This window comes from Trematomus bernacchii, unplaced genomic scaffold (assembly GCF_902827165.1).
Source record: "Trematomus bernacchii unplaced genomic scaffold, fTreBer1.1, whole genome shotgun sequence".
In the NCBI taxonomy this organism is placed as follows: Eukaryota; Metazoa; Chordata; class Actinopteri; order Perciformes; family Nototheniidae; genus Trematomus; species Trematomus bernacchii.
Window position 1 is genome coordinate 44505 of NW_022987599.1, and position 288358 is coordinate 332862.

Consider the following 288358-nt stretch of genomic DNA (forward strand, 5'->3'; position numbering starts at 1 on the left):
TGACCAATCTTTACTGAAGTATTGTTATGGAGAAAGGCTGCCTTGTTATTGCATTCATTTCAGCAAGGAGAAGTGTATATTTTTGTTTATCCGGACAGGGTTTGTAATATTATAGTTAATAACTTCAGCCAAAAAAATTATCTTTTTCCAGAGAAGGCTGAGATAAACTAATGAGAGATGAGAGTGAGGAAGTAGGGAGCCAGAGCCTAATGGAAATCACCCCCAGACTCAGTAACCAGTATCCTGAATACATAAGATATAATATATGTCTCAAGGTTACCAGGTGAAGAAAGTCTGAAAGGTCACAGAAGATTATCGTCCCAGGACAGCTCCACAGTTAGCACTCTGGAAAGCAATTGTGATATATTTCAGATGTATTATACATTTGAGTTCCCTGAGGTAAGATTAGCTAGCAGTATGATGGTTGTACTTGAGTGTTGCACTAATCAATACTAATATATGAAGGATATAAAATGACCAATGTAATGTTAAAGGTGTCATTTGAACGACACTCGACTTTTAAGCTCTACAAAGCATCTTAGCATCTTTCAGCTCCATGTTTTTACCTCAGTAGTTGACCAAAACAGAGCTAAAATTAGAGTGAATGATGGATTTATGTTTGTCTGGTGGAAAGAAACACAACTCTTAATGAATGCTAATGATGTTTGAGGTCTAATTTGTAAATACTATATTTTATGGACATAAATATCAGCATGTTGATGATTTCTGACGCAGAGACTAATCAGTACAGCTTTGAAGGCTCAGTGACATATCATGGTTGTTTCTGCTAGCAAATACATATGTTAAACATTCCTGTTTCAGACACTACCAACCCTCCAACAAAACGCACACAAAATACTCAATTAACGGAATAAACAAGGGACAGACTAAATTAGTGTGTAATCTTTCACTTTAAATTCCTTCTAAATGTGTTAATTAATTCAAAAAGACATCAATTACCTTTTTTCTAAATGACTGGTAATCTGATTACAGTTTTAGTCGGTATCTAACACAATGTCCACTGAGACGGGCTGTCAGCTGGAAGCTACACATCCTGTTCATTTAGACGCACAGCTGTTCAGCCGCCCATCTGTTTGGTCTGCCTCTGTGACTCTGCTGAATTGTGCAGTTTCATTGTTCTCCCTTTGAATCCTGGGACTCGCCATTAGTTCTCGTCAGTCGAGTCGTGATTGCCTCGATGAATACAGCGCAAGCAAGTAAACTTCTGGGATGTTCATGTGTCCTTTTCAAAGTTGACTCTACCAATCAGGTTTCACATCTAACGGGTCATTGAAGATGAACATGATAGAGACAAGTTACTACTTTCATGATGTGGTGCATATGGCTGTGTGGCAGCAGCAGTGTGTTCTTTGTTCTCTATTTTGCAGAGTCACCGTGAACATGAGGTGTGCTGAAGTGGGAAGGAGGCACAATAGGGGGCGTGTCAGTAGTGATTAAGATGACACGGTGCAATTTTAGTGTCGAGGGACGCTGGGAATTGAACTCAGGTGGGGTCAACCGATTCATGTTTGATTACTTTATCACGTGTTTTTCATGACATTAACCCCTCCCTACATCCAGCCATGCATTTTATATGCCACTTACGTCACTTGGCTCTCTCGTTTTTGTATATTTCCCTCCTGTTCTGGGGCCTCATTTATAAAGGGATATACGCTCAAAAAAATGGCGTACGCCAGTTTCTACGCAATGTTTGCGATTTATAAAATACTAACTTGACGGGAAAATGTGCTGTCCTCCACGCAAACTCTAACCCATGCGTACGCACTAAGCACACAAACGGGAGAGACGAGAAACTGTGACACCGTTGGCAGAAGGAAGAATGGAGAGAAATATGTGGAAATAATACCATAAATAAAATGTTACCTCTCATTGATCAAATATGAAGAATTCATTTTCAAACAATGATTAAAGCCAATCTTAAAATGATTAAACAAACGCCTGTTTGAGACTCCTCAGTGCACACAAAAACATAACTTGGAGAAATAAATAAATACGGATATGTTATTTAAAACCACCTCGAATATGTTGTGTTAATGTTATGAAATGTTTTCTCATAAATGATGCGGTAAGCAGGAGGACAGAATTACGTCTAAATTGACGCCGTTTTGCATTTATATAGGTTGTAGATACGAGCATGGTTTTATATACTATCATGTTTAATCGTGTTTTATGCCGTTTGCCAAGACTTGATAAGTCGCTCGTAAAACACAGGAGGTATGGAAACTAAGAACACCATATGTGGTAAATTGTACAGCTAATATAACACAACACATTAGTTGTATTTCCTTTAACTGGTGGATTATGGATATATAGTTGCTGATCGACAGCTGGAACACAAACCACCAAATACAACAAGATAATTCAGATCCAGTCGTCATGACTACACTCCGGAGGGATTCCCCGATCATTTCTTACAGTTTCTCATCAAGGGGGTGTCTCCTGTCCCCGGGACAAACACACTGCCTGAGGAAGGTTATGTGTATTTTTTTTGTCATTAACTTTTTTCGGACCACTTATTTATTTATTTTGGTGACGATCCGACCTCCATGCTGCTACTCTGGTTCAAACTGCATCCACCAAACAATATGATTTATCTCAACCTCCCCAAAATAACCTAAATCTGACACGGTGTGTGAGATGTCTTTTTTAGCTGTTCTATCGTCATTTCCTGCGATCTTCTTCATGCAGTCAGTCAAAATGAATGGGCGTTTCTTTGACTATGTATAGGCAAATTTGGGCGTTACGAGTCGATTGTGATTTATAAAGGGAAACAGGCGTAGGAAGTGCCGTACGCACTTCCCTCGCCGGTACGCAATGTTTTGTGAATCGGAAAATGTATGTACCTATTTTTGTGCTTTGTACTACGTAAGCAACCTTCCTACGTCAATCCTACGCAAGGCGTTATAAATGAGGCCCCTGGTCTTAATTAGATCTTTTTTTTTTAAGGTCCATTACAATATAGATATTTTGTTTTGAGAAGTGATAAACTTCTCGTAAAAAAAAAAAAGCATTTGCTCTTTGGTCATGTAAACTGCATAAAGCATATTTTCGTAACTAAAGGGGACCTATTATCCTAATGTTCAGGTTTGTTTTTTGTGCTTCTAATTTGAGATTTTTGCATGCTTTAATGTTCAAAAAGGTCTATATTTTTCTCATACTCACCCCTTTTCACCCTCTGCTCTGATTGGTTAGCTGACCGGCTCTGTTGTAATTGGCCAATCGCTTAGCTATGTCCTGCCCCTTAGTCTAAAACATACAATGTGTTGGAAACTCCCTCTGGAGAGAACTTTGGGATTTTAGCCTTTGCAGACCATTTACATGTAAAAAAAAACCTATAACAGTACTTGAAAAGGACATGCCTAATAAGACCTCTTTAACTCAAGCAATGGCATTCTGCAGGATCTTGTGTTTATCATCAGACAAGACACACACTGATATATCTGCCACAAAAAAGAAATATTTGCTGATATCAGCTGGGCTCCAACCTTAGTAGCTAAGTTCAGACATTTTCTAAAATTAACTTTACCAATTCATATTCAGTAGACTAGGGATGTACTAAACAACCTACTCTAGTCTGTAATTCATTTTTATTCTGAATAAAAGCTGAATAAAAGTCTGACAACCTGCCAATGGTTATGAATCAACGTATCATTGTATGGTGCCAGCGGGTGTCCAAATAACAACAGATGGAAGACATGCATACCTCCTGAAAGCCGGGTGACCACTGGGAACAGCATGAGGCTGACTGGCTTCTGCACAACACTGATTCACTATCACATTAGTCATTTCAGTTGACTGCAGGAATAGCAAGAAGGCTGGAAATATTGTTGAGATAAATAAATATCCGGAGCAATTTACAGCATTTCGAGTCCTGTTTCGAGACACAGTTTGAATTCCAAGAAAAGACAAAGAAATGTATGAAAAATAGAATCTGTGTGTTTGTTTCCAGTCAAGCTTATACTAGGGTTGAAGTAAGAAATAACTTTTTCAGTGGAGAATATATGTTTTGCCAGAAACTCCCGCAGAGCTGCATTGTTTTCAGTATAAAGAAAGTGAGTGGACATGCTAACAAGGTCTGCACTACTAAGTCATTATAAGCAGAAACATTTAGATTGTGCCAATTATCATGTTTTTTCCTCACATGCAGAAAAACACAGATTTATGGTATTATTAAGTTCACATCTCTTTTCAGATCGTGTGCAAATATGTAAAGCCTTTCTCTGGCATCTTGGTGTGTGCTTTTCATCTATGCATTTTCGTTTTGCATTGTCCACATGTGGAGGCGTGATAAGTCCCTGTATATTATTAACAGGAATCCGAGGGAGCAGGTCGATAAAGCACCTGCCCACCAGTGTCCCCCTGAAGTCCTACACACCATCTCCCAGCGCTGCCCTCCTATAGTCATCCATGGTAATCACCGGGATCACATCACAGCACATCCTTAATCATACTGGAGGCGGTTCTAGGAAGCGGAGTACGCAGCCAGTGAACTACTGACCTCTGTGTCTACCAACTTCTTTCATCTCGGAGCAACAGTATGAACGTCCTCTCCCCCAAAAGTCTAATTTAGATCGTTCACGTCACACGATTTCAAAGAACTGTAAAGCAAACATACATCCTGTTCTCTTTATGCCTTTTTATGGTAGTACAGAAAGTACATGTTTTTGATCTACTACTGTATGTGCCTGTTAGCAGTGGAAACACAAGATAATCATTTATCAGCCCCACAGCGGGGGAATCTGCAGTGTTACAGTAGCACAGGGGATAGTGCAATAACAAGAAGCATCAGTAAAAAACGAATAAAAAACATATATATAATAAATAAGTAAACTTTTAAAACTAAATATAAAAAGAAGACATAGTAAATAGTTTAATTCACATTAATAAATAATAGGAAATAATGAGGAAATAACACATTAGTATGGAATACAGTACAGTCTTAAGGTACTTGTTCCATTTTTTTTTTGTATTTCCATTTCACAAAAAAAAATGGACAGCTACTGTAGGGTGACTATTACGAATAAGATTTTATATATATATTTAAAAAATCCAATTACCTTATGAATTGCAATGCATTAAAGATTGTGCCAATCTTTTTGGCTTGGGACAAAAATCCATACTCAATTGATCAGATTGTTAATAACTGTCAGAGATTATCCAGATTATTTACAAAAGAAGGCTTAAATTATAATAGAGAATATTCAACAATCTTGTGGAGGAAATCTGACCCTCAAGTTTGAAAAAAGACCATATATTTATATAAGAAAAGTTCAAATAAGCTACACCTCAACCAGGACAATTTTTAAATGCTTCTCAGACATCAATGCATCGGAATAAACCAAATATTGTGTTGGTTTTTTAAAAATAAATTAGATCCCCATCCCTTTTTTCTGTACTTTTATCAGACAATACTAAGATTTGTTGGAGTTTCTGAGTCCCTCTTCCACAACTGCCTTTTTTCTTCATGTGTGTTGGTGCATCCATATTGACTTATGTAAAGTTCGAAGCACCAACGTGTGTGTTGATGCAGCTCGGTGCTGTTGAGCGTCAGCAGTGTGTGGTCATCCACTGAAGCCCTTGAGCTAGAATCCAGAAATCTACCCGTCTCACCCTCTCATCACAAACACTTGCATTACAGACGACAACATAAGAAACCTCGAACAAAGACATGACTCATTATCTGAAGCACAAAACAATCAGCGAGCATTTGCGAACATCCCCGCGCCGGAAAATGTGAAATGAAGGTGATTGTAACGAGTAACATCTCCAAGCTTCTGATGTATGCAAAATAGAGAGATAGAAGATAATGAAAGATTAATGAGTAAATCTCTGCCCATGAATATTTAACGAGGGGAAGTCTGTTTAATACATGATCACCCTGTGGAAGGCTTCCTGTACATGCCACCGACTCTTTCCTCGATTCAGAGAGGATGCTTATTAGATTTTCAGGCGGATGGCATTTTCATTGCCCTACTCTCCAATGAGCCTTTTTCATAAATCATTCTACATCACTTTATATTTGGGTTTTATTCCTAGACGCGATACAAACAGAGGGGGGAAAAGTGTCCTCAGACTTTAGAAAAAACAGGATGATAAATTAAGCTTCCTGGTGGCGTTATTGCTCAGACCTTCGACACAGACACACATATCTTTAATTAAAACGTGCCTGGATCATACATGTTATTCATGATGAAAAGGCTTCAATCTTAATTACAGAAGCATCTCTCCCAACCACACATCCTCTCGCTGTGCCAGCCGCACACACCGAGCCATCATTTGACCATTTGCATCCTAAATTACTTGCACACTATCGATTCCTGAGCTTTAAGGGCCACACTTGACATAGCATAGCTCTGTAGCTCATAGCTCTAACTGCTTTTGTGACTGACACACGGAGAGGGATCAATGGATTAGTTTCCACGAGATGGGTGTTCTTGGGGGCCGTAGACGTGCCTGCACATGCTAAGAATGGGATTACAGAGAGGCAGACAGGAGCTCTCGGGTCCGACGGGCGCCTGCCGTCCCATCTCACGGCTCAAGATGGTGACAAATGGAGAACGCTGCCAGCAGAGTGCACTTCCATCTCCAACTCAATCAGCCTGAGTCAACACAGGAAGTCGTACTGTCAATCAGGATCGCACATTTATGCAAACACCCGAATATTGACAGATATCGTCATAACCAGTCACACTGCATACTTTCACATCAGGTTTGATATACACATGCCTTCATTCTTGGAGTGCTACCTTTGTGTGAGTGTAATACTTTGATTCCATTAATCTTTCCCGTATTTCTGTTATGACGTTAGGCTGAGAAAAAATAATGTATGATGGAGGATCAGCCATATTCCTTACAGCAACAATCTCGATCAAACCTAAGCGGCTCACAGACTTGAGAAATATGATATATGAGGGACACATGGTTTCCATTTCTCAAACACATCCGTTGCCTGTCAGAATGTTGAGATTATGTAATTACCCAATCATGTACGTAGACATATTTTATCCAAGCTGGTGGTTAGATTTGTCTCTGACAAAGCCTTGGGAGGGTGTTCCTCCATGAAAGATATTTATAGTTCAGAAGAGAGCTGTGTTGCCTGTACAAGGGGAAACCCACAGCTATGAAGATGATGGATGGCTTTAATGAGCGCATTGCATAAATGCAATACCGGCGGGAAAAGTGGGTGAAAATAACATTAAGCTAAATTTGATCTTCTTTTGCATACGAGAACAGAAGATTTAGCACACACATGAATGCATCATTTTATGCACAGAAAATACCCGTGCACACATTTATCCACAAAAGTCCCTCCCCCCCTCTCCTCAATGTAACGGCCCCAGCCACACACTTGAACAGTCTCATTTATGATTCCTGTGTTCAACTTGAAGATCACAGCATCTGCGAATGCACAGGTGACAGCAGATGTAAGCGGCGCAGAGTCTTTCCCCCTTCTTGCAAGTCATCAAAGTGGTGGTCGGGACTTCCGATTCCCCTGTCTCAATAGCAGGGGATGAATAATGCAGCAGCGCGGGGTTTCCTGCCTGACAGAGTGACTTGATAAAAACAGCTGGGGGAGACCGTGGGAGACGTCACTCCACAGAAAAGGACTGCAGCAGCTAAAAATAAGCACGCCAAAGTCCCAGTAGCTTCTTCCATTCAGAGACAAGCACAGAAAGGGACATGGAGAGAATGCGTTTGAGTTTGGGTCCTTGCAGTTTGTTGTGTGTTTGTGTGTTGGCAGAGTGTACTCCACCTCTGTGCCAACACACACCCGGAGTGATCTGCAGGATGTGTAGCAGCGCCGGAGGCAGCACAGTGCACGGCTGGCTCCCAATACAGGAACAAAGGTTTTAGTAAGGCTCTCATCATTATAGGGACAAATAGGTTGTTATACCAACCAAAAGTGTGAAGAGAAAGCAAAGCAAAGCAATACTAAACATGAGTTATTAAATAAATGTGTGTATAACCTAGAGGGGTGTGGACTAGTGTTACATCTAGGGTTGGGTATGAAAGGGGCAATATTATGCTCATTACAGGTTCTTATTTGTATGTTGTACCTCTCCTGTAACAGGTTTATGCTTTAATGTTCGAAAAGTGATTTATTTGTCTCATACTGCTCTGTTATGATTGCTGAACCGCTTAGAGATGTCCCGCCCATTAGCCTAGCATGTACGCAGTGATGTCACTATGTCGCTGAAGTAAACAAAGGACTATAATTGAGGTGTGTGGGAGAGAAACTCCCTCATGCAGGAACTTTGGGACTTTAGCCCTTGCAGACCATTAAGTTCCAAATTACATTTCCGAAGGAAGTGTTAAGAAAAGCACTTCTGCTGCTGCCTGTTTTATATAAATCAGTTAATTCACTATTGATGCATCCAGTATTTCTTCCCAGACAAAGCACAACTTAAATTGGCGTTGAAATCGCCAGAGGAGATATAATGAATGTAAACTGTCCTCTAAGGATGCATTGAACTACATTAAGACCATCTCTCTCTATTCAGTAAAAGCGAGTTAGGGGAAAAGTACTGTTTAAGTATTGATGCTTGTCACGTCCAATGTTGTATTTTGTACCAAATTGAACAATAATGTGGGTTGGGGTACATCAATATTGCTTTTGGAAACCATTCTTCTGAGAAATTAATTTAATTTACAGAAACTCAACAATTTAAACAGGAGAGTATCAACTTTTAACAAATTGTCCATCCCTCCATATCTCTCTCTACATTTAAATTACTTTTATGCAGCAGCAAACCTTGTAACCAAGGCTTCTCGTTGATCCGCTGTGGGTGAGATTGTACGTCATTGGTACATCGCTTTGCACATGAGCGTCTGACAAATAAATAAATGGAGATGAAAGTCACTCTCAGCTCTTCTGCTTCACAGTTGACATGCATCATGTCCCGTGACTGCATTCAAGTTGCACATTTTAATGAATGGCAGACCACAAAGTAATAACACTTCGACAAGTTAAATTCATGTTAGAATAATTTAAATTAAATATTTTCATAATCAAACACATTTTTCAGGATGCCGGGTTCTTTAATATTCGGTATTGAATTTCAGCGTTTTTAATTATTCATATGACATCAAAACATGTTTTTCTTCAATTGCACCCTTCACAACTAATGTTTATCACAACCAACGTCCATCACAAGTACTCAACTACAGAAAAAGCTGCGTTTATAAAGATTTAAATAGAAAATAAACGATCCAAGCTCTTAATTAGAGGGTTTTATCCTTCCTCAGGTATAATGACGTTACTCTTGCCAAACAGCAGGGACATTTCCCCTGACAGACGCCCTTGTCAGGCTCAGTGCTTCAGGATGTGAAGGCACAACTAGCTGCTAATAAAACTTTCTCAGAGGCAAGCTGAGATAGGTAGGAGATACTCTTTGAACACCAGGAGCAAATTGTACTCACTTAAGCGTGATGTATTTGCAATGGCATCATTGAAACAGTCTATTAGTCACCCGGTATCAGCCAAAGAGACTGCGAGGAGCTACTTTAGACACTGATAACACATGACCTGCAGCTCTGTCAGAACTGAGTAAAGAACAGGCCTTCAGCTTTTGGTTTTTCATTATATATATTCTCTCAGAGGCATCAGTGTGTTGGGTGTTAAGCTAATTGCCACTTGTTGAAAGTCCACAGTGCAGTTTAGTGTAACCAAACCATCTGTAATGAATAAAACTATCTATTCATGCTGCATGTAATTGTCAATTTTAATTAGGCAGCTTTATAATCATATCATCCCGACACATTGTTTTAGATTATTACTTCCAATTTGGAAAGCTTTCATTAAACTGATGACATTAAAGTCACATTTAGCTATATATATTTGCATTTAAATTGATGCATCTGTGTGCCACTTTTAGCCCAATGCGGTGATTAGACAGCCCACAAAACTGTCATTGCTTTTAGACAAAGAGGCATTCACAAGCTCAGAGAAGTGCCTTTACATTCCCTGCCCATAACAACGGAGAAACAAGGTAAAACGGTGCCTAGTGAAAGAGTTCAAATTAGTTCAGAAAGTATGTAACCTTATTGAGCAAATGTTTTTCTCAGGGTTTCGCAGACCACACCAAACCCAACAATCTAGCTTCTATTGGATTTAGGCAGCTCAGGACCTTAGCCAAAATGTGATAGACCTATACAAATATTTTACCATAGCATCTGTACCTCAGTGTTTTTTCTCAAGGCTGTCTCTCATTTGTCTGTCTGAAAAGGTAATCGTTCATTCAATGGTAAAACTCTCATTATGTTGACATCACAAAGAGAAATAACTTCTTCTGTGTTTGTTTGTGCCAATAATGAACTACATTTTACTCTGTTTTTCTTAAAAGCAACCACCTCTCACCTTTGCCTCTCTCCAACATTCCCGCAGAGTGTTTGATGGCATGCTAACGATCAGAAAGACGGGAGAGCACATGAAAAACCACCTTGGATAACACAAGAGATCTGTAATGCATGAGACGAGCGCGAGAGGCATTAACTCAAAGGTCAGCCCAAGTGTCACAAATCCACATTTCACTGAGCAACCTTGACTGAAACATCTTCAGCAGACTTTAATTGGAATCTTGAAGAACTTGACGAACGGGTCTGCCAAACGTATCATTATTATATCTGCGAGATCAGCTGGTTTCTGGTAGTTAAATGGGTTTAAGGGGTCATTGCAAACGTCTGTCTAAATTAGGCTGGGTCACACTAAGGCGACCTTTACTGCAGTCTTATTCTAGCCCTTTTACTTATTCAGAGATATAGAAATAGCAGCACATCTCAACCTGGCAGAGGGGTTAGGGTTAGTCAAAGAGACAGTAAAGTTCGGATGTGAATCATCTTACACTGTTACTGTATAATGATAACCTGACAGACAGGAGTTATTTCTGTTAGATAGGGGTAAGAAAAGTCACAATAAAGCTTTCAAAAGAAGTTCCATAGTTACCACGTTTTTATATCTGTTAATCTGTTAGGGCTCTTCTTTGCTTCCCTTTTAAAAGATGGGTTGTTTATGTATTTGCATAAACAAGATGAGGGCGGTATGTCTTGTCTTGTAGCGTTCGCTTTGCATTTCCCTCTCAGCTCAAACTCCTCAATGGGGAAATAAGTCGAGTAAAACTCAACCTCAAGATTACTTTGGGGCCCTTTTGGTCTCACACCACTCTGAGGTAGATTCCAATACATGCAGGTTATATTCATTCATCTCTTTGTATACAGTCCTGGTTATGAAGCAGATTACTCCAGTGCGCCAGAGGGATAATAACCAACAGTTATGACGTACGATTTAATGTGAAACTGAGTATCACTCTGAGGCTGAGAGAAAATAACATTGGCAAATAAACTGCTTCACACGGGCTACGAGTAGTCCCTGACCAACAACAGCATGTTAATATTTAGGTCATGTTCAAACAGAAAACAACACTGCTGTAAAAAGAAAGGGAAAATTGGTTTGGAGAGGTTGCCATATAGGTACCAGCTAGAAGAGGTAATACAATCCAAGGATCCCAATTTTAGTGATAGATTCAGATATAAAACATCTATTTCCCATCTATTCATGTTACAAGCTGCTGAACCAGAAGTGTTCTCCCTACCGGCTAATGCAGTGTTGCTGTATGATGTTACATTAAGGGATACATTGATCAGTGTTTTCTTTTTCGATACTGATGTAGCAAAAGCTTTGTTATTCCTACAGCTCTCATCTAAACACTTCACCTATGCACCACTTCATCTTTTTCTTCTGTTTTCCTCACAGACCCAAACCAACCTACAGCTCCTCAACCTTTCATTAGTTAGATGTACAGTTGGTCCTCCATCTTTGAGCGTTTAGCAAGCTTTGATAAAAACATCTTCTATCCACCAGCCTCTGCCGACAGTCTCCAGTTAAGAGAGTAAGGGATAATGAACATCTTGATATGCACATCTGATTCACTTTCAATTATTACTGTGTGCTCATAGCTACATTTTTAACAAGTAGCAAAGAGTTCTGACTTCTAACATTTGAATAAATCCATTTCATTTTTTAGTAACTCAAATAGCTTTGTCATCAATTACAGGTTTACACGAGTAAGTGTCATGAATGTTGGCAGGAGCTCGACGGCACCTCAACACACTGTATTGTTGCATCACAAGTCTCATTGTCTTATCAAATGTTAGTCTTTTGCCAGCTTTGCCAATTCAAATTGCCAAGAGGTCTCATTGAATTGATGAGGAGGATTTGCTTAACCCTCCCTAGTGACAATACAATGGAAAAAAAGACTAAGAAAAAATACAAAACATGGCCTGCCCTGTAACATGGTATGCATTGAGTCATTTGTTCTTTAGGGATACAAATTCTGTTGACCTATAGTGTGCTGAAAAAACTGGAGGTGTACATTTTGTATCTTGTCGCTATGTCTTATGTTGGTGTGATACAATGCAATGACAAATACCCACCCACAGCTTGTCGTGAGTTATTGCTTAAGTATATACTGTGAGTCAAGCCAACAACTGGTGCTTAATGCAGTGTGATTAAATAGACAAGCAGCATATATTGACCTGTTTCCTGTGTGTTTTTACACAGGGCTCGGGACCTGCTTCGAGGTAAACATAGTTTGGTCCCATTTTCTCGGTTGCATAATCCTTTCTACTTCCCGCCGCGACATATTCTACAAATCAGCAAAAAATGCAATTCCCTGAGTCATTTTTTAGTTACCTATTAATGCAATATCTGTTTATTCATATTTTATAACCTCGTAAGCTCGGATTCAGTGGAAAAGGCCCTCAAGTTAAATTTGTTCCAGTTCATTTGACTTGTTTGCTGTGCTCTGAACTATGCTGAGTGCGTGTGGGACAGGAAAGAGAGGCAAATATAGACAATAATGAATCCAGCTGTCACATGAGAACAATTGTGTGTGGTGTTCTCCTCCTCACATCCATACATGATGATTCACATGTTAACTCTCACCTGCAGGCAATCCCTGAGCCTTCTCTCCATTTCTACAACCATCTTTCATTCTAATGTGCGCCATTCGTTTTATGGCAGCCTCTCAATTATTCAGTACCGTCAGCTCAATCCATATGTGCATGTACGTGTGCATCTATGCTCGCATGTGGGCTTTTTGTGTATTTGTATGAGCATACACTATAGGCACGTGTGCATCTGCGTATGGTAGACTAGGGAGAAAAGAGAAAGCGAGAAATTGAAAGGTGAAGGTGCATTGAGGCTAGATTTCTACTCTTGTCTGTGCAGTAAAAAATTCATTCCACCGTTGGATTTATTCTTCCCGTGTATTAGAAACAGACTTGGACTTCATCTGACCCCTGTGCGCTGAACCACAGCGCAAGTAAAATCATGTCTTCTATTACTGCAATCACCTTTTCACCGTGAACATGTATCTTCCGCAGGATTTCAAACAACCAACAGAGAGGTGGGAATGTAATATGACACTGAGTTGGCAGCAGCTGAGAGGTTACAGAAGAGAACATCTGAACAAAAAGTTGCCAGTTTAAATTCCTGTACTGGTGAGGAATTTCTCTGCAGGAAACGTCGAATGCTTATTTGACTTCTGAGCTCTGGCGTGCCTTTAAAAAAGTAGTTTGAGTGCTTAGAGTAGCAAAATGCTGCCAGGTGGTCAGTAGCAGCAGAGGCATAAGCAGAATACTATCTAATATAAAAGCAGGCAGCAAAACCACATGTAAAAGTGTTCAATAACATAAAACATCTCTAAGCGGTTGACCAATCATAATGCGGTCCGATAGCTAACCAATCAGAGCAGACTGGGCCCTGGTTTCAGACAGAGGGTGAAAAGAGGTGCTCTTATGGAAATTGTGCAATTAGCAGATAAGCAGCAATGAAACTTGAGAATAGCAAATCATTTATCAAGTTCCTTCAAAACATTACTATGAGTTTCACAGCCTCAGTCATAAGGCCAGAATCTATTGGTATACAAATGGGGAAATATATATTTTTTAAAGGGGCAGTATTAGGGATGTCCCGATCACCTTTTTTTGCTCCCGATCCGATTCCGATCATTTGATTTTGACAATCTGCCGATACCGATTTTTCCCGATCCGATCTTTATGCAATGCATTAAGAGAAAAAAAAGGTAACAGATAACGGCTGGTCATCCAACGCGATGAATTCAGCTATCTTGGCTGTTCTGGGGTAGTTTCTCTTTCCTTTTAAAAGTCTCTGAAAGTGTCGGTTGTTTCAGTGCCGTTACCCGAGTGGCCGCTGTGTACTCGTCGTGTTGTTGTTGGTGGTGTTTGTATTAGATTGGTCATGTTGAACGTAGCTCTGTTCTTTCCACCACACGGAACCTCCGCCTTGCAAACATTGCATCTGGCTGTTACACTGCCTTCGCTTTCAATTTTATAATACTTCCAAACTCCTGACATTTTCTCTGTCCCGACTCCCGAGTCACCAGCTGAACGTAGCCTCTTGTTAGCTTACTGCTACTATTAGACACTGCGCCCTGCCCACTCTGTTGCCAGATTTGAGAGAAATAAGCAACCAGGTCTATGAAAACAAGCCTAAAAGAAGCAACACATACATGATGTTGTGTAATTTTAACCCAAAACTAAGGCCTCAGGATGACTTTAAGACGTGAACATGGTCATTTTTGTTTTGTAACATTAAATAAAATGTATAAAAATATTTTATAAAAAAAAAAAAAAAAAAAAAAAAAATTCCGATCCCCGATTTTTTTCTCCCGATCCCCGATCACGTGAAAATCACGTGATCGGCTCCGATCCCCGATCACGTGATCGGATCGGGACATCCCTAGGCAGTATGAGAAGAATAAAGACCTTTTTGAACATTAAAGCATTGAAACAACTCACAGTAGAGGCTCAAAATACAAATATTAACCTGAAAATGAGCATAATGTGGCCCCTTCAACTGCATGATGATAATGTGTTGGATCACATACCACTGGTACTGATGTGTCTGCACTTCATTTCCAAATACTCTGGCGTACTTATAGCGCTTTAAAAAGACTGGTTCATTCATATGTCTGCAGCCTATCCCCCATGAAGCCTTCACTTGTACCCTTTGCGTTGCCTGAAGGCCGGTTACTTTACTCTGGAATAAACTCCCACTGCACATTTTGGAAACAATCTATGTTGACACTTTGAAATCCAGCCAGGTTGAAAACACATATTTTTTTCTGCTGTTGTTTTACTTAAGTGTAGAGAATCTCTCTGGGTTGCAAGAAACTGAAATGTAAGTTAAATATAGCCATTACTTTATCTCTGGTTTCATTTATAAAATGCAGGCAATATTGCAAATCAATGAGTAGAGCTATGTCATTCTTAGCAGTACATGAGCAGCTACAGACATTCATTCATGCTTTATGAAAAACACCAAAAACATGTAACTACATATATCCTGATAGAATATTTGAACTATATGTCCTGCCTCGAAATGCATCAAATCCTTGCAAAATGATTCAAAATGTGTGAGCCAATGTTTGCCTTTATTTCTCCTCAGACCTGCTGTGTTTATGAAACATATACACGATCAATTTAGACACAAACATGTGCATACATGCTTGTATTTCACCTTCGAATATTGCTCATACAGTTGATCCCACACAGGAGACATCTGGCCACTATGCTGAATGCACAGCCTTATTCATATATGTTCAGCAAACGCTTCAATTATTTAACCGTAGTGCTATTTATGGGACGAATGCCTTCTTCAAATATGCATGATGTGTCTATAAAGGATTTGATGTCTCCTTTGCTTCTGCTTGAGTGGAAGAATCCTGTGACAGCAGATCGCGTTGAGCAAGAAAACACAAATAGTACAAGACAAGAGTGAGGTCTGTGTGTCAGGGTCTTGGTTTATTTCTGGAGGAAGAGTCTTGGCTTGCGTGACCCGCTCGGAGCACAGTGTGCTGACGGAGCTGACGCTGCAGACGGGTCCGTAATGTTCGGGAAAAACTCAACAGCTAGAGTGCAGGAACCTGAACTGAACCAGCTGGGTGTCACAGATACGTTACATCAGGAAACAAGGGTGTGAAGATTAGCAGTATATTAAGAAAAAGGGGGTACTTTAATGCAGTGGTAAACAAAAGGATATCAAGGGCTTGTTAAAAACTCAATTTTTTTATTTGAAGTATGATAATTATGAGATAATTAATTCCTTGTTACTGCACCTATAACACCTTTATTAAAAATAAACAATGTGTGATGTTTTGTTTCCTCTAACTGTAGTCTTGTCAACAATCCATGATGCCCTTACTTAATTTTATAAACATATTTTGATTTTGTTACTCTCTAAAACACACAATTGATTCATCCCATACCTAGTTTATGAAAGCTTTCGGCAGCCGCTTGTCCCTGGTGGGGTGATAAAATATATTTCCCTAAAAAGAAATTGCTTAGAAAACAACAATATTTCAGCTGTTCTGAATTACTTTCCTATAGTGGCCTCTTTAAAGTTTCATATCACATCATCATCATGTTGTAAAGAACGACATAAAAGCAGCCTATGAAGTCATATTTCATGTGAAGAACAGCGTGTCTCTATGATCTTATTTTCTTAAACCGTACAAGAGAGAAGTTGTCAGGCCATTTTTGACTTCCTGCCTTTTATGGAGAACATTTCCTCAGTGAGTTTTTTTTAACAAGTTAATACCGTTATACAACATGGAGCTATATCTGCTTTAAAGGAGATTGCAGATTCAACTTAGAGCAGAAAATGGTTGCAATGAGAATGAGAACAGGCAAGTTAGTATGCAAGGCAATAATACAAATGGCTAAACAGACAAAGAAAAGGGGAAAACACCTACATTTATCAGTAGAAAATCTCTCCAAAACTTTAAACTGTATGTATCCTCATTTGACCACAACAAGTGTTCACACTACAGGTCACAATGATATGGTAAGTGATATATTGCGAGTGTGTTGCAGAAAAACACCAGAGCAATGACCACTTAATACCACTTGTGATGTTAAAATCAATTTAACATCTCCACTTCACTGTAAAGCTTTTCTCACTTCCTCAGCAATAATAACTCCTTGCTGTGTGCAGTTAACTCTCACCCTCCTACAGTGTGTATTAATATTCAAAGTGATTTTGTCACACATGGGGCCCTCGCTCCATGGAGGAAGATTGTTAGTTACTGAACCTGTTTTTCGCACATCTGAGTCTTTTCTTCTAATTTGCAACGAACGTTAAGAATGTAATCAAAAGATTTCTTGAAAAAATATATATTTTTGATATAAAAATAAATTCCTCATTCAAGTTTTATAATAAAATCATCATGTCATGTTAACAATGAGGCTTATTGATCACAGTAACACACTATATATGCTATACCAGCGCTGCGGATACAGATACCTCCCAGTGGTGCAGCCTTGTTAAACAGGATATAGTCCGATGCGGTAGAATCCGATCCACACTATGTGAAATCAAACTATCAACTTCCCAAACAAATGCCAATATTTCAGGTGGAAAATTGGTTTGACAACGTCTACAAATGGATAGTTAACACTCGGTTAACCTTAAATCATCATCAGACAAAAGTCGTTGGGTTTCAGATGGCGATTTGGAAAACCTGTATTGAACCAAAGCCCGCCAAAAAGTGGTTAGACAACACCGACTACAAACGCTTCCGAAACCAAAACTTGCCTCGATCCTAACACTTTTAACCTGGATAAAAGGCCAGTCATATGTCAGTGTGATCATGTGAAAATGTTTCTTGGAGAAAGTCAGAGGAACTGTCAACTTCCATTTCCTATGTTCCTGCACCAGTAAACAAGTGCATTAGCGGCGTGCTTCAGGACTCTGAGTAGGTGTAAGAGGTGCTGAGGGCTTGTGAGTCATCCACTAGTCCATCTGAAATGCCTGACCAAGCTCCTCCACTCCCCATCCAGAGGCTCCATCTGTGGGTCCCGTGGGCCAGCTGCTGGCCTCTCTCACGCTCCTTCAGCCCAAGCTGCTCAGGCTCGGTGCTCCAGTCGTAATCCTTCCCCTGCCGGCTCATCTCTGCATGCCTGGATCGCGAGCCTGGAAACTCGACAGACTTCAGTTAACTCCATAGCAAGCCCACGCGAACCGAGCCCCTGCAGCGCAAACATTTGGAGGAAAACACGCACCTGTCTAACTCTGTGCACCTCAGAGCATGTGAATGACAGTGTGATATAGGAAATAAAGGAGAAAGCACAGTGTGAGCTGAAAATATGGGCTTCTGCTACAAGCTGGTAAAGGGGAAAGGGGGGAAGATTATTTGAGCTGTGCAGCTATCACGCTACAATGTGAACATGCTGTGGCATTGCATAAGGCTGTGTGCTCATTAGGGATTCAATATATTCTTGAAGCAGCCACTTTTAAAAGTATGCTGCATTTGTATTCGACCATTTGTTAATGAAAAATAAATACATAAAAACACTTTCTGCTTACACTTTCCCTAAAACGTTATTTTCAAATGTTGCTTCAAATAAATGAAACGGAGGTAATATATTGCTGATTAAGTTTGAAAAATTCAGTAAGCTTGCTTGAGAGTCAGATATATCAGATGACAGAGCATCCGCAAATCTTCAGACCCGACCAAATTAAATTGCATTTCATCTGCATAATGTTACCTCCTTTGCATAGGACCTCCTGCCTGTCGACTGTCACGACTCATCCCTCATCCCATTTTACATCACTTTGTAATTCAGCCTCAAGGAGCAATCCTCAAAATAGTTTTCAAAGAGCTGGTTGCTTGCATTTTCTGAATCAAGCTGTGACTTTTGATGCCTTTCTAAACCAAAGAATGTATGCAGTTGCACAATTAAAGGTTGTGCTTTACCCCTGTGTGTTTACTAGGCCCATTGATTTAAAATGCATACTGATCAGCGAGAGCAGGGGTTCACTGTAGCAAAGTCAGCAGGGCCAGACTCTAAATCAATATATAAATTATATCAGAGACGTTGCTTAGTGATTTGTTGGCTGGTTCCTGGAACTGTTCATATCCTACAGGTGGAATTACAATTTAATTTCACAAGCCTATATCATTTAAGGGGTTAACTACTCATGAATGCTGATCTTTTTTGGTGTTAGAAGAAGAGGAATGGTTTTCCCAGTTTTAGATGTTTTAATAATTCATCGGTGACATGTCCGAAGGAAATGAGTCTTTTTTTTAATATATCCCTAATGGCCCACTTAAAGGTTATGTCTATCAGATGGCTCTAACTGGAGACAGTCTGGCATTTTAATCAGCAGAAGAGATGGTAGACTATGTTGGGTTTTTTTCAACTAATTCCTGTTTCATTGATTACTTGTAAAAATTGCTTCTGTCTTGAGTGTGACTATGCAGAGCTGTTATAAGTGATGATGAATCACACGGACAATCAGTTTTACCTGAGTCTTAGTGAGGAATGTTGATCAGGGAAGCTTAAGCGCATACTTGTACACACCCCATTCTACGTATCTCAATAGAGGAAGGAAACATTTTTATTTTTTTTACTTTCACAGCAGTTGATTAAGGTCAGAGAAAGATTGTCAACAAATTCAAAACCCTAACCCTAACCCTCCAAAGCATTTGATAGGACCTGCTTATTATATGTTTCAATCCCATACCTAACCATCCACGTGACCCATGTGACCCCCCACGCGTTTAAAGTTTAACCAACAACTCTGTTTGCTTCACTTTGACTTTCATAACATACAAGAATGTATCTGACATAAAAATGCTGCCAGTGAATGAGCCCCATCTGAAACCTCAGTACTCCGGCCATCATCCTGTGATACAGCGTTCTCTATGTAAACATCACGTTGTGTTTTCAAGACCATATTTCGTATCCCACGGATGAACTTCCTTTTCTAGAGAGATACCATTTTAGTGAATTAAAAGCAAAATGTAACTGGCAAAACAAATGAGTAGTCCTTAAATGTATTTTCTAAGCTCATACACATACTTGTACAAAAACCCATCAATTCCCAAGGACATTTTCCACAGCCGCTCGTAATTATTTAAAAAACTCACCCATATGCATCTCTTAACATTTGTATGTGTTCGCCATTAATCGTCAAGAGAAAGTCCCCATATTTTTTGCGGGTAATGAAGGTGCTTATTATTTCCCATGACTTCCGACACCACAACCATTATCGTTATTGTCTTCCACGTCGTGTCGACTAAAGTTCCAGAAATTCTAAACTTCTCTTCGTCTCATTAAAATGTAGTTAGTTTTGAAAACTTGTTTGTGAACTGCTCTGTGTCTGCAGGTGGCCAGAGTCAATAGGCCACATAAATGTGTAATATCCCCGTCACCCTCGGGAGAGTGATAATGTCAATCATTTGATGCCGGGGATATAGCAAGATAAATCAAGGAATGGGGGTGGTAATGAAAAAAACATAAGAGACTTGTAACAGATGACCTCTCAGAGAAAGGGCATAAGAAAGCCCCCGTTTTGAACATTTCATCCTCTCTGGGAAACAATGTGTGACAGCTTGGAGACGCCGGGTCTTGACAGCAAACTGTCATAAGGATAGCACAGGTGTGAATTTTGCTGAAGTGTCTCATAATCTGATTATTCAGGGGTTACTCGCATACATGTTGTAAGAAGAGAGAATCATATAAGGAGAGAATCCTTTAGTAGGGTTCAGTACAAAGAGGAGAGGAAGCCCAGCTACAAAGCACTGAGTGAGACCGAGGGACAGATGAGGAATCAAGTGTTATTCAGCTCCATTCACCATCTGGTTCTTCCAGACGGGTTAAGGCAGAGGCATATGGAGCAGGATGTGAGGATGACGCCGTATTTGAATTGATAATGCTCGCACGCTCTGCCAACTTGTGTGTTCATGACACCACTTCGATGTTTGAGTGCACTCTTTAACGACATATTGACAAAGTAACCCATGGAGCTTTAAGTTTATTGGATGCCAGGATTGTGACGCATGAGCAGAGGATCCACACATGTACTGTAAGAAAAAAAGCTGAGGTGAGATCTAATCTAAAAGGAGTAACAGCAATGGCATGTTGAAAGGTCATGTGGGTCACTACTTCTTTCCCATGAGCCACACTGACATGGATAAAGCACCTCATCTGGACAGCCAATCCTTTCACACGCTGACTAATCAATGGATGTCAGGTCTTTTCCACCAGTGAGATATTTCCGTCACTCTGCCCGTCACGTATTCAAATATTTATGCACACATCCACTCTCCAACCTGTGCAACTGAGCTGACATAATGGACTGTATAGTGGGAAAACATAGGAATCTGCATCAGCGTGTGAGGAAATGTTCTATTTCTCTCCCAGGTATTCCTGGCATGATGGCAGTTTTTTCAGTCTAGAATTATTAGCTGCATTGTTAAATGTGTGCAGGCATCACTGAAAAGTTGTTCTGGAGATTTTCTGTTGTAATTTATCTGGTTTTAACCTGTGAGGTTTGCTGTTGATCTCAATTACTACTGCTGGAAAAGAAATCCAGGCTTCGTATGAATCAAGAGTGGGGAGATCATCTTACTGTACAAAAGAATAGATAGTGAAAATGGCCCAATAAATGGCAACAACCACGGTTAAGATGAGACCGTTATGGGTTGTTGTTAGATGAATGATGACAAGTCGTACATTTGCATATTTCCAAGATCATTAAAGCTGATTTTACACAAAGTCCATTTACACAACAGTGCTACTGCATATAAAAAAATAAGTTGTTGAAAGCGTTCTGTGACTACTGCCTGAAATTGGATGAATTATCTCAGTGGTCCAACAACCAGTGACACACCTCCAGCACAATGTGAATCACAAAAACAAGATGGAAATGTAGTCTGATAAGGTCCTAATGGTTTAGCTAATAGACATACATTCTGGAAAACAACAGTGAAATATACTGAACAAAGGGTAAAATACTCATGAAACACTTGTTGAGGCTTGACATTGATCACGACCCTGTGAAACCCTTTGCAGCCATTTTGTTTAACAGAGCTGTTAAACACCTATAAAAAGGGGAATGATTTGATGTCCTCATGCCTGTAAACTGACTTCCTGTCATTATTTTACCACCCTGGCTCATGAAATGGAAATACAATGTGGAACTATTGATGCTGCAATCAGATACTATGTTACAACATGCAACACTTTTAAATTCTTGGAAATGATGGATGCAAAGCTGCTCATTAAGTACAGATTAACCAGGCTGACATCAGCATATGATACAGCTTTGGTTATTCAGATGTGAACAGGGGGTCAAATCGAGGGGAGTCATCCACCTGCTTTGCAAAATTGATGAAGGGCACCCTCAGAGGAGAAAAAACACATAACACTCTCGCGCCGATATATATATATATATATATATCCTGGTAAGTTTCAACAAATTGCCCGCAGGCAAACCAAGCGTATACTCTTTGACACCGAGCTAACCTATTTTGAGAGGATGGCAATATTGAAACATAGGGGAAAGGAGAGGGTAGACCAATAGGCAAACACAATATTGTGAGTGCACAGTGAGGCAGAGAGGCAGATCTGTCTTCATTTTAAAGTTGTCTCATGCTGTGATTGTGTCTGCGAGGGCAGACCAGGACTAAAGGTTATGGTGGCTGCTTCCCTCATGGGAGGAGCTGATGAAAGGGAAGTCTTGTTGGAGGTCTCGGGGCAGCAGATTTGTGACTGCGGGTTCCCTCTAAGTGCGCTGCGACATGATGGAGGGCTTTTCCCATTTCCCATCAGCCAACAGCATGTTTTTATTGCCACAGAGTGCCAAGTCTGAACGGCACTGAAACAAACAAGTTTATACACAAAAATCAGGAACTTGTTTTGTTTGTATATTAAAAATGCTGATAATTCTTATCAAATAATCACAAAGAAATACAATGTTGTATTGTATATAGGTTTTTCAATGTAATTTCCTTTATTTCATATTTTGTTCTAATGATTTGTTCTCGGTTTGTTTTCTTGGGCTTCTGTAACATTTGAAGATTGAGAGTTTTATAAGAAACTATTTTTTTTCATCTTTATGTCCATTAATGTTCTCTGATTCAAGGTTCTCAAAATACAAAGATGTGAAGCTTTTCTCTTTCTTATGCTTCATAATAAAATAAAGTATTGGGTGGATAAAGCATATTTTGAAGGTAAAATGTTCATTTTCAAAATGAGGGGAATTCATCAGCGAAAACAAAAATCATTAGTTACAGTCCTTGTGTTATAAGTTGCACAAAATAAATGTATATGGATTTCATTGTAGTCCAGCTTCTGCTTTATATTATTACTCATCTCTCTTTTGTGAAGTTACTGAGATAAGTAGTTAAATAAAACCTGTTGAGGTCGGCAGCTCATTCTGTCCTTGGGGAGTTCGTCTGTTTTGTGAGAGCTGTAGTGAATTATCTGCGTGTCAGTTTCGAGCTGTATGTGGAAGTTATTATACCGACTTCATCATTTTCTGAGTAGGCAATTATCAAGGGAGGGTGTGTTATATGTGCTTATTCTTTACCCAGTGCCTCAGGGTGTGTGTGTCAGCGCAACCCTCCAGAGTAAAAAAGAAAATGATGAAAGTCCTGATTTTAATGTCAAAACTTTAACAAAATATGTGCTTAGATCATTCTGACACTTCCAGGACATTTCCAACCAAAAATACAAATCATACATATTCCATTGTGAGAAAATGAAATATTTTCAAGACCCTCATCATCACCTCCTTCTTGTTGCTCCACCGGCTGATGACAGTGGTCTGCTGTAGCTGAAGTGAGTCCTGCTGCCTGCTGCAAAGGTGTGTGATTGTGCACTGCAGCAGTGGGAGAGTGACTCATAGCTGTACCCGCAGACTGTCGGCCATGATGGCACACGGGTCGGGACAAATCCCCGAGACAGAAGGGGCTGTGCATCTGTCCTTCTTGGAAACTGTTCTTCAATTTGAGATTCAACACGAGCAGGATGCCATCTCCATTCTAATCAACCGAGCACAGCAGCTACACTAATCAAATGATAATTCAGCACTAATGCCAGGGTAAACACGACAAAGGGCATGTTTCCATTAGCTAAATTAATGGGCTTCTTTATTACATTTGCTAAACGAGAAAAAGAGGAGGAAATACATGTTTGGTTTCATTTCGACACCAAGCTGGAATTTCAATTGCAACGTGTGGCTACTCCAAAGATATTAATAGTGTATTTATGCAACATTTTAAAGCAATAACAGATGTTATTTATGATTGCATGACACCGTGTTTAGTATTCATGTTTAGCAGTTCACAAGCTTTGTTTGTGCATCAACATTTATTAATATATCATCTGGTAAGACACTCAAACCACCACTTCTATTCTCTATCAACTGTTTGTCAGCTTTGTAAAAAAAGCTTTGTGAACATCCCCCCCCCGAGTGTGGGGTCAAACCTGTGGACATTTTCTGTAACTTTACGAAACTGTCAATCCAACTGTCACACCCACTTCACACATTCGTTGGTCATGAACTTTTCTCACAGGCTCTCTTTTTCCCTTTCTTTACACGACTAACAACACTTTGAATGCCTTTGAGAAAAGACTGCCAGAAAAATTGTTCTTTTAGCCCTGTATTTAAACAGTTATGTTGTGGCCTCTCTCAACGACTGTGTGTGTGACAAACTTTAAATTCAAGATTCAGACAGTTATGCTCGTTGAGTGTATAGCAACACTTGTTTATCTGCAATAAGGCAATCATTTATTTGGGAAACACCAATGACCAAAAACTTGTCTTAACCCTAATTCAACAAAATTAAGCCACAATATAATGGCGGCGCCTGGGCAGCAATTGATGCTAAAATGTAAGAATCCCAAAAACTTCAAGTCCAGAGAATGGAGGGTTTCTTGAGACTGTTCCAATTCAATTGCTTTTTGAAAAGTGAAGCCAATCTTTGCCCCAAGTGATTGTTACAAAAGGCATATTTTTGACTGAAAATACTCTTTAAAGAGGCCCTATTGTGCTTTTTGGAGTTGTCCCTTTCCTGTAGTGTGTTATACAGGGATGTATAATTGTCGGCAAAGCCTAAAATCTGAAGGTTCCGTCTAGAGGGAGTTTTAATCCCACCATTTATGTGAAAAATAAAGCACTTTTTGAACATTAAAGCATGTAAACATGTCACAGTAGAGGCACAAAATAAAAATATGAACCTGAACATGGATGTATGGCAAACATGTAACAAGAAGGAATATTGTAAAATTGGTGGTCAGAGGCGCCAATATAAAGCATCTTTTTTTATTTGCAGAAGGTACAGAGTAGTGGATGCTACCTTCACTGAACCACGCTGAAGGTCATTCGCTCACGGCTCAGCATATTTGCTGGAAACCTAAACATCAAACAGGTCGCTGAGCTGTGGCTAACAAGAATCACTGAGATGAAAACTTCATAGCAGAAATCTCTGGCAGAGAAAGGGATAGCCACCAACACGGCTATTCCATGGTGTGTGTGTGTGTGTGTGTGTGTGTGTGTGTGTGTGTGTGTGTGTGTGTACACTTCATGCTGAACCGCAAACAGGTTTGTTTTTTAAGATCAGTCGCAGTGTGTGTCACAAAAGACAACCTAATGCGCCGTGGAGACCGCAGTTAGGCGATATCGATACGTATCTGGACTGTTGCTGGGATAAAACATGAAAAGGTCATAGTAGTGTGCTCCATACTGATTTAGTCAGTGATGGATCGAAGAAGCTGCACATAACAATGCTTTTTTTATATATATCCTGGGGCACATTCATCACTCTCAATGAGAACGGCAGAAGTTACGGAAAAGAGTCGAAAGCAATAACCAACAAAACAAAAATTAAAACTACAAAATGATCAAATATCATATCCTGTATATTGTTAGTATACTTTGTAAACAGATCAGCCCTTAGGAGTTTGTACACAACATGTTAATACTAGCCACAAAGACAGCGTACATGAGAGAAACAGTACAGGGAGTCCTTCATCTGTATGCTAAATACAACATAAGGGATGTTTTACACAGTTATAAAATCTCTTTTTCATCCCCGACACAGCTGTGGAATTGTTTACACTCTCATATCTGTGGGTTTTCCAACAATCCTACGTCCAATTTCAGCTAACCTTGCTCACAATTGAGTTTGGGCCTGAGGGACTCCACTAAAGCCAAGGTGTACCTCTTTTTTTTAATAATTATTTTTCTTTTGTATTTCTCTGTATTTCACAGTGGATCCAGCAGCTGAATAGGCTGGCCCTTTGTGTCCTCTAGACTCACTTGTTGTTTAAGCTCTATTCAATAATTTCTGAAAATGTTTTTTTTCAAATTCAGAGCCGAAAGAAACGTATTGATGTTGGCCTCACTAATATATATGTATGCCTGTGTCCGGATAAGTCTGACGGTTTGAAAACTGAAATGTTGGTGGTCCAGGAGAGAGAGCACCAATGCCATATGTGTTATTATGCTTCGATGGTATCTGTTTTCTAACCGTCTGCCTGTCTGAGATCTCCAAAGAGCGACACCATCACTTGGTTGCTGATGCATTCATCTAAATCAGATATTCTTATTAGCCAAGCATTTGTCAATTTCAAATTCTTATTAGACGTGTACTGGAGAGTATTCTGTTCAAGGGTCCAAAACTAATTATGATTTTCCATTAATCACAAGAAAAAACATTAGACTCAGGGCTTTTGATTACTTTTACACCCAATAACCCCAAGCTCATATGATTGCAGCAAAAATAATCTTTTAATCATTCTTTATTAAGCTTGTGGATTGTGTTTCGGCTTGCATTTGGCAATGGTTACGTAGTGTTCTGGCTGACCTTGTCTCTATCACTGCCTCCAAGCCAGGCTCATCTGGCAGTGGATGAACAACTGGGGTGTCCAGAAAGCATCGGCTGCATACCACTGCAGGAGCCGAAAGGAGTGAGGCACGACTTCACCAATTAGGAAACAAGGCAACGGAGTGTAGCAGACACACAATAAGAGTACAGCGACTCTATTACACCTTTTATCACAAAATCTGTCCAACAATCAATCAATCAATCAATCAATTAAAAACAATCAGCAGATTAGTTTAAGACCCATTTTTAACCAAGCACATTGATCGTTCTTCCACATTCATTCATGAAGAAAAATTATCGGAATAGTAGAATAAAAGTCAAAGGCGCCTTTCTTCTTCATGATCACTTCTATATTTAATAATAAGGCAACTGGAATTCATTAAAGACTTGGAGTGATGGAAGTAGACTATTAATAGAACTTTTTCACAGCAGTTAAGGCAAGGTGTAAATAACATGAATAATTAAGGCTGCAATGAACAGAGGTGTGCAGAGCTCTGGCATGTCTTCCTGTCTCTCATTCTCTGAGGCGCCGTTTACACGAGGAGAAAACTGCTTGTATCTGCATAGTTTCGCGTGCGTATAGCCCTATTATTTACACGAGGCCGATAGAAACTGACCCCACAAACAATAACGGGTCCCAAGGTGGATAGATTTGCAAACGAAACGCTCTGGGGGGTCAACCGAGTCCGTGTAATCACCTCGATACGAATATTTCCTGAAAAAATAACGATAGCCCCGCCTCTCCACACCTCTCCTGCTCACTGCTGAAGCAACTATCAAAAATAGCTGTGTTAATTAAACGCACAAGGGGTTCTTGAATGAAATAATATTATAAAAGGCAAACCAGAATTGTTAACGCCCAATATACTCCTTAAACAAAATAAACAGAGTCAGATTTCATGCATTGATCCATTATATTGACAAAGGAGGATCTCACCCGGTGTTTGTAGAGAATATCTCTCTCTTTCTGAGCCGTCCTCTCCACGGAGACGTGCTTCAGTTTCTTTCAGTTTCAGTTTCAGTTTCGGGGCTTAAATAGAAGGGTAGCCATGGCAACATTGCAGCGGGGCTGCTTGGGTTGCTCTTCTTCGCGGCTTTTGGTGTATTTTGGCGGAAGTTACAGCGCCACTTACAGTCCCAGCATATGTACTACAGCGTTTCCAGCGGCCTCGTTTGAACAGACACGTTAAATGAAACAAATGCATGTGAACGGAAGACTTTTTTGAATACGCATACTGTGCATAAACGCAAACGGTCCCGTGTGAGCGGGGCCTGAGAACAGCTGAAGCTGAATAGATTCATTAGTTTTAGAGCTATCCTGACTGGAAACAGGCGGACATCTTGACCTGATGGTGGTGCAACGTGAACAGTTGGGATCACCAACTCATTCTTTCACTCTCCAACGATCCAAAATACACACTAATTAATACAGTTTTCCTCTGACTACACTAACATTACTAATTCTAGAAAAAAAAGAAAGGTTGCACCCATCACAAGGTAAATTCTTAGCTATAATTGGACTCAACATTTAGAAGCAGAGCTAGCAATGTTGTAGCAGTTCATCGCAATATATCCAGATCTTTCTTCACATGTCAAGTGAGAAATGAACTAAAATATTCATTAGAGCAGCCAGACTGTCAGAATAAATGAAGAGGTTGAGATCACAGGGGTCTCTTTGATGACAATCTGAAACTATTAAGGCACCTGTGTCTTCACTATCAGAGACTTCAAGGGAAACTAAGAGACGTGGGAGTGACTGCAGCCGTGTACTACTCTACTTGATCTCCAGCCTTATTGAAGTTTAAAGTTAAGTTGATCAAAGACCATGCAGCCTGTGGGTGAATAGAATACATACCTCTGCTAGAGGGTGTAATGGCAAGAATCTGGCGATGCAAAACATATCACATTACAGGGTTTATAGTTCAATGTATGGCATTTTAGTAGATACTGTAAGCAAGGTGATCTAGTGGGAGTACTAAATGTCATTTTAGAGAAAACTGTCAGAGAATAAAGAAAACACTGTACATCCAAGTTAAAAAATAACACTTTTCTTATTTAATCAGTCAAATGTAATCTGAATTGCTATTTATTAAAGTCCCTGTGACAGACTTTGTAATTGCACTACTTTGAAATGGCACATTAACTGAGAGGGAACACAACTTTGCTAATAAAATGAAGTATTGCATGTCAACTATTATATTAAAATCCACACAGCTTATTTTAAGAATCAAATCAGTATCACAACAGGTACATGTGACTCACACTCTATGTACCTTCTTTAGCCTTGCACTTGCACAAGGACATATTTAATATATTAATCATTATTCATATCTGTATATTTAAATAGTTTCACCAAGTGCTAAGGTTTTGAATGTTTACTAATGCTTTCATTCTTTATTGTGTTTATCGTCTTTTTGTTATCCTTGTGTGAACTCTTACCGGTCCTATCCTGGGTTTCATTCTTATTCTGACGCTGCTTTAACACCTGAATTCACCTACAGGGATCAATACATGTTTATTATCCTATATTAAATTATATTTTATAGTGTTACGATACTGTATCAATATTTTATTACAACTATAACCTCAACTCAACCAAGTATTTAAAATGTTGCTTTAGTTTGAGCATGTTATGTGCTCCATAGCTTCTCTTGATAACTGGACTTGAACTCCCATTGTACATTTTACATTTATATTCAATTTATATATATTTAAAGGGGAGCTATCATGCAAAATGCACTTTTGTACGTCTTTTATACATGAATATGTGTTCCCGGTGTGTCAGGGAACTCACCAAGTGTCAGAAAACACAACCCTCTCTTTTCCTCCATACCCAAATCTCTAAAAACAGGGCTGCAACGGAGCTGATACAGACTGATACAGAGATTTGAAATTGTTCTGACGTCAGAAACAGGGAGCTCCGCCTATATGGGCAACTCTCCACCTATCAGGGGAATGAGAGGTTGCCGTGGCAAGGTAACAGCATGGTAACAGCATGGTAACAGCATGGCAACATGACGCTCTTGCCTCACCCCCCTCCTTTGCAGGGGGGCGTGGTCAGCTGCAGCTCATTTGCCACAGGATCAGCCCATGCAAAAACAGGGCTGGAAAAGAGCAAATAGAGCGAAATGAGGCATGGCTAAAATGCATGATCTGTTTGGTATTTTGAAAAAAAAAACGTCACAGACATGTTTTATATAGGTATGGCCCTACAATATATTATTCAAATATAGCATGATAGGTCCACTTTAATAATCGATTCCTTGCACAATTAATGTATATATAATATCCTGCTGTATATTTTGTTACTGTTCATTTGTATCTCCACATGTATATTTTCCACATGTATATTTTTTTACTTTTTAATGCTATTTTATTTCTATTTCACAAATATTTTGGATTGTTTATTTCTAGTGTTTTAAGATAAGATAAGATAGTACTTTATTGATCCCAATTAAGGAAATGTTTGCGTTGCAGCAGCATAAAAAGACATGGCATTGTACAATAAAAATTCAAGACAAGAAATAAACAAGAAAGTAGAAAATATACATGTTGAATTTAACAAGCTATTATGTAAACATACATAAATATATGACAGATTTCTCTTATGTACATTGCCTTGTCTTTTTATGCTGCTGCAACACAAACATTTCCCAATTTGGGATCAATAAAGTACTAATCTTTCTATCTATCTATCTATCTATCTTACCAGGAGCTGACAGGTGCTGCTTTTGTAAACTCCTCACAAACTTGAGGACAGAGCGAAAGTAGAGCAGGAATCAGAGGGGGTTCACAGAGACATACGATGCCCGCTGAGCGGATCCAGAACCTCACTGACAGCCTTCAGCTTCCTGCTGGTCGCTGTGTGTTGTGAGGATGTCAAAGAGCAGCTCTGCTCCCTTTCATATGTTGTGTAATTAGCCATCAGTGGGCATGCATGGCTGGAGCTGATGCATCTGAATAAAAGATCTGTTGGGCTTTGAAATTCAGACAGTGTTAGTAAACATCTGAGCAAATTAGCAGGATGTTGAATCTGTAATGTTTCCGCTGTTATTTGTATATCTGCTTGTGGAAATGCCTATTTATGCAAACATCCACATTCTTCTTAAACTGTGTCTGTTTCCAAATAGGTTTGTTTATCGAATGATTATAAAAAACAAGAGAAAGTTTTAAAGAAATAACCCACCTCTCTTCTAGTATCTTTATCAAGTCTTTTGGCTGCAGGCAGACATTTATTTTCTCGATGCAGCTTCATAACCTGGGTCCTTCATTTTAAAACACCTAATGAGGCACAGAGTTATTTCAGTGGACGCTGCAGCAATGACACATTGGCAAAGACAGCAAGCATATTTCAATCCAATCTCCATCACACACACACACACACACACACACACACACACACACACACACACACACACACACACACACACACACACACACACACACACACACACACACACACACACACACACACACACACACACACACACACACACACACACACACACACACACACACACACACACACACACACACACACACACACACACACACACACACACACACACACACACACACACACACACCACACACACACACACACACACACACACACACACACACACACACACACACACACACACACACACACACACACACACACACACACACACACACACACACACACACACACACACACACACACACACACACACACACACACGAATACCCACATACCTCACAGCCCAGCGTGGGCCTATAAATCATGGTCTCTGCTAACATCTGGTCTTGAGGATGAGCAGAACAAGCCTACTGGGCAATTGGTGATGGGGGAGGGGGGGAGAGGAAGATGGAGAGATGGAGGCAGGACGTTTAGCCGAGCTGCGGTCACACGTGCTTTCTTGCTAACAGACATTTTTCTCAATCTGGCCTGTCACACGCAGGAATGGTATAAGTAAGATTAATCTCTGGTGAGGGGTGCAGTTGACGTACGTGGTATTTTTGTTCATGTAATAGAAGCTGAAGAAGCTGTAATAAACAAACACACAAATGGCACATACTCTATCTAGAGTGGCTGAATGCAGAGATTGAAAAAAATATTTTCTTCTGCTTGATGATCAACAGGTAGGGTTAAGTTTTCTCTATAGAACCGCCAAGCTCTGCTGATCCACGATCAATTGACCTTTGCTGACAAAACATCCTGTATTTGACACAGAAATCTCCTTTCACATAAAAAAAACGTCAATAACGCATTCAATGTACCGTAGCTTGGATACAAGTGCAGTTATTGAAGGTTTGTATTTCCCTAATAAGAGTGTTTTGTGTGTAATATTATGGAAAGGCCTGACAGGCAAACACAGCTTGAAAGGATATGTTAACCTGAGTTTGCATGGTGGGCAAGTCCCCCGATAGCTGCTAATAATTAGGCGCATCTCAACATGAGACAAGTTAACGCCAAAGAATAATGAGCGGGTCAGCTAACAAGTAGCCAGCAGCCCACATCCTGATTAGAAGAGGAGCCTGTGAAAGGAGCACTCACACACTAAGTGAGACATTTAGCATAATTAGATGTCCAGGGGAGAAAAGTGCTCGGACGAAGGGCTCATCGTTTTAGATCGCATCATCTTGCAATGTGTCATCGTATTGTGGAGGGAGGGAATAAGGCCTGTGAGCATTAGCAAACGCTTCTTTATTAAACATTTTAATGTAATAACCGGCTGCTATTGTAGAGTGTAATGTGTCAAACCCGCCTTTATGTGTTTGGTTCCCTACAGTCCTGGATCTATAGTTTTCTTTGATAATCAAACCACTTCCTCGTAGGCACTACTGTCATCAAGTTTCTGCATAAAAAGACTGCAATTAGTTATTATTTCAGTGTTAATTATTCTGTCATTTATTTTTCATCAATTGATTTAAGTTTTCCTAGAAATGTATCACAAAATGATAGAAATCTGTGGGCAAATACATGAGCCCTAATCTGCAAATGTTATGTGATGTATGCCTGCAATAAAAGGCTGTTTTCATTATTATTTATTGATCCAGTAGTTTGCTGTAATTTTATACAGTTGTGTTTTTCTCCATCTCATAGTGACATTTCAATACTAATCGGATTGAGTCTTGAATTAAGCCTAGTTTTCTGCCTCTTCCTGCACTGTATATCATTGATCAATCTATTTTTTTTTAGCTCTGATGTTTATCACCCCAAAAAGAATAACTTAACACCAGGCTAAAAGCACTCTGCTCATTGGTTGAAACCACACCTAACAGTGATGTCACAGTGTACTGACACACCCTTGAGTACACGTCTACATCACTGCAGAAAGGTGAGAGCGCGCTCAAGGTGAAAACAGCTGGTGTTTGGAAACCAGTTGGAAAATGCATATCTCCCATCTACAAATAGTGGTTTTACAAACACAGCTGATAGGATATTAGCATCTCTCAAAATGACATTCTTTTCCCAGCTACAGTAGATTTAGAAGTGGATGTGATCCAAAGGTTCGGACATTCATGAGTAGGATCATTACTGACGTATTTTATGTAGTGCAACAAAATGTGAAAATCACGTTAGTAAGCTTAGACCTTAATTGAGGCTTCTAACCGCAAACACGTTCAAAAAACCATTGACTTTGAGACTGGAAGTGGTAAAATATGACTTACTGCATCACTCTATAACCCCATGTGCCAAAAGAAACAGCAACGTTGCTAACAATTGACTTAATGACACTACTGTAGTCCGTTTAATACAAAATGTTTTTACTTCTGGCAATTGCATTTATGGTGTTAATATATGGAGATTATCCACCATACCAAAGGTGTAGGTATCATAAACCTGTGATGCCACAGACCTTATACATCACTACATCACTGCAGAAAGGTGAGAGCGCGCTCAAGGTGAAAACAGCTGGTGTTTGGAAACCAGTTGGAAAATGCATATCTCCCATCTACAAATAGTGGTTTTACAAACACAGCTAATAGGATATTGGCATCTCTCAAAATGACTTTCTTTGCCCAGCTACAGTAGATTTCGAAGTGGATGTGATCCAAAGGTGAAGGAAAAGTTTTCAACCAACAGAAAATAGACTTATTCTCACTTCTTGTTGTGATGCGTTATTCTCTCTGGGCATTTCTTTTTCATTTTCCAATTAGCAAATGGATTGCATTGGATTCAAAATACCAAAAAAGATGGAATCACATGTGTGTACCGAAATGTTAACTGTTTTTATATAAGACATCTGAGGGAATGATCAGCTTTGTACCCGTTAAAGCCAATTTAGGCAATGTGATGACTTTGCTTTAAATGAGAGCAGTTTCTGGATATGGCCAGGCCTAATGCTGTTATGTTGCAACAGGAAAGATAAGTTATTCTCAATTGAGTTAAGACCCATTAAATGCCTTACAAAACCAATATCACTTCTGTGTGGTTTTGTGGAAATAAATGGACTATAATTTCTTCTGAGCATTTCTTCCAGTGGTAGTTATAAGAGCTGCGCTGAATGTTTAAGATTTCATGAAGATGTCGAACTTACTTTGATTTGATGGACTATAATAGTGAGGTTTTTCTTACTCTAAGAAATGTTTTCTACATGTAAGCTACAATCAGCTGAGAATAGAATAAATTCATGAAATCTAAAGGAATTACCCTAATATAAAAAAGTAATATGTACTGAGGAGAAGAGGAAAATTCAAGGGATTCACTATTAGTTTGAAGAGACAGCTATGTACGAGGGGGGTTGTAATTTGCCTTGAGTTTGTTGCTTGTTATTTTTGCACTCATTACATTTTTGGTGACATCTGCACTTTTTACCCCCCCTTCCTCGAGTTATGAGTCATCCCGAGCAAGATCCCTGCATTACAAAACAATTAGATCAGAAGCCTCCGGTAATGCAGCAGGGATCCACAGCTCCCTACCTACTGCCGCGGTGAGGAGGGGGTAGGGGTGTGAGGAGGGGAGGGGCGACGGATCTGAGAGGAGGGAGGACTGCAAGAGCAGGACTATGACTCACAGACCAACACTGCCACTTAAAATACAAAAAGTTATCTTTCATGCTTAAGAAATTAGCATTCCACCTTGTGTCTCTTTATGTTGATCGGATTAGCTTTGACGTAAATGTTTGCGTTATGAAAGGTTTATGATAATCAGTCCATTAAGGGATATAACCACATTTTCACTTAGTGTTGTATGCTGGTTCATCGTACTCTCTCTCTCTCTCTCTGCCTGTTTTTGTGCATCTTCTGATACTCAATAATTTGATGCATCAAAGGGTATCTGATATGAATCACCGGTGTGTTCTAATCGAAAATGTTGCTAATACATTTCCCTGGTGGATCTCTTCAGAAAGCCTCTTAAAATCATTGACAGATAATGAAGCTCATTAGTGCGGCTTGGTATTCTCTCCATTTCCCCCTCTGCAGCTTACTTAGTCTTAAAAAGCAACACTAACAAGCAGCTGCAGGTCTCATGGACGACTTGTTTTTTCTTTGTGTAGAAAACATCAAACTGGAGCTTAGCCGCTGAACAGAAAGATTACAAGAACTGGTTGTTGATCATCCAATGGAGTTTATTAGTCTTATCACTATTTAGATTAATGTGTTTTTCAAACTGATGCCCTGGATTAAACATTGCAGAAATGCAAGAAAGTTATTCTATTAGGCTATTTTGTAGATAAACTTTATCTAGACAACATGTGATAAGAGTTTAATCTGTAATAGAGTGGTGCAGGAATAAGTCTTAAAACCCGGATATGAGTTTTACCACTTACTGGTACATACAATACATCAGTAATAGAGTGGTGCAGTAATAACGTATTTTTGTAGGCGAACCCAGAATTAACAAGACAACCAACAGAGGTTTATGATTCTTAACATTCTTTTGTTCGTCAGGATAATCTCTTCGTATTAACCAAACAGTGTTTGGTTAACAATCTCCTGGCTATGCGTCACCACTGCTAAGCTTAGACTTCGGCATGATGACGTTGAGTAGTTTATTTAGTCACTTGTGAGAAACTGCCATTTTTATAATACATTAAAGCTTCGGACATTCATGAGTAGGATCATTACTGACGTATTTTATGTAGTGCAACAAAATGTGAAAATCACATTAGTAAGCTTAGACCTTAATTGAGGCTTCTAACCGCAAACACGTTCAAAAAACCATTGACTTTGAGACTAGAAGTGGTAAAATATGACTTACTGCATCACTCTATAACCCCATGTGCCAAAAGAGACAGCAACGTTGCTAACAATTGACTTAATGACACTACTGTAGTCCGTTTAATACAAAATGTTTTTACTTCTGACAATTGCATTTATGGTGTTAATATATGGAGATTATCCACCATACCAAAGGTGTACTGTAGGTATCATAAACCTGTGATGCCACAGACCTTATTTTCTGCAACAATCTAACTTCGAAGTCAGCCTTCAAAAACACGTCATCACCGCACCATTCTATAGCACACAATACAATAACAGTTCTCAACTACACACACCGACACATTGATGAGTCTGATCTATTTACATTTGTCACACGGGGGGGGAAATATAAATTATCTGACTCACCGTGCATAAATGAATTGAGGAAGTCACGATGGCTGATTCTACCCTCAAATGACTACTACCGATCTGTCTGATGATCATAAAGGACCAGAACAGATTGAAAACATCTAAAGGTAGAAATGGTAAGAATTAAGAGGTGTATCATATGTGAAAGACATTTTGATTCAATCGAACATGTATGCCACAAGTGCAGTTTATGTCTTGTCAGCTGGCAGCTAATGACTTCCTGCAGCGTTGTGTGCTGATGAAGGTCAGTGTGTATGGAGTTCCAGTGGTGAGCAGGTGTGAAAGCTAATGAAATCTCAAAAGACACCCTGACTAAATGTTATATTGTAAAAAAAAAAATTGTATCTGGCCTGTGCTATGTCCTTGTTCCTTTAACTCAGTTTCCTGTGATTTTGTTAAACAGAACCGCCAATATCATATGTTTTATGCCTCTAATATCACATTTTCATTACGCAGATGTAATATGGATCTCCTGTCATATCGGTGCATTAGGCCATCCAAATTTGCCATACCTAGAGAAGCATTATTTTGAATGGTCAATCACTCCACCATAATTACATTTTGGCCAATATTCTCCCCCAGCTTGAAACTGGGCATTTGTCTGTGGTAATATTATAAAAACAATCCTATGGCAGCTGAAATTGAGTTTATGCCTATGTCATTTTTTGTGAAAGAGAAAGGCGGTAACAGAATCTATCCCATCATTTAATTCAGTTTTCTTCTCGTAGTTGAGATAATGTTATATCATATAATAGTTAACCAATATCTACAGTATAGACACTGAGAAGCTCACAAGCTAATATCTGCTCATTACTCTGGTTTTGTGTCTGCCATGTTTTCCCGTCTTGTATGAAACTTGCTTTCTTAAATGTTGTCTTTAAGTTAACTCTCCACACACACCAACTCACAAAAGTGTACCGAAACTGTCATTTAATTGCCTTTTATATTTTAGAACTATTACCGAGGTGTTAAAGGTATATAGGAGGAAGAACACATGAAGTACTGAACCTATTTATAGCGTTTCTGCAGATGTGGGTGTAGAGCGACTGGCATGCACAGTGCAGCTTCCTTTAATGGTATATGAGCCATGTAAGAGTGGGAGTGAGTTATTAATATCAGGGTTCGGTACATTTGATTGAGGAAACATGCTCATAACTTGCCTCGATACCATGGTCAGGGTCAAGCAATGGGCGGCGTGTTTATATAGTTAAAAGGTCAAGTTCTCCCAGCTTTAAATGATTGTGTGAAATAACACCAGATAAATGGTGGTGTAAAGTTTGAGTCAAACTTCAAGAAAGCATGAGAATTTGTATTATGAGTCACAGTGGTTCCTATTGCCAGGCATAAGACGAGTTGTTAATCAAATCTGTTGCCTGAGGTGACTGGTTCATGTTTTTTTAATTAGAACCAAAGTTAGTTTTTCTCTGCAACGGTTAGTCACTGGTTTATGTGATTTGGTACAAAAACAAGCTTCAGTTTAAATCTCACTGACAGATATTTGTATGTGTTGCGTGGAGTGTTTTTAGGGTTTCCTATATATACCTTCCTCCACTAAACTTGTGTATAGGAATACCATTTGAATGTCATCCACAACGTCAAACAGGAGAGCTTATACGACATCATTATGACAGCTGGTTGGGTGAATATATTTATGAGTCATTTAAAAGAAATGCAAGTGTTTATGGAAGAAGAGATGAAACACCAGTCAAACAAAAAAGGATGACAGAAATAGACCAATTTCTTGAAACACAGATATGTATGCAAATCCATACAGCTCAAGCGAGGCTGTGCAATTTTCTCCCATGTTGAGGGAAAAGAGGATGGAGGACATTGCAAAATGCAAAAGCTGTCCTCAAAAGATTTGCCAGAATCCCCATCTTTATCTGCAAGTCATCTCCCGCGGAAATCAAAGAATCTCACTTGGATTTGTCTCAAGCGATGCAAGCGTCTTCTTGTGAAATGCATTTTTACTTTTTGTACACTGGAGCTTTGCCAACTACAAACGGCTTCTGGGGTAACCATGAAAGTCTGGCTCCCCTGAGCTACAGATGTGTATGTATTGGATAATGAGGATTCAGGGGAGTGGAGGAGAGCCTCAGTGCTTGTAGATCTATTTATAGCTCCAATAAATCCTGTTTTTAGATGGCAATTATTGAGCATCTTTGATAAAAGCATCCTGCATTCCTGCTTCTATTCTATTCATAAATCTCAAAAAGACACAAGGAGGCTTCCTCTCCGGGAGATGTAAAGCTCTATCTAGGTAGTCTTGATGCAAATGGGAGCCGGATGGAGAATGAATCAATTATTTTATGAATTACTGCCTTTAATTTATTCTGCATAAAAACACATGATTATCATCTTGAGCAAAAGATACAGGGTGTTTCTCAATGTCAAGGAAGGATCCTTCAGAGCCACTATTTCAAGGATGCTACGTCATCGAATCCCGCCGAAGGACTGTGCCAATGTCCAGGATCCTTGGAATTCTAGGAGTCCTTCGTTGCGGGACATTTCGAGGATGCACATGCGTATCCTCGGCGGTCTTAAAAACCCCACAATGCTTTGCGCACGGACCAATTTCCAAAATCTTTGGTGGAAAATGGCTGAATCCAGACATTTAAATGTAAGTATGTTCAGTGGCGTAGTAAATGTGCACATGACTTGTGTTTAAAGTTTATAGTCCGTTTGAGTTTTGCCCGTGTGAACGCAAACCGAACCTTCTGAAAAATGAAACAATGTAACAAACTGTCGTCTGGTGCGCACCAGAGAAGCGGACTATTCGGTTTGAATGAGAAGCGTTTTGCACCTAAATAAATAATTTAAATTAACCTTGTTTTGACTTTGCCTCTTTTGTTGATATTTGTGGTTTATGCTACAATGTGCACCAATATGTGTAAGAAAGGTTTGCAGACATCAAGTATGATATATGAATGCACATTTTATTATTGATTGGTGATGGTGATTTTATGATTTTCTTATGGCTGCTTATCCTCCAGGACTTTTTCAAGGCTGCAAACAGAACGAGAACGTTTTATGTTAGTTTAGTGGTTCTGTCCTGGAGAGATGATCATTTTACAAAATACAGTTACTCAAGTAGGTAGACCTACCCTACATCTTCGATCTTCTCAAATCAGTTATGAGTCTTCAAACCTATCGCGCTCAATTTAAGGCGGGGCCTCTCATATGACGCACACCTGCACACTTGCTAGCCTGTTCCATTCTTTGTTCTCAAAATGCCAGGAAGGATTCTTGCCTAGCCTCTGAAGGGCCGGACATGAAGACATGTCCTACCAAGGAAGCGTCCTCGACATTGAGAAACACCCACAGTCCGTCGAGATGTTACTCTACTTCCTGTCTGCTTTGATTAAAATCAATATATTTTTTATGTAGTAGATTGGTCATTTCTAAATTATTCTGTTTATTTTATATTGTGCATTTTTTAGGATATCTTTGTAGTGTTCTTAATGTCTTTCATTTTTGTAAAGCACTGTGAATTGCCTTGTGTTGAAAGGTGCTATATAAATAAACTTGCCTTGCCTTACCTTGCCTTGCCTTGCCTTGTGTTGATATGTATATATGAACTTTTTATGCATATATTTTGGTTTTTATTATATTTTATTCTACATTGAACTCATGTGCAATACCTTATTGGCAGAGTATGTCTAATCTACTCTAATTTAATATAGAAGACAGTTTCATTTCTCACACAGGTCAAGGCCCTGGCCTCTGCAGGACATGCTCTCTGCCGGCGACCCGCTGTGAGGACAGCTTCATTTGCTGCAGCTCATTTACTATTCCGCATCAAAGAGAAAACACCACGACCGCTGCAGGTCCATCCACCGAGAACACCCACACACGTGTCTATTAAACTAATGTTTGAGCCGAGAACGGGACTCATTAGTGGGACCAATAGTGTGCTCCTCACTAATGCTGATTTTCACATCTCTCTCTCTTTGATTCATCTGCGCTGTTATTCTTCCTGACACTTCAATCCCGTAATTGTGATGCCTGAAGGTAACGAGAATGATATTAGCGTGACAAACATGATATTTCCCTCTGTCTATCAGCCAGGTGAGATAATGGAGAGTAATGGGCAACTACCTGTGTAACTTATTGACTTTTGAATTAACGCTAATAAATCTGATTAAAAGTTAAAGTGAGCTGCATATGAACTCCGAGGAAAAGCGGCGTTCATCCTTTGAGGCGCCACACACGAGAGCGCTTTAATCACTAACAGCACGCTCAATGGAGAACAATTTAGAGATGCCTATAGAAGTTATGTGTACAAGGCTGCAGTCACAGGAGGATCGATAGCAATTAGAGGCTCTGTCAGCTCCCTCGCCTGGTCAGTATTGACGGAAATATTAGAGAACCTAAAGGGATATCAGTATACTTTGCACTTACAAAGCACTTGTTGCATCCTTTAAGAAAATCTAAAGATGTTTGTTTAATAAGTCACTCGAACAACAGGTCAGGCAGGGGGGAGAAGAAACTGAAATAGTTTGCAAAGGTTTTCTAAGTGATCCAACAGGACATCAGGTACTCGCTCAGGCACTTATGCTAAGCTACTAGAGATACTATCCATGCTGGGTTTCCCTGACAGAGAGCTGAAGAATCTTTTCTATACCTTCCCTGAAGCAAAACTAGAAGGTCAACAGGAGCAAGGTGACTGTCATGATTTCCCAAAAATGTCCTGCCTTGGGAACCACCATCAGAGTTACCGTTTTGCTCTCAACAAGGTCAAAATAAATATAAAACAATCCACAGGGTTTCCACAGCGGTCGGTTGACTGCTGTAAAGATTTTCCTTAGGCTCGTTGATTGAAAGTATACTTTTTTTTACTGTATAATGGACCTTAAGATGATTCCTAAAGCTTAGCCACACTTAAAGGTGGGGTAGGTAAGTTTGAGAAACCGGCTCGAGATACACTTTTTGTTATATTCCATGGAATGCTCTTAATATCCCGATAGCAATGAATATCTTAAGTGCTTTGACAAAAAATCCATAAAAAAATGTCATCTGTGGAAGCCGTGGCGCTGTAAAAAGCACGACCAATCATTTTAGCCGGCCCGGCTAAAATAACTGGATGGCCTACCTGCCTGTCAGCCTTCCATCTGTGCACAAACTTATCTCGTGCCCTCATTGGTCATGTGCGCGTTTGTGTGTGTTGGAGGAGGGGCTCTGTAAGGAAGGTTGTGTATTTTCAAATTCTAGCGCACTCGAGCTGGTTTCTCCAAAATTACCTACCCCACCTTTAAGTCCTTAAGACCTAACAAGATCCGTACTGCCAAATATGAGACCCGAACCGAGATCAGACTTTATATTTTTGATATTTTTCATCCATCACTTGCTATTATGATGGCAGGCTACATCAAACGTTGTCTTTAATCAGAATAAAATAAGATCCAATCCAAAATGTTAATCCCAAACAACAGCCTGTTAACTCTGGGGGTAATAGTGTGACAGGAACCATAATAATATGCCAGTAGAATACACACCTCAGGCATGACTTTGAAAAGGCTGGTTATTGCATTCAAAAGCCTGAAAACTAAACATTAAGGGAATTTAGCCAAAGTGTCGGTCATAAATAATTACATTAGCACAAAGCTAGCGCACAACATTCCTGTGGAACAAATGCTTTACAAGTTTCTTATTCTGCTTATTTACAGGTTTTGCAGTTTTCCTGGATCGGTGAGACAACACGTACTCAATGTTTCAATGTTCATCTACCTCTGCATTATGTACTATTTATTTCTAGGATAATATAAAGCATTGTTAATATACATGTTTAAATATGTATTATTGGGTTGTTTAGTCCTGCAAGCAACTAGTCCATGATCATTTTGTGACACCCAATCTTCCCCTTTCTTAAATTCAACAAGTTAGTTATTTGTTGATCGCAATCAACTCACAACGATAAGAATAATACATCAAAAAGTGTCACTGACGTCTGTTTTTCATTTCCTAATTTGATTGAAACTATTTGTCACGCGATGCTCCGAATCATGGCCGGCTAGAGTAAATAAACTAAAACTGGTCTTCTGAGCATCTTCCTCCCTCTCAGCATGGGCAGCTCCTTTTGAAAAGCATGTCTTGTGAGAAACATGTTTTTCTATTAATATTCAGTGGATGCCAGTACCAGAGTGACTAGCTGACACTTTGAGAATATCATATGTTGGTGTGTGAATATTTTGTATTTATAGATGAATATACAGTACCATGTGAGGTGTGGCTCCCAAAGAGAAGTGTTAATGAACGTCAGGTTTCCATATTTTCACAAGGCTTGAATCTAGTTAATAAAAAAAACATATATACCTTGTTTTATATATTGTAGGAAAAATAAATCAAGTGTTGTTAATGTTGTGTTAATTTCATGCGCATTTTCATGACTGCCTCCGGTAAAATAACTGCCTTTCTTTTTGTTTGTAACCTTGCATCATATAAAAGCAATAGCTGGGAGAGACTTGCCAACTGTTTTACCACTTGTTGTTCTACTCGGCTTCATACGTTTTTCAAAAGGTTCAGCAGGTCAGCATTATCTGTACTGTAGCTTTAATATATGTTTACTTGAAGGTTAACATACTAGCAATGAAGAAAAAGATCAAAACCAAGCTGAGAACAAAGGTTTCAAAATGTGTTAACATTTTAGATTTTTCTTCAAAAAGAATAGTCATGCCTTTAGCAAGTGCTGACATCTTTGAGCAAGTTTTGTTTAAATACTAAACCTCCTGAAAGCCTCCTGTGCACTTCCTCCAGTCGGACTAATTAAACACCTAGAGATTAATGGGTCCGATGGGATTGAAAACTGTAACACTGGTAATATTTCATCAAAGCATCAACAAATGTGCCCACACAGAAACATAAATAGCCTCCATGAGCATCATGGGCGAATGTGGGAAAATCCTTTCCTGCTCTCCCTCAGGTTTTACATTGGCGGAAAGACAATACAGAGAAAAAAAAACGCTATTTCATGGCACTTTGAATGAGGGTTTTGTTTACATTTCACCGTGTCAACAAGTGGGCTCCACTGCAGGTTTTTCAGGAACAGAATGTTCTTTATGAATCATATTTTTGGCAAACTTCATTTTCTGAATCACATTTTCTTTTAAAGTTGTTACACTGTTGTAACCACATTGCATTCTGAATGTTGTCTGTATATTTTTTTTAATTTAACCAGATAAAAAAGCATTGAGATAAAATCTCATTTACAATGCTGACCTGGCCAGGAAGGCAGCAACGTTACACATAACACAAACATATAAAATACAGAGAACATAACTAAGAAAACAAAGACGAAAAAGCAGTCACTACATTGTGCACATTAGGACAGTAAGAAAGGTGCAGTACTTATTCATGCAAGAGCAGCTGGTGGTAAGGACTTCAGACAACTTCAATTTAAAACATGCTATTGAGACAAGTGCCGTCAGTTTGAGGCTTGATTGAAGGTCATTCCAAGACCAAGGACCATAATAAAAAAAATATATATGTGTGTGTTTTAAAAACTTCATCAGTTTGCAGTGTATACTTTATGCACGTTTTACATACCGTTTGTCTGCCCTAAATGCAAGACATTTTCCTGAGGACCTTATGGGTTCTAATGTAAAAGAAAAAGTGCTTCAGACACTTTAGAAAGAAGTTCTGTAGCTAAAACATTTACATAAAACTGTAAAGAAAGGCAGAATTCATTTTCATGCCTCTGGGCTATACAGCATTTAAGATAGTCTTCTTTTCTGGGCCAAGTAGAGGGAGTGCAGCTATTAGAAACCAGAGTTCAGATGGACTCGGATGGTTATTAATGGAAGAACCAGGAAGAGCTCAGCCTCGGAGGATGAGTCACACAGGGCCCTTCCCCAGGGGCCATCGCCGGGCAGGGCTTTATTACCAAGCCTTCCAGTGGTTGGGTGGGATCTAAAGAGCTGCCACAAGCTGTGCATTTTAAGGATTTGCTGTGTCTGATGCTCCTGCTTCTCAACTACTCATGTTCAACCCGCCAATAGCTTGTTTGCACAAGAGGCGTTGTTATAAATAAACATGTCTGGTGGAGGAGGCTAGAACCGAAGATAAAGAGGATACAGTGGGAAAAAGAACACGGAAGAAATTGAAGGTCGGCTATTTCAGTGGTTTGTCCAAGAAAATGTAAATTAGGAGGAAGTAAAATGCTGAAAAAAATATGTCTTGTCTTTTTATGGGAACATTGATTCAAGATTTGCATTTTATTCTCAGTTCCTGTAAAGTTATTAATATGTATTGTTTTCTAAATGAAGACATTAATTCAGATGAGTCTTTCATTGAGGGGAAAACAGAGCCGGCTTCAAGGACAAAAACATCACTTAGATTCAGCCTCCTGAGAAAATACAACAAAGATTATATTATATTATATTATAAAAGATATTGTTACCAAAGAAATGCAAGTCAATCTGGGACATGTCAGAATACAAAAACTAAAAATGTTTTAAGTCAAGATCAATCACACGTCTATAAATAGTTATCATTTGTGTCTGAATTGACCCAGAAGATCAGATATGCTACTATGAACTGGTTTCTAAAGGAGATATTTGATGCTAACATTGAGAAATACAAACTTAGCAGGACGTTTAAAGTTCTTTCTACAGTGTGATTAATACTTTCAGAGTTTCAGGGTCCACGGTTAGAAGTGATGGTTGGAGGAGGAAGCCTGTAAAGCTGTGTTTTTCTTTTGAAATCTTTTGACTGGCTGGAAAAGTCAGAGCTGTCCTTGAGCGAGGCTTTATTTCCAGCTGCCACTCAGAGGCAGCAGCAGACGCAGGCATGTCAGAATACAAACCTCTCAAGGACTCATGTGTTTGTACCCGCAACACGGCAGCATACAAATGATCATAATCTTCTTTTACTTATTAGCAGATAGATATATAAGAGCTATCCCGATAAAGGCCATTTCATATCTTGATAACAATATATATTCACATCTATATCAGACTATATTTAATCAGATTAAGACAAAATGTGACTGTTTCATTATTGATGATTATTGCCCTAATGTGTTAAACAAATGTTTGCACTTGGCAACTTTTTTAAATCAACGAAAACCCTTTCTGTACTCCGTGTACTGAAATCATCCCATAAATTGTGATGATGACTTTGCAAGAATGAATCTCTATATGAAAATGTAACATTTTTAAGTAATAAATAGATCTTCTGTATTGGAAAAATACTGCTTCGTCCTTGTGTAGTCTAGCTTTGTATATCAGTGGTAAATGTACTTAAAAGAAACCCCATATGGTAATGTGTTACAATGGAAAAGGATGGCCTTAAAGATAGGAATGCTGTGTCAGTCTTATGTCTGCCTACACGTTGTTAAAGTGTAAAAAAAGAGGACTGCATCCAGCACAAGGTAATACAGACATCTTTGCTGCACGCTTTGATCCTCCGGTAGAGGCTTTTCTTTTGTTAAATAAAACTCTTAATGACACATTTGATATCTTTTGATCATCTTATTGTTTTCCACCAAACTTTCTAATTTAATTGTGTACTTTATTGGTGCAATTTTCAATAATGAAATGATCAAAACTGACTTATAGAGATCTAGGTATTTTGGGGCTGTTTGGGGTCTGCGTCCCTAGGACAGTTGCCCACTCTTTCTGGTTGGTTACCCGCCTTGTAAATAACTCAACCAACCTTGGCTTTGTTTGCACTGTTAAGGAATGTCAATGTATACTGAAATGTCCCTATTTTATACTGTGGATATGTTTATGTGTTTGTTACCTGGGTAAGAATATATATTGTGTCTCTCTCTCAGCGACAGTGGGCAGACACAGATGCATCAAGAATGTGAAGCTGTGTTTTATGAAGAAAGCTAACTTTTTCCAAACAGAAAAGTTGTGAACTCCAGACGCCTGAGGTGCCTTTTACTCCTCTGTTTGCCATCACACGCTGAACACGTAATCTCCTCACCTTAGACCTTCCTGCTATCTGGCCTTGTGTGTCCTTCTGGAGCTCATGAGGTGATCTCCAACCGCTCTGCAGATTTATTTCGCCTCACTGAACTGCATTTGACTTGTGCTATGGCGCTTCCCATTACCGGTCCAGCAGGTGGAGGAGAGTGGCAGGAGATGGTACCTGTAGCTCTTCTCCGCTGAGCGTAGCGCTGCTCCGACAGGTCACTTGGACCAATTAGTAATTTCTGTCACTCTGCTGTCACTGCCTGGCTTAACGCACTGTAACACAGAGGCTGGATATTAGAGCCAGACCCCAAAATAGAGCCTGTGGGAGGATGACTGTCTCTTCTACAATTACTAACTACCACAATTATTTTAATAAGAATGTATCATCCAAGCCTTGTGTATTTTTAAGTGTATGTATATATGTTTGTGCATACAGATACTATTTTCAGTTGTTGTGGTGTTTCTCTATCTTTTTTTAAATGAAACTTTTTTTCAGGTTAACATTATTTCTAAATATATTGTCATATAGTTAAAAGCAGCAAATTATTTAATGAACATCTAAACATTTAAGCAGCTAAAACAACTTCATATTTGCATTTTTGCTCATGATAAATTCATCTATTATCAAAAATGGTCAACCTGTCAAATGAGTTATTGAATCACATGCACTTTTTTGCATTTATATATTGATAATAAATATCTAAGATCAACATCTCAAACTAATGGTGCTACATGTAAATAGCGGCTTGTTGATGATCACTTCCAGTTTAATGGAATTCTCTCTGCTTACAGTTCCATCCACATTTTGAAACAGTTTCGATTCAGTGTTACATTTCCTTTGGTATACTGTATGTGATAGATCATGTTTTTTAAGGACATGCAACAACACTGTGCACTTGAGAAAAATACTTGTGAATGTTTTATACGGTCTATTTCTATATCATTTGGTACAGGAACATTTCAAAAGGTCAAAACTGAAATCGGTAAGTCAACACTGTCACCTTTTCCAGCAGTGAGAATTACCTTATATACAACTACAACATTGACAAAGGTGACAGAGTTGTGAAGAAGACAGCGGGGAAGCCTGCAGGTTCCCTGAATAAACCCCAGGAAAACCTTTTGAAAGGAATCTTGTGTGTTGCTAATGAAGCTCAGTGTGGAGGATCCACTCTTTCACATTTCCTCTTCAGTCTCTCTGCAGGTGAATTCCTGCTATCTGTCTCTCACTACCTTTATTACATTTCCGTAGCATTTTCAACTAAATTCAATTTCGGGGCATTTCCCGTTTTCACACACTCTAAAAGCTTCTCTCATTCACAAAAAAAAGTGTTACTGGACGCTGATCTTTAAATACCACATGTTGTCTTTCAGTCTACCTTTCAGACTGAGTATTGTGCAACCCCCCCACCTCCCCTATCTCAACCATCATCTTCAGATTGTCTCTGCAGGTCTCCTTTATTTATAGATCTGCATTTTATTAAAATGCCATGCTGAAACTTCCTGAAACACCTTCTATTAGCGTTAAATTAAGATGATTTATACAGTAATCTCTACTTTATCCACACATGTCACATAGTGATACATGTTGTGAACATTTAAAAAAAAAAATGTCATCACTTCTAACTCAACCAGGACGGGTGCAACTTAAGAAGCTGCACACCTAAACAAATCCTCAACTGTGCAATGTATGTAACTAACAACATGAATATTAGCAGCTACATTAAAACAATGTGCCCTCATCTGTCCTCCTCTACTGTATGTACGCGAGCTAGGGCTGTGCAATTAATCGTATTTTAATCGCAATTACGATTTTGGCCTGCTACAATTACGAAAACAACATAATCGAAAAAAACAATTATTTTGCTTTGCTTGGTTGTGACAGTGCACTGCAACATATTTGATCTAATTAATTTTGGTCTCATTTATTTGTATTTATCATATTTATATATGTTTAGTAGCTTGTGGAAGTGCGCTCCAAAATATTTGTTGATCTTGTTTATTGGTATTTATTATTTTGATATTATTTATTTCAATGTATAATTTATTTAATTTATTTTTGTATTGGTTTTTCAGTTGAATTATACGTTCAGGGTAATCAACAGTTAAAAAGATACTGTTCAAATTATTATTTGTATTTGTTTTAAAGTTCAATAAATGGATGTTTTCAAAGTCAATGAATAATCATATTTAATAATCGTGATATCAATTATTGACCCAAATAATCGTGATTATGATTTATGCCATAATCGCACAGCCCTAACGCGAGCAGTTGTCTTCCATGAGGTTTGTTGCATAGGGAGTGTGTCGTGTTTGCCACAGACGCAGGGGGAACCAGCAAGGAAAAAACAAATAACAACAAGGCATTAATAAAACATGAGTGAACTAACCTGGGACAGAAGGCGGGCGTTCGCAGCATATTCAGCGGCAACAAGAGCTTCAGAGTAATTGGGTTGGGCTGAGGTTACTTTCAGGGTTGTGTAATGTAAGGAGAGCAAAAACACAACCAGACCACAAAGATGCCTAAAAAGATACATCCGTCACTACTTGTTGAGTTATAAAAATACTAAATCTGGAGTTGTTTGCCTTACAGCCTCACCAAAGGACACAGGGGATAAAATACATACTGATTGTCCAATTTGAATTACAAATCTGCCTGGAAGCCCTTTTGTGTTTTCTTTAAATATTTTACATCAAAGGATGCTTCTTTACTGTCGTGACATTTAGATGTTTTGGAATAGAAATGTTGCTATTGTTCAGAGTACACATAATAATCTAGATGCACAAATGCAAGTCCAGGACAAGATTTACATTCACAAAAACATTTATATGTAAATTCCTATACGGAAACTGGTATATAACATAATTGATTGGAAAACCTCTTTCCAATAGATCAACTTCAGCCGATTGTTACAGCACTAGTTATATGATGAAATAACAGGACAAATAAGGTGGGTAAAATCTAATATGCAACATTATTCACTTTATTTTAGTTCGAACCTGAATTAACTGATTTTGAGGGATTTCTGAGGCAGTGGAAACAAAATACTATTACCATATTATCCCCTTTTGGGTTGATACGGCCAACTTGTTAAACAGTTGCTTATTTACACCTGACAATAAATGCAGCATTCCCCAATTGACTCTTAAAAAATTCAAACAGCTGTCTGCTGCATCCTCTGGAGGCAATGAGGCTGTGAGGGGTGAATGAACCGAAACAGATAAATAGCGTCCTGTTAAACAAGAATTGGGATGTGTATTTTTAAATCTTGTCTACCTTCACACAACACATTTTTGTTTGATCTAATGTTATCATATACAAACAATGATGATAGCTTCTTGTGCACTTGTCATTTTATTTAGCTATTATGGTATTGTCTCATTTAATGTCTTTTTGAAACAACATTTCTGTGATAAACCTATAGATCCAATGTTATTTTAGCCCACCTTCTAAATCCCTGTAACGTATCCTCCTCTATTGCAGCCACTATTCATGCCCGAGTTGTTAGGAATCCATGTGATACTACAAAACACAGTGGAGACAAGTTAAAGTACAGTAGTGGAGATCAATGGCGGAAGACTCTCGCTGGGAAATCAAAAACCATGGAAACAAATTCACATGGGGCAATCGAACGCCATGGAAACAAAATCCATGCGACACCGCCGATGCCAGCCGGGTTTAGAAGTTTGTGATAGGCAAGGTGAGATTCCTCAGGGGGGCCGCTTGCTGAGTGGCAAGATGGAGAGGAATACAATAAGTCTTATCATCACTAACTACACACCATCTATCGTTCCTTCAAAACATACACAGAATAAACTGACACTAAGCAACGCTGCTATGGACAATCTTGTACTAATGTACATTCCCAAAGATATTGAAGTGACTGTTATTTTATATTGATTGTTGTGCTTTTATCTTAATGTGTGCATATGTATAAATGCGTCTGTTGATTGTGTATATATAGGATTCACATATTTGATATATATTTGTATTTTTGTATTCGGGATTGTGGGAAATGCTATTTCGATCTCTCTGTCTGTACAGACAAATTGAAAGATTGACAATAAAGTTGATTTTGACTAATTTCAGTTTCAACTATTTCGATATTAATGCCAGGATAAAGTATGATATTCACAGATATTTACAAGTCTTTTCAAATCCTCACCACTGCTCATTGTTGTGTCTTTGCCACATTTCTGACATCTCTGCAGAGAGAAAAGGTCAGAGGGACAGAAAACCAAGAGGAAGCCACAAACAGCTGCTGTAAGGTATGAACTTACGAACTCTTGTATGTATGAATCTTTTAGATGCTACCTGTGTACAACATGAAATAATAACACAATACTGCAATGTTGCACAACATAAAGACATATGGGGCGGCTGTAGTATAGGGGGTAAATGGGCATCTACCAATCAGAGGGTCAGCGGTTTGATCTCTAGACCCTGCAGTCAACATGTTGTCGTGTCCTTATGCAACAATTGCTACGGCATGCTCTGATATGTCCGCAATATTGATGTGTGTATAAGACTCTTTGGATAAAGCTAAATAAGATGCAATATAATGAAACATAAGTGAGAGAATAATAACTATAGGTTGTAACGATCAATTATTCCTAATTGCTGTATTGATTCAATGATCACAAATCAATGATGGAAAGTAAAAAACGTAGCAGATCAGTGTGTGTGTTGTTCTGTTTTGTGAACACCTCCACAAGACCAAAGCTACGTTCCCCCGTCTGGGTTGCCTCCTCAGCCAGAACTTCAGATACGGCTCAATTAAAGTGGGCTGACCTTTAAAGTGGACCTGCTGATCTAATTTGAGTGAAAAGCTGCTCTCCCGCTCTTACCATACCTCCAACAACAGGAGCTCTATTTTATGCTTTTTAATAAGAAGAATGGATTGTCTTTCATTGAAATGTCTGAAGAGCCAATCAAATTGACAAATCATATTCGAGTTGCTTTCTGTGATTTGATATAATTGTAACTGATAAGTGTTATATGGGGACATTATATTGTCTCGCAGGTTGAAATTGAAAATATTAAAACTTGTATTAAAGTGTCCAAATAAATAATGTTGTATCTTTATGAAACTGCCTTTACACCCCTATGTATTTGTGTTAGGAAAAACAAACATTTTAAAATGTGTGTTTGAGGTTTTTGGGCTTTTTTGTATTTATGGGTATAATTTGAGAGGAAATCTACATTTTAAACAACTCAAGGTCAGAACAACTCTGAGAAGTATGAGTATAACAATCTGTGGGGTGATTTTATGGAATGGTTTGGAGCAGGAGTTAAAACAAAGCACAAGCATAATTCAGTTTAAAAGGATGTACAGAAACACTTTTTGGGAAAACTATGAGAATGAAGAGAGGTGACTGAAGATGAGAAATTATTGTATGTGTAAATGTAAGTAGCAATAACTTGCATAATGATTTAAAGGACAATCATTGATCAAGTAAGGGGTGGGAATTAATAAGCATTTGCTTCCTCCTACTCCCTTTCGGACACAGGATTTATTATTATTATTAATATGAAGACGTTTTTTTTGTTGAATATATAAATATTATCATGAATGTGGATAAATACTGTATTTTAACAATACGGTATTCTGTTTTTCACATTTTTTATTTGTTATTTTTTTAATCTGTTCGAAATAAAGATTGAAATGAAATGAGATAGTTCAGGTAAGACAGACAGAAGGGGGGATTCTTCTGATTACTTTGATGCTGTGAGGACTCCCACTCCCACTCTGAGAATATTCTGGGCCGTCCGGCTCGTGAGCCTCTCTGGATGATGCAGCAGTGTGTCGGTGTCACAGCAGACTGGAGCGATGTGATATGTGATATATCAGAGACTCTGTTTCTGTGTGTTGCCAAGAATGTGAGTGGGCTAAAGCTGAAAATAGAAAGGAGTTTATATAGAGGTTAAATTGCTGATAATGGCAGCACTCAACAGTATATAAAGCCTTTCGTCACTACTCAAGTGTTTCTCAACAACATTAGATTGTATTGGGAGTTCTTTAAGGTTGTTAAATAACATATTGAGTTTGTAAAAAGTTGACTTGGATATGTGAAGCAGTTCAATGTGAATAAAAACATTTGAAAAACAATTATTCTTAATGTATCACTGATGTTATGGAGGTGTGTGGCGCAGTGGCCTAGTGTGTTGGTGTTCGGATCAGGGGAGCACAGGTTCAAACCCCACTGCAGTCAGCATGTCGTTGTGTCCCTGAGACACTTCACCCCAAATTGCTCCTGTGGGGATTGCCCACAGTATTGAGTATGTAAGTTGCTTTGGATAAAAGCGTCTAACAAGTGACATGTAATGTAATGTAATGTTAGATTTGCATATTAATAAATGATTATAAATGTAGGGGTTACCTTGGTTGCTGATTGGCTAATGGTTACACAAGCCAAAAAATCTTTATCAGGTTTTTATATAAATGGATCAGTATAAAAAGTGAGAGAATCTTTTTTCCTGAAACAGAATCTCTTTACACAGAGGGGACACATGTTTATGTATAAAATTCATGAAAAAGTGGATTTTGCATAATATGTGACCTTTAAATACTGAGCCTACTTTCCCAATAACGACTCAGTAAAAGTTAAGTCCTTTGAGACATTTAGCAAGATTTATTCCATATGTTGGAAAACATGACATATATAGCCTTTAATATACTTTTAAATAAAAATAGTATATTCACCTATCCATGTCCATACTGTATGTGGCCATACATTTTATGAATAATAAAGCAGGGCATACAAGAATGTATGGTGTGAGACTTGTGTATTCACAGTCACACCTGCATGCCTAGAGGCCTTGGCTGAGTGAGATATAAAAGCTGTGAGCGTCATCGCTGAGAAGAACTAAAATTCAATTAGTACAAAACAGCTCTGGTTGTCAGGCAACACCAAGGACATGCCATTCTTCTGCACCGTGGCATTCAACTCTTTCAGTATTAGTAATGACATTAAAGCGAAAATCACAGCCAAGGATCATTACGAACCTTTTCAAAAGCTGAATTGCGATCCTCACCCACGTAATCTTTTGTCTCATTCAGGCAGTTGATGCGGTAAACTGTGACTTTTGCTAGCATCAACTTGATGACAATGAAAACTAAGAACTAAATAGTGAGGTGTACAAGCTGTGAAGATAAAGAATATTGTATATTCACATACATAAAAAGTTATAGTTCACAAACACTCCTCCATTTCACTGAGCAGAAAATAGAAAATATGTTGTTACAGTAAAGGAGAACTGGTTCTTGGCAAGGTCAAAACACAAGCCTTTAAACTAAAGTTAAAATTGAAAAGTACAGGTGACATTTTGCAGAATGTTCCGGCAAGCTCCAATTTCCAACGTTGATCTTTTATATCCAACCCAGAACGGAAACTAATTTTGTTAGTCTATGTGTGACACAAGGTCTTGTGTGCCGTCACAAAGAAAGTCTGACCTATTCAGCATTCACATGAAATATGCACCTTCTTTCTGCAACGCACGATTGCCAACTAATAGCATTTTAAAGGGCATATGGTTCAATGCGTCTCATTTATTCTCTGTGCCCACTTATCCAGGGTCGCAGTGGGTTTGAGCCAGTCCCAGCATGCATTGGGTGAGAGGAAGGGCTCACCCTGGGCAGGTTGCCAGTCCATCAGACTATCTCGTTTCAGGGCGTCCTTCTAGTAAAAAATAATCTCCCTTTTTGGTATAAATCTCAAATGAGTTTTGTCCAATCCTATATGGCACGTATCACATTAAAAATATACATATACAATCTAAACTGTTTTTGCACTAGTAGTTATTTGTTTTTCTCCTGCTCCTTCAACAAAACACACACTGATGCCAAGAGGGGAGTAGACTTTGGCCACAAAATGTTAACCATAAGCAGCTTGCTTTATTTGTGAGCTCAGAAAGAAGCTCAGCAATGATCCAAAACCCAATAAAAACTTCTGTTGGCTTTTTGTCCAGGGAACCAGTGTGATGCTATCTTCTGGGAACATACGTCATCCCTGTATCCCTCTATATTAATGTTAAGAACAGTGTATGTGTTATCAGACCATTCTCCACATATTCTATACATTTAACAATACTTTTAACTATTCTTCAAAGCAAACTGTCCATATTTAGATTAAAGTTAGTGTTGTTCTGAGTTGAATTTCGATAGGATGGCCTTAAGGGAGTTTTTTGGGTTGTATCCATCGAATGCCTGAATGAGTTACTGTTAATGGGGTCAGTGCCAGAATCATTGGCAGGATGCAGGGGTGCCAACGTAACGTGAAGAAACGAGATCATAAAGAGTAATTACAAATAAATACATTGGCACATGGTGCCCCATAGTTCCAATGAGCGTGTTACTGGCACCATATTGCAGTCATTCTGTGTCTGAATGCAATTAACAAAAAGCTCTGCGCCAACATTTTGTCAACACATTGACAAACCACTTGAGTTTCTTGGGTTGCTTAAACCTTAATGGATTGGGCCTCTCGGGGAAGTAGGAGATTTGAAAAATTAGAATGAATACTTAGCATATCCATCCAATAATACTCAATGAATCATGGTGCAGAAGGAAATCAATGGCATGCCAAAAAATCTAAGCACTACATATGATTGCATTACATTCAGGGTATCAGCCATTTTTTTAAGTACAAATGTAATGACTTTTAAGACCTTTTTAAGACCTCTAAAAGGAAAAAATAATACCAATATGAAAAAATCGATGAACTAGAAAACAGTATAAACCGTTACTGAGTTGTATTGCATTTGAATAACGGGAAATATTCAGTGCACATTACCCAACATGACTGCCTTCGCATTAACAAAAAATAAAATGGTATGGCAGTAGACCAATGTAAACCAATGTCCACCCTGCACACTCATTCATTCTGCCACATATACAATGCCGGGTTTCCCACACATAGACTTTACTTGGGCGGGCCACCCAGGTATATTAACGGCAGCCCAAGTATATTTCGCGACCCATTTATTTTTATTTTTTTATGTATTGTGAACGCAACGCTGCGCAAATGTGGGTCTGCCTCACACAGGGTGACTGGCTGTCTACATGATGTGGCCTGCCGACATGGCCACTGTCATACAGATCATAAATCAAAGCCCTTGATTGGTCTCTGTGTGTCATTCAGCTCAGGTGAGGTTAAGGACTCTCTAGAGTTAACTTAGTCTAAGTTCTCAGTGGGTCTCAAACAGTTTGGTTACCATTTATTTCCATTTGAGGGGGTAGTGATTAGTCAAATATGCATGAATAAAAAAAAATATGTTAACTAGGTGAAAAAAGGTAAGATACACTTTTAAAACTTGTTGAGAGCTAAAAACGAGTCTTTGCTGCTGCCTCAAAGAGGAGCAGAGGGAGAGGAGGGAGACAGGTGAGGCTGATTCAGGAGCCCAGACACACTCACAACTATAAAATAACCAAAAACAAATAAATAAACAAGTTTCAGTGTTTTTTCATATTGGATATGGTATGTTGTTGGTTATGGCCATGATTTTATGATTATTTAAATGTATACAGTTCTGTTTCATATACGTGTTCCCATTGATCTAGTCTTTTTATTTTCCCCTCAAAGTGCACCAGATTGATGCATTTAACTCCAACATAAAAAAAAAAATCTTACCGGGGGAGCATGCCCCCGGACCCCCCTAGAGGATTTGAGGTCCACCCCCACTGAAAATCACATGGACAGGTTCCTAAATACATTTACAATTTTATTTAAATAGTAACCCATGTCCATATATTTATTTGTGGGTAGTAGATTTAAACTATAGGGCTATCACTATGGGCAGCAACGCTGTAAATATTGACAAATAAATCCAGCAAAATGGCACAAAAACAAACTGGTAGTTGCCTGACTGGGTGTATAATTTCCAGCCTGACTTATTGTCTCGGTCCGGCCCTGGCTATACAGTACCTGTTCGCTCTGCCATCGCATGAAGGGTCTGCTAACAAGCGACTAACAGAAAGGTTAATGTTAATGTTGTTATTGCACGTCACCTCACCTCCCCCCCCCCAAGTATATTTCAGATCTGTGGGAAACACTGTAATGTAATACCTCCCATCCTAAGATTCCAGACCTTTTTAGACCTTGAATATCAAAAAATAAATGTAAGACTTAAGACTTTTTAAGGATCCGCGGGGACCCTGGTTACATGAAAATGAAAATGAAAAAAAAACGCATGTTTTGTTCAAGCTTGCTTTTGATAAGTATGTGGAGCAGGACCAGTGAACCTGGTAAAGTGGCCGCACAGACAGAGGCATCACCCCACCTCTGGCAAAACAACCTGCTCACAGTCAGAATCCCTCCATAGGGCAGAATAACCCTCTGCCTCTGGCTAAATGACCCTGCAGGGTTATTCTGCACATCTGTCAGCAGTAGATACAGTATTTTGCAGCAGCTACAACATACACAGAAGCTTAGGGAGAGAACACACAATATTGTCATGAGACTCAAGTCACAATATGATATTATTGCATATCGCAATGTCACAATTAATTACCTTTTTCATCTGAAAATGATGCAGTTTGTGAAAGTTTTTAGCGCATTTCAAAGAATGTCTCTCCATCTTTGTTCTGACAAACTTCCTACTAAACCTCCTGATCTAGTCAGATAAAAACTCAAACTGCACAATGTAGGGGACTGAAAATAAAACTGTTATCAAAACATTGTATTTGCAATATTTATCACTCCTATAATAACATTTCAAGACTTGTGGTCTGGGTATAAAAGCAATATTGCCACAGAATTTATATATTTATATTTTTGATATTATGCCGTCTCATTAATTTCCACTATCCAAATTGCAACTAATGTACTAAATGGCTAGAACAGTTTTGTGAATATATTTAATTTCTTAAATTAAGAACAAAGCAAAAATAAAAGCCATTTCTCTCAGTAAAATTAGAAAATGTAAAAAAGAAACTGATCATCTTAATTGACATCACCAGGTTACAAAACAGTCAATTTCATCCCAAATACTATAAACTGTATTATGTATTAACAAAGGGAAAACAACCAAACAACAAAATGTGGTTTAGCTTGTCCAGTCAGTCGACTGTTTCAATAAATCAGCAGGGTTTCCACACTGCTTTGATCAGCCGTGCCTTCCTTTGCTTCAGTGGATTCGCCAGTTCTCTTTTATTAGCTCAGCCACTCATGGACAAACACGGAGCAATAAACAAAAGGTGGTTGTGCTATCACAAAGACAAATAACACAACAATGAGTAAATGTTGCCTTTACAACTTTTCACTCCATTTTTCTCTTGACAACATTCGAGTCAATACGACAGAACACCACAAACGTCATCCGATTTGTTGACACATATTTTCTTAACATTTACAAAAACATCAACAGAAAGGAAAAAAGTCTAATTTCATTCACTTTAACAATGGACTATACACACAGACTCTGCATTTGCTTCACGGTGAGCTCTTCCCTCCCTCCTTCTTTACAGTTGAACAAAGAGGGCCTGATGTGCCTTAAAACTGAGATGAACTTTAAATTAATCACAAAAAAGATCTGGCTCCTGAATATGACTTGTGGAGAAACTATCCTTTCCGGGAGAAAGTTTTCAAGTTACATATACTGTATGTATGTGGAATAAAACAAAACCAACATAATAATGGCATCAAAAATTAAAATAAAAAGATCCTTATTAAAGCTGTTTGCCATTTCCATTATTTTCCTGCAGTGGCTTTTAAAGATGGTTGGTGTAGCAGTGAGTCCAGCTAATGAGGACGGCTCATGTTTACTGATTTCACAACACACTCACGCATCTCTAGCTCTGCTGAAAGCTCTATATTCAGCTTTAGTATCACCTTTTCACCCATATGGAGCCAATCATTAATGCTGAATTAATTGAATACACATAAACTGCATTCAATGTTATAATTAGTGTTGTTAAATGAAGGCGAGTTCAAAACTATGTGATGGTGTGGTTAACAAGAGACAATCACAATGAGAATGATAGAGGCAGAGGAGTGTGTGCGTATTGTTGGATGTGTTGCTCTAATTAACACCATGCTTTAGTCAAAGCCTGATGTGCGACCTAAGCTTTAAGCACATTTGACAGAAATCCAGTAAGATCACAGCGACATTACATTATGTAAAGTTAAACCTTGCAACAAAAACACTATAATTTTGTTTTATTGGAAAATGGAGGCTTAGATGACCTCTTCGATCGTGGTGGCTTTCATAAAAAATAAGAAGCCTAGAAAACAAAGGTTGAGATGCCTTTTATATCCCTACCAGCTGAGAAATTAACATGCCCGCAGCTCAGTAAATGACAGTGTGTTTCCATAGCGACATTTCTAGCACCTTGAGACATTTCTACCGCTACCTATTATCTTTAAGATGTGGAAACCATTAAAAAAAAAGGTACTTTTCCGGCAAGTTCCATCAACATAAAAAGCTAAGACATGTTGTAATATTTGATTTTCCGTCCACACTGCCAACTACATTTGAATGATATGCTGCTATATGGGCTGCGTCGTGCGTTGTGAGAATGCCATTTATGTTAATTGAAACACATACACAGTATTACTCAGAAGGATGACTGTGACAGCACAACTGTGGCCCATTTAGGCACGCTTTACCTTTGTTTCCCAGAAATAATATGTGTGATTTCACAACTACAGTATGTCTCTGAGAAACAAATCTGAAACCACATTTCTAAAGATGGGGACTGATACTGCCAGCAGGGCTCATCACGATCTGGCCCACTGAACAGATTTCAAGGTGATACTGAGAGCTGGCAGGAGTGAAGCAAAGGCCTTTCATCTGTAATTAAAAGGTAGGTTGATTAAATAGTCAAAACGTGGGAGTAGGGGGAGGTTAGTTCCTGTGACGCGTCTCTCCCTGCGTGTTTGAACATGACACCGAACCCCAGGGGGACTCGATTCCTCCTGGCTTCCCAAGTTATAAGACCAAAACAGCAAGGGAGCTTGTGAAGGCTGCTATTTAAACACTGGCCTCATCTCTAGGTACAGGTGTCATTTCCCCAAAGGAAACCGAGCAGTTTGTCAACAAGAGCAACAGGCACACATTCCTGTATTTGCTGCTAGTACTGTTTGTCTTTCGGTCTTTGCTTTTAAAAATAGAACCTGGATGAACACACTGATCCCCGGAAGATATGTTTTCTTCTTGTGATTGACAGCTTTTAAGTCCTTAGTGCTTTGTGGTTACTATGATATGTCACCATTTACGCAAGCATCTCATAGTGGGAAAAAAAAGCGTACTGTATGCCGTAAAGCCTACGTCCAACAGAGCTTAACTCACTCGGGAGCAATAGAGGATTGTGACGGCCGTGGTAGTCAACGTGAACGAAGAGATGAAAAACACTCTGGTGTAGTGATGGAAAGGTTGAAGGGGGGGAATAATCCATGCACAGCCTCATGTCCCTGTGTTTTGTAAGTGCAGTGGGATTCATTAACCAGGTCTGATAAGAACCAATAAAGTTGCTCCGCCATTGTTTGCTATTGATTTCTCAGTTTTTTATGCCTCTCTAGGTGACTGTACAGTCAGCTCTGAGGGAGGTGAGTGGATCCATATGGGTGTTCATATGTCTGTCACAGCCTTAGCGGCTTTCATTGGTTTTTTCATAGTGAGTTATTGAAGGCGATGTGCTAGGCTTTTATTAAGGCACCTGTGTGTTTGGGGAGATCTCGTCTCAATTGACCTGTGGTAAGTTGAAGTTATTAAAACAGTCGCTCCTCGCCTCTTTCTCACAAACCTTGTCCCTTCATTCCCATACCTCCCTGGGAGCCTCACACCTACTTGATCACTTTCTTTCTGTTTTGACAGCTCCCTCCTACTTGCTCTCGTTCTTCATTATTACTCCTCTCTAAGTCTATCTCTCACCCTCTTCCTCTCCTGCTACCCACACTCTCCCCTGGGGTGTTCTTCGCCAACTCTCTCTGAACTGCTTTCAACTCTTTCTCCATCCACTGTCCTGTCAATTTACCTGTCTTCTGTTGCCTGAACTTGCCACCGCCTAGTAACAAGGGACTGTTTCCCAAGGTCTCGTGACAGCAACGCTCGTCTTATTACTTTTGTGACAGAGTGGCTCTTTTTGGCTCAGAAGTGTCTAGGCTTGCTTGTCTTTGTTCAGTTTCCCATGGTGTACCCGTCCAACTCCAAAGATGGAACCTGAATTCACAAACAGCTGCACACACAAAGAGCAACAGCGTGTCCTGGAGAGAAAAGGCATAGGATAGCAATATATTCATTGTTTTGGAGCGGCATTATCAGCATGACTGGATTGGAAAAGGCAAAGATTTCCAATGCTTTAAGTTCAACGCTCAGAATGAATCTTAACAGGCTTAGCAAGTCATTTGCAGAGATGTGACTCAGGCAGTTTCGACCAGATTTGTAAAGATGACGGAGGACACAAAACAACTTTTGGGGGTTTCAACTTTTCATGAAAGGCAGATTAATCTAAGGGTTTCTGCTTGGACACTACACAAACATGGGCAGTAAAGGGTTACAAAAGCACTAAACCTGAAAGGTACATTAGTAGTAGAATGCTATTAAATTGATCTAAATATACTTGGGAGGCATCAGGTTCCCAAAAGTATAAATGCTTCTCCATGTGTAAGCAGATATGTAAAGGAAACAGGGTGTAGTACTGATACAGAGATGGGAAAGAATAAGATTACACTCGCCAAGTAGAGGATTGTTCTGCTTAAGAGTGAGCTCTAGTGGCAACACAAAAGAAGTGCCGGGCTGTGTATTTCCAACTTCCAACAGTGAAATGTATAACACGACTGTAGCAAAAATGGTTTGCTGCAGCTCCAAATTTTAATAAACCCCATTGTTATAAAGCACTGATGTCTTTGTGTTGATATAACAGTGTTGGTTTACTTTCCCTTACAGATATTGGCACATTGGTCAATTTAAATGTGGTAAGTAATAAGAGAACAGAGACTATAATATGAATTCTTCCCCAGTAGACTGCTGGATCCACTTTTCCTAAAACTAGATGTATGACTTTAATAAAGTGTTATGGCTGCTTATGTTGAGATTCCAAACATAAAATCAACATTTACAACCTCTTTATCACCGAAACAAACACTTCATTCTCTGAAAAGAAACATAAAAACAACGTCCACATCCACAAGACACTCATTCGAAACGACTTGTAGAGAGATTCTGGCAAAGGAAATGGTCCTTTAATGGCTTTGAGGGCTTAAGAAATCACAATCTTCCAAAACAAAACAATAATCAGCAGCGAGGAGCCTGGAGATTCCCCTAATGAGGAGAGAGAGTGAGATAAACTATTGACTTATATTACAGTCGCAGCTGAAAGCCCTTTAACTGCTTTCACTTGGCACAGATTGTTGATTCAATAACTAAACGTGACAAAAGTTATTTGGTGATTCTGCACCGTTGTTTCAAAGACGGACTAACAAACAATACTTGATGAAAAACAAAAGGGAAATAAATGTAACATGAACTGCTGTCTTTTGGTTTTATGTGTTACATTAAGACACTTAGGTGCTAGTTCTGATTAAAAGCAAACTTTTGATTGGGAATAAAACTGACTTTAAAGTTTACACCCTTACTTTGGGAGACTGTTGTCTCTTGGCTATGAGAATATGAAGCTTTCCTGTAGGTATCTCTGATTGAAGGCATTCAGAAATAAATCTCCTGACGATCTACTGTCTCGATACGATGCTGTACACATCCTAATTAAAAAGCAGATGTTCTCCATCGCTCGCTCACCTTCGGAGGATGGTCCTTCACCACATACAAATCTCTGTAGATGCACGGCTGTCTCTCAACACTGCCACTGCAAACACCCTGTTTATTATTCATGTTTATCATCACACCATGTCTTCTGTTTGCTACCAGTTTCATGGATGGACTGGCAGCAATTTAGAGTTGTTACATGAAACCCAGTTTTACCGTCAACACTGAAACGGATCCCACTTAGTTTAACACAGCCAACCACGTTGCTGTGCGCTCGCAGAAAGGCATGCACACACACACGTATTCCAACTGCCCACACACGAAACAACACACACATCAGTTCTGGGAAATGTCTGTCAGATCCCCATTTCAGTTCATGTGTTTTCTTAACACCATGGGCTCTGGCTTCTCAGACGCAGTTATTATTGAGCATCAGAGGGAAGAGAAATGAGAGTAATACTGCAGTAATCGCAATTCTTCTGAGATGGGGGATAATTACCTCGCAACGGCTTCCTTCTCTATTAAAAACCTATTGAGGGTCTAATTCCTGGGTGCTGACATTACGCATGAAGAGATAATAAAAAACACACAGGCAGGTGTGTGCCATTATCTTGTGAAATCCTATCTGAACTCAATGTTTCTGAACATCCAGCAAACATCTGTTGTATGTTTTTATAGTCAACCAGCACTGCAAACTTTGAATTTCTTTATGCTCTACAGCCAAAATTCTAAACATCCTAATTCTGATACTAAGCTTTACGGTTTTGATGAGATGCAAGAGCACGAGAGAGTCAAAGCCCAGTTTGAAATCCAGACATAACCAAACGTTGCCCTGATAACAATGAGCCACACACAGAGACATATTTAATTCTGACAAAGATTACGAGAAGTCTGTCCTGACTCCTGAATGACTAACCGCATGCATGAGGTCATTAGATCTGAATATTTCCAAATATAGACAAAGAGAGCCTAATGACTTTGACTGATGAAGGTTTGATAAATGTCCTTATCATCCCTTATTGTTAATCACACTTTTTTATGGAGACTTCACTACACTTCACTCATGTTCGGTCACTTAATAAACAAATGGTTTCTCAAGAAAACGCAGAAGAACATTACATATTTGTACATATGTGATGGAGCATGGGATACTTTTTTAAAGATTTGCCTGCAGTCTGTGTTGTTTTAAAAATGGCTTTACAATTGATACCTGTACATTTTCTTTCATTTAAATGGGTTGCATATACTATTTTAGAAAAAGCTCGATTTATGTCGGATGACCCTTGAACATTATGAACTCTGACTTTCACAATAATGAAGTGTGACAACATCATGTGACTTAAGGCTGCAATAGGACGTGCAAAACCATTTCATTAGACATGGTGAGTTCAAATGGAAATCAGTTTCAACATACTGTTCTTTAGGAAAAGTTTGAGATTATACTGGTATTTCTCGGCCCTGGAACACTGATTTAAGGTCAAGAGGAGGTGGCACCCAGTTCTGTTATATACCTTTGGGCAGGGCAAAGCTAACATATTTCCATATTTACTGTGTTAACATAAATAGCATTACAATTATAAAACTATCAAATTCACACGAATGCTTTAGGGATCACTTGTGAGCAATCTCTGCCAGGTATCATGAAAACAAAACATATTCTAGCTAGTCTATCGCCACCGATGTCATCCAGGTCTACATCATCACCATCAGAGAAGATATGGCAGCGATAATAGCATTACGCCTTTGAAGGGAAAATAAGGCTGTCAAAGATATGGCTCCAGCTATAGCTGTAACCCACACTTGACCAATCGTGCGGCAGCCTGGGGGCTCAAAATAACCTGGAAAAACGAGTTGACCCTGAATGCACTATGGTTTAATAACATGCCACCTCTCACTACTCCTACTCAAAAACCGGAAGCTACATTTCACACCCACCGACTTCATCCAGCCTATAGTCATTTCCTATTGGAATGTGTAAGGTAAATCGATTCAGTAAGAAATTAATTAAAAATGTTAACTCAGGGCATGGTCAGTGTGTGTGTGTGTGAATAGATCCCACCTAAAGTCAGAGCACATACTCTAAGACTTTTAAAATGATCCTCTTGCTGGGGAGTGATTTCATTTTCTTTCACATATATTTATTTCATGATACACTAAATGCTCATGTTTTACTACCAGACCCACAGCTAGCATCCATAGCTTCAATTACAATTCACAGCACATCAGCCCACCCAGAACAAAAAGAGAGGCTGTAATTCCTGACAAGCACTGTGTCTTACTAGCCTTCCTCTGAATCTGAGGACTGATCCACCCATCATTCCTTCATCTGCCGGTTTCTTTTTCTCTGTCTGGTTAACAAACGGCATTATGTCCATATCTCCGAGGCTCGCCCCCAAATGTTTGATCCGACCACTTTCCACCACTCCACTGGCAGGAAATGAGATGGTGTCATGATGATATGGTCGATGTCTATTTTACACTGATGATCTCAAGGGTGACTGTGGCTTCACTATTTCCCAGATGTTGAGTATGATGATGTCTGAAAATTGAGCTTTTGGCAAATAAAGTGGCTATGAACAAGAGAGGGAAAGGGTTATTTAATAGCACTCGACTATGGACAATAAGCATCAAGGTTCTGCTTTTCTATCTTTTCACACTCTGGAACTTGCTCATGCTGAGAATGTGTGTGAACTCACATTCACACATTTAAAATCTGTCCCAAAAGTACCAATACAATTCTTACCTACAGTTGATGTCGATCGGTCTACTATGTCATGAGTCACTGCCCCGCAGCTGGTCATATGAGTGGGTCCTCAACAAAAGGAGTTTTTTAACAAATTGTTGTGTTATACTCATCGTTCATGTTATATTCATGTTTGTTCAAAATGTAAGTACAAAATCTAATCTGAAACTTTATTTACAGAATGTTATAATAATCCAATGTGATAGAATGGGAAAATGAAGCGACTCAGAATTCAAAAGATGAATCATCCCCTGGACGGTAAAGCATCATCTGGTCATCACAAGCCCCCAGGAAGTGTGCCAGACGTTAAAGCAAATGTCGATAGAGGCTAAACAGCGGCACTACAACTTCTGTGTCAGTCTGTGACATCAGTGTGCTCTATTCATCTGACTGAGATCGGCCGTGACACTATGAATTGGAGGTAGGGCTTAAGAAAAAGTATGCACGCTCTATAAGCCCAGATACAAGTACTTTTGCTCTCGAGAGTCAGGCCATTTTGGCTTCATGCGTCACTGAGAAACTTTCATAAGACCTGGGTCCCCACTCCAACGCTATATCCAGCTCCCTTTATACATCCATGGGTCATCATCGTCATAAGTAATCTCCATTACTTTTTTGTAAAAGTCCTCCTTATCTCTCTAGTTTCAAAAGCCTAGTTTGTTGTTTGCGTCTATCGTCTCACAGTAGCAACAAGAACCTGTGGGCTCACGTGCGCCCCCTTCAGTGCGGCAGAGGTTATGGCTGCCTCTCCTGGTGCTTTTTTTAAACAATTAAAGAAAAACTAAATAATAATAAAATGTCTCCACTGATCTGTGTTGTAAATGTGATTTCTGTATGATTCCAATCGCTTCTTATAGTCATAAACAAAGCAGGAAGATGAGTAAGAATTGTACAGTTTTGATGAATAGGTACTGAAACTCGCAATGGTCTGTGCCATCATCAATCATTTTCGGAAGTCTGTGTGATGGTGGGTGTATAGATCACACCTGTACTGTGAAGTTGTGTTACCCTTACTGACCTTAGAAACTCTACTTTTTGTTCAGGCTGAATTGGTACCAGTAGGTTATTTCTTATTGTTAGAAAATGACTTTGCTTGTGAATGCAAAGTTATGTGTGCCTGTCATGTAATATCTGTAAAAAAAAATGTACTTTGTTCTGAGTTCTCAAGCACATAAAGCTAAACACTCATTAAGTGGTGTGGATTATTATCTTGACTACCTTATTTATTGTAAGAGAGAGTTTTACATGAGATGATTTCTAATTAAAAAGAGCGTGGTGTGCTAAAAGAGTACATCAATTGTTCTGCAGATTTGTGGGTGCATTAATTATAATATAAAACACACACCAGCGCAGTGAGATTATACTGTAATTTAGACCCTCACACATTGCATTGACGTGCTCAAGCACACCCACATTTACACATTTGCAAAGATAGACGATCACAGAAGCCTTTTGAGAACTGCCTTCAGCAAATTCATTTTATGATTAGAATTCTATTTAGAGTCAATATCTGTGAACTTGCTCCCCATAATGAATTCATAATGGACAAACGCATTAGTACAGGCATCCTCTTTTCCTTCCCTTGCCAACAACGCGGCTCCCCATGGAACCGTCATGGCATCAAAAATGCATCGAGCATACCCAGCAGACCCATCCACCATGACACTACTGCTTGACATCATTCTGAGCAAATTGCCGGCAATCACATCAGGAGGCGGAGCAGCTTTCATTCCAGCCATTATCCCTTTATCTCCTTGGTAATGATACATACTAATCCTCACAGAACAAGGTGGCAGCTGGACAGGTTTTCAATGACCTGACAAAGTGAAGAAGAAACTTTTTAGGCGCAGATCCTCTTAATGCCGTTGGAGGAACATCTCTGCCATGTTCTTTGACTCCAACCACAGACTCAATTAACAAGAGAAGGAAGCCACCCTTTCCTAATGTCAGCCTAAAAACCTTTCCCCGGAAACCAATTACTGGCGAGTGAGTTCGTCTAATTCGCTGTGACATGTCTGGCTGCACAAAAACACGAGAAGACCGAGCTGGACTTGTGATGAGGGATCAGGGGTTCGGGGCTACGGTGAAATGAATTGTCTTTTTTTGCCCCCCATCCCTGTCACCGCGTGGTGACCTTAAGCTCTAAGCCACAGGGGCCTGGTGCCTGACACTGGCAGTGTTAGTATTCAGCATTCAACCGACTCATCCATCACATTTTTAAGGTCAGCATCTATTTTCCAGTCACTCTATCAAATGATACCCAGCCACATTTACACAACATAAAAGCAGGTCGGGTGTAAACATACACACTAATGGTCAAATACAAATAAAGCATAAAAGCTGCACACATAACCATTCAACACTTAACGGGAAAAAGGAGCACATTCACAGTCGGCTGTGGTTTAAATTGCTTTTTAAAGATGCCAGTAAACAAGGAGGTATTCCCATCACATTTCACACGTATAGCATCTCTTACTGGTATCTGTTTATGTGTTACTGAAAGCATCATCGCTGTACCAGAAGAGAATAAAATGTTTAATGAAGAAGGAATTTTTGATTCTATTAAATCGAGTCAAAATTAAACTATCCACCGCAGTATTGCTGTAGAATTGTAGATATTACAGGATATTATAGTGATGAAGCCATCATGAAGCCCCTTCTCTGGGGGTTTCACGCCCATTCACACCGTAAACACTCTCATGACTATGGTGTTATCTTCACAGTTCACATGTGACTTCCACCACTCTCAAGTGCCATCATGGTCTTTAAATGGCTTTTTGACTCTCTAACAGGAGAACGGAGTCTTGGATCCGAAACTAAATGTCTTAAATTCTACATTGATTCCATTTCACGTCACACTTGTTTACCTTGTTTACAACCATGGATGTATAATAAGATCTGGATATAGCGTCGGAGGCGGGGTCTCGTTCTTTCCTATGAAAGCTGCTCATTGGCGCATGAAGGCAAAATGACCCAACTTTTGAGAGAGCGAAACGTCACAGATTACCCATATGTGCGCTCACAGAGCATGCGCCCCTTAAGCCCCGCCCCCCGAGCTCCCACTCTCGGCTCACTAGAATGAATGGAGAGAGAAAATAAATCTAGATTCGGCTTTTAGTGCATTTTATAACTTTAAGGACTTAACGATTCTAATAAGGGCTATAAAATAGTTCATACTGGGTAGTTTATTTATTAAAAAAATTATCCGCTGATTTACAGACGTCTCTTTCCCCATGTTAGTCAATGGGAAAAAGTCTTTCTGGGCCGGGTGACGTCACGGAAGTTGCAGTACCGCCGTTTGGACACTACGAATTTTGGGCACAGAGTCCGGAGCACTTCCTGGGGGCTTGGGTACAACGAGCGGATACAGATTTGCTGCCGATCTGACGTCAACTCGGCGGCGGACCCACAGAAAGTTGCTATCAGAAACAATGCCTGACGTGTTTTGGACGTTATCTCGTCTTTGTTTGCATTAGCAAGCCTTGCTAACACTCAGAGCTAACCTGTACTAGAGAGCACATGTGTTTAAAAAGCAGGAAATAAAAAAAGGAACTCACCTTGTGATAAACCTGCAAGAGAAAAAGCATTTGAGCTCCATACTGTTTCAGAAATAATCCTTGATGTGGTTTAGAACAGGATGGCGTTTTATCACAGCTTTTTTTTAAAGCTAAGGACCCAAAATCCTCGTTTCTCGAACAGGGCTGAAATAGAGGGCTATGAGGGATTTCTAAAATGCATGATCTGTTTGTATTTTGAGCAAAACACATCATAGACATGTTTTTATATATTTGTATATATCTGAGACCCATAATATATGCCTTAAAATAGCATGATAGGTGCACTTTAAGATTATCCTGAAAACAGGTGTTTAGTTGGGCAGCGTTAGAGGATGTGTGTGAAACTCCAACTATATCTTGCCCAGTTTGCCACAAGCTTCGCCTTTATGACGCACTGTGTCTTTGTTTGGAACAGTATCTATTTTTGTATGTCAAATTGATTCAGAAAAATCGAAGTTACTCATGACTCTTTTTGATTCTACTTCGAATTGATTTTCTTCCCCTAATTAGCAAAACATCAAATGATTCTACAGCAAAAAGGTTTGTTCAAATAACACTTTTCCTTTCAACTAATAGATTAAAATGTGCACATGAAAAACTGCTGATGTGAAAATATTGTAAATTGTGTGCATTACTTTCCTTAATCCAGTTCCAAGCTTTAAGTAGTTTAGGCTTTATAACAATTCATATCTAACAGAATGCAACATGCTGCTCCGGGTGGATGGGATCATGGCGTTTGGTCCGCTGCCTGCGCAAGTCAATTCAAACCTTTTATTTGCCCAAATTTGCATTGCAGACAGTAAGAATAGTTTTAACTATTATCGGCTTGTTTTTTCACATTATTGTTTGTCTGTCCTGTTGTTTCTAAAGTTCTTTAGTCTGCATGTCCCTGATAGCGAGGCTCTATCTTTCAAAGTGTAGATTATACAAGGTGAAGAAGCTGTTTGCAACATCTCAAGGTAGCAAAGGAGACATTCAGTAAATGGCTGCATGTCTGCATGAAGGGTTTCTCAAATAATGAATGAAGATTGGTTGCTTTGTCCTTATCAATTGATTCAAAACCTTTTTAGAAATGTTATCCTAGAATCTAGGTCTGTAATACAGAGAGGACAGTGTATAATAATGTGCACTGCTGAGATGTTTACTTGTCTGAAGCAAAGCAGGATAAGCTTGTCTCATTAGCAACAAATCAACTTGATTGTAGGCGGACATGTCTAGATTAGTGGGAATATGCAGAAGAAGAGAGTGTGACACAGGGTTAGCATGCTCCATTAGAGAGCATTGTCATCCTGGAGATGTCCGTGTAATAAAGCTATTCAAACTGCTAGCCAAATGTGTGTGTGTTTGTCTGTGTCAGTGTGACATAACAGGCGGTACACACAACTGCCATCGATCACCCACACACTGTCAGCAGGGGAGCCAAAGAGTACACACATATGCACACATGTACACACACACAAACACACAGCCTCAATGTGTGTTCCAGCTTGGCATGTATTAGAGAAAAATACACAAACACACAGTTAGGAAAGTTCTCATAATTTCTGAAGAAATGTTCCCCCTCACCGTCTCAGACTTGATATTTTTGTGATATTTTTATACCGGCAACTGACTTCCAACTCTTAAGACTAGGTTTTAATAATCAGTTACAAAAGGAAAAAACAACAGCCGTCACATTGTTGGATTGAATTAGCTAAGTAAAACTCAGTACAAGAGGAAAAAGGTACTGAGCGCTATTATTTTTGAGATACTGAGCTTGCAATCCCAAAGATGAGGCCTGTATTTATTATAGGCAGTGGTAAGTGTTTACTCTCCACTCAGCCATATCATCATGATCATGTCCCTACTTTTAATTGGATACCCTTTGTAACCTTCTGCTCGCACTGGCTGGTGATTTACTTGAAGGAATACCTCTCTCAAGTCAGGTTTGTTATTTCCTGAAACTTTGCGATGGTGTACTCGGAGAAGAAAAAAGAGATGGATAAATAAATAAATAGGTGAATAAATTAATATAAATAACATGCCATGGCTGCCAAAACATCCGTGGTATCTCGCAGAGCACTTTGTGGCTCTAATTAGACTCATGAATTGATTTTATGTGGTTGTTTTTGTTTTGTAGTGAGCAGACAGGCATGAAAACATTTGGAAGGTAAAAGGTTCCTCTCACACTTTCACTGACTAGACAAGCTGTGTTTGGATTTATCTAGTGGCCTATTGATGAAAAAACACAGCCTGGTAATATTGAGATAAGATACTGAGGGTCGAAATTAATGAAAAATTATTGCTGAAAAAGCAGAAATGTGAAACAAGAGGCCTTAAGAAGCTGTGAGATCAAATGACTGCATTGCTGAGTAACTTTTATGTGGCTTCCCTTTATCGTTTGAATTTACAATGCAATGTTGGCAAATGAACATGGTCGTTTGGGGATTTGTAACCATAAAAATAATAATGAATGGACAGCCATCTGTTACAACAGCAAATGTTCTTTCAATTGTGAAATGGTGTTTTCGATCACAACTTTATTTTGACTATTATGTAACGGCTATATTTCTCTCATAAAATAACTCATAAATCTTTCCTTTTCCTGCGATAAAAAGTTCCCCCTATAAATGTGCCTTATTGCACCAGAAGGAGTGCAGCACATGGCCCTGGTTCAGGATGCATTCGGGGCCCCTGACACCTGTCAGAGTTGGCTGTCTGGCTCCTAGCCTGATGCCAGCTACAGTCCCTTTTAAATGAGCTCATTTGTGGTTACCAATCTACACGTGAGGTGGACTGTCAAGAAGAGGCTATGGCAGGGTGTCAGAACATGGCTGTTTTTTCTTTGGACAACCTCATCGAGACACAAACCCATAATAACACTCTTATTTGTCCACTTAAAATGTTGTTATTTTTTTTGGCTTACCCTTATTTAGCTTTTATTTAAGTGACAGCGTTGAAAGGGTGATACAGAGGGGACAACCCGAGGCAAATGGTCCCAGGCCAGACTCGAACCTGGGTCCTCTGCACAGGGTTCAAGCCCCAGGACATGTAGTTGCTGTTTTTCTCATAATCACTTTTCATCATCGTACCACTGATCATGGGTTTTCTGTGCAATATAATCAGTAGTCGTGAAGCGCTCTGGATTCCAGCAGTGCCTTCTGGTGGAGAGATGATTGATGACAGGCTCCCGTGCTTTTCTCTCCATCAGTGTTTCTTCACGTGTTTGATGTCTCAGCCCAGCCCCGGGCCCTTCCCCAAGCGCTCGCCTCAAGAAAATCATCTCATCGCCCCAGCTGGCTAAAAGAGGAGCCTGAAATAAAAACCACCAGATGCAATACAAGACACTGGGCATAGAGATTATGTTCTGGTACTTCTTCAGAAAGGTCTAGAATGTGTGATTGAACCAGCTGAAGGCAGAGGCAAGGGATCACAGCACTGGGATCAGCTGCTGAGAAAGACAGCAGAGAGAAGATAAATCTAGGGATTGTGTCACTGCTAAAGAGATTGTTCCTCACTTGGCAGAGTGTAAACCATTAAGCTGGCATCCTAACCACAGTGGCCCAGGTTTGAGTCTGGCCAAGGGCCCTTTGTTGAAATTCATCTACTCTCCTCTCTTTCCCTCCATGTCTGTTTAAATATCAAATAAAGCCGAAATGCTTAAGCAAAAAAGAAGAGTAAGCCCTTTAATCTTTCTTGCCTGAAGGATGCATTAAGTGCTCATCTGCTGCCCTTTTGCCACGGTACAAATCTCTGCATAATCAATAGTTGCTAATAAAATAAAATATAACTCAAGATTAATATTATGCAGTAGGTGTTGAGCAAAACTGCTGCCGGACTGTAAAAGGTTTATATTTAGTCTGCTTTAATCATGTTTGACTGGAATGTTAAATGTTCACATGTGATCGATTAATTCTCTGGGAGGAATCGTAAAGGTTTGCTAAAAATACAGGAAAAAAAACACCCTTCTTCTTTTCATACTTTTAGTGCATTCTGCTCATAATACTTGAACATTTTGAATGTAGGACTTTAACTTGTAAAGCGTTCTTACAGTGTAGCAACTAAGTGCTTACTCGAGTAGGATCGGAATACTTCTTCCATCACTACTCTGTTTGCTTTTCACTCACCAGAACAAGCCAAGACCTTGGTTGTATATCAAATATATTTTCCTGCACTTTTGAGCAGACGGATATTCAGACGTAGGTCTTTACACAACGCTGAAAGAGTTGTGATTTGTTGAAGGTCAAGCTTTCTTGCCTTACAAGGAAGTCTTTGTCCGCAATTTCAATAGTAAAGTATTGACTCGACAACATGTGGTCCGCTATTCAGACATAGACATGGATCATTTCTTTCCCGGGGGCTCTAAGTGGCCGTGGCCAAATGACAAGCAACAGCTTGGCTTATGAATACACCTCAGTGTGGTGCATGTGAGGATCTTTGTCTACACAATATGCACAACTCTCTTTCTGTTTTTTATTTGACAGAATCAATATTTCCACCACATACATTTATTTACAGATTTCCACAAAACGATGACATACTTGACACTGAAAATATTAGCTTGCCGCTCTCGCTATTAAGTTAATTTCATTGTAAACTCTGGAGGGCAATAGACTTGAAAATGGCATGAAAGGCGAGTTGTCATCATAGGTGGAAATGTTCTTGTATGGCAATTGATCCGATTACTTCGATTTGTCATAATGCCGAGGCTGACATTTCATCATCCATTAGGGACCATAACATTGTAGGGAAGAAGCCTTGTGGAATTTAATTAAAAAACAACAAATACCGCAATCCTTTATATTTAGTGAAGCTCGGAGGGTTTGCAGGAGACACAAAGGAAACACAGAGAGAGTTGTTTTGTTCTCGAGAAGCCATTTGAAAGCAGAAGAGTAAACTTTTTGTTCAATGTATTGGGGAAATAATGTGTTCTAGGTGTGTGGAATATGCAACCTTAATAGAGTAGATATTTCAGTTACTGGAATACAGGTACAAATTAAATGTACTGATTTAGCTCACCTGATTAGTTGGATTTTCAATGAACAGAACATTTCTTAGGTTTAGATAACTTATAAAGCAAAGATATAAAACATATACTGAGTCCAGTTTATGTTTGTATGGATGTTAAGATTTGTACTGATATATGTTATAGAGAATTTAATACATTAATAAATCGCATTAGGTTTTGGTAGCTTGAAATGGCACACTATTTCTTCTAAACTGATGTAAGGATACCGCTTTCTTCTAAGTTCAGTAGGAACTTTTGGACTTATGACGAGAGACGGAAACTCATTTTAAACAATTAACTGATTAATTATTTTAAAAAGGGAGATACATCAGCACTATTATCTTCTGTCCTAAACATCCTTTGCTGTAGTCCTTGTACAATGTGCTGTCTATCAGTATGCAGTGTGAAACTCTTCAGGTTGTCAATATGTCTGCACACCAACGTCAGCAACACAGACCTGTCTCTGTCCACTCTAATGTCTGTTTGTACATTACGTGTTTGACACCTCCACTGCAGACTTGTACTTAAACAGACTTAGTGTTTCTTCACTTTTTGGTGTGGGAACTTTACTCTTCACAGTGACAGCGTAGGCACGATCAGTTTGTCATTTTCACATTTGACACCTCTGACACATTCACGGCAAAGAACAAAGACAATTGTTCTGGTTTAAAGTGAGAGCAGATTACTCTTCAGTCCACCGTTATGCTTGCCAGGTTACACCTCAGAACTTCCAATGTGAAGTTGACCATTAGCTGTCTTAATATTGCCAACAATAACACGCACAAAGAATTCAGAGCAGGATTTAATCAAACTGAAAGGTACAAATAATTTGTTCCTTCCTTCTCGCCTTTTGTTTGGCTGCAGTCGAGTGAGTGGACTCACCTCTGTGTGTGTGCGTTATTAGACTAGCAGAGATATTGGCGTTTTGAGCCTGGCCATTCAATGAATCTCAGCATCAACAGATGAGTGTTAAAAAACAAACAAAACCAAGCTGCACCCTTCAAGCCCTCTTGCCCCTTTGACTCTCAGCAAGCTCTTCTCAGAGGAGCTGAGAGCTAGCCTGCTAATCGGGCTGACCAACCATAACCCTTTCAATCGTCTCTCTCTCTCTCTCTCTCTACTAATTTCCCTCCCCCTTTGTGACTCCCACCTCTCCCCCTCTCCACTTCTTTACTTGGCTCATTCTCTCCTGCCATCACTCCCACTTAAACCCAGTACGCAGGAGGCCTGACCGAGCGGATTGATTTCCAGTAAGACGGTGTCTGGAGCGCATTCTGGAGCTTTCCGGATGCGTTCATCCTCCTTTATTGCACTCTAATCTCAAGGGGCGACCGTGTCTGCTCCTTCGGCTTTGCAGTAGACGCACACACAACACACATAAAAGCTTACACAGAGAAACACACACACACACACATCCACGTGGAGCCCACATTGTAGTAATTTCAGTGTTTGGTTCTTCCCTCCAAAGGCTCTCATTTAATAGCTAGGCATTGTTATTGCCTTCTTTGTCTTAATTAATTTGATTGGCCTTTAAAAGTCAAGTCAGTCTTATCTGAGAATACATTGGCATTTCATTTATAGCAATACATTATTATTATTATTATACCAAATATCAGGAGTAATGCTTCAATACAAAGGGTGTATATACTGTGTACTAAGAGAGAGGATGTTTCACCCTTGACCCAAACTGTATCCATTAACCCTCGGCCCTCAGCCCACCAGCTGTTGAGGGGAAGAGCATCCTCACGGTGAAAACCCCTCTCCCTCTCCCAGTGCAGGCATCCACCAAGCCATGCCCAATTAATGGCAGGGTCAAACTTTTAATACACTAGCCAAACATAGTTGCTATTCAGTCCGTTTCCCCAGGATCAGGACCCAGGATAATGAGATTTCTTTGCACCTGGTGATTACACCGAGCAGCCAGGCAGAAACAAAACAGAACAGGACGGCAGGATATGCCCACTGATGGTTCTATCACTTAAATCGACCCTCGCAGCCTCTTTCTATTCTTAGACACGTTCTGCCTGCCATTTCCTCCAGGGTCAGGGTGTTGGGGAAAATCACAGAAGTCCAAAGGTCCAAGGACACACTCTGAACAATTAACAAGAAGGCAAAAAAAGGAGGGCCTTGACCAACCCTAAATGTTATTATTGAACCACCTGTTGATTGATTTTCAGATTATAATATTATTTTTTTGCGGTAGATTTTTTTAAATATTCCTACCAATATGTATTATTTCATTAAAATGAAAAAGGTCTCGTCTAGGCCAGTTTACTTGTATAACATCTTTTAGGTAATTAGGCTATGTTTTGTTGGTTTAATGATTGTTTCATTGCTATGAAACTCTTTTGAATATTTGTAGCGACACAAATTCACACAAATTCCTTTAGAAAATGTTCTTCAATTATTACACAACGGCTCTTCTAACTTCCCCAAGGGCGATTGATTTTTACCGTCAAAACCTGCACGTTCAAAAACGTTTTAGTGCTGCTGACTAAAGTCCAATCCTGGGGACAAACCTCTTGTTGGGATTTGACACACACACACACACACACACACACACACACACACACACACACACACACACACACACACTGAAGAGGCTTCCTTCTATTGTCGCTGTCTGATCCTGCCTACAACGGTTGAATGAAAAAGCCGTCAGTGACACAAGCTGATGGGGTGCCGCTCCCCAGCAGCTCAATAATGATGAGATAGATGTATGACAGCCCCTCACAGGAGAGTGTCAGCCTATTTGTCTTTCTGTCTGCCCAGAGAGATGGATGATCCTTCAACCCTGCGCCGGGAGGAAATATTCAGGGCTGCCATGACTCGAGAAGCCCATCATCATCCCTCACCCTCATGCCGGTCACCCTTCACAACTTGTTTAGACTGAATTAGGGTTCTGACGTTTGCTGCTATTTTACCCAGTCTGGAAGTTATGAACTTTCAATTATTCATCAAGAAGGAAGGGCAAAGCTGAACATTTACAATGGCACATAAAGTGAATTTGTAATTAAATCATTACATTTACCAATTTGGTAAGCTTTTTAAAATACATATCTATACAGTATATATGATAATGAATTGTGGAAAAGCCATGTAATGTTTTTTTCTCTTTTTTCCTAATGCGTTTTTTCATGATTTTCAATCTCACAAATAAGTTTGCTTAGCAGAAAGCTTTTTTGTATGCTTCTTAAGAAAAAAGACTATAGGTCTTAATCCACATTGCACTAAAGAAGACCTCAATGGCCAACTAAAGGCTTGTATTGTCTCCCTTATGTCTGGATTGAATTGAAAAGAAATAGAGTGATAAAAAGCTTAATTTACCATTTAAATAAACCTTTTTTTAAGTATTTTATTCATGCCTTTTGGTACTGTTGTATCATTGTATTATACATAATACACAAGCAAAGTGGAATTATTAATTGACAAGTTGAATTAATATTTCATTATCTTTTGTAACAGTAGCATCACAAAATCTGCTCTGAATTTAATTTCCCACTTTCTATTTTGCTTTATACATCCTAATTTTGTTAAGGGAAAATTAAATCGAGAAAATAATCAGTAAAGATTAATTACCGAGCAAATATATTTAGACACATCCTCTCACACACACACACAGGTCTCTGGGGAGCAGAGGTCAGTCACAGCTGGGACGCGGAGGCCAGGGCAGAGGACGGCCGGAAAATTGGAGGAAATAATTATCTCCATACATCTCAGTTCGTCATTTCTCTCGGGAATACACGGCTAATGTTCCCAGCCTCCCTTTCCCAAGCTTACATCAGCTGTATAGCCTTCTTATAGCGAGCAGGTGAAAATCACCTTCATAAAAAAAGAAAGAAAAGAATAATTCACTCCCCCTCAACTTTCCACATGTGCAGCTTTTGTCACTACAAGGCTCAAACTCTGAGACAGTCATGTGATTGACTTCAAGGACGTGAATGCAGCTTTGTTTCGGGCTCCTTTATGGCGCAGTGCACTATGAAGACTCCCTCAGTTACCTTGGAAACAGCAGGTTATGCCGCGGAGTCCAGAGAAGGTGCGAACTGAGTTTGTTGATGCAACAGTTGCTAATGAGAAAATAAGGATGGGTACTTTTTATTGTTAGCTCTCTGGAGCCTTAAAAGGTCATCATGGCATGCAGTATATCATGTTTTTTTTATATCATAACTTTTCCTTTTTTTTTATTCAGTCATTTAAATTAATTAAAAAGACATTTCATTGCTTGATTTAAAGTGACATATTCTTACCATTACCTTAAATAAAGTAGCTATCCAATTTACTATGGCACTCTTAACCAAGACTTTCAGCACAACGGCAATTTACTGGCCCTTAACATTCACAGTGCAATTCGTCGTGCACACCTTAAGCCCATAACACTAACCCTCTGAAAAACGTATGCAATTATTTGTACATTAAATTATTCCACAAAACAATAGAACCTCTAATCATTTGTTCTCATATAGGTGACATGTATCCCAGAGAAATGCTTATGGTCAAAATAACTGCAATAATTGTATTACATAACATCTTGTTATTAGTTATGGTGCATTAAAAATACATTGCGTTTCAGATTTAGAGACACCATCTTGACAGACTAGTTATCCAACAGTCTAATGATGTCCTTGTCCTTCAATCTGCTTTTAACTTTTGCTTTACCGATTTCTCTGGACTTTGAACGTTTTAACACAATTTATATAAATATATAAGTCCTTATTGTGATGCCGGGTAACAGCATCCTCCTTTCTGTGTTATGTTGCCGTCTTTTGTTGTTGTGGTTTGAAGGTTTTGTGGATCCACAGGAGCTTCTCTACCAATTCCCAAAGTGACAGCTTGATGGATGTTGACATACAGCTGAATTGGATTTGCTTCACAATTTATGAGAGGTGTCATGGTGTGTGGAACAAGATGTAAAGTTCTGGTTCAAACTAAGATCCTGCATAGCGCAACAAGATTGAACAATAATGGAAAGCAAGCATAGTGTTTACATTTTTATTTTTTTTAAGCAATTAAGGGAGTATCGAAGCAGGAAGGAGTCTTCAAATCAAATTCAAAGCAACAAGCCTTTGACAATTTGCAAGCTCTTATGCCCAACTTGTCTCTTTGCATGAGATGACAAACTAAACTTATTGGCAATGTGCTGATACTTATCAGTGAATTCTCGTTAAAAAAAAATAGCTTTTGATCTTTAAAGGATCGGTGAAAATAACTATTTGAAAAGTTGGTTGTGAAACTTACATTTAGACAACAACAATGGCAGATATAGACACCTGGTGGCATGGGTTTGAGAAACTGCCCATTAAATCTCAACACCTGATGTTTGTACCCAGCTGGGACTTTTGTTTCTCACTCCTCTTATTTCTTGTCAGTTATCAGGGGTGCCCACACTTTTGCAGCTTGGGAGCTACTTTTAAAATTACCAAGTCAAAGTGATCTACCTACAGGGCCGCCCCTGCCCAAAGCCATGTGGTGAGGCCCTGTGTGTCACGAGCGGGGGGGGGGTGCTAGTGGACTGCGAGCACCGGAACCTCGAAGCGGCGGAGAAACTGTGGCGCGCTTACACTTATTGTGCCGCATTTGCGCTTCAGATGAGGAGGTGAGGCGCCCCTTATACCCTTTCTTTAGTAGAATTGTATAAATTGGAAGGCTAACTAGGTAATCAGCTCGCCGGTGATTTGCAGCTGGCGCGGTTGACCGTGCATGCGTGGTGAACTGCGTGTTAGAAAATATGAGATCTCAGACTGGCTTACCTGTACGGCAATCAAGTGGCAAATGCCATAGTAAGGATGGATGATAGGCTAATTTTTTATTTATTTTTTCAATGCCATGCGATCTACCCACACTACGATCGACGTATTGGGCACCCCTGTATCTAAGCTGTCTAAGAAAGAGGTAAAACATCAAAGCCAAAGCAACAAGCCAACCAACAAATACATTTTTAGAGCCATAAACCTGGCCATCTTGATACAAAAAAACCAGTAACACTTAGTGTAAGCTAATGACAAATCTGGAATCTACATTAAAATTACATATTTTGCAAAAAGCTATGTCTTCTGCTGAGTTTGAGAACATTAAAATGATACGTCTACTTTAAATTGACACAAATGCTAAAGCAATGAAATACACGTGTTTACTTGTTTATCCGTTCCTACCAAATGCAAGCAGGGAATCATTATTTTACTGAGTGCAGGAGCTGGGTCATCACGACATGACAGCCCATTTACACCAACATTAAACATGGATTTACTCTGAGAGGGCCGCTTCTGCTTGCAGTGAGCATTTTAATGAAATAACCATTTCAAAGGCTAGCTCTACTGCCTCTACAACAGGGATGTCAAACTCATTTTGTTTACATGGACTGGCCCCCCCCTCCCTTAGGGGAATTCATCCACAAAAAACACACTGGACGCTGCACTAGGCCAGAAACCAGAGGAGACTGTGAGGTCCACCGTAGACTGACCACTTTTGGACAAAATGTACTTTCCATTAAAGGCAGCTCATTGTGGAATAGCCTCCCAACTGAGATACGGGATTGTCCCACTCTCAATAGCTTCAAAGGTCAACTCAAAGAATGGCTGAGAAACAAACATCCGTGCAATCACTACTAAATGCACTTTGACACAGGGGTATCTCCTCTTGCACTTTAGGTAGCTCTTGTATCTTCTCTTGCACTTGATATGTCGTTGCTGCTATATTGTATTACCATGTCATAAATACTTGTGTATGCTGCTCTTGCTTTTTTGCACTTTTTGCACATCATGTATTTTGTTTTTGCTATGTTTGTAAATTGTAAACTTCTTAAATGTTTTATGTGAGGGACTGCGGATGGAAATGAGCTCAAAGCTAAATCTGGCACTATTACGCTTGACACATTTTTAATGTTTTAAGTGTTCATTACTGTGCATTGTCCCTGCCAAATAAACGATTAAAATAAAATTGAATACATTTAGTACATGGGCCACATACAGTACAATGTAAAGTCAAGAAGGCCTGACTAGTAAAACCATTGCATAATATAACCAATAACACCAATACATCCATATGTTGCGCTTTCTTTTAGTGTAAAGAAGTACAAGTTCACTCTAATTGAATATCCATTTACAAAGCAAATCTACAGCCTAAAAGGTCTATTTTCAACAATGTTTTGGTTTTCCACATTTAGTCATTTTAGATACCGAACACATCGAACTACAAAACTAAACAAAAGTTTTAAAAAGTTGTAATTTACTTCTAAGTACATTTTAAAAAAACGATTGAGATCCAGAAACTCTTGCAGTTTTCCATATATGTTCAATTCTGTGTAGTACAGCACACCAATTCAAGTGGAAGCTATTAAAGAAGCGGGTAACATTATCCCTTGATTTACAAACCATTTTTACATGAAGCAGACTCCCCTCTCACGGCCCGTCCACACAGCAGCGTTAAAAAAATCTTCCAACGCTTCTGCCCATTCACTTTGAATGGGGTGACGTCACTTTGCCTCACTTTTCGCCGAACTGCATTGTGGGAAGCAAAGCGGAGATTTCCAGGCATCTCAGGCTTCAAAAGTTGAGCAATGTTCAACTTTTGAAGCTGAGGTGGAAGCGTCAGCCAATCAAATCCCGTTCATGCAAATCTGACAGTTCAAGCGCTAGCCAATCAAACCGCGTGTATGCTGGGAGTGACATACCGCAGTTCATTTCCTCATATTCCAAAAAATGGAGGAGAAATTAGCGGTAGGGAATCACCCGGTGCTTTATGACCAGTCCCTATTTACCTACCGGGATATAAACCGGAGGAGCCATGGAGGGAGGTGGCAGAGACAGTGGTTTTCGCCTGTTTGGGGAGTTTATATCCAGTTTACGTCGGGCTTTTTTGCTTTGTATGTCGGGGGCGGGAGATTCACGTGATTGGTTGTTGGTCGCAAAAAATCCCCAAGCTTCAGATATGCCCACCTCCAAGATTTTTTAACGCTGCTGTGTGGACGTACCGTTAGGCTTCACACTTTCAATAGTATAAGGTATACAAAAATAGCAATCTCAACAATTGTTGTCTGGTTTGGGCCACAGGATAGTATGTTTCTCACCCCTGATCCACACAGTGCCTCTCAAGAAGATACATTGTCCATTTAAATGCATAAAAAGCAAGTTTTTACCCAAGTGAGGGAACTTCAGATAAATCATTCATCCCACTGCCACTTGTCATATGGAAACTCCCTCCTATGAGCCTTTGTACAAGCGAGAATCATGACAGTCAGTCCATTGCCCAGTAAAAATGAAAGATACCTTCTGTATGAGAAATTGCTGCTTTGACATATTGCTCCGCTATATCAGAAGGTTTGAGTCTACAATGCGGCTTTGATCTCCAGAGACATAAAATTATCATAATGTCCACTTCCTCCCTCTCACAGTATCAAAAGATATCACTTACACGCTGAACAATCCAATCCAATCCACTTTACTTATATAGCACATATTAAAAACAGAGGGTTTACCGAAGTGCTTCACAACAAACATAACATTATAATAAAATATAATATTACAATAATAGATAAAAGGCACACATAAGAATAGATAAAAGGCACATAAAGGCTATGGACAGACAATAAAAGCATAAAAATCGATAAAACAGCTCAAACTGACTCGAAAGCGAGGGGAAAGAGGTGGGTCTTCAGGCGGGACTTAAAAGTTTGAAGGGTGGGCGACAATTTGACATGGGGGGCAGGTCGTTCCAGAGCCTGGGGGCTACCGCTGATCTTTTTATTGGTTTTAAGGACTACTAGCAGCAGCTGATCAGCCGACCTCAAAGCCCTTGTGGGGGTGTACACCTGTAGGAGGTCGGAGATGTACTGAGGGGCCAGCCCATTAAGCGATAACAATAACATCGTAAAATGAACTCTAAAATGGACAGGAAGCCAGTGGAGGGAAGCCAGAATAGGTGTGATTCCTGTAAGCAGCCGAGCCGCAGCATTCTGTACCAGCTGTAGGCGTGCCAGCGAGGTCTGGTTTAGGCCGGCATAAAGTGCATTACAGTAATCTAGACGAGTCAAAACAAAGGCATGAATTACACGCTCAAAGTCTAAAAAGGATAAAACCGGTTTAATTTTGGACAGGAGCCTCAAGTGATAAAAACTGGACTCAACCACAGAGTTTATCTGTTTATCCAATTTAAAAGCACTGTCGATTTTGACGCCCAGATTTGTGACCATGGGTTTTGCATATGTAGGGAACCCAGGTCAATGGAAGGGACATCACCATTTGGTCCAAATACAATGACCTCCGTTTTGCTCTCATTTATATTTAAAAAGTTTAGTGCCATCAGAGAGCTGGTGTTTTTTTTTAGGGGTAGGTATATTTGAGAGTCGTCCGCATAAAAGGTAGTAGGAAACGCCATGTTTTTGTAGTCCAAGGGGGAGAAGGTATAAATAAAATAAAATGGGCCCCAAAATAGAACCTTGGGGAACTCCACAGGATAGGGGGGCAGAAGACGATGCAAAGTCACCAATCTTAACAGAGAAAGATCTCTGGGACAGATAGGACCTGAACCACTCTAAGGCAGTGCCCCTGATACCCACTCTAGACGAGAGATAAGGATGGAGTGGTCAATCGTATCAAAGGCAGCTGTGAGGTCTAAGAGCATAAGGATGGGCAGAGTCACCAGAGTCTGTAGTGACCAGGAGGTCATTGAACACTCTTAGAAGGGCAGACTCAGTACTGTGAAGCGCTTTAAAACCGGACTGAAAAATATCGAAAATATTGTGTGCATGTATAAAAGACTGCAGAGTACGGTTTTCTCCAATATTTTTGAAATAAAAGGAAGCTTAGAGATGGGTCTGTAATTTATCAGGGGTTTACCACAACCGCTTGTTTGAGATAAACTGGCACAGAACTGGACTCTAGGCTGCTATTTATAATTTATAATAATCTATAACAGAGAGAGATCGGCTCTGTATTATGCAACTAGGGACCTGGATGTAAGAAACTATCGTGTCCTAATGCTATAAGAGATAATGAATTTTGTAACAGAGATACAAGTAATTAAAAAAGGAGGTGGTGAAATACCTAGTGATACACAGAATAAATTGAAGCACCAGCCGACAAACATTTCTTAGGTTTAGCCAGAGCTAACAAATGTATGAAACCGTGACATCAAGTGGTTTTTGGAAGGTAATAGCAGCTTCTCACACTTCAATCTGTACCAGCTTGTCATTTTTTAATAAGATAAAGTCCAGTCATCCTATCACCTGTACATCCACTCCAAAGTGTTGCAGCAGCAGCTAAACATCTTGTGAGGGAGTCTTGGGCATATTTTCAGAGAGAGCGTTGAATTTCTTGCTAACAGCGGGTGACAAGACATCCATCAGCCAACGTTGTCTCATTTCTAAAGCCCGATTGATTTCTCTTCTACTATTTTTCCCTCAAAAGATAAATAGATAAATGTCAGCCAAGTGTGTGATCACAGGCTAACTGGGCGATTCAATAAAAAAGATTTTGCCCCAGCTGGAGTCTTGCCAGACTTTTGTATTAAAATGCAATCCCTCTGAGTCAGAGGTAAGCGGTTGTTTTTGCTCTGATGCCTTTCACAGCTCATTCAGCTAAAACAACCCTGCAGGAAGGTATGAAACTATTGTTGGCAGCACTGTTGGCCAAAAAGGTATCAGTGATCACCAGCTTGACAGAAACCTCATTTTACATTAACATTTACCAGCCTTATTAAAATGGATCGGCACTAGTCAGAAGGAAGGCAAACAGAAATAATTGGTAAGGTTGGCTAAATAAAGTTTCCAAAAGTAAAGCTTGGATCTGCTTTCACACTCCGGGGAAATATTCTCTCATTACGCCCAGTGTGGGGGAGGAGGGAAGCAGCAATAAGGTAGATTTCATCCGAGGCTCAGGAGAAAATGAAACCTTCAGATGACATTAGAGCATGTAATGCTTTCATACGGTTCCACCCATTGACGAAAATTAAATGAAAATTACTGTTGCATGTTTATTTTTTCTTCCACCCACTGTGTAAGTGATTGTTTCCTTCACAACAGATACAGGCAATGGGGATGTTTTGTATTGCTTCTACCTGTTGCGCTTTGAACTATCTCAACTTTAGCCTCTTTACAAGATATCACTGTAGTCTGAATAATGAGGTTCAGCTTCAGAAAACAAGCCTCTCCTGGTAGATCATGTCTGTCATTTCTTCTGATTAATAAGATCTTTGGGAAAAATGAAACACCAATAAACTTTCACTAGGTTTTATAATCATAATTGCTGATGTGGGGGAAACTTCTGTGTATCAATGCAGTGGGAGTCACCGACTCAGGAAGGAGACACGGGATAGAGCTGGAGCTTTGATGTCAAACACTGATGGGTTTATTCAGAGTATCGGCCGGAGGATTCACATCACAAATCACGAGTCAGAGGGTCCGACTTCACGGGAGAGTTGCCACGTCAATTCTGAAGAGCCTCTCTCTATGTTAGACCTTTTAACTGGTTCACAGAGAGTAATCAACATCTCTGAGAGAGTAGACTAAACAGCTGGGAACACTGAATCACTTGCGTCCAACACTTATGGCCTCAAAGATTTCACACCTTAAGAGTCCACAAACACCGATAAAGAAGTGCCTCAGTGTTCTCACAACAATTACCATTTGTGCCCGATGGAGGCCGGTCACAAACTGGTAACAACAACACATATGGCGCCAATGCCTTTCCTTAAAGGAGATAACAGACGTCAGAGTAGATCATAAAACATCACAGAGCAAAAGGTTAGATATCTAGAAGAATTATTCCTTAACAGCTGACTGTTTAAATGTATGCAAAGCCTGTATGCTGATTGTTTATGATCCAGTATGTTTTATAGGGCTTCAAACAGTAAAAAATGTATTATCCTTGTCTTTTTTGATCGATGAATTAACTACACACAATTAGTCAATAATATGTCTGCAAGTATTCCATCTGAAGTTCACTAAAACATAAGTGGCTTCCTCCAATGTCAGACTTTGTTAAGCAGCAGGTTAATAAAACAAAAAGACATTCAAATTATAAAGAGCTGCAAGCACATCTGGCGAGAAAACACATTGATATATATATGATATATATATATGAATTGTGTTTAATGAGCATATCAGCTACACACTGACTTCCTTTTTAAATAGAAGGATATGTGGACATCTTTTTTTAGCCTATTTTAACCGCTCATTACAACCGGACTCAACAGATTCTTCCCGGTAACTACACAGGGAAATAAGCAGATAAAAACAAAGGAATAACCAATGTTTAAAAATAAGTTTTATCCTAGCAACTATGTTTTTTATTGAAATCATTCATTCACACTGGAGTTGGGACTTTTGACAGCTTCGGAGATCAGAGCAAGATGCAGTACCTGTCCTTACCAGTCCTGACTGAATCAGTTTTAATGATACATGAAACGGTGTAGTGAGTAATCCTGACTGGTGAGGAGAAGGTCATTATTCCACTGGAGAAAGATCAGGTGAAATAATGAAAAGATACCAGTGCACAGAACGAGAGTAAAGCAGTGGTATTTCCACTAGTGGGCTTTCTTTGGTGTACTGATAGTAAACTGAATATTTTTTAGTTTGCGCCTGTTCGTTGAACAAAACATTTTAAGACGTCACTAATGGTGGAAATATTTACACGCACAATTTTCACATATACATTAAAGTCGTTAATCAGGAAAATAATCCGCGGAATAATCAATATATAGATATTGCAGATTTTGAGTCATCCATTTCCAACTGAAGGGACCAGCAAGTAGATACAACTTCTTTATCTTACATTTGTTGTAGTTAAAACACTTCAAATTCAGAGAGTGCACAGTGCACTGTGGTTTCTTCCGGATATATTATTAGCAATGTATAGTGAGTTACGTCAGAAAACACTCCAGAGGGAAAAATCAATTTCATCCATATCTTCAATAAAAATGAATGGCAGCTGAATATTTCTCCTCCTTTTAAAATGTCCTTTCTCAGTACTAGACATTAGCATAATTATATTGTGGCATACGCAGATCAAACCAATCCATCGCATCATCATATTTCTTCCAACCTACGTATCCACCTGATATAACCGAGAGGCTTTTTTTTTACATATTTTGCATATCAATGTAGGCGTCTCCAAATTGAAATCCCTTTCTATTTTTGGAGATGGCTTTTTGATGGCTTCTCATTACAGAGATGTTGGCCATGGTGTCATATGAAAATGTCATCCCAGGCTCAGCAGAGTCTGTGCAGGAGGCAGTCCTCTCCGACTCAGACAAACGTCCCTTAACAGTTTAACCTCATTCGCCTAGCTCTAGGAGATGATGAATCATGAAACCCAGGGCAGAGCGTGCACGCTGACAGCGGGTGAATGAGCGTGTGACGAGGTGCCAGTCAGCCCGTTTATGACAACCTTACACGTTTCCTGTGGTGTTACTCTCAGGCCATAATCACTTTAAGTCAGAGAGTAATGCTCTCCTGCGCATGAGGCCTATGATATATTGAGGAAAAACTCAATGCATTTTGCTAAGTGAAAAATGGCTGGTTGATTGATTAATTGGTGGTTCGACAGGAAACCTCAGTGTAACGACAGAAGATTAACCATTTGAACCTTTTAAAACTAATGGCAGGTTGCTGGTGGGTCAGTTTCAAATATTTTGCTGACTAATATCGCTTTCAGAGCTGATATTGCTTTATATTTGAGAGTTTAAATAATCCGATTATGATATCAAACATTAGCAAAACATATTTTCAAAAATATTTTTTATTTTTATTTTTATTTAACCTTTATTTAACCAGATAAAAAACATTGAGATAAAATCTCATTTTCAATGCTGACCTGGCCAAGAAGGCAGCAACGTTACACATAACACATAACACAAACATATAAAATACAGAGAACATAAAGAAAACAAAAGACGAAAAAGCAGTCACTACATTGTGCACATTAGGACAAAAAAAAGTACACTACTTGTTACTGCAAGAGCAGCTGGTGGTGAGGACTTCAGACAACTTCAATTTAAAACATGAAATAGAGACAAGTGCCCTCAGTTTAAGGCGTGATTGAAGGTCATTCCAAGACCAAGGACCATAATAAGAAAGACTCCTTTTTCCAGCCTCAGTCCGTACAGTAGGAACCTGGAACCGTATCCAGGCACTGGATCTGAGTTTGTAAGAGTCACAAACTGGAGCAAATCTGACACATATGTAGAGTGGAAGCTTACCTAAAATGGCTTTATACATTAATAAAAACCAGTGCTGCATCCTACGCATAGTAAGTGAGGACCATCCAGTTAGGCTATACAATGTGCAATGATGAGTCCTATAGGGTGCATTTGATATATAACGCAGTGCAGCATGGTAAAGTGGGTCAAGTTTGGCCAAAATTTGCTTATATTGATGACAATTCTTCGACTCAATTTCAATCTTTTAAAAGATGTGTTTCTTAATATTTGCGCAACTTCAATAAGACAGTGGTGCGCAACCAAACATTTGTGAAACTATTTGGGTTTTATACATCAAGCTGAAGTGTTTAAGACAAGACATCTACAATATTTCAATTTCAAAGATTTTGATCATGGGTTTTATAAATTGTTTTTCAGTAAGAAAATCCTTGTATTTTAGAGACATGCCTGAACAGAAGAAGCCATTTTAAGACGTCACTTTGGTATGGATTAATCGCTTACTAAAATTATTCCAGGCCCTAAATAATTCACTGTAAATAAAAGGATGGCTTGGAAAGAAAAGCTATAACAAAATGATTCAGAATACACTGTGTATAGGATACTTATCATAGGAGTTAAGGGAAGACTTTACCAGACAGAGGTTAAAGGGTTAAAACAGAGGTTAAAGGGTTAAAACTTGTATCAGTATCTAGCAAAAGTGCCTTGACATATGCCGATTACAACTCCTTATAGACACAACCTCTGGCTTTGTGATGGGCACTATTGAATTAATCACTCAATGAATATTTATTTATTTCAGCCTCCACATCAAAACACTTGTATGTGTTCTTGTAAAATTCCCTTCACTCTTCATTGAGTGTTTGCAATGGGCTGAACTCACTGAATAACTCAAACGCTGTGAGGTCGACTCTTTCTCAATAGACCCTGAATGCAATAATCAGATTTACGTGTCTCTTGAGCATCACATTCGCTTTATCGGAGTCGAGGTCAAGAGTCAAAGCATTTCAGTGTCTCCATGGTAACGCGTTTGCCTTTACCTCAACATAATGCTCAACATCTGCATCCTTCATGATACAATAGAGACATTCCACAGACACACTATTTACTTTAACACAAAACAATGCGATGTTTGCTTTGTGAATCATTGCTTCGCGGTGGAGGTCACAGTCAGCGGGGTTGAATGGGACAGCTAACGGTCGGCGTTGTTCACGGTTCAAGCTGTGAATTTAAAGTCGAGCAGTAACAAGCCACCTGTGGCGTCGTGAGTCTGCTTCGGCACAGTCAGTTCGGTAATGAGGTTTTATTCAGGCAGAAGCTGTGTCAGGGTATCAGCCCCTTTGTGCGGACTAATATCTCTCTGTCTGAATCTGTAAACTAGGTTTGTGTGTTTGTGATGATGAGCCGTCCTGGAAATGAGGCTCAGAGGTGGGGGTGTAATGAAGAGGGAGCCAGGTGGGGGCAGGACTGTGTGTGTGCGTGTGTGCGTGTGTGTGTGTGTGTGTGGCATTTAAAAGAGGAAGCGTGCAGTTGTTCCAATCACTGATTAATTAGATCATCATATTCCTCTTTTTCATCTCTTTGTGAGTGTGTATCTGTGTGTGTGTGTTCATCTAGTGTTTCTGTAGCCGACATGGTGCTAGTGCGCTAATGCAGAAGAGGCATTAACCCCAATCTCTGTGGATGAGAGAGCGCTTGGCCAGCCTGCGTCCCTGGAGACCGGTGGCATGCTTCTGTCTGCCTGCCAATCTTATTTCCCGGATAGCTTGCACACTTATTTCATTGTGGCCTGTTTCACAGCCCCTTATTGATTTTTGTAACATCATGTTGGTGTGAGGACAAAGGGCTCTTTTTTGATCACAGGGTTTTGTGATAAGCTTGATGTTTGTGTCTGCAGTAAGTAATCCCTTTTTAAACATGTATTAATAGTTTTCTTTGAATCCGCACATAATGATTCAGATCATGATATGGGGATTTAAGGAAATCATTATCAATATCTGATGTTTCATTTAAATCTCTTCACTCTAATGTTCCTTTACTTATTACACACTTTAGCTTGTTCTTTTTCTGTGCTTTCAAACTCCTTTATCTCTATTTGTCTAACCTTTTCTCTTCTCCAGCTTTTATTTCCCCTGTTGCTTCTCATACCCATCGTGCTTGCTCAGTCTGGTTTTGTGTGTCCAAACCAGCGGATGTGAGATAGCGGGCTGGGCATCGGAGACGTCGCTGTCTCTCTGCGAGTCCCTGTGGTACATTAGGCGTCCCTTACCATGTATTATTGATTCCCTCTCTCTAATCACCGTCTCCAGCCAAATTCCTGGCTAAGGCACAACTCTGAAAGATACTGCGGTTTTTGAGTAGCAGTAACAACAACAAGAACAACAGGTGAGGCATCTTCAGCGCAGATGTAAGTGGTTACAGTCTCACCTGAAAACATATGAAATACTGGCAATATGCTTAAAATCATACATGGTTTGACCAATCAGAAATGTTCAGCGCTGCAAGCCCAACCCCAACGATCCAACCTTTTTTCTAAATGACTGCCCCCGAACATAAATAAAGTCCCCAGGAACTTAATTTCTATGGGAGGGTTTATATGGTTTATATGTCTGCAAACTAGCTTAAGCAGTAAGCTGGACTTTGTGGTAATTGTCCATGCTATGTATTTGTAGGACAATATATTACATTGACTAGTTAAATTATTATAGATATTGTCTTATATTTTGGATATTGTAAAAAGGCTTGAGTATCCATAGCTTTAAGGATGAAACACAGTAAAATGACGTAATAGTCAGAAATGACCAGACTGTTTTAATATTTCCCTTTACACACTCATTTTATCAACATTACTGATGATTATTAACCAAAACAGGTTTAAATGTCTCACGAAAGCACCCAACAATAAAAAAAGAGGGAAATATATGAGATTTTCTCCATATCAACCCGCACTATGTACTTACCCCTATAAACTTTAATCATTCACATAAAGTTCCACCACAGAGAAAGCTGTTAGTCAGCCATAAGAGAGCCATGTGTGCCTGAGCATTTGACGGGGATAAAACGGATGTAGACATAGCTGTGGGATGAGGCCCAGATTTTCTCTGGCCTTTCAACTATTCAGTGAGTGTGTGTACTGGGATTCTGCAGACAGATCCCACACAGTTGGAAATCAATTAGGTTCACACAAATATGGATCGGAGATCATTGGTGATCTGCATTTCCTTTCTTCGCTCTGTGTCTTGCTGAAGAACAGAGATAGAGTTTTGAAAGAGATGACTACTTTTGTGTGAATCCCTGCTGCGTGCATCCCTGCTGCGTGCTTTGGCACAGAGTGAAACACTGCACACAACGGGGGTGTGCTGAATGTGGGAGGAAGAGTCGGGACACTGAGGGGACAGAAAAGGGGAGAGGGGCTTTACAAAGTGGGTCAGTTGAATCATTGCATTACTGGTCCCTTCTGATGTCATGCAGACATCATCACCCCGGCCCCACCCGCCATACACTCAACGCAAAAAAAACGGATGATTCTGAGTCATACTGCAGCATGAAGTTGTAAATCAAATGTCTACTGATAACTTATATATTGAAATCACATTAACTATTGTTAAGCTCTTTCAACACTTAAAGATGTCACACTCTGCTAAAGTTGGAGGTGAAATGAAACTTGAGAAAGTGCGTCAGATATTTTAAAACCTTTTTACTTTTTACAAGAAATGCTGAGGCATTCAAGCCAAAGCTCAGGGTTACTTCTTTCTTCACACTTTTCACACAAAGCACAAACGAAGAGGTGTTTCTTTTCTCCGAACAAAATCTGAAAGTGGCTTACATCACTGCCATCTTATTCAGAGTAGTCCTTGACTACATTATGTTAGAACGCAGGCATCTGTTGACAAAGGAGCGAATAGAAAGATAAAAAAATGAAATGAGAAGAAAAAATCTTAAAAAGAACACACATCAAAGGTTGACTAATGAAGTGCTTCTTTGATCAAAAAAAGCTTCTTGATGTTGAAGAAATGTCAACGAGACAAAACAGATTCCATGTGAGAGGAGAGTCACCTCTTTACTGTGAGAAAAGGTAAAGTTAATAAACTATCAGAAAACATCACTTTGACTCCACTTAGAGTAGGAGATTAATACCTGAGTTAGTCAATTTAGTTTCTACTTTTCATAAAGTATAATGAAAGGCGTCCATATTTATATTTGAAAAGTTGTTGGTCGCTGTTTTATCCCTCCTGAACCGGCCCTAAAGTTATTGCATCAATACAAAAAAGACAAATCAAAGTATTTCTAGTTATGCAATTAAAAACTTTCTAACAACAGTTTTTCTTTGCTGAGCTTTAGTTGAGGGATAACATATTCATTTATTTTAACCCTAATTCTAACCAGGGCTGCACATTACTGTAAACCTTTTCAGCTTCTTCAGTGGGATATGTGCAATACTCCTATTGCAGTAAGTGCAATGTCAACAATGCCTGGAAATACAGTAATAGTAATTTTCCATGACTAATCCAGTGTTTCCCATTAATGACCGACAGTCTAGGTAGACACACCACCATTTAATAATTTATGTTGTGCACTTTTCAACGGGTGGGGTCTGCCTGGGGGATTTAAGGGAGCAGGTCAGAGTCAGCAACTCAGTGTGGATTGACAGATATTAGGATATATTTTGTTTAATGTCCCAGACAACAAAAGCAGCAAATCCTAAAAAATGTAAAGCCGAAGTTATCATATTGTCTATTGTAGGTGTTAGCACGTTTTGCCCTCAATAGATCTAGTCTGACAATCACGCAAAGACGTAATGTAATGGTTCTACAACAAAGAAGAAAACTTTCCCTGCAGAAGAAAAACCTGCTTTGTATGGCTTTGCTACCAGGCATGTATACCATCCCCAAGGTGATTCAACACATTACATATAATATATTCAAGTTAACATAAAGATCAAGGTCATTCATTCATTGCATTTTATGGATTCGTAAGCAGTATTAGTGAGGGGCGGCCTTGCAAAGTCCATGTCTCAAAGACAAATGCATCGCAAAGGACCCACCCTGATTCAAAGCAGCTTATTCCAATTTCAGTCAGCCTCCAACTTCTGCAAAGTCGAAAAATAAGAAATCGATCAGACAGAGGCGGCAAGAGGAAATGTCCCCTGGATTTATAGATGAAATCAAAGAGTGTTTTGTTAAACGATAGAGATGGCTGGGTACGTTCCTTCATTCATGACTCATGTCACTGCCCATTTCAGGGCATATATACTGTATGTATGTATATATAAAAAGCTATGGACTATCTTTTAAATTGAGCAGGACACATAGGCGTGAGGCTTCATAAAGTCATTATGGAAAATAAGTCAAGTGAATAAAAAGTAAGGGCTTTTATCAATATAAGCAATGCACACAGATTGTGTCGCATTGTTTATGCCTTTCTGTCTTGGCAAAAAACGTTATCCTTGATTTATAATCCAGTCTGAACTCCAAACTATTTATTTGAGCATGCCTACGTTTTTCTTTTACATTTTGTTTTATCTTGCTAAGTTTGACCATTTCTTGACATACCTGTTTTTATTGCATTTTTTTTATATTCCGGTACATTTTGAAGATCTTGTTTCATAAAATGTATCTATTTGAATTGATCTGTACACAGTGCCCATCTTTTGTCTGGCTTTAGCCTTCAGCAGCAGTCATGTTTCCATTCCCTCAACAAAGCACATTCAACTAATGTGGGGAAAATACTATTTTCTGAACAAGTTGAATATATTGAAACGCAGCAAATCAACCTGATACTCGGCAGCAGGCAAAGACGCGCCAGCTATGCAGCAGATTATTCACACATATCACAAATTCATGGCACGAAGCGTACAATGTCTTGTTATGAAAGGTTATGTAGAATTGATAAGCACCAGTTGACCATCAGTACATGATAAAGGCTTAATGCTTCCACTGAGAAAAGCTGAGTGAACAAGACGTAGATGTAATTGTGAGATAAGCAGAAAGGATTCAAATAACTCCATTGCTCTGAGTGAAAATATTGTAGATGATGTGAAGTGCGTGGAGAAAATGTGTGATTTTGACTTGAGTTACAAAAGCCAGGTTGAGTTTTCAATGTAGACAATACTGCAGTAAGTAGAACTCACATTACGTGAGTTGACAATAGTCATGACAATAGTCATGTTGAGCCATATACAAAATAAGGCTCTACAAGACACTCACATTTTATTTGATTTCCTGCTTTTAGATCACATTAAACTGAACTTTTGAAGGTATGGACTGAAAAGACAAAGATAGCATAGGACATTGAGAAACTGGGATCGATTTGTTTACAATTTCCTGACATTTTATAGACCGATCTAATGGATTGAATGATTGAAGCTTTTAAGAAGACTTTGATTACATTGCAGAGATTGAAGAAGAACTCAAATTATTTTTACTTAAAGTAAAAGTAGCAACACTACAGTCTAAAAATACTCAGTTACAAATAAAAGTAACGCATTGAAAATTGTGGAAAAAGTATTAACTAACATCTAAATATACTTTAAGTACCAAAAGTAAAAGTACTCATTATGAAGAATGGCCCATTTAAGCCCCATATATTTTAAAGTAACAAAATGGGAAAATACTCAAGTAAAGTACCTAATTTTACTCTCCAAGTACAGTACTTGAGTAAATGTACTCAGTAACTGTACACCTATGTTTACAAACACAGGCATTTATAGTATAAACAGCACAAAATGCAAGTTGAACAACAAGACATAGCCAGTCCACAGCAGGGATTTTACATGAACAACCATGCCAATGCTGTACATAGCTTCACATGTATAGGCACAGCAGAAATATTAAGCACCAAAAACATAAACCACATGCAAAAAGAGAGCAGCTCTTTGGCCTCTTAGCTTGATATCGAGAAGCAAACAAACACTGTGACAGAACACAGCCAACATTTCTCTCCTAAAATGCATGTTAGCATTAGATTAGCATAAACAGCAAACACTTACCTTAGCATGCTGAAGTGAAGCAATCATCAGGGTCTTTTCCAACAGGTTGCAGACGCCCAAAGCTGGAAAGCAGGATGGACAAGTCTCCGGTTTGATATTAATCTACTTGATTATTCCTCCACAAAGCCGTCCCCAAACAACATGAGTTACCTTTCTGCAGCTTGCTTATAAGTGCCACATTAGCCACATGAGTTAGCTAGCATAACAAACATCTTTACAGAAACAGCACTTTAAACTGGAGTGAAAATAGCCCGCCATGTTGAAAAGGGTGCGAGATATACGGCCTGTTACAGCCCGCACAGTGTGCCTCTGTCCCAACACCAGTGGAGTAAAGTAACTAAGTACTAAAATACTGTACTTAAGTACAATTTGAGAGACTTGTACTTAAGTTCAGTATTTACATGTTTTGCTACTTTGTACTTCTAGACCACTACAATTCAGTTAAATTGTGTACTTTTACTCCACTGCATTTATTTAATACCTTTAGTTACTTTGCACATTTTGTTTAATAATGTGAAATCTAATCAACTCTTAAATAAGACTTTATTCACACCTGGAGTCAAATTCACAAGCTATGGTCCTGCAGTAGGCTAGGCCTATATAATGTAATTACAATTAGCTGCACCTTTACCAGCTAAATATAAAGCAAAATGCATTACTAATTGTTATCAAAACATATGTACCTATATATTTTTCTGAAATAGACCAATCTGCAAAATAAGTACTTTTATTGTTTGGTACTTGAAGTGTATTGTTATGCTTATACTTTTTAAACTTTTACTTGAATAACATTTTGATTGCAAAACTTTTTATTGTAACAGAGTATTCCTACACTCTGGTTCTCTTTCTTTTACTTAAGTACAATATCTGAGTACTTCTTCCACCCATGCCCAACAACTAAATCAACATAGCCTACTATTTCTTAGCATGTAAAAGGTTGGAGTACTTTTTCCAGAACTAAGAACACTGAGTAAAAACTTCACAATAAAACTGTGTAAAAAGTTATGAAATACTCACAAAGTTGGTGTTAATGGGCACTGGATTTTGCAGTGCTCTGGTTGGTTTATTGTATTGTGCAGTGATACACAAATTCACAGCTGTGAGTCATTAAAATAAGTTGCAGGTGGTTGAGAGACTGCTCCAGAGAGAACTCACAAAAATGAAATTAAGGAGTTGTGACTTTTCTATAAAAAAGTAGTATGTGGATTTCATGCACTCTATGCTACAAAGATAAATATTCTATATTAAAAGTATTCATGGAATTGGGCTGTGTGCATTGCAACCTAACCTAACAGTTTGTATTGCATGCTTTATTCCCTTTAATCTGCTTTGGAATAAAATAATAAAGCAAATGTACAGAAGTATTGTAATTCACTGAGGCTTTAATTCGACACTTTTATCACATAAAAGCTGCATGTTGCAAGGTATACAGTATTTTCTAGATAAGTCACCCAAAATTGAGAGAAATAGTTAAAATTAGCTCCACCTTGACCAACACCACCATAAATGAATATCCATTTTAGCTGGACCTTCTTTTTTTTACAGTACACACACTCTTGACTTTTCAAACAGGTGTGTCTAATTAACAACTGGCTCATGTTCATGGAAACCAGCCATCGTTAATGTTATTATCTACACCTGAGGTTCTTCAGCTGGGGCAAGTAAAAAAGAAAATAAGTAAACCATCATTAAAATTGCTTAAATAAAAATGCCGTCATCATTAGAGTGGATAGATTGCCCAGGAACCGGATGATTTGGTGTTCAAGTCGCAGTGCACGATCAACATTACCATTAATCTCCCAGAAAGGTGCACCTGAACGCCACATGAGATCATTAGTCTGTGCTCTCTCAGTGCTGGACACTTAATTAAGAAGTATTTACGAAATATTTTTAGGGCAGTATTATCATAAACTCTCTATCTTACTTTATCCAAGATATAAAAATAAGAATACTTGCTCCACCCCTAATAAGTCGTTTAAAAAAAAAAAAGACAGTACAGATATAGACTGGCTGAGGCTAAAAATGGATTATATTCATCACTCCCTTTCACTCTCACAATGGTTCATTTGCACCTCGTCATTCATTAATTTAATTACGCTATGACCGAATGGGCACAACCCATCTCAGGTGCCTTCAGCGTTTCTTATTAGCGTGCATGGGGGTCTCGTGGATTCAGCTCATCTGTTGTATTTGCTCATTGAGACCTCTCAGCCCAGACCCAATCTCTCCTCATTAACATTTTAGGCGACGAGTCTGTCACGGCCTTAATTAACAATTCATGAGAACGGGTTTATAGCTATATTAACATTTTACAACCAATAAATCAGCTTTCCTAATGTGCTGTGTGTCTGCATGCAGCCCCATGTGTTTGAGCATGTATGAGCATCACACAGGGGGCACTTTGTTAGTGTGTGGGTGAGATATAGCAACATGTTTCCCTTTGTCTCCAAGTCTGTCTCCATGTCTGTCCCTGAGCATGCCATTTGTTTGAACTTTCTCTTAATCTGATGTTCTGATCATGACAGTGTAGTGAATCATAACATGTATGCTTTTTTGATCAGCACAAGAAAAATCCAACCTGAAGTCATTCACAGCGTTATGCCAATTAATGACCTAAAAAGATAAATCCCACAAAGCGAGTGCCACCCATAATGGAAATGTTGACTAATTAGGGTGCTATGTTCGATCAGTAGACTATTACAAAGTGACAGCGATGTTAGTCTCTTTTTCTGTGGGAAGCAAAAGGAACAAGAAGGGAGAGGAGAGATGAGCAGGGATACATCTGAAATAATGGTGAAAGACAATCTGGTAGAGCCGATTCTCTGAGGTATCATCATTTCGGGTTCTTTTACGCCACATATTCAAAAAACCTCTGAGAGTAGGTGTAACAGCATGTAATAAGACCAAGGAGTCTTTAACTGCTTCATGGTGCTATGGTATGTGTGTGTGTGTTCATGTAGCATGGTGTCTAAAAAGCACAAATAATCCTGCATCTGTAAGAAAATATCTGCAATCTGACTTTACTTTTGTCGCAGAGCTTCAAAAAAACATTTTCTCTTTTATATTTCAGCTCAAAAATGTCGTGCAATGACTGAATGACAGGGTAATATGTGGTCAAAACACCATGTCTCATGCTCTCTCGGTGGGTGGGGCTAAAACAGAAAGAAGTTGAACTGAAGTAACAATCCCCTTTATGCAGCTGCTTGACCCCACTTTGAAAGCTACCTGTGTGGGCAGTCGGTGTGTGCATGCCTTGGTTCCCCCACTGAGTCACCGTGTAAGTGCAGCAGTGTCCCTGCTGTGATGCTTGTGGTGCAGAGCTGTTGCTTGCCAAAAGAAAGCGATCTCTGCAGCACATCTCACTCTACCTGGGTTTCAAAAAAAGCCAGAGTCTTGTAAAATAAGAATGTTTACAAGAGCATGTTAACTTTCCGTCGATGGTTCAGATGGTTCACAATATGGAGCATTGTGTCCCAGAGCATTAGTAATGTAAGGGTTCTACAATACAGAATAAAACTGGTTTTGAAGAAAAACCTGCTTTGTATTGCCTAGCTGTAGCAGCCTTGAATACCCATCCCCAAGGTGATTCTGCACATTTATTATAGGTTAACATAAAGATCAAGTTCACTGCTTCAGTGCATTGCCACATGTAAAGGATTCTTTAGCAGTATTAGTGAGAGGCGGCCTTGCAAAGTCCATGTCTCAATTACGAATGCATTGGTTGCTGCAAAGGACCCACCCTGATTCAATGCACCTTATTCCAATTTCCGTCAGCCTCCAACTTCTGCAAAGTCAAAAAATTAGAAATCGATCCGAGAGAGGTGGAAAGAGGAAATGTCCCCTGAATGTATTGAAGAAATAAGAGTGTTTTCTTTTGTTAAACTACCAGAGATGGCTGGGTATTTTCCTTCATTCATGACTCATCTCACTTCCCATTTTGCTAGAATGTCAGGGTGCATAATATATAGTTATGGACTATATTTAACTTGAGCAGGACATATAGGTGTGCGGTGTGTTGCTTCATAAGGTCATTATGGAAAATAGGTATAGTGAATAAATAGTATGGGCTTTTTCCAGCTGGAAAAACAGCAATGCAACACATTGTGTGGCATTGTTTGTGACTTTTTGTCAAAATCTAAATGATCACCTGTTGACAATAATTGTAAAATATTAACGGTTATGATATCAGTTTAAATAACCAAAGACAGAAAAGGATGTATAATAGAAATACATGAAGGTAGTATGTTGATCATGAGGCTCAGAGAAAGCATGATTCCAATTCAAATGTATACTAATAATAAAGGATGGTGAATTCAGAGAGCATAACACAGCACAGGAAACTGACATGAACATAGTATGGCAAGGTGATGGAACCGCAAAAATGTGGAAACTCATACTTCTTCAGTAATAAATGTTCTTTTCTCACTTTTGGAAAGAAATTGCCATGACTACAGGAAGGAGTTTTGCTTTCTTTACTGCTGCTCTGCTGCCCTCTTCTGGTGAATAAACAACCAGCCATACAGTAAATAGATACAAATCTGACTCATAACCTTATTAAGAACCTTCAATTTCTTGTCTCAATAGCCTGCAGTAGATGTTAGGGTTTGCCAATAATCAGGTTGATGTACAGGTCAGACATATGTGTAAATATAAGACAGTGAGAGGAAATGAACAGAAAAAATCTATAAAATTGTCAATAATCTCATTAGAGTATTTTAAGGTATGACAAACCAAGTGTTTCTGATGCTCATGTTGATAAATGAAATCCCTGCAGACGTCATTACCTTGCATAACCAAGTCCAGCATCTCCCAATTGGCTGGCCTTCTGCAGGCAGCCTGATGAAATAGTGCAATCTTATTTTGGGAAGGGTTATCTCTGGTCAGGTTCAGAAAAATAGATTGTTCAATGGTGAAAGGTTATTTTTGAAGAGGGCGCCACATGTTTGATTTACATTTCCTTCCACGATGCTTAACAGATCCCCTCTGAATAACCATTACAATGTGAATTTACACCCTGTTTTTTTCAAGTTCTAATCTCCCTTTCTGTCTCTTCTTCAATTTTCGACTTTGTTATCCTTAATCTTTTCCCCGGAGCGACAGAATCAAGAGCGGGAGGATACTGCCTAAGGCCATCTCCCTAAAATATTTTTCACAGCACCACTTTGTGCTTGGAAACTCATCCTCCTCACACATTCACACATCACTAAAGCACTGACAATGAATTCCTGCCTAGAGTGCTGTGAATTGAAACTCTAGTGTAACTAACGTGCTACTTTCTGTCTCCCACCTCACTAATATTGTGCTCAGCAAATTGCTCAGTTTGGCATGAAAAAAAGATTAGCTCAATGCAATAGGAACAGATTGCACACTTTATATTCCTCCATATAAGCAGCAGAGCAGACACAATGTAGATTACTTCTGTTATCCCTGGCCATGAATATCATCATCCCACTGCACACACCTCTTTCAACTCTGGAGGTTACATTCAGGAGACATTATCCTGTTATGTTCATCAGTGAGGTGTGAATTGGTGGCATTGGGCAGACAAAGAAGTAATCAACTTGTATACAAAATCATCTCTGATGCCAGAATCCTCTACAAAAGCATAACTTAAATAAAGGAAATAGATCACCACATAACAAGAACATTTGAACTATAAAACAAAGGCACTTTTTGATCTATAAAACTTTCTTCTTAAAGCTGGGGAGTTTTTTTCTCGTGAATTTTTGGGAGGAGGGTGTTGGCCCCAAACGCGTCATTCCAAAGGAGTTGCAGTGAAAGTGGACTTCCCCAAACTTGGAGTTTGATCAGTCACTGGGGCAATGTGACTGTGGTGTTTGGGATCCTCGCACATTAAACTGACAGGGTAGCCCTCTTTTTCGAGGTTAGGATTATTTATTTTGAGGCGTTTTTAAAGTATGACTTCCAGGAGTGGAGCGATGGACTGGCGGTGGATAGTTTTCTCACTGTTTTTGAACTTTCACTTCACTTACGGGTCTCCCCCCTCTTATGACTTGTTCCATGGAGCTGCATACACTGGACCGGTACACAGACACAGAAACAGGTAAATGACGGGGTTTTATTCTTTTGTGGACAGTATTTTAAACTTTTCAGTTTTTTTGTTGAAGTCCAAAAAACTAGTTAAACCCGGGCGTTTCTTAAACCCCACTGCCCCTGAAGGTAAACGTTGTTGTTGCGTAGTTGCCAATAAAAATTAGATGAAGTCCAAACTCCTTATTGATCGGAATGACCTCAGGCCGGTGGAGAAACCTCTTATGGTCATCTGTAGCCTGTTAACATTCACTGGCTTGTATCTGCCTGCGGCTAAATTTGGCTTAAGTTTGCCAGTAATGCTAAAAGGTGATAACATCCAGATAAAGGCAGGAATGCCAGTGATTGCTCTTATCGTTGAGATTCAAGAGACCATTAGTTCATTTGCTATTTAGAGATTAACTAAAACATTATTTTAAAAGTCACTCAAATTACGCAACCTATAGTGAAAGCTCAGTAAAGCGTTAACAAAATGGCAATAATAATGATAAACTCCATTTATGTAGCACTTTTCAAAAACAATATGACAAAGGGCTTGACAGACATAGAAACAGAGAAACACAGCACAAGAGGTAAATTGAACACAATATTGAAAAGTAGAAGATTAAATCTATCAGTCTAGACAAAAACAACAACCTTTAATCAAAGCCATTTCATTCAAATGCCCCGAATTGTGATGTTTTTGTCATCCAACATCGCTTAAAATCCAATATCTCATTTTATAGTATTTGCATACAAATTATTTAACGTGTTTCGATAGCTCTAGGTATACATCTTGAAGTTCTTGTTTATTTATGCCTCCCTCTTCAGGAACTGGTGTGCCTATGTGGTGCGTAAAAACGTGAGCTGCGCGGTGCAGGGGAGCGTGGAGAGTTTCCAGGAGCCCGTGATGGCCCCCTGCCCAGCATACCAGCCAGACTGCCAGCAACAAGTGACGTGAGCATCCAGGGAGGGGTCGAGGGTGCATGAGATATACTGTGATATAAAATGTTTCTCTTAGAGAGACCTAGAGGGTAAATATTCTCTTAAAATTAAGCCAAAGAAAAACTGCATTTAGACCAACTGTTGGCTGATCTAAATGCACAGCGTTTTACAGCAAGTTAAATCCCACCAATATGACAAAGGGTTACACAGGAAATGTAGCCTTAAACTGATGATGACAAGCCTCCATCTCTCTATAGCTGAAAACTGCTATTGGTAATTTACCTGAAATAATCTTTCAAGTTACAAACGTACAGCCAGGATACACTTTATGACCACTAGCTACACTAGTCTTCTTCCAAATACTCACAACATTCAACAGTGTTAAGATGGATTCTCAGTAAAATGAACATGTTACAAGAGTAACAGAAAAGTGTGCTGTTATTTAATATAATGTATTTAATTAGCTTCAATCATACGTATGTTGCCTTATGTTACCCTATCCTTAAAAAAAGATTATGAAATACACCAATCAACAGTATACAGTGTCTAATGTGCTTGTGGTGTTGAGAATATGTAGCCTCGAGCCAATCATGCATTGAATGAAAAATCAGCATTCATCTGGGCACCTTTCTATTAGATTTGTTGGTCAAGATTGACCAATCTTTTTTATATTAAACCCTTTGAGACCAACAATTTATTTTTACAAGGTAGACCTGACAATTCTGCTTATTTCTTATCCTAGTATTTGAAGGCTATTTAAGCGAGGGGAGCAGGGCACGTAAAAGCTTTCTTTCCAAATTCAGTTTGTGCATTTGGAACAGACAACAGCACTAAATGTTATGATCAGACTTTTACTACAGACTCAGTTAGCTTTACGAGACAGCTGACTTCCAAGGTTGTGAATGGCTTCGTCAAAATAAATAAAAAAAGTTAGACACTGAATTTTATTGGGAGAGTTTCCTTTTGTCTTTTTGATTTACTACAACCTTAACTTGTTTCCCATGGAACATGTTTCCAGAGCAGCTCTGTCACTGACATATGTTTTCATAAATCAGCACATTTCTGCCACAAGTTTAATCTAGTGGTCAAACATGTGTTATTATCACACTCCCAGATGCTTCACAGCTGTTGAATTGTCATATGCAGGTGGTCCTCAATATAACATCTCAATTTTCTGTTGATGCCTTTTTCAACATAAAAAAAAATAGTACAAATCAATTTGATATGGAAACATCATCAGAAGGAATGTCCTCCTAGTTGTATTCAGAGGCAGCTTTCACATGGAATGAATTAACGTTGTTGTGATCAGTGCATGAGATTTATTATCAGAAAGTCTGAAACGGAAAACTTATTTTAGTAACTTAGATAAACAGCAATCCGTTCCCCTAATGGTGTAATTGCTTGTTGTAATTTGGAGTGTCCACACCAGCAAGTATTAAGAGACAGTCAATAACATTTTTACTGGAACATGTTGCAATTATAATATATTTAGCTTTGCGATGTATTATCAGTTGTGAAACACCACATGCTATCTGTGGTTGAGCTTTGTGATCTATGCACAAACACATCCACAAGAGACTGTGATGAGGAAAGGATTCCTGGAAACAGAAAATTCCCAGGTCACAGGAGACCAAGTTTCCACGTTTCTGCGTAAAGAAAAAAAGATGGCAGTGAGAAAAAAGGCACCTCTGGCTTTTTCCATTTCTAAGATATGACATTATATTCTGGCTTTCTCTCTTGTAAAGAAGAGATTAAGGAACACAGTTGAAAACAACCATAATGTTAAAGGTTTTCAGTTTCCTTTCTTCCATTTGTCAAGCTGCAATAGTGTTATCATTGATGGAGTCTGTTAGGAAATGTGCTGGGATGATTGTTTCAGTCGACTTTCCAGATGTTCTCGATGTCACGACCCCTACTTCAGGGAAGTGATTTCATCTATTGTTTCTTTGGAAACGGTTTGCCTTGACTAGAAAGTTTAAATGTTCATGAACAGACAGACTCAAAGAAAATCCCCAAATCCCAAGTGCTTTGGTGATTGCAGGACGCTATAGTTCCCAATAAAAATACTTGTTATTGGAAGTGTTGTTTTGTTTTTTTAGAAACGGCAGAGTAGCTGTAGCACAACAAGCAAAATAGAGGAATAACACTCAAAAAGGGTCTGGATTTTATCCTAGAATTAAAGCAGCGTTTCCCATTTTATATTTATATTTGTTTGAGATCTTGGAAAAAAAGGTTCCGTCCTGTTTTACAGATACCACAATCGGTTTCGACCCACGTACAAGATTGCCTTCAAATCAGTCACAGAGTTGGAGTGGAGATGCTGTCCTGGTTACCACGGTCTGGACTGCAAAGACTTAAAACCAGCCCCGGACCGACAAACAATTCAGGGAACACAGCCCTACTACCCACAGAATCCTGGATATACACCCAGACACACGCAGAGTAAGACATTTTCTGTTTTACTTTAAGCGTTTTTGTCCATTAATACCACATATTTTCAAGTTTTCAAAGTGTCATTCTTCTCAAAGAGGAGAGATTAATTTGTTCAAATTTCATCTGATTGTAGGGCCAGAGCGGAGAGAGACAGCGCACCATGAAACGAGGCGTGATGGGGGGGATAAGGTGCATCTTCTGGAAGGTGAAGTTCAGCGCCTCTCTCGGATAGTCCAGGATCTCCAGTCCGCTTTGACAGGGTTAACCACCAACCTGCGCACAGACCTGCAAGACGACACAAAGAAGATACTGGTGACGCTTCTCAACAACATGCGTCCGCCAGACAGCTCTCCAGCTGCAGACACCGAGGACAGCCCGGCAGTGCTGGACGGTCACCAGGCTACTAGAGGAGGGATCGTTGGAGACAACGCTATAGACAAAATAGTGACCCGGTTGGATGATCTTAACAATGAACTGAAAATCAAAGATGACGCTTTGGAGGACCTAAGAGGAACCATGACAAGTCACGAGGGACAGATCCGCGTCCTGATGCAAGCCTCTCAATCTCAGGCTCCGGCCATAGCGGAGTTTGATGTTGTCCAGAGCTACGTTGATGGAAAATTTGAGAAGCTGAAGAAGGAGCTGGACCAGAATGTGGACGAACAGATGGCCAAGCTTCAAAGCTCATGCAATGACAAGGTCAAGACCTGTGAAGACAGCCGTGATGAAGGTTTGCTCAAGCTGACCAAGCTGTTGGATGTCAAGGAGACTGATCTGAAGAAGGAGATCCGGGCACTTCGTCTGGACATGGCAGCCGCCGATGGACCGATACGGACTCAAAGACAGATTAATCCATCCGAAGAGGAAGAGGATCATAGTGACCATAAAGACCTGTGGCGTGAGATTGACCGCATTGCAGAGGCCTACCGCATCTTGAATGTTCGCATTGACAACGAACTGGCGCACCTGTCTGCACCTCAGGAAGACAATGATTTCAGTCTAATCCTTGAAGAGATGGAGGCACGCATTAATATTACCGAGCAAAATGCAGAGACTCATTGTTTCTATATCGAAGAGAAACTTACACGTACAATTTCGGAAGAAGTGGCAGCAATCCGGCAGCTTCTGGAGGAGCGTCTGAATGGCATGGAGGACCAGTTTACGAACATGCTGGTGGAAATGAGCAACAGCTCCTTCCCTGGGATGTTTGGTGACTCCATGGATGCCATCCAGACAGAAGTCAACAACAACAAGTTCCTCCTCCAAGGTTTGGATGATAAGGTCAATGCTGTTGGAGAGTTGTGCTCTGCAGGATGTTCAGGCTCAGGAATAAATGTAGGTGCAGTGAGTTCATCGCCAACACCTAAAGGTCTAGAAAGCATATTAAAGGACCTGACTCGGTACAGGAATGATTTGGACATTATTCACACTGATGTCAATTCCAACGCGGTGAAGCTCAGGCAACTAGAAGATGTTGTTGGAAGACATTCGGTCACAAATGAACGTCATGTGAAGACGATGGAGGATTTCCAGAAGGGATTGAATAATCTCAAAGATAATGTGCTTGGTCTGGCTGGTGCTGTTACCGGTTTAAGCGACTCCTTAAGCAAATACAACCAGGATATGCACCAAATAAACTCCACATGCTGCCATGCAGAGCAGAGTGGCCCTGGGGGTCGAGGACGGGACAACTGGGCCTCGGCCGTTGCAGTACCCAGCGTCCAAACAGACAACACCAGACATCAGGTGGAGGAGCTGAAGAACAGGCTTGATACGCTCAGTAGGCAGGTGTCCTCTGAGCTGAGTCAATGCAAACAGAACACACAGGGTGTTTCCGATGGTATCTCCGCTGTCAATGGGCGTGTGACCAGACTTGAGAAGGTGTGTGGAAGGCTAGATGGGGTAACCGCCAACATCAGAGAGCTGAAAGAGGGACTGGAGAGAAATGTTGGTGGTCTGCGGGACTGTGAGAGCAGGATGAACGCCACCTGTGGAAATCATGGAGGAGAGATCATCGTACTGCAGAACTCCATGCAGAGGCTCCAGGCACAGCTGTCCTCGATGGCCAAACACGTGTTGAAAGATGTCACCGCCAAAGAGCCAGGTGAGCAGACAGTTTGGTTGTGGTTTTATGGAATCGTTGGCTGTGGTAATCGCTTGAGAAGGAAGTGACTACAATGATCTAAGGGGCCTTGTTGGCTTTAAGTGACACAAACCAGTTAAAGCCAATGAAAGCCACATTCTATTTATCCATACTGTATATATTCAACGAGCAGATCCCAGAGTTTGGAATCAATTACAGTCAGCTGGCACAAATGATTGGGTTATTATGTGAATGTTTAATATGTACAGCATTGGTATTTAGCTGTTATTCTATTTTGGACAGGGAGTTAGACAATAGCGTTCAAAATGTAGACTCAACAAACAAAACAGCAAATCTCATTGACTACGATGAAGTTCAGAAGTGGATCATGCTTCACACAAAATGATAATTATATCACAATTCTTTGTGAAGACAAAGCTAACTGGATTAAACATTTAAAAAAAAAAAAGATTTATAAAATGTATTCCTAATAATAACATAAATTGACATAAATTATTTTCTGAAGGACCTTAAATTATATATTTATCGATCATGCACATCCACATGCATAATTCCAAGAAATAAGATACTAAGATAAATTGCTCCTTCTCTTCCAAGTGAGATATCACAAGGTTGACTTTTTTTTGCACCATGTTTCATAGTTTACACAATTAAATTATGTTTGGAGAATCTGCTTACTGGACTGATCCTGAACTATGTCGCAGGCGTCACTTAATCAAATAAGCGTATTCACTGTGTTGTTTACGGTTAGATGAGCAGACAGATACCACATTGTTCATTCAATATGAAGCTACAGCCTGCGCCCAGTTATTTTAGCTTAGTATGAAGTGTTAAAACAGAGGCAAGCAGCTAGCCTTGCTTTGTCCAAAGATAACAACAATCTGATAACTGTTAATACGTTATGTTTATTCTGTACGTTTTGGTTTAATCTGTCCATAAAATGAAGTAGAAAAGCATAAAGTTGTGGTTTTACAGGTTTAATGTGCACAACTTTTAAAAAGTGTATTCTATAGAGAGACAGGCTAGATATTTCCACCCGTTTCTAATCTTGTTCTAAGCTAAACCAACCTGCTCCTGGCTGTGGCTTCATATTGAATTTCCTCCGACTCCCAGCAAGAAAGCAAACAATGATATTTATTACTTCTACCTATAACTTTTCAGTATGGTCGAAAAAGATATACCTCATGACAGAAATTAGATATGGATTATTACACAACTTCACCACGAAGAAGTCTACAGTATAGACTCCCACATTAGGGTAGCCAGTCTCTAAAATAAGTAAATACACACAGTCCTTTGCAGCTTCCTCTCTAACTTCCAGCAAGTTCATCAAGTGTGATTAACATCTGTGTAAACACAAACTTTTCCTGAAGATAATCCTCCATATAATGCGTTCTGCTAGCTTGGCTTACATGGAGGCTTGGAGAGGAGGATCAGATCCCATGAATGGCCACAGGGTATTTCCCGGAGAGGGAGGACACGGGTTCATTGGGCCTCCTTGAATATGTCATTCAATATGTCCCAGCTCCAAGAGGCAGAGGCCCACATTGGAAACTTCCTGCGACTTAGACTCATGTTGTCCTAAGAATTCCCCAGTTTTTATATGAGGAATTAAATTCTTAAATGCCGAGGTCAACCCCTCCTAACGGCTGTGATGATTTACAGGCACTGTTTTGAGCCTCATTGCTGCTTTATATAAATGTCAGAACACCAGACTGGTTCATCCACTCCCTTTTATGAACAATTTGAGCTGTGAGGGCTTCTCTCATGCACCGTGACATCGCTTTTTTACTCATACCACAAAACTGCAGACCTCAAACTCCCAGTCTCTTAATGCACACACACACAAACACATGCTCATACACAATACACCCGCCTCCCTGTCTTTCTCCTTACACATGTACACATACCAGTCTCCAGAGATTCCCGTAGGGTGACCTCAGCCTCATGAGTGGAGTCTGGTCCTCATTAAGGGCCCTGACTCACTGCTGGAGCTAGTCTTGATGGAGAAGTAGAGCTCCACACCCAGGACCAGATGCTCAAGTCTACCCCTCAGCTGTGATGTCATCAGTGGGGCCCCATCGCTGGAGCCTCCCTTTCTCTAACCATTGTCCAAAACAATGGCATGACAGGGACCTGAGGAGAGAAAAGAGGGTGGAGAGGTTAACCAATGTGGTGAAGAGAGACCAATATTTGCCATTGCATTCATTTCCAAACTATTTGATTTCCCTACATGTAACATTACACCGCACATCTGCCCACGATTAGACCAGATATTCATTTGAGTGAGCATGTTTAAATGTAGGATATTTGAGGTCGTATGCTAATTAGCTTTCTTGGTGAAAGTTAGATGAGTCAGTTGAGTATGTTAAGCATGAAGCTTCTGCAAGGAGCCGGCTAAGTTAGCTTAGCATGAAGGCTAGAAAAGGGAAATGACTGCCTGGCTCAAAGGAATACTTCAACCCCAAAATGACATGCATTGTTTCTAAAAACCTTACTATTAAATACACTCCCACTTAGATTGTACACCTGTTTAGGCGTCCTACTTGTCTGTGTAACGACTGTTTATGTGGAAGTGTGTAAAAATAGGAAGGTTTTAGTGAAAATGCAAGTCATTTTGGTAAGTATGGTTTCAAAACTGATGTTTGATATATTTTTCATAGAAAAACTATGCCCCTGTTTACTTCAATTGTCAATTCTGATTCTTTGTTTATTGAGGAGGCTTGCTAGCAAAACAACATTTTATTGAATAGTTTGTAGAAACACAGGATGAGTTATTTAAATACAAATTATAATGTTTTTGGGTGAAGTATTCCTTTACATTTTCTGATGAACATGTGATATATTTTCGGTAACATTTCCCCAAGCAAATGTAATTTAAACGTATTACGTTATGTTGATTACATTAGGAGAGAGCCAGGTTAGCCGTTTCCTCCTGTTTACAGTCTTTCACTGTACAGACATCTTCTCATCTCGGCAAAGATGAGAAGATGTCTGTACACTACAGTCCTCAAAATGTCAATCTCTTCCTTAAAGGGCAAGATCATGATGTTCTCTCTCTTTGAGCTCATAGTCTCTATCCTAAATCCCTTGAGAGAGGGAGTTAAATGATGTGGCTGAGGTAGCATGACGATTTATTATTTCCTCAAGTTTTGGAAGGAAAGTCTTAATGCAGATAAAAAAAGTTGCCAGCTCTTCGGGGTGTGGCGGTGGAGCAGCGCCTTACTGAAATGTTTCCGTTTGAGCTCATAGTCTTTCCTCGGTCATATGAAGACCCCGAGGAGGCCGGGAACACACGAGGTGTTGTAATAACATAACTGAAAGATTAACAGGAATAGCTTTGCCCTTACTCAATATGACTGCTGATTGGAAGTGTGTGACTCGAGAGGCAAAAGTGCTGGCACTGCTTCGCCCCAAAGCAGCTGCTGCAGTGGAGGTCTGACGCTACAGCTTGCGTGTTTGTTTCTGCTTGTTTTCCTTAGTAAAGGGAGTTGTGGTTAAAGCAGCAGGGACTAATTGCATTGTTAAAAACTTAAACAGAGATACATTAAAGTGACTTTAATACTCTGCAGGTGGGGCTTTAAGGCATTAAAGTGTACAGAATTAATAGGGATTATTAGGAAACGTCAACATAAGTGAAATCATGATAATAAAATAGGAAATGCTTTGGTTGTCAAAGAGTTTGAGCATGCTGTTCCTCATTCAGGCGGGGACCTACTAACTTTCTTGTGCTCAATTTTCGTATTTGATTCTCAAGATGTTATTTTTTCTCTACTCCTCCTTGTTTTGGAGGTGATCCCAGTCGAGCTCAAATCACTTCCCTGTTTCTTCCTCTCTCCCGCTTATCTCTGAACTGCTCTCCTTCAACTCCCTCGTCGCTCTTCTGTCCAGTTTTTTCGTCAGATTTGTCCTTCCAAGAATGCCAGAGGACTTATTCTCCCTCCATCTTGTCCTGTCTAGCAACAGACGAGGCCTTCAGAAAAGGAAACAAAACCAATGGAGGACAAAATTAAGGCTTTGATTTCATGGATCAATGCTTTGCAATTGATCATTCTGGCTTTATATAGAAAAGACAGGCAGTAAGATTAACTGTCCACCGTGATCAGGGAGTACAAGAAAAACAAGATATCAAAGGCTTTTTGAAGTCAAAGGCTGTCTGCTAGAAAATAATGGAAAATTGAACTTGACACCACCCACAAACACACACTGTATATATTAAGTCCGCACCAGGATTTTCGAGGCGCTGCAGCAGCGTCCCTACAGAGATCTGCAGGGCCTCGACGTGAGGTGTTTCCATCTCTGACCCTTGAGCCCATCTGGAAGTCTTCAGAGGAGAAAGGACCCAGATACACAATGGGAGTCCCCAAAGTCTGCCAGGCGGTGCACAATTTCCACCTCCCATCATTAATATCACTGCAGCAAAATGAGGTGGAGGATGAAATTGTGTCCATGTGCGTAGGAGGAAAAAAAAGTATGTTCAGAGTGTGAGTGATGCATTAATGGTACCACACCCTGCTCTGTGCCCCTTGACACCGTTTTCCATCGCATGATCAGCCTGTCTGCTGCAATATTCCTCCACGCTTTCAGACACTTTTGAACACTCACGCACTGTCACCCCAATGTGTGGAGGCAACGGTGACTACAGCATCCCTCCCCCAGCTGTGTCTCAATCTGCTTTTGACCAACAACATCTGGTTTTGGTGAGGCTTTTGGTTGCACCAGCACTGGTTTGCATGTGTGTGTTGTCGTCGTCCCCCCCCCATCTGTGTGTTTTTGTGGTTGCCCCCTTAGTGAGACACAGGCTGAGAGCTCATGGGAAATATGCACTCAGGCAACCGACGTCTTGAAGGAGTCGCAGGGAGGAAATGAGGAAGAGATTTCTGATTATCTCAGTACAACATGATTGCTGGGTTTAATTTGTTTTTGATTATACATGTGGTTTCTGAGTGGCTTGTGGTATCACTTTCAGTAAGAAGGAGTCATTTTGTTGATAATTGATGATGTTTTATTTGATAAGAACAGAGTGGCTTTCATAATCCGGAGTAATAGGCAGACACTAATGTAATACCATCGCTCTCAGGTGCTTCCATTCATCACTTCGCCACAGTACAAGTTTGAATGTGGAGTTAACTTTTATTAATCGTAATGTTATTGGCTGTGGCAGAACTCACACTATTATATTATTTTGTTTCAAAGAGTTAAAAAGTAATTAAATTAATGTTCATTCATGACCTTGGGAACAGTACTATGTCTAAGGTAGTTCGGATATATTGAAGTGGGGTTGTGTTGTGAGGTAGTCAGTGTATATAGATGTCCGAAAACCATAGTTCGGAAATAAAGACAAGGAGCAAAGCTACAAAGGTATTGTAGTCACAAAATCATTTATATCAGTCTAATTGAACGCTTTATTTATTTGTCCATACTGGGGACCAACCGCTATCTACTTGATTTAATACACTGACTATTGATATATCCCCCACTTCAAAGTATCTTGGGTTTTGCGGTCTTTATCAGTAGATGAGGATACAGAGAAAAGTCTCACAATGAGACACGGTTGAAATCACCATGAAAAAGTAGACCTCAATATTAATAAGTCAAAGTACCCTGCAGAGTTTTCTTGTAATAAAACAATGTTGTGTTTACATTATGTGCCATACATTAACATATCTATACATTATCCTTGAGGGCCAACATAGTTTTAAAAAAGTTTTCCCCATAAAAGCCACATTTAGAGGCAGCTACATTCGCTCATGCTTCAGCCTCCATGGACTATTGTAAAAACAGCTGATCATATACCAGCTGACCAGCAACATCCAATCATATTCACACAGATGTCTCAGTTGACTTTATACCAGACACCTCTACGCCACTTATACCTTCATATCTACAGCCCCCTTTAACCGTATGTATTAAAGATTTTGATGTCTTTTCTTAAGATTAACATTCGTAAATTAACAGTTATCTCTAAATTCTGTTTATATTAGATCATTTACTTGTACTCCTTGAATAATCTGTGTTGTTTGTATTCTTTGAGCACTTCCTCGAAGATCAGAGCCTTTTTCTGCCAAATCTGGCTGTATAACCATTTGGGTTAAGTGGTCATTTCCTTAATGTAAGCACTTTGGCTGAGTGACATTACAGTAATCCTGTTGCATGTACTCCAACCCCCCCACAGGGTTTGCACAGCACTGCAGACACAGCTACATCAAACAAGCCTTTTTATGTAGAAACCCCATGACTGAATTCTAAATATGGCTGGACAAAATCTGCCTGACACCTGGGTTTAAGACACAAAGCGGGTAGTGTAATTATTTTTGTTATTTGTCCCCAGGACAGTCTCCCAGCGTCTCTCGCTCCCCTCGGAGGCCCAGGTGATGTCTGCGCCCCCGGGGGGTCTGGCAGGCAGCCAATCGGTTTCCGTTCAGATGGTTCTCGTTGCTTAAAACTCACACAGCCCGCCTGCTTTGCTTTTTATGAAGGGTAATAATGATACCGGCTGAAAAAAAGAAGCTCAGAGGTGCCGTGAAAGCCAGGTCAAATTTGGCCTGTCATCAGAATTCAAGTCGTTAAAGGAGAATTCACAAGAGAAGGGAGGGATGTGAGAGAGGAAGTGGGATTTGTAAACAACCGAAGCTAATTGAAGGCTAGTGCCTGTGCAGTTACAGCCCTTTCTATAACTCCAGATGACCAGATGGTGGTAACAGTATGGTTTATGGTCAGAAAGTGAACTGTAATCATTGCCTCCACCAAGAAGGCGGTGTTGTTTTTAGCCGGTTTGTTGTTTCTTTGTCTGCCTGGCTGTCAGTAGGATTACGTCAAAACTACCGGCCTGATTTTCATGAAATTTGGTGAAAGGGTGTATTGTTGGCCAAGTAAGAACCCATTGAATTGTGGAACAGATCTAAATCACGAGGCAGTTACAAATATATTCTTTTCTTCCAGTGCCCTTCTATTTTGACATACAGTACTTACGATCTTGCCACTCTGTCATTTTCTTTTTCTTTCTAAGGAATGACCTTAAGACCAGAGAGGCCGGCTCCTCAGCCAGATTCAACCAGGACCAGAATCCAACAAATCCACATCCCTCTCATGATCCCGCCGCAGCCGTCCAACCCCAGACAGCCCCTGCAGCCCAACAGGCACACGATACAGATCAGCCCGCCCATCCGGCCGTCCAGCCCCCGGCAGCCCGGCGGACAGCCCGCCCCCCCCCTGGTCCCCGTCCGGCCGGTGGTGGAGACGGGCGAGGCCGGACCCCCGGGGTACAGCCGCAGGGTGACGGTCCGCAGAGGGTCCGAGGACTCGTCCAACGTGCCTGTCAACGGATTTGCTGGAGCACCAGGTGAGGACTGAGGGTGGGGATTATCTGCAGCTCAATATGAATGTGTTTTTATGAGTTATATAAGTATTTGTAAACACCAAAAAAATATGCTTTAAGTCTAGACCAGATGGATCAATGGCAGAACACCTGATTTAGTAATGCTTTAAATGAATTTACAGTGCATATAAAGATGAGGACATGCAGTACCTAATGGTATGTACAAGGGGAAAAGGACAGAGAATAAAGGAGTCACAAAATAAATAAATTATCTGCTACAACACTTAATAATAATAATAATAATAATAATGGTAATAACAGGCTTGCCCTTTACGTCCTTTCACAATAGCAATGTCATGAAAACAAGCCAGACTACTAACACTTACTTAAACATTCACTTAGTAAATATGAAATATAATGTATTGAGTAGTAATGCATACTTGCACAAAGAGGGAGAACCCTGCCACACTAATATTCACACCGTATCATCTGTAATATGATACGAGTGAAATTGAGTGCACTTGGGAATTACAAATGTGTTATCTTATAATCTTAGGAAAGTCATTCCAGGTTATTCTTGTATATATATATATATATATCGTGTTTTGATTATCTGATGGATCCTACATTAGGTCTCAAAACTAATTTTATCATCATACAAAAACTTAAACCTGCAGTATGCAGCCTTATATCTTCTGTTGACAATGAAATCCTTCCCAAGTTGGTAGATTTGTTTTCGCAGTATGTTTCAGAGCCATAATGATACATCTTCAGATTTATTTAGGGAAGCCTGGGAGAAAGGAGCTGAAATCACAGACGAGATGTGTCTGGAGGCTTGTAGTGAGAATATTCACGATATTCAATCAATGCAAGACATCATTTGATCCCATTCAAGGTCGTCATCAGTCTCAATAACTTTGGGGTTCTTGTTTGATTTTTTTGCTAGGGCTTTTAACAGGGTATTTAATCAAGCACTCTTTAGGGCGTGGTTTCATGCGTTATGATGTCCAGAGTCTGTAATCTAACTCCTTTATCCAGATCTGATGTCTACTTGTTTGAATGAATTGATGCTAAAACTAGAATCTGTCATTACTGCCATGACAAGGAGGATATTTTATGACACAGTGTGATCATTCTGGCACCATGGGTCTCAGCCAGCATTACCACATGTGTGACATAATATATGTCTCTTCCTCTTGTCAACAGTGCTGTCACTTCACAGTCACATCAGATATACTCATTGAAACTGCGTCAGCAATGACAACAATTGGAATCGGGCCATTTTTCACATATGGAACTTATAAAAGAGGTTTAATTATCCGTGTACTTTTTTTTGTTTTCGTGTCATCCATGCATAGGAATGCTAAAGGCTTCCAACTCAACGTAGGGGACAACCGATACTCACAGAGCCAGATCTGGTTTGAATTAGCGGAACTGCAGATAATGATTAGGAGATAATATCAAACAATGTAACGCAGGCTCTGATTTATCCTCGGTGTGTAAAAGAATAGAGAGAAGATTTGAAATACACACTTTAAAAATGTGTTGGTTAAGAATCTTAACCTGAGAACTGAACTTGGAAATTCATGCAAATCTTCACGAGTCATGAACGTTTGAACTTTTTCAGCATTGAAAGGCAGGTTTTCATACAATCTATTCTTTACAGGGCTGTAAACCCTTATGATTGGTTTGTTTAAAGGTGGGGTAGGTACGTTTGAGAAACCGGCTCGAGATACACTTTTTGTTATATTCCATGGAATGCTCTTAACATCCTGATAGCAATGAATATCTTAAGAGCTTTGACAAAAAATCCATCTGTGGAAGCTGTAGTACTGTAAAAAGTACGACCAATCATTTTAGCCGACCCGGCTAAAATAACTGGATGGCCTACCTGCCTGTCAGCCTTCCATCGGGGCACAAATTTATCTCGTGCCCTCATTGGTCATGTGCGCGTTCGTGTGTGTTGGAGGAGGGGCTCTGTAAGGAAGTGGCAGATTTTCTCCGGTTGTGTATTTTCAAATTCTAGCGATCTCGAGCCGGTTTCTCAAACTTACCTACCCTACCTTTAATGTCTGTTTAATGGTTGTTGGTTTTGTTTGGAGCTCAAACAGCACATTCATTTCAAGCCTCGGAGGAAACTGTAGGGCCTGTATCTGCTTAACTCATTGCCCTGAAAAACAGCTAAATCAACATCAAAATGATTCAAAAAGCTACAAATAAATCCAAAATGATGCTTACAACCTGTTTTTATTTATAATTTACACCTCTGCTACTCTATGCCACAGTGTTTTCTCATTAATGTTGGGATGGAAAACCAAACAACTCCCTCTGGCCAGCCCTCCCTAGCTTTTCTCCTCAGATGATGATAAAACATGATGTGTTTTTCATTTATTTCTTTTGCAGGCTATCCTCCTCTGCAGCCTGCATCTTTCAAGCCTCAATCAGACAGCCGCCAAGGTAATGTACTGTAGCAGTTAATCATCAAGTTACAACCCTTTGCCTTTCGACTACATCGGTGCAAGACAAACTGGAAAAGGTTGTGAATGATATGTAGCCTGAGAGTGTGGGTGAGTGGGAACTGGATGTGTTTGCTTTAAGGAGATGTGGGCGGACTGAGGAAGGATTTTAGCTCGTCTTCCTCTGTAGCGATGCATGGCAAATATTACATTTGGTAATGATGAAGAAAGTTACTGAAGTAGGGAACAGCTAAAGTCACTGAAACCAAGATCTTTTTTTTCTTTTCAGCTACTGACTCAGAAAAGCAAACAAAAACACTCAATTGAATACAGTGGTTCTATTTTTTTGAAACATAATAATAGACTCATTTTAATGAAACATATATAAAGATAGACGTGGCAGCTCACACCCGTGACTGTAGGAGGTAATACATAATTAACACTTTTATTTTTATACCTTGTAGTTCCTGTAGCTGCAAAGATGCCCTGGAACCCGATGCAACACACTCCCGTTATATCACCAGGTAAAATACACCCCTCTCAATAAGTCACTGCATCGATAAAGAAAAAGTAAGCAAATCATTAGTTCAAATAAAGGATTTGTGAATGAATTAAAAGCTAACTGTTGTGACACAATACCCACTGTAGCACTATCAGACAATACTTAACCGATCATCTGAACATTAATCACAAAGTATGATTATTTGTATGATGTATTGTCTTTAGTTTGGTATGATACAGTCAGTGATTATTCTCTGTACACATGTCCGGATAATAACATTTGAAGCCAACATTATTTTGTTGATTTGCCTACCTTAGTCTATTTACCCTACAATAAACAGATAATATCACGTCTTTTTTTTCAGTGACTGTATAAAAAGTGAGTAATGTATCTTTGAAATGAGACAAAGATTGACTCGCATGCATTTTCTTGTATCAGTTTCGGCCCCCAGCAGTGGCTTTGAGGAGCCCTTCTCCTTCTCTGCCGGCCTCACACAGCAGCCGCTCATTGGAGAGTTCGGCTTCATCCGCTTCAACAGAGTCATCGTCAATGATGGAGGACACTACAATCCACACACAGGTACACAACAACAACTAGAAAAATGTGTCGCAGGGTCATTATAATACTTTGCATGGATATTGTTGGGTACATGTCAGACCAACAAACAATCCAATTGCATATCACATCAGTTCAGTTGCTTTGTCTTCAACATTTGTGTTGTCTTTAGTTTATGATAAGAGATTTTCTTCAGTTGCACAGCTCTTCATTTCAACAGGCTTTAGTTCAATTGTCTTTTGGATTGGTTAAGTGTCATTTCTGTAATTGAATTAAATGAGGTTCATCAGTCAGTTAATATAATCAAAAGTTACACAAATCAAGAGGATATCTTTCGAGTTTGATGTCAAAGAAATGTGCTCATACAAAAAGTACTTTGGAAGACTTCCACTTGATTTGACTAATCATAAAAAAGCCTGAGATAAACCTTTGAGTACATATTTTTAAGGGATAAGGACTGGATTTGTTCCCTATCTTTACAATGTGAAGGCCATTAGTTTGTGCCAAAAACTGTGCCCAAAGACTAACTGTAGTACTGGAAAATTGCGGTTTACAATAAGCACATTAAAGTATTTGGTATCTTTAAATCATAAACAAGTTATATCAAAGATAAGCTTACATTTGCAGGTACTTAGTGAAGCCAATTTAAGCATTTAAAAAATAAACCTGATTTGGAATTCTTAAAATCTATTAAAAAATATTTGCCCCGAGGTGTATACAATCATATACAAAATCAATTAGTTATTTTCCTTACCATATTAAATATACTCTCTGGACACATGAACATGAGAAATAATGACACAAAGCAACATCTGTTTCAATGTTCATGTGCACCTGACTATTGTTTTAAGAAATCTTTGACAAACTGTGAACCTATCCTTTAACCTCATTCACTTCATGCTGAAAAACAGGACGCACAGTAACAACAAACATTAGTAAACATGTGACTCACGCATTGATCTCACCCACTCGTCCCTTCTCTCCTCTGCAGGGATCTTCACCGCCCCTCTGGACGGCCGATACCTGATCTCAGGCCTGCTGACGGCGCAGCGGGGGGACCGGGTGGAGGCCATTCTGTCCGTGTCTAACCGCAGCGTGCAGCGGCTGCAGAGCTCCGCAGGGCCCGGCCAACACGGGGCCCCCCCGACTGGAGACTGTGGCTGCGGGGGGTCCGTGTCCTTCAGCGTGATCCTGCCTCTGAGGAAAGGAGACCGTGTCGGCGTGGTGAGGACCGGGGGCCGGCTGGCCACCACCGGGGCCCGGGAGACCCTCTCCACCTTCAGCGCCATCTTCCTCTACGCACCGCAGCACAAGTCATAGCTGCAGCTCAGCTGGGCCGAAACAGCAAGGACCAGTTTGATCCCAGACAAAAAGGACTGGAGGAAATAAATGACGAGAGGAAGCAGAGTTTTTTCACTGATTTGCTGTGATTTACGACGCAGAGCCGCTGTGTGAAGATCCTCACTTATAAGTTCAGTTAGGAAGTCATTACATTGCATTTCGTAAGCCATTTGCCAGATATACCTGAAAACAAGAAGCAGGATTTGTTTCTAATATATTTGAAGTTGCCTTTTTGTACCTATTTTGAATGTCTTGTGTAAATAAGTGTTTATAAATTAACATAACAAATAATAAAATGTTATTTTAACAAAACCTTCTCACAGTCTTAATATACAGTATGCTTAGCCCATCAGCTGAAAATCATGCTGTAGGATAGGCAAACCATGACGAGTCAAGAGTATGAGACCACACATGTTTTTTATTAAAGGGGCCCTACTGTATTATGCTTTTTGGAGTTTTCCCTTTCCTGTAGCGTGTTATATAGTATATAGGCTTTTGTGCATGTAAATGGTCTGCAAAGGCTACAATCCCAAAGTTCCCTCCAGAGGGAGTTTCCCACACCCTTGGCTAGCTCTCCAACATAATGTACGTGATTGGTCTTGAGATGTCACTAGCCTAACACAACAGAGCCAGCCAGCTAACCAATCAGAGCAGACTGGGCTCTGGTTTCAGACAGAGGGTGAAAAGAGGTGCTGCAGCACAGGCAGTATGAGAAAAATAAAAAGCTTTTTGAACATTAAAGCATGGAGACATGTCCCAGTAGAAGCAGAAAATACAAATATGAACCTGGAAATGAGCATCATAGGTCCTCTTTAATCTAAGAAACTTCAGGAACAGCACTGAGAAAAATGAGAACCCCCATTTGGGTCATTATGTAAAGTGGGTTAGGATGAAAAATACATTTCCCCTCACCTCACTCCTGAGACTTCAAATATTCCAACACAGCAAACTGTAAGCAGCAGCAGTTCAGATCAGCCTCCGTTAACCTTTAAAGGAGAAAAACACTCATATCTATTCACAGTAAAACAGTAATGAATTGAAATGGTATTTGGTTGTGTTCTTCAATAAAGCAAATGTGGAATTACCTGAGGTATTAAATCATTGATATTAACAAATGAGCAACAGGGTAAAAGTTAAATCTCTAGCCTCTGGTTATTGTTGATCCTTTCATGGAGACAATAAAAGTGGGTCAAACATTGAAGTATTCAGTTAGAAACTTTATTTTAATACAAATATGACCACAAGCCACACTCTGTTAGCTTCATTAGGCCTGAATATCTTTTCGTCTAACAATGTATTTTGTTCTTTAAACATACTTTTAACCACATTTTATACAAATCAAACACAGCATACACTTAAGGTATTCCTGTTGGTCAGACACAATCAAAATAGCAAGCGTTACCTTCAAATAGAAAGAAACAAACAGAGAGATCATACACTTTATAAGAAATAATAAAATCAAAAAGAAAAAGGCATCGAAGACATAAGAATGTGATGATCAGCATATATACTGGATACTTTTCCACAGCAGTTGAGTGAGAACAAACAATATTATTCATACCACGTATCCCAGGATCATAGAGGATGAAGTGTGATTCTTCCACACAAGATGCTTTACTTTCATAGAAAGAATGGAATTCATTTTGTTAATCATAAGATATATATCTATTTGACTTCACCAAACTTCGAAGAGAACAAGTAAATAAATCAAAACACGCATCTTAATCATCACAAAAACATCTGAGCGACAGCGTGAAAACACTTCAGCCAAATAATGACGGTAATAGTGGATGTAGCCATGATGCTAACTTGTGCTTTTGTTGAGTCTCAGTCAGACTCTTTTTTAATGTTGAATCCTCACTAGCACATATTATCATGGGACTGTTACACTTGTGCTGGAGGTATGATGCATGTCAGTGGAGCGGCACATCTGCACACATCTCTCTGTTCCTACGACACACACACATAATGCCAGTGAAGCGCTTTCAGAACGCTTCCTCAAGTATTTCCTGTTTACCTCCCAACAAGACCCAAAGGCTCTTCCTCTGCTACCAGAGGCACGGGATCAGTCAATAGTCCAACACACACACACACACACCCCCAATAGGGCTGGAACAGTTATTTTCATTATCGACAAATCTGCCCACTATTTTCACGATTAATCACTTGGTAAAATGTTGGGAAAAAATACAAATATTGCATCATTTTTTTTCAAAGAGCGATGTGAAGTCTGGTCTCATCAGTCACAAACCAAAATATATTGAATTTAATATAAAATAAAACTGAGATAATCCAGAAATGTCCGTATTTTAGAGGCTGAAAACAACATTTTCTGACATTTGACTAACGATTAATCAATGAAAAATAGTATTCGATAATCCGAAAAGTACGTGTTTTTTCCCTGTCAACCAATCGCTGCAGCTCTAACACACTCATACACACTTTGCACAGCTCCCTAATTGAACATTATTTTGTTTTTCATCCCCTCTTCTTGCTTTGAAGCCTTCAAATCCCCTTTCAACATTCCTCATGTTGACATCATTCTGAAAAACTGATACTCTGTCTGTCTTCAGTGAAGTGCACGCGGGTCAGAGGTGCAACTTAGACAAAGTGCGTTGGGTAAATCTTAGTAAAGCCACTGAGGGAACAAAGGAGGATTGCATCATGTCAGTCACCCCAACAGCAGCACAACTCAGTGATTGGCAACGCACACACACATACCCACACGCAACGCACACACACACATACCCACACACATCTTCCCATCGTCATCCTACAGAGGACCTCGCCAAAGGGTAAATCCTTCATGTTAAGCCCTCTCTCCAGATATGCTTATTTCAACTCAAGCGTTATCTTTTCTTTCACACACATATTTGAACACTAAAGCTGCGGATTCTGAGATCTTCTGAGGAATGTGTATGTACCTTAGGATGTTGGAAGTTTCACTGCAAAACAAGGAATACAGATCGTTGTGAAAATAGGATACAAGGCAAAAAAAGAAACCATACAAGGCCGAGCAGTTACTGTTAAGTGCATGTTACCCAATGGCCAACCATACAAAGTAGCATTTTGAAGTATTTCCACAATGCATTGGTAATAAATTACTTTTTCAGACAAGCAAAGGCATCACGATAGAAATCAATAACTTAAACATACCAATTATTATAAATAATGACTGCATTGTTAACAAAACACACTTGATTTCGCCAGAGCTTGTAGAACAGAATAATCATATTAAAATAACAGCTACACAAAATACAATGAGTTCCTTCATCTAACTGTGTATTTTCACATACTTGTTGGCAAAAATGTACCCCTGGTATGACCTTGAATATTAACGGTAACAAACATGACTCATTAGCTATGAACGTGGTAAGTTCTGCAGGGGAAGTGGTGATCAGCAAACGGCAAACTAATGAACAGATCCAGAGTCAGCAACCAAACTGAACACCTACACAAAGTTTGGGAGAAATGAACTGCTGTGTATGGCTCACATAACCCTTATTTTGTCTCCTACAACATAACATTCCTGTACAATTAAACTGCATTCCCAATTGTGTTTTTGCAGAAACGTATTTTTCTCAGTGACAAAGTTTTTACTTTTTGTAAATTTAAACAAACCAGACTTGGTTTTGTTCAAAAAAAGATCACGGTTTGGCTTGTTGTTGTGGTTATTGAAGCAAAGTAGGAAAAAGGTCAACATAGACTTTTAGTATCACATGGTTAACAAACAGCAGTCTCTTGGGGGTCAATCCTATAATTGACCAACTCATTTATATGCAAACTTCTGAAGACTTTGAAAACATATTTGTTCCAGGTCAAAAATAAATGTACATAATTGGCATTGCACTTTCATATGGAAACATGATTTTTTTAGACAAGGCTTGGTCCATAGGTGGTGAAGCAGGGATCCCCTATTCAATACTTTATGTTTTAGAACAGAGAAAGGACTGGAGACCTGTGTCTATGCAAACATAGCAGCCACAGCTAAATATTACCAGCATATAACTAGTGGCCAGTGTTTATTGCCTACCCTGTGCGTCTTCTTTGCTTTGAACATATCACTTGGCTTAGTCAGGGCATTCAGGAAATGTAAAAAAACGTGATTCAAGAAATATGTATTTTCCTTCTGCAGACTCTAGTGCTGAAGGCGAATGCCTCGTGTGGGGCTTCAGTCGGTCCCTGATGGGAAGTGCAGACCATCCTGTTTATAGAAGTTACAGAGAACAAAGATTATGCTCAGATCTTTATCGCTGCACTTTGACGGGGAGGACAGATCTCTCGCTGGGTTCGGATGTCTTCAATTAGATGATCATCTTCCCTCAGGATTTGTCTCTCGTCTGCTAGGGATGAAAGTTCTCAGGCATTATTCATCAGGATTTACTGTTCTGTGAGAAAACTTCCAGCTATCTCTAATGGGTGATTACTGTTTAACAGCTAGTTTGTGTTAATGGTCATAACCCTTTGTGTGTGTGTGTCTGTAGGATGCAGGAGAGTTTGTGTTTCAGTCCATGTGTCTCCTGGAGATGCATTCAAGTGCACAGTCTATTTGCATGTATATGGGCACCTGGATCTCCATAGTGCCGGATTAGACCAGTTCCTCGGGGTCGATGTCGGCTATGGGCTGTCTCCAGTAGCAGAAAGAGCTGTACTCCGGCAGCACAAAGGCTTCGTTCTGCTCTTTACTCAGCAGAGGGAACACGTGCTCCACCAGCTCACTCAGCCTGCTGTAACTGTGGGGGAAACAGGAAGAGAGACAAGAAAAGTGAAGATAGAGACAGAATCAAAATTATTAAAAGCCTCCGTTTTGTCGGACTTCCCGTTATCAACATATATGAAATACAGACAACTTACACACATCCTTTACATCTACATCTATATGTAAATCTTAAAAGCTATTTTAAAACATGTATATGTGTTGATAAATAGATGAATAGAGAAATCTGGAACACTTATTGTATGATATTACTGAAATACCTCCATAAAGCTCAGAAGAAACTGAGAGAATACCTTTCTGTGTGATGTGAACATCGCAGTGAGGAACCCTCACAGTTACTTCATCTAGTTATAATAAAACCATTGAATAACGCAACTTTAATGTAGGATTTCTATCTCCTAAAACTTTTCATTGGGTGGATTTTTTCTTCAGATATATATATATATATATACTACAATTAATGCAAGCACTTTTACAATTGTAGTACTTATTCTAATGGTACTGGTTATTATTTGTACTATAACAACCTAATGAGACAGGCAGTAAATGTCAGGTTATGCACTCACGAGGACTTGTTGCCCTTGGTCTGCTCCTGGATCAGCTCTCCCTTGGGGTTGACAGTGAAGATCCTACACACTGGGACTCCCACCTCCTTATAGGCAAACACATCCTGAAGGAGAAAAAGGAGTGAAAGCTTACATGTCAAATCCCAAATGTAAATAAAACGCAAACAATCTGCTGAATTGTTCTCTGGGATAAAAGGATGTGAAAGCAGCTCATTTTAATATGTTTAAAAATGAGCAACCAGGCGTTCAAAAGCCATCTGAGATGATGATATTTTCAGAAAGTAGCTCATACAACACAAACTGGGGACAAACTGACAGGTGTGCTGAATAACATGAAGCACAGATTTGTGTTCCACCTAACACACGTAATGGCAATATGTCTATGCTGAAGTGAAAGACTGTGTGTGTTTGTTGGTTTTCTTTTCTTTTCTTTGGCGAGCGTTAGGGCCAGACAGAGGGTCTGATGGCCGACGCAGTGCTTCATCTGGGTGTTGGTGTTTGTGCAGCTGAAGATGGTGCGCTGTGCCCGGCGGGAGCTCTCTCTCCACAGACGGTGCCTCATGGGACCAAACTCCGCCAGTGACCTCAGCCCAGGTTCAGCCCAGGACTGATTTCATATGTTTGTGTCTCTAATTGATAGCCAACGTGTCATGTTGATATTGCAAATACATCACGTCTGCCTAGACTTCTGGAAAAAAACACGGCTCTTTGACATGTAAAAGCGTTAATGTCTGGGAGTCTGACATCTTCAAACACTCATTAACTCACATTAGCTCGATTCCCAAAGGCGGCGTGGAATGGCTGCTTGTTATGCTGGAACAGGTTCTTGATATCTGTAAGGCATTCAATCTTGAAGATCTCTGGTTTCTTCTCAATCACCTCCCTGCAGGAAACAGGCAGTTTGATTAGAGCGACTCATACGCACGTCCTTACTGTGGGTCAAGTCTGAACGAGAGTTAACTTTCGCAAATACACGTTCGGTTTCTCCCAATCCTTTTTTCTTTAGATAATGGATTGTCTATGTCTGTGTTTCAAATGGATTGGTAGTACCATTAGTCAATACACATGACACTTGTAACACATTCTCCCATCTTTTCCCCATTAACTGTGGGGGTTTTCTTTGTATACTGCAAGGGTCTAAGGGCAGAGGATGTTGTTTGCTGTAGACACTGTAAAGCCCCCTGAGAAATGTGTTAAATTGGGCTAAATTAATACAATTTGATTGATGGATATTTTAAGATTATAATTTGCTTTAAGAGGAGGTATACATGTGAAATACACAAATCAAATCAGTTAAAATAATTAATTTGATTAGTTCACTTTTATTACACCCATCTGTTTATCTTTTATGTAGTCAGTTCTACAAAAGTAGCCTTGCCCAGATTTCGATTAAGTCCAGACGTCCAGTAACAGATTTTCTGCTTCACTTGGCATTCACTCCTTGTCTCTGAATTTGAAAAAATATATCTTAGACAACTTGTCTTGATGGAATACAGCACTATGTAAATGAGGTACGGAGGTCCAAATGCTAGGATGGTAGGGAGGTCTCTGTTATATGCTAATTAAATTGAGGAGGGCATGTCAATAATGCAAATAAGTGCAACTAAGACATACAACTCCACATGCTGTAGGTTGCCATTGTGACACAGTAACCATGATGTACACGGTAAAGGTCAAAGAGGAATCCCACTGAAACGATGTAAGATACAGATATAAGTTTGTTTACTATGCTGACCTTTGACACAGCACGAGTACAGCACACCCGCTTTGGTCATGTTCCATTCATGATAATGTCAAGGGGCCCATAACAAGGCCTGTGTGTGTGTGTGTGTGTGTGTGTGTGTGTGTGTGTGTGTGTGTGTGTGTGTGTGTGTGTGTGTGTGTGTGTGTGTGTGTGTGTGTGTGTGTGTGTATTCGGTATTCAAGCCAGAGGATAGCAGATAGGCACTTTTATTCAGTGAATGACAATCATGCACGTGCAAAGCTACATCTGCCACCTTATGCGTAGTGTTATGGTATTTTAATTAAATTGACATCAACACATTTTATCACATAAAATGTAGTTATATTCTGAGATATATTTTGGCATAATCTCCTAGATAATTTGTGCTATTAATACAAAAATCCTTTCTTTGAAGTACAGTACCACTATAATTAGTTATTCCCAGCTAGATGCTAGTTTTAATAAACATGTCAATTGTCCACCAAGGGCATTGCATGGCGGCTGTCTCCGTCTGTGAGTAAAGTGTAAAGCCGACGGTGGCAACCAGAAATAAAGATTTAAAAGGAAGTGAAGGCATAACAAGAAGATTTTGAATATGAATATCTTACTAGGGGCTGATGGCAAGGTTACCGACACGGTTAACACCTTCTGAGCTTCACATTCAGTTTGAGTTTTCTGTGGCCTTAACACCTCCGGCTTATTATAATGAATAAGGATTTAGAGAAGATTTGGAGTCTGAGAAACTTAATATGAAACTGAGTTTGCTGACAAAAAGGATTGCACTCTGAAAGTGAAGATTTGTAATAAGGGGGATTTAATGTATGAGATGACTTCAGGATAAGACAGATTTGTCTTGATGAAACTGAAACTGGTAGTCATTAATACTGAATGCTCTCGTACCTGTGGAAGGCGGAGAAGAGGCTGCTGGGAGACAGCATGAGGGGTCCCCGGGGGAGAATGGTGCCTCCGTCATTGACCCACTGCAGGTAACCTCGTGTCATGTCCGCCATACCGATAGCTCGCGCTGAGCAGTACAGGAACTTGTAGCCGTTCCTGTCAATTAGGAGACGGTGCTCATTAACAGTTGTTCACGTACAGCTCAATATCACAACCATCATTAGCCATTACTAAGAATAGCACTTTAATAAGATCACATGCTTTCATAATGTGCTGCTGATGTCATACTGTACCATCGATCCATTAGCTATTCCAGCTGATTGCCATTAGACAACTACTTTCCGTAAAATCTCCAGGACAGTCCAGATCGGGAATTTAGCACAATTTAATTAAAAAATCGAACATTTTAATAGTGGACTTTCTTTATGAATATATATGAATTTGAATGATACTTCTGGCAGAAAGTAGCCGAAAGCAAAGGATGCCATTTATAACACCTGTAAGTTAATGCAACGTGCTTTTTCAATGTGGGATGTAGGTTGATAAGGGTAATTGGGTTTTAAATATTTAATTTCATTCTTGTCTAAACGTTTCTTTTAAACATTAGTTATTCTCTTTAAACCATAAGGCAAACAGCCCAATATTGGCTTAAACTTTCATTGTACCTTTTCCTTCAATAATTTAACTAAGCTGACGTCACACATGCCGCCCTGCAGTAATACCGAATCAATTCAAGTGTTTCTTCTATATACTATTCCTACTTAGGTCACAACCTATTTTGTGTGCTTCCAGTTTCTTTTGTCTGCATGACTCAAGCATTGAGGACAGGTTAAGGTCATGTTTTTTTTTAACTCACAAAGAAACTACAACGAGAAAAGTCAAACACTGACATGGAGTTCCATCTTTTTAGTATCTAAAATATCTCTGTGTGGAATAAAGTTGAACTCCCTGAGTCATCACCCTTAAAACCCCCCCACGCAAACACAGGGAGGTAATATCATGTCCATAGAGAGACTATATGGAATCAAAGCCGGACAGTGCTAACCACTGACCGACCACTCATCGCTCCTCTGTGATTAATCAGTGTTGTTGTTGTTGCGCACTTACTCAGCTACTGAGTGGTAGAGCTTGGCAATGCCCTGGTGGGTCCAGTCCTTCCCCAACTGTGGCAGGATCTGTCCAAACACGTCTGACCTTAATCATTCAAACAAACACATTTCGATATTAGTCACACAAACACGGAGATATTCCCGTCCTACATCACTGAGAACAAGGCTGCAAAACGTAGCAGATGTAGAGTAAAAGTCAGAGAAATTTGAGCGTGACAAAGCAGACCAGGAAAAGCAGATTGGTGCTTAAGACCGTTCACAGAAGGTCACATAACGACTTTATATATTCCATCATACCCAGAGAACATTATGGACTGTTCCCCACTAATGAGGATTACTGGCCCATAGGGCAGGCACTGTCTCAGCCGCAGCTTATGGCCGTGTGTGCTTACAGACTGAAATGTAAATGGGCTCATTATAGTCCCTGTGCTCTTCCCTCTATTACTCAAAGAGAGCCACATGTCACAGGTCGGCCCAAAGGGTCACACAGATAATAAGTCTCAGTCAATCTAGACCTGTTTGATGTTGACCACCTATAAACCTCACAGAGTGGGCGATATCAGACCTGCGTCAAAAGATTGAGCGAGCTTCAAGATAATTAAAAAGGTTAACATAACTCAACGTGGATTACGGACTTAATAACGGCTGTTTGAGAAGGACTTTAATTTGTCCGTGGCAATAAAATTGCTTGAAAAATATGTCTAAGAGGGGAAATTAAATGCTTAACTTATTTAACCTTTCTTTCTTTCATTTAATCATCAAAACGATTTAATGTTACGCACTGTCGTTCACCTCCTTGTCTCCATCTGCAGTGATCACACTAGTCAAATAACAAGCCTTATACAGGTGTTCAATTTGTAGCTTTAAATAGCATTGCACCTCCACAGATGGTGCCTTACACACAGTTATCTTTTTTCATGCTTACATATATATGTCTTTTGACAATAAATACTTCACAATGTGTAGAAAGGCTGATACAAAAGTAGCACAGGGTGATACTCTAAATCTTAAGTCACATGCTTAATACATTTGTGGTAAAAGTTAAGAACATCTCATCAGGATGAGAGTGGAAAACTGAAAAGCCTAAGACAATATAGTGCAGTAAATTACTGAGTTGTTCATTACTGCCCTTAAATCAGAATATGTAAAGATGTTAGACTTGTTGTTTTGTTAATTTCACTAAAACCTAGTTTGTCTCACATTTGAGTGCAGTAATTACATGTAAATTAATGTGCTATGCAGGTTCATAAAATGTGAATACCGCCTAATTGAAGTGCAGCATTGTTACTCTGATTAGAGGAGTTATGAAACTGTTGTTGTGCGGTACGTACTTGGTGATGGTGCCATCGATGTCAGAGATAATGACTTTATCGTCCCAGTTCCACAGATAGATGGTGCCCTCGCAGCGGCATGTGCCCTGGTACTGGGTGGTGATGCTGAACATCACATCGTTAGGTCCCTCCTTCAGTTTCAGACTGGCCTGGAAACACAAGGAAGACAGTGAAAGGCATCTGGAGGCAATTTCATTTTCTGTGTCCCCAACAGTGCAGACATTTCTCCCCAGTATGATTTGTTTGCCACAGTACAATCAACGTTGACAGGTCTTTAGAGCCCCCTACAGACTGGAAGCAGAACAAACACTTTGCAGGTCAAAGAGAGGCAGCAGGGGGAGCTCTAAACTTCTAAATAAACCATTTATCTCATCCAGTACTCTACACTTCAGTTAATAATCAATCACCTTTTCTGAAAACCAGATACAAGGGAGAGGAATTCAATATAAAGAACAATTGAACCCTCTGAACCCAAAGCAGTTTTAGAGCGCCGTCACATTGTACTCTCTGTGGCCTAATGAATTAACACTGCAACTTTAAGGAAATACAACAATCATGGCTCGAAGTATGGAACTCAAACAGTTACAAACTTATACATAAAAAGTAAAAAAGGACACACTTTTAATCTATGTTAATAATCGCTTTTGCTAAAAATGTAATCTCTAATTAATACTTTTTTCAAAGTGCCAAGAGGTGTTAACAGTGTTCGCGAAAATTAGGGCTCCACATACAATAGGTATTGAACTATTCTTGTTTTTACAATCACTTTTGAACTCTCCTCTCTGCTCTGAGTAAACAGCCTACATTTCAGAGGCTTCACTGACTTTGTGTCACATGACTCTTGGCCCACAGCCAAGTCTTTTAAGGCCTAGCAGTTGCGCTGGGAGGACACACATTTAATGTGTGTGCTACATGACCTGACAATAATTTTAACAATTTTGAAAGTTTCTAGTTCTGGAAAATGGTGTACTATAATTATTTCAAAGCCGCTGGTAGGGTGTTGAGATTCAGAGGGATAATAATATTATAAAATAGTTAAGCAGTAGGGCGCTATACTTTTAAAGAAGTTGACGCAGTGATTTTGAGGAAGGAAAACACTTGTGTAAGAATGTACTCACTATCTGGTCAGAGGACAGGCGTAGTGACTTCCTGTAAGTGGGGGGGCTCGGGTGGTGCTGAACATCGACTGGCTGCAGTCTCTCCTGACAGGAAGCAGCGCTCACCTCCTTGGCCTCTTCATCACTAGAGGAGTCTCCGGCTTTAGGCCTGCAGGAAAAACAATTTGCGTTATCAAATTCCTGCATCTATATGTAGCTTTAAAACATGTTGGCTGTGGGTGAAATAACCACTCTGTCTACTCTAAGTGTAAACAAAATGCATGCTTTGATCCTACTTAACTATTTTGCAACTTCTAAACTGTTTAAGATTTGAAGCAGATTAAAATGCAATGTCGCACAATACAACGTGATCATGACGACTTGTCATAAAACTGATTTATAAAACTGTGGATGTTTTTTTACAATCTCATGCTGGAGTTCATCAAGTCATTGAACTCACTTGACTGAGTAACAATAAACCTTTGGTTCCACTTACGGCAGGGGCAGTTTCTCCTGAGACATGGAGGCTCCTTCTTCCTCCAGATGAGAGTCCTCCTTTGTTTCAAGCTTAGTCTCCGACTGGAAGAATTAAAATATCAGAGGACATAAAGTTAATATTAAAAAAAAAAAACTGTACTTATGGATGTGTCTTTCTGCAGTGCAAGTTTTGTTTTTGAAAGCATTACACACCTGCTTGATTGAACTGTCTGCCCTTTTTCTCCAGAACCACCAGCGGCCCGACTTCTTTGGCATTTTCTCCTTCATCCAAGCCTCCTCTGTAGCCTGGGATAAACCAATAAAGACCGTTAGCGAGGAGCAAGTTGCAGATTTATAATAATCCATTGGTAATGACAATATATTGAACTGAATACAGGGATCACAGTACCTTTGGTAAGTTCTTCTGAAATGCTTGTAGACTCAGAATCAAGGGTGCAGCTAATGTCCAGTTATAATATCTGAAAAAGCAGAAACAATTAAGTGTTGTTCAATATTTATATAGGACATGAACTTTTAATATTATTTATAATAATACTTAAGATATCTAGTACATTTTACGTGTGAAATAAATGTTTTCTTACCTATTTCCTATTTTTACTACCAGGTTGGGGTTATCGATAATTGCTGGACTTTCAGCAAATTCACTATAGATGATGATATGCTCCATGAACCTCTCTGCAAACACAGAAGGGAGAGGAACATTAATTATAGACAGCAGATGAAAAGGTCAGTGGTGGAGAGACATATCATCTTACTTAGAGCCACAGAAAAAGGTCAGAGATGTTTTCTTCCATCTGCCACATTAGTTAAGGGCTTCTAAGAAACACTTCCAGCAGGAAGTATAAGACTCAAGAGACAATTTACTTTTGGGATTCAACCCCAGTGAAATAAATCCTTGTGGGCTCAAAGGGAAATGTTGGTGCAATCATTGTTAATGTTACACATAGAAAGAAGATTTGTGGCTGGAGGCATTCTAGTGACGCAAATACAGTGGGAAATTCCAATGTTACATAATGAATGTAGTGTCTTCTACTCACTGAGGTCAACTTCCTACCCAGCATAAAACTACTAAGTGCACTTTCATGTACATTTTTTATGAGTGCTATTCTGGTGTACCTTTGGATATTTCAGCATTTTCTGTGAGGCCTCCACACAGAGAAAGAGTGACGTCGGGGAGGTCACTCGCTGAGTCAGAAAGACACTCTGTGCCGCTGTCAGCCGCCGCGCTGCCCACCGACTGAGGAGACTGAGAGCCGGAGTGCATCTCAGAGTCCATCCACAGCTTTGTAGCTGCCTCAGACTCACTGCAGCAACACACGAGTACAAAACATCAATGTGCTGGTCAAGGGGAAGAATATTTATACTCCATTTAATTTTAGAATAAACCACGTTAATTAAAAACAGGTCATGCAGTGACGTTAATTAGGTGTTTCTAAAATAACCCCACCTCTTAGGGAAATATCGTGCAGCAACATCAGGTTCAAGTACATTCAGGTCATCTAGGTAGATATCCTCAGGACCCTGATGCTGGCTCCTCTTTGGGACACCTTGGATCAACAACAGAAGTATTTATCAGTTCATCAGAACTAACTGGGAGACAATTGAAAAAAGGGAAATGGTAACCACCATGGTGTACCTTTCTTCTTAGAGGGCGAGTCGCTCAGTTGGCTGTTGGAAGGGGTGGAAGTTGCCACATTGGGTGGGAGGACATCCAGAGGATCTGTGGGGGTCAGGGGACTCTCAGAGGTTATGATGTCGATGGATTCCAGAGGCATCACGGGTGTTAAAGTGGTGATGGGGGTCCGTGGCTCGGGTTTGACGATGGTACACACTGAGGAGGAGGAGGAGGACGCGTCTCCCCTTTCAATCTCAGAGTCATCCTCCATGGCCTCAGAGCTGAGGATGACCCGGAAGTGGGTGCTCTCTGATGGGGTGATCCTCACTGTTTTTAGTAGTTCTGCTTTCTCCTTCTTGGGGACCTGGATTTTTGATATGGGAAAGAAAGTTACTAAAAGGAGGGGACACTGAGAAATATGTACCTCTGAATAAGCCTCATTCACCAATATCTTCATAAGTCTTTTCCTTCATTTGTTCCTCATAAAAGTATACATCAGATTCATGACTTGTTATAATGATGCATCCCAGTGTCACTGTAACTTGAAAGCATATTCAAGCTGATAATAATTAGAAAACGGCAGCTCTAAAAATAGATATAAAAAGGGCATGAAACCGTCCGCACACACACACAAAGAAATGCCACAACAGAATCCTTTAGGAGGGTGGAGTGCTGGTCTCCAAACATCATTAAAAACACCTCAGTAATTCTGCAGGATGTGAACGCCATCATAGTAGCCGCCGCAGTGGATATACAATAAAATAAATGAGATGAAGTACAATACAAAAGGTTTGATCACTGAAATGGGATGAGCAATTCCCAATTAACATAATTGAAGTGAATTAAAGAGTTTGGTGTTAATTTATAATTAAATACCATAATGCTTTGTAAAATAATTAGGACAAATAATATTAATGATAAAAAGTTATTGTAATGTCAATTCTACAAATATTATACAACTGTAAAATTAAATGTTTGTGCAAGAAAGAATTCCAAATAAAAAAAAACATTGTTAAATGTCTTAATCTTCATTAAAACTGTAAAATATGGGTTCTTAACAAAGCATTTCTGGCTGGTGAATGAGACCTGATGTTAGTGGAGAGAGACGCTTACCCTGGTGGTTTCTGGGAGCTCCCCCCAGGTCCACTGCATGTGGGACTCGGCTCTGAGCATGCTCTCTGAGGGCCGGACCATCAGCTCAGAGTCACTCTTTGGGGAAAAGGCCTGAGACAAGCCATGACTGATGGGATAGATGAACAAATGCAAACAGTCAGTGAGATAGAGGCTGTTTCTCTGCCACGCCCTGGCTGAGGCTCTGTTCACATCAATACATACCTGTCATGTGACGGCCAGTCCCCATCAGACAGCGGATAACCATCAATGTTGTGTCTGGCTGCAGGTAGTTTGGGGTCAATGTCTCGCATTGTGGACAGTGAAGGTGACCTAAAGGGGAAACCAGTGTTAATTTGGTGAACAAACACTATGACTAAATGAACTATGTGAGTGAATAACCTTTTTATCTAAGTTATATATAGTCTACAGCGACAGCACACAATGAGCACGGGACTCAGAGTACTGAGTACTTAAGATAAAGTTAAAAAGGACAAAGATAAGGCTTGGGAGAAAAAGAACAAACAGATATTTTTGCAAAGACAGATTGCCCGATATAATCTGAGGACTAAAATGTCAACCATTTTCACTAAAACTATACCAAATACTAAGGGTGTTCTTTGACTAAGAAGACTTAAATCTGCCTAGAATTCTTGTCAACTTGATTAAAAAAGACAACATAAAAGGATAAAGTGGATTATGATAGCTAACAAAGACATTAGACACAGGACTAAGACTACATTAAATGATATCTGACATGTTTTACACTAGGTGAAGCACAAATATAATAATCAACTCTTCTATAACAGTGAGCATTGACCCTGAACCTACCTTGAGACATGTGCTGATCCCCCCTCGTCAGAGCTCAGGTCCATCTCAAAGATCTCCTCATTTTGCCCAGCGCTGGACATAGCAGCAGTCGTAGCAGCAGGTATGTTAGCAGCGATAGCGTTTCCAGTGGTGACCGACATGGGCGGGGTCAGCTCCTCTCTTCGGGGGTCTCCTTTGTGCTTCTTCCTCCGTTTCTTCTTCTTTTTTGTGGACCCGGTGCTCGGAGCAGGAGGCTCGGGGGGGTCTTCTGGGTCTGCGGGGTCATCCTCCAGACCTTTTGGGGCTCTGTGCTCCACCTCCGAGATCCAGAACAGGTGACTCTCCGTGGGGATCGGGGAGGTGGCCAGGTGGGCGGGGACAATCTGTGGAGGCATCGAGGAGAATTATGACAAATAGGAGAACTTGGGGCTTAAGATAGATGTAAACAAGTGTAAACAAAAGCAGCATTAAGGATTCCTATTGGCTGGTACAGGTCAACTGTCAGACGTAGCAACTACAAAACAGTGGTGCAATTATTTCCTCAAAAAAACACTTCCTCACACTTGCACGTCCCTGAAGGCGTTAAGGCGTTTCTGTTTTCCATGCTGAAACTGGAAGGGCTGTTTTCTAAGGCTGGAGCCACACGAGGACGATAACGCAAACGGACCGAAATCGATATCAAAAAAGTCTTCCGTCCACACGCAATAGGCACCAGAAACGTGTCCGTTCACACGAGACTGCTCGAAAGCGCTGGAGACGCTGTAGTACATATGCCGGGCTTGTAAGTGGCACTGTAGTCCTGCCACAAAAGCAACAAAGAAGACTTCCCGCGCATGGTTGCCATGGTTGCCATGGTTGCCCTTCTGTTTATTCTCCGCTGTGGACGCTCTGGCTCTTTTTCTCCCTCCCCGAGGCAAGCGTTTGCTCCTAACACCCACCTCTCCGCCTCTTCCAAGGGACGACGGAACCGTGCAGCAGAGTTTCAGTTAGATTTTTTTTCGCCGGTCAACATGTCCGTTAAAGTTTAAATCTTCCGGACAAAATTAGAAAAGTGCCGGTCAGAGGTCTTTTCTTTGTTATTTATTGAGCTTTAAAACAAATTGATAACGACTCTATATAAGAATATAAGAATAATACACGGAGGACGGAGCCTCTCTTTTCCTCCCCCTCTTCTGACAGCCCAGCAGCTGATCTCTGAGCAGGAGAGGTGGGGAGAGGCGGGGCTATTGCGTCATCGTTATCAGGAAATGATCGTATAGGCGTAAACACGGAGCCGTTTCGTTAGCAGATCTACCCACCTTGGGACCCGTTATCGTTATCATTTTATGCGTTTCCATGTCGGCCTCATGTGGCCGAACCGTCTATATGATAGAGAACTGTAGCGGATACGACCGTTATCGTCCTCGTGTGGCTGGGGCCTAAGTGTGGACTTTTCTCAAAATAATCTGTTACGGTATTGATTTAACATTTCACTGAATAGTATGTCAAAGGAGAATGACATTGGCTTCCAGGCTGAAACACAAGACAGTCTCATACTAAAAAGGTGTCTACTATAACACAACAAAAATTTGGCATGATGTATAATAAATAGTTTAGCTTCTATGAATTATACAGAACAAAGGCATCCAAATGAAATGTTGTGTTGTTAACCTGCAACAGCATTTCTATTTAATTTCATTTTTCCGAATGGTGTTAATTAATCTGAGTATGTGTTTGTATGCTCACATTCAGTTCCTCGGCCTCCTTTACAAAAAAGGCCTCTCCGTTGTCCCCAAGCTTCATGTGCAGCTCTACTGGCTCTCCATTCACTTCGATGTCAATCTGGAAGAATTAAGCAAAAGTTAAGTCAAACAAACAAAAAGAACAATCAAACAGTAGAAGAGTTACAACCATAGACTAGACACGTTCAAAACTAAAATAATCCATCTATAAAAAAGGAATTATGATAAGGTTACAGAAAACATAGACCATTTGTTTAAAGATTAGATAACAGAACATGTTTTAACAAGCATAATGATGACAAAGAACCATCAGAAGGAGCCAGACACATAAAAGCGTTTTTTCGAAATTCCTTGGACCCAACAGGACCATAAAGAGGATCTGATCAGAGCTTCTTGGGGAATAATTCGAGGATAAGGGAACGAAAATAGTTTAAGACAAGCTAATGCATATCAAAATAAACTGATTTAAAAAAGAAAAACATAACAAGGACACTGTAAAGGGTGTTGATTATGCCTTTTTAATTAAGTAAAAAAATTAATTAGGTCATGTTTTACTGTACTTCCAGCATTCAATGTCAGGTCACATAGAAAGCCTGTAGCTGCTTACAGCCCCATCTTTCTCCCGGGGCTTTCTAAAACCCAATAACTATATGTATGTATGGGTGCTCTGAGCCTGCCAGCAGGGCCATTCATGTTTGCCGGGCAAACCCCCAGCTGACTTGAGGCCATTCAGAAACTTGACACCACAAAAGCAAAAACCAGATCACGTCTGGCAGAGACTCGTGGAGGAATAATGTGACTCACTAATGATCAGCCCAGTCTGACAACCTGAAACCAAATCATTAATATTCATTCTCAACATCTACCAATCTGTTTTTCATTTTGCTCTAGTGATCCATGTTGTATCTTTGCTGATGTTCTTTATTGCTGGTGTGGTTTCTCAGCAGCCTCAAGATTTAATTTCACATCCTCGGGGTTGCTAAGGGCAATTTATGTACGGTGAGAATTTCAATACCCAATTAATAATGAGGCAGAATAAATGACAGTCCTCTTCAGCCTTTCACAGCCGGGGACAGGTTACCTTCACTTGGCTGAGTTGGGGATTTGCCAACACCACGCTGGATAACTGATCAGCAGATGTTGGAAATTAACCCATAGTACCACCAAGTTGTTTTTCTCTGACAGCCAATGTAGATTTTGAAGTTTCTACTTTCTTTTTACTTCTTTTCCCAAATGTTCTTGGAATCAAAAATCACTTTTCTGGTTGCCAACCGAAGTGACTAATGTACACGCACAGCCAACATTTAATTAGTTTTAGCTGGCAACTAAAGCCTAATTCCCACTCTGTAAATGTTTAAATATCTGCGTGTCAGGGACAAATATCATAACACTATTTGGTCCAGTAACTTCTCCAAAACATATATATTTAGCAGCAGCCCTCGAGGATCTGATGAGTTATCTCAGGAACGTGTGCACAACTGTTACACAACAGCTCTTGTTGTCGAAGCCTTCTTCCTCACGTTTCCTCCCCCTCCCACACATTCAAGTTGTAGAGCTGTTGCCATAGAAACTCATTCATTCCTCCCTATGAGCCCATCAGCATTCTGGGTAGTTGGTGAGAGAGATTCAACCCCCGCAGATCATCACCCACTCACATTCATGTAAACCGGCTTTCTTTTAATGAAGTCAGGGCGCACCGTTACTGTTCTAAGAATAGAAGTCATGGAAAAGTTCAACGTTTATGGGATGGAAGAAGAAATATTACATTTTGAATGCAGTGGAATTCTAGCCATCACTTATTACTGACTGACTACCAAGATTTTTTTTTATATATAAGATGATTGAACTGATTGACCTTCATTTTATTTATCATAAATGTCATTTAAAAATATAACCAAAAATATTAGTAGTATTTATTGTCTGCCCTATCATCCTAAGGTTGATATTGTGTGCTGTCATTTTCTATTGTGTTGTTTGCATTTATTTATTACATTTAATATATTTACTTCTATATTCACCTTTATTTATTTGTTTATTCCACACATGGCAGTTATTTTAAAACAAAACATGTACACTTATACTGTTTTTTTTATTAAACATTTTTAAAGCGCATGGTGGAAAGGACCGGGAGAAGAAAATTGTATTTTATCTGTCCCTTCTTACAAAAAAAGAACAACAAATAAATAAAATGAAATAACCATTAAAAAGTCAAATAAAAGCAATATTCTTTCCGTCACAGTTGCTTATAAATACTGAAACATAAAACATGTATTAAATGTACTACCAAAGTCGGCTCAACTTGCTCTACCTCACCCATCAAATAGGCCAACACAAAGGAGTCGCTTTCTCAAGTGAGAATTAAGCACTAAAAATAGGACCATTGTTCCTGAACCATGATTAATTGGATCTTGTCTTCAGGCAAGAACATATAGTAACAACTACTTTTAAGGAGAGAGAATAGAAGAGAACATCCAACTATCTATCTATGTTCTGCAAACAGAGCCAAACATTTCCCTGAATGGTTTATTGATGAGCCATTGATGCATTTCATTTTGGTAGAAACCCTATGACATGATAATGGGTAACCTGACTGCTAAACCTTCACATTTATTTCAGTGATGCATACTGATTATTTTCTTTACAACTTGAATTGGAAATGTGAAAGAAATCCAAAGAATACTAAACACATCTGAAGTCTAGCTTGCTAAAACACAAAAAAGACCTCCGTAAACATGGGTAAGTGTTTTTCAACCAACATAAACAAACATGTATTTTTAGTGTAAGGTCACCAGTTTCAACATACCAATAACCTCCGTGGTGCAGTGCTGATCGTTTCACCACAGAGGAAAGCACTTCACAAATTGCAGTACCCCTAAGGAGCTGTACAAATGCCGCAGTTTTTGCGTGGCTGTGTCTTTAGTTGAAAGCCCAGTGGCGATCTGCTCATCTTTCATCGAAATTACATGCTACACAGGGGCGGACTGGCCATGTGTGTTCTGGAGAATCACAGAACGGACGATCGTCCTTATTATTATGCCGTTTAAACCAATTATTTAAATGTGTTTGTTAAATTCGGCATCATGTAAGTTGGGGATGCTCCGATCGATCGGTGCTCTCTATAAAGGCCGATCAGGAGAGCCGATCACATGACGTAAAATACATGACACTTTTCTCTGTGTGTCAAAACAAGCTCGCCAAAATGGCTTCACCAGTCTGGCAGTATTTTAAGGTGTCTGAAAATGACAATAAAATAGCGGTATGCAACATGTGTGTGAAGCAGAAATCCTGCAGCTCCAACCGCTGTGACGGACCGGTGAGCGAGTTAGACCTAACACACTTAGCTATTTTATCTACCTCTGGAACAAGCTAAACTAGTTATAAATATATTTATTCTTCACTGTCGGGTCACACATTACTGGATCAGTGAGCTGCATGAGATACTGACAGGCTGTCAGGAGAGAGAGAGAGGGGGAGAGGAGAGAGAGAGAGAGGGGGAGAGAGGAAAAGAGCGCTTATCCTCTCATTTCTCCCGTGTTATTATCACAAGTTAATGTAAACTTGAATAATGTACTTCATTTGAATGTAATAATTATGTTGGTTGTCGTTTCTGGAAGCGCCAGTGAATGAGCCCCATTAACTGAGTTTTAAACATCACTTTAAATGGAAGATCCCCATAGACCCCGCCCACTCGATCGGATCGGCGATCGGGTATCGGCCGATACTGATTCCGGCGATCGGCGTTCGGCCCCAAAATTGGCGATCGGAGCATCCCTAATGTAAGGTGCTGACAGGTCCACACACTGCTTCCCCGCAGCGAGGCTCCCCCCGCCTTCCTGTTGACAGTTCACGAGCATCGAGCTCTTCACCCCCCCCCCCCCCTCGGCACGTTGATAAAATAAAGAAATTTGAATGGCACTTCATATCAAAAAGGTTGCCGACCCCTGCTCTAGTCCTAACTCCTTAGTTTTCCTTCTTTTCTTTGTAATATGTGATGATAAACAGATATTTTTAGGGTGTACAGGCTTTAATTTAGGAGTCAGTATCCTTAAATGTAAAACCTAAAACAAAACCAAATATGATCTGGCTTAGTTTGCACACAAACTTACTAGCCACTGAAACTGAACGTTCTCTTGAAGCCTGTTAATGCTGACAATGAAGCTCCAACTTGTTAATTAAAGTAACCATTGTTAGATAAGTGCCTGCTTCTTTAAAGGAAAACAAAACACTTAGTAGTTGGCATACTATCACTGCCTGAATTCTAAGTTTATAAGTGTGGAAGTGTCTTGAAATGGAGCTCGATCATTTCAATGACTACATGATTTCCACCTGTCAGTGAGAGAAAACAAAACAAACAGATCAAATAAAATAATTGTTATAACTCACCACTTTCTCTTTGGAGCGCAGTACCCCCAGCTTGCCAAAGCGCACGTGGAATGGCGAGCACTGGTAAGTGCCATCTCTCTGGCGGACAACCACAACATCGATGCAGCCCGATAATGTGGCCTGATTAATGCCCTTGTACAGTTCTTTGACGGTTACCAGCACCTGTCCTGCCAGCTGGCCCACGTAGTTCATGGTGTCCGCCTGGAGGAGGAAAACAACAAAATATTAGCTGAGTTAAGAGAAACACAGGATGAGAGGAAGTATTGCTCAGCAAGCGTCCCGGGGAGCACAAGTTGTAAAATCGTATCACTTTCCACTTGACTTAGCTCTCTCACAATCTACTCACTGTTGTCTCTTCTTTTAAGTATCTTTTTTGGAAAGTCTCATTTGTCTTTAGCTTTTATTTCCCAGCTCTCTCTGCCCTGTGGTGTCTGTTATCTCCTGACCTGGATACAGACTGTGCCACTGCTACCCTGTTACTGGCCGCTGTCCCACATGAGCAACATTAGAGAGGGGGGGGGGGGGCTGACTGCTGGGCTAAAACAATGAGAAGAGATCCCACTGCCCTGATGCAATGAAAGCAGCTGACTTCCTATTTATATTCATACCTCTGTGCTATGTTTATTAAATACAACACTAAAAGCCGTAGCTCTGTGGCTAATTATAGATGGACTTGGATTAACCCGGAACATTTTCTCAAAGCACTTTTTGTTTCTTGGTAGAAGGAGTTTCTAAGACTGTAAATTCCTTCACAAGCAATCTGTTTATGCTACTTAACCAGAGAGAAAATTACAAACAGGCCACAGTTAATCAGACAAACTTTCCTTCTTCCCTCTGGCCTCATTACTGAACTAAGACTATTTGCCTTCATTACTTCGCTGTGACATTAGCAAACATGATTTGGGTTTTTTCAGGTCAGGGTCTAGTCGAGTTGGGCTTGCAAACATGTTCCCCTGCTGACTTCATGAAACCTAAAATGCTCCTATCTCACACTGACCTTTTGTTCGGAGTCAAGCCATGAGTACATTGGGTGATGGGGGGGGGGCTTGTAGGGTAGAGAATAGGCACATTTGTGCTAGGGTGGCATCATAGAATATGGGAAACTGGCATGATGTGTTTTACTAGAGTGTTAATGATTAGATAGCAATAAAATATTAACAAGTGAAAGTACACTCAGATATCAACCACTCTAACCACACACAATGTGCAATATTTATGAGATCTAATAGCTATCACTGACAGTTCAAAGAATGCTATAAAGGTTTATATGGTTTGATATGAGGCCTGTCAACAACAATGACCTCTCTCAAAGAACATCAACCCTCATTTGTAGACAAAGAAAATGGAAAAATTCAAGTTATGTCCGAGTTGAGGCCCTTTATTGACATTCACTACAATGACACTCCTCTGGAAGATAACATGAAACTACAATCTGAAGAGAAGTAACCAGACACAATGGAAAACGTTTCTAAAACACAAAAAATCCATTATCCCTACGTTTCATTTTTACTACAACTGCATGTGCGGACAAAATGAGTTCTAAACTAACAGAAATGTTACGAAAGCCAGATTATTTAATAATAATAATAGATTTATTTTGTTAGCGCTTTTACAGGTGCTCAAAGACGCTTTACAGATATAGTGAAAAGAACAACAAATAAATATATATTAGTTAAAGTCAAATAATACAAAAACAATCACACATTAAAAGCCAGATTGAAGAGGTGAGTTTTTGTACGTTTTTTGAAGGTGGTGAGGTCAGTGCAGTCTCTGATGGGTTGTGGGAGTGAGTTCCAGAGGGAGGGGGCAGCGACGGAGAAGGATCTGTCCCCCCAGGTCTGGTGATTTATGCGGGTGGGGATGCATAGGAGGTTGGCTTCTGATGAGCGGAGGCAGCAGGAAGGGGTGTGGTGGTGCAGCAGGTCTGTGAGGTAGGGGGGAGCCTGGTTGTTGAGGGCTTTGTGAGTAATGAGGAGGACTTTTAAGTCGATTCTTTGACGGACGGGGAGCCAGTGGAGGTTCTGGAGGACGGGAGTTATGTGGTGTGGGTGAGGAGGCAGGCAGCAGAGTTCTGGATATGTTGGAGTTTATTGAGGAGGTTGGATGGTATGCCGTAGAGCAGGGGTATTCAACTAAAATTCAACAAGGTCCAGTTAGAGAAAATCTCCCCATGCAAAGGTCCGGAACATCAAAATGTCTAACTTGCTTTATGAATTAGTGTGATATATATTGAAGTAGCCTGTAGCTTTATCAACGTCTGCATGTAATCAACAACTGACTGCCAATCAAATGAAGAAAGTACAATTCATAAACAACAATATTTATTGTCAATTAACATTGAACTATACAGATATATAGTAAAATACTGTGGATATGTGTAATGTTCCTCTCTGGCTGCATTTAAAAATAAAATAGGAGAAAATAAATAAAATAGCTTTTGAAAATATGTGCATCTTAAAAGTGTTTAATTTTAGATAAATAAAATAAAGTGTAGCAGCAGCTTGAGTTTCCCTTTTTCTTTGTTAACCGTTTCACATCATGACTTAACAGTTTCAGACGATTATAGAACAATATCAGTCTTTACACATCATAACAATTGAACAGTTTTAAAGTTTCTCTTTCTTTCCCTCTTATATTGCAGTCCCTCACTCACTTTTGTTTAATTCAGTGCGAGAATTGAGCTTGAGCTCGTCCTGCCAGGAGTTTAAATCTGGGCTGAAATGGTGTCAGGGCCATTCTCATACACACATGCAGGTGCTCATTGGTTAGCCTCGGTTAGCCTGCACTGGAACGATATTTAGTTTTAATTTTGATCCTGGTGGACTGATCATATCGGGCTCTGAGACTGCTTATTTTTTGTGACCTCAGTTCTGACTTGAGAGGGAATGTTTGGTCAAACACTTTGTGTTTTGTCTCATAGTGGCGTTTTGGCACTTTTAATGAGCGCTACGGTCTCTGAATGAGACACACTGGTTCTGTGCTCCCAGTGGGCAGGATGAACATGAAAGAGTCTGTCCACTCAGGGTTAAAAGCTCTGTTCTCACTGTCCACTTTCCTCTTCTTGGAGAGCGCCAAGGGGGTGCTGATGAGGGTGTCAGATTGCTGTAAATGTTGCTGATTTTGGTTTGGAAAAACGAGAGGAAGGAGTTGCACTGTTCGGTGGTGAAAGATGAGGTGGCGTTGTCACAGGGTTTGAGAAGTTTGCTGATGGTGGACAACAGACACTTGGGGTTGCTGGAGCCAGATTGAATGAGTTGTGAATTATTATAATAATAATTATAATATATATAATATGTATGTATCTAGCAACGTGGTTTCTTTGAATGCCCTGGGGGTGTTTTAAATTCACTGTGCCTCTGTCAGGGGTAAAGTGTCCAATTGTATCATGTTGTTTTTCAATTCTATTGTTTCTCTATCTGGATTTCATCTGTCTCTTGAAACCAAAAACGGTCTTGTTGCTATCAAGCTAATAGCACACGTTTGGGGAGTTATGCTTTACACTTTCACTTTTATTTTACACCACAGAAAGTTGCATTGCAGGTGCAAAGCCTCCTGGACTGACAGTGTTAACACCAAGTGCAGAGAAACATGGCATCTAAACCCTTGTAAAGTCATCGTAACATAATAGGGAAAATTCTACATTCAAAGCAAAGATGACCCTTACACAAGAGCTATCTGGAAAGGCGCCAGTATTCAGTTATCTAAAACACATTCACGTGTGACAAACATGCCATTGTCTTTTCCTTCATTTAAATTCTACTCAAAAGTTACATTTCAAGCAAGTAGCTACACCGAAAAACAAATCATTATATAGGATGATACATTTGTTGAGAATAAATTGCTAGCATAATAGACAGACTTTGCAGGCTTTGTGACAGGACCAGATTTGTTTTGATTGAGACCATATCAAATACAACCTCTTCAACCTATTCTTTCACAGTTCTTGAACACAGTCTTGAATGAAGCAATTAATAAAACAGGCATTCATCTGATTCACTGTGGTCAGGTATCACACCCTTGCCTACAATAGTAAACCAATAACTCCAGACAACCTGCCAAACCACACAATACAGAATGAATAACGGATCAGCAGGCCCTGCGGCATCACGCCAAAGCTGTAGCCGACTAAATGACCGGCGGTCAGTTGACTCACCAGGGACCAAGACGACCTCAGAGACAAGGACTCATCCTGTTCACTGTAGTCTGTGTTGTCATCTGTGTTCCCCCCCAGGAGCTCCCTGTCCCCCCAGGATCTCTGTCTCTTCATTACAGTGAGTAGAGCACCAGCTCTTACTCTCCCCACCTCAGGATACTCAACTGGGATCAATGTTTTCTCCCCTCAGATTATGAGCACAATGCCTCCCTGCCATTCTGAATCCAATCTCATATGTGGCCCACCTAATCACGTTGAAGTAACCGAAGGGTGAATATAAGTTCACCGCTATCTGGCATGATTATGCAACACCGCCATAAACGTTGACATCTATCATCTTGGCTATTTTTTGCAGGTTGTGCTCTTCCAGTCAGGTGACAGGACACTAAGGGATCAGCCAATAGGATGGACCCTTTAAGGTGGTGGCGTATGGCTGATAAGGGACAGCTAATTCCTGTGAACGTCTAAGCAATGTTTTCCCCCTGATAAGAGTACATGCTCAGGATAAAAAACAAGCAGCACTGCGCAGCGTGTCCATGTACGGTACGATCTTTACTGCATGTGCTTGTTATTGAGCATGACTAATCAAATGACATAGATAGAGTCTGCAGAAGTCAACCAATAGGATATCTGTACATCGGACTTTAACATGCTTTCCTTTGTTGCTCATTGCCCTTGAACTTTTTGACATCAGGATCATGTTTATCGCAAAAGTGAAAAATTCTGTAAATACCAAAGAGATAATCTCTCTGAGGGTTAGACTGTATCAAATATCAATAAAGCTATTATTAGCCAAAGTGCTCAATATAGATTGAATACACAGATGGAATTGGTACACTGCGGAGACCGTAGTCCAAGCATTGATGAATTCAATTCAGGTTTCCTTTAGTCCGACTTCCAGCATCCGCCTGCCTCATTTAGCTTCCAAGTGAATGCCTGGGATAAACATAATGCATGCATGAGGCTCTTCCAAAAAGGCCTCACTCTGCCATCTGCTAAGCCTTTTGTAAACACTATCAAACAAAACACATGGGCCTACTGGGTGTGGGACTGTGGGCTCATCCTCCCTCTGTGTTAGGATCTGTTCTCTTTGAATATTTGACATGTCATGCATAAATAGAATAAGATTTTCCTTTAAGGGGGAAATCTTCTGTGTGCCAAGTCATAAATAACTCAGCAGTAACTGAAAACACTAAGGGGGAAACAATGTAGAAAGCCCTTTTCTTTAATAAATACATGCTGTACTTGTACCATTCAGAATGACAAGACCAGGCATGACTATTATGGTCCTAGTCACTATCATTATTATGCTCTTCATGTGAAAATGATACAGAGCTAATTTGTGTTGAGGGAGGGACAAAAGAATCAGACCTGACTGTGACTGAGCGCCAGGCCAACCAGACCACACAGGGTTCATGTTACACTCTCTCAAGTATTAGGGTTTCAGCAAACTGCACTGAAATGAGCCTGCTGTTTATGCGTGTAAAAGAAACCATAAAAAACCACAACCTCAGACAGACCGTGTTGGTTTTCAATTTTACACATTCTGCAGAAACGCCCTGTGAGAAAGAAGAAGCCAAGAACAATGTAAAGTGCTTCTTCTTTTCTTTTAAATGAATCAATTAAGTATAGAAAAGGGAAGTCTGGACAAATGTGTTTCATGTTTGTAAAACTGTAAATCTTCTTCAATAAGATTTAATTAACAGTGTTAAAAAATACTCAAAGTCAAAACCGAAACCAAGTCAGTTAGCTTTGGCTAAGGTTATTGGGTACACACAGTTTATAGATGCACTCCTGCAATAAACCTTTGAAGATATAATGATATATGATATGAAGATATATGATGAATCTTTGTTGAAACTACAAACTGTTATGTGACAATGAATGTAATAAAAACACCTCTTGAAAGCCATCTAAAAAGAACTGCACAGTCATTATAAAAAACAACATTTTAATATTAAAATAACATTAGTATTAGCTAGTAAACACAAAATACTGAGTGCAAATCAGTTCCCATTTAGTGCTCATCATGAGGTGTCATGATTAGCTGAGTCATAGTATTTGAGTTTACCTAAGGGCAGTGAGACTGATTGTAAAGTGACAGTATCAGCGAGGGACTATATCCCATTAAACATTTACATAAAGTGCCTGAAAGAAATTAACATTAAACTACTGAGGTTTGAGCTAAATACCCCCTACATGCAGGTCTGTTTGGTGAGGTGGCAGCACCAGAGGTGGAAGAAGTGCTCTGACTCTTTACATAAGTAAATGTAGGAATGCCAAAGTCTATAAATACTGAATTCAAAATGGTGTTACGTTGTTGTAAAAGTATACTATTTATAGCAAAATGTACTTAAAGTATAAAAAGTAAAAGTTCTTATTATGCAGAATGGCTCCTTTTACAGTGTCATATTAAACATGTGTACTGTGTATATTAAGTTATTGTGTTTTAGTTTCAGGATACATTTTAAGAGCTTTAAGGTCGAGCAAATGTAGGTCTGTTCATGTAAAAGGTAGCTAGTAGATAAAGCTTTCAAGTAAATGTAGTTGGTTAAAAACTACAATAGTTTTCTGTGAAATGTAACTTTAAAGTAATAGAAGTACAAAGTAGCAGCAAATAAAAAAAGGCCATCTCTAATGATGTATGTTTAAGTTGAACTGACGTACTGTACTGTATTTGAGTAGATATACTTAGTTACATCCCACCACAACAACTGAACTTTCCTCAAAACATGATGAACCCAAGCTTACGTGTACTTTAACAGCTGCAAAATTTAAATTATAGACACATTAATGCATCACTATTTATAAACCGTTGATGTAATGTATATTATTCTGAAAATAGCCCCTTAAAGTACTTTTAGATTTGGTACTTTAATTATATTTTCATTCTTACACTTTTGTAACATTTTGTAACATTTTGATTGCAGGACTTTTACTTGGAACAGAGTATTTGTACACTGTGGTATTATTTACTTTTACTATAAGATCCAAGCAGAGGTGGAAGAAGATAGTTTTACTTTTGGTTTAGTACACAATCACATTACCGAAAGTAAAAGTAATTGTTATGCTACAGTATGGGCCATTTTCTGAATGATATATATTATATGTTGTGATTATAATTATTGATGTATTAAAGTGTTATCAAAGCTGGTAAAGGTGCAGCTAGTTGTAATGTCTTTGTATACTACAGGGTAGTTTGTGGATTTACTCCAGGTGTGACTTAAGTCTTATTTAAGTGTTGTTTATATTTCACATAATGAATTCAAATCTGCAAAGTTACTAAAGGTAGCGTAGGAAAAGTACCATATTTACCTCTGAATTGTAGTGGGGTAGAAGTGCAAAGTAGCAGACAAATGAAATACTCAAGTAGTAAAGTCCCTCAAAACTGTACTGAATAGGCCTACTTGCGTAAATGTACTTAGTTACTTTACACCACTGGATCTAAGTACTTCTTCCATCACTGCTAAACATGCTAATTTTGGAGATTAAAGCTGCCATATTGCTTGATTGAAATGTCAGCATTACACAGCCGCATTAACGTTATAGGAACAGGAAAATGTGGAAACAAACGAACAGAAACCAAACACGGAATCATGTATTATGTTCACTGTGTACTGTATTGCTTGCCAAGTGTGAAGATAAAAAGCATAAACAGCTGTGAAGGGAATAGAAGAGAGGAAAATAAATGAATGGAGACGGGGCTCAGCTAGCTGCACCCGCTGCTAGCTTTACTGTTATCGTTGGGTTACCGTTAAAGCAAACGGGAAACAAACGGTAACAGTCACGGCTATTGCTAAGTCGCTGGTTTCAATGAGAAGTGTTCATGTTAATGTGTAACGTTATTACCTAATATCCAATCCTTTAGCTATGTGTTTCAGTGTTAAATTAATCCATCGCAGCTAAAATATGTTAGCCGGTTAGCTAGCGTTAGCGCACGGTGCATTCAGAAATATGCATTTTGAGAGGCTATCAAACGGTTATAAATCATCATATCGGTTACTGTTTACCTTTCAGTTGCTCCAGCGGGATGCTGCCGATGAAGGATGTTGTTGTGCCTTCAGTGAGTCCCCATGTTTGTGTGAAACTCCTTCAGAAGCCTCCTGACGTGTCTGTGTCGGACCACCGTGGCTGACTGACTGTCTGGAGTTGATGGGACAGGGAGCCGCACAGTGGCGTTGCTCTCTCTCTGCTGACACTGCTCAGGGTTACAGTATTATTACAGTGTACGTTGAGCAACATGCATTTCTTTATTTTGAAAGACTTTGCCCTGAACACTGTTTAGAGGACATTTATTGACAGATATTTCAAAAAGGATTATAAATGTGGGTGAGAGATAAACTGAGTCTCTTGGCTAGAACCCATTTGTGCCCAAAGGCTATATTTAAGTATGGAAAGATGCCACAACATTGGTTCTGATTGGTCATGAAATTTGGTATAGACAAACTTAAAGGTGGGGTAGGTAAGTTTGAGAAACCGGCTCGAGATACACTTTTTGTTATATTCCATGGAATGCTCTTAACATCCCGATAGCAATGAATATCTTAAGTGCTTTGACAAAAAATCCATACAAAAAATTTCATCTGTGGAAGCCGTAATACTGTAAAAATTACGACCAATCATTTTAGCCGGCCCGGCTAAAATAACTGGATGGCCTACCTGCCTGTCAGCTTTCCACCTGTGCACAAACTTATCTCGTGCCCTCATTGGTCATGTGCGCGTTCGTGTGTGTTGGAGGAGGGGCTCTGTAAGGAAGTGGCAGATTTTCTCCGGTTGTGTATTTTCAAATTCTAGCGATCTCGAGCCGGTTTCTCAAACTTATCTACCCTACCTTTAAATATCTAAAATAACTAAGATATTTTTTAGATCACAAAAAAATACTTATTTCATCAATAGTCTAAGTCAGTAATTTACTTTGTGTTTATTAAATGTCATCTCTTTTGAGTTTTTTCCCCACTACATAGTAACATACATGTGTGTGTATATCCTTAAAAAATAAACTTGGAATCCAAATAGGATTGTGCTCCATTTAGTTTCTGAGAAAAAGCCATTTTCTTACCATACTATAGTTATTCTATGGGCACTTGGGACTACTGTTCATTCTTAGAATATAAGGATATAGAGACTAAATACTAAATATATTATAAGAAAAACACTTTCAAATTCACACTATCAGTTGCGGGCCCATATGGGTTAATGATCCACTGTGGGCGCAGCACCACACTTTGAGAACTCATGATGAATGGCATCAGCAATGCAAGCAGGCAGAAATCAGATGCCACCATTAGAGCAGCTTTTATAAAAGGCCATCATTAATCACCAAAACCCTTGAGCTCATTGAAAATCACATTATGTGGTTCTAATTAAGGCATTTTTCTCAATGAATGAGCTGTTTATGGGCCATTATGTAAAGACAAAAAGGAAACCTCTCAATAGCCTGTGCACCTTCATCACAAGGAGTGCATTTGAAGAGAAAACAGACTTATGTTTAACTTTAGACACTAAATGCTGCAGGGCTTACCTTTATGGTTTCCTTGAAATACAACATTCTTTGACTTTCAAAACATTTCTTCGACAGCGTCTGACACCTACACGAGAAGACTTCCAAAAGTATGCAAGCTACATGCCTTTATGACGTTGCATACAGCTTTGTAGGCTGTGTGACACTTAAAGATCCATTTGAAACTGATGTGTTGACCGACATTAGGTTTAACCTGTTCCACCTCTCTTACAAACTGTTACTGTATGTCTCCTGCAACAGTTGACTAACGGCACAACATACATGCACACAGTACAGTTCAGACATATAGCTGTTTACAAATAGACACCAAGCATGAGCATGTGACATCCACTGACACGTTTCCATTGTCTCACGACACAAAGCAAAACGCTGGAGGGAAGTTCATGACATCAGTGTTTTCCTTTATTTGTTTAGTGTATAAACCTCAGGCATGAGTTGGATTCAGAGGTCAAAGGTTTTCCAAATGTAAAACCGTAATAGTTTAAGAAAACGGTGTCTTGCTTTTGCTGGCCTTCATTGCTAAATCAAGGATTAATGACAGGTCAACATTCTCCCAAGATTAAACATAACATGTACTGCTGAAAGGGTCACAAGTGACAGAAAACATATCTAGCAACTAAAAGCAAACATTTATCCTCTCTGTATCACATCCACTGTTTGCTTCCTCGACAAGCGATGCCCAAAGCTCTTTAGCCCAGCACATGAAAGACGCAGGAGGAAGGAGCTGTATGAATCATTTATTTAAAACTGCTCAGTGCACCGGCATGTGCCGGGGTAAAATGCTTTGGAGAAAGCCCAGTCGTTTATCTTTCCTGCTTTATTTCACTGCATCATACTTTAGCCTTTCTTCTCCTCCTCCTCTTGGTTGTACACGCTGACGGTGAACTCTCCAGCCTCTTTTCCGTACTTGTTCTTCACCAGGAGGGCATATTTGCCAGAGTCAGCCGTGGTGACGGAGGTGATTGTGATGCTGGCAAACTTGCCGTGCTCGAACTTGAGCTGGTAGCGCTCATTAGACAGCAGCTCCTTGTCGTTCTTCGTCCAGCTCACCTCAGGTACGGGCTCGCCCCAGACATTTCCAGTCAGGTTCAGGGACTACAGAGAAAAAGAGGAATGCAGGGGTTTAGTGTGTGTAACAAGTCTGGATTTTACAGATTTAAGAGGGAAGGAGAAACTCCTAGGAATGAGATAATGGCATAGTAATTTGAAGGGGAGACAGAGCGTTTAAAGGGATAGTTTAAATGTTTTAAAGTGGGGTTGTGTGATGTACTTATCCATTTTCAGCGTATTAACTACAGTATTGCATTCCCCATACACACAGTTTGAAGAACTAACAACAGTACCAGCATGGAAGATAAGCCATGTACCGCTGTGGACAGGGGCATCAACAAAAAGTATCTTAGCCACTCTAAAAAATGATTATCAGTTTAAGTAAATGCTATACTTAGAATTTGTTCACAGCCCAGTCAGACAGCCCTTTCCTGAGGAGAACTGAAGTGCTAATATCCATCTTTGCAAAGCCATCAAACTGCTTCATAAGACTTTTAACACAATGTATTAGTACTGAATTGATTTACCTTGCCCTCCTGGATTGCAACCACATCTGGCAAGCCTCCAACCACACGAGCGCGATCTGAACAGAAAATACAAGAGTGAGTCAATAAACAAATGTTAATCATTACTCAGTGTTTCAACCTGTGGAACATCTGCCTGTTGACAACATAATATTAACCAAAACTGACTTTAAAAACTGGTAAATTAACCACCCTCATTCAATATATTTGATTTTACTGTACTGCATATATGATGTTTTAAATAATTTTTGAAAGTAGCTTTCTTTTCTATCTAAAAATAGCCATTTAATCTTTGGGAAAAGCATTTTCCACTATTGATATATTGATATGAAGATGACCAACAAAACACTCCCTTATGTTGAATCGCAGTGAACCATTCAAAATGAAAACGAAACTAAAATAGCTTTCACGTGACATCTTGTCATAGATGTCACTTGGGGGAAAAGAACGAATAAATAATGACTTACTTCTTTCTGCGATGGCTGCCGCCCTGCGGAAGGAAGGACACAGACATGTTTAGAAGCATCTTTTATAGTATCACAGCGCAGAAAGGACGCCAACATTTTTGTTTTCCTTAGCTTTACAATTGCAGGAAATGTATTTTGTTTGTGCTTGTTAAAGGGCTCACAAAGTGGAAAAAAGTCTATTTTAAGTTTGTGATGACTGTTAGTATTTATTTGTGTAAAGATCCTCTTCAAACGGAGTTACACAACAGCGTCAGATGTGTTTGTTTACTTACTTGAGCCTCTGGAATTCTTCAAATGCCTCTTCCCATGCTGCACAAGAAAAAAAGCCAAAGTTATTAAGATCGTTTCACAAGTCTGAAGAATCTTCCCCATTTGACTTTAAACGTTTCACTTACCCTTGCCGCTCAGATCAAAGACTCTCTTTACACCATCCTTGCCATCAAAGATGTCCATGGTGTATTTGCCCTTGTCCTTCTCAGTGGGCTCATTGATTTTAAGCCAAAGCTCCTCTCCTGTGACTCCAGACTTAACTCTCTCTGAGACGGCAATCTTAGCATCTCTAATGGAGAAAAAAGGGAAACACAGAGATCAATTAAGGCTGGACTGCTGACTCAAAGTATCAAAGTATCGAGTACCCTGAAGAGCAGGATTCAGACAGGAAAGCAGTAATTGCAGCGGCACAATCATCCCTGTATTATACCAAAATGAGAAACGTGACCTCACTACCAGTTGGGGAGATTTTGTCCCCATCTGTGGATTGTTTTTTATACAATTCATGGGAAGATTGTGCAGGAGAGCTGATAGGGGTAATTATAGTCAAAATAGTCAAATTTGAACACTTTTTTAGAGTGCAATATTAGGCAAACTAATTAACTATGGCAGCAAAACATATTTATGAGTGCAATAATACTCCTTCATATTCCATTTACTAATTGGTCACAGACATGTTCAATCACCCCAAAGCCTTTTGAGATCATTTACTTGCAAGCTTTGAAAAACAAAAAGCCTTTTCTTTGCAAACATCACATGTCTGGAAAACACGACCAACTGATTTGAGAGGGACTGAACAACCTGTTGCTATTAAGCTGAACAACTGGCTGTTGGAAAAACATAAACGCATATTTAATATGTTTTGTAATATATTTTGTGTTTCATGCATCCTTATTATTTATTTGTAGGAATAGTATTATTATAATCTTTTGGAATGTTAAGTCTTATCTGTACATTTCTGTAATTTGTGCTTGTATGTATTTTTTTCTAATTGTTTTTTACTAGCTGTATTCTTTTAGTGTATTTTCCTTTTGATACATCTAGTGTTTACCCAACACCAAGCACTCAGGTGGAGGTTACACCAAGGCCAAATGTCCTATCTTGCTATGAAATTGAAATTGAAAGTGAACAAATGTAATGGGTTTTTCCTGAAAATTGAGCCTGTAATTTTCTGTAATCCTGCTGACAAACAGACAAAAACACAAACTGAACTGAACAAATAAGCTCCTTGGCAGAGCTAACGAAGTAAAGTAAAGCAAATATGTGATGAGAATGGAAAAGTTATTTTGAAATCCTATATGTAAGTGAATAATGTTGATTTTACATACTTTTGAAGCCATCCAACACGCAGCTCCTCATTGTAATACGTGACCGAGGAGGAGAGGATGATGCCGTGTTCAGTACTGACGATTTTGATATCAGAGGAGGAGTGGGCTGGAGGGGAAAGAATAAAAGTCAAGTTTTTATCTACATCCCATGGAAAACGTATTTAATAAGTGGTATATAAAAAATCATATTTAAGCATTTAAGTCGGTAGCCTTTTAATGGTTTATGCAGTGAAAATACTTTAAAAATTCTGCTTCTTTCTGTGTGTGTGTGATGCTCAATTACTGCTTGGTGTTTTAAGTTTAATCACTCACCAATAACCCTGAACAGCTCGTTCATTACAGCCTGGTAGCCTGGGAGAAAAAGATGAGAACCACAGTTATTCACTTTCTTTTTAGCAACACTGACAGGACTGAGTTTCCCTCTCATAATTCATGGACAACGCTTTACCTGCATCTGTCAGATCGAAGGAGCTCTTATCTTTGCCTCTCTCGTCCCTCAGGACCACATCGTAAACACCTTTGTCAGCCTTGGAGATCTACAGTTCAAGGTAAAACAACTTTAGTATCCTTGAGGCAGTAATGAATTTCCTTCTATATCAAACAGGGAAACACATTATTATTCTTGGGACAGATATAAGAACAGGACACAGACCAACTAAGCAGAAAAGCCAAGCTTTTCCTCTGCCCAGGATGCTTCAGGCATTAAAAGGAAAACATGAATAAGGTAAGACGAGAAGGACATATTTATAGGCGTGAACTTAGGGCAGCAAAGAATATGTCCAGACTTTGGCTCTTGGCGGCGGCGGCACGTCCTCTGCAGTTGCCTTTTTTCCTTCTTTTCCTTTCGGTTTCTCCTGCTTAATAACGCACTGTGAATTAGACAGATAAGCCAGTTAATGCAAGTGCGATGGACAGGAGTGGTTGTGGACGGGCCACCTCTCCTGAGCTCATGCAATGACACCAACCCTCTCTTTATGAGTGATGATAATACAGTTTCAATGTACAGGTACCTTGAAACATCAATAAAACTTCATTGGCACAAACAGAAAAGAGGCTGTATTACAGAAACTGCCTATCTTTTGTCTTAAGTTAAGATCCAAAGAGTTATGAAGACAGGATTTTCACAATTTGGTATTAGAGAAGCAAATGTCACCTAACTTTAGGAACCTTATCTTACTTCATCATATGTTTATCTCAGGATAGGTCATGTTATTATTTGTAAACTTTGATGTCTTTGACCTTTCTACCCATGCAGCTGTTCTCTTATTGTTGAGTTAAAGAACTTTGTAAACGTTTTTGTCATTGAAAAAATACAAAAAAGCAGATGAGGTGATGAGGTGTTGGAAACATCTCTGGAGAAATCAAAGTACATATTTGTTCGTGAATTTACAGCTAATGAGGGTTTTATCATCAAGCTGCAATACCACGTTAGGGTCTGCCTGCCATATAATAAGCCTCTGACTTAATTAAATTCGCCTGCTGACATTTTGTTGGTTGTAGCTAAGCAACCAAAGCGCGGACTAATATTCTCTGGTGGAAAGCGAAAGTCAGGACTTCTTCACATTTATCCTCAAAGTATATTTGAGGTTATGAGAGTGTTTGAGAACGTTTTGGGTCTTTGTGTTCATCTGTAATGGCTTTTTCCCTGAATCACTTTTTTTTTCTTTACCCTCATTATCATGGTTATGAAAAAGTTGAGATTGGATCCTCAAGATAAAAAGTTTCTGTAATATAGCCCCAGATTAATATCCTCAAACAAGGACAGATTTCCAGTTTTAAATATTTTGAGTATATTGGCCAGAGGAGTCAAATAGAATATAGTGTTAGTAATGAAATGAATGAATGAATCACACAGATAAATTAAATACTGTATATGGGCATAATTGTTGCAAAGCTTGTCCTATAAGTCTATAAACCCCAAATAAGGATTTAAATCTTCAAAATAGTGCCAATTGTACCCAGTAGGCTTATTCTAATTCCCCAGTGCGACATGCTGACGTGCCGAGTCCAGCAGCATTACAGCAGGCCTCGAGGACAGGAATATTTCTAGTGTTTCATCATTTATGATGAAACACACTGTGTGTCAGAGAGGGATGGTTGGCAGTGAAGCATCTAGTCTAGTCTAGCTCTGCGATGGAAGCACAGCTGCAGCACAAGCGGCACTTTCTCTCCTCTTCACTCAGGAGCTCACGACTCCTCACAATGAACGGCCTCTGTCTAACGGGCTGACCTTTCCGATATTAAAGGTCAGATGGCCGTCCTTTCTCTCGATTTTCGCGGCGTCCTCATCATCCTCTGCAATCTCAATTTTGTCCTTGGACCAGGTGATCTCAGTCTCTGGTTTGATATTTCCAATCTGTGTGGAGAAAGAAGAGAGATGGGGTTAAGTTGCACCACGTGAATTGCAACCATTTGTGAGGCTCCTTAAAAAAAAAAACATGAACAGCAGTATCAAACAGCTACGTTTCTTACCTTGCATTTCAACAGCACATTGCATTCTGGAGTAACAGTGAAGCCAATGTACTCGACAAAGTGAGGACCTGTTGATATTCAATTTAAAATATTAATCAAGATGCACTTCAGCAATTGTGTTAAACTTATGTAATGGAAAAGTAAAAATACCTTACCCTGTTTCCTGACCCATTCTGCCCTCTCAAACTCGGAATTCTTCTGAAGCTCCCTGAATTCTAGGTAGCAAAAAGTGCATCAGAAAATCAGAAAATCAGCTGACAGACAAAACAGTAAAGAAAGGTTGTCTTCTGCTGCCCCTCAATGGAAAAGAACTGTAACTGCAGCAGATGCAATACACCCAGCAGAGGGAGGCTTTCAGTGAGTAACCTGTGTGCGTAAAAGTGCTCTGTGTGTTGGGAGGCCTATTTGATATCAACAATTTTAGTTGATATTAAAACAAAAGACATCTGTAAGCACAACATAAACATGGATGTTGATACTGAACTTGTTTTTTTTACTATTATCATGTGTTATTGTTACAGTATGATAATTATTTTTAAAGACTGATTCAAAAGGTGTGGGAAAAATATGCATGTCTAGGCTGGCGTATAGGTGTTTATATGTCAGTTTTTGAGTTCATATGTGGGTAGTGGGTATTTGTACAAACATTTTACAATACATTTTTAAGAGGGTACATATGAAGTGATTGACATAAGGATATGCATAAATCTATGTGCTTAAGGTAAACTGTATCATTATTTGATCTATTTTCTATTTGTATTGATTTAAAAATGTTTGGGTCTCTCAAGTTTAAAAAAGAAAAATGTACAAACGCAAGGGGAAAAAAAGTGCAATTCATATTTGTCTTTCTAAGGGACATTTGAGGTCTTACCATCTCCAATGAGCACCAGACTGGTCGTCCCCTTAGCTTTGCCGTCCACCAGGTTGAAGGTGAACGTTCCCTCGTCAGTAACCTCCAGAGAGTCCATGAACATTTCAATGATTCCGGTGGACTTGTTGAAGTTCACTGTGTATTTCTGGAAACAAAAAGATATAAAATCCCAATCAAGATCAGGTTGTGGAACATTCACCATCCCAAAAGACACAGGACAACGTGTGATGTTTTTATTCCTACCTTGTTGTCAGTAATGATGGCATTATTGAAGACATAGTCCACATTGCAGGCGGAGCTGCATTTCTCCACCTGAGTCCAGAAACGCACGCGACCCTTCTCCAGCAGATCCATGGCCATTTCACTCTTGAAGGGGATAACTGGAGACAAGCACATTTTTTTAATGTTTTTGTATAAGCTATGCATGTAACAATGGCTTGGTAACTACTACATTCACAGTAGTCTGCCCTGATTTTTAATGCCTTCAATTCACAGGCTTGGGACTAATTTACAAAGATATCATATGCCAATTTTAATACAATAAGTTACATTTATTCCAACTGCAAAAATAAATTATTTTTATTGGGCTATTCCAGACATTTAAAATGGAAGAAGAAATACACCTCCTGTTTGGACTAATGTGCCACATTTTGTAATGCTTGCATTATTATCGGTTAAGAATAAAAAAATAAAGCAATATCTCAAAAAACATGATAAGATTGATATTATCAATTAGTTTTGATGATGTTTGACCATTGCTCATTGAATCAATATACATTGATCCAAATTGATTTATCGTCACACACCTAGTAACTATAATTTCCAAGAAAGATCTGTATTTTTAGAAAGTTTTTTTTTTAGTTAGTGATAGATATGCAACTTCTTGATAAGGGAAACATAAACCATGGTATAAGAAGGATCTGTGATGTGGCGGGATATTCACCTGGGAACTTGTGGTCATGGCTGATGTCCAGAAAACGTTTGAGACCTGTTGAGTAACAACAAAAGCAACAAAATGTGTAAGTGTCAAAACCTTTCACCATCAACTATGAGTCTTACTTCTATCTGACAGTTTTCTTATTATGTATGCAGTTAAAAATACTCCATGTCAAGTAGAACCTTGAATTGAAACACAACTTGACAGACATACACACACTGAACAATTTGAGGGAACAAGACAAACACAGAGTGTAACAGAGGTCAATTTGTCGCAGCTGTTGAAACACGACAACAGAGACATGATGACACAGTCCTTCAAGTCCTTCTCACACCTTTGGCACTGACATCACCCAAAATAAATAACAAGAGAATCAAGTTTCAGAAGCAGAGATGCCAGGACTGTGGGCGACTCACCCTCCTCAGTGAGAGTGTAGCTGGAGGAGAAGCCCTCAATGTTGGTGACAACGCAGGAGAAGGTGCCCAGATCCTCCAGGGAGGGACTGTTGAAGATGGCTCTGGACCTGCAGGCGAGGTTATAATAGTTTAAAATCTTTCATTGTATATTGATTTTAATTTTGACTGCTTTTGCTAGTTTTTGTTTGGTTTCAGTTCTTCTGAAAGGTTAGGTTTTTATATATTATGCATGATTTTGTGAGGTCCAGGTATAATGTATATAGAGATGTGTAATATCTAATGATATAATTGCTAAATATACAAACAAAAACATATTATAAGGATGTAGGAATGGCCATCATATTTCATTGTTTTTTTATTTGGGAATCAACTCTTTCACTAGCACATTTAAAAGGAAACCGTAAATGTTATCCCGACCCCATCTGGTTAACATTACCTGAGCTAAGTAGCTTTGTTAAATGACATTTGAAACCATATGTAAACCATCACTTTGTCATTTAATTCGTCAAGATTATACTGCGTGTCAAAAATAACAAAATATTATTAATTGTTAAACATGTGCATTCGCCTGGAATACCAAGTCTGTTCAATTTCTGTCCAATGTCATGAAAAATGACATAAATTGTTGTTCTGATTATTTATTTCATGATGATAACCCTGCCTGGAGTTGAAGACACATGAATACAAAAATAAATGTGAACAATTTAAAGAACTGCCTTGAACAAGAGCAAGAGAGTTATTTTGGTCCCTGGATGTTGCATGAAGAATTGGTCACACAAATGATACTCACTTGCCCCCTTCAGTAACCATGGTAAGGCGAGAGGTGTCTGTAATGGTCTTGTAGTTCTTGGACCAAACAAACTCAGAGCCCTCCTTCATCTCAGAGCACTCAAAGACCATAGAGATCACACCATCATCATCCACATCCACATAAATCTCATTGGTGCCTGAGGAAATGAGAGTAAATGATTACAGTGTGTGTACATCTAGTAAATTCATACATCAGTATAAAGAAATAGAAACGTTCCCTTCTTTCCAGCCCTGCGTAGGAACACTATGTGATTGAAAGTGTGAGTTATGTAACAATCACACTCACCAGGGCGAGTCTGGGACAGGATTGGACCTAAGGCTGCTGAGGACTTTCCGACGCCGGCCAGATTTTGAGCGCGCACACGGAAGACGTAGGAAGCACCCGCCTTCATCCCCGTCACCTGAAGCAGCATGTGAGCAATCCAAGGAAGAGAGAGTTAAGAGAACACTGTCGCCCTTATTTCACATGAAAATATCCCATGAAGATACAAGCTGAAGGCCATATTGATCAAACTTAAAATATGTCCTCTCAGGGTATATGCAGGAATCCTGAAGTCAAATTGAATACCTTTTAAGACCTTTTTTAAGACCCTTTCCATACATTTTAAGACCTCATCGCCACTTGGAGTTTTAACCGGTTACATTGGCGACACACTTTACCTCACATTTACTATCTACAGTATTGATTGTCCTTCCTCCTTATCTTCCAACCATTTGGACGCAAACTTGCATTTCCCCAAAACGATGTTTAACAACCGGCGTAAACGGACCTTCGCGCGCTATCAAGCAGTGAGCGCGCGTCAAATCCAACGGAATGCCATAAATAAACTACACAGAATCACGCTACACACCTACGCAATGATTACATTCAGGCAAACTGTAGAATACTACCTCTTTGGACAATTTATATACGTATTGAAAACAAGCTACAAAATGTAATACCTTGGAAAATGCCGTTTAATACTTTTTAATAGCCTTAATTTTCGCTGAATTGATTTATCAACTTTTAATACTTTTTAAGACCCCGCGGACACCCTGCCTCTGCTAAAAAATAGAAGCATTTCAAGAAGATCCATTATAACTTATAAATATCCTGCTCACCTTCATGTATTTGCCCTTGTTGGCCTTCTCGTGAGCAGCCTTCCAGCCTGCCTCTCCAGCAGAGGCCAGCTTCAGGTCCAGATAGTATCCATTGACAGGAGTGCGGCCACTGAATACAGGCGGCTCCCACAGGACCACGGCCGAGGTGTCACGGACCTCCAGCGCATGCAGACCCACAGGAACACCTTGGAGCATGAATAAAGAAATATCTTAAACAAACTGGAACTGGTTAACACAAAAAGAAAGTAAGTATGACAAATATTTACAAGTGAACACATCAAGAAAATAATACACATCCAGTGATATAGGTGTACTGCAATACATGTGCACATTGTGTTATGTATATAGTTATTCTATGTAAATATATTAGTAAGGAGTAGTTTAGTTTATTTATAGTGTTTAGAATGTATTTGTCAAAAACACACACTTTAAATGAATAAGCAATTACTTAATAAGAAATTCCGTCATACAAATATACATATATATTTCCAAACACAAAATGTATTTTAATGGTCTCATGAATAGATTATCTATCCGAAATGCATTGTGCCCAAAACAAACTGGTAATTGACTATTGTCTCAACATTATTTGGTTCAGTCTGTTTTTCTTGTATTCATAACTTTGAATGATTAATTGATCATCATCAGCCTCAATCGGCTAGTTAATTAATCATCCAATTGTTTCCTCTTTAATATGTACTGACATATACCTTTATTCTTTGTTCATACCTGGCAAAGTAATGGTCCATTCCTTGCACTCTATCACTGAGCTGGGCAGAGAGGCTTTACTCACACCTGCCATGTTCATAGCGCGCACCTGGAACTGGTACAATACGTTCTCCTTCAGGTTCTCAGCCTAAAAACAGAAATGAAGGTAATGAGATATTAATAAAACACCTCTTTTGGGCTATTTTCCAGACAAAAATGAATGACCAAATACATAAACTTATTTGAGCTTCATGAGATAATAGGTCAAAACCGCAGTTAGAAATGACACGTAACATTGTGAGGTCTTAATTTATTGAAATTATTTCATTGAAATGTGGTTACAAATAAACACACTTACTTTATAGGAGGGAGCAGGCAGTGCCTTGTGGTTCATCTCATGCCATTTTCCAACAACGCCTCCCTTCACGGTCCTGTAGTCCACAAAATATCCCCGGATATCAGCTCCGCCATTGAAAGAGGGCTCAGTCCAGGCCAGCGTCATGTAATCCTTCACAGCCTCCACCAGGGTCACATTGGTGGGGTTTCCAGAGATGGCTGTAAAGAAAGTTAATAAAGTGGTCAATATTTATTATGAGAAATGCGAAGAAGTATGTTGAAATAACTAATATTCTGATTTTCAGACCCCATTTTGTTTTCCTTTTAATGATAAATGACATCTAATATGGCCTGAAATAAGCAAAATATAACATAGATCTTAGTTCATATTAGTTTACATTTGAACAATGCAACATGCTTTGGACACAAGCAACAACACTGTATTAGGGTCATTGTAATGTATAATGTACTTACACTTAAGGCCAGAAGCAGGACAACTTTCACGCTACGAAAATCTCCGAAAGTCGCACCAGACTCTCATTATGTTCATGCTCTTTAAGAACACAAATGTTTTAGCCATCACCTTTACAAAATATCAACACAAAACTCAGAAATCAAGACTTGCATACAGCAAAAGCATTGTAAATCATTGTCTACTTTGTTATTTAACCTTGTCATTAATAAATGAAGGTATGGAAAACAGCAAAATATGATAAAGTCAGTCAATATTAGCGATGACAGGCAGACACATGCAAATAAATCAACATGCAGTCACATATTTGTGTGTCTCTTGCATTCATCAAACTCAGGATAACATGCACAAGACAAGATAAATGGGCAACTGTTTCTGAACAAACTCTCAGAAACTTTTATTATGTGATTTAAAGTGATCTGATTTAAATTAAATAACTGATTTTTGGTAAGGAAAAGGAAAATAAATAATGAAAGTTAACCTGATTTCTGAAAAAAAATGAGGATGGTGTGTGTGAATGTGTTGAAATACAAGTGTACATTCTCAGCCGTGAATCCCTGGATAAATGTATGTTTAAAAATAGCTGAGAGGAAGTAGCAGAAGGGGAGAGTATGGCTTGAGGCAAAGTGAATAATGGAGATGAGGGACGTGATCATGACACTCACAGATGGCAGCTTGCACAACCACAGCTTCAGAGTTGGCGGAGCTCAGGCTGTATCCTGCAGCGTTCACTGCCTTCGCTCTGAACACGATGTTTGTCCCGGTAGTCAGGCCGTGGCACACAAACCTAAAAGCAGTCAAAGGTGTAAAGAGTCATATAATATTTACTCTGAGATTTCACCAACAGTAGGATTGAGAAATAGCAAAAGCTACATTTGCATTCAATACAATTACAAACAAAAAATGTAACTTATAGCTACACAAAGGCTTGGGGTCATACTAAAGAAAAGGGAAATATGTTGTTAGCATTAGCACCCTTGCTAATAGCTATTCAAAAGTAGCTTAGCTAACCAACCACGACTTTTACAAGCGAGACTATATGTACGCTTTCAAAAACACAAAAAACATATTAAAGTTCTTAATTGTACAAATAAAAACACAAGTTCAAAAGCCATATATGAAAGACACTCACTTCCTAATTCCATACACTCAGGAGGTTAGTTGTTTGGTTTGTTATCACAAGTAGCGTTTTGCTAACGTTAGCAAATATTCCTGCAGAACTAACTAATTTTAGCTGACTTCAATACTTTTCTGTAACACATCATATATTTTATCCACTGGAGCAACAACTAAAACAATGGAGCCTATACAAAAATGTAGATCCGACAACCATGAGCAAATTGTGTTAGTGTAGTTTTGTAATAAATGAATCTACTTAGTGTAATTCAAATAAATGTCTGTTAAGTCACCAGCTATTCATCACCAAACAAAATGGTGACAACAAAGACAATAACACTGAGATAAATGTGATGTAACTTCAACTAGTATTTCATTTTTGCACATTATATCCCCTTTAATCTTCTTTGAAATGGAATCAATTCATATTTTTAAGCAATGAATGACTTGTGAATTCATGAACCTAGTTTTATCTTTAGCTGCACTTACCTGGTCTTCTTGACAGGTTTGTTGTTGCAAGGTGTCCATTCATCTGTGCCCACCGCACTGTATTCGATGTAGTAGCCAGCCAGGTGTTTGACATCCTTAGAGGCGCTCCAGAAGACGACCACGGAGGTGTTGGTGTTCCTGGTGGCTACTGGACTGCCAGGAGCTGAGGGCAGGTCTGTTAAAAGAGAGATGTGTATGAAAATATGGAAGATGTTATGTTTGGATCAACATAATGCAGAGGGGAACAACAGTCTATTAACTAACTAATGAAGGAATACAGCAATAACAAGCTGTACATAATATTTAAATGCAGGCCTGGCCGGCTCACCCAGTTTATCTCCGACCGTGATGTCTCCTGTGGATTCAGAGGGCTCGCTCACACCAGCGGAGTTACAGGAGCGAACACGGAAGCTGTAAGATTTTCCCTCTGCCAGGTCGAACAGGGCGAAGCGAGGAGACTTCACTGGCATGCCGGTGTTCGCCCTCTGCCAGGTGTCTGACTCAGAAATACACTGCAGGCGACAGAGAGACAAGGACATGTCAGTAAAGAAGCAGACAACGGTAAAGGAAAGGCTTCTTATACAATAAATATGTGTTGCATTATTTTGTATGTTGTATTAAACTGCTGTTAATGTTTAAAGTTGTACTCCTTGGCACATTATTGAGTAGTTTAATCTATAGAAATGCATCATATTCATTTAAAATCATGATATGTACGGGGTAACAATGTATTTCTTAAAACTAAACTTTCAATGAGCTCAGAGAAAACATCGGCTTTGTGAATTTTCAAGCTAATCCAAGAGGGTTTTTGAAAATGATATTAATCTTGTGTAAAAGGAGAAACATTTTAAACACATAAAGTAACATTAAATCCTACAGTTTATCACAACATTTCACCACAAATCTAGGGAAACATGGTTTTCACTGGAAAGGAAGAGGATGAAAAACTGTATTCGGAGAGGTAAGTTAAGATGTCAGACACACGTAGAGCCTCTTAAAGGTAGTGGGGTAGAAGAACATTTGAAAGAAGAGTAACAGTTTATTTACATACATTCCACCACTGCCATGTGACTTGTAGCTTATAATAAGGCAATGTGATCTTTCATGTTGCATCTCTTCATCACTGTATGCATGTTTCCACCACCTCTCCTCACCTTCTCGATGTAATACATGACTCCTTCATGACCGCGCTGCATCGGAGGCTTCCAGGCGAGCACCACGTAGCTCTTGGTCGCCTCAGTAACCACAACATCAGAGGGTTCTCCGGGGACAACACCCACTGAGGATCACAGAGAAATTCACTTAAACAAGTCACTTGGGATGGTTATCATTCAAAAACCTTAAATACTTAAAAACACAAAAACACAAAAGAAATTACTTTCAGTATTTTAGTTTGAGGAATAGAATCGTGTTTTCCTACGAGTGCCTAACAAGCAACTTTCCCTGAGTCCCTAATGTCTAACATCTTTTGAAAAAAAGTCAGGAAAAATCCATTTAAGTAATGATTAAACTAGACTTACAAATCTCAGATAATATGGAGAATGTATTTATGTTTGATACCCTGCCCTTGAAGTCATTATAACATGCCATTTGAGTTTGAACTGCTGTCACAACAGACAACACCTAAATAGAGTTTAAAGCTGCCTTACCGGTGGTATCCTCCTCTGTGAACTTGATAATCCCAGTCCAAGGAGCTGAGGGGCCAGCTGTTGGGAAAAGTAAAGATAAAATAACATAAGATAAGAACTTGATTGATTCCACACCAGAAAATGTGCATGTTACGGCATCTTAAGAATCAAAAAAGCAAAGTAAAAAAGGGAATGTTGACACAAAATGACACATGACAAAGTAACATCCAAAAGAATCACTTTACAGATATGTCCATGATGTATAATTGTTTACCTCTGAGGCGGGCTCTGTCGGAGGGATCCGTGGCAACCACAGCCTCGGAGACACGGGATGGATGGCTGACTCCTGCCTTGTTCAGGGCGCGCACTCTGAACACGTAGGAGCGGCCCTCCACCAGACCGGTGACGGGGAAGCGGGCGTACTTCACCGGGGCGTCGTTACACTGAGCCCAGTGGTGAGTGCCCACCTCACACCTGCACAGAAAAACACATTGAATTTATAACATGTGATCCAACCCAATTGTGCCCATAACCGACACAATTAGTTCATGGGCTTGCCTAAGAACAAATCTAGAAAGTGACATTTATTTGTCAAGATGGCAGTTTGGTCCAAATCTAGAAAAAGGTTGAGCTAGTGCCATTGTACCTGCAGAGTTAGCATTACAATAAGCAGCATAGATAGAACCAGTATATCCTGAATGGAAGACTGTATAATTGCAAAAAGAGATCAGATAAAATTGAATAATTAATTATCTGGCAAATAATTAACGTAATAAAAGAAATATTGAGCATCCCAACCTGTCAATGTAGTATCCCAGGATGGAGCTGCTGCCCTCCACCGCCGGCTGCTTCCAGGTCACCACCACGTAGTCCTTGTTGGCATCATGACAGTGCACATCCAGGGGAGCCACGGGAAGCCCCTCCGCCTCCACATCAGCATCTGGAATAGCAACACCATATCACAGAGGGCACACTTGTGAGTGGTGCTGTTTCCTAAATCAGGCTGATCTCCATTACATTCTAAGCTTCCATTTTCTGACCCACTTACGCCATTACAGTAGAGCGTGTCCGGCAGCACTGTAGCTATAATAACTTAGTTTACATGTTGGTAACATAAAAGGGGAATCTGAAAAGTCCTCATAAACTGCTGATTGTTATATTAGATCACCCTCTCTGTGACATGCAGACAGATATAGAACCAACATTCCTCTGAGGAAACCAAACACCTCAGAGAGTTATGTCACTTAAAGACACAGCAGAAATGAATGGTTCCCGACCACTTCTGTGTTTGTGGTGATAACAAATGCGTTGCTTTACTTCGCACGTATCACTTTTGTTCCAAACTGTACGATTAAGCGCATACTTGGATTCATAGCTTATCTCAATTTTCAATATAATACAACACTAAGAAACTGATTTTCAACAGTTTGTCAATTTGTAATGAAATCAGCTTCAGATGAAATATCTACGGGCATCTTACCTCTCACAAACACATAAGCAGAGTAGGTGTCAAAGCCAGATTTGGTGTTGACACGCATGGTGTACATGCCCTCGTCTTCCTTGTTGAGGTGGACCAATGTGAGTGTGGCACGCTCCCCAGACCAGAGGGTTTGGACCCATTTAGAGGGCTTCAATGGGACAGCTGATGGGAGAAGTTAAAACTCAAGAATGAATGAATGGATACATAAAGGTACATACATTAAAAGGTCATTTGCAATATTTTTTAAGAGGAAAATTAAGCAATATTCACATTTCATTTTTCTACTTACAGTCTCTGTACCACACGACCTCAGGCTGGTATTTTTTCACAGTGGGATAAACAATGACAGTGCAGCCAAGACTCATTGTCTCGCCTTCACTGCCAAAAGCCACTTCAAATTTCTCAATGATGGTGGTTCTAAAGGTGACACCGTGCTCAGCGCAGAAACCATCTACAGATAAGAAAATAAATAAATTAAAAAACAACAATTTCACCTACATTAATTGACTTCTTGAATGACAGCAATGACATGTCATTAGCTTATGGTAAACATGTTTTATTTCTTACACACGGAGTAGAATAATTGATTCATATGAAGGTGTGTCATATGAAAAAGTACAACTTTTACTCTCCTTTTATCTCTGTTTTTGGTCTCCACCACCTCTTGAGTAAATCACATGTGGCTCTTCAGCAGCTAAATGCTAACCTGCCATGCTGCAAAAAATGAGCTCAAAGACGCTAAAACACGTCTGAGCTAAGGGGGACTATTGGGTTTTACAGTATACATTGTCATCATTTTTAATTGCTTATATAGAATTGTATGCAGCTTAAGTTTCTACTTATTTTATGTCTCGTATAGAACACTTTTACAGTGTGTATGTTAAATGTGAATTGTGATATACAACTGAAGTTCACCGGCCATCCTTGAAACTAAAATAAAAAGTTACTCACGTGGTTTAGGATCGAGTGGGCCCGCTTCTGCGCCCTCCTGGAACCCTGCAGAGAAAAATATCACTCAGTAACCTTGTAGTGTAAGTCACAAAATATTTCGGAAATACACATTAGTAAACTATGCTAAACGGCACAAAATCTTTATTTTAAGCTTGAAATTAATCAGAATCAGAATCAGAATCAGAATACCTTTATTAGTCCCACAGAGGGGACATTTGCATCGTTACAGCAGAAAAGAGCCACAGACAGCTTAATGTTACATATGTTAAAAAAAAGTGCTAAGTTATGATATAATAAAAAATAATTAAAAAGAAAGGAAAAAAAAAAAAAAGTTACATACTTTTCAAAATACAAATCCTGTAACAGTTCTTAGGATTTAGCAGCCAGGTATATATTACACAGTTATTAATGGCATATGTATATAATGTATAAATTGCACATATAGCACATATTGCATATAGTTTGATGGTCAAATTAAGGACCTTTCTTTCAGTCAGCCTTGATCCTTTCATACCAGATCATGTTGTGTGAGTGGTGCTGATCTAAACTACTTTGAACTTCGACCTTTAACCGTATTAGACATGGGCAGCTGCAGAGAAGACAGATGAGAAAAAGCGGTGACTTACTTTTGATAACAATATAAGCCACAGAGGAAGCTTCTCCTTTCACATTGAGGGCAGAGGCGTAATACTGAGCAGTGTCAAGGAAATCACAGCTGGAAATAAAAATGCAGACATGGTGAATAACCGGCATCTCTTCAGAATTATTTTGAACATAAATCTTTCAGTTTGGGGTAATGTGCATTTTCTGGGGTACATCTCATTAATTTGAATGCAGTGGGAGCTAAATGATTACCTACTTCTTGATCTCCAGGGAGTGCATGTTGTAACTGTTCTCAACTGTGTACTTCTCGGGCTTGGCCTTGGCATCAATGAGCACATTGTTTTTGTACCTTGAAGACAGGAGAAAGACAGCAGGTTTATTTTTACCGTTGTCTTCAGAGGCTGTAATTACAGAGGAGTGTGTGTGTGTTTGTGTTGCGACGGTGGAAAACAGAATTGTCTGATGACGAGGGCTTTGGGTGGAAACTTCTCTATGACACACACACACGACTGATCCCCTCTCAGCAGCCTCTTTGCCTTGTGACTCAGAGGAGTTGGAGTGTGTCTTACCAGGCGATCCTAGGTTTGGGCCATCCAGCCACAGTGCAGTGCAGCTTCACGGTCTTCCCCTCCCAGACAGTTTGTCCACGGGGCTTGATGATAAACTCTGGAAGGTGTGTCAGGCTGTCTGGGTTCATCTTCTTACGGAACTCTGCCCACTCCTCCAACTTTAGCAAAAGAGATGCAGTTTGTCACATAAAGCTCATAAGCATTTGCAGGCTTGTTTGATTTTGGAAAAGGACACAATCTTGTTTTTACAAATTCACAAAAGGAATCAAAAGGATTTACAGTCTTGCCCAGTTCCATGCGTCCGGCCACTTCCCTGATATGCGTGGTTCTGGTTTTCTTCTCCACCTTTTTGACCTCCACAGCCTCCCTGGCCTCCCTGACAAACAGGTTCCTCATGGCCACATAGTTAATCCCCTCCTCCGTGACATCCTCCTCGTGGGACTCAATCAGACCGCGAACAGTTTCATGACTGATGAACAACAAAACACAGACATATAAGATCAGTTTAAACTTTAGAAAATACTTCATTTAGATTCAAAAGACTACATCAATATCTTGAAACAGTGGTATTGACTGCTTTGAATGTAGAAATATCAATCAATGATGTCTTGTAGTGTCTTCACTCACTTGGCTCTAAATACGGGAATGACATAGCCGATGACTTCCTTGTCCATGTCCATTGCAAGGTAGGTGCGTTTGGCTCTCTTGGGTAGTGGGCTCAGTTTAACCACCTCCTGCCCCTTCTTTGTCTTCACAGTGGTCTGCAGGCTTAGAGGCGATAGACAACAATCACAACACTTGCAAAAGAAAACACAACATTCAGTAAATCATTAAGTATTTCAAATACATTAAATGCCACATTTGTTTTTGCAAAAGAGCCACAAAAGCTTAAGCCTTTCTTCAAGGACACAGCTAATAATATTCTATGTCTTACCTACTGGCAGTACATTTCTATCAATATGTAATCCTTCTATTGATTTTGTCTGTCGATACAGTCCCCATATAGTTTATTTCTCCCATACTCTTCCATAAAAACACACAAATAAGCCATTGTGTTGCACTGGGTTCTGTGATTGCAATAAACATGGGCAGTGAAGTTTATTTTAACTCAGTCCGACACACACTGTCCTGCTGCTATGAATACCAACGTGTATTAATGTGCGGCTGTAAATAGTTTCCAACAAATACACTATTTATTTCTGTTTAAGTAACCTTTGATACAAACTAGTGCCCAGCTGTTTTTTTTTAACAAACTAAATGATTGTGACCCATTTTCAAAGATGTACTTCTTCAGTTCCCTTATACACAGGGACTAATATAATCTTCGTATTCGTCATTTTATGTTTTTTCTGGACATGAAAAAAATACTGCAAGTTTTATCCATTGATTGAATTAAAAAAAATGGTAACTAACTTTAGTGTTACTAATGCACTTAAAGCATATTATTGATACAAAGTAAATTAAAATACTCATTCTTGATTACTAACAATTTAGCTAATTTAATTCTCATTAGTTAAAGATGAACCATTGGATAAATCACACCTGTAAATGGAGTACATACAGCACTTCCGCTTGTATGTAGTTATTTGAACTAGAAGTAGACCAAGTATTTTCTACAGTTTTTTGCTCGTAATGACGACAAATGAGACACCTAAAGAATGACAAAGCTGCAGTTGAATCTAAAAAAAACTCACCACGACCCATACTGGCTCTTTGCATCTATGTACTTAAGTGTGCTAACTATAAAAAGACACGTTCAGAACATGTCTTGTTACTTATAAAAGGAAGATGTATTTCTGTCCATCCTCCAGGACTCTGACCCATATTACACTGTGACTCATTTACCTCTCAGGCCTCCCTATTGTCAGCTGGGTTTATAAATGTAGCCAGAACTGGAGGATATGCCTTCAGGGCTGAGACGTTCATTTTAAAGCCCTGCATTCACTTATAATCTCTTCCATATCTGTCTCAGTCTCCCCATTAGTCCTACAGGAATAGAGTAGCATAAAGTGGCTTTGATAAACTCTTCTCCATACTGACGAGGCGGGATCAAGTCGATGAAAGGGGCTCAGACAGATAGATGGAGAGGGACTCACCAAAAGATTTCTGCAGTGTCAAAAAGTTATTTATACTGCTGACTCACCAGGTGCGTCTTTGGCTTAGTGTGTAAGGAAGTGAAACAGTTTTACGGCTTATTAAATCAGTCTGACAAGCTGCACTGTACGTCAATCTTAAGATTTTAAGTAATAAATGTAACAATTGTAATGCAATCAATTATTTCTAACAGATACAATGTTGTCAATACTGAACCAATAATTATTAAACCTTGATGGTGGCACAAGCCTTTATATTTTCATGACTTGCATACAGTTTCTTTACAGTTGGCCTATTGGCAGCGTCTCATGTCCTGCCTACAGAAATAGCTTCTCTGCCCATGGATATCTCTGGCAGCCGCTCACTGCAGCTGAAATTCTTTCCCTGACCCCGTTTAGAAAGCTCTCATGGTTCCAACATGTACACTGACAGAGCCCTGCAGCTTAAAGGACTAATAATTACTGAACATACATGTTGACAATAGTTGCCACCATATACTGTATACAGAGCTAGGGCGCAACGTTTGATAAACAGTGCTCCTTTCACACAACACTTGTATCAGACACTTACCATTGTTTTGCCATTTAACACAGAATTTTAAGTGGAAGGAAAATTAAATTAAAATGTGACTGTATATTTACCGCACCTGTGTATGATTAGGAATGACAAGATTCATTCCTGGAGCAGGCCTGTGTTATAACGGTAAGGCTTGAAAGATTCAGGAAATCTATATTTTCTCTATAAGAACCACTTATATTACAGATTCATCCATCAACTATTTCCTCAATCAACCCGACAGCAGTCTCTAAAATATCATAAAGTAATGCGAAATGTATTGCACACTTTAAATGTTGACATCTAAAAATTGCTTATTTTGTCCCATATCAGTCCAAAAGCCTAATATATGTAACCACCACAGAAAACAAACAAAAAACAGCTAAACTTAACATTAATCTATTATGAAAAACAGCTGCTGTTTGCGCTGTTGAACAACTTTCAATTGCTGCCTAATTGTTTCATCTTTATCCCATATAATGTACTTTCATGGGATTTGGATGACTGAATGTTATGCTGATAGTTAGAGATACTTAGCTTCAGACATTTCTAAGATGGTCAACTTTTAAGTAAATGTATATAATGTGCTCTTTCTGTTAGATACTAGAGCACAATACTATTGCTACATAGATAGTTACAAACCATCAGGTCCTCAGCCAGGCACATAAACCAAATGTCTGAACCTGTGATTCCTCTCGTTACTTTTGCAACAACTCATCATCAGAATGGTAAAACTAACCTGTCTCATGACAGCCTTGAACTGATGAATCAAGATTTGAGACTTAGACTCAGGCTTAAATAACAAAAATAAACACTTTAAACTTAAATGGGATTTGACCACTTTAAAATTTGACTTAATTAAACGTCCCTACCAATCTGAATTGATTTGAGTTTTGAACTCAAAAACAGTCAGAGGTTTTGACCTCTTAAAGTCCTACAAAGTTGGGAATATTCAATTATTAGGCCTCATCATTGAAATTCCTGCTTTTAAGCTTTTAAAGACACAACAAACAGAGCGTTGAAAGAAAAATATACTGGTTTTGGTCAGCATTGAGACATCTGAGTGACTTGTAGGCTATCTTATAATTACCCCTCAAAGAACACGTCTTGGGACTTGACTTGAACAGCATCAAGGAGAACACTTTGTAAATCCTGACCTCCTTTTAGGATGAACATCTACTTTATGGGCATATTAGGGCAGTATGCTCTATATAAAAACAAATCTTTAGTTGTGCATTTATTTTTTCCTACTGCAACGTTGAATATTGGAAAGAGGTCTGCTGGAATGCCTCCAGCACTTCTGATGTTAGGAAGAGTCAAGTTACATTTAGAGAAAGTCTTTTTTTTTACATTTTTCAAAATCAACCATCTCAGTATTTCTGGACCTCCCATCCTCTTACCGACGGCTGCTGGTCTTGCAAGCGGAGAACGATTGCTGGCTAACAGACGACTTGGTGCTCAGGTGAAAGCTGCTCTCAAAGTGATGCTGCTGATGTTCCTGCTGATGCTGCTGCAGCTTCTGCGTCACCGTTACTGATCCTGACATCTTGAGGGCCTCTCCGCCAACTTATATGTTGACTGTTCTTTACTTAACCAGCTCTGGAAATCAATCTCATTGTTATCATTACAGGTTGACTTAATTATTAATTAATTAATTTTGAGGTTAGTTTAGGCCAGGAGAAAGGGATTAAGTATGAAAGGTTGTTAAATTGTTAAAATGACGTTATGATGTTTGGTTTTTGAGCAGTTAAAGTGTTGGTTAAGATCAATGTTTCTGTGTTAAATGACGCAACAGCAGGTAGCAAACAAGCTGTGGCAGCATTCCTTAACTCCTTTTTGGGGTAGAAATACCATTACAATTAAAATGACTACTTTCTTTCACAGGTGTGAATATAAAAAGTGACAAACTTGGGTTAAAGGAGAAGGTAGAATCAAAACTGCTGTGTTCTGTTATTTCTTAACTATCTCTTATAGTCAATAAAAGTCTATATACATATAGCAGTATTAGATATAACACTCTTTTATGTACTGTGGTTGATTATTTTGTTAATCAATCATGTTATCATTTGGTTTATAGAAAACAATGCACTTCAATATTTCCTAAAGCCTTTTTGTATTGGTCAATAATAAGTCAAATGCTCAAAGGAAGCAAATATTCACATCGTTTTGCATTTTTGCTTCAACATTTCGTGGAATAAATGATCAGTTTATCAAGAATGTTGCCAAAAAAGTTTTCTGTGGAGTCAACAATCAATCAAATGACAAATCATTTCAGCTCTAGTAACCACTGTTGAAGTGTTACAGCTTGAAAACATGATGATCAGCTCCCACAGGGCCCATCATCATGTAACCAGAGATCAGAGAGGAGAGATCTGCAATTTATGACAAGAGACTCCAAAAACTTGTATAGCTATGTCCAACACCTACAACAGGCAGTGTGTAGGCAAAGAGTGAATCCATTTGTGAAGAGAAACAAACAGTACACTGGACTACAAGCATGAGGGCAATGAGTTTGCAAAGATAAATCCTGGGTTATAAAAACGTTAAAGGTTAAGCAAATGTTAATGGCAAAGATTAACTTTACTTTTAAGATGACATTTGACTTCAATGACACATGCAATATTCTGCAAGGACACAATAGATACAGATTAACAATATACTGTTATTATAAAGGCATGAAGAAAATGAATAATACATCAATAAACTAAAAACATTACTAAAGTTGTTAAAGGAGGCCTCAAGCCTTACTGCTTCCAAAATGACAGATGACAAACTGAAATAACAATTATTCAGTATTAAAGACAGTCTTATAAATAAACAAATAAATATGTCACTCACCACAACTAAGGATTCACCAATCCACAAAAGTTGAAAATCAGATAAAAGGTGTGCTAATTCCAAAAGTAGCTAAAGCAAGTCCAGATCCTGGGAAAGCAGCAGGGTGAGGGGCGGTGGACAGGACGGCAGTCCACTGAACAAAAATAATGCTGCCACTTGGCAGAATGTGCAAGACGCCGTCAGGACCTTTTAAGGCTGGGACAGCTTTAAATTTAGACCATGAGGCCATGAGAAGGCCGAGCCCAGGCTCCTCAGCTCGCCTGGCCCTCCACGGTGTCCAAGCTTCAGGGAAACGTGGGAACCAGAGACTGTGTATGTGGGAACTCCTAGTGAGAAATATAAGGCCTTGTAAATGAGTAAATAGATGAAAAGCTGCAGTTCACGTTTGACTGCTACCTTGAATGAATGTTGAATAGGTTTCATAATCTGTTGCAAAGCATTTTTCTTAAACGTTTAGAGACAAGGGGCGAAGTCACTAACGCATGTTTCCCTCTCCAAATTAAAACCCTTGTTGTATTCACCGGCCATAATGGCTGGTCTGCACCAACATGTCACCTCAAAGCGCTTTAAATGTCTCTATTTCCCTAAATGAACAGTTACATTTCCCAAGCTGCTCGTTTGGGACCAATATGCATTTCCTCTCTGGTGCAAAATCACATAATAGACCGACATCTCTGCACCACAATTCAATTATTGAGACGTAAAAAAGCTGCAAAATAAACGTTGGAATGTATATTTGTAACTGCTGCCATTTAGTGGTGGGACATATACACTGCAGTATTGTTCGTTTAGACACATTTAATGACATTATCGAAATACGAGCTTAAATTAAACAATCCAACATGTATTTTCAGTATGACCACCCGTCAATATTTAAATATCTAAATGGAAAAACATGATTTAACAAACTGAAATGGGGGCAACATGGTATCTTCCGGTCAGTTGGCTCCGTCCAGCTCGGCTCTGATTGGTCAGTTGGGGAGACAGGAAATAAAACATTGATGGTTGCTCTTTATTATTCTGTGGAGGATCTAGTAGCCCTCTCTATACACATTTGGCAATAACGCCTGCATTTTCTGAGGTGGGTGATTTAATTTAGCCTCTGAATCTTGTGCACATTAAGGCCACATTAAGTTGATATTGTTGTGCTGTGAATGGATTTCGGTTAGCTCGTGCTCGTCTGGTCCGTTATTGAGGTCAACATTGGGCTAGCTATTAGCTTATAAATGTAATGTTTAGTAAACATTACATCGGATTTCGGAAGTACGTTAGGTAGCAAAAATGTATTGTTATAAATAAAACATAGGAAATTGCTTTCGCAAATCGATGAATTTGTGTTGTTAGCTAATGTGTGATATGCTTACGGTTTATCATCAGACATTGTGGTTCTCTTGCTGAGTTAGATTTAGTCCTAGCAGATAATAATCAGAATCCTATGAAACTTAAATGTGAATACCAACTAACATGTTATTAATATGTAGTAAAAGGTCCAATACAAGGGTCCACATCATTAAACGGCGCCATTTGTTGCCTTATTTTAATAATCAGTATTTATAATCTGTCAGACAAGCGCTTTCTTTTGGTCAAACCTGTAAAAGTGCATTCACAATGTATACCTTTTTAGCTGTCGACTAATACAACCAAAATACCTTCCACATCAGTTTATCAGAGGACACATAACAGAGAGTCTCTCTACCCTTTACATGCGTAACTAATCAAAGATAACCTAGACTACATATAAAGGTACACACACATCAACATGCACTTAGACTACATACTGAGGCACTATATGTATTAGTTATTCTTAAAACAGAGATCATACAATATAACTGTCATAGGATTACACTAGCTTTGTTGACAACGAGGTAAAACAGTGTATTTGAACCAAAATTCATTGTTTTTCATTAGGAGATTGTGACATGGAGTCTTAACATGTTTGAAACAATCATTTGTGTTGAGTTAAATTCGAGTCATTTTCACAAATTATAGGCCAATCTTACTTTTATACTGTAAATAATTCCTTAGGTTTTGCTTGAAATTTGTCATTGTGTTTTTTTAAGTTGGGCTAGAATCACAAGTTTGTTTTGATTAAATAATCCTTTCCTGGATAAATATTAATGCAATTTACCAAGGCAAATGCATAAGCGAGAATAAGATGGAATTCAAATATTATTGTAACTTTCACAAATTTCACAATAGTGATGTACATATCAGATCCAATTCAAGCTCTAGTTTACATCCTTCATTTGATCTGTATTACAGGAAGGGGAAACTAACCAACTGCCATCATGTCGAGCAAAAGGGCCAAGGGAAAGAACACCAAGAAGCGCCCTCAGCGCGCCACCTCCAATGTGTTCGCCATGTTTGACCAGTCTCAAATTCAGGAGTTCAAGGAGGCCTTCAACATGATCGACCAGAACCGGGATGGATTCATTGACAAAGAAGACCTTCATGACATGCTGGCCTCATTAGGTAAACTTTACAATGTTGTTAGAAAAATATCACTCGTCACCGGCTTGAGTTTCAATAATCAGGATACATGTATTTATTATGCTTGCAAGAATGGAAGTAGTCATCACATACAGAGCATTTGGGACAACTCGTTCCCAGAACAGTGTCTTTCACATGCTTATAAACAAGAGAGTGTATCACAGTCACAAGATGGAGGAATACCGGTTCAAAGCGGTATACAATGTTTAGTTTAGATTAGCTAATCATCATGTTAATCATGTCACATAGCTATCATGTGCCTAAAACAGTCCTGATGCTCCTCTAGGTAATCATACATCCTGTTACGTACACAGCTACGTAGGGCCTTTGTTATCATGTGCTACTCTGATATTGGAAGATTACATTCAGTATTTTCCCAACAAATGTATTTGAACACATTGAGACAGTGAGGGGGAAGATGTGGATGTGACCTACTATCATAGATTAATGTCCATCTTTTAGAACTGGGCTAAATGCTGGTTGTTCAAGTAACCTTTCAAAATGAGAGATGAAGAGATTCAATCCAGGAAGAGAAATGTGTTAACACCTCAGACTTTCAGAATGGGTGCTGGGTGTGATGTATAATACATTCTCTTTCCTCTTATTGTGCCGCAGGTAAGAACCCTACAGATGAGTACCTGGAGGAGATGATGAACGAAGCGCCGGGCCCCATCAACTTCACCATGTTTCTGACCATGTTCGGGGAGAAGCTGAACGGCACAGATCCTGAGGATGTGATCCGTAACGCTTTCGCCTGCTTTGACGAAGAGGCCACTGGTGAGTTTTTCTATACATATTCATTGTTCTTTCCCAAAATCAAAACAGTAGAAAAATAGCAATAATTTTTCTATATCCTCAATTCACAAATTGATTTGGATTAGAGCTGCTATTAGCTATTTTCATTATCTTGTAATTCTTATTTAGTAGTATAATTACTTTACATACCGACCTTTTGGTTTGGTCAACAAATCCCAAAACATTTGGACAAATACATGTTTGAATGATATGATTTGCTTTTTTGATTACTTGCACAGATGCATAGATACTGTAGGTGCCGTTGGAGAGGTAACTGCTGGTTAAAAAATAGAAGATTTTTAAAGGAATATTTGTATTCCCGTTGAATTTTAACATTTGATATTAACATCCATTTGTTAATAAATGTTTAATTTGAAAAATCTGCATCAGGGAAAGGGTTTGTGACAACAATAAGACATTACATTTGAGCATTTTATAGTAATCTATCCATTTATTCTAAGCATTTTAAGGCACATTTATGACTATTTACAACATTTATTATTAATATTATACAGAAGTTTTATTATTCTAGCTCCATAAATGGAATTGGTGATTGTCATAGAGTAAATATATGTTTGGTATGTATTCCTTTATATAACACCTGGTGAATGATGATTGAAAATGCTCATGACTTCAAAGAACATGACTCTTTTTATTTGTATTTGTTGATTAATTTTTTTTGTAAATCCACTAACAGATGGATCGACTTCTCCCTCAGGTATAATCCAAGAGGACAACCTGCGGGAGCTGCTCACCACCATGGGAGACAGGTTTACGGATGAAGACGTGGACGAGCTCTTCCGTGAGGCGCCCATTGACAAGAAAGGCAACTTCAACTATGTAGCATTCACACGCATACTGAAGCACGGCGCTAAGGACAAAGATGATTAGTGACAGATGTACATTGTTGTTATTATGGGTTAGACCAGCTAGATCCTGTTACTTGGCAAGCTTCACTGTTGTATAGCTTACTGAAGGTCATTTGTTTAAGCTGCTTGTGGGAACACAGTGTACCACTGGACCCCCCCTCTAACTCCTCAACCACTACTCTCAAAGCTCATTTGCACATCTGTGAAAAATGAAGGGTCTGTATAAGCTAGTAAAATGTATTAAAAGACCATCATGGATAAAGCTGGAAATAAACTGAAAAAAGGAGTCCGAGTCATTTCTTTGTAGCAAATTGAAGTTCTAAGATTGTGTTCAGAGATGATTCACCAAGACACTATTGCATTTTCAAATATTTTATTTTAAAACAAAGGAAAATAGATGTGATGTGTCAGTTTTAATGATGAATTAGATCAATAACAATTCAACAGTGCACACTAAATTTCAAAGGTACGCAAGTTCACAGGATCAGTCACCGGATTGAACTAGAGCTGCTGACTCAATGTAGAAATATAAATACACAACATATGGCAAAAAGGTTTGTGGACAGCATTATGTACTTCTTGTTCTTTCTTTTTTAATAGTGTAGCAACTTTTAACTGAAAAAAAAAAAAAAACATGTTTTTAAAAAGGCCTGTCAAATGTTCCCTTTTGTCTGAAAGCTAAACATATTCAGTTTACTAGCATGTGATGAAGAAGAGCGGCAAATATATGAACAAAATAGCTGCTTTACTTTCAAATAACAAAAGATGTTAACAGTCGTTGAGTTTCAAATGACCATATACCGTATGTTTACCATATATAAGATACTAGTTGGTGATAGACCCATTTTCTAAAAGACTGAAATCTGTATGCAGATTGATGGTCATTAATGTCCACATATTTTTGTCCAGGTGTGTACAAACTTCTACATCAAAACAGTCGGTACACCACAATGAGATGAACAACATGTTCTCTGTATTATTGAACCATTTGAGATACTTAACGATAAACTGATGACGTTTTAACAGATTTCTTGAATAATTTGACCATGGTAGTTATTTGGGGCTTTAAAGAGAGATCAGAGGTTTTCAAAACTCAAAGCTTGGGAAAGGCGACCCCCCTTTGCTTTGTTGATTAGCTTTGTTTTGCTCAAATCATGGATGCCTATCATCCAATAGCCACTTAACAATTGAGGCGACATGGCCAAATAGTTTTTTCACACAACTTACACTACACCAAATACATTTTAAAAAAGTCTGTCTTAAGGCATTACTCAGTCTCTGACTCTGGGAAAGTTATAAAAACAGTACAATTCCCAAAAGCTTTAACCAAACTAATTTAGGTTTTTCTATGCGATTGTCTATATATTTTTTCACTAAGCTCCCTTTAAATAGTTTGGTGTGCCTCTGGGGAGGCAGGGCTCACATTTTGAAAACCTCTGATCTACATTATTTGCCACAAATCAAAACACTTTCACAGAGTGTTTGTTGTTATGATTTCATGAGGAGCTCTTCATTTCTCTTGAATCCAGAGGACATATCCCAGATGTACCTAACATAGAGCCAAGAACCAGCCTCCTTCTGTTCTCAGGACTCACTGTGATGAGGGCTCTCTCATACACATCAACCCAACAATAAATAGACAAAGATCGCATCCACTCGTGAAGCTTTCTGTACACAGCTGCTCACAGAGCAATGATTAGCACATGATATGGGACACTTCGCTTACTCCGGCAGGGCGAGATTTTTCGACTGGATCTTTGATTGGTGGTCCGCTATACAAGCCTCGATCTTGTCACACTGTGCCAGGAAATCCTATTGGCGGAAAATAATGATATTTATTGACAATGATTTTCAATTACAGTACAACATTCTAGTGATGCTGGAAAAGGGTTTACCTGGACGGTCTTTACAAGTCCCTTTTTCTTCATTCTGCAGTCATTGAAATTCTCTGGGATATTCTGTTAACAGAAGAAACACTTCAGGTTTATATGTGACATCTGTAAGAAACCAAATGCTCATAAATTAATCAAACAAAATGGATCACCATAGTATCAATCTGCTCGAGAATCTTCATGAATTGTTCAGCTGCTATTTTCACTCGGTGATCTAGTTTACCCAACGCCTCTGCCTGGAGGTCTTTGGCAAGGAAGCCCTGTGAAAAAAAATCCATTGTCAAACTTTTTAACAGTACTTTCAACAAAAATATATTGGAGAACAGAATAGGAAAATGATGCATCTTTCAAAGCAGGATTTATTTCTTACGTTCTTGAGTCCAGTCAACTCCCCGTCGACCTTCTCCAGTTTTTTAGCGCTCTGTTCTACAGATTTCTCAATGTCTTTCAGCTTCTTCAGTTCAGACTCTTCCTCAGGACTATTCTGTTGGTAGATTATTGCCAGTATTTATTGAAATATACAGTCACACACAAGAGAAATCACACATGTTAAGGCCTTACCCGCTTTCCAATCAGCATGAGTTTGCAGCCTTCTTTTACTCCGTAGCTGGACAGACTCTCCTCCACATCCTTCAGGGATTTTCCTGGAATGACATGAAGAATAAGGCATGATTAGAGGTAGGTGTAAAATAATAAGATATTCAAGGATGTGGAAGAAAAGAGGCCGACAGTCTACCTTTGAAGATGAGTTTCTGTGACGTTTGAGGAACTCCAGTGGCTTGGGCAAGAGCATCTGAGAGGTCTTTGACAATGGGTCCTTTGCCCTCATCCTGGCCAGTTAATGTGATGCTGTGCTTAGCAGATCCTTTTGGGAAAGAAAAAAATGTATCATTAGCACAATCATTAGCGACAATTGCTTTTTAAATTGTGGGAGATAATTTTTCTGGAACAAACTGATTTATACTTTTCACTACAATGACCTCTAGAAAAATCTCTTGACATAAAAAGCAAGCAGTGCCATCCATTATCCCTCAGAAACACAAAAAAAGAGTCTACCAGAAATGATTTGTCCCAAGCACAGTTACATGTTTTAACTACAGTCAGCCCCCTCATCCCTCACTGCATTTTTGCACATTTGTCTTGTGTTTAGAAAAATGTGTTCCACCTTTACCAGCTGTGATAAAAACATCAATACATCAATAATTATAACCAACATATATTATATATATATTATAGATATATTATTCTGAAATAGACCAATATGCATAATGTGTACTTTTAGTACTTTAAGTATATGTTGGTGCCAATACTTTTGTTCTTGAGTAACATTTTGAGTACAGGAATTTTACTTGAAAAAAAGTATTCCGACACTTTGGTATTTCTACTTTTACTAAAGTACAAGATCTGAAGATCTGATCCACCTCTCGCCAAATACAATTTTCCCCAACTATATTTACCTTTAATACCCTCGAACTGAATGTAATTAACATACAATAAACAATAAATACATGTATTAAATGTTACACTTAAGACTTGTGACGTTACGATGGCAAAGCATACAACGGATTTAATAAAATCAGTAATGTCCCATTCAAGTATTTCAACGTATTAATAAAACCAATTACTTAAGCAGCAGGTTTTAGAGATAAGCGATGCTGTTGTGATTTTTATCCCAAATCTTTGTTGTGTGTGAAGAAAATGCATTCATTTACAAATAAACATGTTTTTGATAATCCATGTTATGTAGCTGTAGACCAACTAGTCAGATATCAGACAAATAAAGACACGGTTAACTTGCATGCACTGTTTAGTCAGGATGTTTAGCTACTAAAGTGAAATGCATGGTAAGAGCTAACTGTAGCTAACGTTACATCAGCTAACCACTTCCTAGCTGGTTATTAAACTAACATACTCGTATCTATCATCTGGGAACCATAGTTTAACATCATGCAAAAATGGTATTACCGTAAGCAACTGTCACTGTTAACGTTTGCCCTGACATGTTGTTTATAACGTCCTTTACTTAATGCACAACATAAATCACACAACTAGCTTTGGCTAACTGTTGCTAAATAACTACTTCCGGTACAGACAGGAAACAATTCATCTAATGTCTTTATTTTAGTTTTTACTTTATTTATATTTTGCCAACGGCACAATAGCTTACATCCAGACAAAAAGTGTACATAAAATTGAAAAACAGTGACATAACCCGAGTATTTATGTTTGTTTATTCAAGCGCACGCATTCCGATATTAACCAAAACACATTATGAGTTTTCACAACTTTTTTTGTACCACCTATATGTGTAGTACAACATTTAAAGATCTATCAATTCATCAAACTAAATTAAGTTGTGGAGTTTCACATTTGGTTAAAACATGAACATTTTTTACAGTGTGCACAAAAGTGTAGGAAGACCTGGCTCTGTGGCGCAATGGATAGCGCATTGGACTTCTAGCAAAACACTGGTGAAGTGATTCAAAGGTTGTGGGTTCGAGTCCCACCAGAGTCGACACTTTTAAGATTACAGCCTGTTGAATTCTTCAGATTCCTCCCCTCAAAACTGCATAAAGACATAGCGCGTTAGTCTATGTTTGATAACCGTGAAGTAGCCGAAATACGCCCTGCGAGCGCGGTTTCGAATCCCGCTCAATCCCTTGTATGTCAGAACATGCGTAAAGGTGGAACTTTTTTATTATTTTACCATACTTTTGGGTAGGTTGTGAATAAAATCAATGGATCATTTAAGTTCTTCACCATAATCATTCGTGAAATGATTCATTGTATGTTTATATTATTGTACTTTGTAACAGAATCAAAATCTTCAAAGTAACTCATGTAATCAAATCAATGAAGTTAAGAGTAAAATATTTGCCTCTGAAATGTAGTGAAGTTGAATGAGGATTATTGTTGTTTTGTGAAATTATTATTATAATTAAAACTTGTAATAAATGTATTAAAACCTAATAACAAAGTATTAAGTACATATAACAATAATGAAAGTGAAATATGATGATGAAATATTCAAAACAGAAACATCCTTAGTTGTTTTATATTTATTTATATATTTCAAACAACAATAATAACAACAACAATTATTACAATATTTATAGTCAAGTGTAAAATAAATACAAATAACAAGACAATAAAAACAGTGCAAAATATAACAAAGTGAAAAAGTTGCAAAATAAATAACAAATATTTAAAAGAAGTTAAAAACACAGAAACATCCAAAACTGTTTATACGTGCTATGAGGTCACAACAACATTATAATACCAATATAAACAATAATAATAATAATAATAATAATAATAAAAGTGTACCATATATAACATAACTAATTAAACAGTGCCATAAAATGTAAAGAAATAAAGTGTCAAATAAATAACAAAATGACCCACCTACTCACAACATTTGGTCATTCAAGCTGCATCTCCTCTCTTTTTTTCCCCATACCCTCTTTGCTCCAGCACAGATAATGTCTCTGTGTTTACTTAATGTAACAAACTCTTGTTTGGGTGTGTGAGGGTGGATGCTGGGGCTTTTGCTGCCTCGAAGGACACAGGCAGTTGGATGAGGTGGGGTTTTTGCCGTGCACGTGCATGGACCAAAGCTAAAGAAAGACAAATTAAGGACAAACAGATAAACATCACAAGTATTGAAGAGTACTAAACATTACAAATAAGTGTTATCAAATAAATGTTTGCTTACAGGGTTTGGTTTTGAGGGGGGGAAACCAGCCGTTTCACTGCGTTTGTCAGGCTCCTTTGATTTGGCACCTTCTGTCCAACCAAAAGGGAGCGGAGTGAAGAGGTTGAGGCATGCTGGCTGGTCCCAGCTTGCTGGGTGGGAGCAGCATGCTCTGTGCTGGTAAAGTGCTGGGCAGGGAGAGTGACCTGGGCAGGGGGAGTGTGCTAGGGAGCTTTGGCAGCATATTGCTCTTCTTTCATGGCAATTCTACCAGAAGGAAAGAGCTCAATATACTCGTTGAAACATCCCTTGTTCAGGGCATGTTCTTTGGAGTCTTTGCAGCCTCCTGTCGGGTCTCTTTTCATTGCTGCCACCAGCAGCATAGCCAAGATAATTTTCCGCCACCCAACAGAAAGTCTGCCCGCGAAACAGACCAAACTGGATTTCAAAGAAACCCAGCCGGTGTCTTCTGTTGGATGAATCTCCACGGTGCTGGGTTATGGCTGTTCTGGCCTTGTCCATCACTTCCTCGGGGGAAAGAGGTCGAATCCACGGCCTAGCTTTGCTTCCAAAGTGTCGGTCATGTTAAGACTGCCGTCAGCCCGTTTTCGAAAGCGTGGTTCCATTTAAAGAATAAGAAAATAGTCATATTTAAAAAAACTGAGAAATATATAATTTATAATAAATATTTAATAAACAAGCTGTAAAAGATTTCATATTGATTCAAAGAAAAACTGATGACTACATACAATACAAATTAAAGATGAATATCTCAACCCAATGCTTACACTAGTACAAATGCAGATTATGCATTTAAATGTAATCAATCAATCGAAATGTAAAAATAGCATATCTTTTGTATGAAAAACTTGACTTCATCGTAACTATTTAATAATTTCCTCTCAATTATAGTGTATTAAAGTACCTTACAATGGAAACAGGCCTGCCTAATCAAGTAGAGTACAAGTATTTCATTAAAAAAGGTGGTGTAAACTGCATTGTAACTTCCCTTCACTGTCCCCACCGGACTTTCGTTTACAAGTCAGGTTTAGTATTTAAATTAATGGTAAAATAAAAACGGGTGTCCGGTTACAGTCAAGGGCAAGATTTGTTTTGCTCTTGTTTTAATTGTATCTCATGCTGTTAAAGCTCGCGTAAAGACTAAATTAACTTTTAAAACACGTCGGTCGCTGCACCGGTGACGGAGAAAAAAAACACAACAAAAGAAGCTCCGCTCGCTCGCTAGCTCGCTCCCGTCCCGTCCGAGATTCTCTCTAGCTCATACCGTAGTTATGTTAGTCCTTAACTTTAGCTGGGTAATGTCATAAACAGGCATGTTATTTAGCCAGATATGTCAACATTAAATTGACGATACATGTAGGCTACATAATAATCCGCTACAGGTAAACATCACATACATGGAACGGGACATGTCCGGTTCGCTAGTCATTTGTAAAATGTCCCTGAGCAACATGTTGTTTACTTAAAATATATCTATACATCTAATATGACAGTTTATAAGCGTGATGTTGGGAAAAAGTTAATCTCTCGCTCGCGGCGTCCGCAGAGTATACCCCGCCTATGGAGACGCTGATTGGTCCATTCTTGGTTGCTGCGGAGCCGATTCTTGGTAGAAATACGGGCGCTGATTGGCCAGAGCTCTCAATTCTTGGTAGAATCTTGGTAGCAGACGTGAACGTGATTGGCTGTCGCTACCAGGAATGAGCTCGACTCACAGGTGACGGGGAATATTATCATGTTACAAACTGTACAGTCTACAAGTGTCCTCTCAGAGAAGTAGTTTCCAGACTTATCCACACGGTTTCCATCATGAATTGGTTTAGCCCAGACTTTGAATTTACATTTTTGATTAAAAAAAAACTACATGCCATAAGGGTTAGGGTTAACTCCTGTCAAACATATTATAATGCCTCCTATGTTCGAGATGTTTATACAAAGCTTTTAAACGAACAAGGTACTCGCAATATCAGGAAGGATGTCATAAAATGTTTGCCAATACCAAACAAAGTCCATTTGAAGGTTACACTTTGTGTGTTTGTAATATATCTGGAGGACTTTATACAAACAGACTAAACTTTCAAAATGGAGTTGATTTAAATATGATGTATTGGAAAATAGAGAATTGGATTAAGACGTTTTCAACATTTTTACACATTCAGTTAACATGAAAAAGAGACCTTTTTAGGAAATTATGTACAAAGTTGTTTGTAATGTCTCTCTGTAATATGGTTGGCTTTATGTTTATAGACATCTCTTTTTCTAGTCACTTAAATATAATATTGAATGGATTCATCTATACCAAATAATGTTTTAAAGTACAGGTACCTAAAATCTGTACTTAAGTACCGTATTTATAAAGGGAAAAGCACTTTAATATGTATACAAGTGCCTCGCATCTTCACAGTGAGTTAAAGATGTTAAATGCAATGACTTGGTGTCCTGGTTGAAAAATAATTAACCAAAGAATGCAGTGGTAAGTTAAAACAATTTAATTTGCATGTTTAAAATAATAGAATAATCTCCACTTGTAAGACAAAACTAAAACATAACAGTGATGACCGAACAACACACAAAACAAGAACACAATTAAGACAAATAAAAATGAGCTTGGTAATACTGGTGATGGACGAGACTGATGGATAAGTGCTAGACAGGAGGACGAAAACGACCGAAAGGGGAATCATGTTTTTAAAAAAAGGTCACACAAGGCCACATGCTAGCACGGTAGTGTTAAAAATACACAACCCAACACACGGATGGCTTCAAAATCGTAGTGTTCTCAGGTCAAACCTTTTGCATGTATAAATGTTACTCTTATAAAAGTGTTTTCAGTTGAAGTGCAGTTGCTTTAATCCATCCCTTGTTTACGAGGCAGGAATCTGTGGCAGGCCGAACTCATCCACCAGAACGCCGTCCTGAAAAAACAAAAACAAAACACTTAAATGACAGAGGGTATCAGAGCTGCTCATAAACAGCTTAAAAGTCCAATCTAATAAGCACATTCAGCTTGTTTGCTCAAAGTGAAAATGTGGCATGCGTACAGTCATAATTTGGGTTATATTGAGCTCGTTTTTATTTGGACTTGGTCTTTTTATTGATCATTTTTAGTGGAGCAAAACACTGAATATGATTCTCACACATTATAGCCCGTTAACTACATGACCATTTTTACTTCAGGAAGCACACATGCTGTAAACGTGAAGCATGCATTCTTTATTCTGTAATCCTCCACTTGGTGCCTTCATTATAAAGTGTTAGTGACCACGATCTTCTGAATACTGTTACCTTGTTTGTCTTGGCATCGCTGGGCATTCCCTCGGGGATGGAGGGGGAGGCCGAGGCGTCGTCCAGGTACGAGCTGTCGTCGTCCAGCAGCAGCTCGTCGCCCAGCGCGTCCAGCTCTGAAACAGTCACACCGTCAACACAGTACTGCACGCGCTGTAGCAGGTTTGGCCAAGCTCGTATCCCAAGTTAACAACAGATTTTCCACCACTAGATTTTTCTCAATTGTTAAAGGTAGGGTAGGTAAGTTTGAGAAACCGGCTCGAGATACACTTTTTGTTATATTCCATGGAATGCTCTTAACATCCCGATAGCAATGAATATCTTAAGTGCTTTGACAAAAAATCCATAAAAAAATGTCATCTGTGGAAGCCGTGGTACTGTAAAAAGTACGACCAATCATTTTAGCCGGCCCGGCTAAAATAACTGGATGGCCTACCTGCCTGTCAGCCTTCATCTGTGCACAAACTTATCTCGTGCCCTCATTGGTCATGTGCACGTTCGTGTGTGTTGAAGGAGGGGCTCTATAAGGAAGTGGCAGATTTTCTCCGGTTGTGTATTTTCAAATTCTAGCGATCTCGAGCCGGTTTCTCAAACTTACCTACCCTACCTTTAATAGAGTGAATATGAAAGACTATTTTTATCAATCAATAAGGGCTGCACCATTAATCGCGAACTTATAGCAATTGCAACATGGACTAGTGCAATATTCAAATCGCAGGAGGAACAATATTTGTTAAATGCTAAATATGATGTCATAAGAATCACATTTAAATCTAAAGTATCGTGGTGCTGCAGAGGTGCTACAAATCCTCTTTTACAGACTGATACAAAAAAAATTGTTTGCTACAGATCCTCTTAAAAAGTTATCTAAATATGTTTTTCAATGATATTGAGAATAATGATGCAAAATGATCATTCCCTTAAATATCATGAATATCATATTGCAATTGGAATACCAGTCAAAATTATCACGATGAGTTATGTTTCCCAAATCGTGCAGATCTACAGTCAATTACTTTCATGTTTGCCTGTGAGCGTGATAGTTACATTCTACAGTTCTCTACCTGTGTTTTTCATTCTGGTTTTTATGCAACACGACATCAAGTCAAATTCCTCGTACGTGTAAACCTACCTGATAATAAACCCGTTTCTGATTCTGATTCTTGTTTCAGAATTTTTAAAGCATTTTGAGTTCTGTTTTGAAAAGCTTAGAAAGAACCATTAGTTGTTTCTTTATTAAACTGGCAGCATCAAAATGGCGTGGGCCCAGAGACTAAATAAAAAAATAAACATGTCAGGTATACCTGCTTCAAGATCATCCTCGTCTATATCTGGAGTGCCGTAGCTGCGGCTCAGCGCCTCTTGGACCTCGCTGGCGTCCTCCATCATGTCCTCCAGTTGGTCCTGTAGATCCTGAAATATCAAACATACATGATCACTCAATATGTATCATACCTCTGAATGAAACAAGGGTAGGTCTTGACATAGTTTAGGATATTCTGAGGCACAAATACAGAAAATAGATGATCCTTTGTTAGCATTGATGTCCAGAGTACCTATTATTGAATTATAAGTGATAACACAAACAGTTTAGCGGTAAACATACATCGATTTGATCAACTTTGACGTCCTTGTAAGCTCTTTTCATTTCCTTTGCACCGATCTTCATGGCCTCCACCTGAAAACAGAAAATACATTGCACAAGGTTTATATGTTGTCATTATATTATTAGACCTGGAATATAATCAGTTATGTGTCTTTTTCAGGTAGAGACACAGATGAAGAAACGTCTGAATCTGAATATGTGAGATTTCTTGTCTCAGGCACTCCTTAGGTATTTAAGACAGCACGAGAGGACTGTTTGGTATGACAACGTTTTATCCCTTACTTAACACATATTACTAAGTTTGCTTATCAAGTCGTTTGGCTCTTACGGTTGTTTTGGTGTCCTTTAATGTCTGGATGGTGTAGTTTGTCTGCTCCATGTTGAAAGACTGCTGAGCCAGCTGCTCTCTTTGACCTTCATACCTGCGTAAAACAAACACAGGTGAGTTTTAAAACAATGAGCACTTCGTATTATCTGTAAAGCTCAATTCTAAGTAGAGCCATTCCAATACTGGATTTTTTAAGGCTGCAATAGATGGACAGTCGAGTGACCATATATTGGCTAATATTTGTAACATGCAAGCATTTTTAATGAAGTATGAAGCCCTAAACTGTATTGATCATGAATCATAGCCAAGAAAACTGAAAAATAACCCTGTAATGGTGACACAACTTATGAATTATAGTATTGACATATATGGCATTTCCATACAGAAACATATTGATACAGTACTTATTTATGTATATATATCTTAGGGTATAAACTGTGCAGTGGACTCACATTCTCTTCTGCTTCAGGACTCTCAAAGCCTTCTGTTTGACCATGTTCTGTATTAAAAAAAATGAATCATGTTACATTAACCTGAAAAAGAATCTTGTAATCTTCATAATTCCTACGGTTTACTTGTTGTGTTTGTGATACCTTCGAGGGCCCGTCTCTCATCTTCTTCATCTGATCTTTGTACTTCACAAGCTCAACGTCTAGTCTGCCAATCTTCTTCTCCATGGACTCTGATCTTGCATCCACCTGCAGAAAAGAGAGGGTTGATTAGAGGAGTATTGATTTGCAGCCTCCTTGCAGAACAAACACACAGCCTAAATACTGTGTGTGCTGCATGTGGAACACATGAAGGGAGACTAAAAGTGCATAAACAGCATAGGTTACTATGTTCCCAAACTCAATAATCTCTTAATTTGGCACATCAAAGAGATTTTCAAAGTTTGCATCAATGTTTTCTTTCTTAAATGTAATGTTTTTCTCTAGGTCAATATGTTGAAAACACCTATAGCTCGTAGCCTATTATAATATATAAACCACCTCAAAGTTGTGGGCAAGACTATTTTTTCTTAACTTTAGACCAAATAAATTAAGTAAATATACATATATTTTTAATTTGATTCGATTTACCTATTATCATCTTGTTTATTCGGACAACTAATATTGTAATTCACTTGTTTTGGTTCTTTCATTGATTGAAATGTATTTCACTGTATTTGTTATTGTTATTATTATTCGTTGTCATTTTGCTTGAGTTATATAAATAAATAAAGGTTCCTTGCGGTGCCTTAGAATTTCATAATTGTATTTGCTTAGGAAACACACGTAAAATGTCATGCTAATAAACCCCATTAACCTGAATTGATAGCTCTCATTTCACAATCAAGACCCTGGAAATATATAATATGGATAAGAAAGCTAGAGGTGTAAAAGCATGAGCAAAGGAAAATAATTGACGGTTGTTGGTTAACAAATATATACCTATTTCACAGTTTAAACCAGAATGAAAAACAAAAGAGAGGGGGTATTTATATTGCTGGTAGTGGCAGGTGTTTATTAACAGAAGCGTGTTAGCAGTGTTAGCTCAGTAATGGCACCTGAGGTCGTAAACAACAAAACAAAGACTCACATTTCCGATACAGTCCGACAGATTTGGAGTAGGCGACTTCGGCTTTCCGCGTCCAAATATTCGGTTCATTTTTTAAACGTTTTGTAGCTTTATTTCGTAGCTTTATTTAGATGAAATACAAAGAAACATCAAATGAAAACGGACTTACACCCGGAAGTAACGGTTCAGACGCAAACGGTTCCTATTGGTTGGTGTGAACGGTTGTGGCGAATGAGATGAGTTATTTTCTCCAAACACGCCTGCCCCCGTGTGGCGAGTAGAAGAAGTGCAGCTGTAGTGAAAACCCATTGTCCCCGCAGATGCACTAGTCTTTGTTAAACCTCCACACTGCAGATACAGAGGGATTGAGCTTTTATGTATATTGTTGACCTAACTTTACTCCACTACATTTATCTGAAAGCTTTTGTGACTTTATAGACTTGGATTATTAGCAATACAAAAGATACATCAACTAATAAATGATGACATGATAGGTTAATATTTCCAGCATCAGTATACAAAGTATTTTAAATTGCCTCAACATTTACCATCAGTGATAAACCCAATAATGCTTCAATATTCACAATCCGGTATGTTGATGTACAATATTCTGAAAGGGGCTATAACACATAATGAGTTATTTTACTTTTGGTACTTTAAATATATTTAGTTACTAATACTTTTGTACTTTTACCTAAGGAAGATTTTAAATGCAGGAGTCTTCGGTACTGCAAATTGTACTTAAGTGTGAGGTCTGAGTATTTCTTACATCTGCAGGAATATAATCCCATCTGCATGTAAATATGATTTGGTAGCAAACAAAGGTAATCATAAAAGTATTAGTGCTTTTTTTTTTTTAAATCAAAATGGTTTCATGATTAAGAGGGTTACTATATGTAGACTTCACTGTGTGTCATGGATAATTTAATTTAGGTAATTTATGAACCGCCTGTTTGGAAATGTATATGTATCAACACAAGCCAAACTGACAACCCAAAACTTGTTCTCAATTTATGTATTTTGAAAACCAGTAAATACATAAACAAGTAATAGCACATGCATGTTAAAATTCTGTTTTTGTCAATCATTGTTTAGGATGTGCTTTATGCAGCTGCAGTGATTGACGGTTTTCCCCTGAACGATGAAGTCTATTAGAGCCTAATTAGGCACAGGAGCCTTTTTCTGAATCTGGCTATGTAATGGCTTCCCAATGCACACAGACCTTGACAGACAGAAAACTGTAGTAATCTTGGTCATTATGGCTAATAGCATAATCAATGCACACAGGAACTGACTGATTTAATTTGCCTCTCAAATCTCTGAGAATCCCTCTGCACACCATTAGGAAAAACCTTTGTCCTTTCCAATTATGATCCACAATTAAAAAAAGCGGAAGCCTCAAACTAGCAAAAGTGAGGCGTAGTGGAAGTAGCGGCAGGAGAAAGCAGGCGTGTCAGTAATAATTATAGCAGTACTGGTATTAGCACAAGTATTGTAACTACAGTATTAGTCAAATATAATACATGATTAGTATTTCAGCTGGAGCATAGTCCCAATAGACCCAAAATAAACTTCAAATAGAAACCAAACAGGTCATGCTAATGCACAATTAGAAACCATTTACAAGATCATAATTAGATATTAAATACAAATGTCTGTATTAGATTGAAAATATTCTGCAGTTATACGCTATTCTACCAAATGATTCTGTAATTAGACATGACACTAAATGCTATCAACATGAACAAAATAGCCTAATTAGGAAACAATGGTTGAAATTATGATTTTTTTTTTTAAATACAGGAATAGACTCAATTACAACCTGCAATACCATTTTTTTCAAACCAAATGGGCAGCAACCATAGACTGTATATATCTATAAGGTCATAACGCAATTTAGCGCATGGCCACCAACGAAAAAAGGAAACACTTACTTTGGGTTGAGTTAAAGTGAAAACAGAGGATACACTTTGATATTGATCTTTAATTGAAGCAAACGCTTTAATGTGACACATGGAGCATGTTTTGATATTCAAAGCTAAAAGATACAGCAACATATCCAACAGATACAGTCAATTTATAATGCAGCAGCACATTATACATACAGTATGTGGTGCTCAGACCTGGGCTGATCATTTGAATATGAAAACAATATTTTCTATTGTTTAAAATACAGTATTTGAGGAATAGATAAGAAATACATACCAGTAACCAACAGGGGTCCTCAGTAGGACTTCTAGTTTTTTTAAGATAATGCTACAATAATTAAAAGCAGTACGTTTATACCACAAAATACTTTCATATCATTAAAGAAAGGCAGCACAAAAATGGATGTGGCTAATTGCTGATCTTTTCAAATAAGCAAAATAACTGAGTTCAGAGGCCAATTAAGATAAGGCACACATAAAAAGGCACAACAAAACATGTTCTGCTATAACTACCCTATCAGATTTAGACAGATACATATATTAACAGGTTGCTCTACATTAAGAAAAACCATCACAAGCATGATTTGATTTGATCTAGTGACTCGTATGAAAGCTAAAATAATTCAGGAAACAAAGACAGTAATCAGTTACATGTAAACACCCAATTTCCAAGACAATAAACTAATGAGTGCATTGTTATTTACAGTATGAACATTGAATTGCACTAAACACCAAAAGGCATGTTGGATTCATACATATGTGGTTGTCATGTGAGCTGTTTCCTTGGAGTGCTGTAACCCAGTTTTTCCAATAACTAGTATTTCAGACAAGGTGTGAACAGGCCAGGTTGACGTAACAATGTATACAACCAACACCTACTGCCTGGAATAAAAGATGTGGATCCATGTCAGATGAAATTGTAGTTTGTTAAAATGGCTTCAAAGAACAAACTGTGCACATAGCTTTGAGACCAAAGCCTCATCAAAGTCAGCCATCTGTCAAGAGGAAAATACTTAATGTAGTACGTTCTAGTGGTGAATTACACAGGATGATCCCTGAGAGATTACTATATTACATTACATTACATTTTGTTAGACGCTTTTATCCAAAGCGACTTACATACATTCAATATTGTGGACAATCCCCAAAGGAGCAATTTGGGGTGAAGTGTCTTGCCCAGGGACACAACGACATGCTGACTGCAGTGGGACTCGAACTTGCTACCCCCTGATTCGAAGTCCATCACACTATCCACTGAGCCACAGCCTCCCTATATATTTTACATGGGTTCACTGCCAATGATATAGACTATTCACACATTTATACAGCATCAAAAATACAATTCACAAAAATACACAATCAGTTAAAAACAATGCCCATAATGCAGTTTGTTCCCGAAATAATTAGGGCTGATTTCTTTTTTAAATTTTGTTCACAAACCACTAGTTGACTTACCAAGTAAGGTGAACAAAATCTGGTCAAGCTACATAATAATAAATCATTTTTGGTTTGTCTCATCGTGACATCTTAATCATATTTTCATTGTTCATACCAACAATGTGAACAATAATGACACTTTGCTTTTCTTTGCTGGATTTCAGCTTTGTACATTTTATACATTTCAAAATATTAGATTTATTATCTGGGTTGTGACTCCAGAGGCATTAACTACACTTCACAATCACGGTCTCAAAGGCTTAAACCTAAAGTACATTTTAAATGATTGTTCCAACAATCTTTATTTTTCTAAATGTCAACAGATCCCACGGAAAAATAAACTTTAAAAGAAAAATGTCTCAATACTTTCTCACTTCTCTACCCTGTGTGTAGCCCTTAGCCCCAAGCACAATCATTGTCACTGTTACATATAGTAATAAGAATTGCTATCATGTAGTATATAGTAAATTAAGTTGTGAATGTAGTAAATGATCAGCGGTCGACTTGCAGTAACACTAGATTTATAATTGTTGAAGCGTAAATGCAATCGCCAGAAGTCCCAAGATGAGGGAACCAGAAGTGCCAACATACTTACAAATTGTTGGGTTTAAGGACTCATTCCTGCACTTATCTAATCAGATGGTTGCCTCCTCCTCACTATGACACTAACACCTACACACTTGACCTTTAAGTAAACCTGGCTGTGGAGTATCTGAGCATCACGCTGGATAAATAAATAAAAGCTAGCCCTGGCTTTAGCCCCTCCCTCAGGTGGCAGTGGTGACTTGAGTCAGCAGGTCGTTGGAGTCCTCCCAGCTCTGACAGGGCATGGAGGACGTGTCCATGGTTAGTCATACGGGCCGGGCCTGCCTCCCATCCCCCCGGGCCTCTGTGGGACACGAGTGGTCCCGCAGGGTGCTCCTCACCCGGCTCACCCCATGAGAGTCTCTGTGTCCTTTGACTCCGGGGCAGCAGAAGTCCCTGAAGCACCTCTTGAAGTTCTCGTCCAGGAAGGCGTAGAGGATGGGGTTGAGGCTGCTGTTGGTGTAGCCCAGCGCCACGCAGAAGAAGTAGGCGGCCATGACGCCGGTGGTCTCGGGAACGTTGCCAGACAGAGCCTTGACTAAGATGAAAATGTGGATGGGCGTCCAGCACACCACGAAGACGGCGACCACCACCAGGACCAGGCGGGTGATCCGGCGGAGGTTACGGTCCTTCTCTCGTGAGCCCGACAGCAGGCGCACGCTCTTCAGACGCAGCACCATCAGCGTGTAGCAGACGGTGATGATGATGACGGGTGCCACGAAGCCAAAGATGAAGACGCAGATCTTCATCAGGGTGTCCCAGTAGCTGTAGGGTTCAGGGAACTGCAGGGCACACTCTGTAGTCCCTGTTAGTCCCAGAACAACAGAGTTTACCAGTCAAACACAAAGAAAAGCCATAATAAACCTAACCCCAAATTCAGAGGAAACCAAAAAGACAAAGAGTACTCAGCCAGAATCCGGTTCGTCACCTAGTCTCATAGTGCATTGAGCTTTATAATCGTGCACGATCTATCAAACTTTTGCTGGAAAAAAATGCCTCCTTTGAGCTCTATTAAATAGAAGGACCTATAATGTCTATAATTGCTTCATCTATTCAGAAAGCTGCAATGCAGGATCTCATCAAACCTACAGAACATCCTCTTCAGGAAAGAAGGATACTTGCTGCATCTAATTGAGATATTTAAGGCAAGGTTGGTGCTATGAAGTGGGGCTTGAAGTTTGAAATTGCTTGTTAGAGCCCCTTTGCGGCTGATAGATCTTTTGTCTACTTAGCAGGGAGGGACTGAACCAGAGAGAGATGAGCAGAAAGGCTTATAACTTCTATCAACACACACTATGTCATTATCTGCCCGTAAGAGGCTAGGGGATTGGTGGTGTGGTGAAGTAGATAGGGATCATAGGGTTGGTTATCTTCAACGCATAACCACACCATAGCAATCAGGGAGGATTTTACAGGAAGCTAAGTCTCTTCAAAGATGAATGAGGATTTTAACCATTAAAAACACAATTTAAAGCTGTTACAAGTTAAATATTAGTATTCCCCCAATAATGGAACCGCAGACATTGGCTGTATTGGCTGCGAGCAAACCGCTAATGTTTGCGAAGCTCGTTCCTCTGATTACTTAAGATATAGACAAGTTTTACATTAAGAGTAAATTAACTAAAGAGGTCTCCTCTCCAAAGCAATGTACCTGGATTATAATCAGTTTCTAATCAACGTTCAGAATTCAAAATCTGTGTTTTCCCTTGCGTTGCTAAGCTATTGCTAAGCTATTGCTAAGCTATTGCTAAGCTATTGTTAACATTTGTGAAGCTTCTTCCTCTGATAACTTAATATCAATGTTTAAAATGACTCAAACATTTTTCCCAGTTAAAATATGTAGATGAAAAAAAAGTTTACAAATGTGGCTTAAAGGTGGGGTAGGTAATTCACTTCAGAAACACTTTTTGTTATATTCCATGGAATGCTCTTAACATCCCAATAGCAATGAATAAATTAAATGCTTTGACAATAAATACATAAAAAAATGTCATCTGTGGAAGCCGTGGTGCTGTAAAAAGCACGACCAATTATTTTAGCCGGTTGTGTACTTTCAATTTCTAGCGCACTCGAGCTGGTTTCTCCATTCTTACCTACCCTACCTTTAATACTTGATACACCAATGGCGCCCAAAAGGCTTTTGATTGGTACCTTGAATCAGAGTACAGATACTTTTAGGTTTTAAAATTGTTGTTATAATACAAGAACGCAATTTAATAATATAACAGGGTATTCTTTTTAGGTTCATTTTAATGCCGAAAGGATCACATCAGAGGTGGAGTCCTACCAGTGTGAATGTATGAAAGGTCAAGGTACCGTTATTGGTCTTGGTGCTGCCCAGTATCATGGCGGGGATCCCGGCAGCAGACGACAGCAGCCAGATGATCACGTTGATGATCTTGGCCTTGACGGGCGTGCGGAAGTCCAGGGCCTTGATGGGGTGGCACACGGCCACGTAGCGGTCCACGCTCATCATGGTCAGGGTGAGGATACTGGTGAACATGTTGTAATAATCGATGGAGATGAAGACTTTGCACGCCACCTCGCCAAACGGCCATGAGCTCAGCAGGTAGTCGGTGCTCTGGAAAGGCATGGTGGTGGTGACCAGAGCGTCGGCCACAGCCAGGTTGAAGATGTAGATGTTGGTGGCTGTTTTCATTTTGGTGTATCTGTTGTGAGAAGGAGACATGAAGAGGTTGAAAGGATAAGATAGTCGTTTGGCTCCTTTGTGTGTTGTTAAACCCTTTAAAGGTGAACAAGGTTAATGAAATCAATTTCTGAGATGGAGTTTAGTGCTAAGCCGTTATCCTATAAAACAGATTGCAGTCAAAATGCTATGACACAAAGGGAACTAATGGGAAGGAAAATATATCTGAGTTGTCATCATGTCTTGCCTAATTAAGTCTTTGAACTGTAATCAGGTTGACAAACAACACTTAAAATGAAAAGACCTTTGAGAGGAAATATTGATTTCAAAGCTTTTAAAGTACACTGTTTAAGGTATTGTTGTCATTGGTGAAGAGAATAAAACGAGCCCAGTTTACCAACTAAAACCCCATTTGAATGCACAGAAAGACAATATGGCCATACATTCAAACAGATGTAACTATAGTTTCCCTTGAAATCAGATGAGTTCCTATGATGAGAGGATGCAATTGATCCAAAACAAAAACAAAAATACATTATTGCTATATGAATTGAGCAGTGAACAGAAACGCACGCAAATTCACACTTAATGACATTACTCGCATTGCTTTTGGCATGACTTGAATAACGGACATATTTCAGAGAGGAAAACTCACCTGATGATGACATACATCACCAAACAATTGCCCGCCAAGCCCACCAGAAACACCACGGAGTACAACGCGACTATGATGGGGATGATGGGCGACATGGGCTCGGGTTCAGCGTCCCAGGTGCCGTTGGAGGTGTAGTTGAAGACGTCTGAGGAGCCGGGTAGATCGGTGAAGTTTGGAAAACAGTCCTCCGAGGGACACATGTCCTCTTTGAAGATGTGCACCACGCTGCTCTCCATGGTGCCGATCGCTGCCTGCACGCGGCTGTCTAACTTAAACAGAAATCGCTAAAAAAAACTAAAAAAACACGAAGCAAATGTCTCTATTAGAACAGAATATGTCTCCAACGAAACCGCGCGCAACAGCCTGCGCTCAAGGACAAGTGAAACACCACCTTACCTTATTCTCTGCTCCAAATAAAGTTCATGCAAATGCAACAATACAGATCAGGAGTTTCTTATAAGAAGCTTAGACACTGATTGAAATCCGGAAACTGGGAATATGGCAGAAAGGGTTTCTGGGTTGAAGTGGACGAGCAGAAAATCCACTGCCTGTGCCACCGCTGCGTCCCCGGAGGTGCGCACTGCGAGCCCGCACTGCTCATTCAGTGACATCAGAGGCAGAGCCAGCTGATAGACAGCAAGCATCCAGCAGAAAACCATACATTACACACAGCTGGACGTATATTTACCGTACACGATCAGTTATTATTTACTGGTAAAATGGTAAAATGCATATAATGCGTAATTTGTGTTATTATCACACTTTTTACATTCTTGTGTCTCTTAAACTGTTATATTTTGTTGCCAAAAAGGTCGTTTTTTAGTTTGCGATTTGTGCCATTTTGTTAAAGCACTTTTTAATTAGTATTATATACTCCCAAGCTGTCCCCTTTACATCATTCAGCACGTTGACCTTATGTTATAGGTATCTATTTTTGTAAGTATTCTGATGAGTTCACAAGTTGCCTGTTGAAAAAGTTAAACTACAATATGGTTTGCACTTCTTTCTGAACATGTTTAAATTCCCATCAATGCTGCCATTAGATGTTCCCTAGCAACTCTTGAGAGAACAACGCCTACGATGCAAACATGAAGAGTCCAATCAGATGTTGAAGAGGCATGAAGTCAGAGAGACATCTTCAGATGAATGCATCTCCGAGCTCTGTGTATCATTTATGTTATTAAATCTTTCCCACTGCCTAAAAACATGAACCTAGTAATTTCCCCCACAGAGACACAAAGAAACGCAGCACGGATAGCTCAAAATCAAAATAAATGCTGTAAATAAAGATTACATGTTGACACAAATCATGGGTTATTCCTGTCTAACAAGTCTCTCCTTTTATCTCCCTCAGCACAACAGAGACAGATTTCCACCAGCACGTAATTAGGTGGATGCTTTCCTTCGTTTCATGCATTAGCACTTGTTGCTTAGAGACCCATCAGGGCCAGGTGTCATGAGTGACATAGCCTTTTCTAGGTGAGTTTCAATTGTTACTGACTGTAGAGGCCTGACTGTGAGATGCTTACAATATTAAGGACACGTTCTCCAAAGTCTTCAGCCTTGGACTGACAGTTATTAAAGTATGAGTCACACCCTCTTTATAGAGCTCTGATCCCGGAAAAAACAAGTAATGGTATTACCCAGTTATCTCTCAACAGAAAAACTCCTGCTGCTCGTGGTTCCAAAATGGTGAAACGAGCCCCCCCATTGATATCAGGACTGCGGAAAGTGCAAATATCTTCCGTCAGAGACAGAAAACCCACTTGTTTTAACTGCAACTTAGCAATTAAAATCTTAAAACAAAAACAATTTAATTCATTTTGTTCAAAAACAGTGTGAAAAAAGGTGCAGCAGCACAGTCAGAATGAGAAAAATAAAGGCCTTTTTGAACATTACAGCATGTAAACACATCACAGTGGAGGCTCAAAATACAAATATGAACCTAGAAATCAGCATCATAGGGCCCCTTTAAAAATACAAGTACAATCATAAGAAATAATAGAGAAATATGAAATTGAACACCTTGATAAGCTATAGGTGTTTGAGAATAAGGGACCAGACACTCAACAGATATATTCCAAATATACTTACACATTTAGAATTGAATAGAGTTCATATACTATACAGAAACGGTTACAACCTACAAAACACCTAACCCTAACCCGAATAACCTTGGATATAAACTAATCAAATCTTAACTGCTGAATGATCCCAAAACGTTGAACATTGTTGTTGTTGTTGTTGTTGTTGTTCATCAGTCTATTTTATTACAAACCCTCTCAGAAAATCAGAAATAGATAAAGACATTTTTATAGTGTTAACATTCCATTCCAGACCACACTAAAGAAAACTTCTTATTTCTGTATATTGCACTTAAACGTGTTTGGTTTAATGAAAGCTAATGAACTTCTAGAATAATTGCTGTTCTGAGTTTGTATCTCCGTGGTTGATTGCACCTATTGTGAGTCACTTTGGATAAAAGCGTCAGACAAATGAAAGGTCATTAATCCTTAACCCTAATAACGCAGAGATGAAGGTCCGTTTGTGTCAAGATACGATCCGCTCCTCTTGCTCTGGCACTTGAAGGTTTGTTTCATTTGAGATCCAGAGGAGGAGAGAAAATCATTGTTATATAACATCCGGTAGACAAGGTCAAGTATGAAATCCTTTTTGCATTTTAATGGCCTTCTCATAATGCCCTGAGGTGATGTCTGTTCAGTGAAATGCTTCAATTAACAGTTTTATCATGAATGCAGGTATTCAACTCAAACACAGAACAGCTTTACCTTTGGAAGAATGGTTAGTAACCATGAGGAAAGAAGCGAGAATACTGTTGACGTTTTCCCAAATGATTTTCTAAAAAGCCTTGGTTTTCAAGTGTGCTTCATCAGTCTATCACTCTGGTGATTTTCATTTACGAAAATGGTCCCAGTACTCCACATGCATTGTGAGCTTACTCTGAAATCCATTGCCTCATTGCATCAACAACAGAAGGAGCCATCTCAATTTCAGAGATAAAGAAAGCTCTCCTCCACAGTAGCAACATTTCACAGACAGAAACCCCTCTACATCCGAAATGCAATATTCTTTTGATCCTGCAATACTATTGATTACACTTCAAAATATCTGCCTTCCCTCCCACGCTCAGACGGACCTGTTGCACAAGGAAGAAAAAGTGGACAAAAAATACCACCTCATTTATGACTATATAGATCATACATGTCCATGTTAGTCCGGGAGAAAATCGACATCATAAAGCAGCCTGACAATTACTGTAAAACAAGAAATAAAACAAGCGTGGTAGAGGACCCTGGACACATTTGTGTAGGTGATAAACTGGGTGCTGACCCTCCCAATAGTAATACAATAACTTGTAATGATAAATATAACATGATGTCCTTTCGTCTCTCCTCTTCTTGTCCCGTTCCCCTCCCTTTTCTTTCTCCTTGTCTTGTAATTTTTTTATTTCTTCATTACAGGTAAGTACAACTTACATGTGTTGTAAATACTTTGATGTTACCACTGATATATAAGGCTTGTCACAGCCTTTTTGCTTTATAGTTAATCTAAATACTTCTCTGACTATCAAAGCCTATTTTTGATACGATACGATGTGATACGATACAATGTGATACGATACAATGTGATACGATACAATGTGATACGATACAATGTGATAGGAAACGATGAGACACGATCCGATGCAATACAATACAATGCAATGTGATACAATACAATAAGATGCGATACGTTATAATACAATGCGATAAAATGCGGCTCGATGCAATACAATATAATGCGATGTGATGCGAAACAATACGGTACGATGAGATACAATATGATGCGACTCAATACAATAGGGTACGATACGATGCGAAACAATACAATACAATACGATGTGATATGATTCGATGTGATATGATTCGATGTGAAATGATGCGATGCGTTGCGATACGATGTGATGTGATACGATAGTATGTGATACGTTGCAATACAATACGTTACGATGTGATGCGATGTGATGCGATGTGATGCGATGTGATGCGATGCGATAGATAGCTAAATGGACATTGGCAGGACAACGTGTATGTAATGGTGTAGCCTGCTTTGGGGACCCTATATCTCCTACCAGAAGGTAAGAGTTGGAACTCTGGGTGGAGGTGTGGGCGGGATCAGATACCATTTTCTGTCTAACGATGGAATGCTCATAGAGTTTATGGGATGGATGTTTTTTAACTACCATCATTTTGATAGCACTAGGCGAGCGATCTCTGATTTCAGCTGCACTGACCATACCAGGCTGTAATAACATACCGATGACTTTCTATGTATTATATTTTTAATATCCAGAGCTTATCTTCATTCTTTTACTGGGATGCTTATCAGCTAATAGATCATTTATTCATTTTTAAAAGCTATTTGTAACTGTTCGCCTAATTCTTTACGAGATATATAAAATCTCCACAATGTCGGGGTTTTAGTAATCTGTTCCTATTGATGAGATGTGTAATTTTAATTCTATAACTCCAGCTCCAGATCCATTATGCAATCACGATACAGCTCATAACAATGTCTCATTACCCAGATTTACAATCATTGTACAGCTCTTTGTTAGAAATCTCCAGAGAGTGTGAAAAACAAGGTGCAATGGCGATTTGTTCATCACAGTCCAGTGAACACCACGCAGTCTTAAAGGGGACCTATCATGCAAAATGCACTTTTGTACGTCTTTTATACATGAATATGTGTCCCCGGTGTTCCAGGGAACTCACCAAGTGTCAGAAAACACAACCCTCTCTATTTTCCTCCATACCCAAATCTCTAAAAAAGGGGCTGCAACGGATCTGATAAAAACTGATCCAGATTTGAACACTGTCCTGACGTCAGGACAGTGGCGCTACGGCTATTGGGCCAACTCCACCAATCAGGAGGAGACAGCCACGGCCATTGCCGTTCGAAAGCGCTGGAGACGCTGTAGTACATATGCCAGGCCTGTAGGTGGTGCTGTTCTCACAGAATCTGCCCTTGCAAAAACAGAGCTAACATTTTTCAAATTGAGCGAAATGAGGCATGGCCAAAATGCATGATCTGTTTGGTATTTTGAAGTATAAATATGCCTTATATAGGTATGGTCCTACACTATATTATTCAAATATAGCATGATTGGTCCACTTTAAGATGTTAATTTCTCATGAGCCAAGAAAAAAAGATTTTCCAGATGTGTTTTCCAGTGTAAGGATAGAGAGAGAAATACTTATTTGTTTTTTTAATGTACATCATTTGGAGATATGGATGTACAGATTTGTTTTGTTTTATTTTCACTAAACTGAAAAGGATGTCTTTGGATTTTCCCATATGCTTTAAACAAAAAATGTGCCTAAATGGTGAAATAAGTCAGTCTAAAATCAGATAATTTCACTATTTTCAGACACTTTCTGTTTTGATAGCATACTTTCTACCTGAAAAGCAGCTTTAAGATTATACTTTAAACAAAAAAATTGTTCCTTGGCATCATACCTGTTAACCATGCCAGAATAGGTTATAGTATATGTATGAAATTGGAAAAAGGAACAAAAGTGAAAGGCAGAGAATCACAGAGAAGATTGTTTGTGATCGATACCCAGCGCCGTCTTATTTGTCTGTCAGATGAAGCATGTGGAGGCCATCTGATGAACATCATAAACACTTCAGCAGCATAATGACACCCTGGCTTTGTATGCAGACACTGTGCCGCCTCAGAGATCATCACCTCCTTCACAGGTATCCAGATGGCGTGGTCACTTCAGGTGTGCCTGTGTCTGCTCTGGGTGAGAATGAGTTGGTTTCTGTTAATATGATGGGCCTGTGTTTGGCGCTGATGTCCTGTTTCTTCAACAAGAATTGGGTACAAAATGTTCTCTGCTTTTGGTCGAGTTGTTTGTACAAGTAGTACTAGTGGTGACATTACAGCAGTGAAGACAATAGAACATTGTATGGCAGTAAATGAAAGACTTACATTGTCTGTTAGTTGCTTTTGTGCCTGAAAGAATCACAGTTTTCAGACATATTTTTTATTTTGTACCTGAAGCAGCATCTTAATCTATTTTTAAATCAACATGTGTATCTACAGGTATAGGAAAACACTGTTTGTGGTTGCAAATGTCACCTGATGTTTCCTTGCATTACTCATTTACATACACGCTTGTATTTTACTCAATAAGCCTCTGAACTAGGCTTTTATTAGTCGTTATTAAATAATGGCACATAATTGTAACATTAAAGGTAGGGTAGGTAAGTTTGAGAAACCGGCTCGAGATTGTAGTGCCGAGAGAAGGGAGTCGGAGGCGGTGCATCGAAGGTGCAAATGGGTACTTTAATGAGCGACAGAAATGGACATGCTGTCGGGTCGCAGCCCGGGAAGAGAAGAGAAAGCGAAAGGGAGGAGGACACAGTATATACCCCGGAGGTACCATCAACATATGTGTCCGTGCGGAAACAATACCCCCAACCTGTAGTTCCTTGATTGAATTATGTAACCCCGTTAATTAGAGATCACTACACAAGCCCCCCCAGAATTCAACCATGGACACAATCCTCGCGTCCGGGAGGAAGCACCACAGGGAGGGAGCCGTGGACAGGGGAGAGGCCAGACGGGGCGCCGTCCGAAGCCGCCGTCGAGGCGAACCGTGAGCCGCGGTTCGAGGTGAGGCCAGGCAGGGTCCCGAAGCGCGCCACCCACGGGCCGATGAAGGCATGGGCGACGTCCGAAACCGCCGAGGCGAGGGAAGAGGCCAGACAGGGTCCCGAAGCGCGCCACCCACGGGCCGATGAAGGCATGGGCGACGTCCGAAGCCGCCGTCGAGGTGGTGAAAAAGCGAGAGGGTCCACACGAGGCCGACCAGACATGGTCAAACCTCCTCTCAGGCACCAGAAAAAAACTCAAAAGGGTCGTCCTGTCCACGATCAAAAACAGGTGGGCGAAATTGTGAGAGGATCCACACGAGGCCGACCAGACTTGATTGAACCTCCTCTCCGGCACCACAAAAAAAAGGGGCTAACAGTCGGATGTCGTTAGCCGCTAGCCGTTAGCAGTCGTGGCTAGCCGTTCTCGACGGCCGTTAGCCGCTGTCGTCGTCGGCCCCGGAGCCCCTGCTAGGCGGTGTGCCCCCACCAGGGAAGGTGCCGCAGCGTGTAGTGGCCAGCACCTCAGGGGTAAATCGCCGGGCGGCCAGGAAGAACCGGCTAGCTTCTTCGGCCAAAGCGCGGGGCTCAACACTAGCCGCGTTAGCTAGCGCAGCCCGGACATGCAGCCGCATGTCCCGAAGAAACAGCTCCACGAGGTAGAAGTCGGGTTCCTCCATACCTAGCAGGTCGCGGGAATGGCGAGCGACGTCCTCAGCCATTCCGTGGGGCGCACAGAGCCTTAGTCCGTGTGCACGTGGCAGCCACGGACGTCTCCAAGAATCTCCGGCATTTCGAGAAAAACAGTGTCTGTTTTTTTGCCGTGTTCGGTTCAGTCTCGGATCCTTCGCGAGACTTATGTCGGGGTCACCAATGTAGTGCAGAGAGAAGGGAGTCGGAGGCGGTGCATCGAAGGTGCAAATGGGTACTTTAATGAGCGACAGAAATGGACATGCTGTCGGGTCGCAGCCCGGGAAGAGAAGATAAAGCGAAAGGGAGGAGGACAGAGGGTGTTTCTCAATCGCGAGTAAAGCTGCTTCCGAGCCACTATTTCAAGCATACTACGTCATCGAGTGCCGCCGAAGTACTGTTCCAATCTCCAGTATACTTGGAAATCTACCGAGCCCGGCGTACTCCGTTTGGAGAAATATCGAGTGTGCACATGAGTAGACTTCGCGGCCTTAAAATCCCCACAATGCTTTGCGCACGGACCAATTTCCCCAAATCTGTGGCGGAAGATGTAAGGCGGGGCCTCTCATATGCACACTCATATGCACACTTGCTAGCCTGTTCCACACTTCGTTTTCCGAATGGCAGGAAGTATTCTTGACTCGCTTCTGAAGCAAGATGCTCGGCAGACATGTGCTACCAAGCAAGCGTACTCGCGATTGAGAAACACCCACAGTATATACCCCGGAGGTACCGTCAACATATGTGTCCGTGCGGAAACAATACCCCCAACCTGTAGTTCCTTGATTGAATTATGTAACCCCGTTAATTAGTGATCACTACACGATACACTTTTTGTTATATTCCATGGAATGCTCTTAACATCCCGATAGCAATGAATATCTTAAGTGCTTTGACAAAAAATCCATACAAAAATGTCATCTGTGGAAGCCGTAATACTGTAAAAAGTACGATCAATCATTTTAGCCGGCCCGGCTAAAATAACTGGATGGCCTACCTGCCTGTCAGCCTTCCATCTGTGCACAAACTTATCTCGTGCCCTCATTGGTCATGTGCGCGTTCGTGTGTGTTGGAGGAGGGGCTCTGTAAGGAAGCGGCAGATTTTCTCCGGTTGTGTATTTTCAAATTCTAGCGATCTCGAGCCGGTTTCTCAAATGTACCTACCCTACCTTTAACGAGCTAGATAGAAGTTAAATATATTATAACCTATTAAAGTTGTATTAACTAATGCTACATCGGCAACATTATCATTCATTTGGAGTCACGTCTCTGCACATCTCGTAAGTTTATTACGGTCTCTACCAACTCATGGAGAAAATATATTTATCTTACACCCCTAAACACTCCGCTTTGTTCAGAAGATAGTCACAAACGGTGTCTGTCTGCTGTTTTGTGCTGCGCAGGTAGAGTCTTTAAATAGCTTTTCTTTGATTAAATCAGCTGCTTAAATGTTGATGAAAGTGAATCAAAACAGCAATGTTGTGGTTATACACAACATATACATAAGTACTTTTTTTGTATTTTTCTTTCCTTAAGTAAATAACCCATTTTTAGTAAATAATAACTATGGATTTAAGAATGAAATTGTCGTTTGGTTTTGGTAAATAATACATACAGTATTGGGAAGTGAGCAGACCTTATCTATGTAAACAGTGCCAACACTCAGGAGTTGCATTAGGTAAACAGATGACTGTGTACCACATGGGTTTGGATTTGCTTTCAAAATCATGATAGAATGATCCAGTAGCACTTCAGAAACCAAATTGGAACACGATAAAAACAATATTTTACCAATATAATAAATAATAAAACGTGCACTTTAGAACACGCTGCTATTTTACAAAGACGGTTCAGCACAATATGGCCTGACTGTACACACCCAGTGGGAAAAAGATTTCCGTGCACCTGATCTCGATCATGAGCTAAAAGGAGGTCCAGCTCTGAGAGCAGCACAGTTGACTTCACAGCACGAGATAACACATCTTAATGTTACCACAGGAGCACCTTTTGTGAGACTGTAAATACTCTGGTATTTGTGTTTTTCCTTAGATGCAGAGTCGGTCGGCAGAGGCTTGTTTTATTGGTCACTATGGGAACGGACCGTTTCTGACTGCTGGGTGCAGAAGATCGATGAAGCGGGGCAGCAACACTCCTCTCTCAGTGAGATCATATCACACAGTGCAGGCTCGGCATATGAAGAGGACGTACAAAAACACACCATTTGGAAGCAGGACTCGAACATATCAAATGAAAAACCAAAGCACGAAACACCTTTCTGGGAGTGGAGGACTAACACTGATTTTAAAAGTTAAGAGAAGATAGAAACAAGCACTGCCTCAGAGGATTTTCATGAAGATATCAAACACGCACGATTTGGGAGCAGGACATGAATATATAAAATGAAAAACCTTGGCATGAAACACCTTTCTGGTTTTAAAGGAATACAACTGAATATGAAAGGCGAGACAAGATAGAAAACAAGCACTGCCTCAGAGGATATTTATATAACCCAGACCCAAGAGACCAACACAGCCAGATTCACCCTCTGCATTCACCCAGAACAACAAATGTGGGCAGCATAATACAAATAATGCAGCGGGGGGGAAACAACCATCTGTTTCAGGGTCCAGAGTTCACTCAGTTGTTGCAGGTGAGTGCCAGCCACTGTAAATAGTGTCCGCAGAGCAGACCACTGCAGACTGAGCCTCTACATACATATTGACTCTGCGTTCATCCCGCTCTCACACCTTTCAGAGCACAAAGCACGAGGGACGAGAGCATCAGAGTTGGCAAAGACTGAAGCCTGAATTGAATGCTTGCTAACGAAGTTGAAGGACATTTAGATGCTTCAAAACACTGTAGGTGGGAATGATGAATAAGTCTTTATCTACCAAGGTAAAATAAGCAGCTTTGAGGCGAATGTGGAGGTGTGTGTGGGAAAGTTTGAACAGACTTCTTAATAAGATAATATGACTTCCGCAGAGAAAAAGATCTTTAATCTCCTTATGGAGTTTCACTTCATCACTGAAGGAATCTGGAGGCACATCAGATGGGTGTGGAACACAGTAGCTGCTGTAAATACTCAAAAATAATATCTGTTTACTGCAGAGCTTATTAAAAATGACAACATTTTCACGATTGCCTGTACATATTCAGTATCAAATCAAAGGATTAAACATAGGGCGGAGATGTTATTCAATATAAATGTTCAATTACCTTCAAAGGAATTTAAATTGTGTTCATTTTTTGTTATTATGTCACAGCAAACGGTTTCAAATGTAAGTTAACAAAGACTTATTGGAGTTATAATATAATATTACTCATGGCTCTCCATACAAATGTGTTTATGTTGTTTAAATGGTAATGCCATTAGGGGATTCATTAAAAAGATAAAATAAATAGCGCCCTGGAACTTACAAAACAAAAAGCCTCGGGTGCTGTTTCTTAGGTATAATTAAAACTCAAGACTCAGTCCCTTATCAACACATGCTTATATAAAGGCAAATTACTTTCAAACAGCTGCTTCTTTCTCCCTATAGAAATCATATGTTGCCATGTTGTGTGAAAACAGATTGAAACAACCTCTGGTAGTCAAGGTCGGGTGAAAACTGTTCAAACACCTCAGATTCAATTACAATTCTGATGGCAGAACACCGAACAGCAGGCTCTAAAAGCTAACTTACTGCATAAGACCGTCACCAATTGAGTTCCTTTTGTAAGAGCCTCTCACCCACAACAAACGGGTTGCTGTCATTTAAGGGGAGATTGTAGATAGAAGCAGAGAATAAGGTTACACAGGATAAAGGTGTTGGTCTTTCTGTGAAGCGGTTTGAGAACAAAGCTCTGCAGTGAGACAGAAGAAACACTTTTAAGGGTTCTGTCTTCTTTAATGTCTAACGGGAGACTTGCACAACAACCAAAACAAGTTTCCTATATTTATATCGACATATAATAACCTCAGCATATTCCTAAACTTTTGGCTGATGATTCACTGATATGTGGATGGCATTCTGTGAAAGACTTAGCAGATTGTGTTATCTGCTTCTCTGCAATCGTGGAAGGATTGCACTGGGATAGCGTCCATGATTGGAAGGCAGATTTTCCTCGGGAAGTGTTAGATATAGACAACCTGGTTTGGAAAAGCTGCTGCTTATGAAAGGAAGGCTGCAACTGATGATATCAATCTGTTTTCAAATAACAGAACATGGTGATGGATGGCCATGGACATTAAATGTCTCATGTGTTATTGGTCCAACATTTTTTTTCTCCACTTAGCTGTTATTTACAGAACATGTGGTTTGGTTTATGATGGCGTTGCACTGGACGGCATTATATTATACAATCAATAGGACCAAAACAGAATGAACTCATTATAATGCAGTCCACTACATCAGCTTGAACTATGACTTAAATGATTTCTGCATTATTTGAACAACATACCTAAATGTCACAAAAACACAACATCGTAAGATAGTATTGAATTGTGTGATTTCACGGATGTACCTAATAACGTGACCACTAAGTGTTTATTTCCTATAGAAGTGCACATTTGAATGGTGAATGCACATTGATTTCCATGCAGTAGTACTGCTTTTCAACATCCAACGGGAGATAGGCTGTTATTTATTTTGTCAATTAATTCAACACTGAATAGCAATTCACAAGCAACACAAACCCTTGCATTAATTCCCCTTCACCCCTCCAGTGCTGTTAAGTGTAAATTATTCATTCTATATTGTAACACATGTAATTACTCCCAGAAAAAGCTTCCAGGAAGAACAGATGAATGTTACCTTTAACTTGAGCCTGACGAGTAAACATGAGGACAACAGTACACTCAGCCTTCAGAAGCTTTCACCATTTGAGAGCTTTTCGAAAATGGTTCATGATCACAGCAAATCTGTGTAAATAAGCAGAAGAAATAAGGCAGCACAGAATCACGATAGATAAGCATCTTTATTGGAACACAGACGATATGTTTTACAGGTAAGACTTAAATAAGTTGCAGTTTTGTACATTATCACAGACATAAAGTGCGACTTCATCACCACACGTCACTGAGTTCACGACACGAAGCACGACAGTCAAATCAAGTTACATCGAGGATCATCCGGGTGCAGATCGAAGGAGGAGACCACACCGTTTGAAGTCATTACACAAAATGAACAGCAGGTCATTCAAATGGAATGGAACAATGTACATACAGGACACACTCATCCACACAGCGAGACACAAACACACGTGTTCAGGAAGTGTTCAGCGGGCGGCCACGGCTGGAGTTTGTTGCTGATCGGACGACTGCAGCTGTCTTCCCAGGTACTCCCTGTGAGAAAAAGAAAAACACTTTTATACCTCAGCGCTTCCAACACAAACCAACTAAAAGCTGAATAACATGTATTATAATTCCCCTTCCCCTAATGGTCCAAACTTTCAAATAAAAATAGCCTTAATGATTCATAGATATTTCAATAACCTTTTGCATGTTCCAGGAAAAATACAGCTCTTCTACCATCAAAGCATTCTTACCTGCACTTTAAAGGGTCCTTGTTATGCTCATTTTCAGGTTTAATAGTTGTATGTTGCGTCTCTACTCGGACATGTCTCAATGCTTTAATGTTCAAAAAGCTCTTTATTTTTCTCATACTGCCTGTGCTGCAGCACCTCTTTTCACCCTCTGTCTGAAACCAGAGCCCAGTCTGCTCTGATTGGTTAGCTGGCCGGCTCTGTTGTGATTGGTCAACCGCTTAGAGATGACCCGCCCCTTAGCCTTTCACGTACAATGTGTTGGAGCGCTAGCCAATAAAATAGTGATGTCTTTTTTGTATGAGTTCAAGTGTGGAGGGAACTTTGGGATTTGAGCCTTTGCAGACCATTTACTTGCACAAAAACCTACTTAACACACTACAGGAAAGGGGGAAATCCCAAAAGCAGAATGTCTCCTCTGATTGTTGACTTAGTCACGTGTTTTCTGAACAAATCAAGAAGGTATTCACTTTGTTTCAAGGGACCAAAAAGCTCCCTCTACACTTGGGTAGTTTAATTAAAGGCAGATACACACTTTCTTTGTTGTGGCAACAATGAAATCTGCGGCGTCTCCAGGGATCCCTCCTCACAGCTGCTAAAGATTCATTCAAATCTACCAAAACCAACCGGTTTGATACCTCTGAGCTTCACTGAACCATCCCCTGCTTGCTATAAGAACTCACTCGCACAGAGAACGTCAGCTTTAAGATGAAAATGAATCATCTAAGATGAGATATGTCCACACCTACGCCCTGAAGTTGTCAGTGATAACCTTTCGCTGGTCTGCAAATAGCAGCAATCTGTTGATCCAGAATATCTCCAGGGAGTTAAAAAAGAATGAGCAATATTTGGACGGATGAGACGCAGTTATGAAGTTCTGGCTCATCCAGAGCTTTGTAAGGATTTCAACCTACACAGTAAGGTTGCAACAGTATAAGATTTGTCAGAAAATATCACGCTATCCCGTATAACACTATTATTATTATTATTATTATCAGTGACGATGCAATTAAAAAAGGAACAAGAGAAGAGTTTAACCTAACAGAATACAAAACCTAACAAAGATTGCTGATAACATGTCATTTCATTAAAGCATCTTAGTGTAAATGTAAGCAGCACTATAGCAAATTAACTACTCAATGAACAATAACAACAGCTGTGAGCTTTTAAAACATATCCTTTGATTACGGTTTCAAAATGCAACGTTTGGGCTATTAAATTACAATTTGTTCAATATGAATGAAGAGGGATATTCAATGATCAGGTCTACAAGGTAAAGACATATGTACTAACTGCAAATAAACCAGCAGATTGTGTTCAGGGATGTTTTCAGTAAAAAGAGGACTGGAGAGAGAAAGTCTCACCAAGGTCAGTCTGTTACTACTTCTTTTTGCCTTTGTGCACAGTGGTCTTGAACTGACATCTGGATATGTTTGCAGCCCTTATTCTGCCAGGCTTATGTATGAAATAAAACATCCTGAGATTCACATGAAAACTTTTACAGAGGAGGCTGTGACTCACCCTGGAGGCAGTGCAGCACAAGGACACTGTCAATAGCTGATGGACTTAAACCAATGACATTTCATGAAAGTTCCACAATCACCTTAAATACAATAATTTTTCAAAGCAGTTTGAAGGGCGAGATGATTAATAAGATACTTTTTTTTCTCAGATTACACAATTCATCTGTGCTGTTGTCATGACAGCAGGGGCGGAGAAACTCTTCTCATGGACACATTGGCAAGGCAACGTGAGGTTAGGTGTGGTGCTGCATCGAAAATATCTCTGCACCACATCTCACCTTCTCCAGAAGCTCCAGTATTCTCCTCACTCTGTACGCTGCTTATTACCCAATGCGACGAAACCAGCTTGACACAGAAACCTCCCCCTATCAGAGAAGTCCTGTCGAGATACAGTCCGACAGAAAAGCAGCCAGCAAATAATAGACAGAACTGACACGACAACAAAGCAATACATATTTACGCAATTGTCCCTTTCAAACCCTATTGTACTATTTCAACACAAAACACTATCAATCATTGTGCTGCTGCGTCAACATATCAAGCTGTATTCGTCAGAAGGCGCAGGCAAAAACAATGACTATTGTAATTTCTTCTACAGTGGAACTCAATCCCAGTAACGATTAGAGAACAAAACACCTGCAGTTTATTCAAATCTAATTTAAAAACATGGTTAGTGGAAAATCAGCTCTGTCAACACTGACACAATCTGCACTTTACAACGCTCCGTTTGTACACATGTGCCTTGACCTGTTGCTATCCGTCTGCTTTGTGAATATGTATTTTTGTTTTGTTTTTATATATGCTTTTATCATAATATAAGCATCTATGTTGAATGTTGTTTTACTGATTGTATTTACCTGTCATTTGAAGTGACATTCTTTTTTAGGATGACTTTCAACATCTGTCCAGGGACTGCAGATGAAAAATAGCCTGTTGGCTAACTCTGGCGCATTTACAGACATGTCAATCAATGTGCACTGTCCCTGTCAAATAAATAAAATGAATACAAAAATGAATAAAAATACCCCTTATGGCCAGTGGCGAGCCGTGAGCTTTATACCTAGGCCCTCTGACCCCCACCCCTTCCCTCGAAAAAAAGAAAAAAAAAGAGTTATTACGTCACAGCGTATACTTCAGCGGAATATCAAAACAACGGCCCAGGGTGCAAAACGCATCAATGACAGCGACCCTCTACCACACAAAACAACACCTGTGAACCCAATTTGTGTTATTTGACATTGAACATGATATTGCATTGTGTTTGTTACTTTCGTTACAGTTGTATGTCTTAAGTGTAATTTGGCATGCTTTTATTTTGAAGGCGAGTTCACGCTGTTGACAGGAAGTTGTTGTTGCTATGGAAACAAGAAAAGTTTCACAGCGGGCGGAACTTGTCATCTAGTCCGCGATAATAAAACCCGCCCATTTAGAGGGAAGATATGATTGGTCAATTGTACTGTCATTTGACATTACTCTCTCGTTCAGTTACTATAGCGGGCCCTCTGTGAATCGCAGAGAGGGCCAGACCAGCATCTTTCATGTAACCCTTCACATTCAACAGAGACTGAACAGGCAGATTCGAAGGATTTATTTATTTGGAAATGTTATTTTATTAAATCAAGTTTTTTTTCGGTAAAACTAATGAAAGATATAACAAAAATAATATTAAAAAAATATATATTTTAAAAAAATATATATTTTTTTAATGTTTTTAAATATTATTTTTTGGAATATCTTAGGCCCTCACAGAGGGCCTAGAGGGCCCTGACGGCTCGCCACTGCTTATGGCAGATTAATATAATAAGAACATGAGATGTGACTTCTGGGATTCAACAAAAGGCCAAATACTATTTTCTATCACTGGTATCTGACAGTTTCTTCCCCAGAGCAATAATTGCACTAAACTCCAGCTTGCACCGACACAATATTTTGTTATACACATTCAAATATATTCATTTTGACTTAAACCGATATATTCCTGCACTTTAACTTCATCTGCATATTGAAGTATGAATTCTTGTTGTTTGTATGTTGTCTTCTCCTGAATGTTGTACGTCTCTTGTTGTTGTTTTGAGCTACATAGCACACGAAAGGACAGGTGATAACCGGAAAAGCATACGATGGGACCTTTAAGATATAATTATAGATTAAAACATGACATTGAAGGTTATAGTATTCAGGATGAAATGAGGTAAAATAAAAACATCCTTCTTTGTAAGTAGATGTGATAATGGGAATCTGATTTTGTTCCATGGTTACTGAAACAAGACTGAAACCCTTTGTGCCACACTTCAGGGAACAAACAGTGTGCTTAAAACATTAGGGGTCACTTAGATGGGAAAACAGCACTACACTCTGATATAGAACACAATACCTCCACCCAGTTACTCTGGGAGCACAATGAGCTTTAGATAGCGGCAGCAGAACAAACACATTTTCACTTCGCTGTTTGATAATGTTCAGTGTTTCCAAGCAATCCAGTAGAGAACACAAGCAAAGACGATGGGCACGTTGAGTGTTTGAATGGGAAGAGTGGTGCAGAGCTGAAGCTAAATAAAGCATATAGAGTTTGTAACGGTGCTGGTGAGAGACTTGAATAGAGAATGTTTAAAGAACCATATTTGAGAGTTTAAGAATTTGATAGTGGAAAAATAAGAAAGAAAGAAGTTTGCTAAAACGTCAGTTATGCAAAATGTTGTTTTCATTGTATTTTCTAAATAAATATGTGTCCCCTCTGTGTCCTGATCCATCTATGTAAAAACATGTCCGAAGATTAGCTGATCACATTTAGGCCACTTTGTGATGTTTTTTGGGTTGTGCAATCATTAGCCAATCACCAACCAAGGTAACACCCCCCACCTTATCACCTGAATCTCCTCCTTTTTCACTAATTACTTCTCAAAAGGGGCGTGGCCAGCAGCAGCTCCTTTGCATGCAAAGCTACAGACGGAGAATCAGCACTTTTGGAACAGGGCTGAAACAGAGGGGTTTATGGTCCAATGAATGATCTCAGGGCTCTCGACTAACTTTTTTCACCATCCTCCCGGAACCGTCCCGAAATACAATCTAAGCCGTCCCGAAATTAATGTGGACCGTCCCGAATTTAAAATATTTGTTTTTCTACATTATCATTAGTTAAAATCATTCAAAGTGACCTTTAACATAAATAAAACATCATACAAATCATTAGATGATAATTCATCAACCTTTTTATTTGAGTCAATCAGTCAAACACATAAACAAAGGCCAAATATATTTAAAAAAAACACACAAGCGAGAAAGTTGCTCTAATATTGAATCCAATCAAGTCCCATCCGATTAACAACAAAATCCAACACTGTCCTGAAGACAGAACCCAGAGTAACCACTAACCAGGATGACAGTCTGTAACACAGTCAGGAGACCTTTACAAACTGCCCCGCCCCCTCGCACACAGGAGAGAGCTCTCTCGTCTGGATTGGAAAGATCGAAAATAAGATCGAAAATACATCATAGACGCATTTTGTAGTCTTATTGCATATTAGAAACGGAGTTGGCGAAACTAAAACTGCAACATAATGTTCATGTAGCAATAATACATATGACATATATGTTTTAAATGTCTCTACCACTGTCTTTAATAATACCGGCCCGGGGCCCGTTTAATACCGGGGCTCGGTACCCATCCCTACATGGGGAGAGGCGCAGCATATTGCTAAGGACTACATGCGATGGAGAGTTCTCATCTCAGCTGCAATGACATGTCTGGAAACCCCCTCTCGGGTGCCCCATGCATAGCGCGCCGTCAAAAGCTGCTTCATAAGTTAAGTTTCGTTTCTCCGCACCGCTCCGGGGTAAAAAAATGGTAGTTACATCACAGCTGTACGGCTGGCTGACAGCTGTAGCTATACGTACTGTGTGTGTGTGTATTTCGCGGGTTGCTAAATGCTTTGTGTGTGTTTATGTTGACAAGGAGGTTTAATAACTGTGTGCTACACAAAACGTGCAGTCAGTTTCATTTTCATCGCCGTTCGTAGTAGAGTTAGCAGGGTATTTTTATTTTAACTCTCGTCCCAAATTCGTCCCAAAATTAATTTGTATCCTCCCCGACCCGATTTTTTTCGGCCCCGGGACGACGGGAGGTCCTTAAGCTCGAGCCCTGGATCTGTTTGGTATTTTGAGCCGAACCCTTCAGAGACATGTTTTGCATATATCTGAGACCTATAATATGTTGATGAGAAGAGTATAATAGGGGACCTTTAAAGACAAACTCACAGAGCATGAGCCGCACAGAGGCAATCTGTAAAACATGCCACACTGACAACGCCCTGCACATTAAGCCTTGGTTATGATGCTGAATCGCAAAGAAGAGACGTTGAATCTTTTATACTCTCCAAGCTCCACAGAGTGATTGATTTTGTCATTGAAAGTTGATTGCGCAGTAATCAGGGGAAAACCCTGACGCTCGCGACCAGTCGGATTGATTTGTGTGATTATTTGAGCTGCTAATCCAATGGCAATATGATGATAATGATACTAGAGGTAATGATCATTGCAACATCATCATTACAAAAACATATTAAAATGCTTATGATGCGATTTTTTGCAGAGATCTGTACAAAAATTAATGTTTTCTTAAGTCGGGGACATCTCTGCAGCACAGCAATCATTTTGAAGTATTTGACATACATTTGATCATAAACAAAAACATTGAACCTCCAGAATTTGAAAATTGCAATAGCCATTTCAATAATATTTAGATGAGCAATTTAGGCATGCATAAATCAGGCACTAAAAAAACCTTTGATTTACAGCATCAAATCAAAAGTGAGTAAAACATTTTTTACATGTGAAGACTACAACGATTAAATAACCTAATTTCTGTCTTCTATGTTTTTCGATTAAAATGATCTATGAGCCATAGGGTAGGTCATAACCTATTGAACATCTATAATCGGAGCAAAAAATAAAGACCAAGATGAATACTGATGAAATAAAACAGATTTGAAGTTGATCTTCAAAGGCCTTGGCATTGCCCACCAACGCAGGTGATTTCATTATTGATCTTGATTCGATTTGTTTCCCTTTAGGACTGAGTGGTCGTGTACAGACAGAGCTTGAGTGACATCTCTTTGAATCTCTTGTTGTTTTTGTTTGAGAAAATGATAGTTGTATCCATCTTATCCCAGCTTCAACATAAGCAGATGTCTAATCAGTCAAAATAACTGAAAAGACCTTTGATTGTGTACAAGGCCTTTTATCATTTATATGCAAATGTATTGTTGTTATTTAATGTCAGAAAGCCTGTTTTGAATACAATTGGAATTGCTCAAGTTCAATATGACAACATCTGAACGCCATTATGAGTGTGTTCTTACCAGTTGTGGACCATGAGCTTCTGCACGGCCAGCAGGGCGTTGTAGCGCACGAGCTGGTCCTCGTGGTGCATGTGATTCATCACCAGCTGCTTCCCGCCCAGCTGCTCAATCACCCTGAAATACAGAAAGAAAAAAAAGGGGATAACGGGAGAAAGCCTTTATCCAAACTGAAAACAGGTGCTATTTTACAGGTAATGTTTCAGGTCACTCATCCCCAGGTCATTTAATGCTGCCTGACTGAAAAGTGCACTGCATCTAATGAAGGGTCAGTAGCCTTAGAGAATGATGTCGTTTTTGGGGAGAGGAAAACAGACATAATGCATGTGATAACAGTACATGGTGTCACCAGGAAGAAAAACAAACACATATCGACTTGGGGTGAATTGAATATAATGGGCTTCAATCTGAATGTATGCATAAATAATCTATCAAAATCTGTATGAGATTACTTTATTTATCCTGGGGGGGGTAAAAGGGGCGTATTAACCCTGAGACCTGACTACAGAGTATACGATTCATATAGAAACAGCGCATTATTGATCTGTCAATCATGTGATTAGGATGACAAACATTAGTGGAAGCTGACACTGGAGAACTAGTTGTAGCTTCGGAGGATTTCATAAGATAAATGGGATAAACTTCCTGAATGTTGTTCACTATCTGACACAGAGACAAGAATCTCTTATTTCCTGGAGGTTGTGAGGAGATGGGATGAGCTTATTGTGTGCAGGCTAATCGGTGTGTGCAGAAATAAACAAACGTGATTAGTCACATCGGGGGCACTGGCGACTTGAAGGTGTTTTACCCATAGTGGCTTTAAGCTTTTATATGTATTGCTTTTCAGAGAAATATGCCGTACCGTTTGCCGCGTGGGTAATGCCGCACGTACTCTCCGACATCGTGCGCTGCCACTGCGATGACTTGAGGATCATCAGACACCTCCAACAGCCGCGTCAAGATCCTGTTCAAGAAAGGCAGACAAAAGGAAAAGGTGTTTGACGGGAAAGGACAGTCTTACATTCAAAGACAGACACCTAATTCACTTCCAAAAAACTACTCCGATGCTTTTAGGCAAAGACTTTTCAGAGAAATAAATTAGCTAATTATTTTCCCTGAAGAAGTGTTCCATGTATTAAATAAGTGGTTTCTCTGAAAGCCAAGGTTAGAAACCCTCCAATCTAAACCCAAGGACATCTGAATAAGTAACAGCTCTGGGGTCAGAGTGAGACACAAAGAGAGGTTGAGAGTAATTTAAGCCAAGATGATGCCTGAGCTGATTACAGAGAGAGGGCAATGAGATGTGATGATCAGAGTCTTTACTGAACATCAACAGCCCCAGAGTGTGCTACTGAATAACAAAGAACACAGACATGAATTCAAGTCTTTTCTCTTTCGATCTGTGTCCTTCCATTGGACACAAACACAACAAGAAAGGAAAACAATGTTAAGAGGCTCAGCAATAATCAGACATGATGCCGAGTGCATGGCATTTCCACAGCTGCTAAAAGAACAACCTTTGAGTGAAGTGTTTTGAACATGTGAACATTTTATAGTGTGAAGCTGTTAACACCTACAGATACTTAGGCATCACTATAGATGAAAATCTCTATTTCAAACCACATATTGACAATCTCTTAAGGAAATTGAAATTAAAACTGGGATTCTTTTTTTAGAAATAAGGCCTGCTTCTCCACAAGTGCGAGGAAACGGCTTGTAGCTGCCACATTTTTGCCGCTCTTGGACTACGGGGATGTTGTGTACATGAACAGCTCACTCACTTCATCTGCTGGACGCTGTCTACCATGGGGCTCTGAGGTTCATAACCAACTGTAAACCCCTCACACACCATTGCACGATGTGCTCTTTAGTCAACTGGACAGATCACTGCACTGGTACAAACTCATCTATACCGCTATGCTTGGACTGCTGCCCCTCTACATATCCACTTACATATCACACAAACAGTACAGCTATAGCCTACGATCTCAACATTACATCACTCTGTCCGTCCCCTCAGTTTGCACGGTGCTTGGAAAAAAAGCCATATCATACTCTGCCCCCTCGACCTGGAACACACTTCAGCAGGAACTTAAGCTGACCAGTTTGATACCCATCACGGATTTTAAACTAATTTTAAAAAAGCTGGAGAAATCACCTGTGGGTGTTTGCACCTGCTATATCTGACTACTGTATATGGATTTCAATGGCTACTTTTTTTACGATGTTGTATTTTAGTGTTGCCTCTGTGTTTAGTGTCCTGTCTGTAACTTTGTGTGGTAGTGTTACCACTGACAGGTCTCTCTTGGAAATGAGACCTTGTGTCTCAATGAGATTTTACACCTGTATAAATAAAGGCTAAAAAATAAAAAAATAGTGACTAAATCTTTATATTTTTATTTAGGAACAGCAGTGTTACAAATGTATTTAATTCACTTCTCTAGTGGCAACATCTCAGGTTCAGGTTATGTATTTGTACCTGTACAGTAGGTAGATTTGGTTTGCAGTTAAAGGACAAGGTATCCATTAAGACACACATTTCAAACAATACAGACAGCAGGCAAATGTGGAAATGAGTACCCCATGTTTTTCACATTAAAAACCACACACATGAACAATTAAATACATGAGTAGCTGTTGCTTCCACAGCATCTGTACGACGTGAACATGTTTTTATATCGCTTTGTTCTCCACCTTGGACTATTAACCTCTGGAAGTGAGTGCATGAGTGTGTATTATGTTTCCCTTCAGCACATGCTTACTTTAGGAGCTCGTAGTTCTTCTCGTTCAGGCGGACAGCGTTCTCACGCCAGAACTTCTCAGACTTGTGGACAGGACTCCATTCCAGGCGGCCAGACTTGAGTTCAGAGCTGTACTCGTCAAATGAGCTGTGGAAATGAAAAAAAAAAAGGTTGTTAAGAAGAGAGGCCAAGGATAACCTTTTTTTTTGTCCATCAGCTACTTCCTCTCAACCCATGCTGTGAAGAGCGGTGGTGGAGAGGTCCAGATGGTGTTCAGATAAGCCTCTCATGTCTGAACATGTCTGGTTTCTTGTTCATAAATGGTCTGCTTACCTGAGATCCTGCACGCTCTCTGCCAGCTTCTCCAGCAGGAACTTAATGTCCTCGGTGATGTCCTCGTCGTCGTATTTCTGCTGCTCGAGGTTCTCCAGTTGCTTAAGCACTTTGCACTGAATCATGGCCAGGGCGTACTCCTGACGAGTCTCCTTCTCTGCAGACTTCTCCAGGAGATTCTGTAAGAGACAGAGACAGTGGGTGTTTCTCAATCGCGAGTACGCTTGCTTGGTAGCACATGTCTGCCGAGCATCTTGCTTCAGAAGCGAGTCAAGAATACTTCCTGGCATTCGGAAAACGAAGTGTGGAACACGCTAGCAAGTGTGCAGGTGTGCGTCATATGAGAGGCCCCGCCTTACATCTTCCGCCACAGATTTGGGGGAATTGGTCCGTGCGCAAAGCATTGTGGGGATTTTAAGACCGCGAAGTCTACTCATGTGCAGCCTCGATATTTCTCCAAACGGAGTACGCCGGGCTCGGTAGATTTCCAAGTATACTGGAGATTGGAACAGTAGTTCGGCGGCACTCGATGACGTAGTATGCTTGAAATAGTGGCTCTGAAGCAGCTTTACTCGAGATTGAGAAACACCCACTGTGAGGAAGGGCACTTTTATTACGTGATATTAAATACAGTGCGATAGAGGGTTGTATCCAAAACTTCCGGTGCCTTGCTCAAGGGCACCACGGCAGGGCAGGAGGTGAACTGGGACCTCTCCAAGTAGCAGTCCACATATCCATACTTTAGGTCTGGTCGGGGACTTGAACCGGCGACCCTACAGCTCCCAGTCCAAGCCCCTACTGACTGAGCCACTGCCGGAGTGCACATTGTTAGGTGTTGTAAAAGCTATTTCTAAAGCAAAATATCTGGTCAAAGAAACTCCAGGTACCTTGAGAGAATAATAGTGGCTTCAGCTGTGGGACTCGTGACCCAGCATTGAGGACGGATCTACAACTGGCAATTTCCTTCACACCATCCCTCTCTAGTAGGTCAACAAGTCACCGCAAATGTTTAACGCATGCTTGCCTATGAAGGAATATGGCTAAAAGAAAGTTTTCTGGAGCACTTATATCAAAGATAGAGAACATATTTATGTTAAGTTAGGGGGAACACATCACAAGCACAGCAGTGATGCCTCTAAGGGTTGTGTTCAAGGACTCCCAGATGGTTCGGATAATTCAAGTCACAATGATAGTCCCATGCGGTGAGAAGAATGTGCATAATGAGTACATTAGGGAAAACAGCTAAATGTGGAAGATTTTTCTAAAAGGATATGGTAAAAAGACAATTCCCAGTGCATGTGATAATCTTAATTTTACAAAATATCTGCAAGATGCACTGTGTGGTGCTTCAACTAAATGTGTCGGTGAGGAATAATGTTTTAATCTCACTTTAATTCTCACACACTCACTGCAAGGTAAGTTTCAATGACTCTCGGGAAAACCCGCTCAACTCCACGACGTTCATCAATGCACACAATTGATTTTAATTAGCTGTAATATATAACAGTCAAATTGAACTTCAAACTTCTTCCACCAATTAAGCCCCTTTCTTTTGAATGGGTGCATTCACAGACGATTGATGTGACAGCTCTGCAGCAGGAGGTGTGATGAATGAGCGTTGGGGAAGAATCTAAGAATGAACATATGCGGCGCATTGAGGCGAACATAATACAGCACAACATAACAATTTGTCTCTGAAATCTGGTCTCAGAGCAATTTCTTAGAGTAAACAAAAGACACAAGAAAGATATTCCATCAGGAGCACAGATGCCCATTCACTGAGGTGACAATGAAATACTGATTGGATCCGGCTTTAGAAATACAAGCAACCTTAAATACCTTCTTGGAAGAGTTGGGTTTTAAAAAGAGCTATAACTTTCCTCCACTAGTGTTTGAGCTCATGATTCAATCATGTAATCATCATTTGCCTCTCCATTGTGCTGTGAGCGAGGTCGCTGAGGCTGCCTGGTGTAGCACAGAGCTGGGATATCGTTAAAGCCGTTCATTTAAATCTGCATTCCTTCAATGCTGTAATTCGTTGACTTGGTGTACTATATGATACATGTTAAAGGTGGCCAGGTATAGCAGGCTGTACAGTCAAATGTATAAGTACACTGTAAGAGAGGAATGGTTATCTGTAACATTTGATATAAACATTGATATACTCTTCCAAATACTGAACCCTCTGAAAATCTGGAAGCTATCACCAGTGTTGTAAGAAGTACTCCGATACTTTACTTTAGTGAAAGCTCAAATACTATAGTGTTAAAAGACTCCACCACCAGTTAAAGTCCTGATTTAGAAGTGTCCTTAAAAACAAAAAAGGACACAAGTATTAGCATCAGAATGTACTCATTCTGCACAAAGGCCCATTTCAGAAAAATATAAAGTGCAGAAGTATTATCAGCTAAATGTACCTCAAGTATTAAAAGTACTGGTTATGCAGAATGGATATTTTCTTAGTAATTTATTATTATGGTTTAATATTATCCCTTAAGAGCATTTCAGTATTGTAGTTTGTCAATGTGGACCAAATTAAGATAAATACTGTGTAGATGAGTAGTACTTCATTATAACATATCAGCATATCATGTGTTTTTATATGTACTAAGTAACTCGAAATACTCTTTACTTTACTAAGTAAAGTACAAATATAATACTCGAGTAAATATACTTAGTTACTTTCCACCATTGATTATCACACAGATTTGAAATGTGTTTTCCCCAGACGTCCAGACCCATGCTGGTGCCGTGTCAGACTCACTGAGTTTCTTCATATAAAAGCCCCACAGCATATGAAGATAAATGTGGCGTCTTCTGCTTAATTTGATTTAGTCAGAGTGAGTATGGGGAGTTCATTACCAAATGAGAAACCACAGAGCAAGTCCAGACCGAAGCTTTTACTTAGGACCACATTATATATTCAGTTTGGAACAATCGCAGCAGGAAGATGAAAAGGCAGAACAATCATAAATCGTTTTAATGTATTTTGATGGGCTTTGTAGTTTTATTGGCTGCCTCATCTGTTGCGTAGGAGGTGTGTTTCACTTTGCTCATGTTGTTATCAAATATGCATCAAAAGTGCTGTGCTGAAAACTGCAAACAGGCTGTTTTATATGAAAACTAAAAGGCTGGCACTGAACTATGATCTGAAAACCTTTGCAAGCAATTTAAGTAAAAGCTCCAAAATTAGCTGAAAACAAAAAAGTACCTTGAGATCTGTGGTTTTCAAACTTTATCAAAAGTGCCCCCCTTTCATGTGCCCTTTTTAAACACTGACAGATATTTCCACCAGGTGCTCCGATAGGCTCGTTCTCTGACACATCTGCACCTGGAAAACTCATGTTTTACATTGGATCCTGACTTATATGGTGATAACAATAGTGATCATTGGGTATTTTGATACCAGATACATTCAATATAAAATGAAGCTAATGTTATTCCTACCTTTTTTTGTTAAATAAAACATGTTGTACTTGGAGATTCAAAAGACATTGGCTTCTTCTTTTCAAATCGAGTTTAATTTATTCCCCTATTTTCAAAGATTATGTTATCTGAACATTACTACCTACTAAAGAACTTTCTATCTCCATTAAAACACTTTATAATAGTTTGGGCTCATGGTAAACATGGGAAATAAATCCAACTAGTGTGCTGGAAACTTTTTCAGTGAATAGTGGCATTTGAGATTCCTCCACTTACCCTGAGAGCAGCCAGAATGATCCGAGTGACCTTCTCCTTGACGGACTCCTGCAGGATGTCGGACAGCGCCGGCACCACGTTGTAGCGCCTCAGCTGCTCACAGAGCTGAGGGCTGAAGGCCAGCAGCCACACGCAGAAGATCATCTGGTACTGGAGCTGGAAGCCACACTTGTTGCTCAGCACCGCTGTGATGCTTTAAAATACAAACATTATATGAATGATTAAAAAACAACATGAATAACAAAAAAACACTGAGTGCTGGGAAAAGGACCCCCATGTATATCTGCCATCTGTTAACTAAAAGAGTGGCTCCCACAGCTGTGCGCCTGTATGCCGCTCATCCATTATCTCTTAATAGCGCAAAGTGAAGTGAAAGGTTCTGACAGTCTTTAGATACAGAAGAATTGCTTAAAATAGAGAGTACTTATGACTACAGCGAGCGAGCGAGTCGCACATCTGACAAAATAGCCGGTAAGTGAAGAGATGTGGCGCTCATAGATGAGCAATAATTATCAAATACATATCAAGCAGCTGGGCTGGTTTCACAATGCAGTATTAAGAAAAGAAAACAAGTGACCAAGTGAGACGGGATTCAGCTCTAATTTGTACGATAGACAATAATGATTATTCACTCACTATAACATCCTCCCCTCAGAAATGTGCCATCACAATATAATGCATCAATCACACAAATATGTATATTGTATGAACATGTCTATTAAAATCACAGGGTTTTTTCTCCAAACACAGGAATAATAAACATTTCCTAGCTCTCCAGCACTATCATGTTTTGGTGTGGTGGAAGTCTTCTTTATGGAAGGTTTATTTTTCTAGCTACATCAACAATGTGACACAAAGTCAAAAACATGAAACGTTTTCTGAAAGGGTGGCCTTTGAAAATGTAATAAAGATTGATTCCTGTAGGAAGCTTAAGAGCGTCACACAAAGGTTGAGCTGCCTCACATCAGAGCCAAAGGGAGAGCTCCACTCATCCTGCTGGACTCCCTTTACAAAGAGAGGCTTAATTTGCTTCCACCACAGCTGACATTCACCTCTGGAGATGGCACTAACAGGTACATGAGGTCTTTCAACAGTAATTGGGTCTTTAAAGAGCATGTAATCCAGCCTGTTACTAGCTATGGATCTGACAGGATGGTCCTCTTATTCTTGCCGCTTTCTAAAGATCGGTTTGAGGAGTAATGATCATCACAATAGTGGTGTTGGTTTTTGCCTATGTACTTTTTTGCCATAAATTATAGTTTTTACTTATTTCTGTCCTTTTTGTGAAATTCATTCTAAAGTGACGGCTACCTTTAAACCAAGATGCCCTCTCTGTCATCTCTCCACAGTTTCAAAAGAAAACTTTTCTAGAGCGTGAAAAACTGAAGAAACCCGGTTTAAGTTATCACCCAGTTGACTCCATCTGCCTCCATCCATCCAACCTTGCACATTTTCTTTTCTTTTGTATAGATTAAAAATTATAAAACCATATATTACATCCACTACTAACTGCATATACTCTAACCCGGACATACTACGTCATCGAGTGGCGCCGAAGGACTGTTTAAATGCATGTTAAATGCCCAGCAATCGGCGCCACTCGATGACGTAGTATACTTGAAATAGTGGCTCTGCAGCAGGTGTACTCGACATTGAGAAACGGCCAGAGGGTGAAAAGAGGTGCTGCAGCAAAGGCAGTATGAGAAGAAAAAAATACCTATATGAACTTTAAAGCACGTCAACATGTCACAGTAGACTCAGAAAACAAATATGAAACTCAAAAGGAGCAAAGAAGGGCCCCTTTAAAAAATAAAAATAAATGTCTAGACTGTGAAATACTGGATGACCCCAGTTTAAGAGGAGTTGTCACTCACCAGTTGACTCCATCAGCTTCCACCCATGCAAACCTATACTCATTCACCCTCAGCATCAGCTGAAGGCAGCCAGCCACACACTGGACGTACTGAGAGCTCTGCAATAGACAGAAACCAACATTTACTCAAACAGAAGCGTGTGCCTTAGCTGTGTCGTTAGGAAAACCAACACAATGTTAGAAGTTCAATTAGTGCAGTTCTGACACATGGGAGTAGTTGACAAGCAGATACAACACATAGAAGAAGGCCAGTCCAAAACTTGCATCACCACCACCAGTCAATCCTGAGGCATTGCACATGCAGTCTATAGTGTTATACTACATGCCAGATCACACACCCAATAGTACAGAACAAAGCAAGAGCAGGGAAAGGTGTCCCATCACACCTGAGCAGAATAATGTAAATTGAGATTAGAGAGGAGAAAATACATCATATTAATCTGTTAATTGACAAAGATTGAAGAAAGGGGAAAGTCCAGCAAGAGGAAAAGGCAGCAGTGAGGACAGAAGAGTGGAGGTTACCTGGTTGAAAATGCAGAGGAAAATATGATGTTCGATTATTAAATAGCACTCATGTCAAGCAATTACTGAGCACACTTCTCTCTATGCTCGACAAAGTATGGGATATTAAATGGCAGGATGCTGCTGCTGTGCAAATGCTATTCCAATTTTCTTTTGTATCTCGATGTGAAGTAAAAGCTGTTTGTCATGCGCTTCAGCATGAAAGAGAAGTGGCTTAATGCATGCAATGTCTAAAGTTAGAACCAATCAGTGGCAGCAAACATCATGCTGTCTGAATGAAGAGTTCCTCTACACTAACAGTCAGGACTCCAGCCATCTGCAATTATTCATGAAAGAGTTGAATGCAATAGGAGGATGGGAGGGATAAAGAGGGAAGAAGAAAGTATGTGAGAGTCCGGTGACACCTGACAGATGCCAGCTTGCAAAAAGCCCTGCCATTGTTTCTTTCGGAAGCGCCCGATTGAAGATGCACTTCACTCATACTCACTTCACTGGGGGAAATAGTTCCTGCTCCTGAGCCTGACTCTGGACCTGTACCATGTAGGTTCTAATGAGAGAAACAAAACAGGTGCACAGTTGTTCAGAATCCATCGCTGTGAGCCTAGTGACAGTGGCACTGGACTACGCAGTATATGATGAACTCTTGACCATAATGCATTTCAGTGACAGTGGATGCTCACTCATTTTGTTGATTTGCTGCTAAGGAGAGAAGTGAATTATTAAATGCAGTTTCAAGAAGGAGGTATACTTGCGATGACACAGAATGTTTAAAACAAAGAGAGACTGAAAAGCTTTTCAAAGAGCTGACTATTTTGGAATTTAACAACACCTCCGGATATTTTAGAAATACCGGTGTTCAATTCAGGAGCACAAAAGAAGCTGGGAATCAATATGGAGGTATTGTATCAGCCCACTCTTTAGTGCATACATCTGCCAAGGCAAAGCCGAGCCCAACGGCGCAGCTTTCATCAAACTGTCTCAAGGTCTAAGAGGCATGCTCAAACTCACAACAAATAAAGGCATTACAATCTGTCAGATTACATTTTCACTGTGAGGCCGAACAAAAATATTCAAACCTATTTATTAGACAATTCAACTCTATGAAAAAATGTGAACTCTACATAAGAATTATATTCTATTATATTCTATTTTATTTACTTGTACTATTTGATCTGTTTATTGTGTTGCACTGTTGGAAGAGCCTGTGACCTAATATTTTCATTGTCATATCTACACCGTAGGAAGCTTAATGTCACAATAGCTAAGTTAATAAACCATGCAATTATACATTTAATTAAAAAGGCATTTCAAAACTCAATTATACAGAACACAATGTCAACACAACATTTGATTTGTACATTCATGCTGCAAAGAGGATAAATCACAGTGAATTGGACCTTTCTAAATTTCACAATAGTGATAAAGTTGACATTATAAACTCATTTTGGTAACCCCTAATCACGTTCCTTAATTATCACCAACCGCACTGTAGTGTTCTGTCAGGTAAGAAAAGGTTATATGGCAACATCTCTGTAACAGATGCAGTTAATGACTATTTAATCCATGATGAATTGAATCCACCTCAGTAGTCCAGATATTTAGATAGAGAGACTTTTATACATCACAAGATATTTGAGTATTCTGATGTGCATACCTGTGAACTGAGTTGGCTTTTGATCCAGTTGAAGTAGTAGTTCAGGTCACTTCCCTCCATCAGGTCACGGCCCCAGGCAGCCAGCTTAGCAATGATCCTCGCCGCCTGAAAGACAAAGACATTTAGACTCATTCAACTTTAGAAATGTACAGCAAGGCCATATTAAACTGTACAAGATCTCTGTACAGCGCGTGTTACTCATTACTAAAAAGGCAGAAATGACAGTCATGTAGACTTGAGAAATACTTGCTTTTTAGACGTAAAATGTAAAAAGTATACATACAGTTATTACATATTTGCAGCAAGAATAATGAAACAGAATTATGTTGCGGCTTTGATTTAGCCCTAAGGAGTTAAAAAAGGCCCCAACTTGTTATGAATTGAAGCAACTTCTATACGATCAGGTCTGCCATGATCAATTCCAGGAAGAGTGATACATAAAAAAAAGTGATTGGACGAAAGTACTTTGATTTAAAATCCCTTGTGCCCAGACCAAAATACTGACTGAACACAAAACATGATGCACAGTCAAATCTAAATGAAAAACTACCTAATAAACAATTTCAGGTTGTAAAGTGCTTCCTGAGCCCTGTGATGAGACGGTAACAAACTCTGTTCTCCAATTTCCCTCTCGGCAGGAGAGAATGTGTAGAAATATTGTTGCTCTAATTTAAAAAGCATGAGTCAGCATGAGAGTGGGATTGAGTTTAAGTGCTGTGCTGTAGACTCGGGGTCACATTATGCCCACCTGCTTTATAATTCATATATGGGAGCCCTGTCATTGTAATCAGTTTGTCGTTGGGTGGTCATCCTTTATGTGAAAAGGTTGGAAGATAGAAATTACATGAATTGCTTGTTTTTGTGGAAAAGTGGAAGGTTGCTCTGTCAGGAGTTATTGATGCCTTGCTATGATGACATGAAAAATGTACGTCTGTTAAAAATGAAATATAATCCATCATTTTATCTGAGTAATCTCTGATATTCTACTCAGCAAACTATCATTTTTAATAGATTATGCTTAATTAGTTCATGTCAGCAACCAAACATACCACAGTGGTTAAGCTTTAAGCATGGTAAAAGGGTTATAGGATAGCACTGGGTTAAACATATGCAATAACTTGTCTTATTTCGCAGGGAAAACCGGAATTGTGATATGAAAAACACTCTGTATCAACCACACATCCCTCACCATGTGGACAGTGAAAAGATCCTGACGATTCAGCATTGGAAGAAAGTAGGACCAGGCGGTGTTCTTCGTCTTCTTGGCGTAGTCAAAGAAGATGCTGACCCGCTGATGGTTCTCCTGAATCACAAATCAATTAAAGTTCAAAGATCAGCTCTTGGATTGTTAACACTCACTGTATTTTCTGCACAGCTGAAGTAACCAACAAATTATCTTTTTGATCTCAAAGAGAATAAGAAGGTTTTGTGGAAGTGATTCCAAAATAAACCAGGATGTTAAAACAGGGATGACAGTCTGATGTCTTCATCAATAAAACAATTATAAATAAATCATCCTTTGGCTTCAGACAGTAACTAGTAATTTGTATTTAAGTCCATTAGTGCCAGTTTTAATAGCTGCTGGGAAAAGGCTGTATTACAGATTACCAATATATTCAAAATGACTGCATATGGTTTATTCATGATAGGGTTTAAGATACAAAACTGTTTTTATTTTATATATTCAATTTATGGGAGGATAAAATAAAAAAAAGGGCAAATTTGAGGTGAAAATTCAAAGTCTTCTCCAAATCTTGCAAGTCTGCCAATCCACCGCATTATGATTAATATGTTTCAAATGAAATGCCATGATTTATATTTGCAATCATTATCAAACCCTCCCCCAGTTGGGCCTACAATTCTAACAGAAGAGAGAACTTCATTGTTTAAATGACAATGATGTCCATTTAACTTCTATAAATTCATGACATGGCCCAAGACTTTCAATGAAAAAACCTAAAGCAAACTTCTTGCTTGGTCGAGGTCAAATATTTGGGCCAAAGAGACATAGTTTTCTGACCACTGTCGTCTTCTTCTTAATATATATATATATATATATATATATATATATATATATATATATATATATATATATATATATATATATATATATATATATTTATTAAGAAGATGTGCAAGCATGTCCTATTTGTCCACAGTCAGTGGGTCTGTCTGTGTACCTGCAGAGTGTCATCAATCAGAGTCAGGATGTACTGGACCGTCTGCTCCTTGGAGATGTGTGCCATCAGGTTCAGAAAGGTCTTAGCACACTGAGCAAGAAAAACAAAATAGAAACATACAAAGTCAGAAATACACACCACCCATCTATGAATACAAATTGAAATGCTTTGCTTTTTTGTTCTGCCTCTTAAAACAGTCCAGAGACTAACTGAGCTCAACAAAACATTCTTATGATACAGCATAGGACTTGTGTGTCAGATCGACAGTACGTCAGTAAAACCATTTATAAGGCTGCAATAGGGTGAGCATGTGAGTACTGGGTACTGAAAACAGAATATGAACGAGGAAGTCCGGTTCAAACGTGTTTGAAAAGCTAAAACAGGTAGTGCAGAGCATTTTAAAGTAGAATTGTACAACACTAAAACATTGAAAGGAGAGCAACATATTTCCTCTTGACTGAGTGCTTATATGTTAATGCACAATTGACCATATACGCACTCAGTCAATAGATAATATGTTGCTCTCCTGTACCCAATAGGACCACTTCTTCCTTAGTGTGAGTAATTGTACGTATAGGCACCAGCTCTGTGAGTCTAATAGAGATAATGAAGGAAGATTTGCTGCAAAACCATTATTTATGTTCATCCTGCAATTGTCTGTCTGCTTAGTTTAAAAAGTTGTACACTAAAGGTAAGAACAGAAAGAAATCTAAACCAAACTGCTGTATAGATGAGAATGTTATCCAAGCACACAGATAATGTAAAGTTCTCAATACCTGATGTCCTTCATTGGTCAGAATGACCTGTTTCTCCTCAGAGTTGGCCACCTCAAATTTCTTGATGAATTCACAGTCCTCCGCTGAGATCATCTGACTCCTAGGAGAGAATTCATCAGGATAACGCCATTTTAGCGCTTTATGCAATTAATCATGTACATTTCTGATTTGAAAAAGAAGCCAGGCACACAGTGGATTGGCTAATTGAGTGTGTGAGCTCCTAATGATTATTCATGAGAAATGTAAAACAGTTCCTCCAACACCTACGTAAGACATACAACATACATGTATGCTGATCCTTGGGCTTTGTTTTGTCCCTAGCATGCAGCTTCTAATTGCTAGAGCAGCTAGCACAATAATGGCAATAACAACAAATACCACATGTTCTAGCTAAGGCTAAACCCACAACATGGATTGTACATGGAGGTAGCTAGTTATAGTTATAGTAAAAAGATAATTATATTATATCCAGACTAAATCAAAGAAGGAATCAAGTCATCATATGATTTTTTTAAGAAGTTATAATGCGAGTCACAAGTTGGAACTGCCTTATTAAAATGCACCATCTCAAAGAGGAAGTATCATTCAAGACAGTGAATCACAATACAGGAACTATAGCTGAATTTAGATTGACAAATGCACTCGATCTACAATATTTAGTCTTCATAAAGATTGATGTAGGGAGAGCTTAATTTGTCTAAGAATGGTTTGACATAAAGAGACTTAAAGAAATAACTAAATAAGCTAAATATGCACGTTATTCAGAAAACATATGTATCTGATGTCCTAACTAGTGACAAGTAAAACACTGAAACCCTCTGAAGCATTAGTTTAATTTATGTATGTATACATAAAACTAATTACACAACTACATTTGTCAGCTTGGTTCAAGTAGAATGAATGGCAGAGCTGTTTCGGTTGAACAGCATTAGTAGCTAGTCAAATATATATGATGTACTGTGTGTAATGTGTGCAATGTGTGTAATGTGTGTACTTACTGCAGGTAGGACTGCCAGTTGACCTGATTGGCCCGCACCTCTGCCGCCTTCGCAGCGATGATGTTGGTGGGCACTGCAGCATCCACTGCCCCGCGGATATCCATCCTGTTAGTTATCTACTACACTATATAGATAAATAAATCCAGCTCCACCTGGATGGAAACACAATAATTAACATTGAATTAGCAGTGACTCGATGTGTTGGCCAGGTTGTGTTTACAACTTGCACACTGCAGATCACACTTATAGCCGGATATACACCACCTGATGATGATAGTGATTTAAAGATGGTTCATCTAGTTCAGCTAGTTTGGTAAGGTGTTACAGAGCTTTACCAGGGAAAATGCTATTACGCAGTTGTCTTAGAGCTATACATCATTTGCCAAAAAATGCCGTGAATGTTTCGACGTGTGTCACAGACATTAACCCAACATATTTCATCTTCATAGTTTGACTAATTCTGACCAAGCTAATCATCAGCTGAAGCTAAACAGCTAGCAGGTTATCCCACATACTAGCTTAACCCAATGTCACGACATGTCATGGTGTGTGTTTCCAAAATAAACTACGCAGTACATATTCTGTATCATTAAAATATGTCACGGTTGTATAACAAATATAACGCATATATATAAAATAGTGTAATTATTCCGTTACGGCGACACGGGTGACAGCGTTAGCTAGCAAAATAAGCTGAGGATGCTAACCAAAGCTAGCTTAGCTAACGTAGCTTCGCATCCCTTCTGTCACCATATGAAACAGACAACAGCGCACAGGTTAAACATGTATAAACACAAAATCCGACAAATCACAATACGAATAGTCTTACATATTTCTGGTATTGAATAAGTGTTTTTTACTCACCTAGTTGCTGTCCTGTGCGAACAGCTGACTGACTACAACACCGCGTCACTTCTATCATGTGACAGTCACATGCACCGCAGAGCACGTGACCCAGCAGCATGAGAGAAGAAGGAGAAGTTTTCTACTTTAACATCAGAAATAACATCAAACTGAATGCAGGTGGTGGTAACCTTAATATTAACTATCATCTCTATAAGTGTTAGTATAAACATTTAGACGGTAGAACTGTTGCTGACAAACAGTGGAGGAATATAACTAAGTAGGCCTACGTGCTCAAGCACTGTATAGATGTTGCAGTATCCTATGTATTTTACTTGGGTATTTACATTAAATGCTACTTTATACCTCTATTTTAGTAGGCTACATATCAGTGGTAAAACTATTTTTTTTGATTCTCAACATTTATGATACTTTTAGTAAGCTACTATGCATAGTTAGTTTATTACATTTTAAATCAACTAATTAATGATGATGAACTCGTAGGACTCCAGTAATTCAGATTAGCTTTACCTAGCAATAACATTAAAGTAATGAACACATGAATACATCACTAATTATTATCCAGTAAACATATATATGTATATATATATTTGTTTTGTTGTTATATGTTATGTAGACATCATTTTAATGCTACAGCTGGTAAAGGTGGGTCCATTTTGTATTAATGTATATGCTGCTGGTTAGCTTGTAATTCATAAACTCTACACCACGATTGTCTTTTTGAATAATTCACTAGCTTTTCCCAAAAACAGACACAGAAAAACAAGTGAAGGCTGCTGCTGTGATATATGAAATCGATACAACCAGAGGGCCTTTCGTCCCCCTGCTGCCAAATCCCTGACAGGGCTGCAAACAGCCCCTGAAATCAAAACTAATCTTGGAAAGAGAAGAAGGAGACACATCCAACATCCTGATGGGTCTGGAAAATAAGTTATTGACCACCACATGTCAATCTAGCAGCTAGATTGACATGTGGTGGTCAATAACTTATTTTCCAATTGAACTGAATTTTGTATTTGATTAGCTATATTCTAGCTAATCAAATACAAACAGCTGTGTAATCAGTTCAGGAAGGACTTTAACTTTGAGGCTGTGTGAGGATGACAGATAGCTGAAATCAGTTGATTGTTCACAATCAACAGCTTTGATCAGTGTTCATCCTTGTGAGTCTTTAATGAGCGACAAGACCAAGTGCAACACGCCATAAGCTCCTCAGTAAAACACACGTGCACCACAGAGTGTATATCTTTAATATATAAACTGTGCCGCATGTACACTAAGGTCATATGTTTAATCTACAATGTGTTGTAATCCATTCTCTTACATGGGAGTTCATTAAGGACCATGTACAATCACAAATGAATCCACGTCTGTCACTTTTCTTCCTCTACGTCCCTCTCACTCAGACACTAAGACCTGTCTTAATCTGACCTAAGCTTGTGAGACGCAGCAAAGCACAGAGGAATCAGGATCCTGTGAGGACATTCTCCTAATCCCCTTCTGCCTCTCCTTTGTAAACACTCTTCACTTTGTCCGGGTCGCTCATGCTCATGCTTTTTCCTGCATCTCTCTCTCTCTTTCTCTCGGTCACAATGTGCTTCAGAACAGACGGGAGGAAAACATAGAGAACAAGAGTTAGGAGTGTGGATTTCTTATGATCTCGAAGAGACTTGTGCCTCACGTGGCGAGTGAGGCCTCATGGTCGGAGCATGCTATGTGCTAGAGCGCTGAGGCAGTGGGAGATCAGACCCACGTCTGCTCTGCGGGGGATCAGGCGCTCCAGGGCCCTCATGTGGCTCCGGATACAGGGACTGGTCCGGGCCCTCCGGCAGGGTGGGAGATACCCAGTGAACTACAATGACCCGGCAGCAGAGGAACAGGAGATGGTTTGCCTTGAGGTATGGCCCTTACCCTGATGAGTATTTCCATTTTTGATGAAAGCCTCATTATCATATACGCACCACTGATTGCTCATTTGGAGCTAATTTTCATGGAGCAAATGTTATAGAAACAATTCGAATAAGGGATGTTGAGTTGCTTATCAGTTCTTGTACTCATACGAAGCCACAAGTAACAAAATAAGTCTTCCACATCTTTCCTACTGTAGTTGTTTGTTGTTGTTGTTGTAACGATTAGTCAAAGCATCAAGAGCCCAAACTTCTATTTAGAGAAGCACTTCCTGTCTGAAAGAGGCTAAGAAGATTATAGGAAGATGGTGTTTCCTTAAATAGTATGTTACTAGTCATTGGAAATCTAAATAAAGTTGCAAAGTCAGTCACACACACACACACACACACACACACACACACACAGAGAGACAGACGGAGAGGTAGACAGATGTACAGACACACAGACAAACAGTATAAACATCACAATGCTTTAGTAAGGGAGTTGTGAATAGATTAAGTTGTTTTTAGCAAACGTGATATTGCTTGGCAACCAAATCATGGTTTGTAAATGGATAAATTAAGATTTCTAAATGCTCTCTGTAGTAAGTAACTAAAGGTTATTTATACACATTTTGAATCGACAAATACCACAGAGGAGAAGGGAGTGCAAGAGAGTGCTCACATATTTTATTGATAGCCAGTAGAGAATATATTGTAGCAAAAGAGATCCAATTGTAATTTCATGACCTTTATAATGTGATCCATTTGTTATTATACTTTACAAAGAACATAAATGATAACTGACATGTCCCGATTTCTCTTAATTTGAGAGTTGTTGTCAGAAGAGCAAACTGAGGTTTCCCTCCGCTTTGTGACTATTGATGGTCTCATAAACTGATGCACTTTTGAAGCAGAGAGCTGCATTGTCTGTGTGTAGAGGTCATGTTTTTGTATGAAAGAGTTATGATATGACTAAGTATTATTATTTTTGGCACAGCATCAATCCAGCCTGATAGCAATACTTTCTCTGAAATCAGAGATCAGAGATGGCATTTTGGACATTACCTGTGCCACCATTAGAAATCATTTAGGTTAATTATTTGATTTATATAAATGTTCCTGCAAACTGAATTTCCTTTTGTGGGACCAGAAATAAGTACATTTAGTATGAAATAGCATTACACCACAAAAGACTTCCTGCAACATTTGTGATGATGACTTTAAAGAAAAAGGTCAGACTGAATCACAACAACATAATGGGTGTGCAAAGCTACAATCATGTTTTTTCCCCTGTAAGGCTAACACATGTCTTTAAATAAGCCCAACAGAATTGTGTTTACCTGCACCTGAGGGTGGTAATTTGGACAATCAGCTAGCATGGAGATATATCGCTTAGAGTGAGGTTGATTATTTAATGTTAAAGTGAAAAACAAAAGAACAGATGACAGCGTAACTTGGTTACAAGGATTAACACGCTGATTGCATTTAATTAAATTGATCCTGACATTTAATGTACCAAAGTAACTTGATGAAAGACATGGGGGAACATACCTTATAAGAAGAATAATGTTAGCAGGGAATACAAATTAAATGGAGACAAATAAAGTTTCCTATGTTCAGTAGCCAGCTTGTGATTGAAGGACTCATCTTCACATGCAATATGCTCGCAGATGCCATGCATGATCGCTTGAAGTGTCAAGTTGATAACCACACTTCCTCTCTAGTGCCTATCTGCATGTGTAGCTCCAGTTATTGAATCTACAGTTAAATCGTTTTTCCTATAGGCTTTACAATTGTTTAAATCCCCTTTAAACACACCCTGAAAAGACTTCATTCATCCTGTCCCCCTCCAGCTTCCTATATACAGTATGACCTTGTGTGTTCAGATTTTGTCCTTGGGCCTTCAGAGGGAAAAGTCTGTGCGTTCTGCAGAATCTCACCCGCGTGTAGTGTAATTCGTTGCTTGCGTGTGTAAGTATCAATCTATCATGGCTATTTGTGGGTCTGCGTTGCATAACATGAACGCAGAGGAAGGTGTTAAATGAAGTGTTGTGGAGAAAGTCACATGATCGTTTCTCTAGAGGGGAATAAAGATGTGTGGATGCTTAGGGCATGCCCCAGTTCAGCAGAGTAATGTCTCTGGATAGGAAGGAAATCTCTTCCATTTTTAATTTTTTGGACACGATAACCGAGCAGATGAATCCCTAATCGTCAATTAGTTCAATTGGCAGTATCATAGAACTGTACCAGGTCTGTATGGATGCTGTGAGTTCTCCACCCAGTTTTGTATTACAGGGGGCTCACATTTTGCAGCACTTCTTATTACAATTTGGGAGGGATGACATTCATTTTCATGCAATCAAAGAGCATCTTAACTAACAATGTGGCCCAGCCATCACAAAGGTGTTGGTGTAAATTAAGAAGATAATTAGATAAAATACAATATGATATGCTTCACATTTGCAGAATAGGCAGAGTGCCATCTGGTGTTTGTACAAAGCAAATCAGGATGTGCATCAAAATGCAAAGCATAGAATAGATTGTAATAAAATGTATGTGTAAAATTGTACATCCATTAGCTTGGTTTGGCATCAAATATATAATAAATATCGACAGTGAAATGTACAAGCATGTCAAATGTTAGGGAACATATGAAAGAGAACAAATGTTGCAAACGTCTCCGTGACTTTCATTCTGTTCACATGACCATCAAGGCTGTATGAGTCAGCCTGTGCTTTACTATCATGTGCAGAGAGAATATTGTGTGTGTGCTGCAGCTTCAGCCGCCTTCAGATGGCAGTGTTGTCTTCTACATCATTACTGGTTGTAGGCCTGCACTGTATTAAACAAGGCACAGAGCAGCCAGGCAATCATCTGTAAAAGAGTTAATTACAGAATGATCCAATGCGACATATAACCTGCATTGAAATGGGAATGTATGCTTTATTTTATACAGATAGACATAGTTGCAGCAATGCAACCAATGTAATATGTACTAACTTTGAGCTAAATTGCAACTGCCATTCCTGACGTTAGAACAATAGATGTTGCAGATTCATATATGTATGAAAAGACAGTGTGAATGTGTAAATGCATGTGTCTGTGTGTGTATGTTGCATGACTGTGCATGCATTGACATAAGGTTGTGTGTGAGCGTTTATGGTTGTGACAAGATAAGCAAATGGCATTGCATTTGCTTAATTTAATTTCTAACTCATGTGCAATGCAAAAACCTTTTCCCCCTATCAGATCAATAAAGTGCATTTTAACTAAACCAAATGTAATCTAAAAGATTAAAAGCCATTGTTCAACATAAATACATAAATATATTTGATACTCTTTGTGGATGGATCAGTCAATAATGTGAAAGCACTTAACTGACAGTACAAATGTAAGACTAAACTTCACAAATGATGTAACATTTGCTGCCAAAGTCATGCTATCCTTCAGAGAGGTTCAGTTAAAAAGAAGCTGCTGGCTGTTCAGCACCATAGACAGCGACTTCATGCATGGGCTCACTGGTGCATGTATTTCTGAATATGTTTGGTTTTGTTAATATCTTTAATGCAATATGGGCTCCAATCAAGTTAAGTGGTCCTTTTCTACCTAGTGCGTCAGTTTCTAAGATTTGTTTTATCGCCTTTTCTTTACTACAAACTGACATAATGTAGGCTATGTTGCTTGAATAGTCTGGTTTCAGATCCTTTCGCATACAAGGCAGGTTAAACGATCTGCACTGTAAAACCCTATGCCATACTGTCGGGGTTTACGCTCTTCACTGGGCTACTACGAGCTGGAGAGAAGACGCATGCGTACTGACTTGAAGCAGCCGGTCGGGAAAAAAAGCCTTATGTGCCATCGGATGTAATCAAGGCAAAGAATTACCTCTTCTCGCTGTGCATACATGGTGAAATTGTAAGTACTGGTAGCAAACTGGTTTATCATTGCACGGACATTTCGTAAGCGGAGCATTTGAATCCGTTTCCCGGTAATTTTAAATGGCATGTCACTATCTTGCTGTACAGTGGGCTTTTAACAGATCTAGGCAGTGTCTTTTCGGTGGTTGTCCAGGGCGAAGAAGCTCTACGGTTCTTCATGGTGGCACTTTCCATTGATGTGTTGTGCAAGCGGCTAAAGCAATGGTTTCTGCAGATAAAATCGTTCAGGAGCCATTACGTCCCAGTGTCGTTCAAATGTCTGCTACGGTAAGATTGAAGAGGAATAGCGCTGTATTTGGTGTTATCATGATTTATTATTTTTGAATGGATACCACCACCCCCACCCCCCATTTCATCGTCTATAGTCAAGACATAGCGTACTGCAATTGTGTCAGCTTTGAAGTACCCAACGCGTAAAATATGCCATTCGGCAGGACGCACGGAATCTGCAGCTGAAGCCTGCTCTGAATCTGAGTGAAACGGCGCGGATCCATTTTAGAAATGACCAAATGGTATTGTATTCACCGAAAGGCTGTGATAGAGCGATGCTGCGGTTATAGATTTGCAAGCTGCGCCTTCGGGCCCCCCTCCCATGTACAAAATCTCCTGACATTTTTTTTTTTTAAATCATCGTTTCTTGAGTCAGGTAGTAGTCGGATGATGCCGTGTGTTGGGAGCGACAGCATTGTTACATAAATGATCTGACAGGATTTGGCAGCGTGTGACCTGGTGATGACACATTTGTTAAAATCAGACAAGAAGTCATTCTGTGAGCCAGTCTGTATATCTATAGGCCTACAACCCTTAATGGGGTTTCTGTTAATATAGAGTCACAATTATAACACCAAGGACATGATAGCCTAAATGTGCATGACAAATTGACACTTGACAAGTAAGAAATCCTGAGAAAATTGACAGATATTTACATTATTTTCGTGTGTATTTAATTTGTTTCTCCACTTGGGGCCCAGTGAGCTTTGGAAATCCTTTAATGCAATGCTGCAAAGCTTATACAAATGGGGTGATTCAAATTTTGGATTATGATCATTGAGCCAATGGTCAACAAGCTTTCCATTTTACACATGCATTTGGAGTGTTTTGGGTAACATACAGCCAGTTTGAGATTAGTGGGACTAAAATGTGCTTGGCCAGTGCACATTTGGCAGCATGAAAACAAAATCGGCAAATTATTCTTCCATACTTCCCCCCTGATTAGAGCATTCCTTAACAGTGTGGCCTGCGGGCATGTCAGCACAAGCTCCTGCTAGAGCATCAGCAGCACTTCACTTCCTGCACGCATAACAAATACATAGGTGTCAACTGCTGAGTGGTACATTAAATAAATCTAATTAACCTGCTGAAAGTGATCAAAATGCTGATAAAATGGATGTCACAGTGTCCCACTCTACACTGTGCTGTCCTTGCATATTGCACTGGCACTCATTTGTATCATAGAACTCCATTGTGGGTCAAATTTGTTAGAACAAAATTCCAGTTTTATGCTATTCCTGAAATTTTTAACACTAAACACAGCGCCTCTCCCCTGTGTCTGTAGCCCATGGGATCAGAGCGGATGGAGATGCGAAAGAGGCAGATGTCGGTGCAGCAGGAGTCGGCAGCGGGAGAAACTGCACCATCCCAGCAGGACCAGCAGGACCAGCCGGGCCAGCCGGGCCAGCCGGGCCAGGCTAACCCACGGGGATCAAATGCATGTTGCTTCTGCTGGTGCTGCTGCTGTAGCTGCTCCTGGTAGGTCTTCCAGGAGAACTCGCTGGTTGTGGCGCAGCACGGCCGACATTACTGCACACAGGAAATCACAGCCTGAGAAACTGTGTCTCAGCAGCAGGCTCCGGCTTGTGTCTATTATGTCCTCGATATTTTTGCATGTCATCTGTGGACTCTTGTCCTGCAGCAACCTTTTTGCACTAGCATTCAGTTAGTTATCTGCAGAAAATGTGAGCCCTTGAAATATCTATGTATTCATAATCTATCTGCTATAAGTATATAATACAAATATTCTTTATCATATCTGACCAACAATGTAAAACCAAGAGATAAACAGTTTACTTATGTAAACCAGCAAAAAAAGATATTTCAGAAACTAAAAACCGCAAAATGTTTCACATATTTTTCTTGAAAAATAACTGCATTAATAAAACAAAAGAATATTTTCAAAGAAAGACTGCTGGGATAAATATAAATTACTCTATTTACAGAGGTAGTTTTATTTGCATGTATATAATGTTTATATTACACATACAGTAAGATAATTCGCTGGTAAGTAACACGATAAATTAATATGAAATGAAGGATGAAAAATGATTTCATTATTCATTTTTCCTTGTCACTTTAAGGAATGAAGACCGGGATGAAAGGAACCGAAAGGCTTCTTATGACGTCAAGGAGGGGACCTCAGACTGTGAAGACTGGTCCGTTGATTTCACTGCACACAAAATGCCAAAGTTAGTAAATGTTGAAATCACTCACTCATTCACACGTTGTCCATGCTCCCTGCAGCCCGATGCCCACGCTGGAGGAGGTGCACTCGTGGGGGCAGTCCTTCGATAAGCTAATGTGTTGCCCAGCGGGGAGGAACTCCTTCCGACAGTTTCTTCGCACCGAGTTCAGCGAGGAGAACATGCTCTTCTGGTTAGCCTGCGAGGAGTTCAGCAAAGATGCCAATAAGACCCCAGTAGAGGAGAGAGCTCGGGTCATCTATGAGGACTACATCTCCATCCTTTCGCCTAAAGAGGTATGACAGCTCTTAATATCACTGATATGATAAAAATGTGTTGAATTCAAACAAGAATCTTTATAATAAGTAGAAAGATATAATATACTCCATTCTCTGGGGGAAATTCAGGTGTCCACCAACTCACATAATCTGTTTCAGCAAATACATTTAGATTAGTGACAACACACAATATACAAAGGTAGGCCTGATGATAATAATTATAATAATAACATGTAAAGATAACATTTAAAAAAACTTTAAAGCAAACACAATCATAAAAATAAATAAATAGATAAAAGGTAATTTAACAATTTTTGAATATGTTGAAGATTGATACCACTATCTTGTCTTTATGGTTAATATGAAGCTACAGCTGGTTATCTTAGCGCAGCATAACACATTTAAACATAGGGAAACAGCTAGCCTGGCTCTCTCCAAAGCTAACAAAATACAGCAATCCGCACTTCTTAAACTGTACAAAAACCTATGCTATGCTATGCTGCTATGCTATGCTATGCTATGCTATGCTATGCTATGCTATGCTAAGCTAAGTAAACCTTGGATTATTTCTGGGCTCTAATCAGTTTCCAGGTAACCAGTTTAGACAACTGGGAGTAACATTTTCCAGCTTAGAAATAATAGAAGCACATAAAGCAGCACATTGTCATTTTTACACTTTGTTCAAATGGAATAAAAACAGATGAGATATAACATGCTAAGGTGCAGAGGGGCTGGTAGGTGGATTGTGTTATCTGTAGACGGAGTCAGGCTAGCTGTTTACTCCATTTTCCATCTTTGTGTTATCTAAGCTGGAAGAGAGAGTGATATCAATATACTTAAAGTCTCAGTAAGAGAACAAATAAGATATTTATTAGAATGCCATTTTTCTCCAGACTGTCACTGAGAATGTGCAAATGCAGTTCTCTCTAATTGAAACCTCTGTTCTTCACTCCCAGGTGAGCCTTGACTCCCGTGTGCGTGAAACGATCAACAGGAACATACAGGAACCCAACTTGCAAACCTTTGAAGACGCCCAGGTGCAGATCTACACACTAATGCAAAGAGACTCGTATCCTCGCTACATGAACTCCTCAGCCTACAAAAACCTGCTCAACACTCTGTCAGAGCAGTCCCCCGAATCTTAGGGTGGTGATGACCTGTGATATTTTAACTCTCTTTACCCCCCTCCCCCCCCATTCCCCCCTATCCTTATCCCCCTTTTTTTCAAATGTTTCTTTGTATGTTCAGTGTAGGATTACATGAACCGGGCCTCGGGCCTGGCCCCTCCCAGGGAACTCAGCGCTATTGTGATCTGCACCTGACCGACGACACTCAGGTCTCAAAATCTCCCGAGGGCTCGACATCACAAGTACTGCTACAGATCAACATAGCAAAACACTCCAAAGGAATATGAATACATTTTGTTTCCGTTTTCTTTTTCTTTCTTTTGATAGAAATAATCTATTTTATTTGTGTTCAGAGTTTTTTATGGTCTGTTGTTTTTTTGTATGATTGTTTTGGGGGGAAAATGATTCCTACTGTAGACTATATATTTATGAGTTTGTAAATAGTAAAAATTGAATTGTGGGTACTTTATGTAGAGACGCCTGGTTCTATTTACTGCGTATGAAAATCAAAGCTCAAGTCAAAGGCTACGTGTTAGCTCTACTTGCAGGCAGCTTTGTGGGGTATTAATGATTTTACCTTTGGTTTTACCCTGTTTTGTTACCTAACCTCACACTTTGGTACCTGTGACAGCGACTTGGCAACTCCAGTTAGTGTAGAAAGTGTGTGTGGTTGAAACTGCCGTAACAGAAAGGGACGATAGCTCTTGTCACGTGTGCAACTTATATTCTCAAGAAACTCAAATTAATGATAGAAGAGTATTTATAAAGTATTATCTCAGTGCACCTCATATATTTAATTTAGTTTTACCAGTGTGAACCTAAGCAATTCTATTTACCAGATAAAGTATTTTTTATTTATTGATATTTATTGCCAATACAGAAAAATGACAAGTACAGATTATATTGAAGCTCTCTGGTGAAGTCAACGATAGTGTTGAGCTATTATTTTATCGGTCTGTAATTGCCTAATGATTTATAGCACGTTTCAGTCATTTTCTTGAAAGAATTGCCCCAATTTGTACCAAATTGATTATTAATTTATGATATGGTTGGAAACTTGTAATTTGCTTGATACAGTTGGATTGAAGGATATGTTCACTAAATGTAAAGCTACAATAAGAGACTGCTCAGAATAAAGACTCAATACAGGGGTAACAGCTAGCATTGCTCTGTCTAAAGGTAACACAATCTGCCTATCTTTATAACATATCTTTGTTTCCCCTTTCCAGTCTTATTTATTGCACAGACATCAGAGTGGTATTTACTTTTCTAAAAAAGCAAATAAGCACATTTCTTACAAATAACAGCTTAAATTCTACATATCTGTACATTTGTATATTTTTTCTGGATTGACATATTTAGCTGACAATTGTCTGAAGTCATCCATTGGAAGTCTAACACCTACTCTATGTTACCTATAAGAGTATACATAGTTCATTATAGGATTTAAAAAAAAAGAAAAAAGATTTCTCTATAAATTACAGACCGGTAAAATAATACGTAATGTGTGAGGCTGATATTTTCTGACAGCAGGAAGAGATGTCTGCGTATCATCCTTCAAGATATTTACTTAAAAAAGCTCACATGCAATATGAAAACGACTTCAGATCGAAATAGGCGCTGGGGTCAACACCAAAGCTACCACATAAACTGTGTTTTACCAGAGTGTTTCCATTGGCAAAAATTGGAGTTGCCAAGTATTAAATACTTTTATGTATTCTGTTTTTAGTTGGATTACTTTGTTGCCTCACAAACATGTCACTCAAAGACAAGATCCTCACATGGGGAAGTGCCTTGACATTCAATTTTATGACATCTTTCTCATGGGCAACAGATGTTTTCAGACTCTTGCCAGAAGGGGGGTTACTGGAGCAGGAGGCCAGTTTACTGGATCGACCCTCTCTTTGGCTAAATTATTGCATGTGTTTTGTCTTGATTTCTTAGTCGTGACAACATCGGTCCATTTTAGTAACACTACCCAACACTTAGGTGGATGGTGATGATAACACATGTCTTTATTTGCTAAAGAGATCAATGGATAGGGCTGTTTGAGGGGAATTTCTTGCCAACCTGTGTGCTTTGAGGTGGCACTTCTACTTGTCTTAGAGTTAATTACACTTACTACGTGCAATTTGAGCTGATGGATACACCGTGCAGATCAACCTCAAAACACAATCTAAGCCAATGGTTTGGAGTGATGCCTATAAATGTTGTTTTTTTCTTTTGTTTACTATATGAAATGTGTTATTTTGCGCTGAGTTTACTGATGAATACATTTCTAAAAAAACTAATAATGTGAATGTTTACAGTATATGGTTTAGTTTTTTTTTTCTGCTACTCTCCAAGAAAATAAAGACTTGTGGGCATTTTGATTAAGATAAAATAAAGCACAATAATTTTACTGACTCTCGAATGATTTGATCGTAAAGCTACACTACACGACCATAAAGTACTCAAACGTTCCTAAAAAACAGGAAATCTAAACACTATTCAAAATCTTACTTTCCATTAATGATAAACATTAAAGGAATTTAATGCAACAGCTGATTAATTAAGATATTGGTCTGAAGGTAAACATGAGCAAAATACTTCAATAGCAAGATGTAAGTTGAAATGTTTTCAGTACAGATGTACTCTTCATCAAACAAATGGATCAGCTGAATCTGAATAAAGAAAATCACACATTTGATTCATGTTCATGAGCTGAGTTGGTTAACTCGATTATAATAATATAATACACAAGGATAACAGTAAACACATAGCTTGTTCCACACTTGAGCTTCATATTGAAACAGTAGCTTTTAAAATTACATTGTTGAGGCCTTACTCAAGATTAGACTTTAAGCTATTAATTCAGTTTGTACAATTCTAATAATATGTAGCAGTAAATGATCTTTCAATTAATTTGAAATCAAGCTAAATGCAAGTACAAATTGACAGAAATATTTTCACTAAGCTTGTGAGTTACATTACATGACAAATGTTAGATGCTTTTACCCAAAGCGACTTCGGACACTCAATACTGTGGGCAATCCCCTCAGGAGCCCTTTGTGGTGAAGTGTCTTTCCCAGGGACACAGTGGGGATTGATCCAGCGCCCCCCCCCCCCCTCATCCGAAAATCAACGCACTAACATACTGCGCCACACCCTCATCATCGTGTGTGAACCTTAAGCATGGTTCAGTTTCATACAAAATACTTAGTTGTGCTCCTTGTAGTGAGAAACGGCCATTTTCTTATCCCACTATTTGTAGTCTTCGTGAACATGGGACTGCTAAGAAAAAACTCTAAAAGGGTTTGACAGATTCGGAACATTTCTTCAGAACAACAACAACATTAGGGCACAAACAGGTTGCTTTTTAAATTAGTAGCTATTCCAATACTTTATTATTGTATCCATGAAGACTTACTCAAAGATTAAACACACTTACTGGTGTGTGTTCAGGTTGTGTGAAGACTACACAACGGCTGGTCACCATAGAGTTTTTGCACCTGGCAGTTAAAAAACAAAAACCAAGAGGAAGGGGAAACAATTGTGTGTGTCCTGGTTCTGCCAATGACATTACCCGGTCCCTCAGCAGATTAATATTCATCACATCCACTTTGATGTGATGAATAATGCAACCACGCGCACATACACCCACGCACACACACACAATCAGCGTCACCCACCACACACACAGAACATAACCAGAGGACACCAAAGTCTAATGAAAAGCACTTATTTTTTAATCAAATGGATTACACTTTTATTGGGAAATTAAATAAAAACAATTCCATGTCGTGAGGGAAAAGCAAAAAACAACATTTCTCAAAGTGTTAAAACTACATATAAAAAAATGCAGATAAAAGAAATTGAGACAAGATCGATCGCATATATCTGACAGTGACAAAACAACTAATGACAATAGTAAAAGATTTGGGGGGAGGGCTTTCAGGTGACTGACAGTGAGCTCAATCTATGAACCGGATATTTATATTAAAACGGTAACCTGTGGCATCTCTGTATGGCATTATGTGTGTACTATGTACCACAAAATACAAAGCTCCAATGTGTTGCAGAGACACAATCTGGTCTGGGAATTTGCTACTTGTCGGGAGTGTCGAGCAGATTCAGCAGAACTGTAAAAAAACAAAGACATTATTAATACCAAGACAGTGCAATATTTACATTTAAACACTGATTATAATAAGCCATGAAGGGGCTGGTGGGGGGGGAATATAAATCAACAAAGACCATCATTTGTTTTTATTTTAAAAACTATACCTAGTACTTTATTTGATACATTTTTTCGACTCTCAATCATCAAACTTAAGAAATTGCAGTGATTCAATAAATGTTGATTTCATTTACAAATATTGGTTTTTACCATGGATAAACCTCTATGAATATCAATAAATTCAGTACCACTTTACAATAAGACTACCCTTATAAAGGATTCATAAAGGGTTTATAATTAGGTTGTAAACACTTTATTAATCATTAAGAACCATTTATAAACCAGTTCTAACATAGTTTTCATACGTCAACACAGGCTCACTATTTGGCAAGAGGACTAAGCCTTATATTGGCTACTTAGCGAGAATCAACTCGGTGAGCAACAGATACCAAGGATGCTGGCTGATGAAGAACACGAAGTAAGCTAGGTAGCCAATATAAGGCTTAGCAATACAGATACATGTGGGCTCACCATTTGGCAAGCAACCGGTCACAGTCGCCCTGTTTATCTCGTGTCTTATAAAAGCTTATTAATGATTTATAAAGTGTTCACAACCTAATTAATAAATTACAAACTATTGGTAAACCCTTTATAAGGGTAGTCTTATTGTAAAGTGGTACCATACATTCTAACTCAAATGTACAAATCGAGATTAATTCAAACTACAACACGAGATATATGTAGACGTTGTGCACGTTACAATTGTCTTAATCATCATTAAATCTATCAATTGGTTATTTTACTAAATTCAGAAATTCTTTAAATCTATCAAATGTAAATTATAAAAGAAGAAGAATAATTGTAATAAGGCAACAAAATAAACAGTTTTGATATTAGCTTGATATTTAGATTAACACCTAAACCGATTATCTGTGAAACACATTTCTGTTTCTCGACTTGATTTATCAATTCAGCTTTTTTTGATATGCAACAACATTGAGGCGTCACCAGGTGGCAGACTTCTGTGTAAACTAGCATTTAGTTGAGCAGAAGTGGGATTACATATAAAAAGGTGAGCGGTTGAAGTCTGCATGGAGAGTGGATATGGACCAAATGGTCTCAATCTTTTATGGAAGTAAAAATAAATAAAAAAAGATTCTTGATGCCCTTAGTCAACAGAGCGTGAACCAACATACCTTCCATCGATTTCCGCAATCATTGCAGAAGACAAACGTGGTCATCGGTTCATCAGCACTGCGAGTTTGAACCTGGAAAAGACAGAAACATTCACAATCCATTTATAACTAAATCAAACTGCGGTTTAGACTGATTTAAAAATCATGAAAAGCACATTTTGCTCTTTACTAAGTTGAGTTACATGATGAACATGAAGTCATACCAATATAATATTAATGTAACCAACCCATTTTAATTAAGTCAATTCATATACATCAACAGCTAAAAACTTATTATTATTTACAGCACTATTCAAGGTCTTTCAAGGCACCTAAATCAAAAATGTCTACACTCATGATGCTGAAGCCTTTATCATTAAATGTAAAATGTTAATATAAATGCAATTGTAAAGTTTAATGTGTAAAGAATTCCTTTATAGCCGTTATTCATAACCAGCTGTTTATATTAAAGGGGACCTATCATGCAAAATGCACTTTTGTACGTCTTTTATACATGAATATGTGTCCCCGGTGTTCCAGGGAACTCACCAAGTGTCAGAAAACACAACCCTCTCTATTTTCCTCCATACCCAAATTTCTAAAAAAGGGGCTGCAACGGATCTGATAAAAACTGATCCAGATTTGAACACTGTCCTGACGTCAGGACATTGGCGCTACGGCTATTGGGCCAACTCCACCAATCAGGAGGAGACAGCCACGGCCATTGCCGTTCGAAAGCGCTGGAGACGCTGTAGTACATATGCCAGGCCTCTAGATGGTGCTGTTGCTCACAGAATCAACCCTTGCAAAAACAGAGCTAAAAAATGTCAAATTGAGCAAAATGAGGCATGGCTAAAATGCATGATCTGTTTGGTATTTTGAAAAAAAAAAGTATAAATATGCCTTATATAGGTATGGTCCTACACTATATTATTCAAATATAGCATGATAGGTCCACTTTAACTTTGATTGTGTGTTTGGATCTTGGTTATTTAATACTTAGCTAGCTCCAGTCCGCTCCATGCATTCTGTTTTATAACAAATACGACTGAATTGTTTCATTTCAAATATTAAAAGACTTTTGGTTCACATGACTGGTTGTGTATATTGAACACCAAATGATATTGAAAATTAAGAACTTAAGAACAAGCTTTCCATACCTTGATAACATTACGGTCAAAATCTTGCATTTGCCATCTTTCAAGACTTTGAATAAACCCTGTACTTTTTTTGTTGTTGCAATGAAATGAATTATAACAACACCTTGCATTTACTCTTCCAAGGAGATGTTGAACCAATTTCACCATCAACCATAACATCCTTCTTTTACAGCAGGGGTGTCCAAACTACGGCCCGGGTGCCAAATGCGGCCCGCAGGCCATTTTGAATCGGCCCTCAGCTAATTCAAAAGGTATAATGCAATATGGCCCACAAATGAAACTTTTGCTTGTCTTGTATTGTATTGTATTGCATTGTATTGTATTGTATTGTACTTCTTAAATATATATGTAAACATATATTACACAGCAGTATTCATGTGTTAATAAGCCCACTTTCAAATGAATCCCATCAATTAAAGTTGAAAACATTTTCTAGCAAATCTAAGTTGATAAAAAAGCCTAATAACTTGTTTCCATAACCAGCTTCATATTTCCCTTATTATAAGAAATCTGAGGCTTCTGTCTTAAGGAATGAGCTGCAAACTAAATAAATTAAACCCTCTGGAGAGCTGTGATGTTGGCTGTTTTTTCTTAAAGCATTTTAAAGTATAAAGCATCATTTGCCTACATTTGATTGATTTTGCGAACTTATAACTCAACTTATGAGGCAAAATACCTCTCCTCTAGTGAGTGGCCCAGCCCTTCGCATATTTTTCTGTATGTGGCCCTCGGAGAAAAAAGTTTGGACACCCCTGTTTTACAGCAACAGTTAAAATGAAGCATGAATGGCCCTCCGTACCTGTGTGTAGGTGCAGCACTTCCCCTTGCACTTTCCACAGGTGAATAGATCCGTCTGACAGCCTCCTGTGGTGGCCATCTGGTGTTCCCGGACAGCCTCTTTGGTCAAATTCTTTCTCATTTCTTTCAGCTCATCACTGGCCATATCCTACAGAAACAGAAGTCAGTCAATCTTTATGTCTCATGTATTCAAAACAATAGATACACAGCCTGTGACCAAGTTAAATGATCAACAAAGAGATTCAATGTAAGAAGAACAACAGTGTTGGATTATCTCTACTTCTGACTGTGTGCCAGTTCCAGGATCTTTAACACACCTCTGCGGTCATTTTAGCCATCCGCTCAGGGGACACACTCCCGCAGAGCACTGTCCTCCTTAAATTCGGGTTCTTTACATCCTTTAAGTTCGAGATTCGGCTCCGCACACGGTTCTTGTATCTCATGTCTGTGTTCTTAAACTCTTGAAAGATAAGTGATAGCAAGTCAAGGAATACAATGTTGCAATGGATTTAAAAAAAGATAATAATCTGGAAACCTTAACGTGACAAAACATGTTTAACACAAATTAACAAGTCTGACCCAAACTTCCTGTAATTCCATAAATACAAATGTCCCATGACTTGCATGGCAGTAAAGAGGCAAACAAATTAATTATAAAACTGATTATAAAAGAGCAAGCTCAAAAGAACTTTTATATATACAGCTTCAAAAGCTTAAAGGTTCTCCTAAATACCAAATGCCTTAGCCAGGTCAGAACATACTGCTTCCAAACATCTTCTTCAAACACACTTTCCATTCAATGTAAAGGATATTTTCCTCGATCTGCGCGCCCAGTTCATCACAATCAGCACCAATAGCAATATGATCATCTGAAAAACACAAGATAAATAGTAAGAGGCAGTGTACAAAATTATGAAAAATACAGTTCAAAAGGGTAATAATATCAAACCACAATAACATACAGTTTACCCTATGTTTGAAATGTGTTTTCCACTATATACCAACATATATTACATATTACCTCCAGTCTGCAGTGCTTGGGTCATCAGCTCTCGGCACTTGAGCCTGATAGAGTCGGAGGTGCCTGAGGCGCGAGGAAAAGTCGGGATCAATGAGTTGGATGAAACGTCAGCACGTTCACTCTTGCTGCTGGAGTTACTACTGGAGCTGCTGTGGGAGCAAGGAGAGAAGAGAACTTGAATTCAGAGAAAAATATGAAAACGTTTAAAAAATTGAAAAAGAATCTCTGTTGACCCTTAGTCAGAATAGGTGTAAAGCAAAAGTATATCATTATCACTCGTTACCTTTCTTCTTTTGCCTCTGGACTTCCCTGCGAGGGAGAAGAAGGCGTTGTTTGCTCTTTCCTCTTTTCATCTGACGTTTTATCTCCACCAGTAGGCTCATCTGGAGTAAGAGAATAACAGAAGAGAAAGCAACATTAGATATTTGTTACGTCAGTGCTTCCTAATGCCAGTCAGCTGAATAGCTCTGCATTAACAAGAAATTGCCAAACCCACAAAGTTCCTTAAATTGTTGCCTATAATGTTTTTGGAGTGTTTATGCGTGGACCTTTATTAAAAAAAATATATATATGGGTGGAGAAGAGTGACGGATTGTTTAGCATTATGGACATTATTATAATCAGATAGAGATTCCCCTCAGATTAAAACTGTCGTGGAAGAACCTCTTGGGTTGAAATGAGAAACCTACCTAAAAGCTTCTTCCATGACTTGATCAAGGACTTGGCTAGAGATGTCACCTCGTCGTCTGTGCTCTGCTTGCGGATGGCGTTAACCGACATCCCGATTCTGGTAGACTGTGGAAAGACACTGTGTCAGAGCTCCAGGCTTTGAGAAGCGACAGTGAGCCGTGAGAATAAATGAGCAAAGATACCTGAAGCAGCTCGAGAGTCATGGGGATACTTCGCAGCTCCTTCAATAAGTCCAAAGCCCCGGCCTGCAGAGGAGATTTAAGTTTGATATATTAACAACAGCAATTCAGACGTAAGAAATATGTTGACTAGTTTTCCTTTCCGTCTATTTTGTCTATGGGACATTGTACAAATATGGGACATTAGACATACAAAGCTGCAATGAGATATACAGACATTAATAGAATGTATGTTAACAGACTTGGTATATAATGTAGTGGTTCTTTTAGTGGCAGTTTTGTAGGTATTTGTGTGACACTGTGGCCTGAGGGATGCCCGGGGAGGAGGAATAAATAAATAGCAATAGCAATAATATTAGTGTGTAAGTAAATCAATAATAATAATAATAATAATAAAGTAAAAACAATCAAGAAAACCAACACATAAATAGTAAAGAGTTTGGTTTACTTCTGGAAGGATGTAGTGTAAATCGGGTTCCTATCTTTTTGTAATTGGTGTCATTCTCTACTAATATTATTCAAATAGCTTTATTGGCATCACCTGAATGACATCGTGTTTAAAGAAAACAATAATAAAAAACAAGTTCAAAATCAACATTTATAAGTGAAACTGTACACTACTCAATTGACAGTAAAGGAAACAGTAAAGTAAAACTGTCAGGATAATTGATTCTTCATTCTAGTTGATTTTCAAGCAAAACAACGAACATTAGCTTCTCAAATGTGATACATTGGTACTTTGTCACTATAATATATTCAGCAGTGTTATCAGAAACGCATCTGATCGTTACCTCTAGCCCCAGTAGCGTTGGATTACATGTAGTACAATAACAGTAGCTAGGAGGCTAACAGTTAACCATAACAGTTAGTTAACGCACTAGCTAATGTTAGCCGCTTGCAAAACACTACTGAAATCGTAGTTTTTATTGAAGGAATGATTGCAGATGTTGATTTCTAACTAGCTACTTAATTGAACTCTTCTTTAAATCACCACACTACATCCAACATGTTATTACGCTGCAAGGCATAACGTTAGCAAGGACTGCTAAGTGGCTAGCTGCTGGCAACACATAGAACTACATGTTGTTAGGGGTAACAGTCCCGTAAATAGGTTAGGGAAAATACTCAACATTTAGAATCGTGTTTACAATCACTAAACAGGTTCGAGGGTGAATTAGATGCACAGTAGGTAGCTAACCACATAACAACAATCCATTAGCGCCAATGTTAGCGGGTAGTAGGAACCCATTTTTCTCACCCCGTTTTTCTTCTGCGCCATTTTATCCATTTTCTTCGCAATTCTGATGATCTCCTCTTCCTCCCTTTTACCCATGTTGAGTGATCTGATTGTATCCAAAAGTCGGGAGAAATGGGGATTGAAAATTCCCGACAAAGAACACGCCGAGAGAAGTGAGAGCGGCGGCGGCGTCTACTTCACGGACCAGGACCGCAGCAGACCTGAGCAGTCGATGCATGATGGGTTCAGGGGCAGTTAATCGAGACGAAACCCAAGATTCCTTAGGGCAGTGGGCACATGTGAGAGCTTGTGTGAGAGCCCAGATGGGTTTATTCCAGTCTCTGGTTTATTCAGAGGTGGGAGAAGTACTCAGATCTTGTACTTAAGTGAAAGTAGAAATAACAGACGGTAGCCTACCAAGTAAAAGTCCTGCATTCAAAAGGTTAGTCAAGTATAAGTACAAAAGTTAAGTACAGTAGGCCTACTTGAGTAAATGTACATTGTTATTCCCACCTCTGCTCTGCAGTGGTGGAAAAAGTATTCAGATTCTTTACTTGAGTAAAAGTACTAAAACTACACTGTAAAAATACTCAATTCCTAGTAAAAGTATTTAAATACGACAAGGGAAATGTACTTATGGAGTGAAAGTAGTCTTTGCAGAAATACATATTTAAATATTTAAAACATTTTTTAAAGCAGAAGCAGCAAATCTTTACATTTAAGGAGCTTCTTTATTAAATAGTCTTTTAAAATGTATTTGAACATTCTGGTAAAGTGCATTTAAGTGATGAACCTGATTATTGCTGCTACCTCTGCTTTATCACTGCTTTTATGGATGTGTTCTTATTTATGTACTGCAGTGAGAGATGCCAACTGAATTTCGTTACACTGATGTGTGATGACAATAAAGATATTCTATTCTATTCTTGAACTGTGAAACATTTTTGAACAAACTTCTCCAATTTATTTTCTGTCAACCCACTCATGGTTTTAGGTAGCCTACTTGCATATAAAGGTAGCTAAAAAAAGTGTACCTAAGTAGTCGTACTTCAGTAAAATATACCTAGCTACTTTCCACCACTGCCTCTCAGTGCATTATTTAGACAAAGGTACACGTTTTTAATCAATACCCAGATGTGCCACAGCGTCGGAGGCGGGGTCTAGTCCTTTCCTATGAGAGCTGCTCATTGGCGCATGAGGACAAAATGGCCCAACTTTTGAGAGAGCGAAACTTCACAGATTACCCATCATGCCTGGCTGTACGGTCATAGAGCATGCGCAGTTGAGTGGCCCATTAAGCCCCGCCCCCCGAGCTCCCACTCTCAGATGCGCGTTCATAATGCCGAGGAAAATAACTCTCAGAATAACGTTATTAGCACATTTTACAACTTGAGGACCAAATGTTTTTAATAAATGTTCATACTGAGTAGTTTATTTGGTTAAAAAAAAAGAAATCCAACAATTTACAGACCACTCTTTCCCAATGTTAGTCAATGGGAAAAAGTATTTCCGGGCCCAGGGACATCACGGACTGATACGGAAGTTGCAGTACAGCCGTTTGGACACAACGAATATTTTCCTCAGAGTCCGGCGCACTTCCTGGGGGCTTGGTATATTTCCTCAAATTCTCCTCAAACATCTGTCCTAGCTACCAATGCAAAGCCTGCATTTCGGCAGTATCGCTACCCGGCGGTAGATGGCGCCAACGTGCCACTTGTGTTTTGGCTAAAGTTAACAATGAATGAACTAACTTGCTGGAAACCTTTTTAAGTTCGCAGAAAAATTACCTGGGTCTTCTCATGTTTTCACATTAGTAGTTAATAAGGTGAAGAGCTTAAATAGTCACTACATAGAGCTGAAACGTGTTTTCATTTTCAACTTTTGTCTGACTGATGTTAAATTTGCCATTAAAACACACAATTTCTTGATAATTACAAGTTTAAATTACCTTTCAAGTCCTCTAAAAAAAAAAGGAGGGAAAATATCACCTTTTGGTTAACCAGATCATAACATTCAGTTAACAGCCAAAAACAGAAGAAATCACTGATATAGGGTTTTGTTTGGATAGTGTACTTTGTTGTTGTTGTTGTTGTTATAGAGTTCTTGACAGCTAGTGAGAAAGCTTTAGTGTTGCTACCGGCCATTAGTTGGACCTACAGCTTTTGATGAAGGCATGGCTGTTTAGATCAAACCTGTGACCTTTGAGCAGCAGCAGCTAGGCCACTACACAATTAGATGGCACTGATTGAATTGCTAATTTGGGTCCTAGTAATCCAACCAGATCAGCCTGTGACATTACCACCTAGTGATTGAAGGTTGAGCAATCACTCCAAATAATTTGATTTATTGAACTAAGCAAAACAATGCAAGGTGCTGCTCATAACATTAAATAAAATATACATTCGACCTTTACTGAAAGACTAAAAAAAGGTAAAATACTATCCTGAAATTAACATGATATTGAATCAGTTATAAGAGCTAATGGTAACACATTGATAAAAGTATTGACGGTGCTTTGATTTTATGCTCATCCACACTTTGAATACAAAATGTTGTGTAACTTTCCCCTCATATTGGACTCTATTTGACCTCCACAGGCCCTTCCTCCAATGACCACGACAGCCAGTCTCCAGCTTCTTCATGTGTGAGGTATTAGCAGCTGTTGAATCAGTCAGAGTTTGTAATTGGGACACTGTCTGGTAACTTTAGTATAGCGACACAGCTCTCACCACATGATGCAATTATATCGTTAGGCACTGAATAAAAGAGTTTGAAGTGTTAACCTTCAACGTTTTGATAAAAAGCTTCAAAATGATGGTCAATTTTATTTAAAATGCTAAATCCTCAGAACTGTTACAGGATGTGTATTTTGTTAATTGTGTAACTTTTTTCTTATAATTTTTGTATCTTTAATACTTTTTTATGCATGCTTCTTAGGTAACATTAAGCTGTCTTTGGCTCTTTTCTGCTGTAACAATGTACATTTCCCCTCTGTGGCACTAATAAAGGTATTCTGATTCTGATTTACCGGAGTATTTCATACGTGCAAATACTGATACTTTATTTGTTTAAAAGTCTGATGGTGGATTTCCAATACCTGCTGTGAGGTAAAAGTGCTTCCTTAAGACCTTATTCTACTTCGGGCTGTCAGTAAGTGCGCACACTCTATAACCTAATCCCTATTAGCGCAAGACTTTTCAAATCTGATTATGCAGGCCACTTGCTAACTAGAAACAGGCCTAGCCACCCGTGGTTTCTGTTTAGATACTTCATTTTATCTCAAAAGGTCATATACATTTATTAACTTTCACTGTCTCCATACTCTTCTCTTTAATTCATCTGTTGGTCACTAATCCTTTTCACCCAGTTACTGTCTCACTTATTTCAGAGCAAATAACAAAAGAGAAAAATATGCAATATTAACAATATAACCATCAATTTATGGTTGAATGTTAAACTGAAAAAAGTTAAATCACTCCTTCCTTTGTTATCTTGATATGCTGATAAAGTGTGAGCAAAGATTAGGCAAATTGGTCATGATGTTGCATGTCCAAAAATAGCCCTCAAACGTCGCTGAGAGGCTTTCACCGAGCGCTCAGAGGAATTACGGGTGCTCACTTTGCTGTTGTTTTATCGACTATAATATAGGTGAAATGTGAAAAACATGGTAAGTCTTATCTATTACATTTCTGTTGACATATTTGTTTACAAGTTAGTTTTAAAAAAAAAGATCTACATGGTGTATTTGGTCAGATTTCTTGCTATGTTTCCTGTGTGTGGCCTTCGTCTAAATCTGTGTTTGTATCTAGTTACTTCTTCTGTGGTTCAAAGTAACAAAGGGTTATTATTACTTTTAAATGACTGATGTAGGACCTGTATTGAAACATTATTTAGTATTTAATACAATGGTAAGTATTTTTTTCTTTTTGTTAATTATGCAAGTTATGAAAATATATGATAAACAACAGAGGCTCTGTACCCCTGTTATCTCTTAATGTACAAATTGTGTTCTTTGTTATAGTGCAATGTTTAGAACTATTGATATTATACAACTATAATGTCAATAACCAAAATAATCAAATATTGCATTAATACAAACTACAAAAGACGTTAAATAAAAAATAAATGTAACAGAAAATTGTATGTCATGTATGCATAGCAGCTTTAAATATCATTGTGCAATTATTATTTAGTTTACTATATAGTATATACTATTTATAAATGTCATTTAAACACCACAGTATGACAGCAATTATTTAGCATATGCACATGTGTCTAGTTCACTTTGTTCCTAAACAAACAGTAGATATAGGCTGAATACAGTTGTCTGTTTACCATTCAGAGATGATGATAGCCCTTCATTAACTGAATCTTAACATATAGTCATAATATTTTACTTCTAGCTGAGGGGTTTTGGGGTTTTCCTAGTTCTAATTTTATAAGCAACTACATTTTTTTAAATTTTTTATTTACTTTATTGATTATTTTTAAAATGCTGAATTTAAATGAAAATCTGGCCTTTTACCACGTTAACTTAATAAAATCCGAAAGAAAATGGAGTAACAAACTGGACGATCTTTAAAGGTCACCTATTATGCAAAATCCACTTTTTCATGTCTTTTATACATAAACATGTGTCCCCTCTGTGTAAAGAGATTCTGAAAGTTTCAGGAAAAAAGACCCCCTCTCTTTTTGTCCTGATCCATTTATATAAAAACCTGTCTGAAAATGAGCTGATCAGATTATGGCCACTTTATGATGTCATAACGATTTTTGTGGCTTGTGTAACCATTAGCCAATAACCAACCAAGGTAACACCCGCCCACCTTATCACCTGAATATATTGATGAAAAACAGTATAATAGGGGACCTTTAAGTCAAGTGGTTGCATTTTACTGACAAGCTCTAAAGTCTTCCCAATACTCTATAACTCATTACTCTACCTATAGCATAATAGTACATGCATTGAACAAAGCACACATAAAAACTAATTTGTTTTCTCCCTTATCTTAATTACTAGCCATCCCCACTCAATATGAGCGCCACACCTGTTGAGGAGCCTCCTGCCCAGGAGCCACCTTCCCAGGAGCCCTTTTCCCAGGAGACATCTGCCCAGGAAAGATCCTCTGGCAGTGGGCAGACGTTACCCTTTAGAGCCCTGCAGCCAATCTCTGACCCCTCAGCTTCTAAAAGAGTATGTTTCTACAAAAGCGGTGACTATAAGTTCAGTGGGCATCGCATGGTCATCAATGCCCGCACCTTCAAGTCATTTGATGCCCTCCTGGACGCTCTGTCAAAAAAAGTGCCTCTGCCATTTGGAGTGAGGACCATCACCACACCTCGTGGGACCACTGTGGTTAAGACTTTAGATGACTTACATGACGGGGGATCGTATGTGTGTTCTGACCAGAGACGGGTGAAGCCGATAAACCTGGAAGAAGTGAACCGGCGGCAGGTACCATGGAATACCACCAGACCCCCCAGCGCAGGGCGAAAAAGGCGACAAGGATCCAGGCTTGGTCCGTTAAGAAGAAGAAATGATGTTGTCACCAACATTGTCCCAAAGAGGGTGACCGTAAGGACACCAAAGAGGCTTGTGGTCATCAAAAATAAGGACCCCAATGTTAAACGCACAATCGTGTTGCAGAGAAAAACAGCACCAACATTCGATGCTTTACTCGACTACCTCTCCCAGAGCCTGCTGTTCCCAGTGCTGAAACTCTTCTCTACGGATGGCAGAAGAGTAAGTATGGAAAGCTGAAAAGGGAAAGTGATCGTGGATCATCAATGATAATTAAACAGCTTCTTTTGTGCTATTGGTATTTCTTTACCTGTTCTGCATTACGTTTTCACTGGTAAATATTTGCTTGAATATTGGTTTCTTGATGAGAGTTAGCTGAGAACATAGATACTAGTCATCTTTCCAATCATCATGAAGCTGGAACTAACAGCCTGTTAGCTTAGTTTAGGATAAAGATGTGTAACAGGCAAACAACTAGACTCCACAAAGGTACTGCGACCAGCTGTGTTCTTCGCACCACTCAGTGTAGAACTGCAAAATGTTAGTTTTCCAATGTTTTCTTTTAACAAAATAAGAGACAATGGGGGAAGGTTTAGAGGTGTTTGGAGGAGGATTGTGTTACCTTCAGTTAGAGGCAGGCCAGCTGTTTCGCACGGTGGCCCTGAGCTGAATGCATTGCAAATTAAGAAAACACAAGCAAACATTTCACCTCTTCACCAATTTAACAACACACAAAAACATCAATTTAACTACACATGTACACATTTGAGAAAAAACACTTTAGTTTCCAGGGGACAGAAAAAAGTGATGCACATGGCTGAGACTTCAATAACCTAATAATCCACAAACGGCAAAAACAAGTGTTTCACGTCCCAGTTGTGTGAATCCCTTTTTATTTTTCGTATTCATATTCTCACCCTACTCTCTGCAAAAAAACACATACTGGTATTTAACTAAATGTTTTTTTTATCAAGTCCAAGTAAACCTGATGTTGGAGCCCCTTTGGCTTCAGTAATGTGATGTTATTCTGAGTGAACGACAACACAGGCTCCAGGTTTAGTTACTAGATTTAAAAGAAATCCTTGAGATTTGATTGGATTACTCAAAGTGGTTGCGGTTTAGCAAGGATTGTTGACGTCCACTTACACCTCCCTCAACCAAAAAGGAGGAAAAGAGATTGGTAGAAATTCATGAATGAAACCTCAACCAGATTGTTTGCTAATGTGAACACATTTTCTGCCAGTTGAAATCAAAACACAATAACTTTTTATGATTTCAGCTAGCTACATCACTACTATTATGTTTTTATTTTCAATTAGCACCTTGCCATGAGAATCCATGGCACCTCAGCTGTTGTCCTTGAATGTACTTTCTATTTAAGGAGATTTAAGACTATATTATGTAAATGTCTGGGTTACTAAAATAGAATAGTTTAGTCTGTCTAGCTATAAGCAGATTGACTGAGCTTACTGTATATTGAAGTTTGTTCTTTAAAATCTCAGTTTTAAATATAAAATACCCCAAAAATAGTGTGTGATACTCAGTTAATTTACATGTAACCGCCTTATTTATTATCATTAAAGGTGGGGTAGGTAATTTTGGAGAAACCAGCTCGAGTGCGCTAGAATTTGAAAATACACAGCCGGAAAAAATCTGCCACTTCCTTACAGAGCCCCTCCTCCAACACACACGAACGCGCACATGACCAATGAGGGCACGAGATAAGTTTGTGCACAGATGGAAGTCTGACAGGCAGGTAGGCCATCCAGTTATTTTAGCCGGGCCGGCTAAAATGATTGGTCATACTTTTTACAGTACTACGGCTTCCACAGATGACATTTTTTATGGATTTTTTGCCAAAGCACTTAAGATATTCATTGCTATCGGGATGTTAAGAGCATTCCATGGAATATAACAAAAATTGTATCTCGAGCCGGTTTCTCAAACTTACCTACCCCACCTTTAAATATTATGTTCTTAAATGTAAACTATAAGTAGTATTTCAGGAATACAGAATCAAGGCTCCAACCTTTAAATCTTTAAACATTACTGTATTCTAAGCAGTCCTATAAGGTGCTATCAGAATCTCTACCTCCTAGTGAGTTATCACTCCGTAATCCCTTTTTCCAGGATGTGTCCTTTAACAGGAAGCCTTTTCCAGTTTAAGCTCATGAGTCTCCGTAACCTTTAAAAGCATCCTATTTCTCCAGAAATGCCTCGTTGTCTTTGATGGTCTTTTTATGTTGTTTGTTTTCCAACAATATGTTTCTATCTGGGAGTGTAATATATAAGATTGTTTTATGTTTCATGTGGAACCTAATTGCTGCAGGTCTCCCTTGAAAAAGAGATCTATGATCTCAAGGGACAATCTGGATAAATAAAGGTTTGAAATGAAATGAAATAAGTGCATTTAAAAATGTGTTTGTGTTCTTTTTTCAGATTGATGGTCTTGCAGGACTTATTCTGTGCTCTGGAGTTGTTGTAGCAGCAGGCAGTGAGCCTTTCAGATTAGGAAACTACAGTTCTCAAGGAGCTGGCCAGATGGCTCAAATAATGTACATGGATCCTGTGGAACCCTCTGTGTTGCAGCCCGGAACTGGTGAGTTGTAATCAGTCAATTTACATATTACAATCTTTATGTAAAAGTCCCCGTGCTTATTATACGGTAGGATAGTTTAGACAGTAATTGCAAGTCACCACTCTTATGCTTTAAAACATGTACATTAATCTTATAAACCAATCAAAGCTGTTTAAAGGTCACCTATTCTGCTAAATAATAATAGGGAACCTTTAACTATATAAGATAGTCCTTTAGTTGTTCAAATTGAGAAAAAAATCATGTATAATCTTATTTATTGTGGTAAATTGTGACAGATGTTGGTTTTATTTGTACTGATGTCAGATATAATTTACCCCTTAAAAGTAAATAAAAAAGTAAAAATGTTCCTAAAATATTACTAACAAACCAATATGAATACGCTATGGTGTTTTTATTATATAAAATAACAAAACGTCTCTTTATCTCTCCCCTTTTTCCACAAACACCTTCAACCAAAGACAACAACAAATCTTTCTCGAGTGGAAGAGGCTCAAGGAATTTTTCCCTATCATCAGAGAGATATATTGTCAACCAGATAAACAAGTCCATAAATGGAAGCACAAACGGTCCCTTGAATCAGCACAACCGATCATTTGAAACAGAGGTCGAACATCATCCCACATCCAAGGACAAATGTGGAGCTGGGATGGCTGATAATGACTCTCATACTCGCATTGTACCTCATGATGATGACATTGAAAAGTCTTTCCGTGTCAATCAAGACGGCAGCATGACAGTGGAGATGAAAGTTCGACTGACAATTAAAGAACAGGAGATGCTCCACTGGACTACAACGCTCAGCCGCTCAAGCCTTAGGAATGGGACAGTTAGTGCCTCGGTATCTGAGCCGGGCAACAGCTCACCTGACTCAAACAACACCGTTGCCAAAGAGTCCTCTAGCGTCAGTGAAGATGAATCAAAAGAGAAGAACCATACTTCTAAGATTGGAAAGGGAGTTGGCTTTAATGCTGAGCAAGCATGTGAAGGCTACAATTCTACGGCTTTTAGAAAAACTGGTGTCAAACGAACTCTTACACCAGGTCCTCTGCGCGTTACGAAGAGAGCGTCTCTTGAGAGTGTAAAGACGGTGACAGAATCGGGAGTTCAGGAAAACACCATGGGACATTATTCCTACATAGAGAGGACAGCTGATGGTGAGACGACTGAGGAATACTGCGTTTTAAAACACAGCAGCAGCAGCAGCAACAGGCTAATTCCAAGACCTAGGCAAACAAAGTCTTCAGAAGCAAGCAGCAAAGGCTCGCCCTCCTCCATCAGTTCGTCAGGAGTAGCCGAGGTGCTTCAGATACAGAGTAACGGGATGGAGGTCACAGAGACTGTGATGCATATTTATGAGAGTCAACCCTGCTACGACAACTATTTTGCAAATGACGAATATAGCACAGACGGCGGGCCTTTGCATGGCTCTCCTCCAGAGGCAGAAAGCAAACCGTCATCCAGCAATGATTGTGATATTGATTTTAGCGGGCAGCCACACACCTCTAACTCACTACAAAGACAGAAAGAGGAGATGTTATCATTGTCTTCAGAGCCAATAACTTCAAGAAGTGAGATTACTGCAACAAACTCCCAAATACAGGAAAGAGCAAAAAAAGGCAGTACTCCTAAAAGAGAGACAAAGAAAAAGACAAGTAAAACTGCTCAGAATCCGAAGAGTTCCACTTCAACAAGTGGTTCGGACAAAAAGCAAAAAGAAAGCATAGTTAGCCCCCCAAAAGATAGCAAACATTCATCTACAGACAAGCAGAGCAGCAATACAAGTGTGGTCAGAAATACTCTGAGTTCATCTGAAAGTGCTAAAAGTGGACAAAAGAGTAAAGGAACAGAAAAGCCTCAAATTAAGAAAGTGGGTAAGGGTGAAACAAAGCCTGGGAAAGAGCAAGCTTCATTATTTGACAATGAAAATGTGAGAAAGACCCCGTCTAAGAGACAAAACACAAGTAAAACAGCTGCTAAATTTAATGGCCATAATGTAGATACTCCAACTGTGAGGCCTCAAATGAAGAAGAACATCTCAGACATTTTTCAACCAAAGAAAGCACTGGTGCCAGTCCGAAAGACAATAAGCAAGGCAAAATCCATGAATGAAAAAAACTTTCCATCATCTAAAAAGTCTTTAGTGGTAAATGAGAGTTTTTCAGTACCTACTGTCAGTCCTTCACCCACTGAAATCCACCAATATGTTGAGAACTGGTTAGAGAAAGTCAGCCCAGACCCTGTGCCATACACTGAGGAGGAACTCACAGAGCCTCGGACAAAGGTCGTGTTTCAGATCGGCGATGATTCTGATTCCGATGAAAAGAATGAATGCCAGGCAAATCCAGATGGGTCGCCAAGTGATGACATCGAGAAATCAGTTTCTTGTCTATCAGTACCATATTTGAATGAAGCTACAGCTCAGCGGCACAATGAAAAACCTCTAAGAGGGCTGTGTGCTTCAATGCCCAGTGTTAGAGTGGATCTTGTGTCCAACGAGAACAGATTGAGACCAAACAAATCTGCAGCAATCCTCGGAACAGTTGACAATGAATCACATTCATCGACACCCGAGGGTTTGGACACAAAGGCAAACATAGTACCTCTCCTGCGGGAACTTTACTCTTCGATTCACTGCCTCAAAAGTGCATCTGAAACCAACGTAACATCCAACCTAGAAAGGTCCAGCAGTCTTCCTGATTTCTCAAAACAAGTGGCTGGAGTGTTTGGCTCGTCATGTAAAGCCTTTGTATCATTCTTATCAGTGATGACTCTACGAGACAACCAAAAAACATCAGCGCCGAGAGATGGCAACCAATCGAGCACCTCGGAGGCCTTGCTGATGTTGGAGTCACTGCAAAGAATTTCCGCTACCGAGGACGAGGGAGGGCTGAGGGCAAGTTTGACGGATCTGCACAGCAGAACATCTTCTACCTTCAGAGAACGCTGGAAGGATTTCCAGATTATGAGAGAAAGACTAGAAAGTGAACCAATATCTGTCAAAGCTTCAGAGACAGAATTTGCGCTGGATCTTTCTTCTGAAGGAGGGGATGCGTTCGAAGATATTGAAGAGCTAATGGATGAGTTGAATATGCCACAAGACCTCAGAGCAGAGATTTCTTCAACAATCCACCAAACTAAACGTTTTTACCCTGTAGAGGAGAGCACCTTTGTAGAAACTGAAAGAAAACAGTCAGACTCTGAGGAGGATGTTGAACAATTTGTTCAAGAATGCAACGAAGTAACACAAGAATCACCAGAGCCTGATACTAACTCCATAGCTGAGGACAGTTCTCAGAGAAAACAGGGTCATGATGTTGCAAAGATAGGTACCTTGCAATCACTGTTTTATTCTGAACATGCCAAGGTGAGAACCAAGTCAGAGAAAGAACCTGATCAAGATTCAGAAATATCACAGACAGATGAGCACTTCACAGATGAAGGAAAGGAGGAAGAGGAAGAAGTAGAGGTGGAGAGGGAGCTCACGAATGACAGTGAAGACACTGAAAAGGGAGAAAGGGACGAGGCAGAAGTGGGGGCAGTGACAGTAGTGGGTGATGAAGAGGAGAAAGAATCAGAAGTGAGAAAAGGGTGTTCAGAGGAAGAGGAGGAAGTTGAGGAAGGGACAGAGAACCATATGACAGTGGACGAGGAGGAAGAGGAGGAGACATTAGAAGACATTCAAGAAACAAGAGAGGATGATACTGTTGAGGAAACAGATGAGAGAGAGGGTGAAGGGGAGACAGAGGAAGAGGGGGAGGAGGAGGAGGGGGTTGATGAGGAAGAGAGGGGGGAGGAATGGATAACTGAAGAGAGGCAAGGGGAAGAGATTGAAGAAGAGGCAGATGGGGTTATTGAGGAGTCGGATAAAGGAGAGGAAGCAGAACATAGATTTGAAGAGATGGAGGAAGAGGAGGAAGAAGAAGAAGCAACAGACTCAGTTACTGTGGAAGATGTAGAGGAGGGGGTTATACAGGAGGGGGGGGAGGAGGAGGAAGAGGAGGAAGAGGAGGAAGAAGAAGAAGCAACAGACTCAGTTACTGTAGAAGATGTAGAGGAGGGGGTTATACAGGAGGAGGGGGAGGAAGAGGAGGAAGAGGAAGAAGCAACAGACTCAGTTACTGTGGAAGATGTAGAGGAGGGGGTTATACAGGAGGGGGAGGGGGAGGAGGGATGTGATGATGTTTTTAGGGAAAAGGAAGAAGACCACATCGAAGTGGTAAGCGAGGAAAACAATGAGGAGGAAGATGAGGGGGGGAAAGATAGATCTCAACAGACGGTGGAGGATGGTGAGGAAGAAACATGTGACGAGGGTGAGGAGAGCATGAACGAGTTAAAAGAAACTAGTCTCGAGGAAGAATCCGAGGAAGAGAAAGACGTTGTGGAGGAGATTGAAGAACATATAAGAACAGAGCAAATGCTCGATGAAGAGGAGAGGGAAGATGATGAAGAAGATGATAGTAATGCGGTACATGAGGGGGTTGAGGTGCTGGAGGAAAATGCTACTGATGAAGCAGACATTATTGCTGTGGACAGAGATTGTAAAAACCTGCTAGAGGAGGCCTCGTATTTGCTGTCGCAGAGCAGCTGTGATGAAGCACATGCAGATTCAAAGGTAACAGAAGCTAACACTGAATCATCAACCAAACATTCCTCTGAGGGCCGGTGTGAGGATGATAAAGGTAATGGGACAGACACTGTTCATGAACTTGAAACCGACGAGGGAGGGGAGCCTCAGGAACACCCAGTGGAGATATCACAGGAATTGCTTGACTTTGTTAACAACGCCCTGAAGTGCTCTTCACTTAAATTCACGTACGACACTCTGGGGAAAATCAGGATCGAGCCAGATAATGCTAGAGTAACACAAACTAAAACTGTTGTCCCAATATATAACAAGGATCCTTCATATGGCTTAAAGCGTCTGCCATCCCCCACCACCTCAGATTTGTCCGATTACAGGCCAGAATCGTCGGAGAGTGGTGGATATAAAACTCAAGATTCGGTAGATATTGTCACAGAGAGCGGAGAAGAGGTTTCTCCAGGCTGCACCCCTGAGGGGAGAACACATGTCAAGGGAGCCAACTCCGACCTTTCTGTTCACAGTAATATAGAAGTTTCGCCGAATTCTCAAATAAAAAGTGTGGGAAGTTCATCCTCTGATATCTCAGGCAGTAAAATCTCAAAGGAGGACCTGTCGTATTTCAGTGCTGGAAGCTCACAAAAGGTCGACGCTGATAATGCCGCAGAGTGCATGTCTTCAACGCCGCAGAAGGACTCACCTGAAGGGGTTTTGATCGACCAAGGTAGATGGCTGCTCAAAGAGAATCACCTCATCCGAAAATCTCCTCCAGTCTTGCTGGGAATGTACGGTGAGTTAGATAGCACGTCTATCGACACAGGTGACGAAAACAATTGCGCGGATGTCCCGTCCCAGCAAGACCTTCTTGCAGCCATTTCCTCATCAGAGCTCGAGGAGATGGCGAAGCCTCTAACTCCAAAGTGCACCTACTACAACATGCCACATGGAAGCGATTCTGACCCCTTTTTGGAGGATTTCAGTGAACAAAGTAGGGGGAAAGATGCAAGCAGTGACAAAGGGAGAGGCTTCAGGGTATCACCTACAATTGACACTTCCAGAACCTGGACCAGAAAAAATGGTAGTCTTTCTTCATTTGCATCAGTTGAGTTTAAATATCCAGACAGAAAAGTCCATCCTGAGGGAGAGTCCTCGGCTGGGACAATGGCAAGACCGACCTCTAGTGGAGGAGGGAATGTATTGCAGGCACAGGACTCCCTTGACAGACTACGAATGAGATGTGGCGAATACTGTCCCATACTATAGAACGAAAAAGTAGACAAAAAACGGTGTCAATGGACCTACATACTGTATGTGTGGTGGTTGAAGAGAGTTGTGCCTCTTATTAGTTAATGTCAAAATAACAGTAGCAGCAACTACAAACGTTTTGGGTTACTGATTCAGTGCTCCTGACTTTACATAACTGTATAAAGTGTTGTTACAAGTATTAAAGGTGATCATTTTCTTATTGAATATAATGCAATACATCAGATACTATTATGCCAAGTAAACCAGATTATTCTGATAGGTATATTTGATTTTATCGCTGTCTGGGTTCTTTATCTGTGTGCAATGCATGTTTCAGGCATCAAACAGGCACATACTGTGTGGCATTTGAGATCTGATTATTCTGTGCAAACAAAATTCCTTAATTCATAACAAATTTCAGATGTCTTTAGCTGTAAGATTTTTGATTTAATAAAGCATGTTTCATTTTTTAAATTGTGTTGTGTAACTGTTAGAAAGGGGCTTCAATCCAACTCAACTCAACTCAACTCAACAAGGCTGTGTTCTGTTTCAGTGCATCATAACACATTTTTTCTTAGACTTTGGAAAGCTCCATACAGATTCACAGTAGGCAATGGGCTGAGAAGTACTACATGACAGGTGCATTTAAAAGCACTTCATTTATAGGAGGATCGGGTGTGTTTATTCACATTGTCTGTTAGTTTAGCATACTTCACTTAGCATAATTTAGTATCTGATTAAGATTCATCTTAAGACTTATAACCATCAGTCTTAAGATCTAGAGGTGGAAGAAGTATTCAGATCTTGTAGTAAAAGTCATTGTTTATTGTTCTTTTTTTATATTATTTCTTTGTTTTGTGTAATTATTGAATTCTTTATTTTTTTATACAAGACATTTCTCCAACACACATTCCCACCAAAAATACAGTGTTGATGGATGGTTACACATTTGAAACATACTGCCATACTCGGGATTTATGGTCTGCTGCTTAGATCTGTATTTACTAAATCTTTCGGAGGTGGTGGAGCGTCCTTCGGAGGTTTGTGATTGCTAACATTATTTTACCCAGGCACAACCACACCTACGTCTTGTATTGATGTTTGAAATGCTTTATTTGTATCATTTTTTATTTAATGTTTTTATTTAATATTATTTATTACATTTGTATTAATATTTTATTTATTAGACATTTTTTGGGGATATTTTTATTGTTACCCATTTTTATTTAAAATATAATATTTGATACAACTTGATTACATGAAAATATGATTTCCTGTTAATTGTTTAGAGTTATTCTAAGGCTTTACTCATTGGGAACTCAGTATAAGAAAGAGCACACTGTTGAGATGTCATATCTGCCTGTTTTACACACTTTGACCAACAGGGGGGTTTGTGCTCAAATGAAGCCTCACGAGATGAACCCTTGAGCGAACCAATTGGCTGGAAAGCTTCAAAGCTTCATAAGGCTTCATCTCGCCATCACTAGTTACTTAACACAACTGTTAATATGTCTAAGTGCATAATTATCCGGATACAATTATCGTTTATTCACCTGTAAGAAAATAAATTCCGTCCGCTGAGTGATTACGATTATTTACCTGTTTCCCTTGCTGCCAAAAGTTGCAACTCAAGTCCCAAATCAAAACAAAGATGGCGGCGTCCACCTGCCAGCTACCTCATGGATGTATAAATAAAAACTACCTGGATAGTAAACAGAATCTCAAGTTGGACATTTTTTATACAATAATACTTGAAACAGGATTTCTTTACACCCAACTGATTAGAAGAGTCTCGCACGTTTCCAATTGAACCACCGGTAAGTGTTTTAAAACTACCTTTTGTAAACGTGTCAAACATCCACAGTTAGCTTAGCTTATCTTTAAGAGAGTGAAGACTTACCCCAGTGTCCCGGATGTATGTTAATAGAAAACTGCCAGATATTACAATGCTTAAAGATAACTCCCATTATTAATGTTGCTAAAATATTTGCTGGATGTGTTGATAAAGCACTGTTTGCCAATAGAGTTAAACTTTTAATTGGTCTTGTAACGTGTTAAAGCTCCCATGTCATGCTTTTCCGGTTATTACCCGTCCCCTTGTGTGTTATGAAGGTTTTTATGCATGTAAACGGTGTGCAGAGTCAAAACCCTCAAAGTACACCCTGGAGCGAGTAAAACTCTAACACAGAAAATACCTCCCCAAAACGCCTCGTTGGAGATACGTCACTGCCCATTTGATTCTTCCGGGTACCGCCTGATGTCATGCGGTACCCGGAACGAAATGGACCAATCCCGAAGAGCTATGGCCACACCAGCAGCGGCGTGTTCCTCCAGAGGTTCGAAGAACCGGCATTTCACAGACGAAAGCTTCCAAAACATTGCCCAGTTTGAGGCCGGATATGCACAGCTTGTTTGGACCGTTTGGAGCAGGGGAAGATCCGGGTACACAACCTGTAAGTTTGCATTGTTATTTGTGTATTTATCAAACAAGACTGTTTAAATGTGTAAACTGTGTTGGACTGCTAAGCCATTGACACAGTGCTAACTGTGCTAACTAAGTTGCTAGAGTTTCCATATATCAACTCTAATATCAGCAGATGGCCTTGCATACATGTATCTCATAGCAGGAGAATGTCTGCATTCACACACAAAATACCTATTGACAGTATACTCCGGGTGATTTGCCGTGCGGTCAGTCGCGAAACGTAATTACATTATAGCTGGCGTAGAGTGTATGCAACCGATCTAACACACGGAGCTAGAGCTAGGTTTGGTCGGAAAAACATTTTTGTGATGCTACGTTGCTAGCGTTTAAATATATCAACTACAATGTCAGCAGATGGCCTTACATGTTTGTCATGGCAGGAGAATGTCTGCAGTCACACACACGGAATACTCATACAGTATACTCCGGGTGATTTACCGTACATTGTGACAGTACATATACTGCATGTATAGCTAACGAGGCTAGCTGTATGCTAGCGCAAAACAATGTATTCATGCAAATTACAATGTATGACCGAACGTAGCAGAATACCCGTATACGATTGCAATTATAAACACGTTATTGCTAGCCTAATATGAACCACTAGCTTTTGTTCATAGTAGTTTTATTACACTCCATTATAGTTGCCGTTCCTCCAAGCTAACGTTCATATCGTGTTAGCTACCAAGGTAAACAAAGCTAGGTTAGCATATTAGCAGGCAAGCTGTTCATTAGATAGATCCACACTCCTACCACAACTACTACTAACGAATCTAAAACAACTAAGTTTCTCTAATATTTTGTGATTTGCATTTGATTTCGTCCAGCCAGATCCTGGCGGACAATCCATGACGGGGACGGGACTTCTACTACTACTACTACTGAGGCCTCGTGCTAAAAGGCACCGCAACGGCTGTGCGCAGGCAAGATGCGAGGAGGAATGGATGATATACCGTGTGTATATATGTATATTTATGTTCATTTTGTACATTTCTAAAAATAAAGTTTAATGGAAATACTTAGTAGGCCTATCCTTTCTTCCCTGAATTATTTGCCCCTATAACATATCATTCATATATAGCAAACCATGATTTGATTTCTCATCAAACAGTAGTAGTTTATTACAGGTAAAAATAACTTACTCTTTGTTATGACCGGCTCGTAGGCCACAACGGAAAGGCAAGGAGACATACACGAGTTTACAAAACCACGGCACATTTATGTGGGAAATGCAGAGATAGGTGGTCGAGGGGAGAGGAGCGCTGAGTTCGTCCTTCTGCAGCCGCTTTGGAGAGACTCCGGGCCGCTGGGATTAATAGCACCGGCTACGGAGGTGTCCGTGATCGCGCTGATTACCCTCTTCAGCTCCACCCCACCGTAAGCCCTGCAACACACCTGCACAAAGGCCCTGGGGCCGTCACACTCTTCTATAACAACAGTTGTAGGTTCAGTTCGGTTAGTTAGTATAAAATATCAGCTGTACCGACGCCATTATTACACTGATGTTCCCCGAAAAAAGCGGGCGGAGCCTCTCTGGTGGTTGACTAATCAGAACAGAGTGGCCGAGCTGAGCAATCGGAGCACACTAGGCTCACAGGGAGGGGGGGGCAAGAGCTCCAACGAGTCGTTTAGTGGAGAGAGTGAATACTGCTGAATACACATGCTTGACAGAGATGCTGTATGCGAAACCAATGTGAGTTTGGAAAATTGCACAGTATAAATCTATTTTAGTATACCTCAACAATGTAATTATGATCAGTGGAAATGGCCATGACATGGGCCCTTTAAGTAAGCTTAAAGGTAGGGTAGGTACGAATGGAGAAACCAGCTCGAGTGCGAACCGAAAAAGATCTGCCCCTTCCTTACAGAGCCACTCCTCCAACACACACGAACGCGCACATGACCAATGAGGGCACGAGATAAGTTTGTGCACAGATGGAAGGCTGACAGGCAGGTAGGCCATCCAGTTATTTTAGCCGGGCCGAGGCAGATAATTGGTCGTGCTTTTTACAGCGCTACGGCTTCCACAGATGACATATTTGTATATATTTATTGTCAAAGCATTTAATTTATTCATTGCTATCGGGATGTTAAGAGCATTCCATGGAATACCCACTTTCAACCTCAACCCTATATTCAACATACTATTTTTAAAGAAAAATAAAAGCTAACACATTGTTTGTTGGTTATGAACAAATAAACAAACAGCCGTGAATATATTTCAACTGCATTACATCAGCTGATTTCATGGCTTGAGTCACTGCTGAAGCCAAACAGTCAATTGAAGCTAGTTAGAGGTTTATTGCAAAGTTGATTGCAGTAATACATTTTGTGTTTTTCACTAAATGCTTTTCTCAACAGCAATCTTTTTGTCCCCTTTTTTAAAATTTGGATGCGAGATACAGACTTGTTAGAATAAACCCATTTATGATGATTGCCTATAAGCATCTCTGGCCTGTGGTGACATTTGACTTTCATACGGGTATTAACTAAGAGAAGCACGTGCATTTGGAATGAGCCTTAGGCCTGGACAATATCTTTTCTTTTTAGAACTAAAGTCACAACTCTGGCCCCAAACTTAGAAGGATTTCTATCTAATCTCTCTAAATGACCATCTCAAAGTGTCAAAAAGAGAATTTAAATCAATAATTTTCAGAGTAAGGAAAGAAAATTGTTATGGTGAGTTATACACAGGTATCATATGTGTATTTATTTTTCTCCGTTCACACTTCAAGGGTTTGTTTTACCCTTATCCACTCACCTTGAGGAAGATGAGAAGAGGAGAGGTGTCATCTGCAGCTGTCAGTCGGCCAGGGAGATGCCCCCTGCAACAGTCAGACATATGTAAGTGACACTTTCTGAAAGACTGGCTCCAAATAGGTGTTGCCAGACACTCTACTTGAAATAAGTGTGTGATTTGCCATAGGGATGATCCATTTGAGAATTTGATGCTGTACATTTGCCAACATATGATGTGCTAATGACAGAGGTAAATGCTGGGAAGTTTATCTTGCCCTGTTATCTCTCCTGTTCCCTGACCCGATCACTCCCTGCAAACACACACACACACACACACACACACACACACACACACACACACACACACACACACACACACACACACACACACACACACACACACACACACACACACACACACACACACACACACACACACACACAGAGAGACAAAGAAAGAGAAGACAAAGAGAGTGAGAGAGAGGTCTTTGCAAAACGGCCATTCTTGGATACTTTCCAAGGGTTTTGTCGGTCACTATGGAGATTTGGAAAATCGCCACGGCAGTCTAATTCCCCTGTTATTTGGATGAAAGGTATTCAGTGTAAAAACTCTATATTCCCCAAAATAAACGGCCGTCGTTAATCTGCTCATGTTGTTGATCACTAACACTAACTTAGATGGGGAAAATGTGAAAGTTTTGCCTCCAAAAAATATGTTTTTATCTGAAAGAAAACATCTGAGTTATGAGGGGTTAACAACTCATAGGCTTGTGAAATGTTCAAGGGTCATAAATGCGACGTTGCTTTTTTGTTAAAAGCCATTATTAGTTGGAAACTACTTTAATCCTTTACAATTTATTTAACTTTTTATTTCCGCCACCAATAAAAAGCACAGACTTTGCTTAAGCTCGCTGGTGCTCCGTGGCATTGATATACAGCCCTTCTTTCTCACATTCAGATTTACTTCAGCATCTCCATGCATTCACTGAGGCGCTACAAACCCAATTGTGTTGCAGCACTCCCTCCACTAAATCTACCATGTCATGACCCACAAAGAACCCAACTAATTTATCGGACCAAAAATAAACACCAAGCAAAACAAAAAACTAACCAATGTATAATAGGGGCACAGTGTTGCAAACTGCACAGTACAAACAATATTTTTCTGCAACTTGTACAAAAATACATATTTTATTTCCAGAAAGAGTTCATGTCCATGAACAGGAATCTGTGTCTGTCTGGGTTTCATTGCTGTTAAATAAAGTTGGGACCATTGCTATGGCTACAGGTCGCGAGGGTCTGTGATTCACAATCATGGGAGATGGAACAAAGGAAGCCTTTTTGCTGCCCAGTGCTTGCGGTTTTCAATCGATGACACCCAGAAACAAGATCTAACTTAACTGTTGCCCTGTCCCATTACAGGCTGACTTATATTTTGCCTTATTTGATTCTTCTTCTATTCCTGTTGTGTTATTTTTTTAACGAGCTCCCCTGCAGAATTTATGCCTTCAGAGGGAAACTGGAACCTGAGCAACAGAAATAAAAGGACAAACGATACATTCAAAACATTGCCAAGAATGACAGCTATTTGGTCTAAACTATGGCAGTGCCAAACACCGGGCTACAAACAATAATTACGGCCTACTGTCTGCATTCTCTCGCTGCAGTTAGGTGACAGATCAGCAATACACAATCCCTGCTCTGTCTGTGACAATCCCGGCTTCCCCTGTATCTCTGTGTCAAACACCGGCAGCGCTGGCTCATAATGGGCCGTGGAGCAGGAATTTTTGCAGCCCCCCTGCCTCTGAGTGAGTGTTGACCATGAGATTTTCCATTGCCTGCTTTAGAAAGGTAATTCCTCTATGTATTGGACTTGAGCCCTTGTTTTGGTCCTTGCACCCCTCACTTTGCTGCATTTGCATAGACAAACCTGTAAACAGAACGTTGCTGTGTTAAATCAGGGGACTTCCCCTTTTTTAACCACCACAACACTTAGCCAGTTCTTTGGTCCAATGCTAGCTATACCATAGCTAGAAAACAAATATAAAACAAATATAAAAACATTGGGTTTTATAAACATAACTCACACAAACCTAACCAACCAAAATTGAGAAAAGAGAGAATATCTTTGATTAGGTTTTACCTTTTTTAACCAAAAGATTGAAATATCTATAGTGTGTAATAAAAACCAACATATTTTTATATTGAATTAATAATCCAGCACATCTTAATTATTTTACGTTGCTCTCCAATCTCATTTTGTCTCCCTCCCCAAAAGCCTAAAAAACCCTAAAAAAGTGAGCAAAAACTAATATTACGACAGCCCTGATGTGCCTGTAATCACACTTTTAGAATATCATGTCCTGTGACTTCAGTCTTCACAAGATTATTGTTGTACTGTTTCTCAACAGAGTTAGATCTAAAATAGCTTCAGAGCTTGTTCTATGTGGCGCTTTGCACACTCCGGAAAGTGTTACTTTATTGATTTCTTAATGTCATTGAGTAAAGAAAAATAATGTCCAATAATCTCCATGTTCTGGCTGGCATTTTCCAAAGTTACTGCATACGAGCAGTAGTGGAAAGAATATTTACTGGAGTACTGTACTTGTGTATTATGAGGTTTGTGTGCTTTAAGTAGTTTCATGTATGCTACTCTGTATACTCTATCCCAGTGGTTCTCAAACTCTTTTCAATAATGTACCCCCTTTGAAAAAAAATGTCAGCCAAGTACCCCCTGATCAGCGCAAAAACTATTTGTTAGGGACAAAATGCCTATATAAAGAGGTACAGTACAGCGCTGCACCATGAGTGTCTGATTTATTAAAACAACAACCTTGTAACTGAGAAACACTTCATTTCTTATACTTATTTCAAATGTTTACAATCCATCACTAAATTCATGGCAAACCAATTTTAACATCATGCAATAACACTAAGATGACATTAGTTGCATTGAACTGATCTTTTTAATAAGTTGTACTTACAATTTAGTGAGAAACATGGGCTTGTGCTTCACTGAGGATCTTTGTCATTCTCAGTGACAGGGAGGCAACTGCAGTTATTACACTTCGCGTTTTGAAATATGTACAACTCAAATACTAAAAAAAAAAAATGAATCTTTGTTTTTCTTGCAAATACGTGGATATGGATTTATATTCTACAACCTTTAACTTGTCCTCCATTTTGCTTAGCCAAACAAGACTTGATGTTTAACACAGCACTTTTTTCAGCCTCTGCTTCACAAAGATAACCCTGCACAGTCATTTATCATGGGCACAGTGCCAACCTGAAACCTCTGCAGCCCTCGAGGCAAACATGTGAAATTCACTTTGAAAGAAATATCTGTTATCTGTGTATCTGTGCTATAAATCAAAGAAAAACATCACTGAGCACAGAAGACCCAGCAGCACCAGTGCAGTGTGTCTGAGGGGTAGAGTGTCACTGTCTCAGCTCTGCTGCCCTGCGTCTCCCCTCACAATCACTGACCCTCAGCTAGTCAGCAGCACTGCAGCACTGACAGCTCTGTATGGAGAGGAAAGAGAAAGGCAAGCCACAGAAGTACAGACAAGGAAAAAGGGAGTCTCATCTGACATATCTGGTATGTTTTGTGATTTGCTGCAGGTCAATCTGAAGAAAAAGAGACTAATAAGAAACAGACACTTACAAAAGGTTTCAGCAAACCTGCAGGTATTGGATGGCTTTGATTTGTACCCCACCAAAACCTCTGTTACGTTCTGTTTTCATACATTTCTTGAGTATGTCATCATCAAATACTTATGTGTATATAGATAAGTCAGCAGGATTAATATGTGTTTGCCTGTTCAGTCCTTTGCATGATGTCCTCTTAACCTGATTAACAATTGTGAAACTGCTGACTTGCCCTTTTCTTTCTCACTCACATACGCAAAAGGAAGTACACATAATATGCACTAATATGAACACACACCCAATAAAAAAAAGTTTGAGCATCAGTCTAACGGTTACAATGCTCCGTAAAATAGATGGGACAAACCTACGAAGGGTGAAAATGCATGTACTGTAGAGTGTGTGATTTTTTTTTTTCTTCTTCTCTCCAAAGCATGAGACGAGGGGATTAAATAGATAAATCAGGTAACAGGAAGCAATTGTCAGTAGTGCATTATCTCAAATCTGGAATGGGAGAATTAAAGTTTCCTTGGACAAAGCCGTGGGAAAACCCTTTTCTCTCCCAGAGTAACACATTTAAATGTGACCTTTTTATTTTCATCTTCTGTGTCCCAATAAATACCAAGTTAAACTTAGAACGTTTTTGAAGAAGAGACCACTATCTTATTTGTTTAGTGCTTTCTATTATTTGTGGACAGATTTGTCAAACATCCAAAATAAATCCTCAAAAGAACCATAAATAGCCCAATCAGCATCTCCTGACACTCATGTGTTATTTAAAGCAATGTGATTACCCAAATGTGATTTCAACTCCTTTTTAAAGTGACTTTTAATGTTAAATGAGAACAGAGCAATTCACATAGCCTCCCTTTATTCTGCCCAATGACGGTGTTGCCTTGTGATCCAGGATCTGTTATGAACCTGAAAGAAAACCTTCGTATGTTCTGTTCTCTGATTGGATGGTGAGGGTGTCACTCAAGTCACCGTAGAGTAATTTGCATGAGGAGGAGACTATAAATTAATAGTGGTGTAGGAAACGCCTTCCCAAGCGCACTCCGCTGATGCAGTTTGGACAAGAGCAGTACTGAGCCATTACCTGAACATAAACCAGCAAGATGTCTCACAGAGTTCCACATTCTTCCTACAAAAAGATGTTTGGCGGGGAGAAAGTAGCGACGAGGAGCAGCTACTCCAGTCGCCAGTTCTCCAGCCCGGTGCGCTCCACCCGGGTCTCCTACGGGCTCTCCTCCGCCCCGACCATGTACGCAACCAAGACCCAGAGGCTCCGGAGCAGCGCAGCCATGCCCCGGCTGTCCTCTGACAACTTGGACTTTTCCTTGTCCGACGCCATAAACACCGAGTTCATGACGAACCGCACCAACGAGAAGGTGCAGATGCAGTCTCTCAACGACCGCTTTGCAAACTACATCGACAAGGTGCGCTTCTTGGAGCAGCAGAACAAGATCCTGCTGGCGGAGCTGGAGCAGCTGCGGGGCAAAGGCACGTCCCGGGTGGGAGATCTGTACGAGGACGAGATGCGGGAGCTGAGGCACCAAGTGGACCAGCTCACCAACGACAAGGCCCGGGTGGAGGTGTACCGGGACAACCTGGCAGACGACATCGACAGGCTGAGAGAGAAGTAGGAGGCGTGGCACGTCACTTTTCTGCACTCTGTGATGTTAAAGAAACTCCAGATTTAGTTGTATCAGGCTTACAAAGCAGATCCGCTATTTTAATTATGTACACGGCTTGCTTTTTATTCATGAACTTATTATAGGCTTTAATACAGGCTGAGTCTAAATGCTGGGCACTGCGCAAAATCCTGGTCTTGAAAATGCTGCCGCAGCTCTGTCACTGCAATGTTTGCAAGCATGAAGAAGTGGAGCCAGAACAAGGAGTGATGTCTGTTTTTGAGGTTAAAGAGTGCCATCCACTTTAAAAAATAATGAATGTTTTTCGTCTATCTTTGCAGGTTGCAGGATGAGACATCTCAGAGGGAGGAGGCTGAGCACAGCATGCAGAGCTTCAGACAGGTAATGTATGACTCAAGTGAAATTAAGCGTTTTCACTCTCTAAGCATCACGGAAATCTCTGAATCTGTTAAGTTATTGTGACGGATAGGGATTTTGCAAATAGAGTGATTATAGGGAATAACCTTTTCAACTGCAGTAATTTGAATGAACACTGCTATTCCGGCTTAAATACAACCTTAAATTGATGACAAGTGATGTCAAAGAGATTAGATAAACCTCAATTATCTCTATGAGTCTCTTAGTGATGTCTTCTAACGTTCCCATTTTCTCATGATCTAAATATTGCTTATGAGCTGCAGAGACAGGAATGAGCTTTTCTGATGGCACAACAGCAGATTATAGCCATGAGCTGAAATAACCATAGAGCAGAACTGACCCTGTCCTGGTACAAAAGGCCAAGTTGTGGCTGTTGAGTTAAATCAGGCCTGCAACGAGACGAGATCTTTTTAAGTCTGACTGGTCACACTGAATAAGCTGGGCACAACAACAGTGTCGAGCCAATGTGATTATCAGAGCGAAAAGACAAGCCACCATGTGATCCGAGTGTCTCATTCTGGGAGAGCATCAGCACATTAAAATCTCACTCTTAATGGGCTAGTCATTGATTGTTCTATATCACTGGGTCCATGGTTATTAGTGAAGTGATAATGAGCTGTGCAAAGAGTTTCAAATGAGTGTCACGGTAGAAAACAAAAGAAAAATGAGGTGCATTTCCTGTAACACAACTCAACTTTCCAGTGATGTGCTTTTTAGGGCTTGCAGTGCATTATCAATACATTGTACCATCTCAACCTTGTCTATATGAATGACAGGAAGGAAGTCCACTGGGGCCTGCCATGGTGGCACACAGTCAACAATGCAGGGCCAGCAGACGGCTCTCGCCCAGTCAGGCAGACAGTCACTCTTCCAGCCCCGGGCCTGTTGGGAAACCCTGCTGAATAGCACACTTTGTTTGTGGCATTAGAGCAGGGGCAAAGCTCCTTCATTTGCTGATACCTCAATTACCAGCCTGCCAACGCCCTGACAAAGCACAGTGGTGTGTTGCACTGCGATGGCGCATGAACAGAGGAGAAAATACAATAATATATAGTTTGCTGTTTTGATTGCAATACAATGTAGGGCTGAAAAGTATTTAGTCAACTTGCAATTATACACTTACATTGACAGATCTATAAAACTGAGTTTCTCCTTAAAGTCATGCAAAAGTATGACTCTAACTCATGTGTTTACCAGTCATGTGCTTTTTAAAAGTAAGCCATTCATCTTCTTTTCTTTTTTTAAACACTGAAGAAAGAGCCCCCCCCCCCTAATATTTGTAAAATGTATTTTCTTGGTCATAAGAGGACATTTGCGTCATGCTTTGCTGCATTCAGGTATAACATGGTAAGATGTCCTTATTACTTTTAACGGAACCTTCAGAGGAATTACTTAAATTCTATAAAAAAGAGACTATCAGGTTAAGAATGCAGTTTGGTAACGACACATGGGATCAAGAGCCTCTTGAATAATGTTTTGTGGCTCTGGGTGCTCTACTCCTTTTATTAAATCAAAGGAATTCCTAAATGTATTGAAACAATCTCACAGAATATTTGGAGATATACCTGAATCCAAAAATACAACAAGGTCAAATCATGCATTCAGGTAAAAGTAGGCAAATGTACCATAGGGGAAAAAAACCTCATTATCCTGAAACCCCTTTCAGAGTGTCATATTATTAATAATACATTATGTTGTTTATTAGTATCACTTTTGGTTGTAATCTTCCAATATGTTGCCTATAATAGGTACGTTATACATTTATACTTTATAGGTACTTGTATACTTTTATGACGCTTTAATATGTGTTCCATGTCAAATCTTAACCTGTGAGTAAGCTAGTACCTGACATGAAATAAAGTGCATTATAGGGATAAACTGTAGTGCAGTTCAACCACTGCAAATGTGCCTGTAAAGTACTTAAAGACTGTGTAAAAGGTACTGCAGTGTAAACAACTCATGTAAATCACGAGAAAACATCTGCAGGGACACTTGTCATGTGCCTCAGTTAATTTCTATTGGATGCATGTGTTTGTGACCTTGCTGCACGATGGGTCATTTTGTGTAGGTAGCTGTTGCGTGAGTGTGCCTGTACAGCATGTGTGGAAGGGCATTTTCTGTCTATGTCAGCAACATATAATGCAATATTCATGTCACCTTCACAAGTCACCTTATTAGGAGTCATTGTCACTACACAGGATGTGGACAATGCTGCCCTCGCCAGACTGGACCTGGAGCGGAAGGTCGAATCGCTCCAGGATGAAATCAACTTCCTCAAGAAGCTGCATGATGAGGTAAGTTTTCTTTTGTTGGGCTAAAGCTCAACCAGTCTACTGCATAACTACTATGCGTGTACTGCCTCATAAACTAAACCACCCCTAATGAATACTGTGCCAAATAATTTGAGGTATTTGTTAATCTGGCCAGGACCAAGTTGGTCGGGTTCAATGGATCAGAGCAATTTAATACAGCCAGGAAAGTTATAAGAGCAAAATAAAAATAGTCTGCCTACTATTTTGGAAGTATTTGTATATGTTGTTGATTGTATTGCAGGAAATGCTTGAGATGCAGACCCAGATCCAGCAGCAGCATCATGTGCAGGTGGACATGGAGATGGTCAAACCTGACCTGACTGCTGCTCTGAGAGACGTGCGCCTGCAGTATGAGAACTTGGCCTCCAAAAACCTCCATGAGTCTGAGGACTGGTACAAATCCAAGGTAAATACAATGGACTATAATAATAATAATAATAATAAATTGAATTTATATAGCGCTACTCATCTGCCAAGACAAATCCCGAAGCGCTTCACAACATAAGACACTGATAACATTTCAATCAGGAGAGACTTCATTTTGTTTAAAGAACATTTATTGACACATGTGATAAATGTTAGTCTTTGGCGATAAGACCTCGATCCTGAAATCGTATATCTAAAGGGGGATGCAGCCATGAGCATAGGGAACCCCCCCGGGGTCTAGATACAGGTGATGATGCTGAAGATCTGAATTTGATGAGGAGATGGGATGAAGAGGGGATGTGATGAGGTCTTTGGATTAGCTCTCCTGGCACTGGATGTGATGAAAGGAGGTGGATGGGGAGGAGGTGGTCGGCAGCATGAACACCTGAAATCACAGCTGACTGCAGGAGAGAGGAGAACCATTTTAAAGTTTGGCTGCAGCACGATGATTGGCTGCTGAGATTGAGGTGAATGTAATAGGTTAGCAGGAAGCCCGTGATGAGCTGATTATAAGCAGCTGCGGAGTATACCAGTCTTCCTGAAAGAACTTGCGCTGAGCTTCATCTAAGAGATACAAATGTATTAAATGTATAATCAATGTATTAGTAATTGATCACATATCTAATCCTACTGGGAAACTGTTTCTCATAGTGGTAACTCAACCGACCCCGCAGAACCCCTTGAACATTTTAGTGTCTTTCACCCTTGTTGTTTTGTTTTTCTGATCCCCAGCTCAGTTTAATGACCCTCATTGGCATTGTTTTTGGCAGTAATAACAATAATTTGCCGAGGCAAAAATGGCTGACCAAGTTCCAAACCACCTGTGAAATCTGAATAGTATTTGGATATAAAAACACAGACAACATGTCGATTGTGGTGAATTTCCATTATCAGGATAATGGTAAATATCCTCACATAAGTGATTTAAAAAAGCTGGAAAATAATAACTGATTATAAGAAAACACAGCAATACTCATGGGAGAAATAATAGACTCATATAATGTTGCAATTTTAAAATTAATTATCCTTTATTTATGCATGGGGATATTAATTTAAAAATATTCCTATCTGTGATTCAATAATAAAAAGCATATTTTTATGATTATTAGTATAATATTGTGAATCTCAATTATTTTGGCCATGCTAATCGTCACATGATATTTTTAAATCATCACATGCTTACTGCTTTGACAACCAAGCTGCTGTGTCACGTCTGGCCACATCTTACACAATTAACCCAGTTTACACTATCTGCCAGTCACTTCTCCCTCAACCTCTGACTCATCATTTATTCAACAGTTGATTTCTCAGTTCTCCCCTCCTCTGTCTATGTTTGGTTGACAGTTTGCTGACCTCACCGAAGCTTCAGCCAGGAATAATGAGGCCCTGAGAGTGGCCAAGCAAGAAGCCAACGACTACAGACGCCAAGTTCAGTCACTTACCTGCGAGGTGGATTCTCTTAAAGGAACTGTGAGTATTCAACTTCAGTCCTACACTGTATTTTACGAGATAATGATGCAAAAAAATAATGTTTTCAACCAATATATAGCTGGAACCAAACAAACGGAGCCCAACAGTTCAGAAAAAGCTGCATGCCTTCAAATAATGACACAGCAAATAGAGGAGAGGGCTGTTTTTACAGGTCACAAAAGCAAAAAAAACAACCGTATGAGTTAAAGTTATTTCCACTGCCTAAATGCCTTTGTTTTCACTTGGCTGCCATCCCAGAATGAGTCTTTGGAGCGCCAGATGAGCGAGCTAGAGGAGAACTTCTCCCTGGAGACAGGTGGTTACCAGGACACCGTTGGCCGCCTGGAGGAGGACATTCACAACATGAAGGACGAGATGGCCCGTCACCTCCGGGAGTACCAGGACCTCCTCAATGTCAAGATGGCCCTGGACATTGAGATTGCCACCTACAGGAAGCTGCTGGAGGGAGAGGAGAACAGGTGAAGGATGAAGATTTGACAGATATGCAAATGAATGTTACAGATATGCAGCAAAGACCAGATATTGATCTTCGGACTGTACTTTCTCTTATTTCAGAATCACCCCAATGCCAAACTTCTCATCCCTAAACCTGAGAGGTAGGATAACAGTGTGCATGTAAGCAGGAATGTTAGTATTGCTTATTATATAGGCAGATAATAAACACACTTTTTTTTTTTTTTTTTAGAAACAATGATGGATTCCAAACCTCATTTTGAAGCTACAACAACTAAGAAGGTTCTCATTAAGACCATTGAGACCAGAGATGGTCAGGTAAAATTCGCTTCAAGTGGTTTCTAATCAATGAAGTAGTTTTCTGATGGTCTCAGACTAATAACCCTGCTCACCTTTCTCTTTTCTTTATATCTTTGTTCAGGTGATCAACGAGTCAACCCAGAACCACAATGACATGGAGTAATAATGTGTTTGCAAAACAATAAGAGCAATACGAAGAAACACATTTCACTGGGGCTACAAGCAAGCAAACCAACCCAAAACACAGAAAGCAGACCGCTTTGAAAAGTGCCTTTCCATGTGATGATCCAGTATGCCTGTTAGTTCACACAGACTGTATTTTGCTTCCTCCTCTACTGAAAGTATTACCTTTTGTCACATTTGTTTAGACACAATAATGAAATCAGCACAGCTTAGAAATCCTCATTGAGGTCTACAAAAATCTTTCTTTGTAACCATAGTAGTATTTTTGATCAATACCGCATGCACACATTACAGGAAATCTGTATGCTGATAATGTCACAATTGCCTGTATGCAGCAATAAACCAGTGAGACTGAAACTCATTTGTGTGCATATACTTGTGTTTGGTATTGGTGTGTGCTAGTCTTGCTGGTATTGCCTTTTTGAAAATAGAGTAGTAGGTAGAAGTAGTAGAACCATTCTTCATATGTATGATTAAAACGAAGTGAAGTTCATTTATACACCACCTTATCATATACTTTAAAAGTGCTTGATAGGCAAATACAATAAAAGTATCAGTTGATACATTCAAGCTGTGGAACACTGTCAACTGTATCCATTTTTTAAAACTAGCTTAGTTTTCAAAATGGCTATTGTGGGGCATTCAATCCAATGCAAACTTTTTCCAGCAGTGGGCAGCATAAGGGCTAAAATCCGTTTCACTGTGTTTTGAGATACTTTGCTTAAGCATTTCCAGATTTTACTGATAATACTGATGTGCTTTTATTTAAACAAATATTTGATTGCAGACCTTTTTAATTAAGTGCTCTTAAACTATTGCTTTGCTACACTTATGTAAAGGATTTAAAAAGTAGAAACAGATTTATAATAAGTTAACCAAAATCACATTTTATTATCACAAAATGATGCTCTTTACACAGGCCACTGGTTCCACAATAAAATAACAATCATTGATGCTACAATGAGATAATGTGCAGTAGGCTACGGAAAATAAGAGCTGTTGAGTCAGAATCAGTCAAAAACCGATCAAATAGACCTTCCCTGAGTTCACAGAGAGACTGGCTGTATTTGACTGCCATCTGTCGGTGATGAATGTTCATTTAATTACCTCCGGTGGTGGGACATTAACAGCAGGCTTCTTTTTTGTCAGAAGTACCCAGATACTTCATAATCCCATTCTTTCAATTAACTAATTTGACCATGACTAAATCTCGCGATAATTTATCCTAGATAGCCTACGTACACGTGATTTTAAGAAGGAGGGCGTAGGCCTACTGGTGTTTTTGATTATCATAATCAATATTAGGCTTAATTAAGTCAATGGAGTTGGATTTCTGCTCATTAATTAATCAGGGATACTCTCCCGTTAATTAATGTCGCTTGTTTTCGCGAGTTTTCCCCGAGAGATCGGTGTGTTTGTCTACGGAGCAACTTTCTCCCCGTGACGCGTCTGGCGGAGGAAACACAAACCGGGGGGGACATGCCGACATGATCCGGTTAAACTCAGTTAATCATTTCGATATCGTGCTATAAGTTACCTGAGCCCAACATGACATCGGTGTGTGAATGACAGAGGTGGGTGTTTTCTTTTTCCACGCTTTTTTTTTGTTGGAAATGGCGAGTAAAACAAAAATGGAGTCAAGTTTCAACAGGTTTTGAGTAAAATTAATGGTAAACTCAGAGTAACCGATACCAACTGACGCTTTTTAACGTTTTAAAAAAAAATTATTTAGTGATGGGCTCGGTGACTTCTGCTCTAACACGGACAAGAAATGCGTTGGTGAAAGTGGGTTCAGAACCGGAGAACAACCATGACCCGGAGAGGAGCCAGTCCGCCCCGGAGTCGGACCGGGCCGTGGACCGGGCGGTGGACCGGGCGTCGGACCGGGCCGTGGACCGGGTCCGGAAGAAGAGCGCCCGGTTCAACGTGTCGAGCCAAACCGGGCGGCAGAGTTCCCGCCAGTCGCTGTCCGAGGTGCTGAGCAGACAAGACTCCGACGGAGGCAAACAAACTTCGAAGAAAAATACTTCTGAAGGACAACACAGCGGTGAGTGCAATATACTCAATAGAGCAGTGGTTCTCAACTGGTCAGGCCTCGGGACCCACTTTTTCCTAAATAAATCGAAATGTTGAACCACTCAAATCTATTCAACAATAACAAATTGTGCTAATATATACGCTTTTCAGCATACAATATTAATTAAAGTGAAGTACAGTGCATATATCCCTTATATCCCTTCACAGAACTAAAGTATGCTTTTAAAAAGGTTTAATGAGATGATGGAATCAAAGCTGAACTATATAAAAAGGCACACATGCTGAAAACCCAACCCCAGCAGGGGGGTCTGGGGGGATTCTCCCAGGAGATTTTTAGAAATACTAACATATAAACTACGCATTCTGGTACACTCTGAGAAGAAAATAAATAAATCTATTACTACCCGACATATTAATAATATTTTATGCCATTGTTTGTTTTTCACTTTGTTCCGACAGCTGAACTTGCTGCTCCACACAGAGAGAAGAGCAAAGAGGAGAGAGTCTGTGTGACTTACTTTAAATTGTGGGTAGGATAGATTGCCCCCATTGTTCTGTGACCTGTTAATCATCAGACCGGGGGTCATATTTCATTATGTGTTCATTTTTATCTGAAGTTGTACCCATGGATGTATAAAGTATAGTAGTATAATAGTTCTACCGGCAACAATCTTGATTCTGATTGGCCAGAAGACTCGAAAAAACATCAGCAAAGATGTTTTATTGAGAAGATGATCACTACGTGACAGAAGTTTTCAAAACCGTTTATGGTCTGGTACTTCCAGTCCAACGCCTACTGCATGCACAGCGTTAGAACATCGGGCCTTCAAAATAAAAGTTTGACGTTTTTCCAAAAAAAAAATTCAATTTATTTTTCTTCACTCACACATCTGCAACCCACTCGAAACGGATCCGCGACCCACCAGTTGAGAACCACTGCATAGAGGATAAAGGTCTTACTACTTTTGTCCCTTAGAAGTTATGCAGATTTTGGTTAGACTAAATTCTAGCAAAAATACAATAATACACCAACTTGTGGCTATGTAGGTCTGACTTTAGTCAGTTTTCATTTAGTGGTTGTGCAACACCAAAACAAGGATATATCATCAATGTAGTGTGAACGTTTGTATAACACTCTAAAGTCTGTTGTGAAGCAACACATATATAATTCAATAATGAAATACAAGTATGTTTAACATCAACTTCAAACATAACAGACCTTAACAGCAACAAATATGAGACAAACTATCATTTTTATTTAAAGCAGCACTTTAGTATACAAAATACAGCATTCTAAATGCACGACCTTTACTAGTGAGAGAGTGTTTGGTTTGTGTGGTAAGCTCCCTTTAAGTCTTGTTTGGATACTTTTTCCTCCACCTATAGCAAAAAGTTCATTTTCACAGCAGACAGTTTGACTTGTCAGACAGGGGACAGCACAGGTGGAACTAATAACACTAACGAGCCCAGTGAACCACTGCAGTGAACAACATGCACAGTAACACGTTGCCAATGTTATTGAACGCACCTGGACCTTTCCTGCTTCCACACGTCCAAATGAAATTTGGCAAAAGCTTTTTTACATTTCAAAGTTTACGTTACCTCTTTCTTATAAGAAATCCTTTAAAAATAGTCTATAAGTTCTAACCAATATATAACGGTTTATTAAATCATTTACAACACTTGATGGATCAGTTGTAATCTAAGGACAAACCTAACAGGGTCCATTCTGCAGCCGAATGGGTGGCTTTACTTTTTCAGAAGTACATTTAGTACATGGATATCGAACATATATCGATATTACATTCACTTTGTGTTAAGAGACTAGATGGTCTGTGATTTAAGATATCGTAATATATGGAAAGTGTTGTCTGTTCATGGTTTCAAAGTGATTACATGTTCTGAACTTACAAGTCTTGTCTAGCTGTCCTCTTGTTTTCCTACACATCTCTATTCATTACATCCACATCACTGAGTATTTCTCAAAATCCTCATTGCCAAAATATTTAGTGAAATAGGTTTTTGGCCAAACTTATCAGGATATATGATTTTCTTCACATTGCCCAGAACCAGTTGCGTATACTTCTGCATTCTTCAAGGAAAGTATCTACAATTGTACTGTGCTGTACCTGTGTACTTCTTAGGCTGCCAGCTGTTGTGTTTCTTTATACTGCACATCTCTTTGGTTCAGTTCATGGATCTGTCTGTAGATGAGAGCAACTGGTCACTTCAGAGGATTACTGTGAATACAATGCTTCTGGAAAAAAGGTGTTCAGTGAATGAATGCAGAGCTCTTTGATGGCCAGCCTCAATGCAGCATATCTCCACTACCAAAGCATCTCTTTGATGTCTGTCACCCAGACTGAAATGAACCAAATGACAGCCCTCTTCATTTGAACACATCCACATGGGAAACTGCAATATAGTAGAAATGGGTTATGTTTTCTATTGGAAATATATAACGTTAAAGTTAACTAAATCAGCAACATTAAAGGTGGGGTAGGTCATTTTGGAGAAACCAGCTCGAGATCGCTAGATTTGAAAATACACTGCCGGAAAAAATCTGCCACTTCCTTACAGAGCCCCTCCTCCAACACACACGAACGCGCACATGACCAATGAGATAAGTTTGTGCACAGATGGAAGGCTGACAGGCAGGTAGGCCATCCAGTTATTTTAGCCGGGCCGGCTAAAATGATTGGTCGTGCTTTTTACAGTACTACGGCTTCCACAGATGATATTTTTTTATGGATTTTTTGTCAAAGCACTTAAGATATTCATTGCTATCGGGATGTTAAGAGCATTCCATGGAATATAACAAAAAGTGTATCTCGAGCCGGTTTCTCAAACTTACCTACCCCACCTTTAAGCGCTGGTCATGGTAATAACATATGTTGTAAAGAGAATGGCTTCACCCACCAAACTCCATCATCGAATTGCATCACTTGCTTGTGAATATATATGGACTTTTTTAAGACAAGTCGAGACGGTTTACCACCATTTCAGTTTTTCAGCTTATGAGAGATGGTACAATGCTTTACCGGCAGTTTAAAGTTGAGTAGATCTGTGTACCGTACTAGTTTCTGTGTATCTTCTAACTACTGTTGTATCATTTTTGTTCCTTTAAACATATTCAATTTTAATTTTTACACATTTTACCTTGTGTTAGTCATTGTTCCCTTCAGTTCATCCTGTTTATCTGCAGCTGTCTCCTCTGCTGCCACCTCTAGTTCCAACTCCCTTCATATCCCTCCCAGAGGAAAATCATTCTCCCTGGCTGCCTCTTAAAATACCATCTGTACTGTGGCGTTTCCATGACCGTATGACAGTGTAGACTCCCGTTGAGTGTCCTCCCCAGTCCCCGATGATGTTCCTGTGTTGAGGACTCTCCTCCCTGTCTCTTAGCAGACTGTAAACTGCTTCATGCTGAGAAACAACACACAGATACCTTGATCCAGATCTGCTTATCTGGTCGAGCCCTTCAGTGTTAGACAGTCCCTGCGGTGTAGATATCTCAACTAGTCGAGAAGTTAAGTTTCACATCAACTATAACACCTTTAGACTCTGATCTGAGCTGCCTTGCAAACTGAGGCCACACTGCCTTTCAATTAAGATGGATCGATCATTCTATACGGTGTCAA

The 288358-nt window shown here is 39.4% G+C and overlaps 12 protein-coding genes and 1 non-coding gene across 24 annotated transcripts; 6 read left to right on the forward strand and 7 right to left on the reverse strand.

The window, feature by feature from the left end:
• Positions 1–100120: 100120 nt before the first annotated feature.
• Positions 100121–119090, forward strand: emilin2a (elastin microfibril interfacer 2a). The gene is made up of 9 exons (XM_034130642.1): positions 100121–100385; positions 101183–101308; positions 103548–103738; positions 103863–105833; positions 112843–113175; positions 115555–115608; positions 116072–116131; positions 116548–116688; positions 117656–119090. Exons 1-9 carry the CDS (start codon positions 100240–100242, stop codon positions 117982–117984), a joined length of 3351 nt encoding a protein of 1116 aa, XP_033986533.1. The 5' UTR covers positions 100121–100239; the 3' UTR covers positions 117985–119090.
• A 111-nt stretch (positions 119091–119201) lies between these two features.
• Positions 119202–147912, reverse strand: lpin2 (lipin 2). Of its 4 annotated transcripts, none has more exons than XM_034130647.1 (21): positions 143736–144038; positions 139583–139783; positions 135204–135299; positions 133500–133861; positions 132894–133001; positions 132672–132798; positions 131580–131922; positions 131391–131490; positions 131060–131247; positions 130525–130618; positions 130332–130401; positions 130136–130228; positions 129942–130024; positions 129467–129614; positions 128349–128497; positions 127016–127102; positions 125912–126064; positions 124057–124171; positions 123289–123392; positions 122573–122738; positions 119202–122345 (listed from the first exon to the last, which is right to left on the reverse strand). In XM_034130647.1, the coding sequence occupies exons 1-20, from the start codon at positions 143847–143849 to the stop codon at positions 122594–122596; spliced, it is 2880 nt and encodes a 959-aa protein (XP_033986538.1). In that variant the 5' UTR covers positions 143850–144038; the 3' UTR covers positions 119202–122345; positions 122573–122593. The 4 variants fall into 4 exon arrangements, with proteins under 4 accessions (XP_033986538.1, XP_033986539.1, XP_033986540.1 ...); XM_034130648.1 differs by having other exon boundaries at positions 119202–122348; XM_034130649.1 differs by lacking the exon at positions 143736–144038 and adding an exon at positions 147746–147912 and having other exon boundaries at positions 119202–122738.
• A 1720-nt stretch (positions 147913–149632) lies between these two features.
• myom1a (myomesin 1a (skelemin)) lies at positions 149633–173466 on the reverse strand. Of its 2 annotated transcripts, XM_034130644.1 has the most exons (37): positions 173342–173466; positions 171904–172102; positions 168482–168622; positions 168134–168323; positions 167855–168012; positions 167542–167634; positions 167309–167397; positions 166683–166727; positions 166021–166182; positions 165732–165893; positions 165050–165191; positions 164526–164725; positions 164273–164329; positions 163778–163902; positions 162952–163135; positions 162624–162798; positions 161684–161805; positions 160569–160765; positions 160232–160358; positions 159503–159687; positions 158688–158802; positions 158382–158538; positions 157592–157698; positions 157182–157226; positions 156482–156618; positions 156239–156383; positions 155523–155582; positions 155368–155435; positions 155126–155251; positions 153344–153431; positions 153208–153246; positions 152896–153001; positions 151693–151856; positions 151570–151606; positions 151298–151320; positions 150834–150889; positions 149633–150351 (listed from the first exon to the last, which is right to left on the reverse strand). In XM_034130644.1, the coding sequence occupies exons 2-37, from the start codon at positions 172047–172049 to the stop codon at positions 150094–150096; spliced, it is 4431 nt and encodes a 1476-aa protein (XP_033986535.1). In that variant the 5' UTR covers positions 172050–172102; positions 173342–173466; the 3' UTR covers positions 149633–150093. The 2 variants fall into 2 exon arrangements, with proteins under 2 accessions (XP_033986535.1, XP_033986536.1); XM_034130645.1 differs by lacking the exon at positions 171904–172102 and having other exon boundaries at positions 173342–173455.
• An 848-nt stretch (positions 173467–174314) lies between these two features.
• LOC117482537 (myosin regulatory light chain 2, smooth muscle minor isoform) lies at positions 174315–177782 on the forward strand. 2 transcript variants are annotated; one of them, XM_034130656.1, is made up of 4 exons: positions 174315–174422; positions 175604–175813; positions 176447–176608; positions 177324–177782. In XM_034130656.1, the coding sequence occupies exons 2-4, from the start codon at positions 175630–175632 to the stop codon at positions 177515–177517; spliced, it is 540 nt and encodes a 179-aa protein (XP_033986547.1). In that variant the 5' UTR covers positions 174315–174422; positions 175604–175629; the 3' UTR covers positions 177518–177782. The 2 variants fall into 2 exon arrangements, with proteins under 2 accessions (XP_033986547.1, XP_033986548.1); XM_034130657.1 differs by having other exon boundaries at positions 177345–177782.
• Positions 177783–177851: 69 nt separating this feature from the next.
• Positions 177852–181455, reverse strand: bag1 (BCL2 associated athanogene 1). Its single transcript, XM_034130655.1, has 7 exons — positions 181353–181455; positions 180124–180252; positions 179949–180031; positions 179758–179871; positions 179540–179647; positions 179391–179453; positions 177852–179307 (listed from the first exon to the last, which is right to left on the reverse strand). Exons 1-7 carry the CDS (start codon positions 181387–181389, stop codon positions 179218–179220), a joined length of 624 nt encoding a protein of 207 aa, XP_033986546.1. The 5' UTR covers positions 181390–181455; the 3' UTR covers positions 177852–179217.
• A 355-nt stretch (positions 181456–181810) lies between these two features.
• On the forward strand, positions 181811–181902 carry trnar-ucu. Its single transcript is given in 2 exon segments — positions 181811–181847; positions 181867–181902. It is a non-coding gene; the product is annotated as a tRNA-Arg (tRNA).
• A 3673-nt stretch (positions 181903–185575) lies between these two features.
• chmp5a (charged multivesicular body protein 5a) lies at positions 185576–189968 on the reverse strand. The gene is made up of 8 exons (XM_034130659.1): positions 189900–189968; positions 188915–189019; positions 188774–188820; positions 188322–188415; positions 187994–188065; positions 187692–187800; positions 186388–186503; positions 185576–186017 (listed from the first exon to the last, which is right to left on the reverse strand). Exons 1-8 carry the CDS (start codon positions 189966–189968, stop codon positions 185967–185969), a joined length of 663 nt encoding a protein of 220 aa, XP_033986550.1. The 3' UTR covers positions 185576–185966.
• A 3878-nt stretch (positions 189969–193846) lies between these two features.
• oprk1 (opioid receptor, kappa 1) lies at positions 193847–197669 on the reverse strand. 4 transcript variants are annotated; one of them, XM_034130651.1, is made up of 4 exons: positions 197527–197669; positions 197131–197424; positions 196145–196497; positions 193847–194633 (listed from the first exon to the last, which is right to left on the reverse strand). In XM_034130651.1, exons 2-4 carry the CDS (start codon positions 197364–197366, stop codon positions 194095–194097), a joined length of 1128 nt encoding a protein of 375 aa, XP_033986542.1. In that variant the 5' UTR covers positions 197367–197424; positions 197527–197669; the 3' UTR covers positions 193847–194094. The 4 variants fall into 4 exon arrangements, with proteins under 4 accessions (XP_033986542.1, XP_033986543.1, XP_033986545.1 ...); XM_034130652.1 differs by adding an exon at positions 194854–194877 and having other exon boundaries at positions 193847–194624; positions 197131–197669; XM_034130654.1 differs by having other exon boundaries at positions 197146–197669.
• An 11751-nt stretch (positions 197670–209420) lies between these two features.
• Positions 209421–232614, reverse strand: atp6v1h (ATPase H+ transporting V1 subunit H). Of its 2 annotated transcripts, XM_034130637.1 has the most exons (14): positions 232527–232614; positions 231663–231814; positions 230665–230764; positions 229889–229978; positions 228898–229011; positions 227709–227813; positions 226542–226601; positions 225534–225631; positions 223660–223852; positions 219958–220136; positions 219646–219771; positions 217746–217847; positions 216887–217000; positions 209421–209806 (listed from the first exon to the last, which is right to left on the reverse strand). In XM_034130637.1, the coding sequence occupies exons 2-14, from the start codon at positions 231764–231766 to the stop codon at positions 209740–209742; spliced, it is 1452 nt and encodes a 483-aa protein (XP_033986528.1). In that variant the 5' UTR covers positions 231767–231814; positions 232527–232614; the 3' UTR covers positions 209421–209739. The 2 variants fall into 2 exon arrangements, with proteins under 2 accessions (XP_033986528.1, XP_033986529.1); XM_034130638.1 differs by lacking the exon at positions 226542–226601.
• A 1593-nt stretch (positions 232615–234207) lies between these two features.
• rgs20 (regulator of G protein signaling 20) lies at positions 234208–243670 on the forward strand. 3 transcript variants are annotated; one of them, XM_034130640.1, is made up of 6 exons: positions 238252–238330; positions 238487–238620; positions 239909–240102; positions 240708–240782; positions 240871–241105; positions 242044–243670. In XM_034130640.1, exons 2-6 carry the CDS (start codon positions 238555–238557, stop codon positions 242230–242232), a joined length of 759 nt encoding a protein of 252 aa, XP_033986531.1. In that variant the 5' UTR covers positions 238252–238330; positions 238487–238554; the 3' UTR covers positions 242233–243670. The 3 variants fall into 3 exon arrangements, with proteins under 3 accessions (XP_033986530.1, XP_033986532.1, XP_033986531.1); XM_034130639.1 differs by lacking the exons at positions 238252–238330; positions 238487–238620 and adding an exon at positions 234208–234424; XM_034130641.1 differs by lacking the exon at positions 238487–238620 and having other exon boundaries at positions 238237–238330.
• Positions 243671–245921: 2251 nt separating this feature from the next.
• Positions 245922–252868, reverse strand: tcea1 (transcription elongation factor A (SII), 1). Its single transcript, XM_034130666.1, has 10 exons — positions 252655–252868; positions 251400–251462; positions 251217–251322; positions 250811–250910; positions 250528–250676; positions 250319–250375; positions 249824–249978; positions 249508–249654; positions 247570–247641; positions 245922–246335 (listed from the first exon to the last, which is right to left on the reverse strand). The coding sequence occupies exons 1-10, from the start codon at positions 252727–252729 to the stop codon at positions 246327–246329; spliced, it is 933 nt and encodes a 310-aa protein (XP_033986557.1). The 5' UTR covers positions 252730–252868; the 3' UTR covers positions 245922–246326.
• Positions 252869–257668: 4800 nt separating this feature from the next.
• Positions 257669–266595, forward strand: LOC117482540 (oxygen-regulated protein 1). The gene is made up of 4 exons (XM_034130661.1): positions 257669–258376; positions 260594–260753; positions 261212–264894; positions 264949–266595. Exons 1-4 carry the CDS (start codon positions 257669–257671, stop codon positions 266593–266595), a joined length of 6198 nt encoding a protein of 2065 aa, XP_033986552.1.
• A 9913-nt stretch (positions 266596–276508) lies between these two features.
• LOC117482545 (vimentin A2-like) lies at positions 276509–283055 on the forward strand. The gene is made up of 9 exons (XM_034130667.1): positions 276509–277085; positions 277419–277479; positions 279714–279809; positions 280069–280233; positions 281598–281723; positions 281982–282202; positions 282300–282340; positions 282430–282515; positions 282619–283055. The coding sequence occupies exons 1-9, from the start codon at positions 276562–276564 to the stop codon at positions 282658–282660; spliced, it is 1362 nt and encodes a 453-aa protein (XP_033986558.1). The 5' UTR covers positions 276509–276561; the 3' UTR covers positions 282661–283055.
• The last annotated feature ends 5303 nt before the right edge of the window (positions 283056–288358 follow it).

Excerpts from the sequence above, each read along its gene's own strand:
- oprk1 (XM_034130652.1), bottom strand. The coding sequence starts at position 197,366 with ATGGAGAGCAGCGTGGTGCACATCTTCAAAGAGGACATGTGTCCCTCG. Across the intron at positions 196,498-197,130 it reads GTGATGTATGTCATCATCAG|ATACACCAAAATGAAAACAG; the intron begins GTGAGTTTTCCT and ends TTCTCACAACAG. Across the intron at positions 194,878-196,144 it reads CAGCACCAAGACCAATAACG|ATGAAGCAATTATAGACATT; the intron begins GTACCTTGACCT and ends CTTTCTGAATAG.
- lpin2 (XM_034130647.1), bottom strand. The coding sequence starts at position 143,849 with ATGAAGAGACAGAGATCCTGGGGGGACAGGGAGCTCCTGGGGGGGAAC. Across the intron at positions 130,402-130,524 it reads GTAGTAAAAATAGGAAATAG|ATATTATAACTGGACATTAG; the intron begins GTAAGAAAACAT and ends CTGCTTTTTCAG. Across the intron at positions 127,103-128,348 it reads ATCGATGGCACCATCACCAA|GTCAGACGTGTTTGGACAGA; the intron begins GTACGTACCGCA and ends TGAATGATTAAG.
- rgs20 (XM_034130639.1), top strand. The coding sequence starts at position 234,236 with ATGCTATGTGCTAGAGCGCTGAGGCAGTGGGAGATCAGACCCACGTCT. Across the intron at positions 240,103-240,707 it reads TGCTGCTGTAGCTGCTCCTG|GAATGAAGACCGGGATGAAA; the intron begins GTAGGTCTTCCA and ends TGTCACTTTAAG. Across the intron at positions 240,783-240,870 it reads ACCTCAGACTGTGAAGACTG|CCCGATGCCCACGCTGGAGG; the intron begins GTCCGTTGATTT and ends TGCTCCCTGCAG.
- emilin2a (XM_034130642.1), top strand. The coding sequence starts at position 100,240 with ATGACTTCCAGGAGTGGAGCGATGGACTGGCGGTGGATAGTTTTCTCA. Across the intron at positions 100,386-101,182 it reads GTACACAGACACAGAAACAG|GAACTGGTGTGCCTATGTGG; the intron begins GTAAATGACGGG and ends CTCCCTCTTCAG. Across the intron at positions 105,834-112,842 it reads TGTCACCGCCAAAGAGCCAG|GAATGACCTTAAGACCAGAG; the intron begins GTGAGCAGACAG and ends TTTCTTTCTAAG.
- tcea1 (XM_034130666.1), bottom strand. The coding sequence starts at position 252,729 with ATGGGTAAAAGGGAGGAAGAGGAGATCATCAGAATTGCGAAGAAAATG. Across the intron at positions 251,323-251,399 it reads TGACTCTCGAGCTGCTTCAG|TCTACCAGAATCGGGATGTC; the intron begins GTATCTTTGCTC and ends GTCTTTCCACAG. Across the intron at positions 249,655-249,823 it reads TGGCTAAAATGACCGCAGAG|GATATGGCCAGTGATGAGCT; the intron begins GTGTGTTAAAGA and ends CTGTTTCTGTAG.
- LOC117482540 (XM_034130661.1), top strand. The coding sequence starts at position 257,669 with ATGAGCGCCACACCTGTTGAGGAGCCTCCTGCCCAGGAGCCACCTTCC. Across the intron at positions 260,754-261,211 it reads TGTGTTGCAGCCCGGAACTG|ACAACAACAAATCTTTCTCG; the intron begins GTGAGTTGTAAT and ends CTTCAACCAAAG. Across the intron at positions 264,895-264,948 it reads TGGAAGATGTAGAGGAGGGG|GAAGAAGACCACATCGAAGT; the intron begins GTTATACAGGAG and ends TTTAGGGAAAAG.
- bag1 (XM_034130655.1), bottom strand. The coding sequence starts at position 181,389 with ATGTCAGGGCAAACGTTAACAGTGACAGTTGCTTACG. Across the intron at positions 180,253-181,352 it reads AACAGTGACAGTTGCTTACG|GATCTGCTAAGCACAGCATC; the intron begins GTAATACCATTT and ends CTTTCCCAAAAG. Across the intron at positions 179,308-179,390 it reads GACTTGTAAAGACCGTCCAG|GATTTCCTGGCACAGTGTGA; the intron begins GTAAACCCTTTT and ends TTCCGCCAATAG.
- myom1a (XM_034130644.1), bottom strand. The coding sequence starts at position 172,049 with ATGTCAGGATCAGTAACGGTGACGCAGAAGCTGCAGCAGCATCAGCAG. Across the intron at positions 168,013-168,133 it reads GCATGGAACTGGGCAAGACT|TTGGAGGAGTGGGCAGAGTT; the intron begins GTAAATCCTTTT and ends CTTTTGCTAAAG. Across the intron at positions 153,247-153,343 it reads CTTCGATCTGACAGATGCAG|GCTACCAGGCTGTAATGAAC; the intron begins GTAAAGCGTTGT and ends TTTTTCTCCCAG.
- atp6v1h (XM_034130637.1), bottom strand. The coding sequence starts at position 231,766 with ATGGATATCCGCGGGGCAGTGGATGCTGCAGTGCCCACCAACATCATC. Across the intron at positions 219,772-219,957 it reads GAGAGCGTGCAGGATCTCAG|CTCATTTGACGAGTACAGCT; the intron begins GTAAGCAGACCA and ends TCATTTCCACAG. Across the intron at positions 217,848-219,645 it reads AAGAACTACGAGCTCCTAAA|GATCTTGACGCGGCTGTTGG; the intron begins GTAAGCATGTGC and ends TTTCTTGAACAG.
- LOC117482545 (XM_034130667.1), top strand. The coding sequence starts at position 276,562 with ATGTCTCACAGAGTTCCACATTCTTCCTACAAAAAGATGTTTGGCGGG. Across the intron at positions 277,086-277,418 it reads ATCGACAGGCTGAGAGAGAA|GTTGCAGGATGAGACATCTC; the intron begins GTAGGAGGCGTG and ends CTATCTTTGCAG. Across the intron at positions 277,480-279,713 it reads GCATGCAGAGCTTCAGACAG|GATGTGGACAATGCTGCCCT; the intron begins GTAATGTATGAC and ends GTCACTACACAG.
- chmp5a (XM_034130659.1), bottom strand. The coding sequence starts at position 189,968 with ATGAACCGAATATTTGGACGCGGAAAGCCGAAGTCGCCTACTCCAAAT. Across the intron at positions 189,020-189,899 it reads TGTCGGACTGTATCGGAAAT|GTGGATGCAAGATCAGAGTC; the intron begins GTGAGTCTTTGT and ends TCTTTTCTGCAG. Across the intron at positions 186,018-186,387 it reads GCGATGCCAAGACAAACAAG|GACGGCGTTCTGGTGGATGA; the intron begins GTAACAGTATTC and ends TTGTTTTTTCAG.
- LOC117482537 (XM_034130656.1), top strand. The coding sequence starts at position 175,630 with ATGTCGAGCAAAAGGGCCAAGGGAAAGAACACCAAGAAGCGCCCTCAG. Across the intron at positions 175,814-176,446 it reads TGACATGCTGGCCTCATTAG|GTAAGAACCCTACAGATGAG; the intron begins GTAAACTTTACA and ends ATTGTGCCGCAG. Across the intron at positions 176,609-177,323 it reads CTTTGACGAAGAGGCCACTG|ATGGATCGACTTCTCCCTCA; the intron begins GTGAGTTTTTCT and ends ATCCACTAACAG.